The 288,358-nt window shown below is 39.2% G+C and overlaps 1 protein-coding gene and 2 pseudogenes across 5 annotated transcripts; all 3 read left to right on the top strand.

The window, feature by feature from the left end:
• The first annotated feature begins 25,657 nt into the window (after positions 1 to 25,657).
• LOC119543838 lies at positions 25,658 to 32,201 on the top strand (annotated as a pseudogene).
• Positions 32,202 to 111,251: 79,050 nt separating this feature from the next.
• LOC119543837 lies at positions 111,252 to 111,686 on the top strand (annotated as a pseudogene).
• A 16,875-nt stretch (positions 111,687 to 128,561) lies between these two features.
• EPHA4 (EPH receptor A4) lies at positions 128,562 to 271,070 on the top strand. Of its 5 annotated transcripts, none has more exons than XM_037849142.1 (18): positions 128,571 to 128,727; positions 131,738 to 131,805; positions 136,117 to 136,780; positions 196,932 to 197,087; positions 212,106 to 212,444; positions 235,683 to 235,807; positions 236,775 to 236,934; positions 238,181 to 238,292; positions 246,956 to 247,014; positions 248,831 to 248,944; positions 249,445 to 249,630; positions 253,399 to 253,460; positions 253,902 to 254,111; positions 256,209 to 256,358; positions 259,771 to 259,964; positions 263,290 to 263,445; positions 263,772 to 264,686; positions 269,567 to 271,070. In XM_037849142.1, the coding sequence occupies exons 1-17, from the start codon at positions 128,637 to 128,639 to the stop codon at positions 263,884 to 263,886; spliced, it is 2,961 nt and encodes a 986-aa protein (XP_037705070.1). In that variant the 5' UTR covers positions 128,571 to 128,636; the 3' UTR covers positions 263,887 to 264,686; positions 269,567 to 271,070. The 5 variants fall into 5 exon arrangements, with proteins under 5 accessions (XP_037705075.1, XP_037705073.1, XP_037705071.1 ...); XM_037849144.1 differs by lacking the exon at positions 128,571 to 128,727 and adding an exon at positions 129,910 to 130,190; XM_037849143.1 differs by lacking the exon at positions 269,567 to 271,070 and having other exon boundaries at positions 128,569 to 128,727; positions 263,290 to 263,474; positions 263,772 to 263,893.
• Positions 271,071 to 288,358: the final 17,288 nt, after the last annotated feature.

Below are 288,358 nucleotides of genomic sequence, written 5' to 3'. Positions count from 1 at the left end.
TCTCAGGAGGTGACTGACTAGAAGACAGGCCCAATACAGAGTAATAAGTGCTTACAACATTGGGAAGTACAGTTTACTGTTGATAAGGACACCTTGGAGGGGCACCAGTCTGGGAGGGAGAGAATCTTCCCAAAGGACACGGCCTGAGGTGACTCCTGGGGCTGAGCAATGATTGGGCAGATGGGTAGGAGCTTCCAGAGGCTTCCAGAAAGAAGCAATAGCAGCGCAGGCAGGTACTTTCAGTCAGGAGGCAGAAGTGAGTACTCAGCAAATAGTGTCTAGTTTAGTAGAATGGGATGGCTGGTAGGGGCAAGAGATGGAACCAGAAAGGCAAATAGGGATCACATGCAATGAATTACTCTAAGGACTCTGGACTTTATCTGCAGTTAGTGATTAAATTCTGAAGGGTTTCCAACCTGATCAAAATCATGTTTTAGAAATCTCAACCCTAGAGACAATATAGAAGCTGGAAGGCAAAGAAGCAAGTTGAGAAACAATGTCTAGAGTCTAAAATAAACCATTCGAGGGCGGATAAAGGTCTTCAATTTCTATATCCCTAGGCCTGACCATTTTTTTGTTGAATATATGAATTACTGCTGCAGTGATCCAGGCAAGAAAAAGGAAAACACAGTAGGGATGGAAAGCATAGGATGAAATCTATAGAGGGTAGAACTTTGGAAGACTACATCTGCCTTTCAATTCATTGGCTATATTTCTTCCTTTTTCTCTTTTGTATTTTGAACTATTTCAAACATTTAGCAGTATGGAAAATAATGTAATATAATACTTGCCACCCAGGATAAACACATCTTAATTATTTGCAATATTTGCATCATGGCTTAAATATTTTTCATATTGTTGCTAGAATTTGTAATTGATATTTGTAAGAATCAGATAAAAGTGGATCAAGGTGGGAGAGTTGGGCAAGATGGCGGCATAGAGAGGAGTGGAAGCTAAGTAGTCCCCCTGGAACAACTACAAAAAATCAGAAACAACTAGTAAATAATCCAGAATAACTGCAGGGGGACAAACGAGACCATCCACTCATCATACACCAATCTGAATTGGGAGAAATGCCCGAGAACACAGCATAAAATCTGTAAGTAAAACCTGCGGATCCAAGTCGTGAGACCCCCTTCCCCATAGCCTGAGCTGCAAAGCCTCATGGTGCCAGAGAGAAGCTCTCTCCCAGCAAGCAAATATAGCTCAGCTGAGCTCCAACTGGGGTTTTAAGTAGCGAGTGTGAACTGCTCACTATAGGTACGAATCCCCAAAAAACAGACAGAGACTTTGGGTGACCACTGACCTTGGAGAGCTGGAGGGTCACCTTGGACTGGGTCTGAAGGGGACTATCTGTTTCTTTTTCGGCTCAGTGGAGAAAGCCCCAGTCATTTTCAGTTTCCAGGGCTGTGACTCAGGGAAGGGTGGAGACAGCACAAGCAGAGAGAGAGAGACCATTGAAATGCTAATGACCTCCACCTGGGGGGTCTGTCTTCTTTAGGGGAAAGGGGTTGGGCCCTTTCCATTCAGAACCAGACCCCAGAGCCTAGGGGAACATACCTCCTCACACCAGTCAAGAATTATAGGCTAACAGGCATCACCTGCTGGGCAGAAAAGCACAGTGACCCGAGGCATCAAAGGGTGGAGCAATTTTCTAAGACACACCTGCAGGGAAACCAGATACTGAATATTTCTTCCCTCTGGGACCTGAGGTTCTGGTCTGGGAAAACCTGATTTGGATAACCAAGGAAACCAGGCCTAGACAACAGAAAATTACAACCTACACTAAGAAAAACAAAGTTATGACCCAGTCAAAGGAACAAATGTACACTTCAGCTGAGATACAGGAATTTAAACAACTAATGCTAAATCAATTCAAAAAGTTTAGAGAAGATATTGCAAAAGAGATAGAGGCTGTAAAGGAAACACTGGGCATATATAAGGCAGAAATCGAAAGTTCAAAAAAACAACTAGTAGAATCTATGGAAATGAGAGGCACAACACAAGAGATGAAAGACCCAATGGAAACATACAACAGCAGATCTCAAGAGGCAGAAGAAAACACTCAGGAACTGGAGAACAGAACACCTGAAAGCCTACACGCAAAGGAGCAGATGGAGAAAAGAATGAAAAAATATGAGCAACGTCTCCGGGAACTCAAGGATGAAACGAAGTGCAATAATGTACATATCATTGGTGTCCCAGAAGGAGAAGAGAAGGGAAAAGGGGCAGAAGCAATAATAGAGGAAATAATTAATGAAAATTTCCCATCTCTTATGAAAGACATAAAATTACAGATCCAAGAAGCGCAGTGTACTCCAAACACAAGAGATATGAAGAGGCCTACGCCAAGACACTTAATAATCAGATTATCAAATGTCAAAGACAAAGAGAGAATCCTGAAAGCAGCAAGAGAAAAGCAATCCATCACATACAAAGGAAGCTTAATAAGACTATGTGCGGATCTCTCAGCAGAAACCATGGAAGCAAGAAGGAAGTGGTGTGATATATTTAAGATACTGAAAGAGAAAAACCACCAACCAAGAATCCTATAGCCAGCAAAGCTTTCCTTCAAATATGAGGGAGAGCTCAAAATATTTTCTGACAAACAGACAATGAGAGACTTTGTGAACAAGACACCTGCCCTACAGGAAATACTAAAGGGAGCACTACAGGGTGATAGAAGACAGGAGTGCGTGGTTTGGAACACAATTTTGGGAGATGGTAGCACAACAGTGTAAGTACACTGAACAAAGGTAACTGTGAATACGGTTGAGAGAGGAAGGTGGGGAACGTGTGAGACACCACAAGAAAGGAGGAAAGATAAAGACTGGGACTGTGTAACTTGGTGAAATCTAGAGTGTTCAACAATTGTGATAAAATGTACAAATATGTTCTTTTACGAGGGAAAACAAGCAAATGTTAACCTTGCAAGGTGTTAAAAATGGGGAGGCATTGGGGGAGGGATGCAATCAGCATAAACTAGAGACTGTAACTAATAGAATCATTGTATTATGCTTCCTTTAATGTAACAAAGGTGATATACCAAGGTGAATGCAGATAAGAGGGGGGGATAGGGGAGGCATGTTAGACACTTGACATTGGTGGTATTGTCTGATTCTTTAGTCTACTTTGATTTAAGGTTATTTTTCCTTTTGCTGCTTCCTAGCTGTCTTCTTTTTTTTCCTCTTTCTTTTGCCTCTCTACCTTCTTTGACTCTCCCTCCTGCCTTGTGGAAGAAATGTAGATGCCCTCATATAGATAGTGGTGAAGGTGGTGAGCACATAAATGTATGACCATGCAGAGAACCATCGATTATTTACTTGGGATGGAATGTATGGTGAGTGAACAAAACCATATTAAAAAAAAAAAAATGGGTTGATGACAAAACCTCGAGGGCAATATACTGAGTGAAATAAGCCAGACACATAAGGACAATTATTGCAGGGTCTCACTGATAGGAACTAATATATAATATGTAAACTCATAGACATGAAATATAAGGTACCAAGATATAGGAAGAGGCTTAAGAATGGGGAGTGGTTGCTTAGTATGAGCAGAATGTTCAATTAGGATGAACGTAAATGTTTGGAAATGAACAGGGATGTTGGTAGCAAGATGTGAGAATAACTAACAGCGCCGAATGGTGTGTGAACGAGGTGGAAAGGGGAAGCTCCGAGTCATATATGCCACCAGAAGGAAAGTTGGAGGTCAAAAGATGGGAATGTATAAAACTGAATCCTTTGGTTGGCAATGTCCATGATCAACTGTACAAATACTAGAAATCGCTTCCATGAACCAGAACAAATGTATGACAATACAATTAGAAGTTAATAATAGAGGGGCATATAGGGAAGAAATATATACCTATTGCAAACTATATACTACAGTTAGCAGTATTTCAACATTTTTTCATAAACAGTAACAAATGTACTATACCAATACTATGAGTCAACAACTGAGGGGGGTTGGTTAGGGATAGGGGAGGATTAGAGTTTCCTTTTCTTTGTTTCTTTTTTCATCTTTCACTTTATTTCTTGTCTGGAGTAATGAAAAGTTTCTAAAAATTGGACAAAACCTAAGTGTGGTGATGGATGCACAGCTGTATGAGGGTACCCAGGGGCAAGTGATTGTACACTTTGGATCTTTGTATAATTGTATGGTATCTGAACAATCTCAATAAAAATGAAAAAAAAAAAAAAAAAAAAACCATTACGTTAAAAAAAAAAAAAGTGGATCAAGGTGAGTCATCATAATTTACCTAAACATGCCTCTGCTGTTAGACATAAAGTCTGTCATTTTTGACATATTACTCTTAGAGAAGTATGTTGTAATAAACAGCTTCCAGCATAGCTGTGTCCTTGAGAAAGATCACCTCCTCTCCTTTATTGTCCATTTTGCCTGATGTCTGTAGGGATCGGTGTCTGGGGAAAGATTGTTGAAGTATAGTTGATGTTAGACATATATTTTATTCCTTGGTTGGAAGCCTTGAAAGAGGTGATTGCGTCTAAATGGCTGGGGAACCATTCCTGGAACACTGGTAAATTTGTCAACAAAATATTTTTTATCCTACTGATGTAAAAAATTATTTTAAGACTGCATCCATATATTCTGAACAATGCCTGGCACATAGAAGTTGCTCAATATATACTGTTGAATGAATGAATGAATGCATGAATGAATAAGTAAACAAAAGGGAACAAATGCAGACACATCACCTAGAAAAAAACCAAAGGCAATTTCACATGCATTTATTTGCGCTTAGTATCCTGCAGCACACTTTTATTAAAGAATTCACATTTCTACCAGGGTCAGATACATGATGGGAAGGTTTAGAAGGAAGTCAAATGTATTTTGAAGGTAAGAACTCACCTGATTTAGAAAAGAGATGTTTCATTTCAAAGAGAAGAAAAATCCACTATTACGTGTAATAGTGAAAATAAAGCTGGATAAATTGCCAGAGAGAGAGAAAGAGGAGAAGAAAGAGAAAGAGGGAAAGAGGGAGGATGAGTAGCAGAGGGAGAGAGAGGGGGAGAGAGAGAGGGAAGATTGCCTTGTAAACCTCATCCATTACACAGAAGACAGGACCGTGGGAGGTGAGTTTGACAGATGACATGCGTAAAATGAAGAGTGAGGAGCCTGAATTAGGGACTAAGAAACTTCAGTTTAATGCCTGCTCTGCCACTAAATGTGGAATCTCAAGCAAGTCAATTTTTTCATCAATGTGGTGACAGCAATTGCCAATCACTAGTGTTTTAGGGTTTAGGCTCTGAAGACAATAGATTTGGTTTCAAACTTTGCCACTCAATAGCTGTGGACCTAGGACAATTTCCTTAATCTTTTCCAGTTTTGGTTTCCTCATATATACCTCATTTAGGGATGAAAAGCATACCTACATCATAGAGTTGTTGTGAAGATTAAATGAAATAATGTAAAGTGAAAAAAGTGACACTGTTAAATTTTTGCAAAATTCTCTGATTCCTGGCTCTGTAGAAAACAGACAGTTGAATTCTCATATCTACTTCTGTAATATGTGGCAGCACATTGTTTTGGTTGAAATATATGATGGAAATTCAGCTGATATGTAGTTGGAAAAGGGAGAAGCATTTTAAGAGCTTTTTCAGGTAATTAAGGATGTTTTTTGATATTTCAAAGTCAACGGGTGGCTGTTTCTTCAAGATTAGTTGCAACGTGGAATCTTAAGCCATGTCAATGAACTTTTTGTACTCTGTTACATTAAGATCCATTGGTCTATCTAGCACTTTCAAAGAGTCTTTTACCAATTTGTGATTCTGTAGCATCATGCATTGATTACTTGGAAAATGTTGCTTCACTCAGTTACGGAGCTCTTCCAATCGTTGGTATGTTTCATTGTACAATGTTTTAAAAGTCATGTTTGTTAATGTCATAACTGAACTCATCAGAAAAGTCCTCAAGTTTTAGGAAGTTGTCAAGCTTGCCAATATAAGTTTTCCAACATTCTAATTTTTGACTGAAACATCAAATTTCATCCTCTGCACCAAAGCCTGTTGGTTGTTTTCCTTGGAGCAGTACGCTTATTTTAGATAACGTATCTGCCAAATACCCAATAGCCACAGTTAGTCTGTCAGTCATTGTTTTAAATAAAAAATGGTGTTCCGTGAAAAATGGGAGTCGTTCAACTTGTAACAAATAAGTGTTTTTGCTTGAGACAACCATGCTTCTTTGGTATTCAGCAGAAGTGCTTTATACATACTCCTATATGTACTTCTATATCACTATAGAAAATAACATTAAAAGAAATACGTGTATTCCGGTCCGAGATTTAATAAAATTAATAATTTTTACTGCTTCACCAAGGTCATTCCTAAGTGAAAGTAGCATATTTTTATTGCAAGTATGCAACATTGCAAGAATTCAGTTTGCTGCCATTGCTTTAATTCATACTGAGGCAGCAGCAGTTTTACCCACCGTAGCAAATGCCAACAAAGTGAAAAGGCAAATATCTTAGTTTCCCAGGGCTGTCGTAAAAAGCACCAAAACTAAGTGGCTTAAAACAACAGAATTTATTGTTTCACAGTTCTGGAGGCTGGAATTCAGAATCCAAGGTATCAACAGGGCCTGCTCCCTCTGAAACCTGTAGGGGACAATCCTTCCTTGCTCCTAGCTTCTGGTGTTTGCCAGTGCTCCTTGGCATTACTTGGCTGGCAGCTGCAGCACTTCGATCTCTGCCTCCATTGTCACATGGTTTTCAAACCTCTGTCTGTCTCTGTGTCCACTTTTCCTTCTTTTTATTAGGACACCCATCATATAGGATTAAGGCTGACTCTAATCCAGTTTGGCCTCACCCAATTTCATCTGCAAGTGCCCTAAATAGGATCACATTCATGGAATAGGAGGTTAGGATTTGAACATGGTTTTTTTTTGGGACACAGTTCAACCCATAACAGCAAATTACGCCTACTATTATAAAAATAGTTTTGACTTAGAAGACCCTCTGTGACACAATACTGGTAAAAAAGAAGGCATTACAAGAGATGGAAACAGCCTGAATGTCCATCAAAGGACTAGTGGATATACAAACTGTGGTATATACACATGATGGAATATTATGCAGCTGTAAGACAGAACAAAGACATGAATCATGTAATAATGTGGATGAACCTTGAGGACATTATGTTGAGTGAAGTTAGCCAGAAACAAAAGGACAGATTCTGTATGGTCTGACTAATATGAACAGACATTAATGAACAAACTTTGGGAGTTAAAAGCTGACAACACAGGAGACCAGAAGATAGAAAGAGGGCAGAGACCAGCCATTTGATGCTGAAGGACTACAGAATGTTTAGGATTGATTGCATAGATCCAGAAATAGATAGCATAATACTGTGTGATGGTAGCACAGTATTGTAAGTACACTGAACAAAGATGTCTGTGAGTAAAGCTGAAAGAGGTGGGATAGGAGAATGTATGACACCAGAGGTAAAGATAGATGATAAAGACTGGGACTGTATAACATGGCAAAAACTGGAGTGGCCAATGACTGCTACTAAATATACAAATATAAAAATGTTTTTGCATGTGGGAAAGCAAATGAATGTCAACCATGTAGAGAGTTGAAAAAGGGATGGTATTCAGGAAAAAACATAATCAGAGCAAACTGGAGTCTATGGTCAACAGTAACATTGTAATATACCTCCATTAAATGTAACAAAGGCAATATGCCAATGCTAAATGTATATGAGAGGGGGATATAGGGGAGGAATATGGGATTCTTGGTAGTGGTGTTATTTGCTGTCCTTACTAGTATATTGTATTGTATGACATGTTATTTTTCTTTTTATCATTTTTTTTCTTATTGCTAAAAAAAAAAAACAAACAATTTTTCTTGTAGTAATCAATATGTTCAAGTGCTGATTGTGGTGATAAATGTACAACTTTATGATGATACCATGAACAACTGATTGTACACTGTGGATAAATGTATGGTATGTGAATATAACTCTATAAAATTGTAGGAAAATATATATATAGGAGTAAAAGTGTTGGAGAAAACATGGTGAGAGGGATGTACCTATCTACCTGTTGAGGAGCAGGTAGAATGGTGTAGCCTTTCTGAAGGTCAGTGTGGTTGTTCCACTAAAAGTTAAGTATGGGGGGACCATAAGGTCCTGCAACCTCATTATGGGGTATGCCATTTGAAGATCTGAGAGCAGAGACATGAATGAACATTCGCAAACTGGTGTTCATGGAGGCAGTAATCATGATTTGCAAAGGGTGCAGATGACCTAAGGGTACACTGACTGAAGAATGGAATGGTGTACTGTGGTGTACACATACAGTGGAACATTGAGCAACTACAAGAAGGAGTGAAGCTGTGAGACACACAATGAGGTCAATGGATCCTGTACACAGTATTTGAGTGAAGTACACCAGAAATAAATGCAAACACTTTAATGCCTCACCAATATGGACTAACTACAATGTGTAAACTCAGAACTGAATCTTAGAACATAGCCTAACGTGGACATAATAATTGTAATAGTCCCTAGATTGTAAGCTCTTACAGCAGTTAACTCTATCCCTGAATTGTAAGGCTTATCTCTAAACTTTGAGATGCTGATCCCCTAGCGTATAACCTGATTGGTCTCTGGAACAATGCATATCTCTGAGACACCTGAAACTCAGAGCTAGAGCTCGGCAGATATGAATGTCAGTATTAGCGAATACAGCCACTTTAAAAAAAAAAAAAAAAAAAGCTGAAAAAGAGTCCAGACTTCAATTAGTGATATGAATGAAGCAGGTCTGGTTAAGACCAGGGCAAGCCAGGCCAAAGGGTAAAGGTTGAAACTGATTGTGTTTTAAAACTTCAATTTCCATATGAGACCAAGGGAAGACATAACTATTTCGTATAGGATCTAAATTTTCTAAACGGTACAACTCTACAGTCGATTTTTTCAAACACCACAATTGCATGGAACTTTGAATAGGAAGTGAGATACGGTAGGTTAGTATAGGCTGGAGTGAAATAGTGACACATCCCAGAGTAATCTGGGCAAATAATAAAAATATATTTACAGCCTCCCCCTCCCCAGCACTGAGGATCTGGGGGAAGGTACGGATGTGTTGGACATACTCACCTGGACTGGCGTTGATGTTGTCACAAACATTGGGACTGGCGGTTTGATGTACTGAGCCCTCGATCATGGGACTTGCCCTTATGAAGCTCGTTACTGCAAAAGAGAGTCTAAACTTGCATACAGTTGTGCCTAAGAGTCTCCCCCTGAGTACCTCTTTGTTGCTCAAATGTGGCCCTCTCTCTCTCTAACTGAGCCATCTCAACAGGTGAACTTGCTGCCCTCCCCACTACGTGGGACCCGACTCCAAGGGTTGTAAATCTCCCTGGCAATGCAGAATATGGCTCCTGGGGATGAATGTGGACCCGGCATCATGGGACTGAGAGTATCTTCTTGACCAAAAGGGGGATGCAATATGAGACAAAATAGTTTCAGTGGCTGAGAGATTTCAAATGGAGTCGAGAGGTCACTCTGGTGGACATTCTTATGCACTGTATAGATAACACATCTCAGGTTTTAGTGTATTGGAATAGCTAGAAGTAAATACCTGAAACTACCAAACTCGAACCCAGCAGTCTGGACTCCTGAAGACAATTATATAATAATGTAGATTACAAGGTGTGACAGTGTGATTGTGAAGACCTTGTGGATCACACCCCCTTTACCTAGTGTATGGATGAGTAGAAAAATGGGGATAAAAACTAAAGGACAAATGGGGTGGGATGGAGGGATGATTTGGGTGTTCTTTTCTCACTTTTATTTTTTATTCTTGTTCTGGTTCTTTCTGATATAAGGAAAATGTTCAGAGATAGATTGTGGTGATGACCGCATAACTATGTGATCATACTGTAGACAGTGGATTGTATATCATGGATGATTGTATGGTGTGTGAATGTATCTCAATAAAACTGAATTTAATAAAATAAAAAAAAAAGATGGCATTACTTTTAAGGGCAATTTGGTGACATTATCAGGCCCGAAACAACAGACCACCACCACTTCGGCTCCCAAGCCAAGTTGTGAGGCTCCTGACAGTGCAAACTTTACCTCTCCCAGCCTTCGCAGTTCTTCTCAGCTGCTATTAATGGATCTATAAACTGACTCACCTGTTCACATTAGTACAGTGGTTAAGATAAACTTGGCTCTGCCCTGTGTTCATGTGGCCTTGGACCAATGAACCTCTCTGTTCCCGCTTCAGTTTTGCATTTGTAAAAGGAGATACTAATGGTTGTTTTGAGGGCTAAGTGAATTAAATAATTTCAAGTGCTTAGAAGCCCCTTGAAGGTCACAAGCTATCAATAAGTGTTAGTAGTTGTTGTTATCACTATTAATTAATGTTACTCCTTCTAACAGGATTTGCATTTTAAACAGGAAGGATATCTTGAGCAATACAATTCGTTGTCTAGTGATGGAATTTCAGGCATGATCAACAGGCAGGTTATTTGCTTTTAATTTTTAGGCTTTGTTTTTTGGGGAACGTGATGATTTCGGAGCCTCTGGGATCCTCCATGTAGCCCTGGTTATACATATTAAATGCTCACTGACACTGAGCCAAAAGGCTTATTCTTAATGTCCAGCTGATAGGATAACCCTAGAATGTTCCGTGAGAAGGCAGCCATGTCTCCATTCAGTTTTTAGGCTCTAAGAATATCTTCCTGCAGCAATTTGCATATGGTCAAGTCCTGATAAATGCTTATGAACTCTATATCCTTAAAAGAAGAAAAGATGCATTTACAAGGGAACTGCTCCTTGGAAGGAGGGATTCTCTGAAAGCAATATTTTCATGAGTTCCACTGACCCAAATCCTGTCACCACCACCACCCTCCAAAAGGAAACCCAAACAAAAAACTTCACAAAAACACGTGTCTTTTGGCTATAGCTCCCATCAGTACACAATGTTGGAATGCTGCCATTCCCCTGCCCCTTTTGGAGACTGTAAAAACTGTGGCGCAATTGCTACGTGGTACGTCATGGAATACAGATTCAGAGGTTCAAGGTACAACAGGAACTTTCAGCAAATGACTGCTTTATGACTTACATAGATCAAAGGGTCCAAAAGAGCAGGGGAAGAGATCCCATCATGGCCAACCTCCAGGGGTGGCCAGAACTCCTCAGTTCAGGGTCTGTACATGGCAGCTCCACATACCTTACTTTGCATTGGAAAAGAGAAACCACTGTATACTGTTTGAGTGTGGTATTTATCCACCCTGGATGGAGTGACTCTGCCACTGAGAATTCCTGTGCTGTTAAGCATCTGGGGCTGCTTGCTCCTAGTTTCCAAGTTTAGGGTCTGGTTGGGCCTTTTTATTAGACTTAGCATCTAACCGAGACTGTGGAGTGGAAACAGCACAATAGAGGAGGAGGCGGGAGTAGGCCAGGGCTGGGAGATGGCCTCTTAGCATGGGTCCATGACTTCCCCAGCAAAAGCAGGTACGTGTTGCATGAGAAAAATAAAAATTTAAAAATGACTTGCCCACAAAAAGCAGTACAGGTTATTGCACATATTCATATTAGCTTCTGCTCCAGCAGAGAATGGCTTATTTAATTGCATTTTGGGAACTCTCTTGTAGAGAGAGATTTATAGCTTGTTGCTTATGAAAACCTATTTCTATTTTAAAATATAGACTCTCAGCAAGTGTCACCCTGAAGAATTGGGCCTACTAGACTATTTTGTTATATTTTAGAGGATAAAAAAGCAGGCGGCAGTTCTCACTATTAAGCCACAGCTATGGAGCTGCCACTCTCAACCTCATTACTCAAGGCTCTCTTTAGTTCAATTATACACCTCTACAGCTAAGAAAGATAGATGGAGGTCATTTGGGAGCTGTAAACCACAATGCCTTGAATGCAGAACTATGTTCTTAAACTGATTTACACCTTGTTCTCCAGTGTTCTCCAGTGGGGGCTTCAATTGAAATGCAGGAGCCATGATTGAAAAGGCTTTTTCGTGGGTTCAGCATCAGAACCCAAGCTGGTTGGGAATTATTACCTTCATCAAATGGCAAGTGATAGTGAATGTCACCTTCATTATTTTGGTGGTAGCAGCAAAACCAAACCAAACCAGAGGGGGAATTGTGGTTCTTGGTCAGAAGGTCCTTTGGAGGGGGAAGAATGACATTTACATCTCCTCTAAGTTTCAACTTGATTGTGCATATTGGTCCAGAGAAAAAGGAATTGGGACATTGAAAGGAGCAATTTGCTTTTCCAGCATTGACAAAAAGACCACCATTCTGCTCTGATTTAACTCACATATATCTCCCAATGTGAAAAACCTAAACTGTACCAAAATAAAGGTTAATTAAACCAGGCAAATCCACATGAAACTTCTCCCAGAGCAATGAAAGATCCTTAAACATTTAAGGTAAGTGTATTTATTGTCCTGTAGCTGCTCCTCTCCTTTAACGCCATAGGTTCAACTTCTGTATCATCAACCCTTAGTTGTTTCTCCAGGGTTGCCTCAGAGAGTTGTCATCATTAAAGAGCACATTTTTAAAATAATTAATGAAAGCAGAAAATGTGCCTATGAAAACATGATGCTCTTATTTCCCTTCACCTGCCTAAAGCTGAACGGGGTGTGAAAAGAAGTATCATTTCCGTTGCCCAAAAATTTATCCTAACGGGTTACCAGGATCCAAACAACATAGATCTTTCAGTTATATGTGACTACAATGGACACATATGTATCCACAGTGACAAAGGAATTTCATAAAAATTCACTTTTGAATTATAGGTTTTAAAGAATTTTATTTCCACTGATATGTTTTCATGTGGAAAGAAATAGACCTTTGTAGGAACCTCCTTGAGATCAATACAGAATCAGTCATGCTTCCCTCTCAGAAGAAAATAATGATTGAACTCATGTCATATTAGAGGTTTCCTGTGACAGCTTTTCTCTATTTAAGTTAATCTTAAAATTAGATTCCTTTATTTTTATGGAATGGTATTTATGATGTTCCCTTAAACTCCAAACAGTCTTAAAAATAGTGGACTTAAAAACATATCATTAACATGTAAAGTTATCTCAGACACACTGTAGAGTGTATTTTTAAGGGCTAAACATTTTATGGCCATCTTAATGGTGACTTATAAATAAGCTGAAACATTCTAGGGTTCTGCTCAGCCTTTGGAATCAATGTGTCTTTAGGGGATGCTATAACTAGAGACCAAAATAGGAAATTATTCCCTTTCCACCTATTCATTGAGGCATTACCTTTGAAAGTATATTTATTGTTGAATAACAAAGAATCTATCCATTTCATTTTTTTTTGAACACTGACTAGGTATTTCACATTCCCAGAGTCTCCTTTGTTGACTCCATTCTGTTTCATTCACACTCCTCCTCCTCACACATACACTTTAGCTGCACTGGCCCTTCTACTCCTCAGACATGGCAAACTTGCCTGTGAGAATCTTCTGCCTGGAACTCTCGTCCCTAAAGTAGGTGGACAGCTATTTCTTGTTCATCTTTGGGCTGAACTTAAAAGTCTCCTCCAGAGGAACTCTGCTTTGACCACTTTCACGCTTAGTCATTCTCCATCACATTGTCGTGTTGACTTTTATTTTCTGTGCTGCACTTATTATCATCAACTATATGTTGGTTTACTTGTGTTTATTATCTACCAGAACTTTCACCTTGTCTTCTTGCTTACTGCCAAATCCCCAGACCCAAGAAAGGCAGGCATACAAGAAAAAGTAACTTGAATGAATGAATGACGGGTTTCAGAACCCTTGGAAAATTTATACTTATGGTTATTAAGAGGGTGAATACCACTCAATAGTTAAAAAGAATGAGGATTCATTGGGCATTGACATTGAAAACATCCATGAGTAATTGTTACATGGGAAAACAAGTTGCAGAATTATTCATTTAGGAAAGTGTAATTCCATTTTAGTAAAAATTAATATAAAAGTGATGGATTATACATAAGTTATATATGAATAAAACCTAGTTTAGAAAAAAATACATAAACAATAGTAATTATTTCTGAGATGGGATTACATGAGACTTAACTTTCTAAATTACACTTATCTATAATATTTCAATTTTTAAACAATGAAATTTATTTAATAAGCAGCTATTTATCATCTAGTGTATACCAAAGACTGTTCTTAGTGCTAATTAGTATATTACTGAAAAAATAAACTCCCTGCCTTCTCAGAGGCCCCATTATAAGTTCTAAGAGGAAGAGAGATACAATGGAGAAAAACAAAGCCACTTGGAGCAAAGATAGTGGCAAAGAGAGGCTACTATTTGGGATATGGTGGACAGAGAAAATCTCTTGAAGAGGTGACATTTGAGCAGAATTAAACAGGGTCCATCAGTCAGGAGTGTCTTATCTATGGGGCAACCAACAGCCATAAACCTCAGTGGCTTAAAACTAATAAATATCTATTTCTCACCCACATTAATGTCTAACATAGCGCAATGAGGGCTCTGCACTTGTCATGCAACCATCCTTGCCGACTGCAGCTCCGCCATCTTGTAGCAAGACCATCTTGGCACATGTGGCTTTCCTGATCACCACAGGGGAACAGAGGGGACTGGAGAGGGAAACAGCACAATTACATCAATTAAATGCTTTGCTTAGAAGTGGCATGGCACTTCTGTTCACAAGTCATTGGCTTATCATGAAAGAATTCTTCTGTGTATCAGAAAATAAAAGAGAACCAGATATTAGTGAACATTAGTAATGTTTACTGTAAAGAGAAAGTCATATTGTTATCTGGTGGAAAAGTTTTTCAAGTAATGAGAACAGAAATTGCAAAGGCCTTGAGGTTGTATGACCTTATTGTGTTCCATGAAGGTAGCAAGGTGGCTAGAGTTATGTTAAGGGGAGAAGGGAAAATGACATTGAGTAAGTGAATAAATAGAGAAGGAGCAAGACAGGTGTATTAGTTAGGGTTCTCTAGGGAAACAGAATCAATGAGAGGTGTCTCTGATTATCAAATTGTAAAAGTGACTCACGTAACTGTGGGTATGCACGAGTCCAAATTCTGTAGAGCTGTCAACAAACTGTCAACTCCAAGGAAGATGTCCGATGAACTCCTCAGGAAATGAACCGGCAACTTCAACGAACTCCTCAGGAAATGAACTGGGATGTTTGACGAACGTGTTCGATGAACTCCTCAGGAAATAAACCAGCAACTTCAACGAACCCCTCAGGAAATGCTTCACCGGGCAGCTGAAGAAGAAGTGAAGGTCCTCTACCTGTCTTGCTTATAAGTCTTCAACTGATTAATTGGATCAAATCCAGCCAATTGCATTCTCTCTTTGTGGAAGGCACGCCCTTTGGTGAGTCATCAATCACAGCTGCAGTCAATTGACTGATGATTTAATAAACCAGCCTGTTGGTTTATCAACCAGCCTCAAACGTCCTCACAGCAATTGTTAGGCCAGTGTTTGCTTGACCAGACAGCTGGGTCACCTGGCCAAGTTGACACATGAACGTAACCATCACAACAGGTCACTACTTAGTTGGGTAAAATAGAGACCCAAATGTTTTCGAGATGTAAACAGTTCCAAGATTTTGACTGCCCATCAATAAATCCCTCAGGTCTTTTATTTAAAACAAAAACAAAAACACCAGCTGAAGCCCTAAAATGTCAGAATGCACAGGAAGTATATAAGTTCCTTTAATATGGGTAAACAATTGAATTGAGTATACACAGATGACTGCTACATGGAGCAGGAGATAGAGCATCTTCCAACTGAAGGTGCCCAGAAGTTGCTGGTACTAACATTTGGGAAGAAGAAGCCTTGAGTCCTTTGAGAAGTTCTCCATCATGTTAACAGGGTTTTTAAATCTCCAGTCTCGCCAGACTCAAGTAAAGGTCTCCCTTCTTGCTAGACTCATGTAACTAGTAACAGCTATGGTTTGGGATATTCTTCTGTACCTAAGGTGAATCAAAACTCAATTTCCAGGTCCATGTTACTGGTCTTCTCATCCCACTAGGAGACCTTCAGTCTTGCCTGGGTCTATTCCTGCAATAATTATGTGAAATTGTAAAGGGCAGATAGTGATGTAGGAATATAAATTACCAAGAATGGAAGGAATCAGACATCTTGTAGGCCTTGTAGGATATGTCTGATGTGCTTAAGAGCAAAGCAAGGAGTTCAGCATTCCAAACAAAGGGCCCAGAAGCAAGCAATTACCCAACCTGGTTGTGGAATATGACATCTGGTTCTCTTCTTATTGGTACTATCATCTATTCATTTCAACAAATTAGATACCTCATTCTCTCCTCCTGCCCATGCCCTAAGTCATCACTGAAACCTACACCTTTTACCTCCTAAATAGCTCTTACATTAGTCCATTCATCTTCATCTCCACCATCCTTCTGCCCCTATCCTGGTCCAAAGCTTCATCATCTCTTCCCCGTACTACAACTTTGCTTCTTAACTTGTGTTTGACTCCCACTCTTGTCTTGTTCCATCCAATCCTCACGCTGGAGGCATAAGGAAGTTTTCCTCACGTAAATCTAATCATGTCTGCCTCTTTTCTTAAATCATTCAGTGTCTTCCCATTGTTGTTAGATGAAGACTAAAATCATGGTCCAAAAACACATGATCCACAACAGTTGCATGGTCTTGCTGCTACTTATCTTTTAGCTACATCTAACTGGGCATCTCCTCCCCCACTCTGAATTCTAGCCACACTGTCTTCCTTTCAGACAAATGTACCAAGACCCCTCCCAACTGATCTTTCAGTTCAATTGTGACCATGCTCGTTTCCGACTCACTTATGATTTTAGTTCAAAATGATATTTTTCATCCCAGAAAGCCTTTTCTGTGTTGATCTTAAATCTACTTAACTATTCAAATTGTGCAAGTTGTCACCTAATTGCTTAAGAAGCTTAATTTCTTTAGGTGATGATTTACCTTTCCCTCTCTGGCTACTGAGATCCCCTTAGATATATAGCTTTCATTTACTTCCCTTTCCATTGGGCCCCTAAAGTGGCAACATCCCAACTGTAAGGGGACATTAAGCAGTAATGACCCATGTGGGCTAATGGCACAGCAGCACACAGGTATTCAGAATCCCCACTGTGACCTCTGCTTCCTTGTATCTGGGGTTCTCCTAGCTTCAGGGGTGGAGAAGACTCAGCCCACCTGCACATGTCTTTTTGGCCCTTGGAACAGGAATGGTCCAGTACACCCCCTGGGCAGAAGACAACCTTCACTGAGAGCTCTGGGGCTCCTTATAGGCCTGAGGTTCTTCTCAGGTGTCCAGAGTTCCCTTGAGTTGGTCCCTAAGACCAGAGCAGAGAACCACTAAGCCTCTTACAATCATGCCCACCAAGCTCACCTGTCAGCCGGCCCCAGGAGTTGCTGACTCAGAAGAGATAGATGAATTGGAATGGAGTTGGGATTAGAAACAAGGCAGAAACCTTCACCTTCCTGGAATCCCCTGCCTCGTCCTGAGTCAAGTTCAATGTTAAGCAATCTCCCTTCTCTGTAATCAATAATCAATTCATTACACAAATCAAGATCACCAGGAGGCACCCCTTCAAGCCCACTAGGATGGCTATTATCTTTAAAATGAAAAACAACAAGCATTGATGAGGATGCAGAGAAATAAGGAATACTCTTGCATTGCTGGTGGGCTGTAAAATGTGCAGCTGTTGTGGAAAACAATTTGGTGGTTTCTCAAGAAGTTAAACGTAGAATTTCCACTCCAACAGATAGTTGTACACCAATGTTCATAGTAGCATTATTCATAAGAGCCAAAAGGTGGAAGCAACCCAATAAATGAATGGATAAATAAAATGTGGTATATAAATACAATAAAATATTATTCATTAATAATAATATTTTAAAAATAATGAAGTTTTGATACATGCTGCAACATGGATGAACCTTGAAGACATCACATTGAGTGAAATAAGCCAGACACAAAAAAAACACATAGTGAATGATTTCACTTATACAAAATACCTAGAATAAGCAAATTCATAGAGACAGAAAGTAGATTACAGGTTACCAGGGACTGGGGGTGGGGAAAAATGGGGAGTTATTGTTTAATGGGTACAAAGTTTCTGTTTGGGGTAATAAAATAGTTTTGGCAATGGATGGTGGCTTTGGTAGTACAATATTATGAATGTAATTAATATCACTGAATTGAACACAAGAAAGTGGATAAAATGGGTAAATGTATGTGATATGTATGTTACCACAACAAAAATTTTAAAAATTAACTATCATAGCTGGTGACATAAACCAAATATATAGGCATGTAACTTCCAGCTGATGGCAAGATTCTTGGAATCATTTTACCAAAGCTGATTGCAGTTCCAATTGGGTGCCAAGCATGGCCCCTGCCCTCATACCCTCATCACCTCCTCCTTATCCTTTTACAATCACATGTGTGGTAGACAGGGAAATAACCTCCAAGTATGCCCATATTCCAATTCCCCAAATCTGTGAGTGTGACTTTATATGGCAAAAGTGACTTTAATGTGATTAAGGAGCTTGAAATGGTGAAATGGTCCTGGATTATCTTGGTTGGCCCTATGTGCAATCATGAACATCCTTTAAGAGGGAGCAAAGGGAGATCTGACCACAGAAGAGAAGGCAATGTGACCCCAGAGACAGGGAATGGAGGGATGTGGCCACAAGCCAGGGACTGCTAGCAGCCACAAGAAGCTGGGAGAAAACTGATTGTGGTGGTGAATGCACAACTATATGATGACACTGTGAGCCGTTGATTATATACTTTGGATGGATTGTGGTGTGTGAATATATCTCAGTAAAATTACATTTAAGAAAAAGAAGCTGAGAGAGGCAGGGATGGATTCTCCCCTGGTACATCTGGAGGAAGCAGAGCTCTGCCAACACCTTGATTTTGGTCCAGAGATACTGATTACAGATGTCTGACCTCCAGAATCATGAGAGAATAAATTTCTGTTGTTTTAAGCCAAAAAGAAAAATTCAACCAATTAATATTAACATAAGAATACTGTGTTGGTCTGGGAGCAGTGAGAAGTTGTATAAAGGTAAACATAATTAAAAGCATTGTCAGCATTATGAAAGCAGAGAAAAGCAAAATAAGCTATGCTTGAAAGTCAATTGAACTTCTGTTTGGGAAAAGATTTACCAAGGCAATGGCTTTATTTTGGGGGAGAGAGGATTGGGGGAGGACATTCTACTAGCTTGCTACAGTACTTTCTGAAATCCAAATAACAAAGAACTTCGTAAACTCTAAAAATTATATAATAACTAAAAGGTCACTTTTGCCACTTCCACGTACAGAACTAAATGCTCTCAAAATGTGTGAAGTGAGGGGAAATGAGAAATCCCACATTTAAATAAAGTATATTCTTTTCATAATTAAATGTGGTCAGTAGATAGCCTTTCAGAACAATTTTTTTAATTGGATGTGCTTGGCTGTGAGTGGTGGAAAGAGCAGAAAATTGATTCTATACTTCCATTTTATTGGTTGAGAGAAGAAATAAAGTGATAATTTTTTAATTGCTCATCCTTGTAGGTTAAAAATAATAAGCAGGTAATTCCTATATTACTTTGTAATTGCTGCATAACAACTTATCAAAACTTCAGCAGCTTAAAATCACCCATGTTTATTATCTCACAGATTCTATGGATCAAGAGTCTGCAAGGCAGACAGTTGTGTTGATCTGGGCTGTGGTTTCATCTGAGGCTCGACTGGGGAAGGACCCATGTCCTCACTCACATGATTGCTGAAAGTATTCAGTTCTTGTGGTTATAGGACGGAGAGCTTCAGCTTTTATGGCTATCAGATCCTAGAGGCCACCTGCAGTTCCCTGCTACATAGCTCTCTAGATAAGCAGTTCACAAAATGGCAGCTTGCTTCTTCCGAATCAGCAAGACAGGAAGCCTCTAGAGTGATTCTGCTGGTAAGATGGAGACATAATCATGAATGTAGTCATGGGGATGACAACCTATGTCCTTGGCCATATTTTATTCATTAAAATCACATCATAACACCATAGGTGCATGGAGCTTTGAATGGGAAGTGGGATTTGGTGAGTTTGTACAGGCTGGGTTGAAATCCTGACACATCCCAGAGTGACATGGACAGAGAGTATAAGTGTATTTGTGGGGCACCCTGAGGAGCTTGGGAGAAATGCAGAAGTGTTGGACTCCCCCACCTAGGCTATTGCTGATTTTCCCACAAACACTGAGGGCTGCCAATTTAATGGACCAAGTCCTCAATCAGGGGCTTTCCCCTGTAAGGCTAATTGTTGCAAGGGAGAGGCTAAGCCCACTTATAACTGTGCCTAGAAGTCCCCCCCAGAGAGTCTCTTTGTTGCTCAGATGTGGCCCCCTCTCTCTCTAAGCCCACTTGGCAGGTGAACTCACTGCCCTCCCCACTACATGGGACTTGACCCTAGAGGTCTGAATCTCCCTGGCAACACAGAATATGACCACCAGGGATGAGCCTGGACCCAGCATCATGGGATTGAGAACATTTTCTTGACCAAAAGGGAGAAGCTAAATGAAACAAAATAAAGTTTCAGTGGCTGAGAGATTTCAAATGGTGTCAAGAGGTCACTCTGGAGGGTATTCTTATGTGCTATATATAGATATCCCTTTTTAGTTTTTAGTTCATTGGAGTAGCTAGAAGTAAATACCTGAAACTGTCAAATGGCAACCCAGTGACCTTGATTCTTGAAGACAATTGTATAACTATGAAGATTGCACAGTGTGACTGCGTGACTGCGAAAACCTTGTGGCTCACACTCCCTTTATCCAGCACATGGACAGATGACTGGAAAATGGGGACAAAAATTAGATGAAGAATAGGGTGGGATGGAGGACATGGAAAGACTTGGGGTTCTTTTTTGCTTTTATTTTTATTTTGGAGTAAGGAAAAGTTTCAAAAATTGATTTTGGTGATGAACGCACAACTGTATGATGGTGCTATGAATAATTGTTGTACACTGTGGATGACTGTAGGGTGTGTGAATATATCTCAATTAAACTGTATTAAAAAAAGTAAATGAACAATTCAGGGAGAAGGGGAATGGGATGTTTTGGATGTTCTTTTTTATTTTAATTTTTATTTTATTTTTTGGAGTAATGAAGATGTTCAAAGTTTGATTGTGGTGATGAAAGCACAACTATATGATGATACTGTGAACAACTGATTGTACACTTTGAATGATTTTATGTTCTGTGATTATATCTCAATAAAATTGCATTAAAAAAAATCACATCATAGGTTCTGCCCACACTCAAGGGGAGGGGATTACACAAAGGTTTGAACATCAGGAGGTAGGGATCAAGAGGGTCACCTTCAAGTCTGTCATCCACACCTCTTCTATATATTTATTCATTTGTGTGTTTATTTCAGATTCTATAATTATATTAATATTACATAGTGAGTGATTAAGAGATTGAATTTATGCCTGGGTGTAAATCTCAGCTTGGACAGTTCCTATTTTGTGTGACCATGGGCAATTTTCATAAACTGTGTGTCTCACTCTCCTCATCAGGAAAAATGAGTATAATAAGAGTATCTACTTCAAAGAGTTGCTGTGATAATATGAATAAATATAAAGCACCTAGAATAGTGCCTGGCCCATATAACATTCTCAATAAATCTTAATGAATATAAAATGCACACATACAGTAGAAAATCTAAAAAGACCATTATAAAGTAAATATTTTAAAAAGTTCTAAGTTTTTCCCACACTCTAGGACATGGTTTTATGCACCCCCTCTGGTCTACAGTCTCAACTTTGAAGATCATGGTACAAATTACCATGCAGGCTATGGAATCTTAAGAAAAATCTCCATGAAATAAGATTTTAAATACAGAAGACAACTTCTGAACCATTCTCCCCCACCTCCTTCACTTGACATATAAGGAATTGGAAACCCAGAGAGATTAAACACAATGTCAGAGGGTACATGATTCCAGAGTACTGAAAGAAGTAAAAATAGGAATCTCCCCCTTGGGGACAATGTATATCCAATTCAACACTATCACTATGTACGTAAGATACTGCTGAAAATATCTCCCCATTTGTGATGATAGTCATTTTAGATATGCTGAAGTCTGACTTCCATTCTAGATAAATTATTTCTAGAAACCCCAGAGAAACCATTGTGTTGAGTTGGTATGCATGAGACATATTTATTGGGGATAATCCCCATAAAAAACAATAGTTAAATACTACTTAATCATAGTGGGATGATAGATAATATACTAATATTATGCAAGTCCAATGGGCATTGTCAAATGATTGGAGTCCCCGTTTAGGGTCCTACATAATTATCCTTCTTATCGTGGCAGAGGCTTTGGTGATGCCTTTTGTTAATCAGTATCACTCTAAACCACTGTGGGATGCTCAACCAATCAGACAGCTCGATTACCGTGGTTGAATGGTCCTGACCTCATGAATATGAATAGAGGATTCACACAATAGAGTAGACTTTTAATGACAATGAAAATGCCATGAGGGATGAAAGAAAGTGTGGATTAAAAAAAATAATAATTAAAATTGAAATGAGAAAAATCATAATTAGCTGTGAGGATTACATATATCTGTTAAAATGTTTCTCACTTGCCTTGTGGACAAAGAACTAGAGCTAGTCATTTTACACTTCATTTCCTCTAGATATGGATGTCCCAACTGCTGACAGCTGGACCTATCTTGCATTTGAATAATATAAAGATCCATGTAAATATTTGGAAAACAGAAGCAGAAGGATGAGAGTTCAGACGTGCTCTTAAGGCAAGTGTCATAATGCTTAACTGGCAGGCATAAAACTTGAATGGTGCTGGATCAATATGTCATGGTTCAAAGGCTGTGCAATGTGCAATGTGAAAGGTGTCATTCAAAATCCTTGGACAATGTGACGCTAAACAAAAGCACAAACAAAGATGATGTGAAATGTGTAATATTTACTAACTTATTCCCCTTATTCCACTTTTACCCCTTCCAAATGTTCTATGTTTTTGCTCACCTAGGTACAAAAATAAAGCAAAGAAAAAAAAAAAAACAGAAATTAGAAGTAGTTGAGAAAGATAAAACAAAGGGAATGCAAGGGTAAGTTCATAAATGAAGACATGGATGGAGTCAATCCACAAAAATGCATACCATGAAATTTTCCATAGAGGGGGTCCTTATGATCTATGATCTGAATTCATTAATTGAGTGTCAGAAGTTACAAGGGCTGTTTAAGGAAAGCAAGAGTCATAAGGAAAATATTCACTAATGAATGTCAAGTTTGAAAATGGCTCTTTTCTTATCCCTGGCATCTACCCTTTCTGGTTGAATTCTTTGTCACTTTCCCTGACTATCGTAATTGTACAAAAGCAAACACAATTTGTACAAGGCCTTGTATAGTGAAATTGTAAATCCTGTAAAAGATGCAGGACTTCATGAAGTAGATGAAAGTCAGATCGGATAATGTTTGAATCACAATCTAGTGGCAAGTAAGGATCTTACAGTTAGACTAGTTAACCACTAAATAAGGGGAAATGGATGGGGAAGATACTAATGGTATATGCTTCAAAAGCAAAGGATTTGAATATCAAAGGATTTAGATGGCCCTTGGGAAAATAGATGAAGCTTTTGAATATTTCTGCAAAAAAAATGACCTTCTGGGTCTTACAGTGAAAGTCAAATGTGAAGGACGGCTTTCTACACTATCACATAATTGTATCAGAAAAAAATCAAATATCAATCCAAGATTCATTTTTCATCTTTTAAATTAATTTATACTTGCCAAACATGTTAAATATTAGATAAAATAAACTTTTTTATCAGTTTAACTTGGTTTTTTGAGATAAAGTTTCTATCAACCCTCTCTACCCTCACTGCCCCCTCCCCTAGCAATTTTTGGTCTCTGATTTGAAAGGTCTTTTTTGTAGTATTATCATTATTAATAAGTGCCTTAAATATCTTTGTAAGGGTGGACCCTGATTTTCCTGTAGCAAAATCAAGGAGGAAAACATGATCAGTTATGTTATTCATGGTATCCCTGAGATAAAGACAAGTCAGCTGCTCACGATTAGAAAGTCACATTTATTTCTTACATCCAGTCTAGAGCTACAACTGGGACACAGCGAGATATACAAAAAAAAAAAAAAAAAAAAAAAAAAAAATCTTGCAACAAACATTGCCATGTTTTCCATTGGGTTAATTTTTCATTGTAGCTCACGATTTAAGCTAATGACTCCTCACCAGCGCCCAATGATCAGGTAAAAGAGTTTTATACAAGACTGATAGGGCGTTGCCTGGGTAAGCAACCCTCAGCTAATTTCATTTAATCCAAGAATGGATTTTAGAGTTTCTAAAGCAGTGTTTCCCAGAGTGTGTTCCAGGGTACACAACTTCTAAAAGTTCCTCTGGAACAAAAAGGGGGCGGGAGGTGGAACGAATGGTCCATAATCAAATAAGTTGGAAAATGCTGCATGCTACTTTTAGAGATTCCCAGTGGCCAGCAGTCTGCTCAAAGCTTGGGAAAATCAGTACAGCATGGTGGCTGAGAGCTCAGATGTTGGAGCCCAAGTGCCTGGGTTTTATCCTGGTTCTTCTACTCGCTATCTCTATGAACTGGGACATGTTATTAACCTCTCCACACCTCAGTGTTCTCATCTGTAAAGTGGGAATGAAAGTGATAATACCATCATCATAGGCTTGCTGTGAGGGTTAATTCATTGTTCACAATGCCTGATCCAGAGCAACTGATATATAAGTATCAGCTATAGATATAGCCTGCATAGAAATGAGTTCAACATTGTTTAATTCTGTGTTTCACACCAAATTTGACCACAGAAACTAACGCTCCCCTTCTTTTGTTCTGATAATAGCTATGAACATCCTGGAAATAATCTATGTGTAAATTCTGAAACTGTGGTTTTTAAACAGGTGTGTACATTATAAACACTTGTAAAACTTTATCCAAAAAAAAAAAAAAAAAAAAAGCACACCCTCCACCCTAAACCAAGAAACTGACTCAGTCATGTGGAGGGAGCACAAATAGCCAAATTTTATAAAGTTCCACAGGTGATTCAGATGTGGTTCTCAAACACTGATTTGGGGTATTGGCATTAAGTCAGAACCCCTGCATCAGCAAGACCTGGGAACTTGATAGAAATGCAAATTCCTGGGCCCCACCCCAGATAACTAGATCAGAACCACTGTTGTGGGGGCCCAGGAATCACCTCCAGGAGATTCTGTTTGAGGAACACTGACACAGGGAAATGAGTAGAACTACCTGCCCTTATAGTTTATCCCCCAAACGTTTAGTTCTCTCTGCTGACGTGTTGAGAAATTTCAGAAAGATGCAACAGATTATACGTAGATTTCAGTGCATCTAAGGCGATTCCCTTGAAAAGAAGAAAAGGAGCAATTCTATCTTGCCAGTTCAATTCAGAGCCAAAGGTTTTAGAATTTGGATCAAAATTAGCATTCTGCCCACAAAGACCTGCATCTAAATAGAAGGCCACCTGTGACAGTTTTGTAGCGTGTTGACTTAGCTAACTGGAACCGTGTATCCCTGAATGCCCTTCCCTGCACGACTCTGAGTAAAGGTGAGCCAACTGGAACCGTGTATCCCTGAATGCCCTTCCCTGCACGACTCTGAGTAAAGGTGAGCCACAACGGGGATGTGCGTAAGGTTGGGATGGTGGAAGGAAGGTAGCCGCCGTGGCTCTCCGAAGGTCAAGGTAGGGTGTCGGGTGCTATTGAAGACCCTGGTTGCTGTGCTGCTTTGCTGGCTCACCTTGCTGGCAGAGGGGAGCAGCTGGGCCCCCAACCCCCCTAACTCCTCTCATCTACTCACTCCTTCAGCCTCTCTGAGGCCTGGTTCAAGTGCATGTACAGCTCCAGGGGGAAGGTCTTCAGCTTCTTCTGCAGGTCACCTTCCTGGTTGAGGCTAACGCCATGGGTTCCACTTTGTCTTCAGTCTCCTCCCTCCCATACTGCTTTTCTCCCTTGCTGCCTGCCCTGCAGACCTGCGGGAACCCAGTTCCCCAATGGGATTTAGAGGCACCTGCCATTCATAGACTCCTTTGCCACTTTGCCACTTACCCTTGTTTTCTAAGTTTCCTTCCAGACCTGTACTTCTTCAGCTTCTCCCATGAGATCATTGAATCTTCACGCAGAAGAGGGCTGTGTTCTATAGAACTTCAAGCAAAGGATTGTATGATCTGAAAAAAGTTAGGATGAGATTAGCTATTTACAAACATACCCTAATAAAAGAAAGTTGTCTAAGCCAGAAGCAGGAAGAATAAACAGATTTGGGCTCTTTTATTAATGGAATTGCTAATAATAACTAAGCTATAGTGGATGTTTATTCTGTGCGAGACTTTGTGCTAAATACTCTTCAGAGATTATCATTTAATCCTCACAACCCTACTGGGTTGGTATCCTTATTTGCCTCATTTTACATACAAGGAAATAGGCTCAGTGAGGTACTATAGCTGACTGTTCTCTAAGTACTGTGGGGATGTTTTTATGATGCATCCTCCTAACCAGCTGAGAAGCAATATCTGACTCATACAGTGAAACCCTATTGCCTCAACTCCATGTTCATTAAATAAATTTATAATGATTTGCCCACTGTTAGACATTTTTCTAATTATAAGAATAAAATATTTATTGGAGAAAAATTGGACACTTCGGATAAGTGTAAAGAAGTGAATAAAATCACCCAGATTCCTATCAATTAGGCAATTCCTTTAAAAATGACTTTCTATTCCTTCTACTTCCTATAAAAATAAAATCCATTTTTATAGGTTTTCTACTCCTACCACTTCTCATTTTAAATACATGTCTGTTTCTATTAAACATAAGATGATTTCAATTTATGTTTTATGTAAGAATGGACTCTTTGGTGTGAATAGAATTGTCTAATATTTGAAATAGATTCATTTAGTTAATGGTTAACATGCCAGGAAAAAAAGCTTCAGACAATAAAAATGGAGTTGTGGTGGAATTTTCTTTTAATGGGCTCTGATCAGTTTTTACTTGCGTTCTGAAAAAATCTTTTACACTCTTTTATTGAGATGCCACGAAGTCACTGGGGCCAAGATTTACTGTTGTTAATATGCCCTTCAGTAATGCTAAATTCAAGTATGAAAGGCTTATGAGGTTCCTTCTGACATAAAACTCCCGTGGGTTGCTGGGCTCCCCATCATAAATGGCTCCTTTATGGGAACCACTAACTAACAGGTCAGTGAATGGCAACAACAGGCATGAAAAGACTTTATTTTTTTGGGTTGCAGTTCTTTGTGTTTTCAAGTGATACAAAGATAAGTGGGTTCCAAATGTATATATCATTATTCATTGGGAGTTTCCACCCTTAATATATAATCTCCTGAACGATGAACTTCACGGTGTCATTGTGGCAGTGTGCAATTATCTAATAGGAAAGTGAGAGCCGTCCTGTATTTTGAGTAGCACTCACCAGGTCAATTAATTAAATGAGTGCAAATGCCTGCGAGTGAGAGATCCAGATCTAAGCCAGGCAGTCTCAGGATATCAGACTGTAAGAAACCAGAAAATGAAAGGAGACCAGGGGAAATAAAAGGGAGGCAGTTTTAAAGACAACGCAAAGAACTCCAATTCTATCCCCCACACATGAAGACAAGAACTATGTTAAATCCATATGGTTTGGCCAACATGAATTCTTGAGGCCCTTTCCCTCCCCATAGCTTAAGTACTTACTCTGTTGAGCATCTTTCCATTGTAGCTTACGTCGGTCATAGAATCTGTCTCATCTGAAAATGGGTTGTTGTGTAGTGTATATACAATCACCTTATTGATTTGGATTTACAGCACTATTAGAGATACCCATTTTTTCTAAGTGCTTAGCTTTTAGTTAGTGTAATCATCTTGCTCATGGGTAGTTCAGCTTTGCTTATGATGCTTGATGCTGTAACTGATGGGAATTAATTTAGAGAAACCAATGGAAGCATGATGTTTCCTAAAAAACAAAACAACATCTCTTTATTAAAACATTGAGCAAAACCCTTGAAGAACATGATGTAATACCACAAAAGAGCATTACTCAAAGAGACAGGAAAAGCTAGGTGTAATTAGACATCATACATTAACCCAGGACCCTTCTGGGAGACCTCCATGTCAAATGAGATCTACCTGAAGTTGCTTTGACTTTCTACCGCACAGCCCACAGGAGTCCAAAACTCTATAAAAGTTCTGCAGGTATATTCTTCTGGCCTCCTCTGTCTCTAAGGCTCTGTTTGCCTCTTGAGTTGCTATTCTTCCCCAATAGAACTTCTTCAAAGAGAAATCAAGTTCTTTCTTTGGTTTCTACTACAACAATAACAAAATAACTCGCAGCAAAGATTTTTCTATTTAATAAATTTTTACTAAATATTCTAAGGTTTACCAGTAAAGCATATATTCAGTCCGTAACTTTCCCCTTCTCTTTGATCCATCTCTTCTTTCCTCTTGCCTTTACCTCACTTCTCTCCTCTCTTCTGGATAGTCACTCTCTCTTATGTGAAGCAGTGTTGCTGTCTTTTCTTAGGCTTGGCACCATCTGCACCAATCCTGCCACACAGAGCAGGAGGGGGAGGTGAGGTGAGAGAGAAGAAGAAAGCCTCAATTTCTACCTAAGCCCTTCCCAGTGCATTTTTCCAGGCAAGCCAGTATTAAAAATAATTTTTAGTAAGTATATCTCTTTAGAAATGCATGGCAAAATATTTACAGATAAAATGGTACAATGAGTAAGGTTGGCTCAAAATAACATAGGGTGGGGGAATGGATGACAAAGATGGAACAAAATTGACCATGAGTTGCTAATTATTGAATCTGCATTTGGGTACATGGGAATTCTACTTTGTATATATATTTGAAAATTTCCTTCATATAAGGTTAAAAAATATTTTAAATTTTGTTTATTTATGCTCCATCTTATTTTACCAAAGATTTGGGGGGATAATATGGATATATATTTTAACATGGGAAAATATCAACAGATAAAAATCATTATTGGGCAAAATATTGATAAGACATTTCTGCACCCACCTCTCCTGGCAGGTTCTGGGGATGAGTGCTAGCCTGGCTGGTGAGGGTGGTAGACTGCCACTGAGAATTTTGCTGGGTCACTTTCTTAGTTTGCCAGAGCTCCTGTCACAAATACCAGAAACTGGTTTTGGTTTAAACAACACGAATTTATCAGCTCCCAGTTTTGAAGTTAGAAGAAGTCCAAAATCAAGATATTGGCAAAGCCTGCTTTCTCCCAGCATTCTGGTGCTGGCTGCCAGCTGTCCCTGGGGGTCCTTGGCTTGCAGCTCTGCATCCTGTCACATGGCAATGCCCTCCTCTTGCACCCAGTCTTCAGGCTTCTGCTGACTTCTGGCTTCTTCCTGTGTTCTTCTCCTACCTCTGGCATCCAGTTTCTTCTCTTTATAAGACCTCCAGTAATACGGATTAAGACCAACCCTCAGGGAGTTGGGCCACCCCTTAGCAAAAAGAGAACATATTCAAGATGTTCTAGGAACAATGTGTTCACACCCACAGGGATATGGATTAAAATTAAGAACATGTGTCTGTTGGGGAACATAATTCAACCTATCACAGTCATTAACACCAAAGAGAAGGTCAAGAAGCAGAATTGAGTGGACAGTGTGGCTAGAAGTGGCAGGAAGATGCAACTAGGGAAAACAAACTATGTGAACAAGCAAGAGGACAAGCAAATATCCAAAGGGGGATGCAGGAATAGATTTTATGTGCTTTCTGCATCTGGCAAGTGGCTCAGGAGAGGACCACACAAAGTGTCAGGGTTGGAGAACGGGGCCTTGGAAGGGGCTGGAATCACGTTGTAGATGTGCACGCCTAAGTCCTACACAGCTAAAGCTGACATGCAGGACCGGCCCCATCTTCCTGATGATTAAAGCCCAGAAGGAAGAATGATCACCTACATAATTTTGCATCGCACATAAGGGAAAAATATATCTGGCTTCTAGAGAAAGCAAAGTTTTCCTAATGCCTAGATCTGAAAATACATATATGTTTTTCAGAAAGTTTTAAATGTGGGAACTGGCCTCAGGGATGCTGAGAGCTGGTTCAGTCACAGTGAAAAAACATTCCTAGTCCTCCAGAAAGGACAGATGGGGAAAACAAAATAAACCATTATACAGCACATGCTTTGCTATGAGGTATGATTGGGCCTCTGGGTCTTTTTCAGCCTTCTGCATCCAATAATATGTCTAGACCACCTCACCACCCACTCGGGGCCCTGACTAACTTTCAGTGATTAAGAGGATGTAGCTTCATCTTCCCAGCAGCCCATGGTCTCTGCAACAGTCCTTTCTTATTTTCGTCCAATCTGTGAAAACTCTAAAGAAGAAAAAACAAGTCACCTGATAATTTTCTAGCTCTCCAAAAGAATAACCTCTCCCTCACTAACGAATTGCTCCAATCTCCCTTCCCTGTCAAGAATGTGTCTAGTCCTTGAATGAACAATTTGAAAGGACAGAATTTAGAGCTCTTTGAGACCTGGTCCAATTCCTTCACATGTGTGAAAACTGAGACCCAGAGAGATTAAGGGGACTTGCCCAGGGTCCCCCAGGTAGTTATGGCAGAGCCATGACTTAAACCCGTCTCCTGTGTTCCAAGTCTGGGCCAGTGACCACAAGCCATGTTGTCCCTCAGAAAAGGCAAACAGCCCCTTGTCATCCCCTTGCAGGTTCCCTGTAGATTTGTCTGCCTGGTCCACTGACACCTGTGCCCCTCTTTTAAATAGAGTATGTTCTTTTTCACAGAACTTAACTTTTGTAACATACTTTCAAAAGGTCAGTGTGAAAAGCTGGGCAGTAAAAACGAGTTGACCTCAGACTTGGTGCTAAACAAGGAAAATGGCAGAAGCATCTTTTTTTTGTTTTTTGTTTGTTTGTTTGTTTTTGTCATTGCTGTTGCTTAATGTAGCTGTATCTCCTCTGTTGTTCCAGGGCTGAATTCATTTGGACTACACATTCCTCAAACTCTATCTTTTACTTCGAAGATGATGAAACACATCAGTCTACTGAATGGCAAGGCTAAAGCTCATGGTCATGACACAACCATTTGGGGTTTGCCACCCTCATTCTCATAATCAGCTAGAACAGTTTGAGCCTTAGCAAGGGGCAGTGAGAAGGTGAGCCCTGTTTGGTGTGTTGTGTGGGAGCTGGTAGAGCTCAGAAAGCCTGCATACAGGCTAGGGGTCTCAAACTGAAATGTGCATAAGAATCATTTAGCTCAGTATCATGCAGATTCCCAGGTCCCAGCCTGGGAAATTGTCACAGAGGTGGGGGGTAAAGGGTAGAGTGTGGAGGAGTGGGCCTGGAAATCTGTGTTCTCAATGGGTACAGGAGACTCTGATACAGGTGACCCCATTCTACCCTTAGAGAAGAGTTTCTTAACCCCTTTAAAAATTATTATTATTTTCCCAAGAAGGAACATTTTTAGTCACTTTTCTCTAATTGACCCCTCCCTGTGAAAGTTTAATAACAGATATACCTGTATATCTGTTTATGTACTATAGACATTCTCAAGCCCACAGATCATTGTACTAATTAAGAATTCTTTGTTCCTTCCCAAGAATCAATTTTTGCCCTCTCTGGGGTGACATCACCTCCATGAGAATGCATGCCTTACACTGAGGAACAACTGGTACAAAAAACCTGTGAACTTTGGAGTTGGAAGAACTGGGTTCAGATCATGCTTGCCAATTCCAGGATGTTTAAATTTAGCTTCAATAGCCAATCTACAAAAGCAAGGAAGATCATAATACTCTTCTCATATGAAATTAATAAGAGCCTACCCTTAGGCTGCCTCTGCCACCGCCACGGCCTGTCAGTCTCAGGGCATCTAGCAGCTGCGGCAGGCTGAGAAGCAAGCCGCTGAGTAGGTCTCCGAGGCTCTCAAGTGAAAGAACCGGAGGCTGAAGCAGGCCAAAGAAAAAGCTCAGGCTGGGATTGAGCAGTACCGCCTGCAGAGGGAGAAAGAGTTCAAGGCCAAGAAAGCTGCGACTCTAGGATCCCACAGCAGTTGTAGCACTGAAGTGGAGAAGGAGACCCAGGGAAGATGACCATCCTCCAGACCTACTTCCAGCAGCACAGGGAGGAAGTCCTGGATAAACTCTTGGCCTGTGTCTGTGACATCCGGCCAGAAATCCATGAAAACTACCGCATAGATGGATAGGGGAGAAGGAGTGCCTGCTCCATGGATTGGCATTTTAGATGCCCTCACATAGAATATGAAGCTTTAGCAAAGCTAGAGTTACATTCTTGTGGAAAGCTGCTAAATTATTTCTGTATGTTAAATAGTAGGTCCTTTCACTTTTTGGAGAGTAGCAAACCTAGCTTCGTTGTACAGACTTAGAGCTTCTCCAAAGATTCCATCTTTTTTACCTCATATTTCTTATAAATGTAATGGGTACATGTTGTCTGTTTTCCTGTGTCATTTAACTCAAGCTACATATATGGCAATATTGACTTTTTCTTTCTTAGATCTAGTACCAAACAACACTTATTTGAAGAAAGAAAGGGGTTAAATATTTTATTTCCCTAAGGCTTTCTTAAAGGTCAGGGGCTTTACCTATGAAAAAGTAGTAAATAGTCATTTGTAACCTGCGTGAAGCAGCAGCCAGCCTTGACGTAGTCCTTTCTGGCTAAGAGTTAGAACAAAGAATACTAGAATAATTGTTTGGGCTGCTTTTAGTTTCTCTTAATAACAATTACTAGATAGAATTCAAGAACTTGTTACATTGCCCATTATTGCTTAATGTTCTGGTAATCACTTAAAAGTAAAGACACGTTGTCAGGGGAAAAAAAAAAGAGCCTAAGAGCCTACACTTAGCATTCTACACCAGGGAGTCTTCTAGGTGCTTTGCATCTTTTAATCAGCAATCCAAGGAGCTCCACATTATCTTCGTTTTGCAGATAAAGAAACTGAGGCACAGAGCCATTAAGCAATGTGCTCAAGATTGCTCAACTGAAAGCGGTGAATAGCAGAGCTGGGATTGAATAGCCTATTCCACAGTCTCTGATTTTAACCACTGTGGTGGATTGAATTGTGTACCCCAGTTTGGACATGCTCTTGGTCTTTGTCCATAATCTAGTAGGTGTGGACCCATTGTAAATAAGATCTCCTCAAGATGTTACTGAAGTTAAGATGTGGCCCAACTGAATCAGGTTGAGTTTTAACCTGGGTTATTGGAGTCCTTTATAAACAGAGTGAAAATCAGATGGGAGAGAAGCCATAGTGAGTAGTCAGAAACCGGAAGTCAATGGAACCTGGAGGAGGAAGAAGATGCCACCATGTGCATTGCTATGTGACAGAAAAGCCAAGGAACTACAAAAATTGCCAGCCAACCAGAAGATACCAGCCCCGATCCTGGGAGGAAGCAAGCCTTTTAACTTCTGAAACCATGAGTCAAATAAATTCCTGTTGTTAAATCCACCCATTGTATGGTATTTTGTTTTAACAGCTAGAAAACTAAAACAACCACCTTTTAAAATTTTATCTTCTTGCATTGTCAGCTTTGGTTAGATCTTGCTTTATGAGAAAGAATGTTTGCAGGAGAAAATTCACAGACTCACAAAAACATAGAGCTGGATTTTATCTCTTTTATTGACACAGATTTTATGATTTCCTGGAAAGGGTCAATGCAAATATTAGTAGTAAAATAACAGTCCATTTTTATTTACTCTAATGGAGAATTATATTGAATATTTATTTCTGAAATGCTGTAGTTGAACTTTAATAAAGGAAATACATACAGTTGATCCCTTGCAGAATAATAATTTTTCCACATAGAAAATTCTCACTGCAGGTGTTGAAAACGTTCATTTGGAATCACACGTCTTCAGATATAATCACGAATAAGTGCCTGAGTAGGTAGATTAGAAGCTAAATGAGTTATAAGCAATCCTTTACATGTATAGATTTACTATTCTTGATTTTGGTAATTTTGGAGAGGGAGGGGTCAAAGGTACCACCGAAGAATTTGTTAATTTGCTGTGTACTATATTTGAATCATATAAGCTTAGTGACAATGCTTAGGAATAATGACTTAGCTAGTGAGTGAGTGAAACCAACTGCCAAGCTCTGTAGCTTAGGAAAAATAAGTTACAATGAGCCGGTGCCAGGCATTGTGCTAAGTCCTTTGGATTCTTGATCTCATTCAATATTCAAAATTGCCCTATAAGTTAAACACTTGCTATTTTTTTTCCATTTTATAAGGAAAACAACTGAGTAGATTAGGAATGTCAAATAAATAGCCCAAGGGCATACAAATAGAAAGTGCTAATGCTAAGACTAACTCAGGTCTGCCTGAAACAAAAGCCATTCTGGGTTTTGCCATTCTCTTCTCATTATGATATAAATGATAAAAAGAATAGGCTTATTTAGAGAAAAAACAAAATAAAATTTAAAAGGGGTTTATCTAGAATATGCTTGCATTAATTGAACATGTATTGATTGCCCTACATTGGGTTAGGCGCAGAGAATATAGCAAAGAACAAAGCTAGCATTTATGGGATTTATATTTGGGGAGTCAGGGATTTAGCATTAAACAAAAAATCACAGAAATAACTTTGGACGTGCAAGTGTTACCAAGGAAAAGTAGATGGTGCTATGAGAGCATAGACTGCATGACCTAATTTAGACTGGGAAGTAATCAACACGGGAGAAAGAAAAGTTTATCAGAAGTTGCAAAGGTGATTACTTTGTGGTGTAAGGATATGTGCAGGACACAGGAGATGCCTAATGGAAATGTGACTCAGGGAAAAGCTACAAAGCCATGTTGACATTACCACACTTGCAAAGGCAAAGGTTTTATATGGATTTCTGAACACAGCCTCATCAATAAGGTATGCATCTACTGTATTTAGTACTCTCATATGTTGGTCTAGAAAGAGCATCCAATTGACTTCATGAAAGACTGATAAGGGGCTGGAATCTAGCTCTTTAGAGAAACCTTAATTCCCGCAACAAATGAGTCAATTTAAGAACACGTAGAAACTAATGAAAAATTGGGTTGAATTTAGCAAAGTATCAAACCCCAATAGTTTCAGAGTTAAGAAGAAATTAATATTCATTCAAAATTCCCCAAAGTTTCTGCCTTCCAATCATCATAGGAAAAAATTGCAAAATGATTTATAGCTGTCATTTAGAATATGCTTCCTAGAACTAACTGTCAAGCATACTCTCCTACCTGTTTCTTCTGCCTATCCAGGTAATTACTGCTATTAATATTTGTGTATCCTTTCAGTTTCTGGGTATATACAAGCAAAAAAGAATATAGAGTTTTTTTTTCTTTTGTGCACAAAAGATCATTTATTATACAAACTGTTCTGCACTTTGCTTTTTATGCTCTTATCAATTTATCTTGTAGATTTATTATCATTTTTTACATTCTCATTCTTTCCCATGGATGCATAGAAGTCCACTGTTTGCATCTCCCATAATTTATTTTATTAGTACTCTCTTGATGAACAAAAAATGTTGTTTTAGTTCTTTGCATATTACAACATGACACAATGAATTTCTTTGAAAATATCCACAATCACTCAGGAATGAGTATTTTTGTACTATAAACTCTACAAGGCATATGCACTTTCTAGTTTTTCTAGAAATTGCCTAATATCCCTGCATTTCCATTTCTTCAGAACTTGAATAAGCTATCGAGTTTTTGGATTTTTGTCGTGATATGTGTTTTTTACTCTGCTTTTATTTTAATTTTAGTGAATCTGGGCAAGTGTTAGTGTGTTTAAGACCATTTGTATTTTCTTCTGTCTGGTCGTATTCTGTTCCCTTTTAAACTGAATCATCAGTTTTTTTTCTATTCTATGTTTTATTTTGTAATAGTTTCAAAATTGAGAACTCTATATGGTGTTTAGCTGGCAATAGCTCTAAGCCATTAGGCTAACTTGCTTGAGAAAACTTGCTTAAAATAGTTAAACTAAAAATAGGAGCATCATAGAAATGAAGATAAACAACTCTTCAACTTGATATAAAATTCTTTCCAAGTTTTTTAATCATTTTGAACCATGCTTCCTCTTTTTAAAGCACTGCTATGAAAGAATTCAAACCCTAAAGAAAGGCAAGCATATTAAACACCTGTGAGAACTGTTTTTAATACGAAAACTAGAAAATGAAGGAGAGGCACCCTTTTTTAAACTCAGTCTCTATTTTACAACTTGGAGAAACAATTGATCTTCTAAATGTCATCAATATGTCATCCCCACCTCAGATCAACTCAGGGAAGGATTTGTAAAAGGATATTAAATGTAAATAGTATTGAGTGATCTTACTGTTGTAATTATCTGAACATCTGCCTATATCTTTTTCTGACCTCAATCTAGCCAGGATTACAGATTCTTATGGTAAATGCACAATAAAAGCCAATGTTAGTCCTCTTTTAACATGTGATGAGAGGGCAAACAGATCTATTCTCCTCTTTTAGTGGCATAACCCCCTTTTTGTCTCTGATACCTTAGGCTTTCTCAGCAGTCAAGATTCTCCAGGCCTTGAAATGCTGAGCTTAGCACCCCTGGAAAACATTCTTATTATCTGGTAAGAGTCCTTGTGTGGCCACTTTCACTTTCCTAGTCATCCCATCCAAGTGTCTAGCTGGGAAGTCGCAATTAATGGATAGATGTGTCCATGGGGAAGTTTGGTTAATTCCATTTTGTCACCATCGACACTGCCCACAGTGGAATGCCCTGTATGCACTCTAAGTCACAATTTCTTTGGTAACCAGATTTATTGATAGGTACTTGATCTTGAGTCTCGATACCTGTGTCTTTTTGGTTGTTTTTTAGAATAGGTTCTCAGACTGTAGGGATTCTGGAGACCCTATTAAAGAAATTGCTACTTCATCTGCCCTTTACCACTCTTTGGACATCTCACCAGCCATCTATGAATTCTCAGAGATAATGGGCTGTGGTTCTGTAAGGACTGCATTCAATTCCTTAAGTGCTCCATGGCATATCATCAAGGCTCAGAGAGATGATAGCTGCATCCAATCTATTTAAGTAATCTCGCTATTTTATAGCAGCTTTTGGCTCTCCAATTACAAGGGATTCTTATTTTAGATCATATATGACCTTTTTTTATTTAAGAAAATATCTATCAAAAAACCCAACCCCCCCAAATTATTGAGAAGGTTCTCTCTTTTCAATGTCATTGAATGAGAGACATTTAAAATGGATAGACCATGCAGTCATAAACATATTGCTGATATGTTGGCAAAGATAATGGAGGACATTAAAGAGTTCAGTTGAAACCAGGCAGCTCATTAGCATGTGTTGATGATAATGTCTATTTCTATGAAGAGAGAGCATAATGACTGCCAGGAACAAATATTCTGACCTCTCCCCACACTCGCTGCTCTCCTTTTCTTTCCTTTCGATCTGTTATTTTACACCCTGCACACAAAGAGCACCCACTGCTCTTTCATTTTGCAGAGGCCACTGTAATTTTTCTTGACATGGCAATTACTTTTTAATCTGGTTAGCATAGACCGTAATGGAACCAAGTTGTAAAACATCCTTTCTTGTTTACTCTTTTATTTTGCTTTTAATTTATTGCCTTGATTTCAATCCCTTTTACAAACCCATTAAAGCTCACTTACTCACTTTGAAGTCAATCACAAATCAATGCCATTTATTTCTGTATTATGGGGAGTAGGGAGGGAAGTTACACAGTATGTCTGTTCTTCAAATAAAGTTTATGATAAAGATCATATTGTTCTCATATTTGTTGTTCTAAGGAAAGGGAACTACTACTCAAAAAAAAAAAAAAAATCTCTGGGAGAAGCTGTAAAATCCTTAATCGGGTTGACATGGTTGTGGGTTTGTCTTGTAAGGATGGAAATGGTGATGAATGCAGCATTTAAAACATGCACTGATGGCTCGTGGATTTAGATTGATAAGCAAAGATAAATGAAGAACTGTTACTCTCTTATAGTCTGGGTTCTTTCTTATAAAATTGAATCTAAGAGCACAGATGTAGGAAGAAGGACACATTCTGATGCAGTTTACAATTTTAAAAATGCTTCCCACACAGCTTCCCTCATTTATTCTTCAATGAAGCTCTTTGAGAGAGATAGAGCAAGTTACTAATTTTTCCACTTTATAGGCAGCAATATAAAGGACCAGAAGGGATTTTAGCACTTGCTTCCCAAGTGGAAGGCCCAACAGAATCCTAGATCTGTGCTTTGTATTTTCTACTCCAGACCATTCTGGGCAGTGAAGTTCCAGAGCTTTGGACAACATGTAGCTCTTCTGCTTACAAACAGAGCTCTCATGATTGCTAAATGAGTTTTTCCTATTAAATTGGATTCTGTGGGACACACCGGAATCATGTAATGTTTTCAGCTCCCAGAAGGAGCTGATAAACCTTTCTCGGAAAAAAAAAAAAAAAATTCCGACACACAAAAGACCATGGTGATGGCTAATTTCAAGCTCACCAAAGAGACACCACTGATTTCAGTGCTGGGAAGAAATGCACACATGGGGCTCTCCTGAGCCCACACACTTGTACCTCACTGTAACAAATAAGGCTCCCTATGTACCATAATTGTGAGTTCTGCTATTCTGAAGACACAGATGCAGTATTTTGAGAAATGTGGCACATATATTAAAAATAGCAAATTTGACAATTCAGTAAACATTTTAAAAATATCTACCACTATACGGTCCTGTGTTGAGCGCTGTGATGGTATACAGAGAAAATAAAATCGGTCTGCTCTTAGGAATCATATAATCTAGTGAAGGAAAAAGAAGTGCACACAAAACAACAATAATATGGGAAAAGCATACCATGTGCTATAATAGTAGTATTTGGAAAGGATAATGGGAGTGCATCGGAAGAGGGTGTGGTAACATTCTTAGGAGGAGAATTGGGAAAGAATTTGTAGATGAGTTAGCGTTTGCATTGAGCAATAAAGAATAAGTAGTTTCCAAAAAAAGGTGGCAGGGTAAAGAGAATTTCCTAGACTATAGGGAAAATCAAAGCAAAGGAGGAATTCGGAACAAATCTAGCTTATAAAATTGCAAAGGCTAGTTTAAACAAAGCATACCGAATAAAACAATGAGTGAGGAAATTAGCCTCAAGTAACCATGGCAGGTTAGAGTGTTTTTTAATGTTTGGACTGGGCTTACTGGTGTCAGAATCACGTAGGAAGTTTTAAAAAAGCATACAGATACCTGGAAACCACCCAAGGTCTACACTCAGAAACTTTCCAGCTAACTATGCAAAGTAAAGTTTGAGGACCACTGTATAACAACAACGAAAATTTCAAAATAATTTGAGTAAGAAAGTGTTATTTTAGAGGGAAAAATTCTGGGAGCAGAGTAGATCCTAAGTACGATGAATCGTGGAGAATAATGTTCATGGAATCATGGAGATCAGAGAGGATTCAGGCAAGAGATGATGAGGGCCTGAAACTAGAGTGGAGGCTGGAGAAATGGAAAGAATCATTTAGATTGGAAAAATATTTTAGAGCTGGGGTTCTCAAACTTGGATTCTTGAACACCTAACGGGTGCCAATATGGGATTGGGAGGGGGCGATCTGTTTGTCCTTTAAAATGGTCCATACAATTTTGACCTGATTGCATTTCTCTAAGGAGAACGTTCAAGGGTTCATGATATTGTCAAAAGAGTCTATAAACTACAGATAGTTTGAATACCATTGTTTTAAAGGAGTAAGTGATATAAGATTGATTAGCTGGGTAGGAGCAAGAGGGAGGATACCTACGGGATAGGAAAAAAACAATTAAAAGGCCAAAGCCTAGATTGTTAAGAGGATGATAACATTGTTAATCAAAATAGGGACGGTGAGAAGAGGAGCTTTGTTTGGAAATAAAAGAAGTCCTTCTTATACCGAATAAACTCAAGTTATCTTCATTTTATCATTATGGAGATGTCCCTCAGGCTCATAGAGAGGTCAGAGGGTGCAATGACAAATAATATTTTATTTAGTTCTAAATATTTATTGTGTACTAAATATTTTCTCAAGTGCTTGCTAGGTCCTTTGGAAACATTTAACTCTTACAACAACCAATTTGTTATTATTATTCTCATTTTACAGAAAATTCAGGACTTAGAACATAAAGTAACTTTACTAAGTTCACTCACCTGGTAGTTGGCAGAGTCAGAATTCAAACTGAGGTGGTATTCCTACCTGGTACCAAAAACCATGTTCTGAACTTCCTTACTATTGCTGCTGCTTTGGCTTTCAGCAGTTGAAGATCAGGTCTTTTTGAGCAAAAGGATATTGAAGTTTGCAAGGGGAAGAGAACAAGCTAGGTACAGTGTCTATAGGTTGGGTTTTGTCCACACATTGAAGGGCAGTTTTATTCTGGGCATTGTCATAAAAGAGTCCATTGCTAAGCCAAAGGATATTGGCAAAAGCATCATCAGTGCAACTCAGAATTATCCTAAATGTTCCAGCTTCTCTAGGGATCAATCACTGCACCAAACCTGATGGTCTTTCTCCTCACCTTTATTGACTCCTGCTCATCTTCTTCTCCTACTCAGGAAAGTCATTGATTGATTTGAAAGATCATCAAATTGAAACTCACTCTCTCCTCTTCCTCTTTCATTGTGGAAGAAATGGAAAAGTCCTCATATAGATTTTGGTTGTAAATGCTTAACTATGTGAGTATACTGGGAATCAGTGTTTACTTAGGATGGATGGTGTTGAATAAAACTGTTTAAAAAATAAACAGAGGGATACACAGTGCTGGAGAAAATGTGGAGTGAGGGATGTATCTATTCACTGTTGGTGGGGAAATAGAATGGTTCAGCCCATCTGGAGGGCAGTGTGGTGGTTCCACAGGAAGCTAAGTATGGGGTTGACATATGGTCCTGCAACCCTGTTATTGGTTGTATACTTGAGAAACTGAGAGCAGGGACACAAGTGGACATCTGCACACTGTTTGTGGTGGTAGTATTCATGACTGTTAAGAGGATGATAATATTGTTAATCAAGATAGGGACAGTGAGAAGAAGAGCTTTGTTCGAAAATAAAACAAGTCCTTTTTATACAGAATAAACTCAAGATATCTTCATTTTATCATTGTGGAGATATCCTGTAGGCTCATAGAGAGGTCAGAGAGTGCAATGACAAATAGGTGGCCTAAGGGTACATCAACTGATAAATAGAATGGTGAACTGTGGTGTATACATACAATGGAATATTGAGTGGTGGCAAGAAGGAATGAATGCGTGAGGCATGCAATTAGATAAATGGATTTTGAGGGCAATAGGCTGAATGAAATAAGCCAGAAATGAAAAGACAAACATTATAATGCCTCACTAATATGAACTAACAATAATGTGAGAACTCTGAGAATTAAATCTGGGACATGGGTTATCAGGGGAAGGCTTATGTAAAGATTCCTAGATTGTAAGCCCTTAGAGCAGTCCTATCTATTCATGAATTGTTATGGTTATTTCTAAATTCTGAGATGCTGAGCTGTTTGTGTGTGACCCGGTTTCAGCTTCTGGAGTTTTGGGGGCCTGTATGGTGCCTGGGACTCAGAGCCAGAGTTCAGCAGCTGTGAGTGTTGGCATTGCCCCATGCAGCAACTGTTAAAGAGGTTGAAAAGGAGATCAGACTTTGATTAGAGATATGAATGAAATGGACTTGGTTGAGACTGGGGTAGATCAGACAAAAGGGTAGAGGATGACATTAACTGGGTTTTAAAACTTCGGCTTCTGTATGGGACCAAAGGAAGAGATGTTTATTTGGTGCAAAATCTTTATAGCACACTATATAATTTAACTTGTATGGTCAATTTATTCAAACACCATAATTACGTGGAACCTTGAGTAGGGGGTGAGATCTGGTTGGTTTGTACAGGTTAGCGTGAAGCCCCGATACATTCCAGAGTTATTTGGATGGAGAATAAAAAGTATTTGCAAAGCCCCCTTGAGGGACTAGGGGAAAATCTGGAAATATTAAATGTCCCCAGCTGGGGAATTCCTGATATTCTTGTAAGCACTGGGGATTACCAGTTTATTCGGCCAAGCCCTCAATCTTGGGGTTTGCATTTATGAAGTTTGTTTCTGCAAAGGAGAGGCTAAGCCTACTTATAATTGTGCCTGAGAGTCACCCCCAGAGAACCTCTTTTGTTGCTCATATGTGGCCTCTCTCTCTAAGCCAACTCTACAGGCAAACCCACTGACCTCCCCACTACATGGGACATGACTCCTGGGGGTGTAAATCTCCCTGGCAATGTGGGACATGACTCCCAGGGATTAACCTGGACCTGGCATTGCAGGATTGAGAAAACCTTCTGGACCAAAAGGAGGAAGAGAAATGACACAAAATAGTTTTAGTGACTGAGAGATTTCAAGTGGAGTTGAGAGGTCATTCTAGAGGTAATTCTTATGCATTATATAGATATCCCCTTTTAATTTATACTCTATTATCATAGCTAGAAGGAAATATCTGAAACTCTTGAATTGCAATCCAGTATCCTTGATTCTTGAAGATGATTGTATAACTATATAGCTTATATGGTGTGACTGTGTGGTTGTGAAAACCTTATGGCTCACACACTCCCTTTACCCAGTGTTTGGACAAATGAGTAGAAAAATGGGGACAAAAAGTAACTGAATAATAGGAAGGAGGAGGGGTATGGGATGTTTTGGGTGTTCGTTTTTCCTTTTATTTTTATTTTTATTTTTATTTTTTGGAGTAATAAAGGTGATCAAAAAAAGCCGTGATACACAGCTGTATGATGATACTGTGAACAATTGTTGTATACTTTGGATGATTGTATGATACTTGACTATATCTCAATAAAATTGCATTAAAAATACAGGGATGGAGAGAGAACCCTAGATGGCAGCTAGGTGAGACAGGGCAAAAAAACACCTCCATGAAAAATACTAGATAAAAGCCAGAAAGTGACCCAGAACACCAGTTCCAGCGATGCACCAGCCAGACAAGTTCTGCTAAATCTGCAGGGACTGTGCATTTGGTGAAACTGGGAGTCTGCATTCTGAAATAAGTGAGTGAGCCGGCTGAAAGTCCAGTGGCCATGCTGCAGTGTGGGGAAACTGTGGGTTGGCATTTGGAGATGGACTAGTTCTTTTTTTTAAAAAAAAAACAAAAACCTAGGAGCAGCTGTGTTTACAACAGTAAGAACCACGCAGTGAAGCATGGCAGGAGCAGCTGTGCCAACCTCTCAGTGTCTGGCGTGGAGAATAGCCCACTGCTGATTGTCTCAGGGCCAGGGGAGCAGAGGGGTGCCAAAAGGAGAAAGAAACCGCACCCCTTGCAGCCATCTCTCCAGCGGGCTGGGAACGCTCCTGCTTGGGGCTGGAGCTATAGCCCAGAGCCAGTGACAGAAACTCAGTGTGACAAGGAGTGTTTCCCATAGCACCACGCACATGCCACAATATCAGCTGTGGACAGTGGCCCTTTAGTACACCCACAACTAATTGTCCCGGAGCTGGGAAGGCGGAGCTGTGCGAAAAGGGGGAAATTAACACGCCCTATTCAACCATCTTTACAGCAGGTTGGGAACGCCCCTCCATGGCCTGGTGGCCCAGGGCTTCCCTGGAGGGCTGGTGCACACTTGTGACATGGCACAGCCTTCCCTCAGCAGAGGTCCTGGAAGACCACGGCTGGGAAGGGGGACCCGCTCAGAAACCCCAGGGACCCTACGCCAATACCAAGGACTTGTGGGTCAGTGGCAGAGACAATCTGTGGCAAGACTGAAATGAAGGCTTAAACTATTGCAACAGCCTTTAATCTCCGGGAACACCTGGGAGGTTTGATTATTAAAGCTGCCCTGCCTCCCTAACTACCCAGACTCACACTCCACATTCAGGGCAGACAGCACCAACAACATACCCAAACTTAGTGCACCAACTGAACCCCACAAGAATCAGATCCCCACATACCACAAACACAAAGTTGGGGAGAACTGACTTGAGGGGAATAGGTGACTCACAGATGCCATCTGCTGACCAGTTAGAGAAAGTGTATGCCACCAGGCTGTAGATCTGATAAATTAGAGATCGGTATTTCTTATGTCCAGAAAGAACCCTATCAGGTAAAGCAAATGCCAAGAGGCCAAAAACAACAGAAAATCTTAAAGCATGTGATAAAACCAGACAATATGGAGAACCTAAACCCAAACACCCAAACCAAAAGATCAGAAGAAGCACAGTACTTGGCACAATTAATCAAAGAACTAAAGTCAAACAATGAGAGCATGGCACAGGATATAAAGGACATAAAGAAGACCCTAGAAGAGCATAAAGAAGAAATTGAAAGAGCAAATAAAAAAATAGAAGATCTTATGGAAATTAAAGAAACTGTTGGCCAAATTAAAAAGACTCTGGATACTCATAATACAAGATTAGAGGAAGCTGAACAATGACTCAGCATCCTTGAGGACCAAAGAATGAAAATGAAAGAACAAAAGAAAGAATGGGGAAAAAAATTGAAAAAATCAAAATGGATCTCAAGGATATGATAGATAAAATAAAACATCCAAATTTAAGAATCATTGGTGTCCCAGAAGGGGAAGAGAAGGATAAAGGTCTAGAAAGAGTATTCAAAGAAATTGTTGGGGAAAACTTTCCAAACCTACACAACATAAATACACAAAGCATAAATGCCCAGTGAACTCCAAATAAGATAAATCCAAATAAACCCACTCCAAGACATATTCTGATCAGACTCTCAAATACTGAAGAGAAGGAGCAAGTTCTGAAAGCAGCAAGAGAAAAGCAATTCACCACATACAAAGGAAACAACATAAGACTAAGTTGTGACTACTCAGCGACCACCATGGAGGCGAGAAGGCAGTGGCATGACATATTTAAAATTCTGAGAGAGAAAAATTTCCGACCAAGAATACTTTATCCAGCAAAAATCTCCTTCAAATTTGAGGGAGAGCTTAAATTTTTTACAGACAAACAAATGCTGAGAGATTTTGCTAATAAAAGACCTTCCCTACTTGAGATACTAAAGGAAGCCCTACCGACAGAGAAACAAAGAAAGGAGAGAGAGATAGAGAGAAATTTAACAGACATATACAGAACCTTACATCCCAAATCACCAAGACACACATTCTTCTCTAGTGATCATGGATCTTTCTCCAGAATAGACCATATGCTGGGACATAAAATAAGCCTCAATAAATTTTTAAAAAATGGAATATATTCAAAGCACATTCTCTGACCACAATGGAATACAATTAGAAGTCAATAACCATCAGAGACTTAGAAAATTCACAAACAACTGGAAGGTAAAAATGAAGGGGAGATGAAAACATTCCTGGATAATGAAAAGCTGAGGAACTTCATCACCAGTAGATCAGTCCTATAAGAAATGCTAAAGGGAATTGAACAGGCTGAAAGGAAGGGACACTAAACAAGTGACTGAAACCACATGAAATAAAGATTTCCAGTAAAGATCACATGGTAAATATAAATACCAATACAACTGTATTTTTGATTTCTAACTCCACTATTTACTTCCTACAAGATCTAAATTACATAAACTGTAATGATAAATCAGTAGTTTTGGACTCAATGTAAAATATGTAATTTTTGACAAGAACTACATAAAGGTGGGGGAATGGAGGAATATAGGAATATAGTCTATGTGTCCTATTGAAGTTAAATTGGTACCAAAGGAAAACCAGATTGTTATAGATTTAAGAGGTTAAATTTAAGCCCCACGGTAAACCCAAAGAAAGGATCAGAGAATATGACCATAGAGATGAAAAGTAGGGTATGGGTTACAAGAAGTGGGGAAAAGGCCAATGGGGAGTTAAGAAATGAGTGTAGGGTTTCTGTTTGGGGTGAAGGGAAATTTCTATTAATGGATGGTGGCAAGGTGATAGCATTGCAACATTCTAAATATGATTAATCTCACTAATGGAATGCTAGGGAGGGGTTGGAATGGGAAGATTTAGGCTGTATATATGTTTCCACAATTGAAAAAAAAAAAAGTCTAAATAGGTTATGACAATTAAATGCCAAAGATGATCCTGGATGGGATCTGAGGATGGAGGAGAGGAGGCTCAAAGGGACACAGTTGGGACATTAGAAAATAAAAAAAGGAAATATAGAATGTAAGCTTTGTATCAATGTTGAATTTCTTGAACTTCTTAGCTGCGCTTAATGGGATTGCATAAAAGAATGTTCTTGTTCATGGGAAATGTATATGTGAATTATATTGTTTGTTCAAGAATGTGTGCAGCTTGATCTCATATGCTCAGAAGACAGAGCAATAAATGATGGATGATAGGGAGGGAGGGAGGGAAAGAAATAGATAGTAGCATGACAGGATGTTAACGTGGGTGGATCGGGGTATGCTGTAGTTCTGTGTATGGGGTTTGTATTGTTTCTGCAACTGTTCCTGTAAGTTTGAATTTATTTCAAAATAAAATTTAAAAGGAATACAGTGTTAGAGTTCTATGTTTTTCCTCTCTATTGATTTTATTCCTCAAAAAAACTCACATTTATTGTGTGGTAGTGGGCAGTCCTTGTGTGGCCTCCCACCTTTCCCTTTGCACCAACAATTACATCCTGTGCTTAGGACCAGGGGTGTCAGCCTGGCAGGATAAAACACAATCCTCTAGTAGATAAATGATCTGCTGGTACATTCCTTCCCCTATTGTCCCAAGCACATGTAAATATTCACTGGAGACGGCCTTATTCTGGATGTTGTATGCAATTCAGTTCACATCTCAGTGATATATACGCCCTTGGTGGGGAGGGAGTAGGGGTTCCTCCACTACAGAACACAAACACAAGAGAGGGGTGCTGAAGCCCTGCTTTGGCCATGGATGTGGAGAACCGACCCACTAGTGAAGTTGACTTTGCCCTGTCTCTTCTCCAAGAAGTAAAACGCTCTTCCATACAGTGCTGTATGAGTCATGCTTCCACTGGCAACCCTGACACCTGGAGTGCAGTGGGTTGACATCTCTTTAGGTTTCTCTCCTTCTGACCGACATATATGGACACTGCTATGATCGCATAAAAAAGTGCCAAATCAAACACTCCATCAAATCAATAAATTTTCATATTTGAAAGGCTTTATTCTTCAGAACTTCATATAGTTTTCTTTTTGTTTCTGTTTTTGTCTTTTCCATTCCATATTTTAAAAAGAATGTCTTTTCTCAGGGAAAGGGACAAGCACTCCTTCCTAAACCTGTGGATGCCTTCCTTCTAGGGGTTATACCAGCCCCATCTCTAGTCTTGGAGTCACTACCAAGGATGCTTTTTCCCCTCCATCAGTCACCAAGCCTTTGTAAGAGCTCTCATATTTGTTCCTGACATCCTTCTTCCTCTTCAATGAATGCGAGCACAAGTGTTCACTGCTATATACTTAAGTTCCTCTGACTTATCCACAGTCTGTGTCCTGCTTAATCCGTTTTGCATACCACTGTTGCACTCACCATGGATCTCCCTTTCAAGAATCAGCAATGACTCTGTTGCATGTGGGGTTAAGTCCAAATTCCTCTGTTAAGCTTTCAAGGTTCTTCGCACTCTGTTCCCATTGTTTTTCTCTAACCTGATTTTCTACTGATCTACACATAAAACTTGGTGTTCATCAGAACAACTTCCTAGATATCCTGCCACTTTCCTGTCCTCCAATCCTATTGTCATGCCAAATTTGTGCTTCTTTATATTGTTCTCCAGACTTGAAATTCTGTCTCTTTCATCTTGATATATTCAAGTGCTATTCAAGGTTTAAAATCCAGCTCAAGTGTTACATCCTTGAGGTATTTTCTGTGCACCCCAAACTTCATTTATCTCCTTCCTCTCTGTATTGCAAAAGCACACTAATGGTTCACGGCAAATAGCCTCTCTGCTCTTGATCAGACACTATGGTTCATCTCTCTGAAGTTGCTTTGGGTGAATTAGGATTGTCATCCCATCTGATCTTAAATTCCTTCAGCACAGTTTATCTGCATATCACTCTTCAATTATAGCCCTCACAGGAAAGGACATACTGTAGGAACTCAATAAATTCTTATCATTTGACCATAATCCACAGATCCATAATTTAGACTAATGTAATTGACTCTCCTCAGTCTGCCAGATAAATCCTGGTAGAAGGCTTTCTGGAGCTTTGTGTCCAAGCAGAAAGAAAGTGCCCCTGAAAAGGATCACTTGTGAACAGAATTTCTGCTGTCCAGTGTCCTGAAACATTCTCCTGACATGTCCACAAAGGCATATTTTTCCTAGGGAAATTTTCTCTCCTCCAGGCCAACATTGAAGGGCAAGTGTAAGAGGGTTGAGATCTGCAATAACTCAAAAGGGAGAAGTTTACTCATTGATGGATATGGTCTCTCTTGTCTAAGGTTGTTTCCAATTCTCTCCTAAGATACCACTAACTAGAGCAACAATGATGGCGTAAAGACTTGCTCAATTTTCAAGAGGATTGGGAGAGATCTCACAAAATCACTAATTTGCTGTGCCAAAGGAAAATGGTCAAAGGGCTGGAAAGTCAGAGTAACTGCAACTTGTGGACAAGTCTCTTGGCCACCTCAATATAGAGCCTTTCCCTAATGAAACCACTACAGAATATTTGCACCTTGACAACTCTCAAAATGGCGATCCCAGAGGCAAAATTAACATTTGGTTGCAAAGGAGAAGCCAGACCTCTTAGCTTTTCTGCTTTCTTTTGGAAACTTTTTTTTCATATAAATAAACAAATTAAGCATTCTGAAATTCAAAGTCCCGTACAATGAAAGCAGTCGTTTTTCATGATAGATGAGTCTGATGTTTAAAAAGAAGGCAAAAAAAAAAAAGGGGAAAAGCAAAACAAGCTGCCACCACTGGTTACATGAAAAATAGATCACAGGTGACACTGGTTTCTGTTTCATCTATGAGAGTTTAAAAAGAAATACATCCACTGAAGAATGCACTTCACTCCAGGTAAAACTGGTAGGAAGCTTCTGGGCTGTGTTTGTATATTATTCTCTTGAGAACATGTATATACCCCCAAAACTCTAGCTACTTGGAATATTTTTCTTCTCAAAACTCAAATCAGAGTTGATTTCTTGAAAAGAAAGCCCACCATGTACATTGTCTATAATATGTTTTCTAAATCATTGTACCCAAAAGATAATGGTGGATCACTTTGTTAAAGGCCATTAAGGCTCAGTTCTCTTAAGTGGAAAGAAGCCTTGCAACATTGCTTTCAAGTCCCAGAAATGAGTTATTTGATTAGTCACCATGTATCAGGAATATGTCAGTCTAAGCTATAGGTATGAAGGTCTATATGTCCAGGTTGCCAATCTGAAATGCAAGTCTAAGGATTTGTGGCTTTAATTCAGTGTCTGATAGCACAGACACCAAATGGATACAAAGACCTCCACAGAGTAGTTATTTATCATCCCAAAGCCTTAGGCATTATCTGGAGCAGACCGTGGCAGCTTCTAGCAAGCTTGGCTGCCCCAAGAGTGGACATATTGGCTACTCTGCCATCCTCTCCCTTCGTGGGTAGAAGTGGGAACTGAAGAGCTGTTGCCATCTCCTAGATGATGGTCCCTTCTTCAAGCAGCCCCCAAATGGCAGATCCAAAAGAAAATGTCTAACTTTCTACTCTGCCATCTATTCCTAACCTTCCACTACTCCAAACCTTTCCATTAAGTTCAAATTGCTTGACAAGGCATTCAGAGGCCTGACCATCTGATCCCAGACCAATTTAGCTCTGTCGTTCAGCTTGTTGCACCCTAGGATTTAGCAGCTCTTCACTCATGGTTGATCTCTCAACATGCCCTCAATTTTCATGCCTTCATGCCCTAATTTAGTCTTACTCCTTTTTACTTGACCTTGGAGTTATAAGTCCTGGATTTAGGTTTTATTCTCCCCTTCATAGGTACAAAACCTCCACAGGTAATTTTCCTCAACCTCAATTTCCTTAACTGTAAAATGGGAGTATAAAATCTACTTAATAGGTTCATAGGTTATAAAGATTCAATGGGCTAAGGTTGCAGAAAGAAGACATTATATGCTGGAAAGATTATTGGTTAGATTAAGAAGCCATTCCTGGTAGACATGTTCATCCAGTCTATCTAAGAAAAACACCCCATTTGGAGAGATATGTGTGGATTTATTTGGAATTGCTAATTTCATTTATAAGAGCAAACTTTCTCAACCTCAGCACTATTGATATTTTGGGCTGGATAATTCTTTGTAGTGGGAGCTGTCCTGTGCATTGCAGGATATTTAATAACTTTGGCCTCGACCCACAGTTGTGACACACAAAAACATCTCCAGGCATTGCCAAATGTCCCCAAGGGGAAGGGGAGCAAAAAGGCAAAATCTCCCTATTAAGAACTGCATTTCAGAGTCATGTATCATGTCCACATCACTGCCCTGATATGCTGAACCCAATTTTAAGAGGATACAGTCTCTGCCTCAGGAACATTACAAACTCATGGGACAGACAGACATGCAAGCAATTCCCTTAAAACATGTCCAAAGCAAAGGAATGCCATAGTAGAAGCATAAACCCTTAAAGCACAGAAGGAATCATCAAGATTTGGTAAGTGGAGGTTGCATTCAATGCAATTCAAATAAAGAAATTTGCCTCAGCATCACTCTGGAGCCAAGAAAGGCAAACTTTTGTCTCCTGAGTGACTCACCATGGAAGGTGAATTTCAATACAGTAGTTGCTAAGGGAAAGCTTTTGAAGGAAATTGCAGAGGTGAGAGTTTTGCAAAGAAATTGAATTTGAAATAGCAAGAGAGAGAGGAGGACAAGAATGGGAAGGCAAGCGTCCAAGAGGAATGTCAGAGTTTGTAGGACTCTCTTTTTTTTATTTCTTTATTCTTGTGCAAAAGCAGTCATCTTTGCCTATTCTGATAGTCTCTTTTACTTTCCTTTACTTTTTACTACTTCTCCTTCCTCTGAGATGGTTTCTGTAACTTCTCAGTTCAGGTTCTTGAAATTATTGACACATCTCCCTGAACCTGGTGATACTGGAGTGAATCTAAATTACTGGGGCGTTCAGGTGAGCCCTGGTGGTTGCCCTTCTTGCTGTATTCCAAGCAATAAGGAAAATGGACTCTGAGTGTGCAAAAAGTAAGGACGATTGGAAACTATTTTTACGTGAATCAAGCTAGGCTTGCCATGACAAATTGGGTAGCTTAAAACAACAGACATTTATTGTCTGACAGCTCTGGAGGCCAGGAGTCCGAATAAAGGTGGCAACAGGGCGGTGCTCCCTCTGACATCTGTAGGGCTCTAGTGGTGAGGGCAAGCCAGGGCATTCTTTGCCTTGTGGCATAGCTCAGTCTCTGCCCCATCACATAGCTGTCTTTTCTGTGTGTCTGTCTATGTTCTCATTTCCTCTCCTTATAAGGACACCAGACAGATTGGATCAGGACCCACCCTAATCCAGTTTGACCTCATCTTAACTAACAACATCTTCAAAGATCCTATTTTCTATTATGGTCACATTCATGAGACCAGGGATTAAGACTTCAACATGTCTTTTATGGTTATAAAATTTGACCCATAATAGTGCCTCCTTCTTGGCTAAAAACAATTAGTCAGTTTATTATCAGAGGCCATGTTTACAATGAAATGTATTGCAGTCAATCTAGTTGTAGGCCAGGGATTCAAAGAAACTGAAAAAGGAGAAAATACCATATTGACTATGCCCGTTTGGAGCTTTTGAGGTCATCGCTACATGGTACCAGCCTTTTATCCCACTCTGCTCAGGGAATGCTGAGAAAGCCAGTGAGGGTGTAGATGGCTTGATGTAAAACGTGATCACTGTAAATATCTCAGCATACGTCTTGCTGACAGTAGGAAGGCCAGCTCTGGAAGAAACACTGTCAGCAGTAGCATCTATTTGTGTGAAGGATTAAGCTAGAAAATGCTTATTCTCATTCATATTTTTAGTAGTCTTCCCAGAATTTTGAAACTGTTTTCAATATGATTTTTGCTGCTTGGATTCCAGCTTATAAGTGATTTTATTGAAGGCACCCACAGGGTTCAGATTGACCTTGGATATTTAATGTCTAAATTAAAAAGGATGTGGGTAGCTACAGGTATTGAAAAGAAGTCCTGCATCAGATGTTAGGAAACCTGGGTTTGAATCTCAGATGTATTATCTTTCAGTTGGTTGCCTATGAAAAAGTCACTAATCTTATTTGTAATATCCAAAATCTCTGTAGTGACCCTGACTATTTCCTAGGATTTCCAGGAAGATAAGGTAAACTGATATATGTGAAAGCATCCAGATACCTTACCGCTAAAAATGACAGAGAGAGCGAGAGAGAAAGAGAGAGAGAGAAGGAGAGGGAGAGAGAAGAAGAAGGAAGAGGAGGAAGAGGAGGAGGAGGGGAGGGAGGAGGAGAAGGAGAGAGGGAGGACCCGAGGGAAGGAGGGAGGGAGGAGGGGGGAAGGGAGGGAAAAAGAGGGCATTCGATATTCTATTTTTAAAGCTTAACAAATTCAAAACACTTTTTATAGTAAGGTAAGAAATATTTCTGACAGCATTACTATCTCCTGGTTAATGGCCATTCCAAGTAATATCTTGTGCTTCTGGGTTTGTATGTTTGTTTCCCTATTCTATTGTCTTCACAACATTTGGTGGGGAGGGGAAGAGGGGAGAGCGACTTCCTTTTGATGATCTAAGAGCCTGGTTGATAACACAAGCGTCAACAACCCCAGCCTGGATCTACAATTTTGTTGATGGATATTCACTGATGGATGGATAAGGTTTGAAGGGGTTCTACCTAAGTAAGACCATCTGCGGAGACCTGTTGTTAGGAAATGCTAATGTTTTCTGTGTTTCCTTTAAAGGGTAAACAGTAGCTACAGAGGGAGTGTAGGAACCTCATTGAATTTGACTGAAAGGGTCAGTTCTGACTGACAGAAGCTTGGTAAGGTGGTCTCGAAAACAATAGGACAGGCCTGTTTGAGTTCCAACTGGCTCTGAGAGTAACCACCTAGAAGGAGCATTGAAATTGTGAATAGTCAAATCTAACAATTACATCTTATCTGCACATATCACATTCGGTGGTGGGGTGGGGACAGAGTGATAACATTGGTTTGCCACACCCTAACAACTGGGGATTTTATTTTTTGTTTGATTGATTGAGCGAGTGATGTGGTTGTTCATATTTTGTTATAATAAGCAACAGAGGTTTTTTTTTTTCATTTTAGCTTCCCATCAGAAAGATTTCCTACCATCAGGCCTACAAGATCCAGATGAAATTTCACTGATGAGTAAGACATCTTTGCCAACTTAATTTCTATTGATTAGCATCTGATTTTGTTAGTCAGCAAAAAGAAAAAGTTAATCTTTAATGACATATTTGGTCCATAACCAGCGGTTATATGTGGGCGGTGGATGGAGGGGCTTCTTTCAAAGGTTATGGAAAGCTATGTATGATCATTTCCGCTCTCACCTGTATAAATAACATCTGTAATCTTAAAGCAACCAACCTCTTGCCCTGAGGATGAAAGAATCGTTGGCTTGGTGTTGTTCTTCAAGTTGGAAGCTGTCATGGCCTGGTGGGGGGGACGTGATGTGGTGACTATAGGGCAGTGTCACTCTCCACACAGCTTCCTGGCTCCTCCCTGGTGGCTTCACAGGGGTCGTGTGCAACCAGTCACTCTCACCAGGTGGGAGGAATGACAACTCCCAAGGACCCACTGCGGCTGTTTGGTAGATACGGCAATATATAGGCAGGCTTCTACCAGAATGGTCTGACAGGGGTTTCTGGGCAAACAGAGAGGAACTAGAGCTTTATAAACAGCCACATACACTGACAGATTACAGTTATAGAATACTCTAGAGTTTACCAAGAACTTACTCACATATTATTTTATTGGTTCATGATTATAATTCCATGAGGTAATTATTATTGTTTTCATTTTAATACTGGGAAACTGAGATTCAGAAGTATTCAATGACAATATTATATAACTTGCAAGTCACAGACCTAAGATTTGAGCCCAAGAGTTCTGGTTCCAAGTCCGATATTCTTTCCAACATACCATCCTCTCTATCTTGCTTTTAAAGGGAGTATATCTTCTAATCTTTTCAAGGAAAACCCTCATTTCTATGGGTAAGGATTCTTTATAATTAGGACCGTTGTTACTGACCACATAAAATTTCAATAACTTATAATGCAAATAATTTATTACTTGGGGTCAAAAGGAAAAAGCTTAAGGAATCAGTGATTATATTAGACCTAACACATATGCCTATCACCAAAACAGCTTGATTTCTTTAGCAACTGGATATGCTTCTTGCACATTAACCCATATGTCCTTACATCATCAGAGGGAAGCAAAAGGGTAGCACAACTTGATTAAGTGATAGAAAAAATTTCCAGGAATGGCTTAAATGAAATGGATTATATTAAGTGATTGACCGAAGACCTATCAAGAATTCCCACTCAATTCCCTATGGCATAAAGAATGTTTCTGGTCAATTGCGGCCCTTAAAAAATCAAGAAGCCAGAATGTCTTCATAGTCTTAAGATAAAATAAAGAGTAACAAGAAAAATGTGGGACTATAGTGTCTGTATAAACCAAGATTTTCTGAGAGAGGCTATCTTCTCTCAGGTGGTAATAAAAGTTTAGTTAACTGAAATTGGAACCAATGAGATGCTATTTCATAAAGCAAGGTCATGAAGCATATTCACTACGGAAAATACACTGGCAACAGAATTTTATAAAATGGATTTTTAACTCTATATGGGAGAATGCAGGGAATTTTAGGGTTTGATCTAGGTGATAGATCCCTATACCTATCCCTCAGATTACCTTTCCCAGTAATCCTGTTATTTACTGTCCATGAAGCCATAGCCATCCTGGTCTTAAAAATTCAGAATTCTCTAAGACACACTCATTCCCTTTATGTTTCATTTTACAACATGCAGTCAGTGGTACAAAGATCATCCTTTTCTCATCCACTCTTAGGGCCCCAGCACTCTTTTCACCCACCCTACAAGTTAAGATGCATAGACCCAAATATTGTGCTTACTCAAAATACATTGAAATTTTGGTTAGCATATTTGCTTCCTCCTTTCTTCCCAACTGTAGTTTTCTCTTTTAAGAAAAAACTGCTTAAAATCTTTCTCAAAATCTTTCTCTTAGTACAGCTAAGCTAAATAAATGGATTTAAAATGTGCTTTCCAGAAAATAATTCTGTATTAAGGAAGAGTGTTTTTTATGACTGTATGTTAAAAAAATGTAGTTATAGTACAACTATAAAAATAGGTGGAGACAAGGACTTGCATCCTATTCTGGAGAGTTTTAGTGCGTTTCCAGTTGTATGCAGGACAGCTGAGTATTGTTAGGCAAAATATATGTCTGTTGTGCTCTACTTAGAGATAAAGTATGGTTTAAAGTGATGTGTATAACTGCCAAGTTGACAAGGGGTGGACGGTGATGGTTAGGTTCATGTGTCAACTGGGCCAGGTGATGGTATCCAGGTGTCTGGTCAAGCAAGCACTGGTCTAACTGTTACAGCAAGGACCTTTGTGGCTGGTTAATAAACCAGGAGGCTGGTTTATTAAATCTTCAGTCAGTTGACTGCACCTGTGACTGATTGCATCCATGAAGGACGTGTCTTCCACAATGAGAGAATTCAATCAGCTGGATTTAATCTAACCAGTTGAAGACTTTTAAGGAAGAAAGAGAGAGGACCTTCACTTCTTCTTCAGCTAATCAGCAAAGAGTTTCCTGAGGAGTTCATCAAACACGTTGTGATGGTTAGGTTCATGTGTCAACTTGGCCAGGTGATAGTACCCAGCTGTCTGGTCAAGCAAGCACTGGCCTAACAATTGCTGTGAGGACATTTGTGGCTGGTTAATAAACCAACAGGCTGGTTTATTAAATCAGCAGTCAATTGGCTGCAGCTGTGACTGATGACTCACCAAAGGGCGTGCCTTCCACAATGAGAGAATGCAGTTGGCTGGATTTAATCCAGTTAATCAGTTGAAGACTTATAAGCGAGACAGACAGAGGATCTTCACTTCTTCTTCCGCTGCCCAGCGAAGCGTTTCCTGAGGAGTTCTTCGAAGTTGCTGGTTCTCTTCCTGAGGAGTTCATCGAACATGTTCGTCGAAGATCCCAGTTCATTTCCTGAGGAGTTCATCGAAGTTGCCAGTTCATTTCCTGAGGAGTTCATCAGACATCTTCATTGGAGTTGACAGTTTTCTGACTGCCCTACAGAATTTGGACTCATGCATACCCACAGTTGTGTGAGTCATTTTTATCTTATATTCATAGATACCTCTCATTGATTCTGTTTCCCTAGAGAATCCTTACTGAAACACACATTCATCAAAGTTGTCAGTTCGCTGCCTGAGTTCATCGAACACCTTCATTGGAGTTGCCAGTTCGCTGCCTGCCCTACAGAATTTGGACTTGTGCATCCCACAGTTGTGTGAGGCACTTCTATAAAATCTTATATTTACAGATATCTCTTGTTGATTCTGTTTCCCTAGAGAACCCTAACTAATAAAGTAAAAAAATTGAGATTAAAAAAAAAAAAACGTAAGTGAAGAGCAAAGAGGCAAATGCAAAAAGCTTTTATCTGTTCCCAGTAATTCTGCTGGTGGTGATAGAGTCAGTATTATTATTCAGAGATTATGTGTGTAATACAGGATAAAATAAGTGAGTAATTGTGAAATATTACAATTCTATCATCTCCAGTGTCCTAGAGAAACAGGACATTTGGTATTGAGGAAAGGAAACACATATGTAATAGAAAAGAGGTTAAGTAAAAATCCTGAATTTGAACTGGATGTGTCAGTTTAAACTCATGCAGAATTTTATCTTTAAAAGTAACATAGATGTATACAGTTAATATAATACCAATCAAAATCCCAGCAGAATTTTGTGTAGAAATTGACAAATTGATTCTAAAGTGTATATGGTAAAACAAAGGAACCAAATGGCCTAAACAAATTTAGAAAAAACACAAAGTTTTTTATTGCTTAATAAAGCTACAGTAATAAACACCGTGTGGTACTAGCAAGAGGCTAGACTTATAGATCAATGGAACAGAAGAGTGTCCAGAAATAGACCCATACATATATGGGTTAATTAATTTTTACGAAGTTGAAAAGGCAGTGGAGATAGGATAGTCTTTCCAGCAAATCATGCTGGAACAATTGCATACCATTTGCAAAAATCAACCCTTGATCCATACCTCACACCATATACAAAAAATTACATCAAAATGGGTTGTAGTCTTAGTGTGAAACCTAAAATTATAAAAGTTCTAAAGAAAGCCTAGGAGAAAATCTTTGCTCTGAAATATCTCCACACTGTCTCAAGAAACCAGGGAGATTTCTGTCTGTTATATGGCCTCCTGAAATCTGCCAGCTACCTGATCCACAGCTGGTAGAAAATGGTGTTTCTGGGTGTACCCTCTAGCTATGGAGACATATGGTCCAAAATGGTTTTGAATATGCTTTAACCTTTTATGATCCAGCTGCATCAGGTGTGATACAGCCATCAATCTGGGCACAGGGGAGAAAAATCATACTATGCTCACGTTTATTCCCAGTTTTGCAAACGGCCCCACTGGGCTTTGTTAAATGGCCATTTGGAACCCGCTTTGTTTTCGCCCCACAAGTTAACGCAAAGGGCTCTTCTTGCTCAACGGTGGGAGAAATTCACTGGTATCCCTCATTCCCTTTGCCACTGGTGATTTGTTTTGCAGCCTCTTTCTCAGTAGTGCTCTGTAGTGGTTGTTCCTTCTCGTTGCTGTGTGTACGTCTCCTTTTTTATCTTGGCAGACAAGGTAATTTCTTTGAAATAGGGCCCCTTTCCCTGTTGCAAGTAACCTTGAGACATTCCACACTATCATTTCCCAGCTGTATTAGTGACTCCAAATTCAATTTCAAGGTCCTTGAAAGCTTTCCCTTGTCCACCTTGTGTTCAGTTGCCTTTGTTTAAATGTCCTACAAGACAATTGCTCTGGGATCTTTGTATCCATTTTAGCATGTGCTTAAGTTAGCCAAGAGATTGTAGCAAGTGGCTTTGATGTCTGGGGCCTGGCCGTGATCCAGGGCATAACAGTTGGTGCCTCTGTCATGTCATGGATGCTGTGAATAGCCAGTAATGGGGAAAGAGGGAAACGGCAGGCTAGGACCTTGGGATCCAGACCATGTAACTCCTTTAACAATAGATACTGGAGACTCAACTGTCCACAGTACACAGAACTAAGAGTGCAACGACAACAGTAAACTTGAATAATAAGCAATTCTAAGACTATTTATAAATGTAGATGCATGCTTCTGATTGATGGGTGGGACAGTGTACATGGTATTGCCATTGAAACATGCTATTTATGGTTGCTATCAATTATATTGGTGTTTGTCAAGAAACAGCTTTCCGAAACTTAGCTTACTCATTTCTAAAATGTATGTCTAAGGCATCAGATCACCTGCCTATTGAGTACTCAAAACTCAATTGCCAATAATTTCTCATCTTTTACCCTACATATCCTGTACAAGAAACGGGAATTATGTTTCATCTCTGGCACCCAGGCTAATCTAGTGGCCGTGGCTGCCTGGAGTGCTGGGTTGTGAAGGATTCTGAAGCTGTACTTGGGATCACCTGGGTAGAGGATGGGAGAGTGGCAGCCAGGAAGCCCCAGATATACATCACGGCCTGTGCATTCAGCCCAGGGACCAATCTATCAGTTTATCTGATTCCTTTCCAGGTTTCTCCCTCATGGTAGAATTCAGGCTGCCTGGAGAGAATCTAGCAGCATTAAAAAAAGACATTTATAACCTCCTATCTGTTTGAAAGTGTAACAGATGGTAATTACAGGGGGAATAAACAGAAATAAACAATAGAGTTGGGGAGTTCAGAATTAACCAAACTCTCAAAAAATAAATTATACTTAGTCTTAATAGCAAAGTAAATGAGTTAGTCCTGTATTCTGAGATCTCCCAGAATCTCTTCTTAGACATTCAGAAGAGAGCAATAAACTTTCTTATTTTTGCCCCACTTACACTGTTTCATCCCAGTGAAAAGGAGCCAGCCACACTTAGTACTAATATTTCCTGGACATGGTAAAGAACATTAATAGATGCCACTTAGGAGGACATGCAACAATCTCAATATCTTAGAAAGATTCATTTATATTCAAGTGAAACGATAATACTCATAGACCCTTTTCTCCAATCTCAGCCACCAATCTCCTGTCTTTGAACAGAAAAGATCAACTCTAACCATTACCTGAAAACATTGTACTCAATACTGAGTAATATTCTAAATGCCGGGATTGTCCAATCTGTCCACATATCAACCAAGATTTCCAAGAAAGATTCACTGTCATCAATGCAGAACACTTTTTTAGTATCTTTCTGTGCAGAGAGCATGATGCTTTCTCTATATTAAGGCTCGTGGAGTTTGAAATTCTAAGTGCTTAACCTCGTATATTCAGTGCAATTCGATCTGTAGAGCTCAGACAAGTGCTGCCCTCTCTCTAGTGTTTCTTCGTGGATTTACCTAGCCACTTTTAGGAGGTCACGCCCATGTGTGTATGTGTATTGAGCATGTGTATGGGTCTGCGTATACATATTTGGTGGAGTGATCATCAGTATTCCCTAGACACACAGAGTGTGTGCTGGGAGAAGGGAGATGACGATGGGGAAATGAGTCCTGGTGGGGGTAGAGGCTCCTCCTTAGCCTGCCTCATCTCTTTGCCTTTCTTATCAGAGCTTGTTCTACCTAATTCTGAGGCTCTGTTGTTAAAAGTGGAGGGGGTGTGTGTGACCTATTTCCATTTTTCAAAATGCCTAAAGATCTTGGATACATACCTAAACTTTTCTTTAAATACAAAGATTCTTTAAAAAAAAAATAGTGAAGACACCATTATGAGGTTCTTCAAAGCAGTCTTTTGTTGCCTTGGTATTTTTCATGAGAAAGTATCTATACTTATTTTCTTGTCTAAAGTAGCAACTCCCTTAAGTCGTAGACCCAGTGCTTTGAGCTGGCACAAAGTAGAACACCAATAAATGCTGTTGAATGAATAATAAAGTTATTCAACATTAACAATTTTATAATGCTACTTCTATAGATGCATAGAATTTCAGAATTTAAAGAAAACCTAGCAGATAATCTTGTCCAACCCCTTGTGTTTTAAAATGAGGGAACTAAGACAGAGAGAGAATCTCATTTCTAAGGGAAATGACATAAAAGACCATCTCACAGTCAGAAGCAGACCTGGGTCTAAAACTCAGATGCCCTAACTCATCTCATGCTCAGTTCTTACCTCCTCCTCACCTCCATTCAGTGTCCTGTTAAAAACAAGAGCTATATTCTCATTTTTTTCTAGTGATGTTTCTACGTATGGTCTAGTAGGAAAGCACAAAGGGATCTTTCATGAAAATGGGCTGTGCCCTACAAAATGCTAGAGCCCTATTATGAAAGTCATTATTGTCCTTTCTATTCCTCTGAAATCATCTTCAAAAACTCATACATACACACACACACCCCACCTCCAGATGTCTGACACTTTTGTGGAAAAGATACCACAGAAAAGATTTCTCAGTGAGGTCATTACATTTCGGCCACCACCATCTGCCATGAGATTTAGATAGTGGAAATGGAAAGTTATTTCTTTAAAAACGGCTACTTTACACAGTATCCTAAGTATAACATTCCTATCAGTTAATGGCTCAATGTGTTTGGTATACAAAATTCAGAGGTCCTGGGGTAAGGACATTATTGAGTTATTTTTGTTTAAAGACTCTGCATTTTCCCTAGAGATTCTGCCTTCTGTCAAGATTAAGTTGTCCAGGACTTAATATCTATCATGAAATAAATGGCTTTGATCTCACAGATGGCATGGAGACACAGGGTGAAAAAGCCCCATTACTCAGAGAGAAAACAAATTTCATGGGCTGCAGGCATATGTTCCGAATGTCAAGACTGAATGCAGTAGTCATTCTTGAAACAGAAATCGAATGACCTGTGGAGTAAGGTCTGGTTCCCCAAGAGGCGTTTCATCATGGAAGGAATGACAACAAAGTCCTCACGGTCAAACTGGGTTTTCCTAATTCAAGGGCCATTGCTGGGGAACGATTACACAACGGTGTGCACCATCTAATGTCTCCTTAGGCACATCTCTGTGGGTCCACCAGACACAAGCTACTGAAGGCCAGAACTAGATCTTTTTACCTTTTTGTCCCTTAGCCTGGCACATAGTAAGCACTCAACAGAAGAGTTTAGAATGAATTGATTTAAAGCAGGCAGAACTGGTGTCAGTATAAGCCAGTGGTTCTCAACCAGGGGTGATTGTGCCCACCAGGAGCTATTTGGCAATATCAGAAGACATTTTCAGTTGCCACAACTGGGGAAGAGGGGTGAGTATCACTACCATCTAGAGGGTAGAGGCCAGGAACGCTGTGCAGCTTCCTGCAATGCACAGGTCAGCCCCCACAAAAGTACCTGAGCCAAAATGTCAACAGTGTTAAGGCTGAGTAATGGCGGCACAGGCTGATCGAGGGAAAAGAAGTGTCCCTCGCTGTAGATTTCCTTAATGCTGGAGACAGCTCCATCAGCCCATGGCCTCTCTCTGCGACTTGCTCTCTCCTTCCAAAAGGATAGCTGGTGATTCATGGCATTGGATAGATGAGAACCTGGGAACACTAAGACCAGACTTTTCCTCATCCCTTTGTTTTTGGCAATGAGCTACCTGCCATCTTCTGCTCTGCTCCCTCACACAGCAAGCTTTACAGTTCAAATACAGGGAAGCTGGAGGAGGTCCTGCCCAGCCTGTGTGGGTACAGGTAATGTCTAATTTGGTGGTTCAGAATTAGGAAGCCCATTATTTCTCCACACCTTAGGCATGTAGTAAATCTCTTAATTGGTTCAGAATTCAGGTGGGGAAAAGGAGTGCTATTTATGGACCCCCCAAGTCCCCCAAATAGGCCATGTTCCACATTCATTAAGATCCGTGAATTTGTTTCATTAGGAACAGTCCTGCGCTCTCTCGCCCCTGAGGGTTGTGGATTTCTTCCCAGCAGTACAGTCGCTGCCAGGAGCAAACCCTGACTAAACAAGCATGCAGCGATATCCTCTTGCTGTCAGGGAAATGGCCCTAATTACTAGGAAGCATGGGATTTAAAGATATGTTTGGAGTCATTGACCAGCCAGCACTACTGGGAAAGTGGTCTCTCAGACAAATGAGCCACTTTGGAAATGAAGGTTTCTGATTAAAGACTGGTTTGGGCTTGTTGATGTGGAGAGTGAGGCACTCATTGAGGTGTTGCAGAAGAATGATGCTATTGCAAGCTGAACAGATACAGAGGATAGCAGTACAGCCATCCTTTTCCAGGATGTGGCACACAGAGCTCCTCTCTGTACTGGGTGCAGAAGGTTGTACATTCTCGATAGATGATCTAGGCCTAACAGACAATCTTTTCATCTTATCACTTTTCCATAATGATAAGCCCTGGAAAGGAGCCTCTTCTTCAAATGCTCTCACAAAAATGGAGAGAGAGAAAAATGACTCTAGAGGTTTTCATTTCTCACAGCCCTGTTTAAAGCCTTTCCCCCCTTAGACACATTTGTTTTATTTTTAGTGTTTTCCCTATAGCATCATTGATTCTATCTGATTCATAATTAACTTAGACAATATGAGTAAGTCTTGGGATTTCCATCTAATTCTCAGATGTAAGAAGGAGAATATTGATGGTTTTGTTTGCTTCAGTTAACATCTCTTAGCTGTTATCCTAAAGCAGACATCAGTTTTACACTCTTCACTAGTTGGAAAAAAGTTGGTATTTGATGTTGAACAAAAAAATATTTGTTCTTTAAAACATCTCCCCCATTCATTATTCTTCATTTGCTTTACAGCTCTTTTACTATTTTCTCTAGTTGTTTAAATTAATCCAACATCCTCAACATCCCAGCATCATCATCACTATGGTAACAGCTCTCTTTCTTGGGTGCCTACTTTGTATCACAAATTGTGCTGAGCACTTGGCACAAAATTTCCTTTAAATCTTGCAACAACCCCCATGAAATGGGTATTATGGCCTAGATTTTACAGGCAAGGAAACTGAATCCCAAAATATCATGCTCAAGGTCACATAACTATTAGGGACAAAGTCTAAACTAAATCCATGGTTTGTCTGACTCTTTCGTCATTGATAGAGATAAAGGATTCAATCAGCAAGGCACCAAGCAACTCAGCAAACATCAGTTGGATGCATCTTCTGTGACATGCCCTCTGCTCACTACTGCCAGGAATAATAAAATAGGAACTGCAGAGTACCTGGTCTCAAGGATGTTCTGAACAAGGAGGAGGAAAATAGCAGATACACAGGTAACTAGTCATGTTTCTCACAGTTTTTACCAAAGTACTTCTTAGAGGGTGGAGATCATTCTGTAATTGTGGAGGATGTGAAGTGTGGCCCCAAATGGCTGCAACTGGCAGGGCCTATCTTTGAAGACTTCTTTTGGGTTAAAAAAGCATTGCATTCTAAGGAGAGGCTAGGCCTGCTTATAATTTTGCCTAAGAGCCTCCTCCTGAATGCCTCTTTGTTGCTCAGATGTGGCCCTCTCTCTCTAGCTAAGCCAACTTGGCAGATGAAATCACTGCCCTCCCCTCTACATGGGATCTGACACCCAGGAGTGTAAATCCCCCTGGCAGCATGGAATATGACTCCTGGGGAGGAATCTGGACCTGGCCTTGTGGGATGGAGAACATGTTCTTGACCAAAAGGGGGATGTGAAATGAAAAGAAATGAAATAAGTTTCAGTGGCTGAGAGATTCCAAAAGGAGCTGTGTGGTCAATCTGGTGCGCACTCTTACACACAATATAGATAACCCTTTTTTAGGTTTTAATGACTTGGAATAGCTAGAAGTAAATACTTGAAACTATCAAATTACAACCCAGAACCCTTGAATCTTGAAGACGATTATATAACAATGTAGCTTATGAGGGGTGGCAGTGTGATTGGGAAAGCCATGTAGATCACAATCCCCTTTGTCCAGTGTATGGATGGATGAGTAGAAAAACGGGGGCAAAAAGAAAAAAAAAAAAAAGTGTTCTTTTTTACTTTAATTGTTCTTTTTCAATTTAATTTTTATTCTTACTACTTTGGTGTGTGTGGTAATGAAAATGTTCAAAAATTAATTTTGGTGATGAACACACAACTATGTGGTGGTACTGTGAACAACTGATTGTACACTTTGTATGACTGCATGGTATGTGAATATATCTCAATAAAATTGAATTATTAAAAAAAATAAAAAATGATAAAAGCATTGCATTCTATTCTATCCATGCTGTGTTCATGTAAAAATAAATTTTAAAGTTACTTACCATTATTTAGAATGGATGTTTCCAGAAGACCCAGCACTTTTTTCCTTGTGATTTCATGTACCATTGGTTATCACATTGCTGTGAACCTCACAGCACATGTTACTTAGTTGGAGAAGTAAGCAAGTGGTCAGTAATAAACTTGCATAATATAACAGGCAGGGGAAGAGGGCAAACTTGAGTGGCTTATCACAAAGCTGCCTTCTAATTTAAAGCACTATTCATTCCTTCAAAAATGCATCTCTGCTCCCTGTGATAATGGAACTGTTCTATATCTTGAATGTGGTGGTAGATATACAAACCTACACACATGATAAAATTACATAGAACTAAACACACAGACACATGCACACATTAGTGAGTGCAAGTAAAACTGGGGAAAGCTGAATAAAATAAGTGCACTGTATTGATGCCAGTATCCTGGTTATGATATTGTGCTATAATTTTACAGTATGTTACCATTGGGGAAAATGGGATGAAGGGTCCATGGATCTCTCTGTATTACTTCTTATAACTACATGAGAATCTATAGTATATCTCAAAATTTAGCATTTAATTTTTAAAAAATAAAAATAAAACAAATGCATCTCTGGATTAAGAGAAATTGAATCCAGACCTGATAAAGAGAATGAGATCCTATATTTTGAGCTTGATGCCATGGTTGGGTAAGACTTTGGGGAACATGGATAGAAGTGAAGGTATTTGTCATATGGGAGAGACATGAATTAATTGTGACCAAAAGAGTTGATGATAATAGAATAAATTATTGGCTCCAGGTCTTCTCTCTGTACCCACATCCTTTGCCATGTGACTTTAGAGCTCTTCCCACTAGTCAGAGGATTCCTTCACCCCTTGACTGAGTCCTTGGCCATGTGGCTTTCTTCAGCTAATGAGATATTAGGAAGTATATTGCAGACAGAGACCCAAAATGGTTTGTGCAGATAACCTGACTGCTGTCTGTGGCCTGGAACCAACGGCACCTGGCTGAGCCTCAATCAGTCCACCTGCCGACCTGTAGGAGCAGGAGCAAAAACAAATAGTTGCTGTTAAAGCTGTTGAATTTGGGGCTGGCTTGTTAAAAAGAAAACCTAACTGATCCTTCTAACTTAAAGTATTATTCTTCCATTCCATAAATCATTACCCTCTACCATCTACTACTTTTAAAATCAAACTCCATTCTTGAAAATCTTCATGACCACAATGTTTCGGGAACAAAACTGCGGTGTAGAAGCTAGACCTAACTGGGTTTTTATTCCAAGGCAGAACAGTCTAATTAGGAAATACAGTGGCTGGATGCAGTAAATAGCACAGTAGCTTTCTGAGCATGGCAAGCTCTGTGTGTGTGTGCATGTGTATGTGTATGTGTGTATGCTTACAGGGAATCTTAATAAATGGCACCATCGTCTACTCAGTTCCCCAAAGGAAAAATCTGGGGGTTACCTTAGATTCATCTTTCTCCAAGATTTCCTAAATTTCTCTTAAAAAAATTTTTTTTTAAACTTTTCACGAACACTTTCCCTTTCCCCCTCCCACTACCATCCCTCTCTTGGTAATCTCTAATCTGCTTTCTATCCATGCAGATTTGCTATTTCTAGTCAAAGTGATATCATATGTTTTTTGTCTTTTATTTGTCTTGCTTATTTCACTGAGCATAAAGTTTTCAAGGTTCTTCTGTGTGGCAGTATGTCTCATAACTTCATTTTGTCTTATGGCCAATTAAAATTCCAGGGTGTGCACATACCACATTTCGTTTAACCATTAATTTGTTGATGGACGCGTGAATTGTTTCCAGCTTCGGGCTACTGCGAACAATGCTGCTATAAACATTGTTACAAGTATCTGTTGGCTTAAATATCCTCTTGAATATGTAAACTTCTCTCCTCTACCATTATTGTCCCCTAACCAAATCCTCACCATCTTGTCCCTTAGATTAGGGCAACAGCCTCTTAATGGGTCTATCTGTTTCTAGTCTTCTCTCCCTTGTCCATTCTACATCAGAAAGATTTATCAAAAGTCTGAAACTGACCTTTAACTCCTGTGCATATGCCCTTTGATGTTTTCGTGCTCCTGTAGAATGAAGTTGTAGGACACAGAACAAGACCTTGCATTATCTTGCCCTTGCTTCCTTATCTCCCATCATTCCCTGCCTCAGAGCCATGCCTCAGTACATAGACACACCATGAGGGCTGGGACTAGGGGTGCACAAGAGGTGCCTCGCATGCATAGTTGAAAGAGGTACTGATTTTCAGGTTCTTGCATGTGTACCTGAGAATGAGTGCCTCCTTAAGGTTTATCCCTAAGGGTCTTCCTGGCCTACCCTGGATCCTGCCCTACACTTGATGCTGTTTTATATCTTCCATGCCCTTGCTCTTATTGTTCTCTTTGCTGGAACACCATTGCCATCTTCCTTTTCCTCACCAATTCTCATGTATCCATTTTATATTTTGCTTAAATATGCATTGCCCAGGAAGCATGCCTTGAACTCTCAGGCTGGTGTAAGTTTAATCACTTCCTCTGTGCCCTCATAGCCTGTCAGGCTACTTCTATCTTAGCACTTGCCATATTAGTTTAAAACTGCTTATCTCACGCCCCCACACTTGACCTAAACTCCCTGAGGATGGGGTCATGTGTTATTCAACTTTGCAGCATGAAAGGCTAGGCCCTTCATGTCCACCACATCTAATCTGTCTCTAAATCATATGGCCATTTTCTCCTAAATATTCTCTCAAAGCCATCCACCTCACTCTGTCTCTATTGGAACCACAAAATCAAAGCTGTCATTACCTCTCAACTGCGCCACTATAATAACCTCTTACTGGGCCTTCCTATGTCCATTCACCGTCCCATACTCCACCATCCTTACTTGTTCTTTTCATCACAGTTGCGGTAATGTTTGCAAAATATAAGTATAAAAATCATGTCACCAAACTTGAATGGCACCTCGCTGCTTTTTGTACCAGAGCTCATATTCTTAGACCTAAAGCCCTCCTGCATAGCCTGGCCCTGTCCTGTGGCCTAGTGTCACTCAACTTGAGCCTGTGCTTTTTTGCATTCCAGCCTACAGTGGCCGTCCATTAGATCTAGAATATGCCCTGCATAAACCTGCCTAATGACCCAGGAACAGGTGGGTCTCCCTGCTTGGAGTGCTCCACACTCTCCATTATTTTACCTGATTAACAGCTACTTCCCCTTCTCATATCAGTCTAGGAATCACTGGCCTATGCATCCCTGATGTCTCAAGTTTGCTTTGTTTTCCTAGTTCTGTGTTCCTTTCCTTCAAAATAATCATCTCAGTTCATGTTTCATGTTTGTGGGCAATTATTTTTGGTATATCTGCATCTAGTTTTCTTCGTGTTCTTAAAAACAAGTTTTATTATAGAAATTTTTAAACATGCACAGAGTACAGAGAACATAATGAACCTCCATGCTTCCTTCTCACTGCTTTAACAATTATCAACATATGAACACTTTAATCATTTATACTGCCCCACCTCCTCCCCAAATGTCTCAATATCAAATATCACTTTAGTGTGTATTTCTAAAAGATAAGGACTGTTTTTCTTAAACAAACAAACAAACAAAATATCTGCAAAATACTTTCACATTCTCACACTTCCAAAAATTAGTAATACTTTCTTAAAATTATTAAATATCCTGTCAGTCTTCAAATATTTGTATAAGATTTTGATTTTAGATCTGACTTTCCCTCATACTAAGAGCAAGGACAATCAGCCCAAACACAGTACATGACACATAGTAAACACTCAATAAATGTTGTTGAATAAATGATTCAGTGAATGAGTAGTTGCTCAATAAATATTTATGAACTGAATTAACATAGATCAAGGAGGCCTGGGAGCACCTTTAAAGCAAAACAGTTAAACAAGCTACCACCCTTTTCTTCACCCCATATGAGCCAAACCAACTCTTCAGATCACATTCTTGGGCCTTAGGGCAAGACGGGGCACTGGGACAAACTCGGAGCCAAGGAGGGGTATCAAAGGTTTGCCCCCTCAGGCTTGTTACACATTCTTCTCACTTGAGCAAGAAAAAGGTGGGATGACACTGTGCTTCCCATCACCATGGAGCTTTACTTTCTTTCTTTCCATTCTTCTCTCTTGCTCGCTTCCAAAAAACACTGGGCATCTACAAGTAGTATATCCATGTCAAAAGTGGCTGAACTTGGTACTGAAGGAGTTAGCAGTTTGGCAGGAGGCTCAGGATTTCTATTCAGACCCTTGACTATGAGCTGGGAGGAAAATTTTTGGTGCTTATTTATTTTTTCTAATTTCTTGCATTAAAAACATATATACCTTATATAATTATTTATTATAAAAATAGTACTTCATCCTAGTTGTGATTTTGCACTCTTTTATAAGCATTTTTCCATGTTATCAAAAGCCCTTTGTTATACATCATCATTTACTCCATTATATTCTATTAAATGGTATTTCCAAACTTTATTTGTTGAATATTTAGGTCTCTCCAACGTCTGAATTATTATAAATAATGCTTTGATAAACAACTTTGTACATAAAGCTTTTTCTGTAACAAAGATAATTTCCTTAGGGTAGATTCCCAGAAGTAGAATGACTAGGTCAGAGAATATGAATGGCTTTAATGCTATACATGTATATTACCAAATGGCTTAGAAAGCATTGTAGTTTGCTTTAAAATTAATTTGCCTCTAAATTAAATTTTGTTTTTGAGTACCTTTTATTGTTTTTTTTTTTCTGTTGCATAAATAATAAGTATTCATTATAGAAATAGTAGACATTATAGGTATGTAAAAGAAGGAAATAAAAATCATGACAAATTCCAATCCTCAAAGTTAAGCACAAGGTTTTATTGCATAGAAACCCAGATACTTCTTTATGCATATAAACAATAGGATTAGGCTGTGCATATGTACAAACAAGCTCTGTAAAGTCCCAAAGAAGAAACACAGCAGATTACTTTTGATGAGGAGGACTTATTTCAGGGTACATGAGGATTTATTTCAGGGACACATAGGGACATGGAATAACAAGGGAAGCTGTTTTGTCAGCAGTATAGTACTCCGGATCCAAGTGCTTCCAAGGCAGGATTACACACTAGGATAAAGGGAGAAACAGAAAAATTGCTATGTGTTATTTGGGATATAATTCAGGTTGAGGCTTTCTTTTTGTACATCTAATCTGGGTTCATTGAATAGTTTTAGCATTCTTAATTCCCCAAAGGAAGCTTTGATTGGGTTTGTTTGCTACCCTCCATATGGAACATTATTACATTATTTTTGGGCAGAATTCATCTTAAGTCACCTCTGAGGCTGGTGCTTCTTTTATACCCAGCCTATATATTAATATATAATTAGTCTTGTTCTCTTGCATGGAGACCTTCACCAATCAGCTGTTAAGAGAATAGTATGATTCACTTCACTTTCATCAGGCAACTTAAGAAGCAAAGAACAAATTCAGACTACTATAGTACATAAAGGGGATGGTATATTCTAAAAATGTCACTCACATTTGTGCTACATATACCATTCAGTATAACACTTCTTGTAATCTACTTCCTTCACTTAACACTGATTCCTCAACACTACATTTTAACATTCTACTCTACGATTGTACCATAAATTATTTATCCAGTCCTCTATAACTGGATATCAGTTTGCATCAAATTGTTGGGTATGTATTTTTGAATATTGAAAAGAGAATCTTTGCAGTCAAATTTTTGCCTATGTTCTTTTTGGTTTCTTCCTATCCTGATATGTTTTTGTCTATCTCTTTAATTTTAATTTTTTATATCATTTTCTTTTAGGTGTTTGTCTAAAACTAATCTAAAACTTTTGTTTTTAATGAAAGAGTTTGATGTATTCTCATGAATTTTAATAACCAAACATGTATTGTCTTGTGCTTTCAGTTTTCTTGATTGTTTTTCTTTTCAATTACATTTGTATATTGTTCAACTTTTATTTGTTATTTACTCTCCTCACTAATTTAGAAGTAATGCATTCCATTTTGCTGCTGGTTACCTTTGAATTAAAAATATAATCTTTGCTTCTCTAACAAATAAGAGATAGTATTATCTAATGCCCTTCGTAGAAGCTAATACATTTAGCAAAATTTTAATTCCTGAATCCCCTGAACCTACTTACAAAATTTTATAGAAATAAACTGTTTAGATACATCATTATGGATAAATAGACACATTCTATTCTCCTATCTCAAAAACTTCAAGAAAATATAAAATTTCAAGAATTTAACAATTTCATTAAGTTCAAAAACCATTTATCCAACTATTATTTATATACAGATTATGACTAACTGGCTTTATTTATCATCATCATTTTAAATCCTATCATCCTTATTTTTAGTATACTATTTTGATTGACTTGTTAGTCAGCTTAGTATTTCTTCATGTGATTTAATTAGGAAAGGATAATGGGTGCTACATTTTCTGAGTTCTTGTTTGTCTGAGAATGGAAGAATTTCTTAATTTGATCTTCCAATACTTGATTCAGTTTTCTGCACAAGGCAATCTGCTATTCACTGCCCCTGTGTTTTAGTTTGCTAAAGTTTCCAGAATGCAAGATACTAGAAACGGGTTGGCTTTTACATTGGGGATTTATTAACTTACAGGTTTACAGTTCTGAGGCTGGGAAAAATGTCCAAATCAAGGCATCAACAGGTGATGCTTTCTCCCTGAAGACTGGCTACTGGTGATCCTCAAGACACGTGGTGATGTCTGCTGGTGTCTCCCTTCTTTCCTGGGTTTTGTTCCTTCCAGCTTCTGGCTTCAGTGACTTCCTCTCTGTTTCTGTAGTTTCTCTCTGCTTCTGCATGCCCTTCTCTCTCAGCTTCTCTGTGCTTCTCTGAATTTCATCTCTTATAAAGGACACCGGTAAGAGGATTAAGACCTATCTGGGGCACACCTTAACTGAAACAACCGAATCAAAAAGTCCCACTTACAGTAGGTCTACACCCACGGGAATGGTCTTTTCGGGGGTTCATTGAGCTTCAAACCATCACATTCTGCTTCAATTTAAAATTCAGTAATTATACTTTCATGAAAATCTAGTCTTCACTGATTTCACATCTTTCTCCTTCTATTACTTAATGTCTTATACAATTTATTGAGAATATACATTTGCTATTTTTAAAATTTCATTTCTTATAATAAATTGATTTCATAAAGAGGCATTTAATCTGATTCCTTAGATTGGTCCTTTTAGTTTGACCTTCTCAGACTTTTCAGATGTCTTGGAATTTTTTTCCTATTAATTTATGGATGATGAAGTTGAAGAAAACAAAAAGGAAAATTTATATCTGTAGCATGTGTTGTTATTTGCTATTGCATCTTATTATTTTTTTGTTTATTTATTTTCTTGGTGTATAATTGTCCCCCAGATCAGAGTTCAAGTCATATGTACAGATTAAACAGTGCTACAGTCACAGACAGCTCTGGAAGGACCTGTGACGAATGTTTTATTCCCATAATTTGGTTGTGTTCTCAAGTCAACTGAGGCACTCTTGTGACTCTAACTTACCTGCTTTGTTAAGTGCCAGCTGCAACTTTCAGCTCACTTGATTTTTCTTTCTCCTTCAGAGCCTGCACTAAGGGAAAACAGAGAATTCCAACGCAGGTTTGTTTTGCCTTAGAACTTGTACCCTATTCCCCGTTCAAAACTTCTTGTCCCTGGTGCTTCATGCCTGTGGGTTTTATGAGGGTTCTGTTCATGGACTGCCCGTTTGCCCCCACAGGGGATTTTCCTTTACATGCACTAGTTCACAGGGTGGTTGATCCTCCCCTCCACCCTGGCATAGGCTGTCCCTTATGCTCACCACTCAAAGTGATTCCCAAATGGACAACATCTGTCCCTGGCTTCATTTTCCAAAATTTTACATTCTCTGATCCTGGAAGTAGGCAAGTCAAATATGTGCTTTCCACAAGCAAGTTTGCACTGAAAGTTTCCCTACTTCTTGTTTTCACGTCTTCCTTTCAGTATAAGTAGAGACTAACACCCTGGGGTTTAAATTCTGGTGGCAGACTTGGGTCCAGTTCCCAACTACCCTACTTTCTGTCTGTGAACCATTTAAATCCTTGAATCCTCAGTTTCTTATTCCCAAAAGGAGGATAATAAGAGTGTCTAAAGAACAGGTTTTATAGAGAGTTAGAAGAGATAATGCTGTCATCTAGTAAATTCTCAATAAAGGTTAGTGATAGATCTTGCCATTTTCCCTCCCTACTTCTCCAATCTCTTTTTCTTCCTTTCCTTCCTCATTTTTTTCTTCTGCACTACTTTCTTTTCTTTACTCTCCATTTACTTTTTCATTTATACACATAAGATTTAGTATAAGTAGATATGAAAGTAGATTTGTTTGATGGATTGTTTTCCTCAACTAATTTTGCTCTAATATTTGAATTTTTAGAACTGACATCATTATTAGAAACCATGATTTCTTAGATATGACATCAAAAGCATAAGCAACAAAATAAATAAATAAATAAATTGAACATTATCAACATTTAAAACTTTTGTGCATCAAAGAACACCACCAAGAAAGTGAAAGACAACACAAAGAATGAGAAAAAAGTTTCTGCAAATCATCTATCTGATAAGGGACTTTTATCTGGAATATATACAGAACTCTCACAAGTCAATAATAAAAAGATAAATAACCCAATTTTTAAAATGTGCAAAGGATTTTTCAAAGAAGAAGTACATGCAAATGGACAGTAAGCCCATGAAAAGATGTTCAACATCATTAGTCATTGTAGAAATGGAAATCAAAACCATAATGAGATACCACATCACATCCACTAGGATGGCTATAATCAAAAAGACAGACAATAATAAGGGATGATGAAGATGTGGAGACATTGGAACCCTCATATATTGCCAATGGGGATGTAAAATGGTGCAGCCATTGTGGAAAATGGCCTGGTAGTTCCTCAAATGATTAGTTACCTATGACCCAACAATTCTACTCACAAGTTGTCTACCCAACAGTAATGAAAACATGTCCACACAAAAACTGGTACGTGAATGTTTTAGCAGCTTTACTCATGAGAGCCAAAAAGTGGAAACAACTCAAATGTTCTTCATTGGAGGAATGGATAAATAAAATGTGGTGTATGTGTACAATGGAATATCATTCAGCCACAAAAAAAGTACTGATAAAAGCTACAACAGGGATGAACCCTAAAAAAAAAAAATGCTAAATGAAATAAGACAGTAACAAAAGACCGCATATTGTATGGTTCCATTTATATGAAATATCCAGACTAGGCAAATCAAAGAGAAAGAAAATAGATTAGTGATTGCCAGGGTATAAGTGGAAGGAAGACTGTGGAGTGACTACTGTTGCGTATGGAGCTTCTTCTTGGGCTGATAAATGAGTTCGAAAATTAGATAATGGTGATGGTTGACACAACTCTGTGAATATACAAAAATTCACTTAATCGTACATTTTAAAAGACTAAATTTTATCTCAATAAAAATAACATGCTATTATAACAATTTGAATAATATAGACATGTCCAAAATAAAATTGATCAATTCCCTTATCTCTCTCATTTCCAACACAATATATAACTACTTTTAATAATTTAGTATACAAAATAATGACAACTAATTCATAGAAACTATTGTTCATATCAAATATTATCTCATTGTTGATTTAATTGGCATTGCCTTGTCTACAAGTGAGCATTTATTTAGTGTCCATTTACATTTTCTCTTCTTATCAGGGAATTGCCCATTTTACACTTTGTCTGCTTTTCTGTGGAATTTTCTGTCTTTTGCAAATTAAAAAATCTCAGTTGCATATTAGAGATATTAACCTTTGGTTATATATATTATGATTATTTTCTCCTACTCTACCTTTTTATCTAGACTTTGTTTTACATAACCTTTATATTTTTATGGAAACAAATCTGTCCATTATTTTATGGAAAGAATTTCTTTTCTTTCTTAAGAGGGACCCCTCTACCTCAAAGTTTAACAAATAGTCACCTATAATTTCCTCTGATATTTTTAATTGACATGAATATTCAATCCATTTGCAAGTTTTTTATATAGCATGTCTTGGTTTGCCAGAGCTACTATGACAAGTACCACTCACTTGTTGGCTTAAACAAGAATTTGTCTCACAATTTGGAAGCTAGAAGCCCAAAATCAAAAGTGTTGGCAAGGCCATGCTTGTTCCCAAAGTTGGCAGCACTCTGGTGACGGCAGCCCTCCATCACAGGGCGATCTGCTTCATTCTCTCTCCTGCAGCTTTCTGTGACTGATGCCGAATTTCCTCTCTTTGTAAGGCCTCCAGTAATATGGACTAAGACCTCCCAGATTCAATTTGGCCACATCTTAACCAATAATAGTAATACCTCCAAAAGGTCTTATTACCAATGGGTTCACACACAAGTATGTGGATTAATATCTGAACATCTCCTTTGTGGGGTACATGATTCATTCTCCAACATATTATGACATAGGAGTCCTTCATTGGCTTAACTTAGCTAGGCAGTTGACCCAGTGCTATATTGAATAATTTGTCATTGTTATGAAAGTCCTCATATGAATTTGGCTTCATCTCTGCACTTTCTAATTCAATATATCACTCTTTTGATTACACTTGCTTTTAATCCAGGGCATTATTAAGCTTTCTCCTAAAGGATATCTATTCTTTACAAAAGTTCATTTTAAACATATGTTATAATTTGCACTCATATTACCATTTTCCATTTAAATGTTACAAGATGCTGTTCATCATTGCTTCTTATATTGTCTTCTCCCATCTTGGGTTCTTGATCCGACCTAATTTTCATTTTGTTGAAGTAACTCCTCAGGTATGTTTAGCAATAATTTTTCAGTAGTATACTTTATGAATTTCTATATATCTGAAAATATCCTCTCTGTCCTCCTGTGAAAGATATCTTCACTTGTTAGAGAAATCTTGGATTTTAAACGTATGTACGCATACTTCCACTTTCTACTTAGCTTCTAGGTTTACAAAAGAGGAGTCATACTGAATTTCTTTTTTATGTAAGTGTTCTGGTTTGCTAATGCTGCCATTATGCAAAATACCAGAAATGGATTGGCTTTTATAAGGGGGGGGGTTAGTAGGTTACAAAGCTACAGTCCTAAGGCCATAGAAGTGTCCAAACTAAGGCATCTACAAGAGGATACCTTCACTGAAGAATGGCCAATGGCGTCTGGAAAATCTCTGTTAGCTGGGAAAGCACATGGCTGGTTTCTGTTGTTCCTTTGATCTGGGTTTCTGGTTTCAAAATGGCTTTCTCCAAAATGTCTCTGGGCTAGCATCTCCAAGCATTTCTGAGCATCTCTGTCAGCTCCCAAATGTCTCTGCAAAAGTCTCTCTCAGATGCTTCCTGCCCCTTCTGTCTGTGAGTTCTCTTATAGGACTCCAGTGATTTAATTAAGACCCACCCTGAATGGGCAGGTCCATATCTCCATGGAAATAATTTAATCAATGTCTCGCCCACAATTGATTCAGTTGCATCTCCATGGAAACACATTTCAATCTAAAGATTAATGTCTGCCCTCACAAGATTGCATTAAAGAACATGGCTTTGGGGGGACATTATATATCCAAACTGGCACAGTAAGTAACCTTTTTGGTTTTTATTTCTCCATAGGATTTTCTCTTTAACTTTGGCTTGGTTTAGGTAGTTCACCAGCTTGAATCTAGTCATTATCTTTCATTTTTCTTTAATCATGACTAGGAACTGGTGAGTTATAGTATTCAAAAAACTCAAGTCTTTCTATGGTTCATGTAAATTTTTTTCTTTTATTTCTTTTATTACCACTTCTTATCATCTATTCCTTTTCTTCTTTCTATGCTTCCAAGTATTCAGATATTAGGTCCTTCATGTTTCTAAACTATTTTAGTTCCTTTGTTTGTTTGGTTTGAATCTGGCTCTGTGTTGGGTACTAATTCCTATATTTGATTTTTTTTTTTTAGACTTTGATTTCCTTTCTCATCAGAAACTGCACTCTTTTTAAGTTGCTCTTTTTCTATTTTGAGTTCTAAATATATTTTTAGGTCCAGAAAGTCTTGTTTTATTATTGTTTTGTTTTCCCTTATTGCAGCTCCTTAAAGCCATTTCATAGCTTTTTAATTTAACTTTTCTTCTGTTTGTATCAATAATTCTGCCTTGACAGAAGCCATCTTTCTCATATGGCTTGGTCTTCCTTCTTTAGTTACTGAGTCCTTTTGTATGAAACGGCATTTTTCTTTCTACTTACATCAGTATTACCAAAGATCAGGCTGTTACGGTCTCTTGGACAGTGGAGAAACTGTCAGGTGGTGGAAAATAGGGAAGTATTTTTGTTCTAGTAGGACAGCATCAAATGAGCTAGTAAATTCTGTGTTCCCTGCTGATTCATGAATGGAAAGGAAGTGGAGTGGAGGGTGCTCTGCTCTCAGGCTATTGCAGGTGTTAGCAAAAGGGTTTAGTCCTCCCCTAACTTCAAAACTAGGAGCAATCAGTCCATCAGGGTAGTTTGCCCAGACATAGAGTTATACAGGTGAACGAAGATCAACTCCAGAGGGCACCACTCACCTTCACACCAGTCCACATAGATGTTGCTTCCTGGAGTGATGCATTGCACACACTATATAGGCATGTGTGAGTGTGTGTATCTAAGGGGGAGGGGCTGGAGGACACAACGGCTCTGCCCTCAGGGCTGCCAACATCAGCCAACACTTCAGTGAGACCCACACCCAGGCCAGGTCTCTCCATATGCTGGTTCACTTCCCATTATCATCCCCATGCTGGTAGCCAAGGTTGGCATTTGCCCAACCTCCACCACAGAACATTTTCATTAAAAATAAAAACAGAAAAAAACCCTAAACATCCCATACCCTTACCCTGCCCCCCATTATTTCTCATGTGACCATGTGATTGTGAAAACCTTATGACTGACACTCCCTTTACCCAGTGTATGGGCAGATGAGTAATAAAATAAAGACAGAAAATACATAAATAATGGGGGTGGGGGAGTAAGGGATATGGAATATTTTGGGTGTACTTTTCTGTTTTTATTTTTATTTTTTCTTTATTTTGGAGTAATGAAAATGTTCTAAAATTGATTGTGGCAATGAATGCACAACAACATTATGATACTGTGAGCCATTGAAAGTATGCTTTGGATGGATTATATGGTGTGTGACTCTATCTCAATAAAATTGCCTTAAAAAGTAAAAAAAAGTTTTTTAATTTAAAAAAGAGAGAAGGCAGAAAAGGCCATAGCAAGAAGACAGAAATTGGGGGAAAGCAGAAGAGTAGACACAAGGAGAGAGAGATCATCATATGATGAGGAGTAGAGATGGAAGCCAAGGAATCCCAAAAATTATCCCGAAGATTGCCCCAAAGAGTATGGCAGGCCAGCACCAGAGTGCTACAGACTTCTAGGAGAATGCATGGTCTTACCAATGCCTTGATTTTGGACTTCTAACTTCCAAAACTGTGAACTAATAAATGTTTGTTGTTTAAGCTAACCCATTGTTTGGTATTTGTCATAGCATCTTGGTAGACTAAGACTCTCATTGTTTGCCTACTTAAGTGACATACACGGAGAATATATTATATTTCAGAGTTTAATATGATCTACATTACTTTGGCACGGATGCTGTCACCTGACTCCAAAATCCATGTACCTTCCACTATTTTATGTTGTGTGCCAGAATTAATTTACTAAGGATATTTCATATTCTTAGCCATATCACATCTAGTCTTACTTTTTTCCTTCCTCCTAAATAGCATGAAATCTTCCATCTATACATAGCTGTCACCCTTTCCCATTTTGCAGGGCAATGCCCACGTAGGTTGATACAATAGCTAATGTTCTTGAGGCTGGAATGAATTCAATCCTTATGCTTCATGCTTATTCGTTCCTCAAGATTCAAGTACAAGTCAACTGCTGTGAAACCATTCTTGATGATGCCAGCCTACTCTGATTTCTAGTTCCTCTAATTTTCTTTGTACTTGTCTAAACAAGGTGTTGGCACCTTTTTCTATAAAGAGCCAGATAATAAATATTTTAGGTTTTGTGGGCTGTAAGTTCTCCCATAACTAATCAAATCTGCCGTAGTACTAGGAAAGAGGCCATAGACGATATGTAAATGAATGAGGGTGGCTGTGTTCCAATATGGCTGTATATATGGATACTGAAATTTGAATTTCATATAATTTTCACGAGCCACAAAATATTATTCTCCTTTTGATGTTTATTCAACCATTAAAAATGCAAAATCTATTCTTAGCCCACAAGCAGTCCAGAATCAGGCTATAGGACAAATTTGGCCTTGGGTCCATAGTTTGCCTACCATTAGTCAGACCAGTGCTCATTACTGGTGCATGATATATGACTTGTTCACAGATCTGTGCATTTTATTTTTCCGACTAGACTATTAATTCCATGTAGGAAAGAGGGTTGCCCTATTTTCTCATGCCCACCAAAGATCTAGCCTGATGATACATAGTATCTGGTCAAAAATGAATATTGATTTATTTTAGACAACTTTTTAGGATTTGGTATCTTGTTAGAATAAAGTATCTGGTTGAATGAGAAATTTTAATATCCCCAAATTGTTCAATTGATGGAATAATCAACAAGAATTACAAAAGTGTTTTGCTGTACTTATGGTTTATTCCCCGAATCTTGCTCTTTATAATCCAACAGAGGAGAAACCATTACTTACTGCACAAGTTGGGATATATATTTCTTTCATAAATGAAAAAAGATATTAAAAGTCACCTGTGATTACAGAAAGGGTCAAGGTCAGAGTATAATTATAAGGCCTCCTATAAGTCTTGACTCTTTAATATATTTTTTTTTCTCTATACTGTAAGACCTCTCCAAATAAAATGCACATTTTTAGAGCTGGTCCTAAACTAAAAGGCCAACTATAAATGATTGGTCTTTGGCATTTTCCCACATTAGCAGTCTCCTAACTATGGGAACACTTTGTCCCAGGCTTCTGTTTAATCTCCAAGAAGTCTAGCACCTTCCCCAGATTTTCCTTCTGTGATGGATGGTACCATGGCTAAGCTATAGTACCCAGATATTCAATTAAACACTAATCTAGGTGTTGCTCTGAAGGTGTTTTGTGGATGTGGTTAACTCTACAATCAGTTGACTTTAAATAAAGATTATCCTCAATAATCTGGATAGGCCTCATCCAATCAATTGAAAGGTTTCAAGCGCAAAATTTAAGGTTTCCCTAAGGAAGAAACCAATGAATTACACTGTTTTGTTTCTGCCCAAGAGTTTCCAGCCTGCCAGCCTGTTCTATGAATTTCAAGACCACCAGCCCCCAAAATTGCATGAGCCAATTCCTTGAAACAAATTTCTTTATGCATTCACATATACACACACACACACATTACTCTGTTAGAACCCTGATGATATTCCATTCATTAGGTGGAAGTTCTAGCCTAGATCTTCTTCTTCATGTTTCCTTGCTTAAAACATCTCTGTGAGATGGCCTACTTCCTTGATAGCTTTCAGGTATCAGAAAGCAATTCTGATTTGTTATTTGCCATTAAATTGAAGACAGGTCATGGCTCAGAGAATGGCCTCCTTGAGGAATCTACATCAGAATTTGTCAAGAAGTAAAGCCTAACCCAGAGGCTGGCAAACTATCACCTATGGGCTAAAATCTGGCACAGCTGCCTCTTTCTGTAAATCAGGTTTTTTGGGGACACATGTCCATTTGTTTCCATATTGTGTATGACTGCTTTCACACTACAATGGTAGAATTGCGTAGTTGCAACAGGGACCCTATAGCCCGCAGAAACTAAAATATTTACTATCTGTCTCTTTATGGGAAAAGTTTGCCAAATCCTGCCCTAACCTAACCCACAAGAACAAGTCTCCAGTGACAGCATTTCAAACTTGATGGGAGATCAGTGGAAAAGACATTTTGGAGATTGGCAATCTTTGGGTGCTGCCCCGAAGACTGCACCATGAAAGTGGCCTCTTACAGAAATGGGAGACTAACCTGTAAACACTTTTCTATAATGATGAACATGCCAAGCATCTGATACCCAGATATGTCTGCCACCAACTTTAATCCCAAGCAATGTGTCAGTGTCCATTTCAATCTCTCTGATTGAGGTAGGAGCCGGGGAGAGAGAAGTGGATGACCTTTATAAGTTCTGTGGCAGATCCAGCTGTCATGTTACTGGAGCTGCTTATTGCCTGAGAGCAACACTTCCTTTAGGGCAGAGTAATTTTGCTAGTGGAAGAGGTTTAATTTATAAGCAGTCTAATCTAATTTTCTCTGTTTGGACAGAAGGTAATTTGGTGCTAGAAGGAAACCTTAGGACAGCTTTGTTGTTTTAGCTGACAATTATGCGGCTTTAAGTTGTTCTACTTCTGAGCCACATGCTCACGCATACAAGGCAGATTTATATTCTTTTTCTGTTTAGGTGCTATTTCAAATCAGCGCTTGGGTGATAGCACCTTAAGCAGACAAGGTAGCTCGTCTAATTCTACTCATGCTAAATTACATTCGTTATAAGAGAGCAGAACATTTTAAATCATAGAATTTTTTAAAATACTACTTCTTTTAGATCCCCTAACTGGAAAAGGTAACATATTCAGCAATACCCTAAGGCTCTGGAAGAGCTAATTCATCTCACTAGAAGAAGTGATTATTTTCAAAGATCCGTCTACTTAAGCTCACAACGCATAAGACTAGGCTCACGGAAAGGGACCTGACTTTTTAGAATACTGCATTTAATCTAAGTTTGTTTTCTGTTCCATCCACAAGAGCCTAACTTGAATAAACCACTGAGCAAGCAACATGAATTTAAGACCATTCTGCTATTCTCTGTTTTCATGTCTGTCTAGAAATAGTCCAACAATCTTAGCAGGAGTAGAAATCAAGCCCATCTGTTTTGGAGACTCAAAAAAGCTTCCCTTTCTCATCAGAGCGCTGAGAGTTTTACATAAAGTTCTCAAGTAGCAGGTTCACTCAGGTCAAGCCAGGCACGCTCAGATCTTTCTATTATTTAACAAACACTGACACGGTGCTTACTAGGACTCTTCTGGGTCCTTGACAAACATTAAGGTATCTAATCCTCAAACCATTCCTATGAGGGTAGGTACGATTATTAAAATCCAGTTTACATATGAGAAAACCGAGGCACAGATAGATTGAGTTATTTGCCCAGGATCACAGAACCAGGAAATGGCAGGGTTGGCATTGGTACCGGGGAGGTTTGACTCCACTGTCCAATCTCTTAACCACCGGGCTACCCTGTCTTTGTGCCATCGCCACCAGCATCCCTCGCTGTCGAAGAGAAATGTTTGAATCCTGGTGCTCCCTGAGGCATCCGTGGCTCACCCTGATCGATCATAAGCTCTCTTGCCACAGACCTCCTCCGGCATTTTTCTGTTCCTCTGGATCTCCACTGAGGATTCTTGCTTTGTATTATTAAATAGCATTTCAGATATATGTTGTGAAATACATATGTACTTTCTAAATTCTCGGCAAAGGGTACCAACCCAGTACAGTGCTCAATAAATACTTACATGCTTACTTTTACATTAATCCTTATTGTTCTTGGAGTTATTTAGACTTTATGGATATTTTAGTTACTAAAAATAGAGGTGCTTTTGGAGATGTGTTTTGCCTGGGAGGAGTTTGCTGGTACGGCACTACAGACATCCTCTAAAAGGAAAAGAAATTCCAGGCCAAGGCGTTTTGAAGATTTGGGTCCTTTAATTACAGTGGCTCTTGGCATTTTCATGTGGGCATTGGTGGTATTGATTATCTATTAATTAACCAAATTCCACATTTGTAATAATCTTTCTTCTCCCTTAGCGTAAATTAGTCTTGTGCTCCATTTTGCTTATCAGCCAGCTTTCCTCTCTATGCAATTTCATGTCTTTATTCAACATGTCATTTCATTTAACTCTCAAAAAAACCTGTGATATATTAATTATTATGACCACTTTGCAGATGAAGAAACTAATAAAATTAATTGTATAGTGGTTATTTGCCAATGCTATTTTGGGGAGTTGTGAAGGACTCCATTGAAAACCTGAAGAATATCAAGGGTTTATTGTAGTAATTTATAGATTGAGTTTACCATAGACCATGAATTTTCAATTATAGCAGTGGAAATTTCTCTAAAACGAAATCTTACATAGAACCCCAAAATGTAAAGCGAATAAAATCAGAGCTCCTCCAGCTGGGCCTCTATGGATCCCATGGGAGAATCTGAAAACCACTGCCACAAATCAAGGACAGCCCTTGGTTTTCAGTGTTGTTGGTTGGGCAGGGGAAAGGCAGGAGCTGGAAGGGGGCAGATTCTCCATTCTTGGTGGCTTCATGAGCACATATCTTTATTTTCATCAACAACTTTTTTTTTTAACTTCTTTTTAATAATTCAATTTTATTGAGATATATTCACATACCATACAGTCATATAAAGCATACAATCAATTGTTCACATTACCACCATATAGTTGCACATCCATCACCAAAATCAATTTTTGAACATCATTTTCATTACCACACACACAAAAGTAATAAGGATAAAAATTAAAGTGAAAAAGAACAATTAAGGTAAAAAAGATCACTGGGTGTCCCCCCCCACCCCATTTTTCTACTCATCCATCCGTACACTGGACAAAGGGGAATGTGATCCACATGGCTTTCCCAATCACATTGTCACCCCTCATAAGCTACATTTTTATACACTTGTCTTCAAGATTCAAGGGTTCTGGGTTGTAGTTTGATAGTTTCAGGTATTCACTGCTAGCTATTCCAATTCATTAGAACCTAAAAAGGGTTACTTGTATTATGCTTAAGAGTGCCCACCAGAGTGACCTCTCAGCTCCTTTTGGAATCTCTCAGCCACTGAAACTTATTTCATTTCATTTCACATCCCCCTTTTGGTCAAGAAGATGTTCTCCATCCCACAATGCTGGGTCCAGATTCCTCCCTGGGAGTCATATTCCACGTCATCAACAACCTTTATATGCAAACAATGCTAAGAGCAGAATTTGTGAATTAGCTTAGAATCCAACTTAGATTGCTACTTGGACACTTTATTTCTATTTAAATGCTCCTTATTTCTTCTGGAAAAAATTACTGGCACTTCAAGGGACTTCCACTCAAGATAGATTCATAATTTCATGATTGGAAATACTGCCTCTGCTCCAAATGCTAGCAAAGACTGATTAAAAGAGGGAGGAAGAAGCAACAGAAGGAAGAAGAGAGAGAGAGAGAGAGAGAGAGAGGCAATGAGTAGAACTGAATTATCTAGCCTACTGAGCTCTATTGCTGGAATCTTTCAGTGAAGACTGAGACCCCAACTTCTGAAATATAATAGTAACTAAAATTATAAAATGGAGGACTGTAGCTCAGGGCTTGAAGACAGTTGCTGGGTGAGGCCTGCTTGCTTGTGAGGAAAGACTGAGGAAAAAGCCTGCTCAAATAAGTTCTGGGATTAGATCCTTAAAAGAAGCTATAACCTGGTCGTCTTATGACCAGGAGTTGAATCAAGCAGCCTGATCTGTGATATCATTGATATGGCTGGAGAGCAGATGTCCCAGGATTGGATTTTAAGATCTGGTTCTAAATTGGAAGTGAAGGACCTGGGTGAGGAAAACTCAAAATTGCAAAACTACTGGATAGAGACAAAGCAAGAGACAAACAAAATAGAAACAGAAACTTCCTTCAAAATGAACATGCAAACCAAACTTCTAAAACCTAGGAAGAAAGCTGAGGCTAAGAAAGGCAGACAATAAAATTAACATAGGCTTCCTCTTCTGTTCCATTTTCAGTCTATCTTTTTGCCAAAATCATACTCTCTTAATTCCAGTGCTTTACCATATGTATTTTTTTTTAACCTTGTAGGAATAGTTCTCACTCCCTTACTATTCTTCTTCGAAGTCATCTTATTCTTGGTCTGTAGCTCTTCCATCATAATTACAAAATAAGCTTGCCACTTTCTATTTAAAAAAAAAAAAAAACAAACATGTTGAGATATTTATTGGAATTGAATAGAATGTGTAGATTAATTTAGAATGAATTTACATCTTTAATATAATGAGTCTCCAATCCATGAACATGGACTATCTATGAAGTTATTCAGGTCTTCCTGTAAATGCCTTATAATTTCCTCCTCAGAGGTCTTGCACATCTTTGCATTTTACTTCACAACGACCTTATAGTTTTTGTTAGTATTGTGAATGAGACTTAAAAAAACACATTTTAAGTTAGTTATTATAGTTGTATACTTTACCTTAAAGGAATGACCATTAGATTGACAAAGGACTTCTCATAAGCCATAATAGAGGTCGGAAGACAACAGACTAATGTCTTCATATGTCAAGTGAAAAATGGCCAGTCAAGAATTTCATATTCTGCTACATTGTCATTCAAGAGTGAGAGAAAAAATAAGAGGGAGAGGGATACATTTCAATATACAAAGTCTAAAAGGATTTACCACTTGCAGATACTTATCAAAATAATTACTGAAGAAGAAAAATTAATGCAGTGAAAAAAGTGTAGAAAGCAAAATCCAATAGAAGATTGGTGGATTGTGGGGAGGGGGGGTGTTTCAGTTTCATGCATCAAGATGTGGATTTATCTTTATTTATCTTTCTTAATACTCAAAGTACCTTTTTGTTCTAAGGTTTCTTTTACGCATTCTGGAAAACTCTCAGTTCTTACCTCATCCCTCCATAATTTCTTCTTTTGGAACTTTTGTTAGAGGTATACTAGAGAATGTTCATCTTAAATGACTTTTTACTATACTTTTGGTAGATGTCATCCTTTTTTCTCTTTGAGCAGTTTAAACATAGTTACTTTAAAGTCATTATCAGATAGTTCCTTAAAATTAGATGTGAATCAATAAAATAAAGACAAATGATCAGAATGTAAAATGGGCAAAGGTTATGTTCAAGAAATCTCAGAAGAAACCCAAATAGCTAAATACACATGAACATGTTCACTCCCGTTAATAATAAGAGTAAGAGCAAACACTCATATAGAATTTACTGTATAACAGGCTCTATTCTAAGCACTTTAATTGTCTTAACTGTTTAAATCTTCAAAACCCTCTATTTTATAGAAAAGGGAGCAGAGGAATGGAGAGGTTAAGTAACTTGGCCAAGGTGAATACGTAGTTTGTAGTAGAGCTGGAATTTGAATGTAGTCTGTGTGAACTAGAGTTGTGCTGTTCAATATGATAGCCGGAAGCCACTGTAGTTGCTTAAATTTAAATTAATTAACATTAAATAAAATAAACAATTCCTCGGTCTTACTTTCCTCATTGAAACTGTCCAGGAATCACATGTGGTTCTTGTCTACCATACTGGGCAATGTAGTTATAGACCATTTCCATCATGCAGAAAGTTCTATGGGATAGGATGAGAGCCCTAGAGCCTAGAGATGTCTACATGACTACAGACTCTTCGAGGTGCTGCTCTTGGAATGAAGCTTTGTTTTTAAGAGTGAAAACTTGGAAACCACGTATTTATGTGAATTTAGATGAATGTACCACATAAATAAAATGTAATACATTCATGTAATTAAACACTGAAAGGAATCAACCATATAATTGTGAAAGGAATCAACTATATGGTTATATATATATAGTTTATATAACATAGTAAAATATATTATATAATATAAAATATATAAATTATGTATAATAAATATGTAATATATATTGTTCAGTAAAATAAGAAATTTGCAGAATAAGTCTATATGTTATTAATGTAAAAACATTTGACTACACAAAGCAATCCTACTTATGAAAAAATAGTAAAGGATGGACTGGAAAGAAATACATTATTATGGTGAGAGCAAAGGAATTCTGATGGTGGTTAAAGAGAACTTTAATTTTTCTGTAATGCATAAATATTAGAAGGAAGTATTACAAAATATAAACTGCTGTGAATTTGGGATAGTGGGAATCTAGGGTTTGTTATATTGTTCTTACTACTACCCTATAATTTAAAAATTAAGACAAAGAAATATTGTAATTCTGACTTTTTAGATGAGACTCATGAACCCCAGAGAAGTTAAATAGCCTGTGCAAAGTCCTAGGGCAAACTGACGTGAGAATTGGGCTCTCCCCCATCCCCATTTCAAGCCAGAATGGCTAGCAACCCAGGATATAAAGGTCCTTAGAGGCAGTGACTTTTTCCATTCTGTCAAGTGGAAATAGTCTGGTTTCACTTTACCTTTACAGAGCCTGGAGACAAAAGAAACTCATGATTTCCTCAGGGACTGGACGGCCCTCGGCCCATCTGAGTGCCTTGCAATAGGCTGGTGCACAGTAGATGTACAATAAATATTTGAGTTGACCTGAACTGAACTGAATTCAACAAAATTGAAATGAATTGTGGGTAATGAAGGGAGATGGTGTAGGGATTCTTCCCGAATGTCATGGAAGAAGCGGAAACATTGTCCAGGGCTCAGTTGGCTGGTTGAATACAAGCATCTACAACCCCAGTGTAGCTAGTCTCCCCACCTGCAGAGTTGTGCTTGCTGAGAAAAGTCCTCCTCTTTCTAATTTAATGTGGAATGATGGGACTCAGAAAAAAAAAAAAAAGGTCATACTTTGTCACTTGAAATTTTATTTTCCTCCCACCCCCACCCCCCACTCCCCGCCAATAAGCTCTAGAAAAGTACATTAAGTAAGTTTGGAATAAGCTCAGTAAATCCTTAATTTTATCAGAATCTTCCAGTATTTTCTGGTTTGCCCTTCATTCCCTATGTACATATTTCCTTTAACATGTCACTTTTCCAGGTGACAACTGCCCTGAAGAGGCCAGTTTCCCACAGCAATATGTCAGAAACGATAAGCTTTCTTTGGTTACACAGAGCTAAACTTGGACTTTTAAACACTGGTCTTTCTAGTCTATTACATGCTTACAAACCTTTGTTTTGCTGTCACTCGGGGAAAAAAAAGTATACAAATCAATTGGGCCAGGATCTTTTTTCTTTGAATTAGCAAGTGAAACCTTTCTTTTCTCTATTCCTTTTACTTACACAACTCGTAGTCTGTCTTAATTCCTTTTAATAGTACCAGACAGCTGTACTGCATGGACTTTCATGTTGTGGTAGGCACAATGCTTTGGGCTCAAATCAATCATAGTTCTACAAATTAGAACAAACTACACAACCCACGCTTCAAAGCAAATTGTCCCTACTTTTAATAATGCAGCTTTGTACACAGAGCACATAATGGCCTTTAAATTAAGAAATTAGTTACATTTCCTTGATAGCTCACATTCTTATTAGCACAATTGTCACACTTGCTAGGCCTCCTTCTAATTATTCATAAAATATCATCATACACAAGATATCTCATTTTCCACAAATGTTTCAGTTTTTAAAAAATTTTATGTATAAATGGAATATGCCCAGCTCTTTATGCAAAAGGAAGGAAACAGAAAAGATCTTTTGCTATTGGATGGAAACTGGTAATTATGCTCTGCTTAGCACATCACGGACGCCCAGCTGGCACAATTAAAGAAATAGCTGATCAGTTCCAGTTATTGATTCTGCTAACATGTTTGTTCACGGTTGCTTCTTGTCTAATTAGTTTTTTCTGCTTTCTTAGTCTAAAAGCATACCTTTCCAGAAGGGGTTATTTTCAGATGTTAGTAAGTGAAGCTTTCCTTGCTTGCCTTCTAGATTTTTTTTTATGCAATAATTTGCCTATTCATTTATTCATTTAACTAGGAGATGGTCTGAAGGCTGGACCTTTCTCTGAATTCCTTATTGAATTTCAAATCTGTATTTACATGCTTCCCTTTTTTAATGGATATTTCGGTAGCATTGCTATAGCCATGTTTGAAGCCGTCATCATTAGGGGTGACGTGGGACTAGGACCATCTCTACAAACTGGGACAAACTTAATATGCCTGAAAGATGCTGTGAGTCCTGTTAGGTGAGGCTGATCAGAAGAGTTCTTCTCCCTTCTGCCAAGGAAAATCTAACATGATGTAATTTCCATTTCCTAAATGTAGGTTGTACAAGGATTGAAATGTTTTTGCTATTAACAAAATCTGTGGCAACAAGCAGCATCAGTTCTCACCAACAAAAACTTAGGGTCACGGTCCTGGAGAACCGACCAAATGTCACCCTGTTGGAGGAACAAATGTATATGGTACAGAATCTTTGCCTTTGTCAAAGTTTGTGAAATAAAGCTTTAAAATATGGGAGCAGATGCTTGTGTGAAATGGAAGTGGAGCATCTGTGGCCCAGTAGAGCTGTTTACCGATAAAGCTTGCCCTAGCTCTGCGGCTGTGCTCAAAAGCAGTGGCAGCTGTCATGAAGCTCAGGGACGCGGTGAGGCTGTCAACATTTTAATCACTCCCATGCAGGCAAAGAGTAAATGTTGCTCTTTTTGGTATTTTTTTTTCCCAAAGCAAGATTTAGGAGCAACGGTGTCTATTTGCCTATGCATTAAATATGCGACAGAAAGAACCTTTGAGTATTCCGAGAGGACTTTATATTCTCTCAGTAAAAGAGGATGGGTCCATTTTTATCTGGTGTTTTTACTGTTAATTGCTGATTTAGTTGATCCTGTTGCTATAAACCTTTCAAACCATGGAAGATGAACCAATTTTCCTTCTTCAACAAAAGAGCATCTTGCAGATTATAATATTCCATTAATTTATCAGCTTTATTTTAGCACCATATCGAGGCACTGGGCCACTTTGATTCAAATGATAGGAAATTAATTTTCCCTTTTTTATTACATCTGCAATGGAAAACTACTGATGACATAGCTGTTGTAGCATAAAAATGACACCAGAAATTATGAATTTTAGTGCCTTCAGGGACAAGAGAGTGGACAATTAAAAGCTTTAATACTTCCCTATCTATCCTAAAAGTCCAAAGAAGACTGAAACTTGAAAAAAAAGAAAAGAAAAGAAAAGAAAAGTTTTAACCTTTTAAATTTTGACTATTAAAACCATAAGATTTTGGAGTAAAACATGATATAGAGTAGGAATGAAAATGAATCACATCTACTCAACAGCAAATAGTTCTAAGTAAAATAATCTTCAACAAAGACAGATTTCTAAGATGGTAATACAATGCAGAGATTGGACAACTATGGCTCACAGGCCAAATCGGGCCCACTACCTGATTTGTAAATAAAGTTTTATGGCTTGCAGCCACATGCATTCATTTGCATACTGCCTATGACAGCTTTTGCACTACAATGGCAGACTTGAGTAATTATGACAGACTGTATGGTCTATAAGGCTTAAAATATGTACTAACTGGCCCTTTAAAGAAAATATCTGCCAATCCCTGGTATAAGGCATAAAATATTTCAATATTTTCTCTTAAGTAAAAAAAATAGAAATAAAATTGAAGCTCCTCTGCCCTTTCATTTATTTATTTTTTGGGCACAAAAATAGCCAAATGTACAGGACAATAATACTGACTTAAGATAACAAGTAGTTTCCATAATTAAGGGTTACTGTAGTCCCAAAGGACATCAAGACCTAAAAAAAATTAAAACTTTGGAATATTCCTGAAGAAATAAATGTGCTGGTGCAGAGTATTTACCCCAACATTCAGAAAGCAGTTACAATACTGAGATGCTCTCTTCACCCTTTTATTTACTTTATTACCGATTTATAGTGCCCTAGCTTGCATAGTATTGCCTAAATCCACACATTTCTCCATGCCAACTCCTTCTCCAGCTTTTGTCACTACCAGGTACACCTCCTTTGTGTTGTTTAGCATCACTCCTCTGCCATTCACATGGTCACATGTCCTTCTATTCTGTCCTTTGGTGTCCCAACCCCTTTGGTGGTAAGTCTCCACCTCCCCATGTCTCCAGCCCCTCTCCCCATTCCAACCCCCTGCATTCTGTCTTCTTAGACTCTCTTTCTCTTCCCCCTTCATACCTTATTTGAAGAAGAAGATTCAAACAGCTATGTCATCATAGGTTGTGGTGACTGATAAGATCGAGACCAGGAGATAGACAAATTAAATGCACCCGCCAACATTTCAGGCTTCTGACAGTGGGAAACCCATCCTAGGGAAAGCTTTTTTTTCTGAGGGTGGGCTGTGAAGTCCAGAGTGGGTCGCTGAAGATGAGGCTTATATCATCTCCCTTATGCTTCTCAAATCACTTGAACCAAGCTACTGACCACACTTAAGAATTTTTGCCAACCCTATCCTTTCTCTGCTACATGTGCTGCCAGCCTGACATGCCCTTTCTTTAGGTGTTAGGGACCAATTTCTCTAATAAACTGAGGGTTCTTGGAGGGCACAGACTGTCTTCACATTCTCCACTGTATCCCCAGCATTCAGAGAAGCATCAGGTCTGAAACACAGGCTCTTTGTCTATTTGAATTAATGAGCACATTCCACTGCTTCAAGTGCTCAAAAGTTGCTGTGCTCTGGACTCAGAGTAAAAGCTAAAATCCTCACTAGGTCTACCAAGGCCCAACCTGGTCTGGCTCCCATTTCCTCTCTGATTTCCACTCCTCTGCTCACTCAGCTCTAGGCATACTGGCCTCCTTGATTTTCCCCTTGTTTCCACCCCAGAACCTTTGCATATCCTGTTTTCTCTGCCCGGTTATACCCATGGCTTACCACCCTCGTCTCTTTCAAGTCTTTACTAAAGTGCCATTTTCAAATTTCATTCCTACTCATAACCCTCCAGCCTCCTAAGCCTACTTTATTTTTTTTCCTACTAGACTTGTCATCTAAGATATTATATAATGAGCCTATTTATTTTCCTTGCTCTATATCTCTTTTCATTAGAATGTACACTCTACAAGAGCAAGTCTTTCTGTTTGTTTGCTTCATTGCTCCATTCTCCAAACCTAGGATAGTGCCTGGTACAATCAGGCCCTCCCTACATCGTCCCTTAATGAATTACTTCCAAAGCATGTAAATTCTGTGAGAAACAGACTCACCATCCCTCTCTCCTTCTACCTGCCTTGCTGCCACATTGTAAATATCCACAGACAGCAGCTACTTTACAAAGGTGGGCTTCTCCCCCCTCAATCCCCCCTCCCAGTGTGTACCCCATGCCATGGGCTTGAGCAGATTAAAGAGAAATTCTCCCATCCCAAACTCCATTTGCATTAAGGCTCTTGTTAAAATGGACAGTCCCCCACCGCTTTGGGACTCAGCTGCCTGGAAAACCACAGGAACTGTACCACAGGTGAGCTCCTTGGCCCAGAGGACACAGATCTTCCAGACAGCAAATCCAGTATCCACAGAGCCTGAGGGGATGACAGTGCTCTTGCCTAAAGAGAGGAGAATCTCTAGAGAATGGTCCTTGTTACACAGCCATTTGACAGTCCTCTCCCCTGACATATGGACTGGGAATTCTAAATTGCTGAAGGGCAAAGGAGCATTTCCTTAGACCAAGTTGTTCTAGTTTGCTAATGCTGCCGGAATGCAAAACACCAGAGATGGATTGGCTTTTATAAAAGGGGGTTTATTTGGTTACACAGTTACAGTCTTAAGGCCATAAAGTGTCCAAAGTAACACATCAGCAATCAGGTACCTTCACTGGAAGACGGCCAACGGTGTCTGGAAAACCCCTGTTAGCTGGGAAGGCACATGGCTGGTATCTGCTTGCTCCTAGGTTGCATTTCAAAATGGCTTTCTCCCAGGACGTTCCTCTCTAGGCTGTAGTTCCTCAAAAATGTCACTCTTAGTTGCACTTGGGGTATTTGTCCTCTCTTAGCTTCTCTGGAGCAAGAGTCTGCTTTCAACAGCCATCTTCAAACTCTCTCTCATCTGCAGCTCTTGTGCTTTATTCGAAGTGTCCCTCTTGTCTGTAGCTCTTCTTCAAAACATCACTCACAGCGGCACTGAGTTCCCTCTGCCTGTCGGCTCATTTATACGGCTCCACTGATCAACTTAGACCCACCCTGAATGGGCAGAGCAACACCTCCATGGAAATTATCCAATCAGAGTCATCACCCACAGCTGGGTGGGGCGCATTCCAAAGAAACACTCAAAGAATTACAATCTAATCAGCACTGATAACGTCTGCCCAAACAAGATTACATCAAAGATAATGGCGTTTGGGGCACACAAGTGAAACCTCCTAGCAGCTAGCCTGGTGCTTCCTCCCAGCAAGCATTCAGTGCCAGATGCTCATAGACAAGAGAAATGAGGAAACCAAGGAGAAAGAAGGCGATCGCAGATTCCATTGTCTGGAATGACGTCATCACCATGCATAGGTAATGGCTTTCTAGTGAGAATGTGGTCCGTGAGCACAGGATGGGCTTCCCTGGCAAACATATGCAATGAGGGTGCAGAGAGACACCATGGCCATGAATGCACATGCATGGAGAGACTTCCACTACTACTTTTTATCTGAGGAACATTGTGGTCTTTTCTTGTAACATCCAGGATGCACCAAATATTCACAGTAAAACTTATTCATCATCCATGTCTGTAATTTTCATTTTTATACCGACTTAATGTACCTAATTTTCTAGAATTAAATATAAGATACAGAATTTACAGAAGAAACTTCAAATCTCACAATTTCTAAATACATTTAAATCTAATTAAAACTAAGCTAATTCAGCTCTCATTCATGATCTCATTTATGTATTTTTCAACTTGGCTCCTGGTGAAAAACAAAACACAAGTATATACATGATTAAAAGATTATGTGAGTTTGTGAGGGTGTTCCTGAGAACTGAGACCCCTTTTTAGGTAGGCCTGAACTAACCATCCCAGATGCATTGGTGCAGAAATTCTCATTTTTCTTCACTTCTGTATCAGTCAGGTTTTCTCCAGCTATGGCAGAGCCAACAATTCCCTGTCATTCTCTTTCCTTCCCAGTCCTTGTATCCCCATCCACTGCCCCAGAAACCCTTCTTGTCAACTTGTCAGAGATAAAAGGGCAGGTGAGGCCAAATGACAAAGGCAAAAGGGGGCCCAAACCACTCTGTTTCCACCTGAGCCCCTTTCTCCACCTCTGCAGGTTCTCCATCTCCCGGCCTCCCATTGCTGTTTTCTCTGTGCTGTCCCGATGCCTCGGCGTGCACCACATTCCGCAGTTCCTACCCTGGGTTCCAGTATTCAGAACAGAAGGAGCCTCTGGAAGTTCTTTGATGGTAGGAAATCCTGCCAGTGACTTGGGCCTACAACCAACACAGGACAGGTTGAATGGTAGGAAAAGAAAACTGTTTCCACTTTTAGGCCTGCGGTTAAGAATATGTGTGTTCTTGGTGTTCACACTGGCACTAGGAATGTGTTTCCCCTTAGGGACGTTGTTGTGGTTGGTTATTGGAATCTTCATGCAAAAGAAGAACATCCGTAAGTAAGTGGAGAGTTGGGGAGGGGACAATAACCCCCACATACTGTCACTCATATCCCAAGTTCACAAGGGAAAGGAAAAACTTTGCAACTCATGAAACTTTCAAAAGTGTCCAAATAAGCAAGTTAAAAACTGCTAGCTTGAAATTTCTCCAAAAAAAAAAAACAAAAAAACAAAAAAACCTTTTTCTGTGGTTAAGGTACATTTATGTAGATACTTATATCGACACAATTATATATTATATACACATAAGTGTATATACATGTAAGTGGTTTTATAAATGATACATTATATATATGCGTATATATATATATATTTACATGTACACATATGTATATATGTGTATATATATATATATTTACATGTACACATATATATAATTGGTTATATAAATGATATGAACCCGATTGACAATCTAATATGTCTAACTTGGTTTTCATGTGAAAATTTTATACAAGCTCTAAATCCATTACAGTAGAACTTTTTATTTATTTATTTATTTATTTATTTATTTTTAATCTTCATTTTATTGAGATATATTCACATACCACGCAGTCATACAAAACAAATCGTACATTCGATTGTTCACAGTACCATTACATAGTTGTACATTCATCACCTAAATCAATCCCTGACACCTTCATTAGCACACACACAAAAATAACAAGAATAATATTAAAGTGAAAAAGAGCAATTGAAGTAAAGAAGAACACTGGGTACCTTTGTCTGTTTGTTTGTTTGTTTCCTCCCCCTATTTTTCTACTCATCCATCCATAAATTAGACAAAGTGGAGTGTGGTCCTTATGGCTTTCCCAATCCCATTGTCACCCCTCATACGCTACATTTTTATACAACTGTCTTCGAGATTCATGGGTTCTGGGTTGTAGTTTGATAGTTTCAGGTATCCACCACCAGCTACCCCAATTCTTTAGAACCTAAAAAGGGTTGTCTAAATTGTGCGTAAGAGTGCCCACCAGAGTGACCTCTCGGCTCCTTTTGGAATCTCTCTGCTACTGAAGCTTATTTCATTTCCTTTTACATCCCCCTTTTGGTCAAGAAGATGTTCTCCGTCCCACGATGCCAGGTCTACATTCCTCCCCGGGTGTCATATTCCACGTTGCCAGGGAGATTCACTCCCCTGGGTGTCTGATCCCACGTAGCGGGGAGGGCAGTGATTTCACCTTTCAAGTTGGCTTAGCTAGAGAGAGAGGGCCACATCTGAGCAACAAAGAGGCATTCGGGAGGAGGCTCTTAGGCACAATTATAGGGAGGCCTAGCCTCTCCTTTGCAGCAACCATCTTCCAAAGGGTAAAATCTACAGTAGAGGGCTCAACCCATCAAACCACCAGTTCCCTATGTCTGTGGTCATGTTAGCAAGCATGGAGGTGGGGTAGGCCAATACCCCTGCATTCTCCACAGGCTCCTCAAGGGGGCACTACCTATTTTTTCCTTTTTTTTTTTTTTTTTTTTTTTAACCTTTTTTTCCTTTTTAAATCAACTGTATGGGAAAAAAATTTTTTAAAAAAACAAAAAAGAAAAACATACAATAAAAGAACATTTCAAAGAGACCATAACAAGGGAGTAAGAAAAAGACAACTAACCTAAGATAACTGCTTTACTTCCAACCTGTTCCTACTTTACCCCAAGAAAGTTACATAATATAGCAACATTTCTGTGAACTTGCTCCTACTATATCCATCAGAAATTAACAGACCATAGTCATTCCTGGGCATCCCCAGAACGTTAAATAGCATATCTGTTCTTCTTGGATTACTGTTCCCCCTTCCTTAATTGCTCTCTGTTGCTAGTTCCCCTACATTCTACATTATAAACCATTCGTTTTACATTTTTCAAAGTTCACATTAGTGGTAGCATATAATATTTCTCTTTTTGTGCCTGGCTTATTTCGCTCAGCATTATGTCTTCAAGGTTCATCCATGTTGTCGTATGTTTCACGAGATTGTTCCTTCTTACTGCCGTGTAGTATTCCATCGTGTGTATATACCACATATTATTTATCCACTCATCTGTTGAAGGACATTTGGGTTGTTTCCTACAGTAGAACTTTTGAAATGCTACTTTTGGGGCTTGCTACTTGTAAGAAACAGCAAGCATTTCTCTGATCCCACTCTTGTGTTTTGAAAGAAATACACTGAAGGGACTTCCTTAGATAGATTCATCTGTAAGATTCATCTGTAATCTTTCTTATCTATATTTTCAAGGATTAGAAATCTGGCAGATCTAGTGATGGCAAAGACTTCAGTTCATCAACAATGTTCTTTCCCTTCTTCTTCTGCCATAATAGAAGCTGTGGAGGGCAAAATAAGTTAAGAATATATTTCCAAGCAACCCTCCAAGTAAGGGAGGTTGTGGCCAGATGTGTAGAACCCGGCCAAAGGGAGGTGAGCTGAAGCACGCAACTTTCAAACCATGTTCATAAAGGAGAAAAAATATGAGCCTCACTTCTCTCTTTCTTCTTACCCCCCAGGGTTGGGATGAGTCTACCTTCAGGACAAAAGCAATAACTTCAAGATTTCAGAGGTGGAAGTCACCTGAGATGCCAACACAGCTGAGCTGCTTGACTTCCTGGGCTACTTACACTGTTACATGAGAAAGACACCTTTCTACCTTATTAAAGCCACTGTATTTTGGATTTCTTGTTACAGCAGACTAGATTGCATCTTAACTCATACTTAAGTGCTGTGAAAGAAGAAAATAATTATATGAAAAGAAGGAAAAAGGATAAAAAGAGTGAAAAGCTTGCCATGTCTATGATTTATCAATGCATTGATTTGTCATTTAAAATCAACACTTTTCTACAAATCAATAAGAAACAGGCAGATTACCAAATAGTGAGAAAATGGGAAAGATACTTATGTGAAAAGGTATCCACTCTCATTAGTTATCAGATGACCGCATGTAATACAACCTCCCACCCACCAGATTAGCTTTTAAAATTAGAACCATTGACTATGCTAAGTGTTGTTGAAGATGTAGAGCAACGAGAATTTTCATATGCTGCTGGTGAGAAGGTAAACAGGACAAACATTTCAGAAAATGCCTTAGCAGTGTCTATGAGAGGTAATCAAATGTATAACCTATGGCCCACAAATTCTAACACCTATATATTTCCCAAAGACACATACTAGAATGTTCATGATAAAATTATTCATAATAACCCCAAACCAGAAACATCAGTAACAGAATGGATAAATAAATTGTGGAATGTTCATACAATGGATTATCAAACAGAAATGACACTGAACAACTACTGCCACACAAAGCAACATGGAAGAATATCACAAACATAATGTTGAGTAAAAGAAGCCAGACACAAAGCAGTAGAGAAACTTCCTGCCCGATTGTCCCAGGCAGCCCTTCCAGCCTAAATGAACTCAGGGTTCTGGCTAATCCAAACAGTTCTTCCTTTGTGATGCCTGGATCCCTTCATGGAATCAACACACAAACATTAATTGAATGAGAACATTCAAGATTCAAACAAAGACAAATTCTTCTTCCTAATCTTGTTTAACCAAATAAAATAGAAGGAAAGGCTAAGTGGCAGGTTATCATAAGGGAGGGAAACTTTACAATTAGAACATTTAGGAGAGGCAAGTTAGTGAGTTTTAGATTACAAAACAGAGAAGGCAAATTTCCATGTCTGGGGGCATGGCTGGAAGCTGGGACTCATCAAGGAGGGGCTGTAATTGATTGATAAGCGATGACCTGGGCAGAGGACAGTGTTGATAACAGGAATAGAGAAGAAAGGTCTTATTGAGAAGTAATCTGGACACATGGCAGAAAGAAACTGTGCTTAGAGCCAGACAGCCCCGGGGTTACTTAACCTCTTTGAGCTTCTCTAACTGCAAAATGGGGAGAATGCTTGTTTCTGTCTTGCAGCGATTTTGTGAGAATTAAACGAGGAAAGAGAAGTGAAGCGTTTAATACTACCTGGCACATACAAAGTGCTTGGTAAATTTAAGCTCAAATTATTTATGTAATTACTAATGATTTTATTATTATTATTATTATTATTATTATTTACACAAGCCTGACTATGTATTAAGCTGTGTTAAGCTGTATGATCCATCATAATTCTGTTTTACATGATGCATAACATGCTTTTACATTCAACATACTAAATCTCGGGAAGCCACTTCATGTTTGCAAGATCTATAAATTGAAGTATCATTGCTCTTACAACACTTTGAATAAGTTATCTTCTGACCATCCTTATTCCTACCCATGTGCAAGTGCCCTTTGTAGGCTCTCTGTTTTCCAGATTATATAGTTGTTTGAGGTCCCTTCTGTCTCCGACTCTATGCCACACAAACCAATTGGAAAGAAAAACAAAGGCAATTATCCAGATAATTCAGGGAGCAAACAACCTGCTAGAAATGAATTGAAAGGAAAATTTTCGTGAATTATATTTTTTATAAAGGGACACACCATGACACTGTTCTAGCCAAGTCCTTATATTTTGTGCCTGCTTTCTATGCCTTCTAATTCTGATTGACTTGCTGTTATAACATGATATCTAGTGTTTGCATAAATAAACCTCTAAAATATGGAAATCTTGTTTATAGACATGGCTTTATAGAAAAATACCTGCGATGGTGCCCCCAGTGTTAGATCATCAGGAACAAAGAATCTTCTTGCTCGCTACAAATTGGAATTCCTAATCTTACCCTCATGGAAAGGTATACTTTTTTTTTTTTTGCAGCCTGGATTTATAGACTGTTTGGGATTCTCACATTTCTGTAGTCATTTGCATAGTACAGAAAACATATTGCATAACAAGTCAGTCAAGCAAAATTATAGGCAGTTCTTTTCAATCAGGCCACTGCAGTTCTGTGTTGCTCAGTTCAGCTCCTTGTCTCCCACTGTTCAAATGTTGCCATGGTGACCAATTTTTGTCATGTACTTTCCTAGGTCCCGCGCGGCCCCCTTTATTCATAGCATTTTGCCATCACTACAGCGACCCTAGCTGTTATCTTATTATTTAATCTCCCCTTAGTAATACATATCACCTTTAAGCTACCTGGGTGAATTCTTGAAACCTGAGTATAAATGATATGCTACACAAACAAAAAAATAAATCTATATTAAAAAATGACAATGGTAATAACAAATAAAAATATTTAAGCCTTCCACAAGCAGGAGCTCTATGAATTTATTCCCTTACTATTCTACAGCTACATCATCATCTATAACATTGGAAGACTAATTTGATTCTTTTATGACAAATGGAATAACTAGATGGCAAAACCAGTGGGCCAAATTTGATCAACCATGTGGCATTCTGTTCATTGAGCTTTTCACTGTTATGACAGTTGAAAAATACAAATTATTGGTATATTGGAAGAAGTTGCTGAGAGGTATAGAGACAGTCTAATTTATCCATATGTCTCGAAAGACAATGTCATATGGAAACTAAAATTTCACCTTTTTTTCTTTTTAAATATTGTAGGCTGAATGTCTTTTGAATAAAAACACAATCTTAAAAACTCACAAGAAATCAGATCAAAGACATAAATAGAACAAAATATGCACAAGAGATCTCATCCAAGATCAAAGTTGTGAGCGTAATTGCCATGAATAAGAAGTGCAGAGCTCACCAGAACAGAATGTCTTCAGCACACAGAGACTTCTTCCAAAAAGAAAAAGAAGAAGAAAAGGGGGGTAAAAAGTCTTTAGGAAATCAAGCCCTCCACAAAGCAAGTAAGATATCTTTATTTTCCCCTTTGTAGCAAGCAAAAAATTTTTGCATTCTGATTGAAATGACCAAATGTGAGGCAATGTTCACCAAGTCTAAAGAAGGGGAAACGTGTCAAAATATTCAGATTTTGTGGACTAAGCATATTTTATGATTTTTCTTTCTACACAAAATCCATCCCCAAATTTTTAATCCTTCAAAATGTTTACCTGTAAATCAACCTGGTACAGAGAAAGTTTTCAAGGATATATGAAGTGTGAAATATTGAGGTAGCATTTGAGAGAGCAGCTTTGCTTGTTAAAATGAAGTCATTAATTTAATGCATATGGAGAACAGAAAGAAAAAAAAAGTAGGGGGAGTTCCCTTTATTAAATATTTATCACTGGAGCCCTGGGTGGATGCCACTCCGAGAAGCAATCATTAGAGATGGGACATTGATTGAAGTGAATATTAAGTAGTACTCTGAACTAAATAACAGATTGCTGATTTCTTAGGAAAAAGTTCCTGTAATTCTTCGACGTTGCTTTTTTATAGTGCCTTACTACAAGTATTTAATTTGGTTTTTAAAAAATGTACCTCTGTCTCTGAACTTCTAGAACTTTCATCTCATTCAGTTCAATGAACTTAACACTCTTCTACAGCTCTACAACAACAGGATATAGCAGAGAGAGGGAGAGAAAACAGAGGGAGAGAGAACTGCAGGTGAGCAGATGATGATCCAAAATGCAAGCTAATACTTGCAGAAAGAGGGGAAATAGCAAATTAATAATCCATAGTTCTATTTAGCTTTCTAGGATGAAGACAAGTTTCTGACTTACTTCTTTAAAATAAAAAAAAAAAAATGGGGAACAATGCATTTCTTAATAATATTTAGCCTTGAAAATGTACATTAACATATACATACTTTTGTATCCTTAGAGTATAGATATAGTAATTGCAAATACTTTTTTGAAAAATTATACAAATTTGGAGCACTCTGTTTCTATGAGAGTAATACCTCAACATAGAAATTCATTTTGCGACTATTCCTTATATTGTGTTATGAAGAGCAGTAGTTGTATTTTCAGATCATTCTAGACCTTGAATATTATGCTGACTTTTGTTCTACTAAAGGTCTTTCCATGTTTATTAAGCTAAATTACTGGGGCCACTTCATCAGAAAGCAAAATGCAGCTTTCACTGCATGAAACAAAGCATTGTTCAAGGATGTGGGCTCCTTACTGCAGCAATTTCCATTGCAGTATGAAAGCAGAACGAAACTACTTCTACAGCTAATGTAGTATGCAAGGGGCAGCATCATGCAGAAGGGGGATCGAAGACACTACAAATAAACCCAGAGAGACACTGGAGTTTATGCCCCTTAGCCCTAACCACATCCAGAAAATAGATGATACCTCTCAAAATGGCAAATACTTCCATACCGTTTGTCTGAAAAATATGCATGGACTATTGAAGAAATGAATCCACTTCCTGAGGTGTCCAGAGTTTCTAAGAGAAATGCTCTTTTCACCAATCCACCTGTTAGTATTAACATCGCTGTGGTCAAGCTACTTTAGGGACTTCTGTTGACCCAAATGGACACTGTCTCATAGCCCAGAAAGCCCCGGCTTTGTACTAAGATTGATCACAAGTAGCTTTGGGACCATTTTCTTGACAATTCAGTAAGTTGAGTCTGGTAAAATGGAATTGTCTCTTCAAGTGATGTTCACATTAGAGTTGTGAGTCTCAACCAGAGGGTGTTTGACTCCACCCCCCACCCTGACTTCCTATCCTTCGCCAGGGGCTGGTTTTTGTTTGTCATCTTCGTGGGGGGCAGAGGCAGGGAATGTGCTATTGGGTACAGGCCAGGGATGTTGCTCAACATCCTACAATGGCTTCCCCAAGAAAGAATCATTCAGGCCAAAATGTCAATAGTGCTGAAATCCCTTCACTTGTCCCTCCACTTTCCCTGTGATTTCTTGGAAGGATTTTCACCAAGAGATAAAGTTCATATTTTCTTTAAAGGTAATCAAACCACAATTTTGCTTAGGTAACAATCACATATTCACAATATATTCATTGAAAGGATGCTTATGATGCCTCAAATTCATGTATTGGAAAATTCAAAGATTTATAAATGTTTGTCATTTTTGGACTCATAATTTAGGGTCTAAGGCTAAAGCCCAAACCTTTTGCTGGAATGAAGTCATTCTCCACACACTTGTTTCACTTTTGCATCCCTATTGCAATTAGGGGACTTGCACCCAGAAATGGCTTAGCAGGTCTACAGATGGTACTCCTGCATTTTTCTTTGCATGGGGAGTTTTTGAAAGCCAGGCATACTACAGATAACATTTTCATTTTGGAAATAATTTGATTTTCACAAATTACTATCTTTACACAAAAAGAAGTGAATGATTTTCAATCTGCTTTCTAACCCATGTTTTCCCTTAGGGAAGAGGTGGCCTTCTGGTGATTAATTCAGAAGTTCCATCGTTCCTGAATGAGAGACTTGCTGCGGTAGGAACTTCCAACTACTAGAGCCCTTTCTTCTAGTCTTTTTGACTCCTAGAGCACTGCTAACTCAAGTCAGAATTCCACCTAATTTAGAGTTGATAGAGAAGGGATGCTGGCAATTTGCCCATGTAGTTTAATGTAGAAGCCTTTTAGGATGCTCACATCCTCTTATAGATGTTAAATGAAAGAAATGCACCAGACACTAGCAAGGCTACAGAAACCAGTCTTGATTCACACACTGTAACTGTATTGAATCCACTACACACTGTATTGAATCCACTACACAGGGAGCCATAAGGTCATTTATTAACATGCAATATATGAATCACAGGTTATTAATTACTAAGAATTCTAATTAAAACAGATAAGGCAAGACTTTTATTTGAAAATTGCTTTGATCCATTGCCAAGCTAGTCCTGAAATCTTAGCCACCATTTCTTTAGTAACATTCTGTAATCTAAGGTGCTCATAGTTATTCAATGATATGTATTAAGTGTCAAATAAATGTGAATGTATGCAATATATGTAAAATATAAACCTTGCTCTGTTTTCCTCTGACTGTGGAAGTGTGATCTCAAAAAGCAAAAATTCTAGGAAGACTTTTTCCCCTCAAGTCAGTGCTTACCAAAATCTCCTGAGTTTAAGAATTATGTGAATTTCTTAGTAAAGGAACAGGCCCTGGAGCCCAACTAAGACCTCTGGGGGAAGGCCCGAGGAATCTGCATTTTTACCTAGCACTTGGGGATTCTTATGTTCTGTAGTTTGGGAAGCAATCCTTAGGAGAACACAGGAATGTGGGAGACAACACCAACACCATTTTAAACTATTGATTGATATAGTATTCATCCTTCCAAAAATTATTTGACACATATTAAGAAAAATATCTGGCAGGAAGCAATCTCTTAATAAGTATTAGATGTTATGGTTATCCTTTGTCTACTTGGTATAGATAAGGGTTATCATTTCACTAAGTCAGCCTCCAAAAACCATTAGCTTTCCTAGGTCAATGGTGCAGAGCCCCAGTTAGAGTCTATGTTTACTGCATCTATAAATTCTTTTGCCTTCTTACTCAGGTGCTTGCCAAAAGACCTGTCTCTTTTTTTCATTAACGCCCCTATTTTAGTTGCTTTCTTATCTCTCCTGTTAACCTAGTGCTTCTCCTGATACTGACTTTTCCAAAGGCCTTTTAATCCTTTATCTGTGCACACAAGGAGTCCTTCCTGGGAATCCTCACATTCCATTGATAATCATCAAGGTGCACACTTGATCCCACCTTCTAAGCCCAATTTACCTGTAACCTGGAGCCTGAGCCTGATCATTGGAAATTATTCTGAGATTTCCTGGGATTTATGTGGCTTTCACCCCTTGGAGCTCTAGTGTTGCTCCAGTCCACACCTGGGTTGGTCATGTCTTAACATTGCCCCTCCTTTTCTTAGGCTTCTGTTGAAAAGGTTATCAAATCTTTAAAAAGAAAACAGACACTGTCCTGTTAAAAAGTATATTTTTCTGACATACCCAGTGAATTCTCAACTATGAAGTTATGGCAACTAACTTCTATGGGTAGAGAGGACAATAAAGAAATTCAAAACAAACATATTATTTACTAGGTTCTTTACTTCTCTGTAGCTTGTAAACCAACTTTTCTGCAAAGGTGTGCCTTACAATTTGTGGGAAAAAAAAATTCCCTCTAGATATATGCTAATTTAACCTGTTATTGAAGTGTTATAGTAAGTGTAGATTTTTAAGCCAGTAATAAAAAAGACTAGTTTAAAGACAGTTGTAGGAGACCAAGGAAGTCATGTTGTTGGTACAATCCCTGGGCGCTTCTTGGAATGCAGTGTAATAAAGTCTCCCAGATAAGACCTGGAGACCTAGATACATTATTTATCTGGAGAAAGTTCTCCCCACCTTTCCTCTCCTCTCCCCTCCCCTCCCCAACCCTCCCTTCCTCTAATCCCCTCTCCTTCCCTTCTTGTCTCTTCTCTTTGACTTGAGATAGTTCTCCCCTCTCCTGTCGCCTTCTCCTCCTCCTTCTCCTCCTCCTCCTCCCTCACCCTCTCCCTCTCCAAACATAAAGACTTGATCACGGATGGACCTACAGCCATAAAATTCTCACAAATGAATTCTGCTTTGTGAAGCCAAATTGACTGACGGTTCTGTGCTTTTTACCCAATATTTCAGTAATTATTAATATTTCAATAATTGTTACACCCATCAGTTGATTTGCTGTGTTGTGTAAGCCGAAAGAGTAATATCTGAGCCCAAGTTAACCAGGTGGTGCCTACAGGAGCCTTCTCAGGTGCCAGTGTCCGTGTGAATGCAAATCAAGTGAAGGTCCTCTGGCCCTGCTTCTCTTCTAAACCCATTTGATTACGATAGTCTTGATTTTTTCCAGAATGTAAAACTCAGCCAGAATGCTGTTTCGTATCCTCATATCCCCCAATCAGTACAGAACATATTAATTACATGAGTCAAAATTAATTTCTGAAATGAAGGCAGTTAGAAAGAGAAATTAACAAATATTCTTTTGCTGCACTTTAGGGAAGGATCCTATATAGTCACACATATTTAAACATTTGTTTTGAGTGGTGTAAACCACCCATACGTTGCACATGTCATTGAGTATTGTGAACCCGGGAGCCCATGAATATCATGTTGATTTTTTCCATAATTTAGGGAAAAAATTTAAGTACCTATCTACTGGCTTCTCCATAACTACAGCTTATGTTCTATTTTTAGCATAATGCTTGGAAGAACCAAAAGAAATGAAAAGGAGAGACTGTGTCTAACCAATCTGCTCCCTCCCACATTACTCATCATTGCAGCTTTTTCTAAGTAAAAAATATTTGCTTCATAAATCAGATGTCTCAAACCTGTCATTGAATTAAAGAGCAAGAGAAAGAAAAAAGATTTAACTTTGGCCTACTATCAACTCATGCATGTCTAGCCTCTGTCCTTAATAGGAATTATTTTATTGTCAGGCTGAATTTTGCAATTGAGCTCCACTTCACATTTTGTTAGGAAATCATGTGTGTATACATATAGCTTTCCCCATAAAGACAATATATTTTCTTTATAAGAAAATCTAACTCTGAAGTGGCAGGAGAAATAATTGAATTAATTTTTTCTGCCGATTCCATCCTTTCAATCTTAATGAAATGTATCAGTGGCACCTCAGGAAATCCCTAAATGACCAGTGTAACTACCATTACTCAGTGTTAAAAGAGGTTAAACTGCCCAAAGCCACAATTTCAAGTCTTAATTGAATGCTAGCAATTCAACCATAAGCAGGATCCCAAAAGAATGGCAAAGTTCTCTGTAGGCTTCACACAATGGGAATGCGTGGGTAGATGCCATCTGCAGCTCAGCGGTGGGGGAACAAAAAGACATTTGAGGAAGAGGGAATTTCTTACAGATATGATATAATGGGAAAGATCTGAAAGTCATCCATCATGACTGTGACACCCATCACAACCAACAACAGCCACAAGCCACGAGATGTCACGTACCGCCTGCAGCGGGTCAGACCTTCTGGCATCAGCACTTTTGTGCATCCTGCCACCTCCCCTTTGTTGCCCACTCTGCCGCACTGCACAGGGAGACCCAAGAATGCCTCTGCTTACACCCACCCCCAACATTTGCTAATGCAGTCTTTATCATCACACACCCCAACAGGCACTCAAGACACATTCATCTGGTGACACAGATGCCAATGCCGCCAGATGTTGCTGGATCTCATAAATTGCATTAGTGCAACAGCTCTCTTCCCCAAAAGGGCAGGACAATGTAGGCCAGGCAAGGGCACATGGCTGCTTGGAAGCTCTCATGTGGACAGCTGCTCAGAGGCAGAGAATGGGCTCCCGCTTCCATCCACTTCTTTTTAGTTTTCCTTGCAGGCCTTACTTTTAAATAATTATCTCAAAAACTAAAATACAGATTGGGTTAAGACCAGCAAGAAAAAAACATACATGTTTTTAAATCACTGCGTAATATGACCTGTGACATATCCAAGCACTTTGTTTGTTTGATTTCAAAGGACCACTAGCCTATATTTATATATATTTAACATTAGGATGGATTCCAATTAAATTTGTATTATGTTGTCTTGCTTTGATCTTTGAATGTGATTTGTTTTTATCTCATCTCCCCAATGAAATTATAGGATCTCCAAGGGTAGGGTCCATGAGCAGAGGCTGCCCTTTGGCTGAAGACAAGATTGAACACATACTAGTTTGATGACTAATCAGTTGATTTTTAAAGTTGTCTTTTAAAAAAAATTTTCAAAAGACCATATAAGAAAAGAGAGAACCTAGAGAGTGAAAAAACCAAGGTTGGAAATCATTGGCTTGGACCATATTAAAGAAATATCAACTAAACAGGTAAGTTTTATCACTTGACCTAAGTGTATTAGTGGCCTGAGATTCCCTAGACTGGTCACAATAGTTTTCTAGCTTAATGTCCTAAAAGTAGTGTCAATAATTCATGTTCTAGGCTTATTTATAACCACAGGATAAAAAGCCCAATTGCAGGTACATGAAGGTATATTTGTTCCTAACTCATAAGAATCCATAAAATATACAAACAAACAAACAAACAAAACAAAAAGAAAAAAATACCACTCCAAGAGCAATAACTTGATTGAGTGTAAAATGACTGGAACTCTTGCTTTAAAATCTGAATGAATTGTAGTGTTTGGAAACTACCCTGCAAAATACTAACCACGTTCTGAGGCTGGCACTTCATGTTTATTGGGAAAACCCATGTAATCTAGGCCTGTGTACTATGTTCGGCTCTATTCCAACATCCTGTATGTCTGTCTATAAATTATGTCTTCTTATATCTTAATTATCATTCTTGTTTTCTCTAGCATTTTGTGAATCCCCCACCTCTATCCCTTCCAAATACACAAATAGTTCATTTATATCGAGGTCAAATTATTATATCCATTCCTGAGTATATTCTCCTATTTGAGTTCCATAGGTTGCTATAATTTTCATATTGTGTTGCACCCTGAAACAGCTTTCATTTTAATATATTAAAAATATTTCATATTTATCATTTTGTAAATAGTAGAAATGACCTGGTGGAAATGACAATCTCTAACTCTGATGGAAAGTTCACATTCAGTTCCAATTTATAAATTGTGGGCAAAAATGTCAGTTGGGGGAGATAAGAAAACAAAAACATAGACAACTTTATTAGTAATTATTAAGAACAAATTGATATTATTTAAGACACAGTAAAGATACTTTATGCAACTGGGTTCTTAAACTTTTAGTCAGAGAAAAAATATGAACCTAAAAGCACTAAAGATTTATTCTTTTGAGTTTTGTTTATTCTTTCTATAAACAAATTTTCATATTAGAATAGAGCTATCATTTAAATAACTGGTTAAATGTAAGCAAAAGATTATGTTAAAATAAAATAATATGTGTTTTAAATAGGGACAGCCCTATTTAATCAGGTGCTTGGAGATTGCTGATCTAACTTGGATGAGCAAAGTCTCATTGGCATTTACCTTACAGAAGTTTGTTTTAACTCAGCCTAATATATATGTATATATGAAAATGAAATTTATACTTTACATATTTAAACACAGAGGGCACACGGCAGATGTCGCCTTATCTGGATGGCCGTTTCTGGCATCCTGGCCCTGGGGCAGCCTCACTCCTCCACTTTCAGCACAAATGCCCCTATCACTCCCTGACATTCTGCTCTTTGTCATTTCCTTTATTGTTCCTCTCTGACTCCCAGTAGAACTTTAGCTCTCAGAGGACAGGGACTTTGCTGCTTTGGTCTTTTCAGCATTCCTAGCATCAAGGTAGTGCCTGGAACTCAAGAAATAGGTGTGAATGTTTGAAACTGGATGGAACAAATGCATTCTTTTGCAAAACAATAAAAGAAAAAGAACACCAAGAAAACTTTGCATATGACAGAAGACTAGAGATTGTTTTTATCTTTAAACTGTGTGTGTGTGTCTGTGCATTTGTTTGTGTGCAAGGTTTAGTCAATCTCATTTATCAACACTTTTCTACACAATTGTACCAGAGACGAGTGTACAAAAATCCTACTCTCATCCTCCTTATGTCCATAAAGATGAGAATAAATCCAGCTTAACTTTGAGATGCTACCACCTGGAATGATGACAGTACTAACCATGAAATTAAGAATTAGATAAGTGAAAATATGAAAGGGAAGTAACTGCAACAATAAAATAAAGAAGAAACTAAAGAGCTTCACATAAAATCCAAAAACGACATGATGAACTAAATGCTGATTCATGTTTTCATTTTAACAGTGTATCAGTAGATACATGCATCTGTATAAAGCCCAATTATTATTCATAAAATCATAAATTCTTTCATAAGGGGCTCACCAATATCTGGAATTTAAAAATAGTCCAGATATCTGATCACAGATCCTTTTGGAAAGTGGATATATTGAACTCAAGAAGTATTATTTTTAAATGTGTCATTATGATCTTATAATGTCTATTATAATATAAATTTTTTCATTCAAATTAAATGCTTTCCACAGAGTATTTTAGTATGCATTTCAAAAATAGTATCTTTTTGTAAGTCATTTTCAATAAGCACTTTTCCATAGAGCAACTGGAAATGGGTGTGTAAAAGAAGGTTATAGATAAAATACAGTAAAGCTTTATGATGAAAATTTCTGAAACCCTCAAGGCATTATTTCATGATTTGTGAAATAAAACCTACAAAATGAATTAGATGCGACAAAGTTCAGCAAGTTGTATTCAGCACTTTGCTTTTCTGAATTTTATAAAAAGTTTATGTTTGTCCAAAAGAGTGCATTATTTGTGCCTACATTAGATCTACTGATGGTAAGGAATCCCAGTGGTGAATGGGGAGAATTCTTGACCCAAGAGAGAAGCACATACACTATTATAAAAGTTTCAGCAAATGAATATAATTTTAGAATAGCATAGTAAATTTATAATAATCTGAAATTTTTGTGCGTAGCAAGCACCTCTGATTCTAACTAGTTTTAAATGCATAGACAGATGGAAATGTTGATAAAAACAGAAAGTAAATTCCCAGAGATATTTTAGTTGTTGAAAGATTCTTCCTCTAGGGACCTTAAGATTATGCTTTAGTGAGACTAAGGAAAACTCGATGATCCTGTGGACTTAAAATCTACTTTTCTTACCAATTGACTAAGACATTTCCCTTCAGCATCACTGACTTATGACTGAAATGATCCACTCAGGCAACTGATAGAAGACCAATTTTATTCAACCCAGTATCCACGGATAATGTGTATTTTAAAAATTGTGCCCAATGTCGTTCTAGAATTTTTCCTTTGATAGAAGACCAAAAAGGACACATTTTATTCTTCAGCATTTGCATTTCTTTAAACCAAATTGTGTAATTTTTCACAAAATTAATATACATTTACATGAGCCAAACATCAAAAAGTACAAGAAAGCATGCAGTGAAAAGCCCCCCTGCCATTGTAATATTTTAGGCACCAGTTTCATCAAGAAGTAAATTTGTATTTTTGCTATCTGCTCTCCATATTGCTCTTGGGAGCTTCTAAAGAAAGGAGTGTACAGGGCGATGTTCATCCCACAAGTCCTGCCTGCTTGTTTGAAGGCTCGATGCTGGACCCCAATCTTTCTCCAAAGCCCTGGCTTCTCAATTGTCCCCCAGTGGTTCCCACCTGACTGCTTGTCTGAAAACCTTGCTTTGGTATTTCATATCCTAAAAAGGAAAATTCTTCCACTGACCTTGCCATTTTCTAAAGTGCCCTAGTTCTCCTCAAGTCTTCAGTGCCAAATTTTTCAAAGATTAATCCAGACTTACTGCCACCATCTCTTCATCGTCATCTACTCACTCCTCAACTCTCTGAAATCTAGTTTCTACACTCCGTACACTCACACACACACACACACACACACACACACACACACACACACAAAGACCTTAGTGTAATTTCTCTTTTCAGGATCATCAAGATCCTGTTCTTTATTCTGATCAGCTTCTCTCAAACTGGTGTCTTAATCACAACTGGAGAGGCAGGCTTTCCCCTCCTCCATGTAACTCCCCCCTTTTGGGATTGTCACTTTACCCCCATTGGCTTCCTTCTCCCTCCTCGGGAGACTCTTTGTTTCCTTCACTGGAGTTGTTTCTTCTTTTCAGTTTTGTCTATTCTAGAACTCTCTGCTTTTTGTTCTCAAGTCCCACTTCAGATATCCCATCCAATATTGCTTCTTGACAAGATAATGCAAAATTTAGATATTCAGCTTTTATCTCTCTGGAATTTCAGTTATGGGCTTCCTATTGCCCCCTGGATATCTTTACCAGATTGTCCCACTAGTATCTCAAAGTCTGCTGAACTCAAGCTCTAACTCCCTAAAAGAGCAAATGGGGGAGATTTTGCCTCTTCCCTCAGGGACACTTGGTGATGTCTGGAGACATTTTTGGTTGACACAATTTGGGGGGTGGGAGGAGGCCAGGGATGCTGCATCCTGCAATGCACAGGATGGCCCCACAGCAAGGAACTATCCAGCCTAAAATGTCATAGTGCCAGGGCTGAAACTCTGCCCTAAACCAATTGCCACTGAAGCTTTCTCATTTCAGACACCTAGTCACCCTAGCAGAAAGTCCTATATGTATTCCTGAACTGTTATCCTTCTTTTCTATTATTTTTTCCTTCCCTTCATTCAATATCCAGAACTTCACTTGGGTTTTTACCTTGGAAATTTGTTTGTTAATTTTTTACCTATTCCTACTACCATCATCATTGCATGCAATCACTTGAATATGAATTACAGTTTAACTGGTCTCACTATCTCAAGGATTCCCCTTACATGCCACTGCTAAAGTAAATATTCTCAAACACTGTTCTCACATCAAAAACTTCCGATGGAGCCTTTCTGAAGCCTCCCTGTTCTAGGATTCCTTGACATTCAGGCTCTTACCATGACCTCCCATATACACCCGATTTGAACCTTCCATTCCAAACTGACTGACTCATTCTTCCTTTTTTTTTTGCTCTAAATGTGATAACAATATCAAGTAATTCCATTCTATTTATAGTTCTATTAGATAGCAAAATAGTTGATTAGTTAGTCATTAACCAAAGATTGGTTTTATCCTAGACATCTTGTCCTACTTACAAGCTTGGGAAAGTGACTTTGTCGCTCAATTTACCCATCTGTAAAATGGGGATAACAATTATGCCTACCTCATAGGGGTGTTGCACAGCTTAGAACAGGGGCCAGCACATAGTGAGCACTAGATAGCTATTGGTTATTGGTATTCCAAAAGAAGAGGCAAGTAGTGTATTATTTCTTTTTACAAACCCACATTTGAAAACCACTCACTGATATAAAATGTTAATAATGTGATTGTGCCTATTGATGTGGGAGCCAAAGCAATGTTTCCTCCAACTAATCAGAACATACTGACTGCTGTGGTGGCTGAGAATGGAGAGATGGAACACATTCGGCCTAAGACTGTGGTGGTCTGGGGTTAGCACTAACAATCACGGGCACACGGCAGAGCAGGCCCAGGTCATGGTGCTGGGCCTGCTCCTGCAAGGCCAGCACCCAACCCACTTTGCGAGAGGAACCAGCTGGTGAACGAGCTGGGACGGGTGGCAATGGCTGGCCATCCACGGGCCCACTTCCTGGATGCCAATCCTGGCTTTGTGCACTCGGACCGCACCATAAGCCACCATGACATGTACGATTACCTGCATCTGAGCTCCCTGGGCTACACACCTGTCTGCCGAGCCCTGCACTTCCTGCTGCTGCATCTGCTGGCCCAAGACCAGGGCCAGAGTGTCCCCCTGTCAGGGCCCACAACCTAAACATCCCACCTTTCCCATCACATTAAATTCTTGCTCCTCAAAAAAAAAAAAAGAAAAAGAATCAACAACATTTTTCTTTAGGTGCATATTTTTTCCCTGAGAGGCTCTAGAAGATTAGAGAAACTTAAAAATTCCTAAAAATACAAAACCTCAGTGCACAAGCTACTCCCAGATCAGCACAGTCCTCTGTGATTGCCAGGGTTATTGGAATTCGGAAGTTCAATATTCAACTTGTTCGCTATAAATTACAATGAGGCTTTGATCTTCTTGGGAGAAACTGCAAAAAGCAATTCAGAGCAAATCAGATCCAAGTATAAAGGATAGACTCTCTTTCTGCTTTTTATTTTTTCCCAGAAAAATATTTTTCATTGTAACTCCTTGTGTGGAGGGGGGGGTGGGGTGGGGGGTGGGGTTGCAGAGAATGGGGAGGTGGAGCAATTCCTAAGTTATTTATTTTGAAATTGGGGGTAGGAGGAGGGAGACGACTTTTTTTCCCTAAACCGGTTGCTGGTGTCTCCTTGTTCTTCTTTCCCCTTTTAGAGCAGAGAAAGCTGCTGAGCAGGTGGGACAACCTGGATATGTAACTATGTGACTTTATTGCCTGTTGTACAGGTTACAGATAACCATTTGATTTCATAACTCAGATTCTCTCCCTTAGCAATCTCCTTCCTTGCAGCATCAAACTCTCCCCAACTCAGCTCTCAATCCTCCCCCCCACCCCTTAAGTGGAGCTGGTAGAACAAGTGAGGTTCTGCCAGTAATTACTGCTTAATTCATTTGCATGTGGATGTTCTCATTATAATGTCATTAGCATGGGAAGGGAGTGTGGTTGCTGGAGCAACCAGGAATGGGGCAGGTGCAGTTCAGCCTCAATTGGTTTCTCTGCTCTTTTTGGTCAAACTCCACCTGTGTTTCTGGCTCCTATCACTCTTGTGGTTGCCAGAATGAAAACATTCCACAGTTTTACCCTCTTTATTTTGGCTGTGTCTCTCGAATTTCTTGGTAGCCTTTACAGTCCAGACTAATTTTGCTAATAACCCCTTTTATTTTAACTAGCCATGCTTGGGAACTTTAGCTTCCAGTTCTGCACCGTCCAACACAGTAGCCGCTCTCCATATGTGGTTCTTGAGCACTTGAAATGGGAAGAGTCCGAAAGGAGGTGTGCCATAAGTGTAATACACACAGAGGACTTCCAAGGCTTAGTTGAAAAATCAAATCCAAAGTATTTCATTGATAATTTTCTTAATTCTGAGCACATTTTGAAAAGATATTATTTCAGATACATGGGGTTAAATAAAATACATTATTTAAGTTAATTTCACTTAATTCTTATTACTACTAAAACATTTAAATTACATATATGGCTCATATCTGTGGTCCACTCTACATATTTATTAGGCAGCGTTATCCTAGATAATGGATTCCTTGTCTAAATCTCTCCTCTAATCAGTACTGTCTTCTTAACCCTTACAGACATTTCTAAGAGCTGTCATCCCATGCAGAATTTCTCACCTCATTCTTTCTAGATTGCCTAGCAATTTACTAGTTTTAGCCTCATTTCATAAACACTCTTAGAGGTCAAGGAACTCCATTTTCCTATTGATGCAGAAATTCTCCCTCCCAGCAGTTCTGTAGATGGGTCACCAGGTTCTGCTTGAGTCTTTCCTTGGGGACCATTTGTTTAGCAGAGAACAGATACCGAAAAACTCCAATTGTAAGTAAGTTTTTCCTTAGATTTAGCAGAAATCTACTTCTTTATGACAGCTGCCCGATGCTCTCAGTTTTGTCTTCTGGAACAAAGTAGAAGAAGGAGCTCCTCTTCCACAAGACCACCCGCTATTTAATTGGCGTTAGCTGCCATGGGCTGCTAAGCTAAGTCTCTTCATTAAACATTACTCACTTCCCTCAACAGTGTCCCATAAGTCATGGCATAGAGGCCTTTTTGTCCTCCCCTGAATTTTTTGTCATTTGTCAATGACCCTGTAAAAATATGGAATCCTGAAGTAGACAGTCACTGTACATGGCCTGCATGGTGAGAAGACAGTAAGGCTGTTCCATCTCCTGGGTTGGATATTAGAATTTGATTTCTTTTGCCTCAGACTGCATTCATTTTTCCATCTCCCCTATCACATTGTGGCCACATGTTGAGCTTTTCATCCATTGAACAAAACAGAGATTTTTTTCATGTAAACTGGTATGCTGGTTTGGATGTATTATGTTCCCCAAAACGCCATTATCTTTGATGCAATCTTGTGTGGGCAGATGTATTAATGTTGATTAGATTATAATTCTTTGAGTGTTTCCATGGAGATGTGACCCACCTAACTGTAGGTGATAACCCTGATTAGATAATTTCCATGTAGGAGTGGCCCCGCCCATTCAGTATGGGCCTTGATGAGTTTACTAGAGTACTGTATAAGCTCAGACAGGAGTGAGCTTACTACAGCCAAGAGGGACACTTTGAAGTATGCACAAGAGCTGAGAGAGGAGCTGCAGCTTATAGAGACATTTTGGAGATGGCCTTTGAAAGCAGACTTTTGCTCCGGAGAAGCTAAGAGAGAACAAACACCCCAAGAGCAACTAAGAGTGACATTTTTGAGGAGCTGAAGCCTAGGGAGGAACATCCTGGGAGAAAGCCATTTTGAAACCAGAACTTGGAGCAGACACCAGCCACGTGCCTTCCCAGCTAACAGGTTTTCCAGACACCATTGGCCATCCTCCAGTGAAGGTAACCGACTGTTGATGTGCTACCTTGGAAGCATTATGGTCTTAAGACTGTAACTGTGTAACCAAATAAACCCCCTTTTAATAAAAGCTAATCCATTTCAGATGTTTTGCAAAAGGGCAGCATTAGCAAATTGGAACAACTGGTATGAAGCTCATAGCTTCTTTATCCTGGACTTATATAATTAATTAATTAATTTTTAAAAAGTCTGAACCCAGGATTTTTGTTTATTTTTCTTCCCATATGTGTAGTAGTCAAAGATAATGATAAATTTTCTTTGGATGCCATCTTAATTTCTGATAAACATGTCGAACAAGATAGAGTCATCTTGCACATTAACATACGGTTTCTGTGATCAAACTTTTTCACTTTTCAAAAATTGGTCACTTGCCAATATTTTTGTATCCCATTCATTCTCAGAGTGCCTTAAAGTTTATCTTATGTGGTTCTACAGTCGCGCCTGTAAGTTATTTTATTTTCCTGGGAAAGGATTAGTCATGCACTCGGAAACTGATAGTTATTTAAAGTTGCTCTCTCTTCTCTTCTTTCTTTTCTCCCATCCTGGGGAAACGGTATCTGCCTTGATCATTACTGTAGCCAGGCACCTAACCCAGACCCTGGCTGGGAACTGATGAAATGTTCAATCATTTTCCCTTCCTTTCTCGTTCCAGTTTGAAAAGCTGTCTCTTCATCTCAGTGGAAAAAAAGGGAACAGGACTTAAAAAGTCTTCTTCCTACTCTCTTTTCCCAGCCATGATCAATAAATCTCTTCTTTATGAATTTTCTGGAGGCAAAAGGTGCACCTAGTTTTATATACATAATTTCCATCAAGATAATGGGACTAGATTCCAGGACACTTTATCATTTTCTACGCCTGAGTTTACTATTAGACCATTTAGAGGCTTTGAGGAACTGATTTCTGCCTTTAATCTTTGTTGCTAATTTATAGTGATGTGAAAATATAGTCATTTAATGTGAAGAATTTATAAAAATTGTCATCAGATTTGGTATTGAAAAAAATCTATTGAATTTACAATTATTTGTAGCTCCTGTGGAAGCATATAATATATTGACATTAACACATTTTATTAAATGTTTAGATCATTATTCATCTAATTCTTCACTTGATGTTTGTATTGTTTTCTTTTTCCTTTTTTTTTTTTTTTTTTTCAGTATATACATGTGCCACAGTGGCTGGCAGTGAGAGTGTGGTTAGGTTACAAGGATTGAGTCTAGGGTCATACACTGAAATCTTTTGTATAGAAATGCTATAGTATCACAGAGGAAGCATTTCAAATAGATGCTTTTGAAGAAGAGGATGACAAATTGTTACTACCTATGTTGCCAAAAGGTAAGCGATTATATGTAATTGGATGAATCTTGAAAGGTACTGTAAGCTATGAGTTTAGTGTTCTGCATTTACGAATGTTACATCCACACTTAGATTGTATCTACTCAAGTAATGAGAAGGCAAACTGTGAAAGAGTAATTTGACTAATTCAGTCAAAATTATCATATCAATCATTTGGATATTTCAGAGGAAAGTTTTAAGTGCCTGAATTATTGAAATAATTACCTCATTTCTCCATTCCCTTTACTCTGTGCATATGAAGAGATAATCTGATAGACTATTTTTCTTTTTAGAAAAAGACAGTCATTTAAAATTGGGAACCACCCAATATAATCTCTGAAAACCTTTTTGCTTTTGGCTTCTTTTGATAAATATTATCTGCTCATTTTTATAACAACTTTTCCAACACAAAGAACATCTTCCAAATTTATTTGACAGTATAATGCAGGTTCTAAATTGCAGCATAATATTGCACATTCTTTCCCTACGAGATTGCAAAATCAGCCTTGAACTGAATTGGATCATATTGATTTACTTAACTCCATTAATATAAAAAAAATGAAAGAAACTAGACACTGAAGGTAATTTTATTCATGTCGCAGATTCACAATAATCTCAAATTATTTGGCTTGATTTGTTTTTCCACCAATAATTTAGTTTACTTTATCACTACACAAAATCTGAATAGGTTATCAAAGTATTGAAATACGTAATTCTTTTAGGAAACCTGTGATTCTGAGACTGTACTTATTTTTCCACCCAGTGAAAGATTTTGTTGCAACCTGCGAGAGAATTTTCTAACCAAAAGATAGCAATGGATTGACTACTTAAAAATGCATCCATCTGTTAGTTTGCTTGTTGCTTTGTTATTTGAAACATGCAGATCTAAGTGGGCTGTTTTATTTATGAAGACCCTTTGGCTGCAAGAGTTATGAATTCATAAGCTTGTGTTCATAAGCACAATAAAGGTTAACAATATAACAGAAGATAGATATACAGAGTATTTTATATATTTCTTTAATAGGTTCAAGTTTTTAAATATGCAATCTTGGAAAACAGACCTTTTTGTTATATAAAATGCAAAATGGGTTTCAACTGTCCTCTTTACGAATTTTTATAGAGGTTAAGGCCATTTGCATACAAAAACAACAGGTTGCTTATGAGCCATTTGATATTTACTTTGTTTATGATTAGCAGATAATTTCTTTGAAGTTACTGAATATGAAGTTTCATTCTTCCCCAAGAAAAATGCAGAAATTTCTAGAACTAGGATTGCACATTTTAGAGTTGAGAGGGACCACCAAGTTGAACTTGATTGGAAATCGAGGATCAAAGGGATGAACTAGTTGTCCAACACCAAACAATCCAGAATTTAAGACTCAAGCTTTCTAATATGATGGTCTTTTCATTTTTTAAGGTATTTTTTTAGTACCCTGAACTAAATGGCTTGCTTTCCATGCTCTTCTTTTGTATTTTGAACATTTATACTGTAATTATAAACATTTTATATTATAAACATTTATATTACAAACATGCCCTGCTTTGTTATATTATAAACAGAATATGCTTTCCATTAATTAAGATGGTATCATCTGTGTTTGGAAAAGAGCGATTTTAGCTGATATCTATATTTCAATGTCAATTTCAGGTCTAAGAAAGAAGCTGTGGCTCACACTTTGTGATAGTAGCCTAGTAAAGAAATAGCTTGCTTGTAAACACACAAGCAACACACATTTTGCAATCAATGAACCTAATATATAATATATCTAAATATAAAAACAGATTGAGCTCTGCAAGAGATAGTAAATGGGTATGTGGACTAAAAGTGCCCCTAGCTCTTAGTTTAAGGCTAATGACAAATGGGAACAATGATCTTTGTTTGGAAGAAAAGTACTTGTGAGGCTCTTTAAAAGCATCTTTCAGACAATTATATTAAATAATAGAAGTAAATTAAATAACAGAAGTGGTGTACCACAGTTTCCTAGGGCTTGCTCCTTAAGCTCCAAATCAAGATATAATAATATTAACTGAAAACGATTATTTTCTGCCAGGCAATCTACTTCAATGCTGTATATAGATTACCTCATTTAATTCTTGTCATAATCCTTAGGTAGGCAATATTGTTATTCCCATTTTACAGATGAGAAACTTGAGGCTTTCATTAGGACACTCATTTTCTACCTATAATATGAGAAATACGAGGAGAATTACTGAGCGTGAGATAACATAGAAAACATGAGAGCTAAGATGTGTTTCAATACTGGGCAATTAACTAGTGTCCTTTAACAAAATAATTCCCTCCTCTGCTTTAGCATTAAAGCACGTTATTCAAATCTGGGTCTCTGTAAAGTTACAAGTTACCTGTCTTGGGCAATTGAGGTCACTCTCAAATATGAAAAGCTCGAACATTAAATCTATATATGGATCTAGTATACCATACCCATAAAGAAAGAGATTTTTATGCAATGCTTAATTCTGACAATATTTTTAAAATATCATGCAATTTAAGATTATCTTCAATTCCTGGAAAAAGTGAGAATCAGCGAAGAGATTTAAAGGCATAAATTTCTCTAAACCTCATTTTAATCACCAATTTAAATCGTCTAAACCATCCAAGTTTTAAGTACAGTTGTTAACAATTAGCTAAACCATTTGTGTTTGTTTGGGGTTTTATTCCTTTTCTCTGTTTGGGGCAGACAAATAATCAGCTAGAAGTGGCAGCAAATGTCTGTGGCTTCTGGGGAAAATCTACAAGTTCCTGAAATCAAAAGTCGACTGCAGAGAAGAGAGGAAGTGTAATGAGATGCTCTGTTTACAGAAATGGGCACATTTGCCCAATATGGTACAACACAAGGCCATCCATTTTGGTGTGGCAGCAAGCAAGTAATTGTGTGAAAATCTACATCTATTCTCCAAATAGCTATAATGAATGCGTCCCTTAAGGAGAGACAATGCAAATCCTGTGTGGTCACAGAAAAGAAGCAGTCCTTCCAATCTGGGGAAAATTTTCAACATCTGCTAATTCTATTCCAGTGCATAGATTAATTAAAATCTGATAATTGATGACTACATATATTTCGGGACAGCCTGCCACACACAGTAGGACTACCTGCTGAATTTTGTTCTTTATGATTATTACTTATCATATTTAATACAGTGAACATACATGGAAAAATGTATGTTTTCAATGGTGAAGAAAGAATTAAAGAGCAAGTCAATAACTTATTTTGAGGCTTAAAGGGGCAGCTTTATACAGATGCTGATTTTTTATTTTATTTATTCTGGAAAAAAAAAAAAACAACAACCATCATTCCTCCTCCTCCCATATAAATTGTCTTTAGAGTTAGAAAGTAGGTTGGCATTATTTGGAGATCACATTCTTTGAAAGAAATGCACTTCAATGGCTCAAAAAAAGTATTTCTTGGTTTTTGTGTGTGCATGCTTTGTGTGATATTTGTACAGATATTCTCTGAGTGTACTTTGTGTTGAAATACACCAAACCCACCCAAACTGAGCTCTAAAGACTAATATTATTCTTGGCATTATCTTACTAAGAAGACAACTTACTAAAAGTCAATTTCTATCCACAACCAAGGGTAATTTATTGGGAGTTTCCAGAGCTTTAAAATATTAATTCTCAGCACTATTTCATTTGTTCTCACCAATTTCATCATTTTGAAAATATATCAATTGTCAAAAAGTTGAATTCTAAGTGATATTAGATTTAAATTATGCATGTGGTTTTTATCAGAACATGAATGGCAAAACATATTAGAGAATTATAAATAGGCAAATTATCTTTGAAGAAGGATCTATGTAAACTGATAATATTCCAGAATATGGCTTTAATTTTAAAAGTTAAAGGCTTTACTATTTTGCAACTTTTTGGTAAATAGAAAATTATCCCAAAATAACATGCTTATTTAACAAAACAAAAAGTGAAAGTCTTTCTGTGATTTTTGTTTTTTATATTTTTTAACACTTGGATTATGACCCAAATGGCTAAATACTAGACTGATCACTTCTTTGATGTTTCTCCCTTGACTGTTTCATCTAAAGTGACTATTAAAATATTATACAATATACACAATTGTCCAAAATTCTTTAAATTTCTTAGACTTGGTCTACTTCTATGCTAACTCCCAAGAAGAAGCACTATTTCTGAAGACTGTGTTCATTAAAAGAAAAAAAAAGAATCCCCAAATTAATTTCTTGGTAGTTATTAGCTTTACACTCAGCAGGTTTAAGGCACTGGTGAATCAAACATTTGCCAAACATTCCCCATGGATTTGCCAAACATCTGTGTTAACATCCCAAATAAGCTCCAAGGTTATAAAGTTATTTGCACAGGTTTATTGGTTACACTCTTATCCCTGAACAACTGCTGCTTGGGATGAGAAACACAACTGTCACAAAGGACAATGTTCCCAGACAGATAGCAAAGCTGACACTTTATCTAGGATGATAAACCATAATATTCAAATTGATCATCTGCCATTTTCACTTCTTTACTTTCACATTTCCTATAAAACAAAAATAAAACTAGAAAAAATTAACAGAAAACTTGAGTATAACTACTGTAAAAAGTAAATTGTAATATATTCCCACATTATAGTGTACTAAACATTTTAGGTGACATGTACCTTAATTGAGACAGAGGTAAATATATTTCATGTCCTGTGACATCGTGAAAATCACTCTATTTATTTTTAGAGACTGTTAGGGCTTCTAGTGATTTTAATGCAAACTTTGAATATTTCATTTAAAGATGCTGTAATTTTAGCTGACCAGAAATATGAAATCAAATTTAAGAAACTCTTACAATCAGAATGTAATGTAAATGGCTCCAAATAAAAACAGAGGAATTAAAATAAGGCCTACATCTTACTTTGGGCTCTTTTTCTAGAGATCAATGTTCTAATTCATGCGTCCGACTTACCTAACTTTTCAGGAAAGTAATCTGTATAAATAGAAATGTCTTTATGGGGTAGTTTCATATTAGAGTTTGCAACTTCCTTCCCATATGAAGGCATTAAATCGTACAGGATGAAACTGGTACAAAGTTATCAGCAGAATGTCCCTCTAGCTACTCTCCAATTAGTAAAAACAAATAATTCCAGAAAATTTTATGAAGAGATGTCAATACTTACAGGTCAGCTAAGAATCAGTCAATCCAAGAAAGGGAAAGTTAGACAGATCTGATCACACATTAGGAGAGAAACTATAACTATTCATCACTTACAGCCAGGGTGCCTTATTCTTTGCATCAACAAGTCTTGGAGTGCTTGACTTCCCAGGGTGCTTTGACATTAGAGTTAGGCAGCAGATGTGGGACTTTAGTATATGTGTTTGCATTTTTGTGTGTCTTTGAGAAGGTTTCTGAAACAAAACCCTCCCACCAGTAGACCCCAACCCCCAGCTTTCTAAGAATCAGTTGTTTGCCCCTTTTCCATCTAAATATAGTGCTGGGCCTTGGGAGGCCTTGGCAGACAAAGCTTCCATCCAAGGCTGTCATTTGACCAACACTAAAAAGGTTGGAGAGAGATGGACGGCTGTGTGTAGGTGGACGTGGAAAAAACAGAGATCTGAGCAGATTAAATCAGAATACAGCAAGAGGAAGGTTCTAAATCACAGACCTTTCCAAGTTTAGAGCTAAACCACAGTGATTGTTAATCTTGTGAAGTACCCAGGTGTAGGAGCTTTAATGCCAGTTAATCTTATTTTTTAATCCAAGTTGGGTTTTTTAAACAAGTCCCCACGTTTATAAATAGATGGCTATCCTAGGTTTAGATACTAAAAGAAGAAACAGAAATACATATTATAAAGTGGTGCAAGAAATGTGTTGTTAAAGAAAACTCTAAGTTGGAAGACCTAAAGCACCCTGAATTTCCTCATTGCCTTTGGGATTTCTGTGATTTCTACATCTCAAATATAGTTTGCTGAGTACTTAACCCTGGTGGATTGCTATGCAGTGTAGACACACTAGGCATTTATCAAAGTACTTTAAATTGTAACAATCCAAGTGAAAACTATCAAAGTTTCAGATGAGAACATAATGAGACACATAGAGGAAATGGGGCCCAGCTTTACCGAGCTTGCAGTAAACTGACCATTTAATGGAACAGACTTGATTAATTTCCTGCTAATGTTCAATTACCCCAAATAGGTGTCTAATGTAATATAAATAGGCAGAGATGGGACCTGACTCTTAAAAGTTAATATATGTTGGAATCTCTCTCATACTCATCTATGCATATTTTAATTCAAATTTGTTTGAATTCCAGGCTGCATGAGATAGAGGTGATAGAGACTTGAAAGTGATTAGATACTTACTGTCCTGCACATTAATCCTGAATGTCAAAGTGAAGCATCAAATCTTGGGAGAAAATACAGTGCAAATATTCTCTACAGAAGAAAGATTTTTCCCAAAGTGGGATAACTTGGCTTTAAATCCAACTAGAGACGGTTCTTAAAAGGCTACTTTCTCACAGAGTCACAAATTTAAATAAACAATGATCTAGAAATACCATTCTCAGTACTTTAATGCCTAATTTTAAGCTCTTTTCATTGCCCAGCAAAAAAAAGAACCTGGGGTTTGTGTGTGTGTGTCTGTGTGTGTGTGTGTGTGTGTGTGTACAAAGTTGAACAAAAATAAAAAACAAACGGCTGGATTGATATTCCTTAAATGTCAGTTTGAATCAAATGATCTGTTACTAACTGCATTTCTTTTTACTTCCTACTTCAAGTAAGTCATTGTTTGCCCAAATTTAAGCCAGTTTCGTTGTGCAGATATAATCAAGTTTTAAGAAAAAGTTATTCCACATCTAACTTAAGTGTAAGACGGCTGCTTGATGCACGCTACAGCTATAGGACATACGTTTGCCCATAGACACCCGAGTGAAGACGTATTTTACGTGAATTCTTCATTGATTTCAAACATTACATGTCCAAAAAATCCCAAAATAATGCCAATTTTAACCAAACTGTGTCTATGCATCTCACTTTTGTATTTCCTTATATAGGGAGTTTATGTGTGCTCAGTTGATTTCAGTAAGGTTTCATTAATTTACAATGGAGCCCAAGAAGTATATGATTCAGTAAAAAGTCTACAGTATATTTTTTGGAGTTTTAACTGAGTTTCCTCTTTAGTTCTTTTGAATAAATGGCCAAAAGGCATAATCCTCTGCAGTAAAAAAAAATCTTTTTTATTTACTAACTGATAAAATTATTAAGTTAAAGTAATATAACATTTCAGAAGTTACATTTCCTCAGTAAGTACACTTACAACATTCTATCATCTAAACAAGCATTTTAAAAATTATGTTGCATAAAGAAATACATTTTACCTGTCATTTTAGACATCTCTAGAATATTCAGAGATATTTTTAAATTACAAAATAAATGTTTGGAACATAAGCTCTCTGTAAATGCTTTTGACTATGATGGGGGAAGCAAAAGTTAGGTTTCCAAATATATTCTCATTATGTGGTAAGCCATAAATTATGTTCGTTGTCATTTTTTTTTCCTTACAGCATTTCATTACAATTATATTGTTTTTCAGAAAGAAGAAAAAACAGGCTGTTCCACTTCCATAAATTAGTGTGCTGACCAGACAACTAATTCTGAAACACGGTTAAAAAGAAAAAAAAACACAAAAAAACGCAAGCTTTATGTTATTCATATGTATATTATCCTTGGTTTTCCACCATAAAACAACCTGTTATTTCCAAAAGCTCTTTTAATAATCATAATTCAGCATGGTTATATGTTAAAATATTTAATAGCTGGGACTTGCAGCTTTATGTTAGCATTTTGAGTTAGACTGATCGAGTACATTGTACTGTAATGGTCAACATCATTTTGCAGGTGTTGTATTTGAAGGGTTCCAAGCATAAAGCATCTTACATTTCTTTTGGAGCATGGCTCTTCTGTCTCAGAAGTATAAATAATTCCAATGTTTAACTCATGTTTTTAATGCAGCCAAAAACAGACGCAAATTATCTTCTCAGCGTTCTCTTCAAGAACAGCTCATTGTCTCCCTTAGTTCCACGGAATCTGAAAATTTGCATGACTGAACCATCTTGGTCCGTGACATTTCTCTCTCTTCATCTCACTCTCGGTTCCCAGAGAATTCAAAGGTCCTGATGGCTTCTACTTGGCTCCCACATCCCCAGTGTGGTTGGTGTCAACAATTCTGGAAGAAAGCACACCCAGGGTTGAGAAGGAACCATTGGCATGTTAAACTTCCGGCATTTGACACATGGTAGGTACTCAAGATATGTTTAATAGAATTGAACCAAAATTCAGGGACAGCACCAAACAATGTTTCAGGAAAGCCTGCTCCCTTGAGAATGCCAATCTTCCTGTCAGTGTTGCCCCTCTCCCTGTCAGTGTCTCAGAATGCCTCTTGCTTTGCTCTTTCAAACTCCTGCCCCTTTAAGACCTGAGCTCTTTGACCATCTTTCCCACTCAGGCTAATAAGATCCTAGCATCCTTGACACCACAGGATGAATTCCCCAGTAGGTTTCCTGGGGGTTTCCTGAAGCTCAGCAAATGTTTCAAGTTAGTAAGTTTAAGGTGGTAAGTTAAGGTTGAAATGTTTCTTCTTCTGACAAAGGTGAATATTTCATTAGGCTGAGCTTTGGTTGTTCATTATCACCAATATCCTGAGCTGGTCGTGGGATTTTTGAGTCCTCATACCTTGTTTCACTTAATTATCCTTTAAACTATTATATTGAACTCTGGTACGATCCATAGGTTCAAATCCAATTGAATCATCTAGGACACAAGAGTTGGATGTAAGCCACCATAATTAACAAATAAAAAAGGAAGAATTTAGAATTTATTTCCTGTTCCTACTCCAGGAGTTGGTGAAATAAAGTTTTCTTTTCTCTTATCTTTACAGAAGGTAAAATATGGTGCCTGGTTTCATTGTGGAAGGGAATATTCAAGCTGAATAAATGATTTCCCATTTAATACTATCAATAGTTGCTATTAATGTAATATTATTACTCAAGAGCAATAATAGCTGTTTACTATGTGCCAGATACTTTACTGAAACTCTACAAAATTCAGTCAAGTTTTAAAAGAATCATAGCACATAACTATCTACAATTTACAGATGAGGAAACAGTATCTCAGAATGGTTAAGTAACTTACTCAAAGACACACAGCTAGGAAAAGGCCCAGCTGGAATGTTAAGCCAGAGATGTATGACTTCAAACTCTGGTTCTTGCAATGCACTATGTGTTAGAGTACACCCATTTCCTGATAAAAAGACTAACATCTAGGGAAACCAGCTAAACTAATGAAACAATTTTCTAGCTAAATTAGCTAGTAAATATGGCATGGTATATAGAAAAATGCAGATTGGGCTCATTTTTTCATTCTCACCATCTTTCTAGTCTTCCATACTCTCTTTATCCTTGCTAGTTTGTCCACAGGTCAAAGGTTTTTTTGCTTGTTGTTTGTGTTGTTGTTTTTTTAAACATTACTTGGGTGACATTCACCCTCCACTTAGAGTTGGAAAACCCTGGAGTGCTTGGTTCTATTTCAAAATGTCTTTTAGATTTGAAATATCTCTGAAATTCAACCTCAATTCAACTTAGCATTTAAAATGTACTTTGTAGCTCAAATATTTGTGGTAGGCACTGTACAAAAAAAGAAAAAGTATATCCGAGTTTTCAAATCATTTAATTACTTACTTTCATTATGCTTACAAGTAAATAAATTCTGACGTGTCACTTAAAAAGATTCAAAATACCCCCAGATTCTTACATCAGTGGTGGGAGGGGGGGGGGCAGGTTTTACTCAAAGGCTCAAGCAAATTTATTTTAAAACTAGGCGACGATTTTAGGTACTTTTTAAAAGTATGATATTCTATGTATGCCTATGATTCGACTGGACAATTCATTTGTTGTAAACACTTCGCAACATTTGAAAACTTCTGGGTGTTTTCAGATGAAGTGGGGATTCTGCATTGATGGGAGACTAGGGCTATCGTGTTTTTTTTGTTTTTTTTTTTTTCTTTTCTTTTTTACTCTATTTTTAGAAGGAATCATGTCTGTTGGTTACATTTCCCCCATAGATAGTCACAGCAAACTGAATTTTCAGCAGCTCATTTGTGATCTGCAACCCAGAAATGCTTTAAAGAGGAAGTCATAGTTCAGTTTTTCTGAATTAGCATTTCCTGCCTTTTGGTTCTCCAGATTATTGGACTGCTAAGGGGCCTAAAAATGAAAAATAGGAAGAAAAAAGGGGAAGTGACTGAATGTACCCTAGCAAATGTAGCCACGCTTTCAAGCAGCTGCGGCTGGAAAGACTTTGTTTAATATTCAGTGTGCATAACCCAGGGAAGAAAATGGTAAATGTTTTAGAAATTTTACTGTTTTAAGGACTCAAGCCATTTCAACCACATTACTTGCAAAACTCAAGCTCCTGCAGAGAAGCAACTGGCAACTATTGTTTAAAAAACATTTTTAGAAGAATTCTTATTGTTCTTCTCCCTTTTGAGTCTGTGTGCCAAATGACAAGGACCAATATTCATTCTCTTTGACAATAAATTCAGAAAAAACAGATGAAAGAACCCAGAAATGCACTCCTTAAAGGGACGTAGCGACGATATTTAAAATAATTTATACACACGAGCATGTTTATCTTCCCGGGCATTTTTTTTTTCCTTCTCCTTTTTTCTTGTGTAAAATCAGTAGCCGTAATAAACGCAATTCACTTCCTCAATCGTTGACATTTCCGCAGACCTTTCACTGAGAAGCCAAAATACCCGGTGCCGCGAGCAATCTGTCCCTGTCGGCCACCAAATCACACAGCCACTGCCCAGCTCCTCGTCCAGCGCGTTCAAGTAAAAGTTGCCCATCTTATTAGCCTGGATCTGAATTTGCACGAAAAAGTACTGCAGCTCTCGCGCCATGGGGAAAACACAAGATCTGCTGCTGCGGCCAATGACCCGAAACCGTGACCAGTCCCTATGCAGAGGGCTCGCAATCTTATCTCCCCTCCACCACACCACCCTCCGTCCCTCCCGTTTTATCTAGACTTCTGCTTTTAGGGAGAACAGCTACTCACGCAACCCCCGGGATGTTAGCTATTATTACTGACTCTCTCCTTGAAATGCTTTTCTACTCCATCTTCTGTAATCCAGCTGGCTAGAGGAACACAGGACTCCCGTGTTCTCTCCAACCCCGTCCGCTCCCATACCGCAGGTGTGGCCTGGTTGCGTTGTACATGGGCTGACAGATAAAAAATATACCCCATCTACACAACGCCCGTGTGCAGAGCGGTGGGTTGCGGTCTTTGTCCGCGGGTTTCCTCGCTTGTCCTTCCGTCGGGGCCGCGCACTCCCGCTTCTGGCCCGCAGGTGGCGCGGTTGCTTCACGATGAGCCCAGCCGGGGCCGGAGAGGCGCTTCCACCTCCCCGCGGTCGCCCTCCCACTGGGACCCGGACTCGCCAGGAAACCCCGGGTGTGCCCCGGAGGAAGCCCGAAGAGGGACGGCCCGGGAAGAAGGGAACGAAGTCCCAGTCGCTCCGTTTCAAACGCCCGGGGAAATGCACCGAGTCGCGTCGCGAGCGGGTCCCCGGGTCGCGGGCTGCGCTGCCGTCGCCGGGCGGCGCTCAGGTGGCTACAACCGTAGCTGGGGCATCGGGGGACATTCCGCGGCCCTGTGGTGCCGGCGCCCGCAGGAGGACGACAGCGACACCCGCGGCACAGGGTCCGCGGCAGCGCGCGGGTCTCTGCGAGTCCTGTCCCCCGTCTTCGTCTCCCCGGCGGCCAGGGCTGTCCCGACCCGCACGGGGGAGCGGTGCGAGCGCCGAGCCGCCGCTACTGCTCCGGGCCGCTTCCGAGTCCGCGTGTGCGGTGTCTGTGCGGCTGCGGGTCCCCGCACAACCACTCAAACCCTGCGCCTCTCCCCCCGTGTCCTGAAATTCCTAGGCCGGGTTCCAGGGGCTCCCCCGGGGACACACAGTTGGTTGCCTGCAGCCCAGGCCGTTGCAGGGCGTCTTGCCGCGGCGGGGAGCCGTGTCCGGGGGCCGGGACGCGACCCACGGCGTGGGCGGAGGAGCCTGGGCCAACCAGTGCCTCCCAGCTAACGAGAAAGTCATTCGTTCAATCTCCCGAGACGGTGAAGGAACCCCTGATGCACTGGACGGGGGGAACCGGACCAGTTCTCCGCTCTCAGGCAGCTGGGGGGCCTGGGAAGAAACTAATAATCAATTTGTAAAATTCCCCTCAAAGAGCGTTTCAGATGGCGTAGCGCCATAAAGACGCGAAACAAGCGAGATACTGAGGGTGGCGGAGGATGTGCGCAGGCAGTCCAAGCCCAGGCGCGCGGGACGCGAACACGTCGACCCTCAGAAAGAAGCAAGAGCAAAAGGGGCAGGTCAAATTTATACTTATTTAGTTGCAATAAGAGAGCCTTTTCCTCGATCTCAAACGGCCCGTGGGGGGACAAGAAGATTGCCACCCTTTCCTTCGACTTCCTCCCTCCCGCCCCCATAAATTCAGAGTCTTTCGAAGGTCCCTCTGCCGCCCTAGGACCCGACCCGGGAGTGACTTCGAGGACCGGACCTTTCTCCCTCCGGCCGGGAGCGGGGAGCTGGCCGAGCTCGCCCCCTCGAGCCCCGGGAGACCGCACGCCCCGCCGAGCCCGAGGGGGCGGGGCCTGGGGGGAGGGCACCGCGGGGCGGGGCCGGGCCGCCCTGTCTGCGCTCCCATTGGCCGCAGGCTCCGGACTGGCTGGCGCACGTCACCGGCCGGGCTCGCCCCCTTGGCAATGTCTTCAGTCTGCTGCTCTCCTAACTCAAGCATTTATTCCACTGGGATAGAAGCGGCAGGAGCAACGCTGGCACCGGCGAACCATGGCTGGGATTTTCTATTTCGTCCTCTTTTCGTTTCTTTTTCGGATTTGCGACGCTGTCACTGGTTCCCGGGTGTACCCCGCGAATGAAGGTAAGAGTGGGGCGGCTTCTCTGGGGTCGGAGACGGAAGGGAGGCTCCGCGGGCGAATGGTCCCTGGGAGCGCGGACCTGGCGGGACTGGGGGGAGCCCGGCTTACGCGGTGCGCCCCGACTCCAGAGGAAGGGGGTCGGGGCGTGGGGATGCGCGAAGGGGGAGGTGGGAAGTGGCGGGGCTGCCTGACCCTGGGCGGTGACCCTGTTTGCATGGGGCTGCCCAAGTTTGTAAGGAAAGGCACAAAGTTTTATCAGCATCGGCCGGCGAGGCCCGTTCGAGTCGCCCCAAGGGGACGAACAGACGACTGGATTAAAAAAAAATAATAATTCTGTGGACCAAGTGGCCTCTCCCTCCCACAGCCCACCCCCACCTCCCGCAATCCGGGCGAGGAGAGGGAAACGTAAGCCTGGAGCGCGGCGAGGGCTTGGGGCTCCCGGGTTGTTGCGAAAGCCTTCGGAGCTCTGGTTTCTGCAAAGTTTCTCGAGCTTTGCGCTTCCCGGGACCTGACTGCGGGGCCGCGGCGCACAGCGGTCTTGGCGCCGCTCGTCGGGCGCCAGTGACCTGATTTCTAGTGCTCGGCGTCAGACACCTTTCCCCCCACCCGGCCCCGCGCCTCAGGGGTGTGATTGCGGGCCTGAGGGACCGCAGGTTCCCCAGGTCGCCCCGGAGGCCTCCGGAACGCGGCGGCAAGGTGAACGCGGTCGACTTTTCCCTTTTTGTCCCCAGAACCGTGCCCTGGGCGAGTTTGGAGGGAACGCGCGGGACCGACGGGTGCCCCCCCCCCTTGGTGGTTTCCAGCGCGTCTGTTCGGAGGCCAGACGTGCTGAGAGGGCCGTGTGTGCATCTGTGTCTGCGTCGGGATGGGGGTGATCATTGGGTTTCTGATGAGCCCAGAAGCGATCTGTGAGTGTGTGTGTGTGCGTGCGTGTCTGCCTGCGTGTGTGTGTGTGTTCACTCTCGCGCGCAAAATCCTGTGTGGGTACGCGGGTGCCCGCGTGGACGCGGACGTTTGTGTGCCTGTAAGCGGGTGCCCCGAGTTTGTGCGCGCGTATTGTCGCATGCTTCTGCTCGGGCCTGCGTGTCTCTAGCCCTGTATCTGTCTTGCAGACCCTCCCTGCCCCCCATCTAGACTTCCGTTCATCGGTCGGTCAGTTCATACCTCCAGACATCCAGATATTTGTCCATCCATCCCTCCCCTCTTCCGAAGGAGGGAGCCAAAAACCAACTTAGTCTTGGCAGGGCAGCCGGTACCCAGAGCTCGGCAGACGGGGAGGCTCGGAGCGATTCACACACCTGCCCGCAGCCCCTGTCCGGGAGGAAAGCCGTGCTCCCTCGCTCTCGGCCATCGCCGCGGCTCGGTTCCCAGGGTCATTCCCCTGAGCTGAATCGCGGACCCTGCGTTCAGCCGGTTACTTCGCACACTTGTTCGGACGTCTCCCGAGACCTCTGTCGCCCCAGACGTAAAGACTTTTCTTTCTTTTTACCCCTTCTTTGCTTTCTCTTTTGGAAGCAAAACTTGGGGGCTCTAGACAAAAGGGCGCGGATGGAGCCTTAGGCTGATGTAGAAAAGGGTGTGTGTGTATCTACCCCCTTCTCCTACCCCTCCTCCCCCCTAAAAATTAATTCATTTTGTTGCTTTTTATTCCCATCACGTTTCCTTTTCTCCGTTTACCCTCCCTTTCTGCTCCCTCCCTTTTTTTTGTAAATTGGGTCTTATTGTTCTCTTTGTGTCCCTAATCCACCTTACATAAATCCAAATGGATGTAGCGGGCTTTTCTCTAGGGACCCAGAAGAGAGAATGAGGAGGGGGCGCAACTCCGACGGGAGCGACCCGGGGAAGGCTCTATATTTTAAAATAATTAACAGATCCTAGGAATTCAGGCTCCTCAAGAAAAGGTGGAGAGAGAAGCTGATTTTAACTCCAGTGACTTCGGGATGAAATGAGAGGGGAGGTGGGCAGAATTCAGGGGTCTGGGGTGAGGTTGAGAGTTGGGGTGCACAGGAGCTAGGATCAAGGCCTCCCATTCCCACTCCTCCCCCAGCCTGAAGCGCCAGCCTCGCCGATCAAATTAATAACCCAGTATTTCCTTTGAGATGGGCCTTTCGACCCCCAAGCCTGCAGGATCTCGGTGGGAAAGGGAATGTGGAGAGGTTGGGAATTCATTGGGTCCCCTTCAGTGTCGTCAGTGCCTAGGACTGTTCCAGCCTGGGCTGGTTCAGCAGCTCTGTAGGACCCCCTCCCCCTACCCGAGCTTTGACACACACTCATAGGTGTAGCAGCCCAAGCAGACTAAATCCAATAGGCAGGCCTCCTTACCTAAAACTCAAACCAGTGACTTCCTCAGGAGCCGAGTACGAGGCCCCCCATTGTCCTCAGAAAGACCTAGGAAAGAGAATACATTAGTAGTGCATTTGCATTCTAATGCCACAGGTCTGATTTCCCCCTTTTTGAAGCTTTGATATTTAAAAAAGCAGCAAATACCCATATCCAAGGGCCCAATTTTTGTTGGTTGAAGGGAAAAAAGATAGGGGAGAGAGCCTTTTCATGACCCCTGGGGGCTCTGCTAGAATTCACTTGTGGCTTTGTTAACCATAATGATGAGTTATGTGGTCGTCTGAAACTTGCAAAAACAAATAATTCTAGTAGATACCAGACAGAGATGAATGCAAACTTTGCTCTGGAGTGTTAGCTGCCCTACATAGATATATTTATTTTTTGAACTGCATTTGAGATTCTCTATTCATCCTTTTTAGAAAATGAATCAACTGAGACCTGGGATGGAATTTTAAATGCTAAGCAAGTTAAATAAATAAAAACCTGCAGATTTAAAGAGGGGAGAAGATCAAGTGAGTAATGATTATTTACGTAAGTGAGACCAAGTTTAGGTTTTGATCAGAGTTGGATATGTGCACCCTTGGGACATATGGAAACGCTCACACAAATGGTTTTTGTAGTATTGGCTTTTTGTGATTGGAAATTAATCTATTTTTCTTTGTGTTTTTGCAGTTACCTTACTGGATTCCAGATCTGTTCAGGGAGAACTTGGGTGGATAGCGAGCCCTTTGGAAGGAGGGGTAAGTTCTGAATTGCTCTGTGATGCAAAGGTAAAAAGGAGTGATTAGCAACTTTCTGAGAGTCCTAATGGCTTGATTCTTGTTGATTGTGGTGAGGGGTCAGATTTCCGCAGTGGCCTATAAAGTGAATTAGGCTTTGTTGGAGAAATCCTATACTCCCTTTGGAGAGCTCTGTCATGGAAGAACTGGAAACCAAAAGGGAAGAAAGGGGTTTCAAAATTAGGAGATTGGTGGAGGCATAGACTCAGATGCCTATTTAAAACTAAAATACCAACAAGAAATATGATCTGAGGACCAAATTAGACTTTATGCCTCTTACTGTGATGGCTGTGAAGTCCTGACAAGGTTAATTTTAGAGCAATTGTTTCATTTCCAGATAACGAAAATGAATAAATACAGATACCAGAGAGCAAACATTTATAATTGTACCAGGAGCAGGTTTAGTTCTGCTCATAAGCAGCAGGGTAGCACATTACCTTGCTATCACAACCTAAATCAGCTGTCATTCTCTTCTGCACGCTGAGAGAAAGCCATATGAACTTGTGCCAGGGGCACGATATATACAGAAAAAGGCCCAGCCTTGTGCATTATTTGTGTTACGTGCAAAAGTTGAGGTACTTGGAATTCTTGATTCTTTAGGGGAGCCAGGGAGGCTGGATGTTAAAGTAAGTGCTCACCACTGTTAATTTCTTCTCCCATTCCTTGCACTTGCTATCACTGCCTCTGTCAAAGATTAAGAGAATACAACTAGGCCAATGGCTGCATTCTCCCCACCCCCACCCTCCTACCCCCTTAATAACAGGTCAGAACAGATCAGTTTGGAAAGCGATCAGGGCAACATGTAACTCTGGCTTCTGCCAAACTGAAATAACTCTGAAATCCTTTAAAAATTAAGCAAATCATTCTACCTCTGCATGCTTATACTCTGTGACTGAGTCAATTGATAAAAACAATGGGGATGAAAAATTAGAAGTCTTTACCAGGCAAAAAATTATAATGCCAGCATCCATACGGGGCAACACACACATCTATTGAATGAACAATAAAGGATTCAAAAAATAAAGATAAATGGAAACTGTCCTAGGAGACGTTGCAAAAATAATACAAGTCAAGAAAACAGTCATGAAAAGCGGGAAGACTTTTAGGCTTTTTCCAAAGCAGATCTTTTAATCCATTCTCAAATAAAACGGAGACTGTCCTGCCTTCCTGTTTTTCTGCCTGAACTTGACTGCAGTTGGTTTCGTCTGGGCTGAAAAATTCTGGTCTACCCTCAAAACCATTTTTTAAGGCAGGGAGGAGGGGAGTAGTGATTGGCAGGCCTCTGGCAGTGTAGACAGGCTGTATTCACCGCTGATTGCAGGCAATTGCCCTCATCCTTTGAATGTGAAGAAAGGTACTGCTTTATCTTGGTGCGAGTCAGACGCATTGTTAATCCTATACCCTGGAGAGGTCACTGATTCAGGCAAGGCTTTCCCAGGCTACACAGGAGTATCGCTCTGAAGGTTAAAATGTATTAGAACTGCTGGCAAATTAAAGATGGAAGGTATCGGTATCTGTGTTAATAAATTATTGAGCCTTATTTTTCTTACTGCTGCTCTCAAATGTGAGGACAGACTACATGCAGTATTACTTTGGCCCTGACTTGTTTCACTAAATATACATGTAACCTATTTAAAAGCAAGGAGTGACACGTTTAGAGTATGGACTGTGGTCTTTGGTCTATCCAGTTTCTGGAAAGCTTTTTATTGCAACTTAATATGCTGCAGATGTGTTTTTTTTTTTTCCTCCAGAACTGCTGAAAGAGCACCTGGTCAGTTTTTCTAGACACAACTTCTTTTGGTTGTCTTGAAGTCTATTAAAACTAATACAACACATAGCTGATTGTATACAACCCAGAACATGTTATAGGCTGAATGTAGGGAGTTTTTATTATTATTATTATTTTTTAAATATGAGGTATGTAATATTTTAAGTATTATTGTGAGAGGTAAGAAATGAAAATGTATTCACATGTAATAGAATTAGTCATTCAAAAACTCATAGTAGCCTTTGAGAAATTATAAAGTTTAATTAATCTCTAAATTTTGCAGTTGAAGAGGACTTTTCAGGCTTAGAGTGAAGGGCATGAATTGAGAATCTATAAATGGGGATGGATTGGCTTTAAAAAGTTTCTAGCAGGTAAAAGCATGTTGAGTCTTCAGATTACTCTGAAATCTTTACTTGTAGTTACTACCTGGGACAGTAATTTTGTCTGATAATGACATTGTTATTATTTGCTGTTGTTACTTAAAAAAAGGAAAATAAATACGATTTCACAATATGACCAAGCAAAATGTTTTCTCCTTTGCCCCTAAGAACACCTAAGCAGAATTTAAGAATAATGGAAAGTGATGGCTCCTGATGGCTTCATTGTAGCAAAAAAACAAACAAAAAACAAGCATTTTCTTGGCAGTGTTTGTACAAAGGAGAGTGTATTGAGTTGCTGATATTCATTGTAAAATACAAAACTAAGGGGAGATTTGTCATTGTTCTAGTAAACTGATCAAGGTGGTTAGGCAATTAAGTTCAGTCTGGAAAATTCATGTTAGACCTGAATTATTCTACATGAACTCTATGGAGCTATCCCTGTCTGTTTTCATTTACATTGATAAATGTGTTTTTCCATACTCCCTTTCTGAGATGGGGAACAGGCGGAATGGGGTTTTGGGGGAGAAAGGGAAGATCTATTTTTGGATTTACATGGATTTCCCCAAATAAGTAAATTACTAGTGACTTATTGCTCACTGGATAAAAAGAAATTTAATCACCACAAGATCCTTATACCTCCCAGCTCCAACTTTCACAATGTAGCAGATAAAAAAGATACAGAATTTTATGCATTATGGTCCTTCACATAGTAATATTTCCATCCTTTAGTACTTTTCCAGTGCACAGATGGAAAACTCGTTAAGAGATACATTATGATTCAACATACTTATTGGATTGAATGGAGCTTTAAGTGGAGCTATTATAGAATACAAACATTTTTCAAAGTTTTTTTTTCTAATAATTATATTCCTATGTTAGATAACGCTGATTTATACCAAATCTATATGAATGCATTAATGGACATGTTAATGAAGAATTGGGGACTACCTACCAGCCTGATAGGAGCCCCAAGATTGTTTTTAAGACCTATGGTGAGAACAGACCTTTTCTAGTCATAGCAAATTCTGCTGCTTTCAGATGGTCCCATCTTTCAATCCGTTTCCTTAAGAAGAAAATTCCAAGAGAGAGGGGAAGGAAGAGGAGTTTGCTTAAGGGACAGAGTTTCTATCTGGGGTGATGAAAAGTTGTATTTCATGGATTGGTGGTAGTGATAGCGCTACATTATCAATGTAATGAATGCCATTATATTGTACAATTAAAAATGGCTACAGTGGCAAATTTTATATATCACCACAATAAAATTTATTTTATAAAGGTAGATTGCAAAGGAAACATACCATTCTTGTTTCGTTTTCTTGGACTTTGAATCATTTATACTGCTTAGGATTTTGTTTTCAATATCCGTGGAATATTTAGAAGGAAGGTATGTGTAAGCTGTTATTTTCTTCTGTGTTTTAAGAAATAAAAACTTACAAACTTTTGAATAAATGCTCTGAAAAGTGTTCTGTGGTGTTAAATGACAGTGTTAGAGAAGTTCAACCTTAAAATTTACTCTCTATCCAGGTTTTCTGAAATCAGAATGGTGGTATTTTCTTTTCCCTTTTAAAGAGTACTGATGGTGCCAAAAAAAAATGACTGGCATTTTTTTAGGTATTAGGGAGCAAATTTCTGACAGGAGCACCGCTAATTAACTGATAATTGTCTTCTTTTGGCAAGCCCTAGTCTTCCTGCCCTTAATTTGCAGGTCTCTGTTTGGTTGTTTAAACAATATACATTCTGGTTTTTCATTTATGAGTAAAATTGAACTGTTGCCACTTCAAATTGTAGCTGTTGTAATAAGTTGAATTTGAGGTTGTCAGTCTAGCACAAGGAACGGCTGAGTACTCATAATCAATAAATCCACTAGAGTCTCTGAATTTTAGGCAAAAGAAAGCAGCAATTTAAAAAAAAAAGGAGAAAAGAAAAGAAAAAAACAAAAAACAAAACTCTTAGCAAATATAATAGTCTTCTCTCCCATAAGGTGCTTTATTAGAGAGGTTTGTTGTTAGGTATAGTTTTTTTTTGCTATGGAAGCAAAAATAATCGGTGTCCTTTGGGAATAAAAGAATATTGACAATTACTGATGAAATTTCATAATGATGCATTTCCTTTGGACCTTTGCAGTGGGAAGAAGTGAGTATTATGGATGAAAAAAATACACCCATCCGAACCTACCAAGTGTGCAATGTGATGGAACCCAGCCAGAATAACTGGCTACGAACTGATTGGATCACCCGAGAAGGGGCTCAGAGGGTGTACATTGAAATTAAGTTCACACTGAGGGACTGCAATAGTCTTCCAGGTGTCATGGGGACTTGCAAGGAGACTTTTAACCTGTATTACTATGAATCGGACAACGACAAAGAGCGTTTCATCAGAGAGAGCCAGTTTGCCAAGATTGACACCATTGCTGCCGATGAGAGCTTCACCCAAGTGGACATTGGTGACAGAATCATGAAACTGAACACCGAGATCCGGGATGTAGGGCCGTTGAGCAAAAAAGGGTTTTACCTGGCTTTTCAGGATGTGGGGGCCTGCATTGCCCTCGTATCGGTCCGCGTGTTCTACAAGAAGTGTCCGCTCACAGTTCGCAATCTGGCCCAGTTTCCAGACACCATCACGGGGGCCGATACCTCTTCCCTAGTGGAAGTTCGAGGCTCCTGTGTCAACAACTCTGAAGAGAAGGATGTGCCAAAAATGTACTGCGGGGCAGATGGGGAATGGCTGGTGCCCATTGGCAACTGCTTATGCAATGCTGGGCATGAAGAGAGGAATGGAGAATGCCAAGGTAAGAGGAGCCATATTGTACTTTTCATTAAGGCTTAGTGCATGTAATTAAATCAGAGATGAGACTAAATGGAGTAAAGCCAGTAATTAGCAGTCCCTGGGGGATGTGGTGGGACAGAGGGGTCTAATGAGTAAGTGCTATAGCTCCAGGTGGCAAGGCTAAGACATTTCTAATACTGACAAAGTAAGTGGTGCTGCTGTAATCAGCAGAAGGCCAAACACGTTTGCTAACAGGCAGTTAGATCTGAACTGGCTTGATGTGCTCTCTGAAATGTAAATGAACAAGCTGAAGAAAGGGGCTTGATGGATCCTGACTTATAGAGGGCAGACACGTTTTTGAGCCATAGTTTTCCTGTCTAAAGGCTTGGGAAAATGACAAAGATGGCAAATATCTCTGGTCTTATCTATGTGTACGTGAATGACTCAAATGTGAAATTTAAGTTATTCCAATTCCCTCCTGCTGGTGGAGATCCAGCTGTATGATGAATGTCCATCTCTTCCCTGCCTTGTGGGTCTGGGCAGACGTGAAATGGCCCAACAGTGTGGAGTGACAGTGTTTCAAGCACATTCTGTTCCACTGAGCAACCTTGATAGGGTCTCTAAGTGAAATTAATCTTGACAAAAGACCTCTTTATTTCCCTTAGGAGGTGAGATAGAGCTAGTAAGAGTCCTCTTATTTGATCTGTGGTCAGAAGCAGTAGTGAATTGCAATCCATCTGGTTACTTGACTCTTTGAAGGAACCTAGGTGTTTTTAATCATGTTAATTACTATTTATTATATTATCAATGTAACTTTTTTCTCTCACCTTAAGTTTAGTATATGCAATTCATTCTTACCTATTTCCCCTTTCTGTTGGAATACCAGGGGGTTTGTGCAATATTTTTCTTTAGAACAATTTTGTATTTGGATAAGGGATGTCCTGTGTGGATTAAGGCTTAAAAAAAAAAAAAAAAATCGGCTATCCCAAGTTGTTGCTTTGCTTGGTATTTATTTTTCATGGCTGTCAGTAGTCAGCTGCTGCCAAACTTATTATTGTTTCTACGACAAAGTTGTAGTGCAACTCGGGTCCTATATATGAAGCAGATCAGATTAATCTTTTCTCAAGGTGATTGTTGAGCTATAGTCTGGGGTGCCACATGGTTCTTCTGATTTGGTGATTAAAGAGCCTGAAATAACTGACTGCCAAACAATTAGTCTGGCATTTCAACCATCTTAATGACAGGGTGGGATTAACTGTGGGGCAATCCACTTGAGTGACTGGAAATCAACAGTTATAACCTATAGAAAATCACATTTTTGGTAATTAGGTGTCATAGAGTTGTGGGTTTCTCCTTTCATAGTTCATGCTTTTCTAAAGTGCCATTCCTGATTTGCTACAGATATTTCTAGGAACCACTAACAACGAAAATCCCTTAATTTTCTCATAAATAAATCTGAATAAAGGCTGGCCACCTTTTCTGCACAGCCAGAGTAAACAAACAAACTTGTAAATTTAAAAAATTGGAATTTAAAGTTTTTTACAGATGTTAATTATTTGGCTTTTTATTAGTTTGCTCTTGACTTGGCAACTATTAGATACACTGTACTGAATTGAAAACCCAAAGTATATTCTTGTATTAATATTAGAAAATACGTAAGGTGTGCATTGTTATTGGCAACAGTGAAACGAACGGTACAATGACACTGCCTCACATTTTAAAGTAAACTATTCTGCTTATTTCAGTTTTTGTAAGACAGGACTTGCACATCTTTCACATGTCAAGATATATATATATATATATAAAACAACACAAAACACCACCATTGGCTTCCATTTCCTGCTAAAATGTTCACTCTTCTAACATTAGTATGCCCCTATGCATCTAATGTCATTGATTTTCAATTGTCACAGAGCCCAGTAACTCATACATTGCTACATTGTGAAACTCCTTGACATTTTTACAACCCAAATTAGAAGGAAAAGAGAAAAAGATGGTAGGGGGAGTGAATGTAAAGCTAATCGAACATTTTATTGGTTGGCTTTATGGAAATCATCTTGAATCCATTTCATCATGTGGTTCAGGCAGTGGGAGTTACTCAGTGTTTTCAGGTCCAGTCCATTTCTGAGCAAAGTGTTCCCAACACAAGGCTAGATATTTGATGGAAGGTCGATCGAGCCATTTTCATGAATCCTCAGTGTTTTCAGCCAGGTTACCCAGGTGTTTTTTCTACTTATAAAATGATTCCTTAAAAGAAAGAAGACACAAAGCCTCACACTTTGTTTTTAATACTACCAGGTGAGAATCACTGAATTTAGTGAAGAAGGAAAAACTTAAATGATAGGATTGTTTGAGGTCCAAACTTGTGTGAGACTTTTTAAGGATGACTCAAGGGTCTAAAAATGTTAGGAGTCATAGAAATGCCTTCTCCCATCCTTGAAATCATTACTAGGGTATCAGCGAAGCTTCCAGGTATAGCAGAAAGAACATAATCAAGGAAATGTGTCTCGATTTGGTCACTTAGGTGTATGGCCTTCAGCACATTTCTTAAGCCCTCTGAGCCTTGGTTTGTTCATCTACGAAATGGGAAAATAATACTTAGATAACAGATTTGTTATGAGGACTCGGCAATGTAAGATTAGTGAAAAGCACCTGGTAGATCACAAAGCATTAAACCAGGTTTAATGCTAGCATTTTCCTTTATCCCTCTGCTCCTTCAAGGTCATAGCTGTTGACTTTTAAGGGCATTGAGTTGAAATCGTAAAAAGGAAGTCCATCTCCTGGCTGGTCACTCCCTGAAGTCAAGGCGAAAGAAAGGCAGCATTACCCTTGTCCTAACAGAGACATTTTCACATTGTCCATTTTCATACCAAAAATATTTGGAGAGTTGATTTCTTTTTCTCCCCTGTAGGAAGGAGAACTTTCTTTTGAGTGAGAGAAAAGTGAATTGGGGGTGGGACCAGAAAGAGCAGTGCATAAAGAGACCTTAAGAAGGGCAGAAGAGCTTCTGGCAGCAGGTTCCACCCCAATTGTCTTTTCAATGGGTCCACTGTGGCAGGTCAAACAGAAGAACAGGTGAAAGGTCATTTACTTCCTCATCCATCTTCCTTGGGGTCTGGCAGGTCAGAGGGAAGATTGATTAAGATCTTAAATGTTTGACAAAGGATCCTTGGGCAAAAATGGCCAGGGTGGCTGGGGGCCTGAGGTGTGCTGTTGTTTGGAGCTAACCCTGGTCATCTGCTGCAGTTGTCAAGGGACCTTGGGGACAGAGCTACACTTCCTCTCGCATTTCTTACCTCCAAGCAGTACATGCTAATGGGACGAAGGATGAAGAGCTGCGGGGAGAGTGTCAAGGTGTCGGGGATGGTGGGCTTGCTCCCCGAAGCAGCTGCAAGTTCATTCCAGCTTCTGTTCTTGAATAACATTTTCTGAAATGATTTTGTTTGGCCTCAGCAGGACAACAAAGAGCGTGAGCCACTCATCTGTCCTCTATGACTGGGGTTAGTAACAGTTTGAACTTGCCTCCTGATTGGGTACAAAGGATAACATAACTTCTCTGGAGCCTTTGTCAGAGGGTTGGAAAAAGGAAACAAACAAAATCCAAACCCCCCCCCCTCCTCCCTGCCATCCCACACCTCCTATCCCCTACCCCATGAGGAAATGTTCCAGATATTTTACAGGGCTGTTTTCATTGCCACAAATATTAAGCAGAAGGAAGGGAGGAAATGATTCTTTAACTTATTTTTCACTTAATTAAAAAGCTGAAAATTGAAAGGAGAGGCACAGACTTACATTAGCCCTAAAGATTAATAAGCAATGTTTTTAGAGTATATAAAAATAAGCTAATGAAACAAAATATTCCAGTAGAGTAACTCAAGGCCAAAATAAGAATCACAACTGTGACAAAATTAAGCTATTTAGAAATCAAACCTTGCTTTTAATATACAATTTGTACTATAAATTGTTTGAGGTGTATCTAGGGCTTCTCATTTATCATCATGTATATAATGTCTTCCTTTCGGGAAAAGATGTTATTAAAAAAATCTTTTAAGAAAGAACAAGCTAGAAATGGCTGTAAAATAGAAATAATTCAAGTTTGTGCTCTTTAAAGAGGGACAAAGCAGTGTCAAAAAAACCCGAATACTTTGTTTTTTTCATACATATAGAAGGATCTTAGGAGAAAGAAATAATGGAAAGGGAGCATTGAAAATATAGTTCAGAGAGATGCTATTTCATATCCTTTCCACTTTTGAAAATTTTCTTCTACCTTTGAATCATGTCTTTAAGAAGCAATTGCTTGAATCACGTGGCTGCTTTTATCTCTGGCTTTGAAGCCTGGCTGTGATCACTGAAAGACACAATTCTTTGTATAGAAGAGCAGGTTTAATTATTGTCCTTTTCCTGTTACCCTTTTTAAAATTTTTCTTTCTTCATGTGACCAGGCTTCTTTTGAGTATGGGCCGTAATGTGGTCTCTATTTTGGGTTCACCAAAGCATAACATAAGGATTATCTCAGTTAGGTATTTTTGAATATGATATTTAAGATTTGACAACTTATTTTAGTCTGACTGAGCTTTCTTGTACCTTTCAAAAAGGAGTTAAGACAATTATTCTGCTAAGACTTGGGCTTTTAGGAAAAAAGATGGATTAAATGGCTTTTCTGTTACTACTGTACAAAGCAGAAGTGGTTGTGGTAGAAATTCAACTTTCACATCGTTGAACTTCACTACTTCATTTTACTTTCTTTGCATTTAATTGATGAATTTGACATTACAGAAGAGCAGCCTGCTTGAGAAAAATCTCAAATGTAGAACTGGATAAAGTAAAAAGTGTAAGTCCCCCAGCCCTCAGAATCACACACATACATACATACACATACACACACACACATTTTTCAAATTTCTACCTCAACTTTTTATGACTCACCATTCTTCACAATTTGACAAGTAACCCAAATGCATATATTTCAAAAATAAGAGAAACTGGATCTTGTTTTTTGACATGACTATCTATCATGGACATCATTCCATATTAGAGAATATCTTTTCTTCATTCTTCTTAATGGACTATTAAAATTCTACGGTGTGAATATATCATAATTTATCTGCCCTTTCCCTTATGAGTAGATATTTAAGATGTTTTGGTTTTTCCAGGCGATATTTTTTAAACAAACAATTCAATTTCTAAATCACATATGCATATTTTTGTTAAAAAAATTAAATGATTAACCTTGCTTTGTTTCTTTTCTGGTTTTATCTTGAAGGGTAAATGTTGGAAAACCTTTTTATGTGAATATAAGTGGAGGTATATAGTCAGGTATGATCAGAACTGGGACGCTAGCGATGAGTATGGAACGTAGTGAGGACTCATTAAATGTTTATTGCATGAATGAATAAATAAATGCATAAGGAATCATGGCCTGTGTTATATTAAACATTTATTTGGCAGAATTATGTTTCATGGAATCAGCAGGAAATGTCAAAAACTTTTTACATGACCAAGGTATTAATGAGGTTCTTGTTTATGAGTCTTACTTCAGTTGGGTCTTAAATATTCTCATCATGTTTATGAATTATCTCCACAACTGAAAGTTCAAAATTCTCTGCAGCACATAAACATTAACCTAGAGTTAGTACAAAATGGGAAAGACCTGCCTTTGGAGTTTCAGACTTTGGCTTAGTTTCCAGTTGTGCCGCTTAACCAAGTGTATGCTTGTGGACACTGACCTAACCTCCCTAATCTCAGGTGTGCATTTGCAATTAGGTGGTGGTGGTATGATACACACATGCAAGCATGTATGCATAGAATAGAGGACTTAGCACAGTGCCTAGAGTATGTTAAGTACTTATTAAGTGGTTACAGTTATTTTGAATACTGTTTAGTTAGGTAGAAATAGGGTGATAGAATGGGCTATTTGATCAGTATCTGAAAGTGGTTCATTTAGGTGCCAGAGTAGAGGTGTTTTGTTTTTTTTTTGGGGGGGAGGGTGGCATAGAGGTAATAATGATACAGATAGGGAAGGATTAGGGGGTGGCATGAAATGGCTGATCTTGTCTATATTGATCCAAACCTCTGTTGCACTAATCATGGCACTAATGCAGTGGTTCTCAAAGAGTGGTTAAACCGAGAACCCCAAGAACTTGTTGGAGGGCTGCAAGGTCAAAACTATTTTCTTAATACTGAGATGTTTGCCTTCCCTCTTATTCTCTCATGAGTGTACAGTGGAGTTTTCCAGAGGCTCCTAAAGTGCAATATTACAACAGATTGAATGCAAAAGCAAATAGATGAGAATCCAGTGGTTGTCTATTAAGCCTGACATTAAGGAGGTTTGCAAAAAAAATATGAATGCTGCTCTTCTCACTAATTTTTTTAGAAAATATATTTTTTAATTAAAACACATTATTTGTGTTAACATGTAATGGATTTATTGTTTTTTAAATGAAATAATACATAAATGTTTAAAAGATTTCTCAGTTTCAATTTCTAGTATGTTGTGTATCATAAAATTGTCATAAAGTGACTTGAGAAATGATCACAAATTAGAAACGGACTCCACACGACTATAGTTCGGGTGCTCAATGCCATTTATTTGCTCGCTTGATCGCAAGCTGCTGATGTAACCAATGCGCAATAGCTCGGTCAAGGGCACACTGTATTTAAAGGAAGGTGTAATATACCAGCTTCTCTACAGTCCATCAGCCCAAGTGCCAACAGGAGGCTGGCGGGTACCTTTAACAGGAGGTCCTGGGAGCCGGTGCCATGTAGCATCAGTGGAGGGTCCGAAGCTGGCAGTGGGAGATGGTAGTCACGGGGCACTGGTGAGGGCGGCAGCAAGCCTCGCAGCTCAGCACGGTCCTGGGAGCTGGAGTCAGAGAGACCAGGTGTCAGTCTGCCTTGAACCTTAAAAGCTCACCTCACCGGAGTGGCGCCTGCATTGGGTTTTTATGTCCTAGAGGTCTGGTTGGTAATGTCCTTATCAAGGGAAAGATCCCTCTGACAGACATCAATGCACAAATGCCTGGTTGTCACTTGTTACAAAAACATGCTTTTCTCAACTTGTTTACATTCTAATTATGGTCAACAGGTTAACAATGTTTTTGGGATTCAGGATCATTAGTATCATGTGCATATACAACAGTGTGATAAATACTGAGATAAAACTCACATAAAGTAAAGCTCTTTGGCATCCTCAAGAATTTTTTAGAGTGTTAAAGGGTATTGGGGCCAAAAAGTTTGAGAATCACTGCACTAGCCCACAAGCTTTTTAGTTTCTCTGGCAGCCACATAAGTGTGTGCTTCTGCCTTACTGCAGATGATCTAAACACTTTAAAAATGAAAATGAAAGAAGAAGGAAGCTCTGGAAACAGTTTCAGAATCTGGAAGATTCAGGTAGTTTAGAGGAATGAAGTTTTATTTATTCAACCCTTTAGATGTTTCTATAAAATTAGACAGCAATTTATAGCTCTTGGCTTTTTAAAAACTGTTTATCTGTGTCTAATAACATGGCTCAGTGCTCTCTTTAGTTTTATTGTGCTTGTGAGCAGGAATGATTAAAGTTGGCCTCAGCTGTCCCCTGGCCCCTGAGAGACTGTATCTTTTTCACTTAGGGCATAAAACCTTTCTCATTGTAACCTGTTACAGCTGGTACCTTAGGGCTGTTCTGGGGAGAACAGGTGAGGTCACTTCACTCCACGATCTGAAGGGTAATTAATAGTCCCATGACTAAATGGACATTTTATGAATATTCAGGGTCTGTTTCACCTGCCTGGGAAACAAACACGTCCATACCCCTTACAACTCCCTTTGGTGATACGGGAGCGTTTTCTGGGTGAATGCAGGTTCATCAGCTGTCTCCCCAGTGTTGCTTTTCCTTGCAGCAGATTCTTCATTTGCATATTTTGTATGCGTCCTCATGCAAAACAGCACACCCATTTCCCCCTTTCACAAAGGCAGTAAGGGCTTCCTTTGGAAACTCCAGCCAAAATCTCCTTCTGTTTATGCAGAACCCAGTGATTTAGACGCCATGCAAATTAATTCGGTTTTGATTTGAATGCTTCCAGAGATTGGGGGTGGAGGCGGAGAGTCCACTATTTGCACAGGGTTTTTGTTGTTGTTTTCTTTTTGTTCACCCAGTTGCCCCACCCTCCCTCCTTTCCCCCATGTGGCTGATTATAGCTCCCCAGCCCCTTGCCCCATGCCAAACCACCGAAGCCCCTGCTGCTCATTTCATTTTGACCTCTGGAAAGGAACCCAGCATCAGTGAATCCCTTGGTTTGACTGTTTAGTGACAGTTTCAGCTGGAATTTTGTTCTCTCTGAGGTGGGAGGAGATAGCACTATTCAGATTATGCTAGGAATGTTTAGAAGTATCCCAACAAAGAACTCAAAAAATTTGTGAAGTAGAAAGATAAAATTATTTGAAAAAGAATTGTTAGATCTCAGGAAGTTTCCAAAATAGCCTTGAGGTCACTTGTGGGCTGGAATCCATTCATTCCTTCAGCAAATAGATGTTGAAAGCATATAATGTACAAATCACCACTTCCTCTGTGTTTCTGTGTCTTTGAATTAATACGTCGTCTTCATACCCAATATCACAATTAAGTCCCTTCTTCTCCCTTAGGTACCCAGATAAAATTCTCCAGAAGGTGTATTGACCATGATTTTCTTCCTTCTTACATGTTGTGCTCATTTTTGGCAGACATTGCCTTTCAAATTCATCTTCCCACCCCCACCCAATGTCTCCAAATTTATTTAACCTTTGATTTATTTTCCCAGAATGGGAACACAGGCCTACTGCATTTTTTTGTTTGTTTGTTTGTTTTGTTTTTTTAACCCAACAAACTTCACTCCCTTTGCTTGAAAGCAGCACTGTCTCCAGAAGGCCATGATCATATGCATTCTATAAACTAGAAGAAGAGGACTTTGCATGAAATGTTTTTGAAGTTCAATTAGACTTGAGTTCAGACTAATTTCACAGGACAGAAAACGGGCATAGCCAGACGTTGCAGTGCAATTAAGTGGAGGCAAGGTCAGTTAATACAGCATCTGAATGTGGAAGAGCTTTGGTTTAGCTCCACATGGTCTGACAAAGTTTGATGATGCTGTTCAAAGTCCATTTGGGATGGATTATTAGGATTAAAGAACAGCAGAAGGCTCTGTGCTTGGTGTGTTCTCTGGTATCATTAGTGGATGAGAAAATTCAGCTGCTTATCTGGCTCTTGTTTCTAAGGGTGGATTTAAACAGACCCACACTTCTCAAAGGTGATCTTACTAACCTTTTCTTAATAAGTTACAGATCTCAAATTGCTCAAAATCCTTAAAATACCATTTGGAGTAAATTGATTGATAATTATCATTTCCCCCTACGTGTGCAGATATTTTCTGCAACAAGTACAAAGCTGTGGTACAGTTTCTTAATTACCCAGATAATCCTGTTTGCTTGTATTTTTAAACTATGAAGTGCTGGGTAATTATTCAATTCTTAATAGAAGGCAAATGGCAATGTAAACAATAATTACGATGTTAGACAGACTAACATGCTTCAAAGCAAATTGGATTTTTTTCATACTGTTCAGCATGAAGTCCCATAAAGCTAACAATTTAGAAGCAAGGCGAAAAAGGTTCCATTTTGTTCATATTTTATGGCGTTATCTCTTCATGGCTTGTTTCTGTGAATAGCAGTTTGCCCCAGTGAAGCTGGCTGCACCAAAGCCAAATGTTTCCTTAACAATCGCTTCCCTGCTGTTTGACATTTGGCTATGTTCTTCTAGGGCGCCACATTGGTTCTTTGTCCTCCTCAGATCCCAGGGGTCAAAGGTTAACAGAATACTGATTTCTTCCCATAATGCCACGGCAGGTAAATATGGGCCAACCTCATGATCAGTAAAGACACAGCTCAGTTAGGAATGCTTTTCTCTTGAGCTTTTGTCCTTAAGAACTTCCCTGATTTAAGAAGCCAAGTTTCCCAGCTATCGCTTGGCAGTGGATTCTTCATTATGATCTCTGCCATCCTTTTATGCAACTTCTTCCTTTAACAACCATTCACAGCTAACAATTTGTCCCCAGAAATGCATGACTTGAAAACTACTAGCAAATCATTGCTTTTGATGAATTAATTTTACAAACTTAATAGGGTAATATGTTGCACGCTTTAGACACTTCATTATGTCTGGTAGTCTTATCTCTATGTTTCACTGATGAAATAGTAAGCTGATAATAAAGGCAATAGACAAAGATACTTTAATAATGCTGCTATTCTCACACACAACAGCCCCACCACCCCCACCACCTTTATTTTCTCTAGCCTTCATAGCGTGTTGCCAGTTAGAAGTGTAATTAAACCAACAATCAGTTTTATTTTCCATTTTCATCATTTAAGTAGATGTTCAAGCATTCGTCAATAACCTTGTTATTAATGTTTTACATGGGTTTAATTATATCAGCCTTATTTTTCTTCCTAAGGATTAATGCAACTCAGTAGGCCACATCTTGCTTGCTTATGATGCACAGACAGACTTTATTGGTTTAAAATGTTTTCGACTTCCAATTTCTTGTTACATCAATTAATTTTAGGCCATCTTTCTGTATATCAACTGTCGCATTTCTGTCTGTCCAACCTCCTTCACGTTGTCCTGTGAACTTGAAGCTCGGACTCATTTCTTTTCAGTTTTAAGTGTTTGAAAAAGACATCCCCACTTTGAAAAAGCTTCCTTTAGAAGTATCCTGCTTGGCAATGACTGAAGCAGCCCCAGGCAAATCAGCATGTTAAAAGAATGGATCAGTATCTCTCTGGCTTCCCCCCACCCTTCTTGCTCTTCCGAGGGGGAAGAGTTTTGAAGAACCCTAGGAGGCGCTTGACAGATGGGCCAGGAGTCTTCAAGAGGAGTGTCCCCAACTGGGGATCCTTGACAGCTTGATCTACTGCCCAAAACGGTTCTCTGATGGCCATTTGCAAATGGATGCAAGAGAAATGGACAGCTTCAGGAAAGCTCTGGCAGTTCTTGTAATCACGGGGAGGATTAGAAGAAAAGTGCTGGGAGAAATAAGAGACCAGTGCAAGGGACACTAGTTGCCTGCTCTCACCTTTAGTCAGAGCACTCGAATTTGTAATGTTTGCCCTATGCATAGAGAAGGTACCTTCTCCTAAAGGTTGTGTAAACTTATGCATAAGAAAAAAGGTATAAGCAGCCACTGATTTTTGAGAGCGGGTCTTTTAGGTAATTAACAGTATAATGCCTCCGGTACTTATGGTGCAAAGGTGCTAATTAACTAATGGGAGAAATTGAGATTTCATTACTCTAGGTTCTCTAATGAGGTGCCAGCGAAGAAGTGCAGCTGAAAGTAATATTCGAACATTCAGGTTTCCTTTGTAAAGCACTTTGTTTTGATATTGCCCCTCTGTTTGTATCCTGAAGTTTAAAATTAACACAAAGTTAACATTAGTAGGGCCTACTTAAAACCAAATATGAGAGTGTAGTGTTTTTGGAGAAAACAAAGTTATCTTGGATGAATGAAAAGAAAAGCATTAAAAAAAAAAAAAAAGGTTTGAAATAGACCAGTTTGTCTTTTAAGAAGTTATCCTCCAAAGGGCAAAATGACTTCTGTACTTAGGTAAGATAAATCCAGGTATACAATTTATGTTAGACTTTATAAAGCATTTTGATATCCTCTTTCACAATGTTTTATAACTGTAACAATTTAGATGGTTTTAAAATGGGTGTCTGGTGCGACTGGAGTACCGGCAGCAATGGGATGAAGCCTTTCGCAAGTTCCTAAAGGACTTGGCTTCCCACAAGCCTCTTGTGGTATGTGGCGACCTCAACATGGCTCACGAAGAGATTGACCTTCACAACCCCAAGGGAAACAAAAAGAATGCTGGCTTCACCCCACAAGAGCGCCAAGGCTTTGGGGATTTGCTGCAGGCTGTGCCATTGGCTGACAGCTTCCGGCACCTCTACCCCAGCACTGCCTATGCTTACACTTTTTGTACTTACATGATGAATGCTCGATCCAAGAATGTTGGCTGGCGCCTTGATTACTTTCTGTTGTCCTATTCTCTGTTACCTGCGTTATGTGACAGCAAGATCCGTTCCAAGGCCCTAGGCAGTGATCACTGTCCCATCACTCTATTCCTAGCACTGTGAGACCTCCCCCCAAAAATCCCTCAGCCTGGGAAATGAGCTCCCCAAACTAACATTTCTTTTAAAATATATCTCTCTAGAGAAATCTGCACTGTATTTGCTTTCTAAAAATAATCTGAATCTTCCATCTAGGCTTATACTGAAAGATTTAGGTTTCTATCTTGTTCTTTTAAGCCCAAGGTTTTAGTTTTGTGTGTGTTCTTCCTTTGACCTGTCCATGTGAAAATAAAGAGCCATAGTTTCAGCAAAAAAAAAAAAAAAAGATTAAATATGACAATGTTTGTCTCACCCAGGAAGTGACATATCTTAAGTGCTCAGTCAACAGTAGAAATTTTTATTATTTTATTTTTGAGTTTTAAATAAATAGCCAAGTGCTATTTAGCCAACCTATTTTCTCTTTCTTTTTCTCCAGTTTCTCCTATCTTCATAAAATGAATATAATAGCTTTCCAGGTTCCATTTAATTAACATTCTAAAAGGTAATGCTCATGGAAACTAGCTTTTCTTTGCAAGTTTGAAAGAACTCACTATTAAAAATGGCTTCTATCTTCTTGACCAAAAGGGGAATGTGAAAGGAAATGAAATAAGCTTCAGTGGCAGAGAGATTCCAAAAGGAGCCTAGAGGTCACTCTGGTGGGCACTCTTACACACAGTATAGACAACCCTTTTTAGGTTCTAACGAATTGGAATAGCTAGCAGTAAATACATGAAACTATCAAACTACAACCCAGAACCCATGAATCTTGAAGACAATTGTATAAAAATGTAGCTTATGAGGGGTGGCAATGTGATTGGGAAAGCCATATGGACCACACTCCCCTTTGTCTAGTTTATGGATGGATGAGTAGAAAAATGGGGGGAGGGGAAAAAAAAAGGCACCCAGTGTTCTTTTTTACTTTAATTGTTCTTTTTCACTTTAATTTTTACTCTTATTATTTTTGTGTGTGGTAATGAAAATGTCAAAAATTAATTTTGGTGATGAATGCACAACTATATAATGGTACTGTAAACAACTGAATGTATGCTTTGTTTTGTGTGACTGCATGGTATGTGAATATATCTCAATAAAAATGAATTTTAAAAAAAAGAAACCACATTTTCAAAATCCTCTTGAATGCCTGGTAAAAATGTGGAAATGTTGAACTACCGCACTTGGGGAATTAATGATATTCTCACAAGCTGTGCAGTCTACAAATTTAATAAGCTCTTGATCTTGGAGTTTGCCCTTATGAAATGTTTTCTTGCAATGTATAGTTAAGTCTGCTTATAATTATGCCTAAAGGTCACCCCCCAAAATCCTTTTGTTGCTCAGATATGACCTCTCTCCATAAGCCAACTCTACAGGTAAACTCACTTCCTTCCCCCTAAGTGGGACATGACTCCCTGGGATAAGCCTTGACCTGGCATCATGGGATTGAAAAAGCCTTCTTGGAACAAAAGAGGGAAAGAGAAATTAAATAAAATTTCAGTGGTTGAGAGATCTCAAGTGCAGTCAGGAGGTTAATCTGGAGGTTATTCTTATGCATTATATAGATACACTTCTTTAATTTTTAGTGTATTAGAATAGCTAGAAAGAAATACCTGAAACTGTTGAAGTATAATCCAGTAACTCTGATTCTTGAAGATGATTGTAGAACTATTTATTTTTTATGGTGTGACTGTGTAATCATGAAACCTTGTGACTGACACTCCTTTTATCCAGTGTACGGACATGTGAGTAATAAAATAAAAACAAATTAAAAAAAAATAGCTCTAGACACTACCCTTAGGATTTGTGCACTTTCCTGCATATTTGCTGGACTTCAATGGAAAAACCTAACAAGACCACAAAACTGGCTCTGGGACCTTGTTCAGTTGCTTTTCGAATCACATAAAATCATCTTCAAACCCAACATGGTAGAAATGTTCTTCGACTTTGATTTGGTCTATTCCCAGCCTCCACTGCCTTTATGGTGAAAAACTAAGAGGCTACATTGCTCTCATCCATAAGAACATTATTGAAATTTCTCATTACTTGTGTGGATCTTGAACATTTAAGTTAAAGCTAATGGGAACATTAAACCTGGAGTTAGTTCAGAGGCATGGTTGAGCTAACTCATTAATTAGGAGCATGACTGTTAATGAGAATCTATTTGAGAAAATATTTAATATCCTATTGGGGACTGCTATATTTCACTGCAGAGTGAATGTAGATGCAGTTCTATTGAGCTGTGATGCTTTGCTCTCCTTTTATTTAGAGAGAGAACAACAGAGAGAGTACAGAGACAGACAGACAGACAGATGAATACAAGCAAAAAAAAACATGGAAGATTTTCTGGGTTGTAGAACATCTAATGTTAGAGTAGCAACTTTGATACTATAATTTGTCAATATTTATATTGGTTTTGAGGATTAGCAAGCTCCATTTTTCACTTAACAGGCTAGTTCCTCTGTGGGTCACAGCAGGCAGATTGGAGACCAGAGGGCAGATATTGCCTCAATGTAATAAGGAAGGACTTTCTTACAGTTTGAGCTAGCAAGAGTGGAGTGCCGTGACTCGAAGCCATGGGCTCCCCACCACTGGATGTGCTCACACTGGCTTGATGACCCCAGTACTTCTAACTGCATTCCTGCAGGAAGAGATTTGAGATTTGTTTCTTGGGGACTCTTGGCATTTTGGGCAGGATGGTTCTTGGGGTGGTTTGAAGTATATATACCCCAGGAAAACATGTTCTTAAATCTAATCCATTTCTGTGGGGGTAAACCCATTATAAGTGGGACCTTTTGATGAGCCACTTCAGTTAAGATGTGACCCACCCATCTTCAGTTAACATGTGACCCAGCACATTCAGGATGGGTCTTAATTACTGGAGTCTTTTATATGTGGAATTAATAACAGAGGGAGGAAGTCACGGAAGCAAGAAGCTGAAATCAACAAAATCTGGAAGAGAGGGGAGAGACCAAAAAATGCCACCACGTGCCATGCCATGTGGCAGAGGAGCCAAGGATCACCGGCAGCTGGTCTTCAGGAAAAAAGCATCACCCTGATGATGCCTTGATTTGGACGTTTTCTCAGCCTCAAAACAGTAAGCTTAAATTTCCATTGTTTAATAAGCTCTGAACCATTTCATGGTATCTGCTTTAAGCAGCCTGGGAAACTAAAACATTTCTTCATTGAGCAAGACTATACCCGGCATGTGGATCTGCCCTGTGTGTGTGCACTGCAAGGCATTTAGCATCCCTAGGAATCCCTGGGCTCTTACTGTCCATAGCATCCCCAGTCATTGTGACAAGCCAAAGCTCCTCCTCATGTTTCCAAGTGCCCATGGGGAGGGATACTCATCTCAGTTGCAAACTTCCAGAGTAGCCAAGGTCTCAAGATTTTATACTTAACTCTCTAAGAAAGTAAGATAGTAGTATATTTTGTAGGCTGTTGTAAATATCTCATATTTCACATAAGATAAATAATCTAGAACTGGGATCCTGCAGCCTAGAAAAGATGGAGAAGCTCTTCCAACAATCCCAGCTGTCAACTTCCTTATTATTTTTTTTTTTACTTATGGCATTTTTTTTCATTTTAACATATTTTTTTCCTATAGCATCATAAAATCAATATTGTATGTTCCTCCAGTAGGCATGAAGTGAAGGAGATGGGGAATAAATTTTCTAAAAAATTACTAACTTTTGACAGAAGCAAAATTTTAGCCTCTAGTGTCATAGTATTGATGGCAATCGAAGAGTGCTACCATTTTAGCTTATTTAGTCCTAAAACAACCTTTTAAGGCAGGTATTGTTATTATCACCATTTTACAGATGAGAAAGCTGAGGCCTAGAATATAGACGGCTCAGAAGACTCAGTGATAGAGCTAACATTTGAAACCAGATAGACTGGCTCCAACCTCCACTTGGTAGCTCTATACCATATTTTTCCCAGATATGTACTTATAGAAGGAAGCCTCTCCCCAAATTAACTAACAATATGGGGTCTGACTACAAGGTAAGGAGAGTATGTGAAGGGCCTGAGTTTTAGCCTTATGTAGATTGTGCCCTGTATTTTACTCCCAAGATTTGTCAAAAACTCATCTGCCAGTGGGTGGCCTTTATATAATTTCAAATGGCCTTCTAAAGAGTAAAATGTGACTTTGTAATTATTAAAGCTGAAGACCTGTCATAGAGGGTATTACTGAGGAAATTATTCTTATTTTGACTCTGTACCACAGCAGGAAGGGATGATGTGTTTTCTTTATACTTGACTAAATAATTGGGAGGTTACTAGCACAGACTCACTTTACAAAAGACGGATCATCGTCTCATTTTAGCAGGAAGACAGCCGAATCAAATGAGAACTTTTTGACTTCTCAAATGCTGTACAATAAATCTAGGGAGATTTATAAGGAAAATCAATCTTAAAAAAGAGGGTGAACTTTTAATAATCTAAATATTGGACATATGCTTTCAAGCTGACTCAGTATTTATTTGCAAATGTATACCAAAAACTACCAGAAAGAAATGGCAATAAAAGCATTTGGAATTCATTTATATAATAAGGGGGAAAGGGGGAAAAGATGGGGTAAATAATTGCAAATGGAGCTACATGTTGCTTCCCTCCCAGTAACTACACATTCTTTCCACCCTTTCCCCATTTTGAAGCAACCTTCGTGGATTGGGTGGAAGAGAAGGGCTTCACCTTTCAGCTCCAGAAAGCCAGTTATATCCCTGAATTAAGTGATGTTAACCACAACCAAGCCATATGGGATCAGGTTTTCTGTTTCTTGCAAAACAACCATAATTGATAAAGGCGGTCAGGTGAGATTACTTTACATGAAAACTAGTTTTCTATCCACCAGTGTTTCACATAGGAAACCCAGTGTGTTTGCCCAGGCTGAGCAGTTTCCTTCAAAAGATTTCTTTATAGCCTTATGAATGATGGACACATCTTAGATGGTTATTTGTCCTTCTCAGCTTGATGGCAAGATAGACTAGTTTGCCTTCTGTCCCTACCAAGGGAAAAGGGAAACCCTGTTCCGAACTGTGGCTTAGCGAAGTGGAACGTTTCTCTTCTTGGAGTCTGAGAATATTCAAGGACCTTTTTAGGTCTTCTGTGCTACTCGTTTTACTGAGCTCAAATTAATAAAATGACTGAACATCTGAAGTCCAGGATTTTTCAGTCTTACCTTCTTGGTAGTGCTAAAAGCAGGGTAAGCCCAGAAAAGATTGTGGGCAGTTAAGAGAAATGTCCATCTGCATATTTCGTGGAACTTTGGGGGAACTGCATCTTGTATACCCAACCCTACTCCTCAACCCAAGGCTTCTGAATTGAGATCAAACTTGTTCTTGGATCTCAGTCACTGTGGGTCGAGTACCCCACCCACCCCACCCGCCACACACACACACATACACACCCTTTGTATGATTGAAATCCCTGCATATACTGCACCTCTTTCTGTTACCTCTGTACATTCTGAGCTCTTCATGCCTTTCTAAACTGTTTCCTTTGCCAAAGAGTTCACAGTCTGAGGGGGTGGGCTGACCAATAAAAATATTTGCAATATGTGATAAGTAAAGTAAGCTCAGGCGAGGGAATGCTGACTGCTTTGGGGGAGAAGATGTAAAGGAAGGAGTTTTGAAAAGTAATGAACTTCGACAATAAACATTTCTTGAGCATCTACTTTGTCCAGACAATGGGAAGGCAAAAATGAATATGACATGGCTTTCCAACTTGGAGACTTATGGAGACTTACGGATAAATAAGTGCTTTCCAGGTAGACAGAAGCAGAACACATTGTGGGGTTGGTGTGTATGTATGTTTGTTGAGGAGGGGAGAAGTGACAGGGTATGATGTTTGATAGGTTTGGTGGGGCAGTGGGAATGTGAAGGAAGCACGTGTGCGTTGACCTCCTATGTTTGGGAGCCAATGAGTTTGTATTTTATTCTCCAGGTAGTAAAGAATCATTGAAAAATTAAAAGTGTGACCATTTGCATTTTACTAGATAGATCACTATGTAGAGATGGGGAGGAAGAGTTGGAGCATGGAATAAGACTGGAGGCAGGGAAACTTAACAGGGAAGCAAGCCGAAGAGGAAGAAGACCTGAATTGTGGCAATTTAGGAGATAAACTTGATAGCTGTTTTGGAGGAGGAAAAACACCACTGGATATAGTGACCAATAAGATTAAGCAGATGTGTGAAAGGGATACATTTTGTAAAACTTCTAGGCACTAGGCTTATTTCATCAAATGCATGATGATTCCATTCTTAAATGCAGGAGATCATCAAATAAGAGGTAATTTTTAAGGGGTGGTGTTTGGGGTGGCAGACTGGAGGATTTGTTTAGATTATTCTTGCTAAATGTAGAATATATAAATGAATGAAATTGCTGTTCCAAAAAAGAAGGGCTGTCATATTTTTATTTGCTGATTCTGACTGAATTTGACTTTCTAGGAAAACAAGTTTTGGGGGGTTTTAGAGCGATATTCCTTGGGAGTTCAAAAATGTCTTTCTCCTTGTTTTGTAAAAGGGATGTGAACATATGGCAGATCTGTAAAACTTATAGCCTTGTTTCCTTCTCTGTGCCTTAGAATTTGTTTTAATTACATCTGCCTGTGTGGATTTTATTTAAAAACAGTGTGGCCTGGTGGCCAAGAGTTTCAGCCCTGGTTTCTGGGAGATTGGGGCGCTTCTGGTGTGCGGCTCTTGTGGAGATCATATAATCCCTTAAGCCTCTGTGTTCCTCATCTGTGAAATGGGGATAATATTACTTACTTTTAAATTTGTAGTATAATTCATATACATGATGTTCCAGTTTGCTAAAGCTGCCAAAATGCAATATATCACAAATGGATTGGCTTTTATAATGGGGGTTTATTAGTTTACAAATTTACAGTTCTAAGGCCATGAAAATGTCCCGGTAAAGGCATCAACAGGATGAAACCTTCCCTGAAGAAAGGCCGATGGCTTCTGGGGTTCCTCTGTCATATGGGAAGGCACATGGCTGGAGTCTGCTAGTTTTTTCCCGGTTTTAGCTTCTGGTTTCTGTGGCTTTCTTCAAAATGTCTCTGGGCTTCAGTCTTAGCTTCTCTTTTAGCCTCTCCTGGGGGCAAAACTCTGAATTACATATCTTAGCTTCTGTCCAAAATGTCTCTCTCAGCTTCTCTGCGATACTTTCGGTCCTCCTTGCTTCTCCCGGGGGCAAACTCTGGATTTACATATCTTAGCTTCTCTTCCAAAATGTCACTCTCAACTTCTCTTAAAGGACTTCAGTAAAGGATTAAGACCCACCTTGAAGGGGCAGGGTCACATCTCCATGGAAACAACCTAATCAAAAGGTCCCACCCACAATAGGTCTGCACCCACAAGATTGGATTAAAAGAACATGGCCTTTTATGAGGTACATAACAGATCCAAACCAGCACACATGGTTATATTTATATATTTATGTTTTCTTTGGTAAAGAAAAGAGCTTAATATTTTATGGATTGATTGATTGGTTGAATACAGTTTATAAATACTTCTCCAGGCTATGACATATAGTCAGGTTTCTCGTTAATTATACTCGGGCTTTGTTAAGTATATAACTGTTAAATGAATAGCCTGGAAAACCTTACTTAGTGGGATGTATAGATAAGGTTTTAAACCGTGTTCAAGGGGGAATTGACTAATCACACAGATATGAGGTTAAAAAAGAAATCACAAGCAATTCATGTTGTTTGTAGATAAATGTGGTAATATACACAAAAGCAAGGATGAAATCATCCATAATCACACAACATAATGAAAGGCACTCTTGCCATTTTGATTTCTATGCTTTCAGACACTGCAGTGTACCACCACACACTCGAGAAAAAATGGGTTAGTGGTCATGCAGTATCATCATAAAATCTTTCCGTATCAATAAATGTAACTTTACAACATTATTTTTAATGGCTGCAGAGTTTTCTGTTGCTTGGATGTATCAAAATTATTCAGCCGTCATATACTTTTGGATATTTAAGTTCTTGCTTTGGTGATTTTTGTCATGTTGCCCTGAAACCCTCACAGAGACATCTTGAAACACCGCCTTCATTCTTTTAAAAGAATTGTTGGGTTGAAACAAACATGTTTGTTAAGACTTTGATACATGTTGAAAAAGAGTCAGTTTTGAGATACATGCTTGCTGACGCTTGAAACAAACACAATGAGAAATAGCCTACCTATGTGACATTATGTGTTACTTTCCATGCAGTACTCCAAAGTGGAGGCAGTTTCACTCATTAGCACTTGCCTGTGAGACAACTTCTTTTAAGGATTTATCTTCTCAAGGTTTTTGCCAACAAAGCCTTTCTTCTCATTCTAAAATTCAATTAATTTTTAAGCTTGTTTTAAACAAATAATAGGATTCATTGGCTACCTGTGTGTGATAGCTGTTGGTGCCACTCTTTAATCTAGAGGATGACATATTTTAATTGCCTGATGCAAATTATCACCTTTAAATCTACTGTAACTTTTCCCTCCCACTATCCAAGGAGCATCATTTTTCTTGAAACACAGAAAAACTGCCTTTGAAAAGACATTGTTAAAATGAGCTTGATGAGCCTGCTTGTTTTTATGTAATCTGCTTGCACATTGTCTTATGACTCTACAGAATGCCTTCAGAGTTTTAGCAACTGGAAAGGAAAATGACTTCATGGACTAAGCATGAGCTTTAAAAGATCTTCACCTATAGAAACCAGATATTCAAATTCCTATAGGTTTGGCCAGTTCTCCTTTTTTAAGAGTTAAAAGTGTTGATTGCTGTGTAATCAATTCCTTCTATGACCTTAAAATCCATCTTGTTCTGAGCACTCCTTTACCACCTTTAAACTGGGTTATCCAAGTGCCTGTACTAGCATTCCATGCATTTATTTAAAAAAACCCAGTTATTTGTCATGGAGTGTTGATTATCCAGTTAGTTTTGTGGCTTCTTTTTTTTAATCTTCATTTTACTGAGATATATTCACATACCACGCAGTCATACAAAACAAATTGTACATTCGATTGTTCACAGTACCATTACATAGTTGTACATTCATCACCTAAATTAGTCCCTGACACCTTCATTAGCACACACACACACAAATAATAAGAATAATAATTAAAGTGAAAAAGAGCAATTGAAGTGAAAAAGAACACTGGGTACCTTTGTCTGTTTGTTTGTTTGTTTCCTTCCCCTATTTTTCTGCTCATCCATCCATAAACTAGACAAAGTGGAGTGTGGTCCTTATGGTTTTCCCAATCCCATTGTCACCCCTCATAAGCTACATTTTTATACAATTGTCTTCGAGATTCATGGGTTCTGGGTTGTAGTTTGATAGTTTCAGGTATCCACCACCAGCTACCCCAATTCTTTAGAACCTAAAAAGGGTTGTCTAAATTGTGCGTAAGAGTGCCCACCAGAGTGACCTCTCGGCTCCTTTTGGAATCTCTCTGCTACTGAAGCTTATTTCATTTCCTTTCACATCCCCCTTTTGGTCAAGAAGATGTTCTCCATCCCACGATGCCAGGTCTACATTCCTCCCCGGGAGTCATATTCCACGTTGCCAGGGAGATTCACTCCCCTGGGTGTCTGATCCCACGTAGAGGGGAGGGCAGTGATTTCACCTTTCAAGTTGGCTTAGCCAGAGAGAGAGGGCCACATCTGAGCAACAAAGAGGCATTCAGGAGGAGGCTCTTAGGCACAATTATAGGGAGGCCTAGCCTCTCCTTTGCAGCAACCATCTTCCCAAGGGTAAAACCTACGGTAGAGGGCTCAATCCATCAAACCATGTGGCTTCTTTTTAAGAAAACTTAGACGTCTTTTAAATTATTTTTCCATTTGCTTGGATAGAATATGGAAAATGCTTCATCATTTTTCTTTTACCCTTTCCCGTCCTCCTTTTGCCTCTCCCTTTTTTGGCAAAGCTGAATGAATCCTGCATGTCCTGGCCCTGATCCGGAAGAAGTCTACAAACAGGGTAGAGTCTCCAAAGGAAGGTGAAACCATGGGTATACTTCCTTGAACCTAATAGTCTCCTTTCTGTGACTTACCCGTAGCATTAAGAAAAATAAAACCATATTCCTTTTTGAGTCTTTCCAATTAGATGAATTAACACATTCTATTTATGAAATTAATACCATTCATTGTAGAATAGTTGGGAAATACAGGGGAAAAAACACACGTTTTTACACACCAAGACAATAATAATTTACAAGCCCTCTACCTGCAGCCACCATTGGTAAATCCTAGTTTCTCTCTCTCCCTGCCTTCTTTCTATACATGCATGAGTGCAGAATGTTTCTTTCTGTGTTTGGGTGGTGGCATTAGCCGTTTTCTCTCTACTGCCGGTCCAAGCCAAGTGTTTATTGGTAGCCTCAGAACCACCCACTCGCTCAGTTGGGAGCTCGTTTTGCTGTTGTAGACTTCCTTTCTGTTTGGCTTGGGCTAAATATCGGCACCTACTTGCCAGTGGTGTTACAGCTTCCATTGTATTGACCCGGAAGGTACGACAACTTCTGTCTCTCTTTGTGTCTCATCATTCAAGTTCCCCACTGGGACTAGCACCTTTTGCTGTAACCCTGGAATCCTCTGAGCTCCTGCCACTCCCTTCCCCTAGGGAGCTGCACCCTATTTCTCAATCAACAGTCTCTTATCCAGAATCACCAGGACCTTGAATGTACCTTGCTTACCTGATTTCTAGGCATGGTACCTTCTTAGGACCCCCAGCTCCTTCTGCTCTCTGCTCCCTGGCTGATCATCCTGAGAGTTTGATGTCCCAAATCGACACTTTGGACCTGAGTTTGACCCTCTGGAGGCCAGTGCTAGATCAGTTCTTTTAAATCCAGGCCCCTGGATTCCAGTTACTTCCCATTTCTCTGTGTGGCCTGTGTCAATGAGGTTTCTACATGCTTGGACAGCCAACTCATCAAAGATAAGCAGTGAGCAAGCTCTATGTCATGGAAGGATTTAAGCAAAGACTAGAGGGAGTTTTACTCAGAGAAGTTCAGCAAGGATCCTTCCCAGGAAAGAGGCACTAGAACAACTGCTCTGGTCCCTTGTAATTCTACGATTATTATAATTCAACAATAATTTCCTCACCCACTCACAAATTCAATAAAGACTCTTGTTATTATATCCTTGATCCTGTGCTGAGAGTACTAGTTGGTATAGAAGTCTTTGTTATATGCTCATCGAATGTAAAATTCAAATTTATTGTAAAGGTCATATCAATACACATAGAGTGAAAAAATAAGTTGATCAAAAAATGGCCTGTTTGGGAATTTAAATTGTATTGACCAGAATATTTGAGTTTAAAATCCATCTGATCTACTTTTAACGTCCACCCTGTCTACTTTTGTTAGATGTTAAGACAACTGAGGAAAATGATTTGATTCACTGGCTGTGCTGAAAATCTGGTAATCCGTGTAGTGTATCACTCACTAGTTGAACATATATTTATTTTGTGTTGCACATGGAAACCTGAGTCATCATAAAAGCAGCAAGTATTCATGGATATTTTGCTTTGAATAAAGAGAATTTATTGAACTAAATAAGAAAACTATCCTGTAAAAATGGACAAGTGCTAATAAATAAAGTAGTATTTGATCCTAAGGGCTATCTCCACTTTTCTACCTGGCCGCTTCCCCCTCACCAGCCCCCCACCAGCCCCCCATCTCCTCCCCCTCTATCCTGTCCCTCCCAAACCCATCCAGCTTTCATTATATATCAGGGTAATCAATCTTCCTAAACCTGAGTGCCCAGCACGTGGCACTCCTGCTCTGAAATCACCACTTGGCTTTTAAATATGGCTCTGCAGGGAAGGTCACCCAAGCCCTCTCTTCACCCCCATATGGTTCTTTAACTGCTCTAAGAATCCAGCTGCCATGCTTTCATCCACAGTTTACCCTGCCCCCAGTCCTTCCTGCCTGTCACAATTTTGCACATCCTTCAAGGCCCTTTCAAGTAGCACTTTCTTCTCACTTTGAACTCCTGTGAGCATTTTGATGGTCTTCCTTCATGTCACTTCTGCTTTCTGTTGACACTTTTGTCTTTTCAGGGCACAGTCTTGCTTAGTTGTTCACCATTTATTAGCTGTTTGAATCTGGTGCTTAATTTACTCACACATAAAATGCAAATAGTAATTAAGCATCTATTCATCAGGTTGTTGTGTGGATTAAATAAGTAAATATCTGTAAAGCAAATGAACCAGGCCTGGAATATAGTAAGCACTCACTAAATACTAGCTCTTACTACTACTGTTACTCTACTGCTAGCATTATTATTTATGTAGCTCTTGCCGAGATTAAATGGTCTTGAAATGAAGTGGTTCTTCGGGGTAATTGCAGTCCTGTGTCAGGTCCCTAAGCTTGGTGAAAGGAATTTGGGCTGCATTTTGGACCCCACATTCCCTATGGTTGGATACTCTTGTGCAGTGAACAATCTATACATCTCTACATGGCAGCTCTGTAGTAGCATCTATGCTCTTCCAGGTCTGAGGCTATATTTTAATTATCTTTGTATCCCCTGTATTGCTTCAAACAATACAGTACCCATAATTCAGTCCTGGCACTCCATATCTGGATGCTCAAATGAATGAAGACGTGAATGTAAAAATAAATAAATAAATGAAAATGTCAGTACAGTTTTGTTTATTTGTAAGTGACCCATTGATTTTTGAAGCACATTCACAGAATGTATTGTGTATTTTCAGTAAGAAACCACTATTTGTCACCATCTTGTTACAATACTGGATATGTCATAAATTTAAAGAGTGTAATTGAGGCTGAATTTTCTGCGGGTTTATTTACTACATCAAAGAGTGACTTCAACTTTCAGCACTTATTTTATTTGCCAGCATAAACTCATGGGTTTTGTCAAGTGCCCAGAACAGAAATTAATCATCTGAATTATGTGAATTCTAGCAAATGACTCTTTCTTTTTGGGAAAAGAAATGCCTTTGTATCTCATTTCAGCCAATCCAACTGATTATAATAGTAAGAATAAAACTCTAATAATTAATCTGATAGCTGTAGGCTGCTAATCATTCCAGGGAAGTGACATTACCCAGAATATACTGGTTATCCTTATTGCATGTCATTGATACATAATGCAATTGATTTTCACACTTCTTACATTCCAAAATGAAATACAACTTTTGTCATGTCACTAAATTGGAATTCTTTGACAATACATTAACATGCCAAAAATAATATTACATGCAAGAATAATGTAGAAATAAATTACAGGTAGAGCTGTATCCTTAAAGAGATTTTCATCTGTGTCTTAGAATACAAGGCTTTTAACCCTACTCACACATCTATTTATCCCAGTGTTTTAGGCTTAGTTCAGTTCACTAAATTAATCATTTTGTGCATGATATGTCCAGCACTGTTGGTTTTGTTAGGCAGTATACTTACACAAAAGAGTCTATGTAACTCCAAAATACAACATGATTTTTTTAAAGAGCAAATACAGGGAGACTTTCATGCAAATGAATCCTTGAAAGAGCTCACCTTGACAGTTTGTGTGTTTCTATAATGCTGTGCTACTCCTCAGAATTTCGGGACTTTTTGGAAATGTCTTCAAAATATCTAGCACCTTCTTTCCAAGTGTTATCAGTACTGGACAATTTTGTCCTTTAGTGCAGATTTAATTTTTGGAAGTCAGTTAATTCGTAGACAAGTTTGTTAATAAATGAGTAACTGACCATGCCGTGTTATATTGTTTTCCAGTCAAGAACAATGATTGATTACAAAGTAAGGAAACCTCTTTTTATGAATGACTTTTAATTGCTTTGACTTTAGTTTCAAAAAAAGTGTTCTGAGCACTGATGACTTAAGCAGAATGAGGCTATTGTAGATCATTGTGGATTTGTGGATTGAGCTGTCAACCAAATGGAACTTCCACAGGGTGAGGGGTGGGATTGTTTACTTCTTGCTGAATAATCAGAGCCTAGCACTGAGCTTGGCATATACTAGCTGTTGAATGAATGACTGAATGCAGGGTTTCAAACATTTACCAGTTCACCAATGAGCTCAAAGGCCACGTCATGTAGTGGTTTACCTTTTTGGTTGTTTCTTCCCTTTGGGGCATTAATTTAAATAATTTGTGTTGAGGTTGCAGCTTCTTAGCAGATGAGAAACGGGCTCTGTGCTAAGCGCTTTAAATTCAATCTTTCCTTGTAGAGTCACAGCAACTTGAAGTAGTGACTATCATTGTCCTCTTTCCTTAGATGAGGAAGCTAAGGCCTAGAGGAGCTAAGCAACCTGCCCCAAGTTGCACAGCTAGTAAATGAGGAGTCTGTGTTCAACCTGAGAAGGTTGGCAACTGGTCTTGCTTACACACTTAACCGAGCTCCATGCTTCCTTCCATTGTTCTGGTTTAACACATGTTCTCACTTTATGTTTTCAACCATCTTCTAAACTAGGAGCATAATTCTTCTCCTTTAGAAATAGAGACTTAACCCAATTATGTTCTGCGGAGGGATTGTCTAATTTGGGAATTAACGGAAGTTTTGGAGAATATTCAGGGTCTTCTGCAGAGCACTAATCTGAAGGTCAGCAGCCTTCAGTGAAAGGGGAAGCACTAGAATATTTATTTAAGAAAAAAATAGTTTCTCATCTAAAGTCCAAGGTCTTGAAAAGCCTACAGTTTTCTTGAGAAGGAGTCAAAAGACTGGGATTTTCATCTCTATTCCAAAAGTATCCAGTTGTCTGATCAGTTTCCTTATCTAGAAAGTGTTTAACTAGATTAGATCATCTGCAGGGGCCTTTTGGCTCTCAAGTGTCAAAATGTGCAATATGATAATATGTGCTATTTAGAAGGAGATCAGAGGGAGGAACTACCTACTTTGACTGGGAGTGATTTGGAGAGTCTTCCAAGGAGAAGAGGAACTTGATAAACTGTATATAGATAAAGAAGGTAGGGGAGGTCACTCTAGGCCTGTGGCGAAGAAAGCTAACGTGGGGGGACTGGCTGGGATGAGCATCCTGGGAGCCAAGAACAGGGAGTTGGCTGACTCTACTGGGGTTGAGGAGATGGAGGAGTAGGTGGGGTTGGATTTTGGAAGACTTTGAAGGACAACGGAAGAGTTTGGTCTTTTCTGCTGGCTCATTTGGCAGATGTTCATTGATTGCCTGATATTTCACTGGTTGTTGAGACCCATTGTTCACACAAGCAATTCTTTCCATCCTGGGATAGCAGATATTTGGATCCAACCAAAGGGAGTATGCCATTGATACGAAGATTTGTAATGTTTACCAAAATCTTTGTTCAGCCACTTTAGGCATGCAGAAGAAAGATAAGGAAAGCCTCAGAGTAAAGTTGACTTGAAGGTTATATTTGAAGGATGACTGGTCTTATTTAACCAAAAGGAGAAAATAACAAATCAGTGGTTTGAAGTGGGGGGTGGTTGGGGGTGTGCCTGTGATTTGGCATGATTGATGCTTTATTACCTTGTAGATGGGTAGTTCAGAGCAGTGGGATAAATGATGATGTTTATTTAGATTGGAATTTGGAACTATTCTGAAAAGTCAACACATGGCTGTTACTTTTTGCAGGTCTAAGAATGGTAGATGGTAAGTTAGTGGAAGGTGAGTGCTTTCTGGACTTTTCTTTCTCCTGGTGAACCTCAGTGGTTCCAAAAATAAACAGGTACAATTAGAATAATTTGGGTGTGCTAGTTAAAACTATGAGGATGATAAGGGCACATCACAAATGTCATCAAATTTTGAAGAAGATCCCAGGTGATTTTGATTAATTTAGGCTGAGGAATAGCATTTGGAAGCCATTATTAACTCATAGGTAAGAATAGAAAAGCCCATGGACCCAGTAGTAGTGGAGAAAGTGCTATGGAGCCTGCCCCCAGTCTAGCTGATGAGATCAATCCCAGACAGGTGTACCTTAGCCAACACTGTATATGTTTAGATTGGTTGCTGTGAATAATATTCTCTCTGGTTAATCAAAAAATTAAATGATGTAGATGTGCAAGTGAAGAGCACTTCTGTCTATTGGAGAGATGTGAGTTATTTACTAATATTCCATGGCAACTTTCTTAGGGGGAAGGGAGTACTTGGAAATAGAACTAAACAGAAGTGAAAGGCTGTTAAGTTTGGTTATAGGCATAAAAGCAAATGATCAGCTAAATGTATGCAGCCCTAGTAGAACAAAAGAAAAACCATTCAAAAAGTTAGCGACTGTAGAGACTTTTAAAGAGGTAATAAATTGATCTTGGGTTCTAGGGTAATCACAGCTTGGAGATTGTTCTTTCTTCCAGAAGGGGAGAAAACTCACACCACCCCACCAACTGCAGCCAGTGAAGAAGACATTCCAGGCTATTACCAGGCATCTGCAAGATGCAGTTTTTCATCTGAGGAGAGAGATCCTTCCTAGGTGCCTGTGTTAGAACTTGGGACACTTATAAATAAGATTCTCAGAATAACCTGGAGTTAACATAGCAGGGTTGGATTTGGATTAGTCAAGACCAACAAATGGAAATAGAATCAAGGCCAGGACCAGGGCAATAAATATTTTCAAAGCCACTTTCTGGGTAACTAGAACTCTAATTTAGATTTGTTTAGTGATGATAGATATGTTTTTGCACAAATTCACTCCTTTAGTAAACAGGATAGAGTTTATTCCCACAAGTGAGTCATTCTGAAATCATCCTTTTTGTTATCCTTATAAAGACCTCAGTTAAAATTGTCCCTGTCTGTGTCCTTCAAGAGAAGGAGCTAGCTTGACATTTGCAACTGAGCTTCTGCTTACTCACATTGAACAAATTCTTACCAGTAGTGAAGGGAGCCCTGGCTCATATTTGTGTATCTTGTTTACTTAGGTGTGAAACACATGGGGTGCCAAGGAGATGTGGTAAGCGGTGGTCTCACAGGGGCTTTTGCCCTGAACTCTTCTTTTGTGACCATGCTGGGTATCCTACAATATGGCCCCTAAGTCTGCAAAGAGTCTGCCAAATAATGCTGTAGGGAGTTGGAGAGTTGGAGATAGTCTCTCCTTTTGGAATGTAAGTCTGTGTCCTACTGTCACAGGCATTTTTTTTTGTTTTTTTGGCAGTAGTCAAAAAACTAAAGGTCAGAATGCATTTGATATCATGTCGAATTCTTCAGAAGAGGCACACTCCTCCCAGGTATCATCTTAATTATATATTTTTTGAAACTCCATAAAGTGGAACTCATTCAGTGTGTCTAGACCTGTGTGTCTAGAAGGTATGTTGACTTTAGGAGTCATAGACGGGTGCAGACCAGGGTTGCAACATTTCTCTTTCAGGGACATACTTTTGAGCTTCTGCTTTGAACATATCAGCTTTGCTCCTCCATCAGAGCCATCAAACGCCTTAGTCAAATGCACATCTATATCCTTTTATTGATACGAGCCACCTCCATTGCCTCATTCAAACATTAACAAAGGGCCACAAATAGAAAAAGAGAGGTGAACTCAAAGAAAACAGTCATATTTATGATTTATTGTAACATTTTAAGCATCAGAGAAGTAAATGCAGGTGTTTGGGGTTGTGGAGCTGCTTGAAGATAGAATAAATAATGGGTTTATTATAATGCATGCCACTTTCAAACCAAGATTAGTGGGTGGCTCAAATGAAGTATAGTATGCAACTTTGACATGATTGCTTTGACTTACATGCTGGTCTTTGTGGAAGTTTGTAAAAGGAACAGTGAGTGGCTCAGAAATCTTAGTTCCTTGAGTAGGAAGGAGAAGTTGTTAATGTGCACATATACCGATAAGGAATTTGGTTAATTCTTGAGCCTGCTTAGCAAATTAAAGTGGCCAGGAAAAGGAACTGGTTGTTAAATCTCAACTAATGAGTTTGACTCATCTTTCAATAGGATGAATTTAAATATCACTGTGACAACTGGATGGTGTTTGAAATTCCTCTTGTAAACACCCCAGTGTTTGGTTTGTCTGTGCCCATTCTCCTTTGAAAGAGCACAAGCCCAAGCCCCTCCTTCTGTAAAGGAAGCGGGGTCAATCAGTCCAACTTAGAGGGCTTTGCTCCTGATAAATTTTCACTTGGAAATTCAGCCTGTGGTATCTCTTCCTTCATTCCCACTTTTGTTCAGCAAAAATTTGTCATGGAAGATACTGCTTCTCTGAAAGGAAAATCAAGCTGTGGCCATTGCACAAAGGTGAAATTCTGTCTTGGGTTTGAATGACTGTAATGTAAAAGCAGTAAACATCTAAATAAATGTTTTATCTTTATCTAGACACATAGAAATATTTGGACCAGATAGATGGATAGAAATGTTTTCCTATTATATTGGCTTTGTTAAACAAAAAAAAACCAAGACAAAACAAAACAACAACAAAAAACAAATAAAAAAACAAACCCAAGCTTTTCACTTACATCAATAAAGAAGTCTGTTTATCCAGAATCAGCCCCTGAGGTGGAAGGCAAGTGGACTTATTTTAAAAGGAAGTAGATCTGCATATTTTCCCTGTCTAACATGGTTCAAACTTGACTTAGACTATCTTTGTTTTACTACTTCCATTTGTGATTACTGTTAAATTCCTGCTTAAGGACTTCCAGGAATTTTGTAAAAATTGTCCAGTACAAAAGATCTTTGAAAGAGGTTTTTGAGTCCCAGACAAGCTTGACTCTAAGCTTAAAAAGCACACATGACTTTTGCAAGCAGAAACATGACTAATGCTTTGAAGAATGTGAGAACCAAGCAGTATTTCAGAGGCATTGTAGTGGTTAATCTAGTAATCTTTACCACATAATAAACCTACAAGGAGAAACACTAGATTCTGGTCTTCTAAGCTTACCTTAGAGAGAAAGTTTAAGATTATTTATCTAATTTTGCAGTTTCAATACTAAACATTTTTCGAAAGTTAAAGATAACACAGCTTTGTGCACATTAAGAACCCTTGGTAGATTTTTTTTTTTAACTTTTTTTTTTTTTGAAATACTTTCAAATTTACAGGACAGTTACAAAAACAATACAAATTCCATACAGAGAATTCCAACATACTCCTACCCTCCCCATACACAGATCCATCAGTTTTAATATTTTGTCACATTTGCTGTATCTTTCTCTTCCTTCCCCCCTTCTTCCTCCCTTCTTTTCTCCCTTCCTTCCTTCCTTTTGTTCTTTTCTTTCTCTCTCTTTCATCTATCTATCATCCACCAATTAATTCATTTTCTGAACACTGAAGTGTTTCTGAGTGTAGGTTGTATACTTCATGCTCCTTGAACAATACTGGCATGTACATTTCTTAAGAATCAGGATATTCACTTATTTACCACCTAAGTGTGGTTATCAAGTTTAAGAAATTTAACATTGATATAAAGCTTACAGTCTATATTCCAATTTTTTCATATGTCCTAAAAATGTCCCTTTGAGTATTTTCTCTTATTAGATCCCATCCAGGATCATGTATAGCATTTAATTGGCATTGTCTCCTTAGGTGCTTTTTTTTTTTTTTTTTTAACTTGCCGGTATAGATATCCAACATCCAAGCTTTCTATTTAGTGGGATTAATCACATTCACAATGTTGCACTTCTCTTACCGCCTTCCCATTCCAAAACTTTCCCATCTCCCCAAACAGAAACCCTGTACCTACTGTGCATTAACTCCCATTCCCCCTTCCCCTACTACCTCTGGGGACTCTGTACTTTAATTTCTGTCTTTAAGAGCTTGCACATTATCTGTTATTTTCTTTGTAGTTACCATGGGTCTTTAGTTTTAACATCATAAATCTATAGCAGTCTTGTTTGCTTTGATACCAACTTAACTTCAATAGTATACTCAAACAATGTACTTATATCCCCTCCATCCCTCTACCTTTAGATAGTTTTTGTTACAGATTACATGTTTATACATTATAAGGCCAAAGCCTCTGACTTATCATTACATTTTATGCATTTGCCTTTTAGATCTTGTAGGAAGTAAAAAGTGGAGTTACCAAAAATAAAGCAGTACTGGAATTTGTATTTGCCTTGTTGTTACCCTCGCTGGAAGTATTTATTTCATCTTATGGTCTTGTTCTATTGTCTGTTTTCCTTTTCTTTCAACCTGCAGAATTCTCTTTAGTATCTATTGTAGGTCTGGTTCAATGGTGAAAAACTCCCTCAGCTTATGTTTATCTGGGAATGTCTAAATCTCTTAACTTGTTTTGGAAAGACAGTTTTACCATATAGATAGAATTCTTAATTGGCAATTTTTTGTTTTCAGCACTTTAAGTATATGTCATCCCATTGCTTTTCTGCCTTCATGATTTCGAATGAGAAATTGGCATTTAATCTTATTGAGGCTCCATTGTGTATGACACATTTCTTTTCTCTTGCAACTTTCAGAATTCTCATTATCTTTGGCATTAAACAGTTTGACTATAATGTGCCTCAGTGTGGGCCAATTTGGGTTCATCCTGTTTGGAGTTTGTTGAGCATCTTAGATTTGTTTGTTCATGTATCTTTAAACTTAGGAAGTTTTCAGCCAATATTTCTTTAAATATTCTCTCTGCCCCTTTCTTTATTCTCCTTCTGGGACTTCTATACTGTGTGTCTTGGTATGCTTGATCATTTCTCACAGGTTCCTCAGGCTGTATTCACTTTTTTCTTTCTTCTTTCTGCTCCTCCAACTGAATGATTTCAATTGTCCTATCTTGAAGTTCTCTGATTCTTTCTTTTGCCGGTTCTAATCTGTTGAACTCTTCTATTGAATTTTACATTTCTGTTACTGAGGTCTTCCCCTCTGTTGGTTCCTTTCCATAATTTCCTTTTCTCTATTGATATTGTCTTTGTGTTCATCTATCATTTTCCTGATTTAAAAAAAAAAAATTCTTTGTCCAAGTTTTCCTTTAGTTCTTTGGGCATATTTAGGTCCATGTTTTTAAAAAGTCTTTCTGTGGTATGTCCCAGGTCTGGTCCTTCTCATTGATGGTTTCTAATGTTTTAATCTTCTCCTTTAATTGGAAGATCACTTATTGTTTCTTTTATGTTTTGTAACCTTTTGTTCAAACCTGGACATTTTGATATATTAATGTGTTATTGCTGGAATTGAGACTCTGAAGCATCTGTTCCTTAAGATTATATACAGCTAATGTTATAACAAAACTTTCCTTGAATGCCAGGAGCTGACAAGGAAATAGAAGGAAAAAGAGAGGGAACCTTTCTCAGTCTTTACAAATTGACCTGTGCAGGTGCTCTCCTTCAGGGCTTATCCGTACAATGAATTTAGAGAATAGCTCCAGACCAAAGCATAGGGGTCTTCCTAATCCCTTCTGCTCATATACCTTGTCTTGGACATGTGCTTTGTCTTGGTCATGCACCTGTGGACCTAGGAACTTACTCCTTTACATACTTCAGAATGTTCCCTCTTCCTCAGGAACCAGTTTCCTCATGGTCCTGGGCACTGTACTCTATATCCTACAACCAGCAATCCCGTTCCCCTAGACATTCTGTAAGGGAGCTCACTGAGTTTCCTTTTACATTCAGAACAAGTCCTGGGATGGCATGTCCCTGAGACCACTACCAGACACATTGGGACAGACATATATGCTCCCAGTATGTGCACAAGGGTTACTCTGCTCCTTCTGGAACTGGGGTCAGGGATCCATACTGGGCTGGCTATCTGCTGAGCCAGTAAGGGGTGGGAGAGGGGCCAACCAACCACAAGATCCTACTGCTTTTATTTTATTATTATTATATTTTTTAAAAACTTTATCAAAAAAAAACATTTCAAACAAAACAAAACAAAGGAATAAGAAAAAGCAAATATCCTAAAATAACTGCCTTGCTTCCAATATGCTCCTACCATATCCCAAGAAAATTAACAAACCGTAGGCATTCCTGAACATTCCCAAACATTCCCATATCATTAAAATTACCCTCAGTATCTTCTCTGTTCTTATTAGATTATCATTTCCCCTTCGCTAGTTGCTGTCTGTCTCTAGGTCCTCTATATTCTACAATATAAGACACTTGTTTTATAATTTTCACCAAGTTCACATTAGTGGTATCATACAATATCTCTCCTTTTGTATCTGACTTACTTCACTCAATATTATGTCCTCATCATTCATCCATGCTTCATGACCTTGTTCCTTCTCACTGCTGTGTAGTGTTCCATTGTGTGTATGTACCACGGTTTATTTATCCACTCATCTGATGTAAGACATTTAGGTTGCTTCCATCTCTTGGCAATTGTGAACAGTGCCTCTATGAACATCGGTGTGCAAATATCTGTTCCTGTCACTGCCTTCAGATCCTACTGCTTTTAAGTAGCTTTTTTCTTGGTTTGGCACTTGCCATGCTACTACAGTCCTTTAACTGTTTTCTGGAGCTTAGAGAAAGGTTTTTCTGCCAGTTCTTCCTGGTTGTTCAAAGCTTCTATCAGGGAATGGGGCCATGAAGCATCTCGCTTTGCCATCTTAATCCTGTCTTTGCTTTCTTGAATAATCTTAGGATGTGTTTGCTTGCTGCACATGAGTCATTTGTACCCCAAATGATTCTTTTCTTAACTTGCTTGTAACTTGGTATTGGTCTGACCATATGACTCCCTGAAGTAACCCTTTGAGGAGTCAACCCTTTTCTCAGTTACTTACAGCTAGTATTTGAAAGGTTTCCCAGGTATAGGGAAGTTTGGGGGTGTGGAAGTGGGGAGATGTTCAGAGTCACATTTACTCATAACACAATAGAGTAATGGAATCTGGACTGGGTGTAGGATGTGCTTTTGAGACCCCCAAAATTACTGACCTCCTGCAGACTACAATGTCCTTCTGTAATTCATCCCTTCCTGGCTGGGGCAGGGCTATGCATGCACCCTGTTGAGCTGAAGAACAGAATTCCCCTCTGTCCCCCATACCCAAATCCTATCCACAAAGCCCCCAGTCCACAGATTTAAGACTTCCTGGCCAAGCACTTTTTTCTGGTGGTTGCACTGTTCCAGAGAAGGGTGCCCAGGGATCCACATACCCCCAGGTACCCCAAACAAGATTCTGTTGTGTGTCAGAGCCACCTCTGTTCCCAAGCCTGGCACAAGGACTCGCCCATCCTTAAGCGTGTCTACACATTGTGGCTCCCCGCCGCTCACTTGTTCCATTCTAGCTTTTGCTTTCTACTGTGCTCAGATTTTTCATGTTCAAGAATGTTAACTGCCATCTCCTGTATAAAGGATAATTGTAAACATGACTGCAGATGAAAGTAGCAGTGTGATCACTTCCTTTCCCTTCCTGTTCTAATGCGTGAGTCAGTGAGTCAGTCTCCTCTCCTCGCCTCTCTGTTTACACAGACCCTAATAACAAATAACAGCTGATGGCGACTTGCTGAGACACGTACAATAAGGAAAGAAATTACACTTAAAGGATTTGGGCTTTGTCCCAACTTTTTTTTTAAGTGGGGGAAAAAAAAGGGTAGGGAGAGAGAACCTCGCACTAATAAGCAGTTGGCACAAAAGTGTTCCTTGTTTCAAACCTAATGAAGTCTGATTCCCACAAGTATTATGATTTATTACCTGCCCCTACTGAACTGTTTGCTTTTGGGGTTTATCATTTTGATATTCAGTTAACATAATATTTGATATAATTTCACTTTCTGAATCTGTTTTTCTCCCTTTTCACAAGTGGTTTTGTGGTAGGTCGGACTTCCTCACATTAAAACACTCACATTTAAACACCTTTTCTGTTACCAGTTTTCTACCTCCAGGTTGAGGAAAACATATAGTGGTAGCTTTCCCCAAATGAGGGGAAAAGTTCATTTATTTGTGTTTAGAAGCTCCATGGTGTAGCACCTGGAAACCTGTACAGTGCGATGTCTGTAGCCTCATGCTGATTCAAAGTAAGTCACGTTGGAACTACGAAAAGGTAAAAGAGGTTGCACCCTTCAGCAACTTTCTCAAATTTTTTTTCAAGTCTTGACTAAAGGAAATTTGCTTCCCGGAGCCCAAAGCATGGACGAAACAGTCAGCTCTCTCTGCAGAATAATCCACTCCCTCTCAGATACAAAAAAAAAGTTAGACTTGTTTCAGAGGATGGTTATTCTCTATTGTTACAAGTTAGCTTGCTTAGGTGTGGAAACAGTTGACAGCCCCTAGGGAGCAGAGGAGGGGTGTTTCCCAGAATTGCAGTCCCTGCTGGAGAGAGGAAGCCATCTGCTCAGTTTCCCTCCTGTGCTTTATGCAAAGTGGCCGCCGCCTTCACCCCTCCCTCTCACAGGTCTCCTCAGGACCGGGGAAAATAAGTCCCTGCTGGCTGGTCCTAGCAGCCGAGGTTCCTTCCTCCCTCACCAGACTTGGCTTTTCAATGTTTTAATTGCTTAGCATTTTAAAATCATTTTTCTCTGATCCCAAACAGTGTAACATGTGTTAATTATAGAAGATTTATAAAGTATAGATCATTGCAGTGAAGAAAATGACCCCCGACCCATTACCCAGGCAACCACTATTAATATACTGTTTATGTTCTTCAGGTCTTTTTTCTATTTTTGCTTATTTTGGGGGGATAGGTGCACATGGGTGGGATTTTTTTTTTTTTTTTTAATGCCCTCTGCTTTTAGTTTATTTGAGACTGCACATGCTAATTTATTCTTTACCTAGTTGTATCACGGGTCATATATGACAAGCTAAGGGCATGCCTTTATTTTGTATGAGCATTTGAAATATATTTTAAAGTCTGTGATGTAGAATATTTACAGATGACACAGAAGAGCAGGCCTCAGAAGGCTAAGATAGGGGAAAAAAAAAGGTGTAGGGATGGCAGCTTGAGGGATAGAAAATGGAATGGGAGCACTGTTGGATTTGCAATCAGGAAGGAGATCTAGTTCCTGCTTCTGCTGGCTGGTAATCTCCCTGAAGCTCAGTTTCCTAATCAGGGAAATGGGACAACTCCTACCTTCCTGGATTGTATTGATGATTCATTTCATTAAATTAGATGTATGAAAATGCTTTGCAAGCAAACACTGCAAGGATTGGATAATACTATCATTATAATGAAACCTGTGTTCTGATTTGGCCATGATGATTCAAAGGAAACAGGTATAAAGTGAACACAAGGTAGCTGGGGATTATAGGTGGGTGAGCAGGTAAAATGTTTAATGGGCTGTTTGATTTTTTTTTAATGTATCTAATGGTTAATGTTTACTATCCTTTAAGGTGGTTATCCAGCCTGGAAATAGGATTATTTGCACAGGAGATTTGTAGTAGGGAGGCAGTTTAGCAAGGCAACTATTTGCTACTTTGCTCTGGTCATCTTTCTCTTTTAGTCTGTGTAATTTTAACTCAATGAATACATTCTCCTGTAAGACTAATATGTTTGCTCTCTTACCTAAGAGACCTTTATCAGACTTCTGCTATGCTCTTGATAGCAGGAATCTTGCTGCATTTACACAAGAGACAATAGGACAGTCATAGCTCTGTGTTTTTGACAACAGATAAGGTTTGCCTGTTGCATTGTGCGTGTGGGAAAGGGAGGGAAAGGGAAATGGGGGTAATGGGGATGTGGGTTGGGGAAGATGTATAAATACCTTTAATATGTGGAAAGGTAACTTGGCTTCTGCTCCTGAGCCTCAGACACTAGGGGGAGAGGGGCATAGAAAGGGAGGGTTTTACAGGGCTGCACCAGTCTAAAACTTGTCCTGCCAGTTACCTCACTGTGCGACAGACAAGTTAGTTCATCTTTTTTTTGTGCCTCAATTTCCTCATTTGTAAAATGGTGATAATAAGAGCATCTACCTCATAGGTTTGTTATAAGGTAAATGTATGCCATCAGTATCTTCAGGTCTGATTCAACTTGTGTGGAATCCTTATGAGGGATTTGAGAAATGGGCTCTAAGAAAGTGTGGAGACCCGGGTGCTACAACTCTTGTACACCCCTGAGTGTGTTTGGCAGACCCAGGTGGCCCTCCACTGCTGGTGCTGGGGTCACCATAGCCCACTGTAAATGGCTGGGTGGGGGTAAGGGTGGAGTCCCAGTGGCCTTTGCCTCAGACTATGACCCCTCTGTCTTGTGGGTCGGAACCCTTGTCCTAAACCTGGAGATCGGGGCCAACGGTCTAGGGCATCTTTTGAGGAATATGTCATCTGTTCATTTCAGCTCCCTTGTCACAGGGTCATAGTTTCATTTTTGTCTTTCTCTGTTCCCTTCCTCTTAATGCTTTATGATGAGGGAACAGGCAGGAGGGCATGCGCTCATGGGCATGGACACTGGTCGTTCTGAGGAGACACTCAAGAGTAGAGCACATTTATTAGCAAGAATCTTGCAATGCAAGACAGCAGTGGTGCACGTTGAATTTACTAGATTTCCACACCATTCTTGTTTATTCTCTTATGTTCTAGAACAAATTAGTAGGCTGCGATTTTAGTGCTGTTCATTTTAAATTGGTATGTATGTGTGTGTGTGTCTGTATTTGTAGATGTGTGTGTATTTCTATGTGTGCATTGTGTGTATTTCTCTGAGTGTGTGTGTGTGGAGGTGTGTGTGCATCTTGGAATATGTGACTTTTCCTTGTCCATGGGCAACCTGGATTCAATTATTCCCTGAGCACATAGGGGAAAGGCAGAGGCTTTTTAAGGCATGTGTGAATTATGCCTGCAGTTCTGGAATTATACAGCTTCAGTTCTAATTGCACCCACCACTTATTATTGGCTGTGTGTACTTGAGCAGTTGCTTAACTTTTTATGCCGCGGCTTCTGTATTAGCAAAATGGGGCTAATGTGTCTTCTTATTCATACGGTTGTCTCATGCATTTGATAAGATTAGATATATAAAATGCTCAGCCATAACCATTTAAGAAACATTAGTTATAACTATTTATAGAATGGGATACACCTTGATTTGGCTCTGACTTTGGCCATTTTAACTAGTTGGAACCTTTGCTGTACTTCAGTCTTCTCTTCTTGAAAATAAAATAGGGAAAGCAGTATTTGATTCAGAGAGTTGTAAAGAGGATCACACACTATTTCTAGTGCTGTGGGGACACAGACCCTAAAAGTGCTCAGTTCTTTTTTCTTCTTTGTCCACTTCTAGCCTCTTTTCTTAGGAATTTGTTTTTCAGGGAATCTCAGTTTCAGGAAGAAGCACTTCTATGTAGAGGATCTAGGCTCTAAGTTTATGTTTCCTGGAGAGGACCTTAGCATCCTTAGTAGCAATATATTTCGAGTGCTCTGCCAAGTTCTCTGTGGGCAGTTTCTAATAATTCATCACATAATGCTGTCCCCATTTTACTGAGGAAGCTACAGCTGAGAGAGTTAAGTATTGTCTTATGTCCCATTGCTCTCAAGTGGCAGCATCATCTTTTAATTCAAATCCACCTGATCACAAAAGTGTGTCTAATCATTTGCCTTCACCGATGAAACATGGGGAAGGTGTGAGTTGAGCATCCTCACTGCTGGAACTAATGGAGCTAAGTAAAGGACAGCTCCCCCACCTAACCTCCCCTTATCTTGTTTAAGTGAAAGGTAATTTAGGGGAGCACATGATGACTTGTTTTCCTCCACAATTCTTAATACCCAGATCATGAGTCAGAAAGTTAACCATCTAACTTAAGATATAGATTGTATGTTAATTGTAGCACAAGTTTTCATCAGCCTGAATGGAAGTTTCATGCAGCATAGTGGATGTCCTCGCCAAATACATCTTGCGAGGGGGACATGACTTGCAGATGCTTTCCCTTGAGGCCATTTTGAATGCTGCGTTATTTGACAGATTGGTCTAGTTTACATCATCAATTGTTATCACATTCTTTTATGAAGTGGAAATTTCTATCTTGGGCATGTAATTTGCTGAGTATTGAAAATAGCTCCTTCTGAATGCCATAAAATTACTCATTTTTAGAATTTGTGAAATTTGCCCTTTTTTTTTCTCTCCCTCTAGCATCCATCACAGGTAAACAAGAAAATAGTTGGGACACGTGAGAACTTAAGGTGCTATAAAAATATGATCATTATTTGGAAAACTTAATTTTAAATCTCTGAATCAGGGAAAAGCTTACCCTTAAAAATGAGCCATGTTCATTTTAACTTATTGTCAGTAAACATAAAATGTGATCAAATCAATTCAGGGTTTTTGATGCTGATGAAGATAGATTATGCAACTGATCAAGGTTGTGTTTAGCAATCTGAATTGACACTTGAGATGTTGAATATATTGAGAAGTCCAAGTACAAATTTCTCATGTTGAATCTTTCTGGTTTAAGTCAAGCTATTAAAATACATTTAAAGTTCATGTAACTGCTTAAGCATTTGGAAAATTTTGAAAGGTCACTAAATAGGACTCTACTTTTCTCTAGGTTGCTTTTTCCCTTGACGTAGGCTTCACTGGGAAATTTCAGCTGTATATCCCAGGTGCCATTCATCCTGATGTAAGACAAGTTAGAAGGTTAACTTGGCAAATTATGAGGATTCATACACCAAAATTTAATGTTAACTAATCACTGCCCTGCATTCTCATTCTCATTTTAGCAAAAAGACCTAAAAAGGTAGAAAAACACTGGAGGAATTATAATAACATACATTTACTTTGTCACTTGCCTTATTGACTATATGCAGGTGATTATTCTTAAGTTTTATTTTTCTTTCTTTTATCCAGAAGGTTGGCATTGAAGTACACTCAGGCAGAATGTGATCTGTTTAATACTCATTTATTGTGGAGTATTTGTGCTAAGGAGTAGGGTTAACATCTGCCGGGAGGCCGCAAAAAGACAGAGCTGGAAGTCTTTGCTCTGGAGCCATTCTCTCTGCCTCTGTCCCCTGCTAGCCCACTTAATAAATATTTTGTTACTCTGTGCAGATAAAGAATTGTTTGGTGCCTCAGTTTTCTCACTCGAAATATACCTTACTCTTTTTGTTTCTCCGGCTTTCAAAGCACTTCTTACACCTGTCATTTTATATGTACTTACTTTTTGTTTCTTTCCCACCTCAGTTTAACAAAACGGCACCCCCTAGAACACTGTCTGACACATTGTAGTTGCTCAAAAAATATTTGAATAAATGAACTAATCGGTTAGTAATAGCCCTTATTTCTTAGGGTTAATGAGAGGATCTAATGAAGTAATGGAACTGCAGGTAGAAAGCCCAGATAACTACTTGCCATTCTTACCAAGCTGTCAGTATTTCTGCAATATGAGAGGCAAACTGGTGTTTCTGTAGCTCTCAATTTTTAAATTGATCATAGTTTTGAAATTTTTAAATAATTATGATTTTACTTTTATTGTCACCTTCCTTTTATGGCAAGAGGTATTGGGTTTTGAGTAAAAACATTAAGAACATGATTTGACTCTCGGAAAGTAAAAATCCTGAAAATGGAACCCAAGTAAATGATTTTTGGGAAATCCCTGCTAGAGCCATAGTTTGGGCAAGGTTGAAAGGATTATTGGATATGCCAGTTTGGTCCAGGGGATACAATTTCATCCAAGGTATGTTCGAATGCCTTTAACAGTGACCTGTGTGGTAACAGAAATCTTATTACCTTTGTGTCATTTCTAGATTGATCATTGCATAGGTATTTTTAACTAACATCTTGATTCATTGTGACTTATTAACCGGACCAATGTTATCATTTAGCTTCCATCCACATCACTGCCTGATACTGCTCTCAAAAGTTACAAACATCCTTAATATTGATAAGCCAGAAATCTTTTGGAGCCTCATTTTTCTTGATATCCAACTTGAATGTTTGGAATTCTGATCTTCCTTGACTACTTTTTCATGTACCCTCCCAGTTCCTCGGTGACTTTGACCATTCCTTGAGGCTGTGTGGCATGATGACAGTAGCGTGGCATTGGATACTGAGATTCTCAGGTGCCTTTGTGAGGTCACACATTTAAAGTGCCTAGCCTCCTCCCTGGGTGGTGCTCAGTAAATGCTAAGTCATGCTTACATTGTGTTCCTTTGCCTCTGCTGCTTTTTTTAATTCCTTTTTCTTCAGTTGCCTTTGAAAATAGCTATTTGCAAGCTTTTTTTCTTGATAATTTTTTCAGAACCTTCAATTCGTCCACACCTGTGACTCCTGTGACTCTTGTGCTCTCTGTAGATGTTCTCCAAATCTGACCTCCAAACCTGTATTTCCAGTTGCTATCTGCACATCTCAACTCAAACTTCACAGATGCGATCACCACCTAATTGACTGCATCTGCTTCTTTCCAAAACCAACTCCTCTTCCTCGGTTCTGTTTTGGTTACAGTATCTCTTTTGTCTTAGACACTTCATCTGAAAACTTCAAGGCCAGATTGGATCTCATCTTCTCTATATTCCACAGCAGCTTTCAATTCAGCGTGAGGTTCTGTGGATTTAGTCTTGTGCAGAGCTTTCTTCTTTTCCTTACAGAGGGGCAGATTTGAGGTGAAGTTGGTTGCTTCAAGTTAAGCCAAAGAATAACTATTTGATTGGCATTCACAACAGTGGGCCATAGAGTCTGAGGAGTTGAGAATAGGGAAGGAATTATTACAAGGTGTCCCTGGGTGTCATGATACAGACCAAGCCCCGCTGTGAATGAAATAATCAGTCTCTCACATTCCCTATTTTTCAAATGTATTCTGATGCTACTATGGTTCATAAAATGCAAATATATTTTAGAGTTATCCAACGTGCCTTTTGTCATTATAATTTTTTTTGAAGAATGCAGACTAAAAGTGCAACTGTCAATGAGGGTCATCAAAATGTTTTGATGTTCAAATAAAGTTTAAAGTCTCAAAAAACTTGACTAGTAAGCTTAGAACTTCCTCTTCCTGAAGGCACATCGGTTATCTTCAAGGTAAGATATTAGGCACACTCTGTATGTGTGGCACGCATGTATATGTGTGTGGTGAGGAGAAGTCTTGTGAGGAGAAGTCTTGTCCTTTGGGTCTGCCAGTTGCTTGCTGGATAATAAGGGAAATAAATATATGTTCAAATAGGCATATAGGAAGAAGTGTTGTGTACACAAAAGTAGCTTTGAGTTCGGATTCCCAAATGTACTAATGCTTGATAGAAGAGGTAGCCTATTGATTTGGGGCTTTGAAGACAGGTTAAGATTTCGTTATTGGTATTGGCAAGATGTGAAGAATAGTCCAAGGGGGAGCAAATGGTATGCAGTCAGGTTTGATTTGATTGACACATACGGTGTTTGAAGGGGGTGAGGGACAAATTCGAATTGGAGGTGGGGGCTCTTGAATTCTTTAATTTATGCTATGCAAAACGGAAACAATTGAAAGATTTTAAATGCAGGGATGATGTCATCAACTTGAACATCATGTTTCCTTAAGTAAAATGGGTATTTAAAAATTAACCTTAATTCTAGATAATGGCCAGTAAAGAAAATGGGAGAGGAAGTAAAGGAGGAAAGGAGAGAGACAGAGAAACTACAGAGGAAGATAAAAGATCTTGATCCAGAGAGACTGAGAGAGCATGGCTGGGACTCTGTAAGTTGTAAGAGGTGTGCTGGGGCTAACCTGCATTTGTTTATTTGGGTTGTGAGTTTGGAATGTTATCTTTGCCTGTCATTTGAAGCGCTGATTTGATTGTTCTACAACTAAGCACTGGTCTTTTTTTTTTTTTTTTAATTAAATTCAGTTTTATTGAAATATATTCACATACCATACAATCATCCATGGTATACAATCAACTGTTCACAGTACCATCATATAGTTATGCATTCATCACCCCAAACTATTTTTGAACATTTTCCTTACATCAGAAAGAATGAGAATGAGAATAAAAAATAAAAGTAAAAAGAACACCCAAATCATCTCCCCCATCCCACCCTATTTTTCATTTAGTTTTTGTCCCCATTTTTCTACTCATCCATCCATATGCTAGATAAGGGGAGTGTGAGCCACAAGGTTTTCACAATTAACACTGTCACCCCTTATAGGCTAAATTGTTATACAATCGTCTTCAAGAGTCCAGACTACTGGGTTGGAATTTGATAATTTCAGGTATTTACTTCTAGCTATTTCAATACATTAAAACCTAAAAGGTGTTATCTATATAGTGCATAAGAATGTCCATCAGAGTGACCTCTCGACTCCATTTGAAATCTCTGAGCCACTGAAACTTTATTTCGTTTCATTTTGCATCCCCTTTTTGGTCAAGAAGATGTTCTCAATCCCACGATGCCAGGTCCAGATTCATCCCCAGGAGTCATATCCTGCGTTTCCAGGGAGATTTACACCCCTGGGAGTCAGGTTCCACGTAGGGGGGAGGGCAGTGAGATTACCTGCCGAGGTGTAAGCACAGGTCTTTTAAATGTTCTTTTATTCTTAAAACCTGAGAGACTTCCTTCCTGGATTGACTTTGAAAGTGGCGGTGCCATCAGCATCGATATAATTCAGGACTAGAAGAAGGCAATTCTGCGCTCTCAGCCTAGAGAGCTGAAGGAAAGGAAATGGGTTTTCTCACTTGATACCAGTGGAGCTTTCCTCCTCTCCACCTCTCTCCATCCGATTCCTGCTTTGGAATCGCCCTCTGTTGTCAGTGTTGGGACTGATATCAGCTCTGCTGGCTCTGACTCTACGTTCCTTCACCCCTTTTCAGAAACTGCATTTAAACTAAATTAGGAAACTTGGGCTTCCGTTGTGGCCATAGGAATCTAATCTAATCAGGTTTCCTCGTGGATCATGTATTGTTATATGTCTCCCTCTTTGATGCCCTTTTATTTTTTTAATTTAAAACTACATTTATAGGCACCCTAGCTGTTACACTGTACTGCTTTTTGGTTAAGTCATGTACCTGCTTGTTAATAAAGGAACTCTGCCAAATGAATTGTATGTGGGAGGATGTGATGAGCTTAGGAGGAACTTTTCTCTGCCTGAACTCCCAAGTCTGCCTTTGATAGGACTTAAATCTTCCCCTACCAACCCCACCCCCTCCAACCTTGACTGCGCTTTTTCCTTAGAAAATGACTCCTATCTAAATATTTTAACTTTTAAAAACTAAGCTGCTCTCTGTATTCCTTTCTGTTGGGGGATCAGAATCATGGGGTTCCTGCACTGATGAGTGACAGTTGCTCACAATGAAGAAAGCATTAAAATACTGCCCTCTTTCTCCCTCACGCTTTAAGCGTTATCAGCAGACCCTCCTTGCCTGCCTGGGGAAGTCTTGTCCTCTTTGCCTTTTGGCAACTGTCAGGCAAGCTGGTACTGTTGCCAAGCAGTTTGAAGGGAAATCAGAGTCACAGTGGCCAAGAGAACCTGGGAACAGGAAAGTGAACCTGGTACACTTCTGGTCCAGCTCGGTTCACAGCCTCGGGTGGTCTGATTTGCTTTCTGTGTCCATACTTCTAGGGATACTCATCAAGGTTTAGATGCTATGTGCAACCATGCCACCATTCATTCATTCAGTCAGTCAGACAGTCAGTCGACAAACATTTGGCAAACAGCTGCCCTTGCCAGATACTTTGCTAAGTGTTAAAGGTTATAATATAAACAGGATAGACACATTTGCTGCCAGACAGGGGAGATGAGCAATGAAACAGTTGCGGAGAAGGAGGGGTAGGAGAAAGGGTCCATGAGAGAGAGACTGCTTCTTCTTTGGGACAGGCTTCAGGAGAGGTTTCTTGTTTCTTACAAGGTGGAGATGAGGACCATTTTGAACTGGAGCAGAAGGGCAGAGACCCCTAAGATAGCAGGAAAAAAAGGTGTGAACAGAACCGGATAGGAATAAATCCACTCAGGTGCCTCAGTTTTCCTGGCAGCAAGCCAGCTCTTGCTACCTCCCAATTAATTAGGTCAAATTTGGCTCTGTGAGCCAGCAGGGAAGCTAAGATCTCACTTCCAAAACAACACGCGCTGCCCACACCAGCAGCTACCTAATGTCAACTAGAAACTAACAACTCTGTCATTTGCTTCTGCGGCCTCTGACAAGTCACTGTCTTCCTGTTCCAGCTGCACTCTTACTTCCGGTTTGCATCATGCTCAGGAATCTGGTCCCTTCCGAGTCAGCGGGTGCTGTCATGCAGCTGCTATCAAGGTGTGGCCCACCTGAAAGTGGTCAGAGCGCAGGACCTGGTTGCCAGGACTCATAAAGGCTATTGTGTTAGCAAATGTGGGAAGCATTCTTGGGCTATAATTACCGGTGGCAGCAATGTCCCTGTCTGCTCAGGTAGATCTAGACATGACTCATTTTGAAGGACAGAGCCAAGGGGAAAATCAAGATTTGCCCCTTATATCACTTGTTTGGAATCTTTAGTTCATTTAGAAGAACATCTTGTGACTGCGGGAGAAGAAAATTAGTCTCTTAAGTCTCTTACTTGTAACCCAACTACAGTCTCAGCTCTACGGTGGCACCCCCATATCCAAATTTGAGGCATCCTCTCCCCCTTTGGACTATCTCAACGACTTCATAGCAGGTTCCCTGCTCCTAATAGCACCCCCCACAATCCGTTTTCCCCCAACAGCCAAAATGATGTTTTTAAAAATCTCTAGCAAATCACATTGCCATATGTAGAATAAAATCTAAAGGCCTCAGTGAGTTAAGATCCTATAATGTGGGCCCCACTGACCTCTGATTGCAATCTTTGCATTATTCTTGAAGCCCCAGAACTCTTTTTCTGGTTCCTCTCATACATTCTGACTGGAGGGCCTTTGCAACTTTCTCTTTTTCCTCGAATGCTCTTCCCACTTAAATCTTCACATTTGCTGGCCCTTTCTTATCTGGGGTCCTAATTCAGGGATCACCTCAGAAAGACCTTTCCTAAGCACCCACTCCGATTCCCCCCCTTGCACACTCCCGTCAGTGTCTATCACATCACTGGTCTTACTCCCTTGCTCTGTCATATCCCCACCACTAGAATCCATCTCCTCCCTCTGCCAGGGCTAAGTAGGCGTTCAGCAATACATATTGATTGAATGAACTTTGACATAATTAGGGGAAGGACATTCCTCGTTCTCTTTTCTGACCTGTGTTTCAGTAAGTGGCAAAAAGAACACGAGAACGGTCAGGTATCTCCACTAAGACAGGTAAGAGAAAATTCAGTGAAAAGTTTGAAGTTATGAATTTATTGGGAAAAGTTGATTTATTATCCCGTAACTCAGGCCCCTTGCTTATAATCCCACAGCTGGTAAATGGCAGCACTAAGATCCTGAGTTCTGAAGATGGGCTTGCAGGTGAAGATGCACATCCTGGACTAATCTGAATTTGAATTTGAACCGAGCTGTGAATGACGTTAGTGTTAATTAAAATGTCTTAGGTTATATCAGAACCATTGAGTCTATCAAATCATGGGAACAGTACAGGCTTGGAATCTTAGAGGATTAAAAGGGGATTTTATAAATTATTTAGTCTGGTGCCCTCAGGGGAAACTGAAGCCTATAGCTGTTCAGTTGGTAAATGCCAGGACTAAAATTCAGGTCCACTTACTGCTGAGTTTGGCTTCCCCCCCTAGTCCTCCCAAGGTTTACTTCCTGCACATGCGTGGAATAGATGCTTGGCTGCTGTTTTTTTTTTGTAATGCCAAGTGTAACCTTGACATAGCCTTGAAAAAAACTGTTTCATTTTGTTCATGGAGGTGATCATCCACCTGTCAAAAATTTTTTATGCTATTTTTTTTCCCTGGGAAGGTTTTATGGCTTCATCTTTTATTTATTTATTTATTTATTTATTTATTTGCCCTCTAATCCAAGCCTCTCAGAAAGATCCTGCCTCAGGGCTAGGAAAAAAAAGTTTCCTATTCTAATAAATAAAACTCAGATCTTTTCATGGTGCCAGCTCTCCAGACACAAAAGTGATCCATTTTGATGGCTGGTTGGAAGGCCATTTTAATGATTTCCAACTGCTTTGTGATACACAGAGGGGAAGAGTAATTAGCAAAGAGATGTTAAACCATTTTCCTAGATCCAGGAAGGATGCATCTTATAAATAGAATCCTAAAAAGTTTTAAACTTCCCAAGCTGTTTACATTAATTTTTAGAGGTTGGTCTAGAGATCTGGCTTGGATGAGTCACGGTTTTTGTACATCTGATATGAATTTAGGTTATGTTAGTGATACGCAGTTTTTTGTGTGCTTGATAATAAGCCTGATTTGTTTTCCTGTTTCTTGAAAGGGGTCTGCTCTCCCCATTATCTCATCCATATTTTGTAAAGGGGAATTGCTTCATTTTTTTTCCTGCTTCGTGACCAGCACTGTTGGGAACATGTCAGTATCATGGCTTTGTTTTTGTTATAATTAATATCCATTTTTATCATGAGTGCTTGTGTTTAATATTTGGGATGAAGTACTTACAAATAAACGAGCAGATTGTGACTTGATATTTCCCCTGGCATTCCTGTTTGTGATTTATAATTTATACATGCAAGAGATTTACTGACCTAACTGATAATCTTGCCCAAGAAAAAAGATAAACACACTTGTAAGTCATCAGTGTAAGTCAGATGCACTTGAAAGGGACAAAGAATTCACCTGCAAGCACTTTTGGCACCTTGCCCTTTCCCATGAATTCAGACTGATGACAGAGAATGTGGAGGCTGCCAAAGCACTTCCTACAGGAGAACCTCCCAGTGTCCCTGAGGGTGGGACCCGTCCAACTTGCCATGCAGTAATGAGGATTACATTTTGTGGTTTACAAGAAGGGGAGCAAACAGAGGCAAGAAAACTGGTCCTAGTGCTTTGGAGTTCAGAATTGTTGCCTTTTGTCCACACTGTCCTGTAGAAAGCTCCTAGGAAAGCCCTGACAAATTGCTAGGTCATCTTTGCCGAGCCGGGCACACGACGGTCCTCTGTCACAGGGCATATTTTGGCTGGCAATTTAAACTAATTTCTTGGGACAATAATCTGTCGACCTGGTGAGTTCAGAATGCATTAAATAAATTTACAAATTTCCCAGCTTGCTGGAGTGTATGGAGTTGGTGGGAGGGGGTGAACTGGTCCCAGAATCATTTGATATATTAGCAAGGTCATCAATGTTAGCCTGAATGTTTTGGCTGCAGGTCCTTGCTCTGAGCTCTCGGACCACTTCTGCACCGTACCAGAAACAGATGGTGCAAATTCCCCACACAGTTCATTCAGTCTAGGCTCTTCAGGGAGCTCCGTTAGAATTTTTATTTTCTTCTCTTCGGAAATAAGCTGTGTTGGAACAGTCCAAAACATATAATACGAAATGCTGGCAGATAGTTGTGTAAAATGTTTACAATACCCCAAACAGTTTAATCTGCTCGGTAATCTGATAAGTTAAAGATCAATCACTTTTTTTTTAATCATGTATGTTCAAAATTTTTAAATTCTCTTTCAAAAAAATTCTCAATACACTGATTTTTAAAAAGTTAATAGTGAAAGGACCCATGATCAAAAAACCTCGGCAGAGCATCCATGTGTTGCTAATAACTGACATTGGGGATTTCAGTCTTGAGACTAAAAAAAAATTTTTTTTTTTTTGAGAACCTTAAGCCCCATCAGCATAACAAAAAGAAGAGGAGTTTGGAGCAGTTATTAGTCAAGCCATTTCAGCAGCATAAATCATGATTTGTGACAACTGGGACTATAAAGACATTTGAATGACAATGACTAGCAACGCAGCCTGAGTTAATCAAATAATTATTTAACACGTGTTTCCTCCCTTGGTCTGGCCTGGCTTCAGAGCATAATTCATTCTTTCCCAGTTTGGTTTTTTTTGTTGTTGTTGTTGTTGTTTTTATAACCTTTACTTTCAAATAAAAGAACTGAGCGAGTCTAGAGTGTACACAGAGGTAGAGAGAGAACCACTTCTCTCTCCAGCTGGGCTCTGAGCTTCCTAAAAAGGAGAGTCCTTGTCCAAATTAGCTTGGTAAATACCCAGACTGCCCACCACACTGATTTGCTCCTTGTTAGCAATAAATCACTATTATTTCTGCTTCTTCTGGGTAGAAACTGCTTTTTGGCTAAACTGTACTTTTTCTTCCAGAGTCAGGAATCACCTCCCTTTTCAGAGGCCATTTTTCTACTCAGTTCCATCTATAAGCAGGCTGAATTAGGTGCATAGGAAAGAACTCTCCAAAAGTCTGCAGCCCCCTCTGCCAGAGTGCCCCTTACACTGTGGTTGGCTCCTTTGCTGAAAGCAACAACTTCATATTCTCAGCATCTTAGTACTCAGTATGTGCTCAATAAATAGCCACTGTCATTGTTATGTTACTATTACTTTATAAAGACGTAATAAGTGTTTGCTAAAATATGAATGGCTGAATGAATGAAAAATGCACATACCTTGTAAATGGATGAAAATTTTACATAATGGTGCTAATAAGCATAGATTCAAGTATTAGATTCAGATGGGGTAGTTTGAGAAGGAGAAGAAAAGAACAGCTGCTTCCTTTATTCAGTGCTCTGACCTATTATTTGCAATCAGTTGGTATGTAATGAACCACTAGTCTTTATGTACCCCAAATATCAAAGGGTAAAGAAGACAATAGCAACTCATCAAAAAGCCTGACCCTCTCTGAAATGTCATGGCTAATCAAGTTTGGTGTTAATGGCTTCTGATTTGCATGCCATCTCTATGATTGATGTACTATCAGTAAGGAGGATTGATAGTTTATACGGCAGCACTCATTTAAGTCTTGCAAAAGTATTTCCATACATTTTCAGTAATTTCATGTTCCAATTCAAGGCAGGGATTGTTTTTAAAATTAGACACTTTCTGCATCTATCTCATTTTAATAAAGTATTTGTTTTTCTTGATTTTTTTTTTAAACATCATAGTTATTTGTGATGAACGTTTAACTTCTGTTTGCTTCTTTTTCTAACATAATAAACTTACATGTTAGAAAGCTTGAGTCTTTATCATGACCTTAAAAACATTATTTAGAGTCAATCACTTAATTTCACCTTGAAATTTACTCAAGTTTGTCTCTTCAAGATGATCAATAAGTTTGAAAAAAAAAAAAAGAAAGAAAAAACATTTCTTTAATCTCAAAGCTTACAAAAAAGAAAACCAAAGTCATTGATACATGAAAGTTAGGTGTAAGATCAAGGGAGAAAATAACCACAAAATCTGTAGAACTCTAGGTATTAGATGGTTTCCCTGAATCTTCTGTTTTCCGAGGTAGTGTTGAAGACCATGACTATATTTTCATTTCGTATAGCAAATTGTCAGTGCTTAATATGGGAGAATTGCAGCAAAGTTTAGAGTGGGAATAAGGGGTCTATTTAACAAACATGTTCTGTGTTTTTTTTGTTTTCCATTGTTATTATGAGTTGCTGTGCTGTCTTCTATTTTTAAATTGTCCCCTAATATCTATCCATTTATTTCTAACACAGTATAGTGCTCTATTTTGATTCATTACAAAGTCTTATTAGCAACGATGCAAATAAGCAAAAGTTTTGAGGGGTACTTTTGTCAAACCTGGCAGCTACCTCTGGACCTTTAGAATTTGGTATTTTCCAAAACCACTGAAGCCCTTCACTTGTCCTATCAGTCATGTAGATCTAAATTTGGAAGCCTAATTGACTTAGTAGGGACCCCTCAAAAATTCCCACATGAGAACCCCAGGTTTACCAGCCAAAGACTAAAGCTAGCAATCTTCATTCCCATCAGTATCTTTACACAGGCACCATGGCTGGCTGCCTTTAGGCAGAGTTTTAGACAATGGAATTAGGTCCTGTTAATGTGCTGAGTCTGCTAATTAATTTGCTTCTTTTCAATGTTTAGTTGAACTCTGTCTACTTTGGAGCTTTGCTGTTCAAGTTCACTCCCTCCGAATTCACCAAAGAGAAATAGCTTCTCAAATGATTAGATGGTCCATTTTAACGGCAAGAAGGAATAACTAATAATTTACTTCTTCTTGTTTGTGTTCAATAATTTTTATGAGTTAATTTCAATCTAACAGGCTTCATGTGATCTTGTTCTGGAGGATTTACTGCACCTTATGCGAAAACCATCCACATCTGACATTTTAAAATTACCCACCTATTTATGGGATTATACTACATTCTGTTCTTGAAAGAGCACACCAATTTTCAGCAGTTTTTTCCCCATCATTTATTTCCCTGTCTCTGTTTTCCTGAGGGCTCTTGCTGCAAGGTAAGAGGGGAAACAATGGAAGGAGATGGTGGGCAGAGAATGGTACAGAACTGTAGCTTGCTGGATGAGATGGTCTGGATCAAAAAAAATGTTGGTGGAGGAATAAATCTCAAAAACCCAATCCCATCACTTATTCAATTTTTATTTATTTGTTTGGTTATATATTCTTACTTAAGAATAAAAATAAAAATAAATTTTGTCCTGACACCTCTTTCCTAAGCTAAGTAAGTAAATTACGGATGTATGAGCCAGGATTCAATCTTAAGTTTTCCACCTCCTGTTGCTAACAGAAAAGAAACAATTATGGGGAAGTTATTGAATAGTGTTTTAGAAATTAGATCCAAGCCCATTAAAATTTTTAAGATTTTTGTGTCTTTCTTTGAGCCAGATAGAATATTATAGTAATAACAATTTACCCTTTTATTGAGTAGTTAATATATGCCACACACTGCGCTTCATTCCCATGTATTATCTCATTTAATCATCCCATCAGCCCCGCAGATGAGAAAATTGAATTTCAGAGGAGTTAAATAGCTTGCCACTGCCACCTTTGCTATAAGCTACCATACAGTGTAAAAAGAAATTAGACAGTGAGCATAAAGGTTAAATAGAAAATAACCAAATATCTTTTGCCTTTGCTATTCTTTTACTTGTATTCTTACTGTTGTCAATTATGAAACATCTCTGTCCTCAACATCCTAAATAGATGTTGAGTATATTTCTTTACAAACTTGATTGATTAAGGTGACAAAAATGAAATATTTCTATGTTATCTGGACGTTTTCTGTCTCCACCATCTGCACCAAAGCAATTTCAAAACAATAGCCTGAGGACACCTCAGAATAAAATAACCATTATCAGGTCAAAGCCTTCAAAACAAGTAGGTATGTCTTTTTGAAATCATCCGGTTGTTCACTAGAGGAAGCAAACTTGTATGAATGAGATAAACTTGAATTTCTAGTTTTTCATCTGTCTTTTAAAAAATATTTTCTCCAGAGGGCATCAGACATTCTCTAAATAATTAAGTTTAATTATTATTTAACATTTTTTTTAAAAGACTGGTTTACCATCCTGAACTTCCTATCCAGATGACAGAAGAGTATTCTGAAATCAAATTAAACATGAATTAGTTGTATCATTTAATTGGTAGGTGTATAAAAGTTGGCAGTGATCAGTTCAGTGTTGACGTCAGAGGACAGCTACTTATTTGAGACAGTGCTGTTAGTAATTTTTCTTTGAATTTCACCTTGTAACCATTAGCATAACAAAGTTCTATGTGTGGGCTTTGTCACTTTACCTTATTTCTTTTGGAGTAATCCATTTTTATAAGGATGCTCTCCTCCAGGCTCTGCTCTATAATATTGTAGGAATTACAGATCATATTCATACTGGTTTGAAGAATAATTTATATTATGTAAAGAAGTCATTCATTCTTTATATTTAAAAAAAATCAAATTTCTGATACTTCCCCACTTTCCTTCCAACTTCAAAACTAATTACTCTTCCCCTGATAATAATCTGGAGCAATTTTAATTCCCTATATCATTTGGCTATTGAAAAAAAGATGAGATGCTTCTAGCTAATTTGAGATGAACTACACTTTGCCATTTTTACTGAGAGATGGGTCTGGTTACTGGTGTGCAGTGACGTCAGCCTGAGAACTTTGAAGAAGTGCAAATTTTCAGGCCCCACCCCACAATCATAAACTTGGATTTTAACAAGTCCTCCAAGTCATTCCATCGCATACTAACATCTGAGAACCACAGATGTTGAGACCAGAAAGTTGGCATCCTAGCTGAATTTGAGTCCGTTTATCTCCTGTCAAAGGTTCGTCTTTGGTCAATTTATTTTCCCAAACCAGAGCTCAGGCCACACAATAGTGAGTCAAAGATACTAGTTTGTATCTTTTAAAGCTCTCGAAACCTTTTCTTTCTATACATCTGTCCCAAGTTGGGGTGGGGAGTAAAACCATCTCTACAGGCAGAAGGTTAAGGCAGAATTTTTTTTTGGGGGGGGGGGGGGTGAATGGCAAACACAAAGCATTTCTACTGCTTCTTAAGTTGTTCCATGTTATCAGTAGCTCAGACACCAAAATTGAGTGTTATTCTTTTTATTTCATACTTGAAGATATTTCAAGTTTAGTATTCCTCAGGAAAGAAAAATTCTAGAATAATAGAAAGTTAAACTTAATCATAATTTATAACTGTAGAAATATAAAGTGCCAAAGAAAAATGGTGCTGGAATATCCCTGAAATCAGGCTATATCCTTTAAACAGGAAAATCAATTTAAATCTGGTTTTACTCATAATTGCATCTAACCAGTTTTCTAGTACGATGGTGGATAGAAAGTGTACTATTTTTTAGCAGTGGAGAGAAAGTGCTCTTTATTCAACTTTGTCATTCAAAACCCAGGGAGGCACTGCAGGGTAACTGATCAAGGAACCACAGATTCCAGACCTTTGTTGGCGTGCTCCAGAGAGAAAACTGTGGGCAAGACATCCATCTCAAAAATGAGTACATTGGACTAGATCAGGGGTCGGCAAAGTATCACCCCATGGACTAAACCCAATCCACCTCCTGTTTCTATATGGTCTGAGAGCTAACAATAGTTTTTATAGATGAATGTTTGCATTCAATTTGATAATAAGGAACATTTGCTTTAAACCCCAATTAAGTTTAAAGAATTCATTTCTTCCCATTAATAAAGCTTCATTACAGAAAAAAAGTATTTTATTATTACTATCATATTTTGAGCTCCATCATTGAAAATTTTATGTCTGTTCACTATTTTTGTTATATATGTACCCTCATAATATCCTCCATCTTGCTCTTGGTCCACAAGGTCTAAAATATTTACTATCCGACCTTTCACAGAAAATGTTTGCCAAATCCTCTATTAGATGATCTTTATTGTCCCTTCAAAAATCCAAATTTCAGTTATGCTCAACACATAGCAGTGAAACTAGTCATCAGGTACAGGTGATTTGTATATTGTGGACTTGCCAGTGTTTGGCTGTATTTTTCCATTTGTGGTCTGAGTAGATACCCAATTTCAGAGTAGGTGCCCAATTTCAGAGCCCTCTTTCAGTGTAACAATTGTCCCTCCAATCTGACCCTGGAGTTTCAAAAATAAGAGAAATGGTATATAGCATAGTAGTTCAGGTTGCACTGCCTGGGTTGAAAAACCATCCCTGCTTTGGGCGAATCCTTTTCCTTTCTAACTCAGTTTTCTGATCTGTAGTCTTGAGAATTTGTTCATGTTCACAGCTTCCCCAAAAATGATTGAGGATTGCACATTTTTACAAAAATCTCAAAGCAGAAACCCTTTTTGTCAGCCTCTAATATTATTCAAATAATAAACAACTTTAGCAGGTGAACAGGTAAATAAAAAACTGATTCAATAACTGCCATTAAATGATTCTGACATTTCTAAATGAGATTCCCAAGCACACTAAATTTACTACATCCACTAAACACGAGAAGCAGAGTTCTCCATGGAACTTGTTTGGAAGTGAGCCCACCTGATGAGATTGGAGAGACCTACAAGCCTTCCTGGGAACCAGTTTGCATAAATGGTTCAAATTCCCCCAAGGGAGCCACTCCTGGAATTTTGGTTTTGACCTTCAAGAGACCCCATATTAAAATGCAAATTTGCTACCTGAGAAGGTAATTTTTAACTCATTAGTCCATTTGTTAGTACTTAAACCCAAATTAGGCTTTTCAAATTAGCTAGCTGGCTGAGAGCAGTACTTAAAGAAGTGAATCAGATCCTCTGAAGTGGAGTCTGGGCATGTAGGTTTAAAAACTCACCTCTCCCCACTCCCTGCATTCAGCATGTGCAAGAATTACGTGTACACACCAGCACACACACATGCGTGCACACACACGAGACTCAATACTCTAGAGCAGCACTGTCCAATGGAAATATAGTACATGTAATTTTAAATTTTCTAGTAGCCACATTAAGAAATGTAAAATAAAGATGAAATTAATTTTAATACATTTAATTCTATTTAACCCAATATATGCAAAATTTTATCTTCAATATTTACTCAATATAAAATATTATTAAGGCGTTATCTTACTATGGGTCTTTGAAATCTGGCGTGTGCTTTACACTACAGCACACCTCTGTTTGGACCAGCCCCTTTTCAAGTGCTGTGTCCGTCAGTGGCAGAGTTGTTGGACAGTGCAGCCCTGGAGAGCCTCATATTGGAAAGTGGAAAGTGGATGGCAAAAGGACAAAGCATGGCAGGTGAAAGTGGCAATAGGAGGGGAACAAACGGGTTGGGCCTATCTCCAGTTCCCCACCCTCAATAATATCAAAGTCATACCTTTGCTCAAGGTCAGTCCTAACCTTGTATAACAAACTTTTGCAAGAACATGAGCTCTGGAATTTAACGCTTGACGCTATAGCTTAACTATATCTTGGACAAGTTGCTTAAAACTGTGTCCCTTTGTCTGCAAAATGAAAAGAGTGTTCATGCGTTGATTCCAAAGGGTTGTTGTGATCATTCAATGAAAATACATGTAAACACAGTAACTGCTCAATAGATGGTTGTTATTTGTCATCACAATTGCTATCAGTAGCTATTTTATTCTATTTCTGTTTTCACAAATTAAATCAGTTAACAAACGAACTACTATCATCATTTCTGTATTTTTCTCAGGAGGAGAAAAATGTCTGTCACCATCTATCTAGGATATTTTATAAAAGAATATTGTAGTCAGCTCATTAACTTGGACATTATACTCTCAAAGACACAAATTGATGCAGCAAGGCGGGGAAAAAACAAAAAACCCAAGGATACTACATTACCTTAAACGCTTATTTTTAGAACTAAAATAATTACCTTTAAGTATCTTATAAAGAAACTTTACAGAAGATTTTACCTTAAAATGCAACCATAGTAGTGGATGATCCAATCAAAGAAGAGTTTTTCTTTCTTGTCTTTTATTCCAAGCCAACAGAAAGAACTAATTAAGGCCACGCTAAAGGAACCAAATTCAAAGTTTGCCTTGCACATGTGAACTAATCTCCCCACAAAGGCACATGCAGAGCCCCTTTGCAGAGCCCTTTCAAGCCCTGTCCCGTCTAGTGAACCTTCACCTAAACGGGGCAGGGGAAAGGTGGCACTTGAGCGTACACTTTGAACTCTCTACAGAACTTGCTTACAGAGTCGTTAGTATTCAAAAATGTGGTGTAATATTTCTCACCTAAAAGAGAGCTGGGAAATCCTAATACATGTCAGTGCTTGATGTGCCAAGCACATCTTTCACAGGGGTTTTGTTTGGAGTGAAAGCGCTAGCGAAATTTTTAAGACACAAGTAAGTGGTGAATAAATGTAGGATGTACTCATTCATGGATCAGAATGCTGGAAGGCTGTGAACCACGCAGAGCAGAGAAATGTCCCGAGCCATCAATTTAGTGGGTCATTTTGAATATAGGCAACATAATGGCTGTGTGCCTGAAAAGCCACTTCTGTGTTTTGAGAGCTCCTTTCTAAGAACCCTGAAATATTAATAACATGGTCTTAATGTAGTCAAAGACAAAAGAATGTGTCAAGGGTAGCAAGGTCTGCCGAAAATAGCAGAATGCCAATTTTGTATTTTCTGCCTGTGTTGTAAAAGCCAGAGGAAAAGGGAGTAAAAATAATCAGCATGTTTAAAGAACAGCAGCCTTTCAATTTTCCAAACAGATATAAAACCCTGTAGTTCCCAAACGAGTCCACATGTCTATTCTTAGTAACACATGAACACCAACTTTACCAGCTTCGACAAAAGAAGAAAAAATATATAAAGTTGCAAACTTATTATTTATTCTTTAAATTAATGCAATATATCCACCTATTTTTTGAGTCTTCAGAAATTTAAGACTTAACTTCCAATTTGATTTTCATGAACTATGAATTTAATTTTTTAAGGGCAAGTAGTTGTACCAGAACAGAAATTGAGGCAACAACAATCTGTTTTTTTCTTATAAGATTTGGTATGTGTTCTGTTTTCACATGGTGATGAAGCAGTCATGAGCCAAATTTTATCCTTGTCAACCTTCTACTCGTATCGTGAATTTTTTAGAATTTAATGCTTGATAAATTCGAGGCACACAAGGATCTGTCAGGAGTACACAGAGTTTCCCTTCAAACATTCAGATGTGAAAAAATGAAAGTAATGTGTGCTCCCCTTGCAGTCTTTCTAGCAGCAAGTGACCATTTTTCTAGAAGCTGCCTTTGTAGACTGTGACTGGCTGAGTGGCAGGCAGGATGCAGTGGGTTTGTGGCAGTGTTCACGGACTCATCAGGTTTGATGTGTGAGGACCAGGCTTCATCCCCAGTGTTTCCTCCTGCCAAAGACATGGTTTCTGATTTTAATCGAAACCCCAGGGCCATTTTAAGCATGTCCAAAAAACACCTTGCAAGTTAAACCTTATCCAATTATGTGATGCGTATAAACTTGAGACGCATAAATCATAGTCGTTGAAGCAACTTGTTTTTCTAAGATGCTCTGGTCTAGTGAAAGACGAAAGCAAATAAGGGTGAGATTGATCTCCGAGCTCTTTTATTGTCGGTGCTCCACACATCATAAAGTTTTGGCTGGTTAAAGGAAATTCCATAAACAACTTCAGTTAATAAGAGTGGAGTAACCATGTGCCTTTCCTGAGCTCCTGCTCAACTCCCTTTCCACTTGCCATTACATGAGCATGATTAAGAAAATACCAACAGGATGTGCAAGCTAGAGGAACAGAGTTCAACTGGAAACACGTGCAGATTCCTGGTGGATGCGTAAGGGCTAAGGGATTGTGGCCATAGCTCTGCAAAGAATCAAGCAGTTTTGTGGATCTCCTTTTATCTACTAGTTTCAATGAGATCTGCTGGATTGCTGGCATGGTTGGCCTCTTTTGGTTGTCAGGCTGATGGAAAATGCCTGGTGGCTCTTTCTCCCAGCTGGTGTTTTTGATAGTATAGAAACCTCCTAAAGATGTGACAAATGGTGAAATCATGCTGGGAAAACTGTGGGTAGCTGTCACACTTTTACCTCTGGTCTCAGGAGATGACTATTTTTAATGGCCTTTTCTCTGTGGGTTTTATGCTGATGGTGTTGGTCAATTTTTATATTGGGTTGAGACAGATTTGAGAGGTGATCATGAAGGGTATAGGGGAAGAAAAAAATCCAGGAAGAAGTCAAGGCCCTATTAATTAGTTTTTCTTAGGAGATTTAACTGAATTATTGAGTTTTTCCACATTAGTAAATGTAGTCCTCAGTGTAGTAAGATGAAGTCATGGAAAGCATGTCAGGTGCATAATGAGCTACGTGGCCTGTGATTCCTGCCCTAGCCCCTCGGGAGGTGAGTGCAAAGTGGGGCAGAAGGAAACATAGGAAGGTTGGGTTAAATTGAGAATAAACGCAAAATATCTGCTGTTCCAAATAATCACAAAATACCCTAGCATATTCTATTCCAGAATCAATGCTTGGTAGTGGTTTATATTACTTTCCCCTGAAATTGTGACCCTGTGTCTTTTATACTTGCACACCTTTATCGGTCTTTTCTTTTGGTTCTTCTCTCTGTAGCTGTAATTAGGAAATAATCACCAACCAAGTTCTTGCTAGTACTTGGATACATCTCCAACTGGTTAGTTAGAGACTGTGCTCTGGGATTCCATAGCATGTGGCTGAGAGTATAAACTTTGGAGGCAGTTGACTGGGGGTCAAAGCAGAACCCCAGCACTCACCAAATGCATCGTCTTGTATGAGCTATTGACTGCTCGAAGCTGGTAAGGCAGGGATAACAGTGCCTCTGGAAAAGGATCACTGTAAGGATTCAGCATAAGGCATATGAAATGCTAAGCAGGGGACCTGGATGAGCTCTGTAAATGTTAGCCATGCTTTTACTTGATATTGCCAGTTTCAAGAAAATTTTTCCATAAGCTCTTTGCCAACCGACCCAGGAATGTTAACGACCCTCAGAGTGATCATAATCAATTAATGGTTTTGGTTGCTTTATTCTCATCTGAGCCATATGATCACTAGTGATTTGAAATCACATCATCACCCTTCTGTATCAAGAGGTAGATTCACATTTAGCTTTGCAGTATTAGCTGTGGTTTATGTGTGTGTCTTTGTTTTCCTTCCCTGTAGCCTGCAAAATTGGATATTACAAGGCACTCTCCACGGATGCCTCCTGTGCCAAGTGCCCACCCCACAGCTACTCTGTCTGGGAAGGCGCCACCTCCTGCACCTGTGACCGAGGCTTTTTCAGAGCAGACAACGATGCTGCCTCCATGCCTTGCACCCGTAAGTTGGATGCTTTGTCCCTCATTCCTGCCATGCCAACAGCTTTCATTGCCACCTAGCAGGGCTGCCGGGTCTTCTAGGATAACCATGCAGGGGGCAAATTAGATCAAAGATGCATTTTCCTCAATCATAGCAGGGCAAAGTCTTACTAAAAGAAAAGGGGCTTTCTCACTGTTCTGGCTGCCGTCAAAATGCATGGCTGCCAACAGACTACTTTGTGGAGCACAGATTGAGTGTTCAGGGGTTGTCTGACAGTGTAATTAGAGCTGAGACTGGAATTTATAAACGGCTTTACCATTTCATTGAGGACTCTTGGGGGGAATCTTGACAGCTGTGGGAGATACAGGTAGACAGCATGGTGACGCGGATGGGACCGCAAGTGGTAAAGTGGTTTCAGTTCTGCGAAGGGGTAGCCCAGTGTGCACTGAGGTCATAGCTTGCACTGTCATTACACCTCTTCCTTCTTTCCTCATAGTTTTGTATTCTTAACACATAGGCTTGGATCCTAATAAATGCTTGTTTAATGAAAGACACTTAATAAATGCTGGGTTAATGAATGGATGTGGCTGGCAAGCTTGGTATGCAGGTGAGTAGAGAAATCGGTTCTCACAGAGTATTCCTGGGCATCACCATTCCTACCATAGACAGTCTTGGCTTCACACCCTGCAATGGGCTTGACCTTGACTAGGGTAGGGAGTTGGGGGCCCAGTTGTTCCACCAGTGTCTGGTTATGAAGGGGCCTGGTGTAGCAGCGAGGTTGTGGGTTTGCTTCTGTTCCCCATCACTTAGTAGCCAGGTGATTGACTTGGCCTCTTAAGGCTCAGTGTTCTCATCTGTAGAATGGAGTTAATAACAGTATCTCCCTCTTGATTGTTGGTATTCAACAGCTGTATGTGGGTTATATACTATGTAAATGCTTGATATATTTTTACCTTTACTGTCATTAGGACTGTTTATGTTTTTTTTCCCAAGTACCATGAACTCCATTTTGGCCTGCCTGGAGCCAACATCACTGCAAATGGTAGTGTTTTGTTTTTTGTTTTGTTTTGTTTTTTTGTTTTTCCTGGTTTTCAAGAGCAGTTGGGGCTGCTGCAAGGTTCTTGTCTCAACCAGTTCAAGTGCCACCTTTAAAAAGAGTGGGGAGAGAGATTTCAAATTTGTGCTGAAATTGCCATAACCTCTCAGTTTCTTTCATAACAAGGAATAATAATAATGATTTTATAATTCTACCAGATAATGTATTAGGCACATTCTCTAAATTTATCATATGATTTTTATAACAAACCTGTAAGGTAGACATTATCTTCATTTTTCAATGAGGTAACTGCACACTCAGAGATTTTAAGGAACATGCACAAGATCACATTCAACTTGGTGAGAGAGCTATACAACCAGAAGATTCCCATATTTCTATTTACTGGGAGATTGTTTTGCCTGCTTCCCCATGTCGACCATAAACTTCCAGAGTTAAGGGGTATATTCTGGCCACTTTTAAGTGTAACAATAAATGGGCAAAAGAATCTGTCTTCCATTCCTTCCGTAGAATTTCTCCAGATAGTTGGAGAAGAAAAGACTGTCCAGAAAAATAGTACTTTCTCCAGATGGCCATTTTCTTTGACCTGCCCAAGACCCAACTATTTTCTTCCCAAATCTAAACCTTCTTAACCTAGTTCCATTTTGCGTGATTGGTTAATAATAATCTCTCCTCCTCTATCCATCCCCACTGCCATCAACTCTACTTGTGGGAATTTAAGATGTTATAGCAAACTCAAGGGCAAACATTTTGGGCTGACACTTTGATAATTGCCATCAACTCGCATCATTCAGCCCACCTCCTACCTTACATGCAAAATCTTCTCCGGGTTAAGGAGTGATTGTGTTATAAACCTTCTTGAAATTCATCTTTGGTGGCAGAAGGGCTTGGCTTTTTCTCCTGGGTATTTTTCAGTCCCATCACTCTGATCTGTTTTCTGGCATTCCAGGGAACCATGTGTCAGTAACTCAATGACTGCATCTTGCTATGCAGGAGTTTCAGGAGACTCCAGAGGTTGCCACATGCCCGTGTTACCGGAACATTTGCCATATGTGTCATAAGGCTGTGAGAGCTGAGCATTTGGAATTTTATGTTTCTGTAGGAACACATTCTTAGCTTTATCCTGATGAGGCAAAAAAAAAAGGGAGGGGGGGAAGAAAATACCAAATTTAGTATACGAATGGACCAGAAAGTTTAAGACTTAAGTTTTTTGTTTTTCAGAGGTTGTTTTCAACAATGTCAATGGTTAAAGGTCCATGAAAATACCATTGCGGTATTCGATTCTTTTTCTCCTGGCCCATGCTCTTTTTCTACTCTTTGTTAATTCAAGATCTAGTGCTTTTCTCTAATGTTAGTGGCACCCCACTGAATCAACATACAGTGCTTCAGATAAGAGGAAACAGTGTGCTCACGGGAACATCACAACTTGCCAGTCAGACAGTCTTGACTGTATTGGCAAACTAGTGTTGTTATTTTGACCGAGTTGTTTAACCTCTCCAAGCCTCAGTTTTCCTGTCTGTAAACTGAGATTCTTATCATCTGCCTCTGGATCTGTTTTAAGAATTAAATAAGAATTGCAGAGGTCTGGCACATGGTGGCGTTCTAATAAATGTTTGTTTGTGTCCTCATTCCTGCTGGTCATTCCCTCCCCAAACTACCTCCATGGCAGGTTGGCAATGAATCTCACTGTCTTTCTGTCAGAGATTTTTACTCTTGACTATGCAACTAAATAATTTGTACTGTACCCCAGGATCTCTGCGGGTGGGTCTCAGGCATCAGTACTTGCAAAAGTTGCTCAAGTGACCCTGCAGTGAAGTTGAGGTTAAGACCACTGAGCTACCGAGTTGAATTTTAAGTACTTTTTTTAGCATAATAAACATTAACTACTTACACCTCATAAACCTCCTTTCAGATAGGGATGATCAAAGAGGTGACTATATTTTGCTGCAGTAGAATTCGAATCCACTTCCTAGCCTATGGCTCTCTTTCTGGATTTCTCTTTTCCTATTGAGTAGCATAGATCTGCACTATCCAGTACAGAAGCCCCTAAGCACAAGTGACTATTTAAACTGAAAGTCATTCACATGAAATTTAAAATTCTAATTTACACTTGCCACATTTCAAGCACTCAATAGCCACATAGCCACATGTGGCCAGTGACAACCATAGTGGGCAGAATGTTCTATTGGGCAGCACTGTAGTGGACATTTCAATAGAGAAGACAGAGGGAGTTTCTCAAAGAACCTCTTGTTTCGGACAACCTGCAGAATGCAGCTCTCCCCACTCGCCCCACCCCCAGCTTTATCAGGGTTTCTAGACAAGATGTGAGGACAGAAAAGAACATAAACATCAGGGATCCTTTCAAACTGATTCCAGCCTCTAATCAGTTCTTACCAGTTGGTTAAGCCAGGTGACAAACCCAATTCCCTTGTGCTGACAGCCATGATAATCAGGCCCCTTCTTTGTTCATTATGCTGTCTCTAACCCTGGCATTCTTATGCAGCCCTACATTTAAGGATCGCTCACTGTGACGGCACTCTAATGAAGAAATAAAACACGCTATCAGAGGCTCATTCTTTTAGCCAAAGAGAGACTCTGCTGCACTGGCTTGTAAAATCAGGTTTTTGTTCACTTGGGCAACGATTAGACCAGGTGAATACAAGTAGCAGTGGCTAATTGGGAAGGAGACGCCTAGGAAGTTCACACCTTTTGCATTGCTTGAGGGCTTAAGAGAATTTAGTAGTAAATACACTTTATCTTTGGGAGGATTTTAGGTGGAGACTTTGGTTGGGTTAACGAAAATGGCTGCCTGTGAGACAGATGGAGGTGTTTCAATGGAGGTGTCATCTGAGTATTTTCAAGAAAATAATTATGTCTGTGTAGTGCTTCTTAAACAGAGTTCAGATTAGGGCTTCTTAAATATTAACATGCATAGAAAACCCCATGGAGATCACCTAGGGATTCAGTAGCTCATGGGCCAAGCCTGACCTGAGCTTCTGCGTGTCTAAGAAGTTCCCAGGTGACACTGAAGCTGCTGGCCTGCAGACCACACGTAGGTAGCCAGGGTTTAGTGACCAGCCTGACGGATGCCTGGATAAGGAAGACCCTCTCTTTCAAGCCGGTAGCTTTCAGCGCTTTTCCTCAACTCAGTGGTGACTCTGGAAAGACATCTCAAGGCTCTGAACATTCTACCTTAATGGAAAACGGATGTTTCATTTGCCTCCCATATGAAGAAATTCAACCTGATTTGGGGAGCTAAATACACTCATTGTGTAGTATTTTCCTTACAGAGTCCCCATTAGGAGTTACTGCTAGAGGGTGGAAATCGAAATGTCCACCTCAGATGTGCGTGTCCATTGGGAAAGACAACAGAGTTTCCTGGTGATGTTGCCTCTAATCATATGAGGGAATTTTGATTTCATGAATCATTTCTTAGGAGGAATTTTGGTGTGATTTTTATTAATGAAATGAATGTCCTTCACCTCCACAGACCACCAACCCCTCTTGTCCAAATCTCTTTCACCTTAAGTTTACCTCTTCCCTTTGATCAGAAATGTCACCTGCCTCTCAGCAGTGTTGGGAGAAGCTCACTGCTTGCTTGCCTGTGCATGAAGGTTTTTGATGGCCTTAGTCATTTAGTGCCTTGGTCAATGATTGTAGTGAGAAATGTCTTTTTTTCCCCAGTTGGGAGGCTGATCCAATATTATATTTAAGATAACTTTCCAGTCCTTATTTTGTTTCAAAATGTGCTAGGAAAATGGCTTCTAAAGATAGTCGGATTAGCTTTGTACATCTAGAGATAAGAGCTAATTTGTAATTTTGCCACCTTTACTTCTGAGCACCATCACCAAAGTGGTTTTTGGTATTTTTCAATTGGAAATCTGTCCCTGTGTGCTTTTGGATATTCTTTATTTAACTTGTTTCATGAAACTTATTAGAGCCTCATGACTGGGGGTGCTCTGTAAATGAGAGATTATTATTATTTTGGATTCCAACTTGAAGGGCCTTCACAAATCTGTCTCCAAGTAAGCATCCTTGAATGATTCTGTCAGCTGTGCCAAACAAACAATGAGTGATTGGTGCTTAGATGTGGCCTAAATTATTCCAAAATTGGAGATTTTAAGACAGTTGATCCTGGAGAAGCTTGAAGCTGATGAGGGCAAATTTACCAAGATCTATGACGAAAGATCTTGATTTGAAAAGGCTTTCTGAAGGTTTTGGTTATCAAGCAATTGAAATAGCCTGACTCAAACAACAAACATCACTTACTTTGTCTTTACGTTTGCTTTTTCTAATTGAATTTAGTATGCCACTGTATTTCTTCCAGAAAGTATATTGTTTTAAAATTACCATTTCCGTTCTATTACTCAAAGCCCTCTCTTCTAATGCTTTGTGACAGTCATCAACATAATGAACCATAATGAAATGATGAGCAGTCTTCAGTGGAGACCCAATGTGGAGTCCACCGGTGCTGTGTGACTGTGTTGTTAAAATTTGAATGCAAATTAAAATAACATGGGCCTTACTTGTTTCCAAGGTCAGGAGAAGAGAGGGAATTCTTTTTTTTTTTTTTTCCCAAGTGCTTTAATTTTGGGAATCTCACATTCATTTTCAAAGAAGTCCTTGATGATGCCACTGATACTCAGTTCAGTTCTCTATCCCAAAGATTTACATGCTTAATAGCCTGGCTAAGGGATTTGGGGAGGCTGTCTAGCATGAGGCTTTGATGTGTTGTAAACCTTAGGATAAAAGGCAGCCTTCAGTTTCAAGTAAACTTCATTTTTTTTTTTCACCCAATAGCATATTTCTTTTTACTTTAGAGAGCTGCAAGCAGCTGATAATATATTGATGGAAGGGGGAGCAATCTATGGAATAAGTCAATGAGAGTACAGTTAGCTATAGTGAAAGACCAGTTAATACAAGAGTGAGAACAAAGGCCAAAGATTACCCAGTGTTGTTTCAGGTGAGCCATTCGTTGATCTATGACCATTTTATCATCCTTGCAATTTGTTATTTTTGTGAATATATTTCCATGAAAACTCTCGAATCCAAGATTTCCAGGGGAAATCCTTATTTCATGTCATTTATCAAATTTGCAATGTAATAGTGTAGTTTCATACTGTATTCTGTTTGTCGTAGGGAAAAAAAACTAGTTGATTCCCCAGCTCCCTCAGGGCCAGATTATGTGGCTTGGTTTTTAGTTCAGAACATATGGTCACCCTGCCTGTTAGCCAGCTGATAAGTCAACTAATGTGCCTGTGCCCCGGATTATACAAACAGGTCAAAGCAACCAAAGACATAGAGGTGCCGACAGATGGGGCCTTCCAACCATCCTATTTCTGGGCTGCTTCTCTAGCTGATTCTCAACTGTTCAGGACTGACTTCAGCCCATGAGTAAGCCACATCCTTGTTTCTTCCATTCAGATTGCCTTTCAGCATGTTTACTCTTAATAGAAAAAAACACTTCTAGAGAACTGCAGACGATTAAAGATTCAGGGCAAAGGATCACCAGGTGTGCCTGTAAAGGAAGGCACTAGATGGACGGCATGCTGATTGCTTACCTTCTGGTTGTCCGTAAAAATTTAAAAGCTTCATGATATTTTATAAAGAGTATGTTTCATCTCATTAATTCTTCTTTAAACCAATGCTATTTTAGCCTCCTCTTCACTCTCCAACTTACCTCTCATTTTATTGGGGTAAACGGTCCATTGTGGATGTTTTGAAGGGATAAATAGACCAACATGGATGCAACTGGAAAATGCATAGATTTGAGGAATCGGTTGTCAGCCTAGGGGAAAGATTTGAATAATCTGCCGATGCCATTTAGCCAGGTTATTACACTTTTTCTACCACCATGAACAATGAAGAGTGGCTTGCCATCAACTGAGCCCCATCATTTCTGGATGGTATTTTTGACACTCTTCACAAAAGACATATATGGTTAGCACAGCATGCTTCTATGAAAAAGGGTCAATTATACATTTTTCTGAGCTCCCCTGGGGCGAGCGCTGGATAGCTTCTTTGCTATCAGCATTTTGATTTTCCTCTTATAGATGACTCTTGTTCTACATACTGTCTGCAGCCCAGCAGAAGATGAGCTGAGAGAGGAGCTCCCTTGCAGAGATATAATTGCCTTCCTCCCCCTGTGACCTCCTATGGAAGGAAAGAACCTTTAAGAAATTCTTAATGACTCTTGGGTAGAAGGTAGGAACCAGGCAGTTGTCTAACTCAGTTAAGACAAGGCTCCCATCCAAGAAGTAATGCTATCCATTGTCTGCATGAGGGGTGGGGAAGCTAGGAGAAATTTAGCACTGAGTGGACTCAAAAAGTTGGAGGTTTTCTAGGTTGTTCCACTAGTGTTGCATGGTTAAACGTCATTATTTCCTTTGAATTGTTTATATCTACAAAAGGGGTCATTTTATTCTTGGAACCAAGGTTTGTGTTCCCAGGTTGGTACATAATTGTTGTTAATTAGGGTGAGTTGCTTAATTTCTCTTGCCCTAATTTCTGATCATCAGATTGCTGTGGAAAATAAGTATTTTTCTTTCAGATTTTGTTATGGGGATTAAATAAAATAAGGTATAAAATAGTGCTTTGCCAAGAAATGCAAGGTAAAGCCAAAGACTCATGATTTTTTTAAAAGTATTCTTTTTCAGTCTTTAATATTTTAGCTTCCTTATAGATAACTGAGAGTTTATAAAGTACTCCAGCTATAAACTGGACATCTTAAAACAAAGAAAAGAAAAGTACAATTAAGCCAGTAAAGAAAAGACAAAAGGTTCCTGGAGAGGAGAATGGCAAAATACCAGAAAAGTAGGTAGTGACAAAATCTCAGCAGCAAGTTACTTCTACAAGAAACCCAGAATTTTTCATGATAGAAACAAATGATTGATGCAACCACATGGTTCTGCTTTTTAATAATGGGCAGCTCTGCTTTGGCTCTATTCATTGTTAAAACACAAACTGCTGTGATAAAAGGTTACAGACTACTCATATATCTCAGAACAGGTACCCCCGAACTAGTCTTTATGTAAACTCACCCACGGCAGCAAGGGTTGAGAGAAAGCAATTAGTGGTGGTGACATATATAACTGTCAGGGTGGGGGGAAGCATGGACTTTATTTCAGAGTCAAAACTTACACACCCCAACTGTTTACTCTGACTTACAACCTACCTTTCAGTTGGAGAGAGATTAACAACAAAGGCTTATCTGAAGGGTTCTCCAGCTAAGACACTGAAGTATTATTGACAGTCCAAAAGTTGTATGTGATTAATGAAGCCTCATGAAATGGAACTCGAGACCCGAGGTGCTTCTTCCCCGGAAGATGTGTCTTGTACTGGTTGCTTTGACATTTTAGTAGGATGACAGTAGGGCTTAAAGAAATTGATCTTTTAAGAATTACGTTTCTGCCCACGCTCTCAGGGAATGTTTCTTTCCACATCCAGAATTAATTTCATGGTTTGGGCATTGAATTTCAAAATGGTGATTAAAAATCAGTTAAGTTTTAAAAGTCTGTAATTGCTCTGGAAATGCTCAATCACATGAGCCCAGCTACTTTCATTTCTTTTGAACGATGGCTTTGCCACTGTGTCTTGGTTGCAGACTTGATTTTTCACCCCCAACATTTTTAGCATGCAATTACCTTTGTTTTGTTTATTTGTTTGTTTTGTTTTGTTTTTTTGGTTAGCTATTTCAGCATACATAATTGCTATGGCAGGGATGTAGTGATGTTTCTGGAGTTAGCTGAATGGTCTAAGGAATTATCATTTGCTCATTTATTTGGTCAGCAGATATTTATTGAGCATCTACTATATGTCAAGTATCATTCTAAGGGCTGGGGATGCTCTCATAAGCCAAATAAAAGAGAAAAGATCCCTATCCTCATGGAGTTTATGTTTTAATGGAAATATAAACCATAAACAAATAAACAAGATAATTTAAGATTCTCCCATGAAGGAAATAAGAAAGCTGATGTGATAGGGTATATAGAGTGGTCAGGAATGAGGAAGTGAAATTTGAGCTGAGACCCAGCTCTTGAAAGATCCAGGGCAGAGAATTCCAATCTGAGCTAACAAGTGCAAAGTATTTAAGTTGCATGTGTAAACTTTTGATAACAATGTCAGTTTTAATCTTTAATTTCGTTTTTCCCTTCATCCTGGTGTCTGTTAGCACTTCAGAAACCAGTTGCTATAAGAAGTAGTAAGCACAAGTTTAATGGCACATTACACCATGAGTCTATATGGATTAAACCTTTGGCATAACCGCTTCTAAATGGAATTATCGTGGTGAGTTTCCTTCTTTGGCTAAAGATCCACTTGCTTCCTACAAGAATGAAGAAGTGAGTGCAGTTTACCTGACTTGTGGGGATGGAGCAGAGGGTGCAAGGGTGCAATTATCATGGCCTGGATTTTCTGTAAATTATGGTTAGTACCAAACTCCTAGTTCATACCAGAGGCATTTATGACTCTCAGGCTCATGTTGGCTGATTGTTTTTGAATGACATTAAAGCTCATGCAGATTCCACATAGAAATGTAAACATGAGGGTTCTATAGCTAACACACTACTTTAAATCTTGACATAAGCCAGCAAGTATGTTCTCTGTACTACTCAGAGATTAAACTTGAGCTGAGACATGGGAGGAAAGAATTCAGATTTGCAGAATGACTGGAATTTTCTTTTTTGCTTAGACTGTGAAACTTCTTAAATTTCATATTCACTTAGTTCTCTTGCTAGTGGTTCAAATCTGGATGCTTTTCCCTGAGGAAAGGATATGATTAATTAAGGATGATTCTTTTTATGATATAACATGCTATGATATGATACAATAGGATATGATATATGATATTCCTTTGCATCTCCTGTAATCTGGCTACAGTTTCTTTGGGGCTTCTTACTGTCAAACTCCTGTCAACTGAATGCAAGGTGACATCCCATGAGAGAATAATAATTACCCATTGTAGTACCTTTCACCTGTACCAGCTGTGCAATGCAGAAAGTATTTCACACCAGTAAAGCACATGGATGTTCATTAAGTTTATCCACAATGGCAAGAAATGCAGTGCTCATTTCTTTCAGAACACTGAGGAACTCGAGAAATGGGCCATAATATCTCATGTATTTTATTCCTTTCTTAGTAAATGAAAGTAGGTGAAACTTGGGCTTTGGAAGCCAACGTTGTTACCTGGGCTGTGTGAGTGTAAATTGGGGATTCTTGAACTGAGCACAGTAGGTGAGTTCAGAATGTCCTTGAAGTCCGTAGAATTATATGTAAAATTATGAGGATGCTTGTGAACATCTTTCTGAGAAGAGGATGCATTGCTCCCATCAAATTTTCTAAAGCAGGGGTTGGTGAACTGTAGCCCGTGAACCAAATTCAGCTGCTGCCTGTTTTTGCAAATAAAGTTTTATTGGTACACAGCCAGGCTTATCTGTTTAGGTATTAGCTGTGGCTGCTTTCGATACAATAGCAGAGTCAGGTAGCTACAGAGACCACATGACTCATAATGTTTAAAATATTCACTATCTGACCCATTACTGATACCTGCTCAAAAGGTTTCATAATAAGCTAAGGATTATCACATTAGACTTTGGCTCTGGTAGTAGAGCTAATACCTATGTCACTAAATTATATTAAAAATGTGAAGGGCATCTAAATATGAAAACATTGAAAGAGTTTAACAGGCAAACCCCATTATTTGGGAGATGAAGAGATAAATCTTAGTCTTATGTGAATTTCCCAGGGATTTTAAGAGTAAAACCAAGAATGTAAAGGAAGGACATTTACATTTCCTTAAATATGCCTCAGTATTTGAATAATTTATAATTTTAAAATATGTTAATTTTGATGATAAAATTAAAAGAAAAAATAACTGTAGTTCTATAGAGGCTTATAAGGAAAATGCCAGCTTACCTTTAAAAATGTTAAAATTAATTTTAACATCATTTAAATTAATTTAAAGTTTTCACTATATTCATGCCTGCATAAATAATTCCCTCCAATCAAGGTGGAGAAAGAAAAGTCATAATAACCAATCCCAAATTATTAAAACATTAATTGATAGAGTCCCACATTTTAAATTGCCAGCCATACTGGCTGGTTACAAAGCAGGTTGCTTGCCTGTACATCCTTCCAATGCACACGTAATCCATGTTTAGTTTCCTACCTTTCCATCTAGATTCCATACCCCTTCTTTCAAATATCCAGGAAAGGATCAAAATGAACCAGACTATTTTTTCTTTCCTCTCCTCCAGTCTCAGAACGGAGGGACTTGAATTAAGCCACCCACACTGAGACACTCCCTTACAGGACTTAATGATAATGAATCCATATGTGAGAAGGTGACTAGTACAGCTTTAACTTGGAGACGCCTGCCTTAGTTTACACACTTAAAATAACACTGTAGGTAGGTGGACATAAGATGCATGAAAGGAGTTTGTTAGTTTTCCTTCCATTCATTCGCTCATTCATTGACTCATCAAACAGTTATTGAGCTTCCTCTGAACTAGGAACCACAGTAGACACTGGGAAAATATGAAGATGACAGTCTTCTTGAGGAGAACACAGACCAGTGGTAGAAACAAGACACCAAGACATCGTTACGTGTTCCGGACAAACTAGAAATAAGGACGTGAAATGTGGAACAATTCCACAAGCAGGATTGCCGCCAATTCTACAGTGCAGACTAGAAGCAGATAGCTTTGAGAAGTATACAAGCTTACTATTCCCTTGATCCACAGAGGATGTTTGGTAGATAAGATGGTAATAAGAGAGTAGAAAAATTAAGGCAAATAATAAGGTTATTGCTCTGTTGTAAATCTCATATTTGTAATTGGAGATTTATTTGCATGTAAACATATTTCTGATGAGAAAGGCAATTCTGTCAGAAATTTGTTTATAAATATCCAGATGCAATACTTAAAAACAGAAAGAGAAAGTCATTAAAGAGTTAACTGCCCCCTCTCAGGATGCTTTATTGAAAGAGAGCTTATGTGACTCTTTTCTTTTCTTATTAACCATCTCGGCAGGTAATTATTTTAAGGTGCTACAATGAAGTATGACTGTTGGGTACAGATAGACTTTGGGCTGCATTAAAGTCAGTACTTTTTTCTCATTTCCATAAGAAGAGTACTCATTCTTTTCTTAGGAATAGATAGTCCCTCCCTATAAATGGGATCCATCATTTTTTAATTGTCAAGAGTTAAAAAAAGAAAAGAAAAGCCATAATCCCACAGACCCAATACAACCACCATTTTGACCTTAATTTGTGAAGCATAGATATTTTCCCAAACCTAACCAGGCCAAGGTAGTTGTAATCATACTGGGTGAACATTTCTATCTCTCCTCTCCACCCCTGCCCCCGATACCTTGTCATAAGCCAATTTCTTGGCTGCTACTATGTCCGCATATAACCATCACTTTCTGTAGCTGCAAAACGTAAAGTATATGCAGTGCTATTCACCAACCCATTCCTGGGGGCAAAATTGGATTTGCCTAGTTCTCGGTTCTTCCCTTGAGCACCTACCCCAGGACTTCTTGAAGAATTACTGCCCAAAGGAAGAAAGCTGTTCCGGGGCAGCCCTTGTTTTCATGCCAGCCGTTCATTTTGAAATCCTGCAGCATCTTTGTGTTGTTTTTTTTTTTTTCATTCGGAGCAGTGTTATGTCTCTAAGCCCTGTGACCATTTAGTTTTCTGCTCCATTTCTTCTCTGTTTAGACACTGCCATGTTCCGTCCTACATACTAATTACTGACTTTTTGCTTCTGTGGTGCTTGATTCATTGTGTTGCATTTTCCCATGTGAAAGTGGACGAAGAACCTTGGCAAAGAGGTTAATAGATTTCAGAGTCACTCTTATTTAACCCTGAAAGTCACATCAAATAAGGACAAATGGCTCACCCATTTTATAAACCAAACCATGGTCCCCTTTAGCCACAGACTAGTAATAGATCCCACTAGAGGCGAGAATCTGCATTTGAACAGGGTTAAAGATACACACTCCCTTTTCCTGTCTTTACTTCCAAATGAAATGCTGAGCAAGCATTGTCCAAAACTTCTTATTTTGTTGTTATTCATTTCTTTAATGGAGAATCACATGGTGGAAGGAAAATCTCCAGAAGTAGGAGTCAACTTTTTTTTTTGAATTTTAGTTGGGTTCTGTCACTAATGAGATTGCACAAACTTTCAGGGTAATCCTCATCTTTAAAATGAGGGGGTTTGCCCACATGATCTGAAATATCCCAGCCAGCTCTTAAAAGAGCCTATGATTTTAAATGACTCTAATAATTTATTCACAATCCATTTATTTGTTCTTACTGTATTCCAGTCACTGTGCTAAGGATCATAGACATGCATTTGAAATCAAAACAAGATGGACATTTTTTTTTTTCTTTCTGAGGACCTCTGTGGGATAATCTTACCATTAACACACATCTTATACCACCTCTTTCCTTTTGGTTCATAGGGTGGGAGATAATCTTAACCCTTAGATAGGTCACCACTAATTAGTCCTAAGGGAAGATTGGGAGAATCTGCTTACTTGTTAAAGTCTTCAATTAAATCTTCAATTAAGGAGAGTGAATTAACCTTACTGTTACCCCAAAATCCTTTGTCCATTCATCACGATGAGCTAAGCAATAAAATATATGATTCTTTATTTGTAGCTTACCCCTTCCAATTCTCTCTCAAAGGCTACTTTGGAACAGTAAACTCCATTGTGTTTGACTAGGGAAATCTTCCAAGTTCATGCGGGTCTCCAGTTAACTTTTCCTGAGGAACAGGAACAAATTCACTTATAGCAGTCATTCCAGATACATAATCTGCAGTCATACAGATATGGTGTGCCAGAAACCTCATATTTTCATTAAAACTTATTTGGCTGTTCTCTTGGAAGACAGAAATGTCACAGAAAGAATAAGCTTTTCAACTGTCACATCAAGTAAATATCTTCCGTTAAGAGTGTGGCAGGTGTCTTTTAAACCTTTGAAACTGGCTCAGACCAAGAAAATGTCTCCTCCCCTCTCCTACTGTTTCTCCTCCTTAAAAAGAGTTTTGCGTCACAACTTCTTGGCATATCAAGAACAATCTACACCAGGAAACAAGAAGGTTCATCATGGTTTTATAGTCGTATTACTATTATTTAATCATTTCTTGAAGCCATCTACTACTGCTGTTAGTGATCAGTTACTTTTCAAAGCAACTACTGCCACCATTCATTCTTCAGAAGCTCTTTGATATCAGTAGAAATGAGCATGCTCATGAAGGGCCATCTGCAGCCTTGATAAATTGAAGGGTTAGGTGAGGGGCCTGGGAGCCTTGAAAAGACGTTGCCTAGCTTGAGAACTCTCAACAGCTATATCTTCTACATCTCTGCAACCAGGATGAACCGGTACCTACTAATTACCCATAGGCAGCTCAACCGTCAACTGCCATGCTGAACTGTAGAGGCGTAGCTTTACAATTCTGTAATTTTATTCCATATTGATGACATGCTGTACTTGGGAATCTTCATTTAACTTTAAAAGTGGTGTGTAAGTACTAATTTTCTAGAATCCCACAGTAGCCCCAGGAGCTAGAACCACATTCACATACCCATATTTTTCAGATGATGAGATTGGAACTAGCTAAGTGGTGGTATTTTCCTGTGACTTCAAAAGGAAAGCCTGGGCTTGGAGCCCATTTCAGGTAGGGTTGCTTCACATCTCAGAGCAGTGGTTGACACATTTGTTTGCACAGGAATGAGAATGGTCTTCACACATACAGCCTTCTACCTTATTGTTTGCACAGGAATGAGAATGACATTCACTTGCACAGCCTCCTATCATGTTGTTCTTTATAAAGGCCTTTCTGTTGGCTTGCTTTGCTGTTTTATTGGCCAAGTGGGCCCACCTTATTTCCTCTAGCTGCAGAGAGCTCTGTAAGCCCTGAGAGATTCTGAATGGATATTTTCAGTTCTTGGGGTAATAGTAGATTTTTTTGTTTCTGCAGGCCCGCCATCTGCTCCCCTCAACTTGATTTCGAATGTCAATGAGACGTCAGTGAACTTGGAATGGAGCAGTCCTCAGAACACAGGTGGCCGCCAGGACATTTCCTACAATGTGGTATGCAAGAAATGTGGAGCTGGTGACCCCAGCAAGTGCCGACCCTGCGGAAGTGGTGTCCACTACACCCCACAGCAGAATGGCCTGAAGAGCACCAAAGTCTCCATCACCGACCTCCTTGCTCACACCAATTACACGTTTGAGATCTGGGCTGTGAATGGAGTGTCCAAGTATAACCCTAGCCCGGACCAATCAGTTTCTGTCACCGTGACAACCAACCAAGCAGGTACAAATTAGGTCTACTTAATTGTATGATCTGACTGTATTGAGAGAAAGGGCTTATGGTGGTATCCATGAATGATGTTAAGGTTCTACAATTGAAATAGAGCCACATGGCTCTAATTATTAATGTAGTACAAAAGATACTTAGAAGGACATTTGTTCATTCTGTAAATATTTTTTGGTCACTTGTTCTAGTTTGCTAATGCTGCCGGAATGCAAAACACCAGAAATGGATTGGCTTTTATAAAAGGGTGTTTATTTGGTTACCCAGTAACAGTCTTAAGGCCATAAAGTGTCCAAGGTAACACATCAGCAATCGGGTACCTTCACTGGAGGATAGTCAATGGTGTCCAAAAAACCTCTGTTAATTGGGAAGGCACGTGGCTGGCATCTGCTCCAAAGTTCTGGTTTCAAAATGGCTTTCTTCCAGGATGTTCCTCTCTAGGCTGCAGTCCCTCAAAAATATCACTCAGTTGCTTTGGGGGTGTTTGTCCTCTCTTAGCTTCTCCAGAGCAAGAGTCTGCTTTCAACGGCTGTCTTCAAATTATCTCTCATCTGCAGCTACTCTCTCAGCTTCTGTTCATTATTCAAAGTGTCCCTCTTGGCTGTAGTTACTCTTCAAAATGTCACTCTCAGCTGCACTGAGTTCCTTCTGTTTGTCAGCTCATTTATATGGCTCCAGTGATTTAATTTAGACCCACCCTGAATGGGTGGGGTAACACCTCCATAGAAATTATCCAATCAGAGTCATCACCCACAGTTGGGTGGAGCTCATCTCCATGGAAACATTCAAAGAATTGCAATCTAATAAACACCGATACCTCTGCCCACACAAGATTACATCAAAGATAATGGAGTTTTGGGGGACATAATACATTCAAACCAGCACAACACTGTATACGATGCACTGTACCAAGTGGTCGGGATACAATGAAGGATAAGACAGTGTCTAATTGAAAGGAGATCACAATCTAGTAAACTGGTCATTCCATGTTCACCTTTTTCTTGTGTGGGATTCACATCCACCATTTCAATCCCAGTGTCCATGGTTGGACACCAGAGCATTTAGAGATTATTTGGTGCTATAACTTATTTTCTTGATCGGTAAATAAATGTTGTCTTTCCAACAAAAGCATTAGCAGCTATAGTATTAATCTTTTTTATTTTAAAAGTAAAAAAATAATCTACATAGATCTGCACTTGAATTGCTGTGTCAATCTGTGAACAATAAATAGCTTACGTAGACAGTTTGATCTTTGCGGTTGACAAAGTTTGCTTTAAAACTTAACTTAGTTCTGTAGCCACTGAACCATTCTGCAGACCAGAATAGATCTCCAAGCTCTAGGCCCTGACCTCCTCAACCCCATTCCTTCCCTGAAAAAGGCTCCACACTGCCATGTGCTAATTTTCCATTCTGCATTTTCACCAGGAGATTTTATATGGCTGGCTCCCTATTATTTCTGGAGAGTTACAAGGGAGCAGGAAAAAGAACTGTGGTTTATCCTTTTGTGAGCCTCTTAAGGATAACAGACATTGCTCGAAAAGGATTATAAATTGCCAACAATCCAATCAGCTCTTATGCACTTTTCTATTAAATGAGTGTTTCAGTAAGTGCACTCGGTAGTTAAGCAAAATATCTATACTAATTGATCCTATAGTGAAAAGTATTCTAGTGTTCCAGTCCAAAACCATTATTTTTCCACTTTTCCCCTGAACTCTCTAGAATAAATAAAAAATTAAGACCTGGGGGAAGATTTTGAATTGGGACTAGAGTGATGAATTTTACCGGAATATAGCTTCAGCTTCTTTAATGTGTGGTGCGAGCAGATTATCTGGTTATGTTTTTGTCTTTAATTCTGTCCTTGTAGGTTGTGAACACTATTAGTGGTTAATTAAGTTTGCTTTTCAACAAAGGATAGTGTGATTTAGGAGTTTTTGAAAGCATCACGGATACCCTGTGATTGCCAACTTTTTATTTGTTCTCTTTTGGAAGAATGCGCTGGAAATATTCCGCACAGATCTTGGGAACACACATTGTTGCCACTGGTGTTTCTGAGTGAGAAGGAGCCAGAACATTCAAAATGGTCTCTGGATGCCCTCAGGGACCTAGAGTATGAAAAATTAATATTCTTATGTTCAGCCCTAGTGGATCCTTTCGGCTGTCCTCAAACAGATCGCTACTTCATGTTCTTAACTGAATTGAAACTAGGAATGGGCTTTTTTTAAAAAAATTCAATTTTATTGAGATATATGCAAACACCACACAGTCATCCAAAGTGTACAATCAGTTGTTCACAGTACCATCATATAGTTGTGCATTCATCACCCCAATCTATTTTTTGATCATTTTCCTTGTACCAGAAAAATTGAAAATAAGAATAAAAAATAAAAGTAAAAGAGAACACCCAAATCACCCCCCCCCCCACCCTATATTTTTTCATTTAGTTTTTGTCCCCGTTTTTCTACTCATCCATTCCCACACTGGATAAAGGGAGTGCAATCCACAAGGTTTTCACAATCACACTGTCACCTCTTGTAAGCTACATTGCCATACAGTTGTCTTCAAGAGTCAAGGCTACTGGGTTGCAGTTTGATAGTTTCAGGTATTTGCTTCTAACTAAGGAATGGGCCTTTTAAGGCCTCAGCTATACAAGGTGAAATCGTCCTCTTTGAAAGAGAACAGCCTCTGCTAGACAAGCTGAGGACAGGCTTAGCTCCCACAGGTTTTTGTGGGAGACTTCTGTGACTTTTTTGTACTTAAGGATTCAAGCCAAGAGATTATGTCAATTCCTACTAGGCCAAAAGGCCCAAAGAACACAAAGAAGAGAGGCTAAAAGTCCTTCAAAAGAGGAAAAGGTGCAAAACCATTACCAGAGCAAGGGAAAAAAAAAGTCAAAAGTCGTTTTATTAAAAATGTAGGTGTAATTCTTTTAGATCTAGGAGAAAGGTGGACAGGGAATTCTGACACAATGAGGTTTTCTCTGCCTGGTGAGCAGTGTTGCCAGGAGGTTTGCTGAATAGGACAAAATTCCAGCTCCTTATTTTAATTTTCATGAAGGGTAATGCTGGGAAGCTGTTCAAAATTAAAAATAAATCTTTCAATAAGGAGACCTCCTATGTGGCCAGCCAGAAAGCTTTCACTTAGCAGAGAATTGTGTATGTGCACACCACTGCCTCATTATTGTACCATAATTTGGAGTTCAACTAATTCAAAATCATTGGGATAGTTTATCTTTGATTAACAAACCCTTTCTTCATAGTAGTGCAAATTAATAACATAGGCCAAAATTCTGGGTGAATGTAGCAAACATAGGCTCTATCAAAGCTCCCCTAAGCATATTTACATACATGCAGTTATAAAATAATTGCAGCCATTCCTATCATTTCATTAGATTAAAGTCCTGACGGGCCTCTATAGGTAATGACTTCTCACTCGAAGGAATACAAAGAATGAATGAGTGTATGCATTGAGCACCTGCAGGCCACCAAGTTTAGTGGCTCTCCACCTTTGCTCTGTTTTCACAGGATTCCTTCTCACATCAGTAATATGTTTAAAAAACCAAACAAAAAACAACAATACAAAACAAGAACTCCTGTAATTCCTGATCCTATCATCACCACTTTTTGAGTCTTTAATGTGACTCACCCAAACTAATGTCAGAGCCAGTACTGGAACCCAGGGAGATTGCTACTCCCAAAAATACAAGTTTTTTCCTCTCAATTATTGGATTATTAAAAGCATTCATTTACTGGGCCTGGTATTCTCCCCATTTGTTAATATATGGGCATGTAGCTTTAGGTTTAGCTGGTCTAAATGTGAATGTGGTGTGAATGGGCTGGTGTTCTCACATGGTTATTTAAACCATTCTAACCCAAATTTTACTGTTGGGGTTTTAATAAAGTAACACCTATCCCACCCCCCCTCCCGAATTAAAAAAAACTGACACTGAAGACAAGACAAAGGAAAATCAGAATGTCATCTCTATTGCTGATGAGCTGATTGGCCAATGTGAGCTTTAATGATCCCAAAAAGGCTTCACAGCTTGGTTGACCACAGGCTTCCTACAAGGGCAAACGGCCTTGCTGAGGTTACTGGAATGGAGAATGGAGAATAGCCCAATTGGATGCTCTGTGCAGGTAGGCAGGCCCGAGAGAGCAGACAGATGTCAAGCTCAAGACATACAGTACCTTCTCCCAAATTTTCTAATGAGATAAGTCACTCCCACCCCCAACCCCCATGCCAGGAGTAGTGCAAAAAGAGCTGGAAAGAGGACTGACAAACTGGGGGCTCTCCTGTAGTTACTTTCTTACATCACAGTCCTAAAAGAACAAAATGAGATTCCCCTTGAAAACTCATTATTTCCCTTCCTCCACCTTCCATCCTCTAGCAACTGTTCTGTCTTTTGTTTAGGAAGAGATGGTCCTGATGTTTATGAAAAATGTATAAGCAAACCACTGGGTGATTTGTTTTCTAGAGAGCGTTCCTTCAGTTTACTTTTGCTTAAGTGGACCATCTCAGGCAAATGAATACAAGATGTGTCAGTAGGAGAGAAATGCTGTACAAATGAAACGTTTTCCTGGCCAAACAATGAAACTGAACAGTTTTTGCTAGAAAATGTTCTGATGGCACCCAGCAGGAGAGCTTAGTATTACTGTGCACCCTCCTTCCCAGCCCCCACTCACCTGTTCTCTCGGTAATGGGCGTACTCTAGGTGTTTGTATGTTTTAAATCATGAGTCCTTATGGATGGTGTTTTCCACTAACTCAGGAATTTTCCAGGGAGCAGTGATATCCATTTTTTATTTTTCTCTTTCTTGGAACACTGTTCTGGGTACTTCATAGTTACATAGATTGACCCTCTCCCTCTAACACAGCTATAATGCCCAATTCTGAATATCTTAAGACTTCATAGCATGGGAACGTGAGGCTTATTTCCTAATGATGCTCAGAAATTGGCTCAGACTGCAATTCCAAGAGTGGAAGGAAAAAAATCTAAAATTATTGATATTATCGGATACATCTGAATCCTGCCTCCTCCCCTCCCGCAGCCCCCCAGCTTGGAAAGGTATTTACCTTAAAGGGCAAAGCGTCATGCTAACTGTTCCTCTAGTGCAATGGTTCTTAACTAGAGGTGATTTTTGTCTTCCAGGGGATATTTGGCAGTGTCGGGAGACATTTTTCTTGTTACAACTGGAAAATGCACCTGGCATATGGTGGGTAGAGGTCAAGGATGCTGCTAAATATCTTAAAATGCTCAGGACAGCCCCTCACAACCAAGAACTAGCTGGTTCAAAATGTCTATGGTCCAAGGTTGAAAAATCCTAGTCCAGTGATAGGTTTGCTGGAAAAACAGACCTCCTGACTTCATAGCAATGCTGACCTAAGGAAACAGGGTTCCACAGCCAACTGGCCTTTGCTTGGTTGGGGTGGGCTAGAGCTCAACACATATGTTTGCATGTTCCACCATTCTGTGCATAATGCTCCCATTACAGTTCTCAGAGGACAGGAAGTCATAAAGGGCCTTTTAGGACTGTTTATGAATCCTTTTGCCATCTGATGAACCCGTGCTGCTTGTCAGGTTGGCATGGTTCTTTAGGATTGAACAATTAAGAAAACTGCAGGAAAATTCCACATCAACAATAAAGCAGGGTGGCACCTTGTGATACTGCTGCCGCACAACACACGGTAGATGGTCCATAGGTGTTTTCTGATTAACACACTCATTTTCAACAAAAACAAATCAGTTAAGTCTCTTTGTCAGGTAGAGCTATATTTAATAAAAACCAAATAATGGGGAGAGAAAAGAAAATAACCAAGTACAAAAGAGGCACACTGTCTTTTATTACTCAACTGGTAAATTCCCATTCTCTCTTTCTCTGCCATCTTTTAATTAGACATATTATGTCATTTGAGTGGGATAATGGAGAACAGTGAGAATTCTCATCCCCACTGGGTATAATTGCTACCTGTCTTCCAGATAGTAAGAAAAAGCTTCAAGGAGATGGTAGGAGAAATGGAAAAGTCTTAGAGAGATTGAATTAGGTAATGTGCTAGAGGCAGAGTGGAGCCAGGTTATGTGGGGCTTGAAGCTTATACAATTTTTATGTCATGTTAAAAAAAAAAAAAAAAACTACAAAATTATGGATAGAAAATTAGGAACAGGGCTTTGAAACAGGCCCATGCAAACTTCTTTAACTTCACTATATAAAACTCTACTTCTGGATATATTGAAATGAATGAAGTTGTGAGATAAGGTGGCTATTGAGAAATTATGTTGAGAAGGAAGGCCAGGAGAAAAGAAAATATATTGGCAAGTCTGCTTTGGCTTGCTATGAGGGGCAATGAAACACAAGGTCATCACAGAGTCGTTCTGGCCCAGAGTTAGGTGTGAGGGGAAGCTCTGGAATGGATTGAGATCAAAGCAACAAACACACAAAGCAGAAAGCACACTCCTGGTAATTTGAAAAGTGCAATGGAAGGGTAAACCCAAAGAAGATATGACAGGACCAAGGCTTTTCTGTAAGTTAGAAAAGGACAGGAGGAAAAAAGAAAATCTGTTGACATTTTTAAGGCACATATGTCTGGCTTCTTTTAGTGCCCTAGAGCAGGGGTTGGCAAAATGTGTACCAGGGGCCAAATGTGGCCACCACCTGTTTTTCTACAGCCCTCTAACTATGTATGGTTGTTACTTTTCTAAATGGTTGGACATAATCGAAAGAAAAGCAGTATTTTGTGACGTGGGGATTATATAAAGTTCAAATTTCAGTGTCCATGAATAAAGTTTTATGGGAACACAGGAACATGGCCACACCCATTTCGTTTACATATTGCATGCTACTGCTTTCACAGTGGCAGAGTTGAGTGATTTCATTAGAGACCCTGTGGCTTGCTGAAAGTATTTAGTATCTCACTACAGAGAAAGTTTGCCAGTCTCTGGACTACTAAATCCAGAAAGGGAATCAGTCAGAAAGCAGGTTAAGTAGATGTTAAAATGCAGGTGTCTTTTGTCAGAAATTGCTCAGGCAAATGATGTGTGATAGAGTAACACTCAAACACTTTTTGTATTTGGCAAGACACCTTATTTTTCAGAGCTTTTGACTAGGCAAACAAAATTTAACTAAAATAGATTAGGATTTCAAACATGCCTTTGGTCTCTTGTACCACAAATCTTTTCCAATGGTACTTAGGTCTAAATATATAATGTGGAAAAGCTTGACTCTAATAAGGCAGTATTCTGGTTGTCTTCAAAGTATACCTTCTTAGTGCGGTCGTATTGTTCCTAGATGCTGGCAGCGACTTTCTTTTCAAAAAATGATATCCTCTTTTATATTGCTCACCCACCAAGGTTTTTTGTTTGCCTTTGACTCAAGTAACTCATATTATTTTTTTCCTTATCTCTAAGAATTTTAAAGGAAAAAACAAATGACAAAACCAGTGAAATCTAAAGACATGTTTTTAAATCTTTCAAACAATTACAAAGCAATACCATTATGAGATTTTGCTGAAAACTTGTTTTGCTCATCCTCCATTATTGTTATGTAATCATTTGGACCACAAAAAGTAGAAGCTGGTTGGAGACATCTCTTCTGTGCCTGGGTAATTATGGGTCGGAGTAAGCTCCATGGACCTCAGAGGAGCCAGGCTGTGGTTTTCTCATTTACAGCTCTGACACAAACCATGGGCTGCTGGTTGCATTCATAATGCCTATGAAATGTACATTTAAAACACACGCCATAACAGTATTTTTTGTTGTTGTCAAGGGAAGACGGTCTCTTGACTCTGAGTTCATTCTGAAAAGAATTTCATTTCAATGGAAGATTGTTGCAACCACTATAATTATTACATATCCTCACTATCACATCATAATTAAAAATTAAACAGTAGCTATACAATGGCCCAACCTCTTGTGTGTGCCACCAGGGTCCATGAATTTGTATTCAGGATGGGTGCAGCAAGTCCTGGGGAGGAGAAAAAAACTTAATAGCCTTCCCAAAAGTACCCACTAAATTATCCAGCTTCAAGGTTGACTGAGCAGTGTAGACAAATAGTATGTCTATAGAGCCTTGTGGTAATTATTGCGTATAAAGTAAAACTTGGCTTGCAATTTTTTTAAAAAAAAGATGTAAATGTTTCACTCTGAGGAAATGAAGGTTTTATTTATACACCCAGGGCTGAGAACACTAGGTTTCCTGACTCCTTTCCCTTCACTCCTACATAAATATACACACAATTTGTGAGAGGGAAAATCATTCACCGGCATTCACTGAGAACCATTGACAGTCTAATTCTGATTCGTTTTTCATTTCTCCGAACACTACCACCAGCTTGTACACCCCCTGGAGAAGCCAGCAAGAGATCTGAAAAATAAGCACGGGGCTGAGAGGAGAAATGAACGATACAGGGCTAGCAAAGGTTTGAGGTGGGCTTCTCAATGATCTATTTGTCACTCCAAGCGGATAAAATAATTACTATCCTCAGAGTTGCCAGAAGAGACTCCAGTAGCCAGAAGTAACTCCAGAATCTAGTCTGCAACTGAGTATCAATAAAAAGATCCAGAGAAATTTTCTCAAAGCTTTTATTAACCCCCTACTGATGGGTTGTTATGGTGTTTAAAGGCAAGGTCAAACTTCATAAAGACATGCTGCAGGACTAAACCTGCATCGAAGGATCTTAAATCTACAGTGACTAATTAAAATGCAGGTCCCTGTCACCTACATATCCAGCACCTGCCTCTGGATATCTGCATTGCTGTACTGTTTCTCTTCAAGTGGGTGTCCAGCCTCAGCGTCTGTGTCTAGAAGACAGAATCTTGTATGTTGTGCTCAGGGACAGACTTGTAAGCATTTTTTAGATTTTGAATTTTAATCTGTTAAGATAAGCAAACTTAGCAAATAAAATAAAATAAGAAATTAAAAAAACAAAACAAAACAAAAAAATAAGATGAGCCTTCCTTACAGTCCTCCCTCCCTCCCATGCTTTCTGCTCCTTGGCATGTGCCAGAACTAAAGAATGAAAATGATTCCTTGGCTCCCCATAAACTGCAACGACAAGAAAAACAATGTTGCACTCATTAAATTCCTTCTTTCTCTAGCCTTGTAAATCAGTAGCCTGACCTAAAGAAATGATGTTGGTGGCTTGCCCCTGAACCATCTTTTGTTCTTTATCAGCACTTTTTTAATGTAATCATTCTAAAATATCTTATGGGTAAAATTATGGTGATTTAAGATATTTGTGCTATTTTGCTATCAATCTTTTTGCCTCACATCTTCTGAGAGATAATCTGTGCCCAAGCATTTTTAAAGCAGTCTGGTCCTCAGTTTCACAGAAGCCACTTTGATGAAGTCTGTGGGGTAGATAGATGGATAAATGAATAAATAAATAAATTCTTGTTTGGGAACCCTTTCATTCAAGATGTTTGTCCATGAACAAAACTTAACTATGTAGCTTCAGCTTCTCAGTGGGTGCTAAATAGGGACTTACCATCCACAAATTCACTGTGAATAGCAAATTTAGGTAAGATCCATCCATTAGGACGAACACTGAAAAGGGGCAAGCTCAAATGGTTCCCTGGAGAATCGATGTTTGTCTAGGTAACAAACTGTAAGCTGTAAATCTGCCTCCTAAATCAACCCTAATTTATCTTTCTCAGAACTAGGGGCACACATATAAACAAGCCAGGGATTTTGAGTATGCAACTAGCTGAAAGCTTCATCAAATATTCCTTCCACTCTCCAAGAAATTCAGACTTATCTTAAGAGTTGTTCATGTTGAGACGCACTGAAAGTTATCTGATCCTACAGTTATCAGAATACCTACAGGATTCCAAGTAAAGAGAGATACTATGAAACTTCCTGGGAAGGTTGATTTTGGAGACCTGAGAATTCTTTGAGCTGGCAGGTCTGGGTTTTTTTTTTCTCCTCCCAGTTTAAAATAGAGGTGGGCTGTCATTACAGTATATCATTGGGGCTCTTGTGGCTTTGTTTTACTAAAAGTGAGGAGGACAAACATAGAATTCCACCCTGTGAAAACTAGAGTATCTTCTTGTAACAGGAACAGTAGAGGGAGAATTTCAAATGCCTAAATTGTGTTTACAGACCTCCTTTTACAGACCCATGCAGGGAAGTCAACCAAATCAGGTGTGCTATAAAAGGCTGGTAACGTATATAAACGTGTTATGTGGGGAGAATGATGGATGAGAAGCTCTTAAAATCTCTCTGATAACTCTACAAGGCCATACCCAGAGTGTACATGTTCTCTGGAGAATGGCTTTTTCTTTTCCATCCACCTCTTGCCCTTTTCCTGTTGCAGAACATACACAAAATAACTTCCATAAAACTTGTGTGCTGGAACTCCCCTCCAATGTCATTCTTAAGGACCATGCTGTGAGACTATTTCTAGGTGAGATGTTGTTCTAATGAGGTTCTTCCGGTATTTACAGATTGACTCCTGGGCGGGACAAGTGACACTGGATTTCACATTTCAGCAAGTTGTGTTAGAGTGAGACTCTAGAGAGGAGCTTTGAACCACCCCCCCCACCCAGTTTAAAAAAAAAAAAAAAAATCAAGTCCTAGAACAGTTATAGCTTTCCTGATACATTCTTTGTTATTCTTTATAACTATAAAAGTCATCTTAAATTCTCAAGCACAGATCCAGTTGGAGACATCTATTGGCCTTAATGACATTTTAAAATTTAATAGCTTGGTTGTTTCAGCTTTGGTCTTATAATGCCTGTAGGAGTTTAAACTATTCTGGCACATACAATTTTGCTGCTGGCTGACACCCCAAAATAAAAAAAAAAAAAAAAATGAATTCTAAGGTTGCAAATTCCCAAGCTTCAAATCTCTTCTCATAAATTATGCTCCTGTTCCTAACCTATATCATAGCTTTTAAAAGAATTGCCAGAAAGATAGAGTTTCAAATAGAAGGGCTGCAAGAGTAGCATTTCCTTGCAACAGTTTCTGAGAGCATAACATGCAGTGACCATTTGTATGTAAAACATTTTCCAAATGTGCTGGGTTGCAATTTAACCCAAAGATATCTATGTCTTCTCTCCACTCACCAGTCACCTCATTGTGCTACTCTTAACTAGCAAGCAAGAAACTGGACAGGAAAGATTTGGCTATAAATAAAACAGAGGATTCCTTGGGTGGTGCTAAAAAACAGCTCCTCAGCATTCCATGGTTAATGGCTATTGTGCCCTGAATAGTTTGATTGCCTGTGTTCAGAACTCTCCCAGACTCCCAAGCAGGGAGACCAAATTGGGATGAGAAGTGTCAGAACTTGGGCCGTGACAGGTCATCTTCCTGTTTCTTTCTCTTTTTTCCACTTGTATAACATTCCACTTTATCATCCATGGCCATTACTTCTCAAATCATTGTTCTTTAAGCCAAGCAATTTTTCTGAACTTGAAATACTCCTTTCGGTAGAACAGAACACAGAGATTTGCAACTGAGGTTTTACTGAAATTTTCCTCTGCCTCTCTGGTCCTGGCAATGACAGTCTTTTATAATTTCATGCACCAGTTTATTCTTCATTTCTGTCTTTTCCCCCTCTATTCTATGTGTTTCAGATGCAACAAGAGAAGGAAAAATGAGTTATTAAATGGTTGTTTCAGAAATAAAAATGATAATGGGTGATAAAAATGTTAAGGAGCTTATATTCTCAATCTTATGGTCGCAATGACTTCTATTTTGAGCAGCTCATGTGGCCTTTTACAATGACCATTAAGAAAAATAGGTCTCCTGTTCCAACTCTATAAGTGATGGGGAATTGGATGGCTCAGGAGATGATTAATGGGAAGCTGGGCCTTTCTGTCTTTAGGTCAACTTCTTGAGTCTGCAGTACATCAGAAGTGGTCCAAGGCTCGACCATCTGGCAGCTGTGGGGTGACTATGTTAATGGAATTGGTCTCAGTCCAGTTCTTAGTCGACAGGTGTTCACATCATAAGTGACACTAATTGACTTCCTAGTCTTTCAACTTGGAAGATGGTGACCCTTCTTTGAGACAGTGATGGGGAAGTAGTTATCCATGATATATTCAGGCTCCATTGAAAGACAAAGAGTTCAGCTTCTTGAGCTGGCACCAGCCTGGCACCTTGCAAATGTTGTTCTTGTCTCTTGTGAATTCCATTAGCCTAAGAAATTAAAAAAGGGGGTGGGGGGTCTGATTTCAAAAGATTTCTAATAACTTAGAATGGCTAATGCTTACCCCCCACCCCCACCCCGAGATCAGGAAAACCGTTGAGGTGTTTTTATTATATTTTTGTATTGTTATTAAGTGCCTCCTGTGAAAATTATATTTAAGGAAGAAAAAATGAAAATTAGATTCTAGGTCCTATTGATAATGTCAGTCAGGTTAGCAGCTTTGGGTTTTGGTTTTGGTTTTGGTGGATTAGTTAACCACAGCAATTATTGATAATAAATCTATGGATGGTATTCTTGATGGAGAATTTAATACTGCTATTTGCATGTTCTTATGAAATGGAAACCCAAATGGAAAAAAGTAACTTTAAGACCCTTTATTAGCATAAATTTCAAAGCATGGAAGTCAGGGTGTCTTCATCCAACACATACTTTTTAATTTTGTTGCAAGTCTCAACCGAGAATGTGGTACCATTTATTCACCGTCTGGGTCATGACTTGTGGGTGATTTGTCCTGAGTTGGAGAAGATTATTATTCTTAGTAGTAGTAGTAGTATTTTGTTCCCTGAAATTTCCTAGGTTCATCTACTGGAATTTTTTTTTTTAGCTCCATAAGTGATTTGGATGTCCCTATAGCAAGTGGGAAAGTCATACTCCTTAATTTAGTTATCGAACTTAAAAAATCAAGATGATAACAGGCACAGTGGATCTGTTTTGAAGCAGGCAGTCTCCTTTAGCAGAGTGATCAATGTCTTGCCTCTTTCTGAAAGGCATTTCAGGGGTAGGAAATCGCCAAAGCACCTGATACTATAAAGTAATGAACAGGCTGTTTATTGGTCGGTCTTTTGAGCAGGCTTTTAAGCCTGTAAATGTGGAAATCTGAGTGTGGAAAGTAAAAGGCAAGAGCAAAGATTTACTGGGCACATCTATCATCTTGGCTTTTAGAGTCTTTGTGATTAATACATCTTTAATTGGGGACTGATCTAGATGCTTTGGATGTCAGCAAGCTAAATGTTCCGGCATTGTCTCATTGGTTCCTAACACAGCAGGACGATTAGCAGCTGTCCGTGTAACAAAGAGAACCTGAAGCCCACAGCACAGCTTTTATTTTCCAGATTTGGAATGCCTGAAGCTCTCCAGAGGAGCTGACAGCTAAGGGAACAGAAGCCCTGATTCACTGCCACTAATCCTTTCCCTTTTTCTATGCTGTATTCTGTTCAACAGGAGGAAACCTTTCCCTTACACCACTTTCCATATTCCATATTAATTTTGGGGGGCAATGTAGGTCATTGAAGGCCTTACATTTGCCAGGATTTTCCATCCTGTCCCACCAAGACACACATAAAATAATTCCAACTGTGCATTTTTACTATTTTTTTTTTTTTTTTTTACATACTTTGGCCCATTCAGAGAGAAAAAAAATGTTGTTGCTAGCTTTACCCCATTTTGTTATAGTAAAACAGTTGCCTTGCTCGGGAAAATTCTTATAAATTGCCTTCCAGTGGAAAGATTGTTTTCCTATTTTCCTCAAACTGGCATTCTTACTTTACAGGAAATACACACACTGAATCCTGCCATGTTTCTGTTGGCAAATGTTGGACTATCCTTGTCAGAACCTGCCAACAAATTTGTTAGTAAGTGAGGAGAAAGTAAAACAAGCAGCTCTCAGATGAAACAGAGTGCACACTCGAACTGTAGTAGAGACACTTGGGTACCCCTTAAATAATTCCAAGTTAATTCTGGTAGATGTGAGCCTTGGTTTAGAGTTGAACTATCACCCACTTGTAATTCTACAACGAATTGCATGACTATCTATGTAGTAATGCTAATTCAAGGTAGTTGTTATAGTTTTAAAAACTAAAACATTAAAGTATTTTCTTTACTGCAGAGGGCAGGAATTAGTGTATGTTTCAGATATTAAGCATAATGATTCAATAGTTACAAAGGTCCTAATTTGCAAAAACTTAGCTCTTTCAGAACATCTTTGGATCTTTACCCAGAAGGTTAACTAAAGATTGTAGATGGGGCTTTCTAAAAATAACTTCAACACATCATCATTAATATTCTTGGTTAACATTTTATTTTTTAACATTTTGATTGTGGATTATGTACACATACAAAAAAGCAGGTAAGACCCACATGTATAGTCATTGAATATATTGCAAAGCAAACAGCTGTGTAACCATTGTCCAGGCCAAGGTCAAGAAATGGAACAGGGTCAGTCTCTGGAAAGCTTACCTTACGCTCCCTGCCCCCAATATTACTCCTTCCTTAACCCAAACACCATAACTTTTTAATTGCATTTGTTGGTTTTAGATTATTCTCTTCACAGGTAATTCTAATGGGAAGTGATTCACCATCAAAAAGCTTTTAGGTTTTAAGAGTAGGGATCAATGTCTAAGTTACCTCTGGGTTTCTGGCAGCTGGTACTATCCATAGCCCTGTAGCTAGCACATGGCAGACCCCAAGGAGATTTACTCTGTTGCTTCTGTTGCTATGGCTAAGCAAGTCACCTTAACCTCTGCATCTCAAATTTCTTGCCAGTGAAAGGAGGGACAGAGACTAGATGCTTTCTGTACATGAATGGTTGAGAGTCTGGGCTTGGGGACCAGACTTCTGAATTTACTACTTGTAAGCTGTAACTTGGGGCAAGTGATTTAAACTCTCTATATCTTAATTTCTTCCTCCGTAAATTGGGTTTTAAATCCCACCTGGTAGCTTTGGTCGATTCATTTAATTTATCTGAGCCTGAGTTCCCAAATCTGAAATATAAAGGTGATAATTACACCTACCTCAGAGAGTTGTGGTTATTAAAGGATGCTAAGTGTGTGAAAGTGCCCTGCTAGAGGAGGCCTTGGGCATCATTTTGCTTGTTTACCAGTGCTTCTCCATTTAGCTGTGATTCAAATGGCTCCAGTCTTCAACTGCTTAAGCTGTTAACTGTGGAAAGAAAGCTAAACTAACTCTTTTCTAAAGAAAAGAAAACCAAATCATTTTCAGAACCCCATTGTCTTTTCCCATTTAACATTAAAGTAAGCTCAGCTGAATCTTTTGGCCTAGAGTTTTGTGATTCTGCAGAATCCATTCATTATTAGAAGACCTCTATCTTGGATTGTACACCTGTGAAGTTGCTTGCCCTCTGTTGCTAGCATGGTTGACCTCAGGGTGACACTTAACAGTTTCTCACAGAAGAGTGAATATCTGCTCATTGTGCGTACTCAGGAGCTGGAGTTTCCAAAAGTGAATCTGAAGGCCATTCAGGCAGGTTCAAATCTTGGCTTGTTATTTTATAGGCCACAATGATACTACCCTCTTATTTTTTCTAAATAAACCCCATTTCACCCAAGTGGGTACTTGCTATAACCCCAAATGTCAGTTTGTGAGTTGACACAACAGAAAATTATTTCTTGCTCAAGTCACATCCAGTAGGTGGAGATGAAGGGAGAGCTGGTGGGGGTCTTCCAAGATGGCCATGGGCATCAATATCCAGCAGGCAGATTGTGGGGGAAAGATGGAGGGGCACAAGGTTGCTCTCTGCGGGTCAGGTCTAGAAGAGATCCGCTGTTCTAAACTCGGTCACATGCACCATCCTGGATGCAAAGGGCCTAGAAAATGTAGTCCTTGGATGGGCAGCTCCATCCCAGAAACAACTCTTTAGCGCAAATCTATGGTCAGTTAGCCACAAAGGGCAATCCCAACAGCTGCTAATACTTGTGCAACCACATAAGGTGAAGACTAAGAATAGCATCATATTCCATTATTTAAATGTGGTTGCTACCTCTCTACAAAGAATTTGTCTAAAACCATCCACTACCCATCTCTCTGGAAAAAGGAAAATGACCTACCCTTCATCTATCTGGAAAAAAAAAAAGTCTTATAAAATTTTGTTCCTGTATTAAACCAAAATTAAAGACTCTGAATTAAGGTGTTTGCAAAGTCTAACTCTTGAATCATTTAGTTAAAGCATCGTGAGTGTCCAAAATCAGATTCTTAAAATGAACTCATTGTCAGCATGGGTCTACCGTATTCTTCAGTGTTATTGTACATTGCTTTATTTTATAGTATTTGTTTAAAATAGACTCTGTACTGACCTTGGAAATCACTTTATGGGGAAAAAAAAATGCATCCCTCATACATTTTAAGTAAAGGCTTAATTAATATTAATACTTCCATATTTAAATATAAATGAACTTCATTTAATTCAGAGTCTTCTAAAGAGTTGGGTTGAGAATTTGGTTCTGTGTTTTTTGTTGAAGAGGGAAAAAGATACCATTTCAATTTTGGAATGCATCAAATGTTTTCTATACCTTCTGTTTGTTTGTTTTTAAAACAATTTCATTTCTTGACTATGGGAAAATATGCTCATGTGGGTGAAAGGTGTAGCAGCTAAAAGCCGTGGAGTGTGGGGCTGACTTCTTACATCATCGATGATGTGTCTAGGGAGGGTGGAAGCAAATCCAGTCTTTTAATGATCTTACCTAAAAAAAAAAAATAGCAGAGCACTAACTCAACTGGTTGAATGTGTTACCATTGAGCTCATATGTATATGAAAGGACTTTGCAAACTGTAGAGTACTACAAAATTCTGCAGCTGCAATAGTAACAAAACATATAGAAATTGCTCAGTGGAGTTTGGTGCCATAGGTATTGCTAAGTTCACGAGGAGAAATCCTTCCTTCCTTTCGGTGGGATGTCAAAGAAAGCAATTAATATTAGCACCAGAGTTCTTAGCATCTCTGAGAAGTAAAACCCTTAATCACAAGGATATCATTAGTGCTCTGAAGCATTTAATTTTGATGCTTGACAGCATTTTAAAATGCACAAACCTTTGATAAAGGCAAATCAGAGCCACAGCGTTGAAATGAGAAAGAGGGAACAAAAACCACCTTAACCTCCAAGTAATTAAATTTAAATATGCTATTTGCATTAAGCAGGGGTGTACCTATAAACTGTGGGTTTATTTTTCCTATCAATGAAAGACCCCTTAAGTCAACATGATCCTTTTAAATTCAGATCCTGGGGAGAGAAAAGGTTACCCTGCTGTGGTTCACAAGTCATCTTCCCCCAAACGCTGAGCATTGCGTGCCACTGACAACCACTTTTCGGGTTTCCTGACTTTTTTCATAAAGGACTGTTTTCACTCTTCTGTTGCCCACAGGCCGGGACCTTTCATTGCATCTGTTTGTTTTTGAGCTCATTCCAACCCTCCTAATTTGAGCCAGTAACAAAATGCAATCAGTCTGTTTCAGCTATTTTCCCTTTTTTCACCCCAAGTTCCCTCCAAATGTTTTTAATTCAATGCTTTTGATCTGGACTCAAGAAAACAGTTTTATAGCCCATGAACAGTGAAGGTTTGTAGTGAATCCTTCCTCCCTTTCCTTGCTCCATATCTTCTTTTCTCTTCTTCAATCCATTCGGGTGTCAAAAGTGCCAAACTGCTGCAGTAAAATGACTTGTAGGTGTTTAATGGCAAGTCATTGAGGAAGTGAATAAAAGAAAATTGCAGCATTCGCATCCGTGGGGAGCAAGGAGAACTGCTGAGCTTTGAACCAAAGAAAGTTCCATTTACCATTTTCTTAAAGGGAGCCACCTCTTGTTTGGCATCAAAGCGTCTCCTGTAATTCTTCATTGTGAAATGTACCACTGTTAGAGATTCGTGCTAGAGCCCCCGAATCTAAATTGTTGCTGTTTATCAAACCCACACACAGAGATAAACTCCACATGTAGCATGTACCTTCTGGATGCATAGTAGTCTGTTCTCAAACCAAATGTAAGCACAGTTACATTGCAAATGGAGATCCTATTCATAAAGCATTCTCAGTTTCTCAGGGATGTGTGAAATTCTGAATACAGAATGATTTGGGGGTGAAATTTATCTTGGCTTTCTACTAGAACTCTCAGATCATTCAACTTCCAAGCTTTGGCAAATTATTCCTTTTAACCTCTTTTGGTTTTTGCTGCCTCCTTATAAAATGATATTTTACTACAATTTTCTTATAGCCAAAGGGTTCATGGAAAGAAAATCTGTCCCACATACTTAATCTTGCTGTCCCTACCTTGACTGCGGAGAGTTCTCTGTTCTATTATCCTTACACTTCAACCACTGTGTCTTTTTGGAGGATGAAGTTCAGGGGCATACATGGTAACCAACAGCTTCTCTTGGTGGTGATGACTTTGTTTACACTGGTGTACCTTTGGAGAATAATGCTAGTCTTATAAAGCAAGGGGGTGCTTAGGGTCCTCTCTGAATTTAGGATTATGACCTGGGGGGATCTCAACACCACTGAACCTTTGTGATTAGGATATCAGGAACACTATTTGCATAATGCAAAGAAGGGTTCAGCGAATTGTCAACACCTTCATCAATCTAAAGAGCAGTCCCTCAAAATGGTGTCTGAAACAGGTGTGGCGGAACTGAGTTTTAATGTTAACTTATGTTTGAATGACATTTTCCAACCTGTGTGTTGAAAAAATGTTCAGAAACATGACATATGCCTTAGAAACATAGACTCCATTTATAACTAGAATCATCATTTATTTTCATCCCTAATTGTCAATATCTCAGTTAACCTGGCTAGTAAAACTAAACCGACAAAAGGTCATCTGAGACAGGTGCAGATGGAAAGTTGTTTTAGGGATGCCTTACATCTGGTACTTCATAAGTGGAAAATAATTTATTGTCTACGAAGATTCTTTTAGATATATTCTAACACTTGGTTAACATTTATTCATTCAACAAATCGTTATTGAGCACTCACTATGTGCCAGATGTGGTCCTGATTATTGGGGCTATAGAGATGGACAAGTTCAAGCCCTGTCCTTAATGAATGGGCATTCTAACAGTTTACGTGCTTGTATCTAGTATGCAGGTATTTTATGAATGGGGACACTGAAGCTAGAAAATTGGAAGGACTTGCCCGAGATGGCAAGAACAGACCCAGAATTTTTTTTTTTTTAAATCCATTGGTTTGTCACCAAATTAGTACAGTGAAGAATATTTTAACGTTAGGTATGTGGATCAAATATTTGTTTGTCTTCCTTTCACATGTCCTGGATGCATCCTCTGCCCCCATAGAACAAGGATGCTATAAATCCCCTGGAAATTCCAGTCATATTTGCAGCAGTGCACCTTGGCTTAGCCATCCTTTCTCCTTTCTGCTTCCCGTTTAACCACACAAATCTTAACCATACTTCACCAACCTCACTCTTTCTTTAATGGGGATACTTACATCAGCCACAGCTTCCTCCTGGCTTCTCTGCTGATGGTTCAGCAGATTATGGAGTGTCTAAAGGTACAGGATGTTGAGCAAGCTCCTCACACTCAGTCCTCCCCATTGCCCTGCAAAACTTGGATAAAAAGGAAGTAACTGTCTCCTTGAATTCTAGAAAAATGTGTCCTCTGAGTTGACATTAGGACATCTTCTCTGTAAGACTTCTATAAAATTCCCTTTTTTTTTAAATTTTTCCCTCCCCAGTTAAAAAGATGCTAAAATAGAAGATGGTACTTAATCTGATAAAAAGGATTGTATTTTACTCAGCTTTGTTTCCCGTCTGCATCAGTGCCATATTCTCTACATGCACATTAAATATTGTGTTGCATGGATGCGTCAGTGTTGATGAAGACCCATGTCTCTACAAGGTTCCAGAATATAAATCAGAGAACTGAAAAACCAGCAGGGCCTTTTTTCTGCTTGATCTTTTTATGTTGACCAAAATTCCCACTAGGATTAGAAGTTCTCCTCTGAACTGTGGCATTGATTTGTCCAAGCTCCTATTGAACCAGATTTTATTAGTCTATTATCTCCTCTGCTAATTCTGTTAGCCGAAGTCAGAGCCCTGGGGTATGGGGGACGCAGGAGTCAAAATATTCCTAAATGGACTAGGGATGGGCAGTGTTTACCAGGTATGGCAGTGTACCTGTGGTGGCATTGGAGACACTGATGGAACAGTATATCATACTGAATTGTCCTGTTTGAAAGTACCCTTTTCAATTCTCACTCAGTCTTTCTGATTACTTCGAGGTCAGAACCTCAAGTTGGTGCCAGAATATCTTCCATGCCTCTCTAACACTGGCCAATCTCTCTTTTTAACAAAGCTTAGATACTATATGGCAAACATTTGATAGCATTGCTTCATTTACATTCTGTTCATTTTTATAGTTACCTTGCAGTAGTTGCAAGTGATAACAGGGTTTCATTTATGCCAGTGATGAGAAGTTTCTTTTCAAATATAGCTATTTAAGTAAAAATAGTTAAAAAAAATTACTTAAATCAGTATAGTACAGGTTTCAGAAGGATGGAGCAGCAATTACATGGGTAGCAAGAGAAGACGGTTGTTTGGGGACCACTGGAGTGGGGGGAAGCAAAAGAAATTAACATTGCCTCCTCCAGGGAAAGGAGCCACGGTCAGGCACTCAAAAGTGATGGCTTCCAGATGTAGAGTTCGAGGTTGTATTGAGGACAAGGTAGAAAAGACAAGGGGAGAACATTCCAAAGTGACATGTAATGTAGAGAACATCCAAGTTGCATCTTTTCTCCAAAAGAGGCAATGTGGCAAAGTCCAGCTTTTCTCAAACTGCTGTTCTCCTTACCAGAGAAGGTAAAAAAAACTCTCCTCCAGGGGTGGGGGTGGCGAATGATCACCATATTGTACTACAGCGCCATTATCACATCCCTGTCACGTTTCCCAACCTCACTTTTGTCACTGTGCCTTCATAGCAGGCTGTTCTGCAGAACATCTGTTCAAGAAAGAATTCAGACTTTATAGCCACACCACATAACACTCATTTTGTGAACTAGAGCAATTCATTCTACGTTCCTCCAATTACCCTTCTAGAAAGGGTACTGAAGACAAATGTCAACTTAGCAGTTTTCTCATTGTCTCCGTCCTAACATTCTATTTTCATTGATTCCTTCCTGCTTCTCACTTGCAGTTTCTCTTTAATCTATATTTTCCTCCATTTTTATGACTGCTGAGTCAAGTACGCCTTGGTGTTTATTCTCACATTTTAGCATAACAGTTTTCCAAATAGGCCTGCATTTAGAAATATTCTATTAGCTCACATGATTATATTGTTAACTCCCTGCCTGAGAGTTTTGAGCACCTCTGTTGAGCTCATATTCCCTTTGAATGGGCTCAGGGACACTGCTGCTCAAACTTATAAAATGGAAATCGGATTCATTTCCCACATGCAGCAGTTTTCATGATAACCCAACTTCAGAGAAGCTGGCTTAATCAGTGCACCCGGAGGTCAGCCTGGTAATTCTTTCCCGAGGAATCTTGTCGATTGTCAGAGTCTCACCCAGACCACGTCTGAGAGAAAGTTCATTTTATGATTTTCCTCTTGCCTGCTTTCTTTCACTTTCGCATTTCATTTCCCAGTCCTGAACATCACAGTTTAAAAAGCCCCCTTTTTAGGAAGTGTATGCTAAAATGCTCTGTTAGGCAGTGTATTTATTACCTGGACTGAAATGGCTTTTCACAGCCAGGCAGCCTTCTTGCTACCTCTACATTTAAAAAAGTTGTTCTTTGCATTTTGATGGACAGTGGCTCTGTGCCAACCAGTAAAGAAAGAGAGAAAATGTGTTTGTGTGTATATATTGGGAAAGGGGATTCTTAATGCGTTTAATGAGCACATTTCCATTTTTCATTTTCTTCAGATGTTCAGTGGCTTCCATATGTCCATTGCAAGCAGCTGTGTTCATCCAGTTTGCTGTTACTAACCTTGGGGTTGCCTTTGATGGAGGACACATGTGTCCACTATATCTCTCACTTGTGTTTATGCCTGAGATCCAATCTGGAATAGCTTTGGGATTGAGAGAAACAAATATGGGGGAGGCCTGTGTGTGTGTGTTTCTGTCCCTGAGATCTTAACAAAGATGCCAGGCTGTCAAGTAACCACCTCCAGGAGGTGCTCTCTGGTGGACTGGCTTGAGCCGGACGACTCCCTTCTGTGGCTGTGGGGTGTGCTGGTTGGTTTCCCTGCCACATCTGTATACCTGCCAGATACGATCAAATGAGTTTGAAGCTTTTCCCACTCTACTTTCAGTGACAACTTTATTTTACATTTTCTCTTTCATCCTCTGAGTTAGGGGTTGGCCATCGTAGTGTGTGTATCAGGGAAGGGCAAGGGGAAGACTTAACACTAAGATGTTCCTCAGTAGCCATTTTTTAAAGTCCAGTTTCATCCCTGTTAAAATTTAATATATTTCTACAGTTTGGGCACCAAAAAAGAATATATGGAGCAGTTTTGTTAGATAAGATTAAAAATTTCACAAATGCTCCTCCTTCTCCCTGGAGAGCATTCATTTGTACCAGAAGTTGTCAGTCACAGCAGAATTTAACATAGCTGTCTGGGGATGTGACCACCTAATCAGTGGACAGTGGACAGGTGAGAATTTGGCAGCCTGCACAATTCCCAATGCACACCTAGTGGGGGGCCTGCTTTTGTGGCTTTCTGAAGAAGTTTTCTTACCTTGAGGCATGAGCAATATTTCAACTCTGTTGTAAAAGAGTTGCAAAAGGACACATCTGTCCAGAGAAACCACTATTGCTTTATTTGTGGTTTTCATTATTTCACGCTCATTTTCACCCTGAAAACTCCTACTCTAATTAAGCAATCCTTTTATTTATATTGAGAAAGTATGTAAATTGTTGCCTTCCAGCATTCCCTTCAGTGCCCAAAGAGGTGGTGCAAATTCTCAGGGACACTCATAATACTTTAGGGGTGGAATGAGATGCTGTTTTATTGAGCCTGAACAGAGGTCTTCCAAAGGCTTTCAGGGTTAGCAAAAGGACAGAAACCAGACAGCACTCTCTGTTCTTGCTTCCGTTTCTGAGGAACGGCTATTGGTACTGAAGGAGTGACCTTGAGGCCTATGGACCACCAAGCTTTCACCCCAGAGATTGTCTTCTAAGACAAACCAGACAGAAAAAATAATATTGGAGAGAACCATAAAAATGTGGGAAGAGCAAAAGGGGTTAGGAGAAGACAAGATAAACCTTCCCAGCTTTCTTAAGTAAGATGGCAATTATTGAATGATACCATCAAAAACATGTATCTATCTACAATAAAACATCTTCTGTTTTCTTTTTCTCCACAGCACCATCATCCATTGCTTTGGTCCAGGCAAAAGAAGTAACAAGATACAGCGTTGCACTGGCTTGGTTGGAACCAGATCGGCCCAATGGGGTGATCTTGGAATATGAAGTCAAATATTATGAGAAGGTATTACTTGAAAAAGCAAGGTCTTCTTTTCCTTCCCCACTCCCTCCCTCCTTCCTTCCTTTTCCTGTTTAGCTTTTGGCAAGTTATAAATTAAATCCTGAAATAACAGTGAATCCCACAACCAAATGCATTTTGTTTTTTATCAAGTCCAGTTACGAATTTATGTATTGTGAGTTATTTTGAAAAGTAGGAAAAATACATTGCATTCTGATACAACATGTTTTTCTTTCTAGTAATGGAAATCGAGAGAGCGAAGAAGTTCTAATCTATAAGGTTTATATCAGGGAGAGTGAATTGGAACAGTCACAATAAAGCTCTGTTAAGTAGATCATTCTATTCAGAAGGAAGGTGTGGGTTTCGATGACTTTTAATAGAAAATCAGGGAAGGAAAATTATATTCTTCAGCCTCTTGAAGTTGTAGAAAGGCATTATTTTTACAAATAACTTGTCTTTCTTAAAGGACAGAATTCTGAAGAGAGCTATTTGCATTCAAGGTTGTCTAGAAAGTGAACAATTGCTTTCTCTTTCTTTTTAAAGATAATCACTTATTGGCTGCCTTATTAAAAGCAGAAAAGGGACAGGATTTTTTTCATTGAAACCAGATTACAACATTTTTGACATTTTTGAGACAGAAAATAGAAAAAGACAAGAGACTTTCTTACAGTTATTTCTGTTAAGTTGCTGGGTGGGAAGCAAGAAAAGCCACAAGCCATCTTTTAATTTTCTTTTCAGAAAAGGTTATGAGTAAAGCTCTGGCTATGATAGTACCTGAACTCATCTCTTTTGACACCTAAGAAGTAACAATAGTACTTAGAACACTGAAAAGTATGTGGGGGTTAGGGAGTTTATCAATCTCCATTTACTTTCAACTTCGAGTAGGCTGGCTGAGCTGCTTTGATGTTGCACCTGGAGTATACAGAGTCTTTATTTTGCCTCCTTCCTCAATTTTTATCTTGCCATAATACAGGATCAGAATGAGCGAAGCTATCGTATTGTCCGGACGGCTGCCAGGAACACGGATATCAAGGGCCTGAATCCTCTGACTTCCTACGTTTTCCACGTGCGAGCCCGGACCGCAGCCGGCTATGGAGACTTCAGCGAGCCCCTGGAGGTTACAACCAACACCGGTAAGGAGGGCTGGCCTGACCCAGCTGGGCTGGTTCAGAACCGCTCTTTACAACACAGGGCGAATCCCACAACAGTGAAATCTAAGGAGCTGTACATAATTTTCTGCTGTGAAGACATTTTGTTGGAATGAACGTTGCATGAAATAAGATAGCCAATGTCTGTAACTTAGAAGACCTCGTGCTGCTTAGAGAACATTTTCATAATGGTGTCCAACCTGTCTTTGAATATGAATGAAAAATGGTGTTTATTTTTCTCTTGTTTTGAGCCTTCTATAGACGATGAAAAATGGGATTACTAACCAGACTAATTGAAGGTTGCATAGCTCCCCTACATTAAGATAAGGAGCTTTCTCTCTGAGAAAATTAAAGAAGAATCCCCATTTTCCCCCGTACTTATTCCTAGGAATCTTCAAGTCATGTCAGATGAGGTAGTTTCTTGATTTTTTGTTTTGTTTTGTTTTTTCTTTTAAGCTGCTTTAGATAAATATATCACATTTTTCAGTGTTGTGAGTTGGATCAATTGGTTGATTGAGTCAAATGTTTACAGAAGGCCTACCCAGGGAAAGCAGTTTTCCTAAGATAATTCTGTCTCCATAATTAACAAGCCGAAATATGGCTACCTTGATAAAGAGATGGTGGTGGGCAGAATTTTTGACATTAGTTCTAGAAAGTAATTTTATTCACAATTTATTAAATAAAATAAGATTAAAAAAAAAAAAAAAGCAAAAGAGAAAGTGCTCCAGAAATGAACTTGAAGGTGACTGACATCGTTTGAGATTATCTTGGAAGGCTTCAAGAAGGAAGCGGCTTTTGAGCTGGCCAATAATAGGCAGATTTTTAATAGAAGTAGTGGGGGCATTTCAAACTGTTTGTCCTTCATGAAATGTTCAAATCTCTTGCTCATAAGGAATGCATGAGATCATTATATAAGATTTAGGGCAGGAGGTAGAAAGGAAAAGAAGAAAGAAAAGGCAATGAGTGTTCATGTTTACTGTAGGATTTAATAAGAGAGAAGAAGAAAGCAATCTTTTTTCTTCTGGTTGAAGTTCTTCCTACAATTTAGAAAAGAATGCCTTCATCTCATTAAGGCTGTCTTAGAAAAGGCTGTTGAATGAATACTTAACGAAGGGCCAAAGAGGCTGTGAGCATTTCAAATGGCTTCAGAGAGTTGGAAATTGTGACCCACTCAGAAGTTCTGCCTCTAGGGCCTTTCCCAAGGTGACCCTTGTGTCTCTGCCCTTCCCAGTGCCTTCCCGGATCATTGGAGATGGGGCCAACTCGACGGTCCTGCTGGTGTCTGTCTCCGGCAGTGTGGTGCTAGTGGTCATTCTCATCGCGGCCTTTGTCATCAGCAGGAGGTAAGCACTTAAGGACTCCCGGCCCCACCCCCCTCCCAGCTTTTATGAGGGAGCTTTTTGTCTTCTCCACACTAAGCTGAGTCTTTTGATTAGCATCATAAACACAGCATTTGCATCTCAAGCTCCCTCCTTGCTTTGATCTTCTCACATCCTAACTGGAGCTGCCTGCTGAACCGGGCGGGGCTCCTCACAGGGGAGTTCTGGGAAGGCCCAGCTGCTTCCAGGAAACCAAGCTGGAAAGCAGGCTGATGGGAGATTCCTAGAAACTTGAACTTCCCCTGGAAGGCTTGAACTCTTTTATGCTTGGACCGATTGCCAAAGGCAAGAAAAATCCAGATAGAACTTGAGTCCAAAGTTTGAGCTCTGCCATTTGCCAGCTGTGTTATTTAATCTCTTTGAGTCTTTGTTTCTCTTTTATTTAACAGGAATAATAATATATGCCTCACGCATTTATTGATAGGAGAATGATAAACCAAATAGAGCATATAGCACATAGTAGGTGCTTTCCCATTATATTGGTTAATAATTATTGTAACCAAAGCAAAGAAATGGGTACTACAGCCCAGTCTTCCCTCAGGCAAGGCCATCATCATTTCCAAAGAATAGCCATTGAGCTCACTGGTCATAGCATTCCTCTTGGAATTGAATTTAAAACTGCAGATAACATCCTATGAAAGCTTCAAGTATCTAACTTGATACTGAAAAAAAAAAACCTAAAAGAGAGAGGGAGGTGGGAGGTGAAAATGGTTTGGCAGCAGATTCTTGGGTACTGTTTTTTCCTATGGTTAGTGCTCTGGAGGAATCCTGGGGCTGTAGCTGCTTGTTATTAACATGTGCTGCCCCCATACCTAGGTCTCCTTTATCTTCTTCAAACTTCACCCTCATGTATACCTGTGTTTCTAGCCCCCTATCCACTGCTTCATAAGGTGGGGCTTTTGTTATGTTATAAAAGAGAAAAGTGAAGCTCAGAAAGACAGAGTGACTTGTCCAGGGAGATCACATTGCCATAGTTGGAGAGCTGCTGCTGGACCCCCACTTGCTCTACTTGGCTCTCAGGCCAATGTCTATTGCATTGTCCCTCTCTGCCTCTCCTGCTGGTAATTCCACCCATGTCATGCTGCAGCTCTGTCTATTTTCACTGGCCTGGGCAAGGTACTATGCTTTTCCTTCACTGCGGTGGTTCATTATAATTAGCTTAATGTTCATATAACTGGATGGTCTTAGTTGTCTCATGTTTTTATTAATTGCATACCTCCATTCTTTACTCTTCAAAATGTCCTGCTTTATGCAGATCAATTATGGTCACTCTAATTATAATACAGTATAGGATGCTACATTCTGTGCAGACATCTGCATTTATTATTGTGCTCATTCTTTTGGATGCAAAATCTATAAATAGGTGTATTTGATTAGAGCAGTGAGTTCCATCTTGAAGAAGCCAAATCTGCCATAAACACTCACCATTGTTGCTGTAATACAAACATACAAATAGATACACCTGCCACACTCTATATAGTAGTATATCTCAGCCTTTGTTAACTTTAGCTTAGCCTGAATGGAACTTGAATTCCCAGTGTTCGTTCCTTCCCTGACATTTGATTTTTTGTACATATGCTCCACTCACATACACATATGGAGAAATTATTTGCGTTAATATAGATCCATCTCTTAGTGGGGAGTGGAGCGGGAAGTATGTAGAAATTATTTTTGCCTTAATTATTACATTTTTTGGTGTTTGAAAATTTTACAGTGAATGTAAACAACCTTTTTTTGTCAGAAAATAAAGTTGCTTAAAAATAGAAAAATAATTATTAATTATCTCCACCTCAAAAAAAAAAAAGAAAAAGAAAAAGGAAAACTAAAATCCAACACCATGCAATGCTCACAACCAGGCAGGAGAACACTTTTTTACAGAAAGTGCATCTCATTTTGTGTTTCGACCTTCTCTTTGATATTGGTTGGAAGCATTCTCTAGTTGTAGTCCAGCTTTCTTTTAGATGTAATTTGTTTTTCCATTTTAAGTGGACCTAAATACAGCAGTCAAATCAGAGTGATTAGAAGTAAGTCATCCTCATAATAGTTTCCCCTTAAAACATCAACTTAGACAAAAAAAGAAAGGAAAAACACATGAGAGTGTAATGCAGGGAGACAGTTTATTAAAAGCCATGGCTATAGAAAATATTGTCATTATACTTGATGACTTAATTTCCTTTCTGCTTTTATTGATCACTTTATTATTTAAGGCAGGATTGATAGCAGGATGCTTTGGATTTCCAATTATGAGTCTCCCACCTTAGAGAATTGAGCCTGTCGAGTTATCCAGTGATGATTCCTGTTCCTTCTCCCCATTAAAAAAACAAGAATGTCATTTTCCAAGGCCGATAAACACCGCTTGGTGATTGGTCCTCAATGGATCACTTTTTAGAAAATGAAATGTCAACCCCTTGCCCTCATATTGATTCTTCTTTAGTGTCAGCCATAAAGCTGTCATGGAAAAGGCTGCCTGGAGCCAGGTAGCTGACAGGCTTCACAGTGGCTGATGCACACTCAGCCAATTCTTTGCCCACTCCGGCTGTCTGCTCTGTTATCTTCGACTACAAATGTTTAAATGGGACAAGAACAGGTGAAGGGAGAGGAGACAGGTAATGGGGACAAAAGTCTGGCCCAGACGTTTAGTGAGAGTTCAAATGAGAGGTGGTAAGTGGTATCCCCAAAACAATTCTGCTAGACTTGACCCACCAATCTCTTGGAAAGCAACGGATTCAACACTCTAGCCTGCAAAGTCTGAGTCATGTCTGCTGATGGGGCTGCGTCTCATTTCTTAGAGCTACAGAATATTGATGCTAGAATGGATGCTAAAGATAAACCCCTTATGGGGTGATTCCCCTTGAACTGAATTCCACACTGCTGGTGCCATGCGAGATTTTTCAAGAGGGAGGGGTATGGGGACTCCCACGGTGAGAATAGTTTCCCTTTTTAAGGTCTGTTTTAGTCCTTCTGATTACCTCAAAGAGAACTTCTGTTTGGTGCTCATTTGTCTTGTAAGAAACAGGAAGCAGCCTCAGGCTCACAGTGGGTATCTTGCTACGTTTTTTATAGCTATTGTTTCATTTACTTTTATTTTTCAGAGTTGTATACAGTATGAGCCTGAGCTTAAGGCAAGCCAGTGTAGAGTAATCTGCTCTTCTCTTTTGGCTAACTTGGATGTATAAATATTTATGGATCGCAATAAAAGAATCAAACCGAAATTTATAAAATGTATGTATTTAAAATTATACATTTTATAAAGTACATTGATTTGGATATATGGAATGGTTTTACCACTCATTTCATGTTAAATTTAATTATAGTTTTTATAGGCATCTTATTGGATCACTGTCTTCCTCATCCATTGAGTTATAATTTCAGGATTCTATCACAGTTTTCCCAAGCATACCACCACACTTGCTTTCTAGGTTGTTGAAGGTACAGCACTTCTTATAGCTGTATGATGTTGCCCCTAGAAGTTTTAACCCAAACCACGTGTGCACATTTTGTTAGCAGCAAGGCACCATTTTCCCATTCTCCTACAGGTATATATTTGTGATCTCTACACTGTCACCGTTTATTGCTTTTTTTCCTTTTCTTTTTTTTTAATTAAAGAAGTTGTGGGTTTAGAGAATACTCATGCATAAAATACAGGATTCCCATATATACTATCTTGTTACCACCTTGCATTGGTGTGGTATATTTGTTACAATTGATGAAAGCACATTACATTTTGATAATTGTACTGTTAACTATTGTCCATGGTTTAACAATGGATTCACCATTTATTGTGCAGCTCCACAGATATTTTAATAAGTTTGCTCTAATAGCTTATATAGAACCTAACATTTCTCCTTTTAACCACATTTGGATATATATTTCAGTGCTCATAATTACATTTACTTTCTTGTGCCGCCATCACCACCATCCATTACCAAAACATTTCCATCATTCCAAATATAAACTGTACATTTTAAGCCTTAGCATCCCATTCCCTATCCCTACCCCGTCTCCTGGTAACCTATAGTCGAGATTCTGACTCTGAGTTTGCTTTTCCTAATTATTTCATATCAGTGAGATCATAAAATATTTGTCCTTTTATGCCTGGCTTATTTCAATCAGCATAGTGTCTTCCAGGTTCATCCATGTTGTTGCATGTATCAGAACTTTGTTCCTTTTTACAGCTGAATAATATTCCATTGAGTGTATATGCCACATTTTCTTTATCCGCTCATCGGTTGATGAACACTTGGGTTGCTTCCATCTTTTGTCAATTGTGAATAATGCCACTATGAACATCAATGTGCAATTATCTGTTCAAATCCCTGCTTTAAATTCATTTGATTATATACCAGTTTATTATTTAAAAAAAAATGATCTTTAAAAGGACCATTAGCACTGACATTGTAATGTGCATTATAAGGGTATAACCTCCAGGGTGAATGATTGAAATGGTGTTAAATTTCTCTAGCACCTGCCTTTTTGTTTTAGGCTAGTGTGTCTTCCCCAAATAGTACTTTATTGTTCAAGTATGAGGAAGAATTTTGAGTACTGGAATGCAAGATGACTCCCTTTTTAAGAAAGGATAATTTGGGGGTCTGGGGCAAGTACCACCTGATAATGAGGCATCTATGCTGCTTTCTCACTGACCTTTTGCTGATTGTTAGGATACTGGGTTTTCATTTATGTTAGGATTTTAAAGTACACCTTTAACTTGAATTAAAGAAAAAGAACTGAAATGTTTTGTTTTTTTTTTAATGAGGTTATGACAAGATTTGTGTAGGAACTACACAAATGGATCAGGTTTAGGAAACTGCTTAATTCCAACCTTACATCTTTTAGATTAGGTTCTTGGGGTCTGTAGAAGTTAAGCCACTAATTAAAACAAGGCCACACAGCTAGTTAGTGGTCTGATCAGACAAAAGCCCAGCTCTCTTGATTTCAAATACTGGCATAGGTAGATTCCTAAGAGTAAAAACTGACCTTCATAAAAAGCTAACGTCAGTAGTTCTGTAGAACCACCATTTCAAGGGTCTCCCCAGTGATTTTTGATAACATTTGCCATGTGAATTAGTGCATAAATCTTAAGTACATTATAAAGTCAGACTTTGCAGTCTGGCTTCATCTTCTTATTGAAGGTGAAGATTTCCACTTTGGAGCTTACTGTTCACATAATGCTAAAACAATTGCCATTTAGCCTGTATGTATCTGTCTTCCCTGGTGCCCTAATTTTCTTCCCTGGAATATAATGATCACATAAGAATGAATACACCTAAATGTTAGCCTAAATTAGCTCTGATGAAGTCATGTAAATTCGTACAATTAGGGGGCAGATGGTACCACGGGAACATTTCTAAACAACTTCCTTGCAATCGAATGGGTCAGTTCCAACCATTTCAAAATGTTGCTCATGAAGAACGTTTAGACATTGTTTGGAGCGAAAACAATGACAGCTTAAGGAAGGGGAAAAAGACGGATGGCTTTTATGAATCTTCATGGGTAATGCCACTAAACGCTGGAAAGGGCCCTCTTGGAGCCATTCTAGTTATTACATTGCTTTATCTCCTTTAATCTGCACTTTAGCTGAATAAATTACTTACCTTTTACTAATTAGTTTTGGAACAGTGAACCACATCCATCAAATCTGTCCACTTGATGAGGGAAGTTAGTGTTTTAATAAAAGCGGAGTTGATGCTGGGCTCCTGCCTCCTCCCCACGCCACTACTTTGTTTGTTTTATTGAATAGTCAAGGTGCTGGAACAACACGTTGGGGTGGGAGGGCAGCCTTGGGGTTCATGCTGTTCCTCAACAATGTCAGTTAACAATGTCTGTGTCCCTTTGCCCATGGGGGGGGGGGCTCTTGGGCTTTCAAAGTTTCACCTGCAGAGTCAGCCTTTTTCTCTGACTCCTGCAGTTGATATGTTCCATGCTGCCTTCTAGAGCTTTCAGCTAACGGACACCCCCACGTCCCTTCCCCTTTCTAATCAGCTTGCCTCAATTCTCAATAATGAGAAAAATCCAAACCTTCAACAAAGGTTTCCTTCTGCATTCAGGTGAGGTGATCTCCTTGAATGCCAATTTAGAGTTAGTGCTGCTTTAGGCTGAGTGGTTTCCTCCTGGCTGCTGATCCAAAAATAAGCTTCAATGGGCTTTCTTTCTGGGGACAATAAAGGGCCAAGGAGAAAGGGTCATCAGGTGACAAAGGTAAAGCAGGAGTCTGGCATTTTTCTGTTTTCAAGGTATTATTAAAAAGCTAATAGGCTACAATTAACCTTTGAACAGTAACGCTGTGTTTCTTTTTCAGCACTCCCTGTGCTCTTCTAGGCTGTTCTCTTCTGAGAAAACACTTGTAATAAAGAAGTTTCTTTAAAAATAATCACCTTCACCGCTAATTTAATTCCTCCTATGTTTAGGATTCTGAGTAACGGATGGGCGGGTCAGCTTGATAATTGATGATCCCCCACCATTTTGCATTTCCTCTGGCTCTGCCCATATGCAATGAATGTGCTAGATGTAAAAGGATAATTGCACTGCTCAGGAGCTTTGAGGTCACTTGTCTTTCTTGCTATATACCAGAATTTTTGATTCATTCACTCATGGTTTAAAGTTGGTACCAAAGTTCTCTTGCTCTGTGCATTTTTTTTTTTTTTTTTTTTTTCATTTTTAAAGGACAGAAATGCAAATCAGTATTCTAGAGCTTTAAAGATACACTTGTAATTTTAGATAATGCTATTAGGAGCTCTGATAAGATAGAATCCCTCAAGGAAGCAAAACGTTGTCCCACCCTTGGAGGACACAGCCACATGTTACTCTGACATAAAACTTTGTTTTAGTAATCCCTGATCAAACATGCTTAACATTTCCTTTAAAGTAGGGGTGCAAGTGGGGGAGGGAGCGGAGAAGAGGACTGTAGAGGGTTACATCATTCATAGACAGTTGTTTGGTTCTGGTGTGTTTAATATTTAAACCTGTTTCCTTGAGGAAGCTGTGAATTTTAAGAGCACTTCAATCCCATCTAAATAGATGTATTGATATAGAATATAATACCAATTAATTAAATCTCATCAGGTATCCTTGAATTACTATATGTCCATTATGAGAGGCTCTGGGAAGTGGTTAGCCTGCATTTGCCCCCATCTTCACTGTAAGATGCAACTGAGTTGTGGGTCTGCCTCCCGATCGGTTTCATACCGTTGTTGTGAAGATAAAATTAAATGAAGGTTGTGAAGACCCTTTGAAAAGTTAAATGCAAAGTAAAAAGTGCAATCTATTATTTGTGACTGAATTTATATACTTTGTGGTTATCTGTAGTATATGAGGGTTTCTGTTTGCTAAGCTGGTTCCTGCTTTGCAAACAGTTAGAGGAGGAGATAATATATGTGATGAGAGCACTTTGCAAAGTTAAATGCAGTGTAAAAGCACAAAGTATTATTATTTGCCAGGGAATTATACACACAGAGGAACATCTGCAGGCTCTGCAGGTCTGATTGCCTAGCTGGTCCTGCATTGCTGACAATTAGGAGAGGAATGTGGGTAAGAAGTTTTGGACATGTGACGGTGATCTGGGGGCCTCGCTGCTGGTTGCACTTGGAAGGCTCCTTTAGGTTCTCTGGAGTTTTCTTTTTGATGTGACCATCCCGTCCCTCTCTACTTTGTCGCAAGGTCAAGAGTTAAAAATACTTGGGTGCAGGATTCTGATGGGACCTCACTGTGACTTTGGGGGACTCTTTCTTCACCTCAGAGCCTCAGCTTCCTTATGTAGACATCTTGACCTAATCTTTAAACTTATAAGAAAAGATAAGAAGAATATAATGCTAATGTAAATTACAACTCTATAAACATAAAGACACACATTTCATTCACTAATACGGTCTCAACTTCCAAATTTGAGAGCTTCACTATCAACTGAGTTGATTTTCTGATTCAATTAAGTGATCTTTTTCTGTGATTGTGTATACATATAGTGATTCCTGATTTCAGATTCTCAAGGTTTTATAACAAGGCCAACTTCACTCCCATATGACAGAAAATACTGAGAGGTCAGACACCATTTCTTGAAAGATTGACAAAACAAGCAAAAACTCTTTGCTCTTGCCATTTTTCTATAAAATCTTAAGGGATTATAATCCAGAACAAAGCAAACATCTTACTTTTTTTTTTTTTTTAAACTTTTGCTAACAATTTAGTATTTTTGATGCAGTATTTGAAACCAATAACCAAAAATCAAGTGTGTGTATGTGTGGTTACAGCAACGAAGTTTACTGTTACTTGTCACATACTGAGCATTATTGTCATTTGATTTACCTGGACTGTATCTTTTCTTCAGAAAAATTAGACAATGAATTTGTAATCCATCTTCATAAGACAACTTCCTATGGGGATATGAAATTACAATTATAGTTTTAACTATTTGCTTTGCATATTGAAAGACACCTCAGTTTGATATTGTGATTCCTCATTCCCAAGCAGAACAAGTTCTTCACCTTGTTCTTACCTGTTTCCTGTGCCCAAGTTTTCTCATCTGTGAACTGGACATAGCATATCTGCCTGATGTGGATTACTGTAACAAAGAGCTTGTGTTACAGCTTTTGTGTTGAAGGACAATCATTTTCCTTTTCTTAAAAACTTTTTAACAGGCGAAGTAAGTACAGTAAAGCAAAACAAGAAGCAGATGAAGAGAAACATTTGAATCAAGGTACGAAAAATGGGAATAAATTCATTTTATTTTTAGAGCATGCCTCATCTTTTCTTGTTTAGAAATTTCTAAATGATATTCTTGTGACTCTTATTCAGTTATGTTTTCCACAAAACCACTCAATTCTCCAAATAATACCCAAACAATGGACTTCAAGGACATCAAACTGAAAAAGGTGATTCAGGATTATTTAAAGTGAAATTAAAGATGGGAGACAGAGAGTTCCTTTGATTCTTCTTTTTCCTTATTTTATCCTCTACTCTGAAAAGGTATTGTTGGGTTATTCTTGCAACTGTGTGGCAAAGTTTAACATGTAACAAATTTTACTCAGAAGCTAAACTTTTTGGAGAAGAAAATAAGGAACAGAAAAATAATTGCTACACTCCAATGGTTTCTAGTCATTTTGAGCCTCCAAACAGGGTCAAAGAATAAATTCAAAGATAATAGGTCAAAAATGACTTAAGCAAGGTAGTAGATTCTTAAATGGACAGTGGCTGATGGCTCTCCAGGAGTGCTGTCCAACAGAACCCTCTGAGAAGTCAGTGTTCTGTATCGGTGCTATCCAGTATGGCAGCCAATAGCTACATGTGCTATTGAGCACTTGACATGCCAGTGTAAATGAGGAAGTGAATTTTTAATTGTATTTAATTTTAATTAACTTAAATAAAATCACAGTATTTAAAACAAAAGTAGTCCAGATAGGTAGGAGGAAAAGTAAAAGGCTGAGGATTGGGAGAATAATCTTGAAGATCTTGGCTAGAAGGATAGAGATGAGGGATATATGCGTTTGACAACTTTCCATTTGTTCACATTGTTTCCTGACCAAAACTGTACTTTCAAATTGCCATGGAATGCATACTTTTAAAAGTGATAGCAATGTATTAAAAAGAAGCACCAAAAACATGCCAGTTTAAGATTATGCCTAGTGGTGGATGCTGAGATGAAGACAAAACTGACAGATCTGGAATTCAAAGGAACTGGGCCAACCAGCATCTCAGACCCTCCTGGTGCCCCAGTGCCCAAGGAGCTCCAGCAGGGAGAGATGTCAGTAGAAAGCTGCCAGTAGTTACTTCTGTGTCTTGGCCCAAACATCTTTGGGCTGCTTCGGAGCTCACATTCTGACTTTTTTTGTAAGCCAGTGTGGTGGAGTTTCTGGTGTTCAAACCATCCCACAATTTGGCTGCATTATCACCAGCTGGAACGTACAGGTGAATTTCTCTATTTTTGCATATAGCATCTCCTTTCCACAACAGTTAAAGTGAGGTCCCATACAACTCAAATCAACTATCTAATATTATCTCTCTTGTCCATTTTTTAACCTTGGTTTAATCCAAGTTTGTTTAACCTTGGTTGAATCTTGGTTTGATCTTTGATCCTAATTGGTTGAGATATCGAGCAAAATGTGATACCATGTGGACAGGGCCAGTTGGGAGAGAAAGTTCCTATTATCCTTCCCAAGGGAGGATAGCTGGAGGTGGTAAGACCTAGTGAAAGGAGAAGGGACAAGGATATTTTGCTATCACATTCCAAATCTCCTTATAGAGACTCTTCCTCCATGAGATGGGTTGTTTTTAACATTTTCTTTGAAGTTTGAAGGCATTCTAGGAAGTCTGAGCCTCTTAAGTAGCTAACAAGTCTTTGTTTACCCAGTAATGAAAAACAGCAAGAATTTAAAATTTTTCTTATATCAGGAACATAGAGCTAACCCAACTTTTCCTACATTAAGTATTTTTAGACCCAGGCAACTAATATCCATCCTGCTTATTAGTGACTCCTGAGAAGTGTTCAGCCAACCTATCACATGTTTATTACTCAGGTGTTAGAACTTATGTGGATCCCTTTACATATGAAGATCCCAACCAAGCTGTTCGAGAATTTGCCAAAGAAATTGATGCATCCTGCATTAAGATTGAAAAAGTCATAGGTGTTGGTAAGTATCTGAGTGTCTATCTGTCTAACAAGTCTGTTTTCTTGGTGAATATTAAATATATTTATGTGGATTATGTAAATGTATGTGTACATGAGTTCACTGTATGTCTATGTGTACATGAAATTTCCTTATTTTGAAGTGTAAAATGTAATGTGCTGTAAAGACCTGCTGGAACTTTTAATTTTGTTCCTAGGAAAACGTTTAGCATAATGAATAAACATGTGGGTTCTGAAGTCAGATTGTCTGCATTCAAATTCTAACTGTACTTTGTGTTAAATACAAGACTTTGGGAAAGTTATTGAACTTCCTTAAGCCTCAGTTTCCTCTAATAAAATGAAGCTAATAATAAATAGCATCCACCTTATAGGGTTTAGGGTGGGATTAAATGAAATAATCCATGCAGTGCCTGGCATTTAGCAAGCCCTCAACAAATGTTAGCTATTACTGTTCCATCTTGATTGTGTTTCTGGTCTTTAGTAGACTTTTTTTCTCTCCCAAAGGCGAATTTGGCGAAGTTTGCAGTGGGCGTCTCAAAGTGCCTGGCAAGAGAGAGATCTGTGTGGCTATCAAGACTCTGAAAGCTGGTTATACGGACAAACAGAGGAGAGACTTCCTGAGTGAGGCCAGCATCATGGGACAGTTTGACCACCCAAATATCATTCACTTGGAAGGCGTCGTCACCAAATGTATGCGGGTCACTCCCTTTACAAAGTCAAGTTAGAAGTTTACTGGGAAATTAAACACACATCTTTTTTTTTTTTTCCCAGGGAAATGACAGATGGAGCAGACCCACTGATTACTAATAGGAGGAAATCAGTGCAGGACAAGTCATTAATCTTGTAGCCAGCTCTAAATGGGTCTATGGTTCCATCTGATAACCCAGTCTCCAAGGCAGCTTGTGAGAAATTGTAGGGAAATTAGTATTGCAGATTTTTGGTATGCCACACCATCTTTCAAATCTTTGCTAGACCAAACTGATTGTTATAGGGTAGGCACAAGCAGATGGTAGGCAAAATAAATTTAAGTACTTTTCATATAAAACACAACAAAACCTTTCCGTACCTTGTGCTCAAAGTTTCAGTTCCAGATGCAGAGAGTGAATCTTGGGAATCTTTATTATACTGGGGGATTGCTTGTCTGCTCTTCCTGATTTATGGCTGTTGCAGTTCAGCACCTATTTACAGTAACACCTGGTTGCACCTTCGTTTTTTAGCCCATTAGCATTCGCTAAACCTGTGAACCACGCTTCAGTTAAAACACGACACAGCTCAACAGGTGCATTTTGTGAAGCACACCCTGAATACATCTGTAAGGCTGGCTAAGACCAACTTATAAAATGCCACATGGACAGAGCAGCTGAAGCGGTTGTTGTTTAAGGTGGCTCTGTTCCAGAAGCCATGGTACCTACTATATTTTACTGCAAGTTAAGGATCTTTTAACCCTGGGGCTATGTCTCCAGGAAGACCAGGGCTTCTCTGATTTGATTGAAGGTGCCTGGGAAAAACATTCTCAATCAATGTGTCCACAGTGGTGAGAATATAGCTGCTCCCTGTGGGTGAAAAGGGATAAGTTAAAGAGTCAAATTGAGACAGTGGTTCTGGGGCAGAGGGGCAGTGGGATAGGGACATGAGATCTTTAGAAGAGAAGATGATGAGGTTCCTAAAAAGTGAGAGGGATCCTCAAACTTAAACATGCTTTAGAATTTACTGGAAAGCTTGTGAAAAGTTTCCTGGGCTCATCCCTAGAGGTTCTGATGAAGTAGGTTGGGTGGGGCCCACGAGTTTTTCCATTTCTACTGCTAGTAAGGCTGGGTGACCTTGACTAGTTACCCAACATTTCTGTTTCAGCTACCTCATCCATAAAGTGGAGATAAAAATAAAACCCGCTGTATGAAGTTTTTTTAGGATGAAATAAAATATTTAGAGTGTTTAGCATAATGCTAGCCAAATTTAAAAAAAAAAATTCTAAATGTTAGCTAATGTTGTTATGCTTTAAGAAGTACCTCTTTCCCCATCTTCAGAATCCTTCAAAAAGGAAACTAGGTGTTAAAGATATATAATTCCCCCTGCTAATGTGAAGGCTATAATTAGCATAGAATAGCTCTATTTGCTTTTTAAGATTAGTTTCACAGACAGGATATTTTTCTGTTGCCTGTGGCCTTCGGGGCTGCCTAGAGCCCTTCACTTCTTTAATTAAAAGATAACATTGGATTTAAATACTTCTGCAGGTCCATTTTCTAAAAAGGAGGCTCTGTTCGGCTCTGGGTGTTTTTCCTGCAGCAGACAGTGATTTTCATAGCACCTCTGCAAAAGAGAGAAGAAACAGGGGATCTTTGTATTAAAGTCCCACCGTGCCTCTAAAACCCGTAGCTATTACAGCTGTAACTGTTATAAACGACTGGGTGCATTTGCATAATGCAGTTGTCACTGAATTAAAATGATCTAAAATTTCCACCGGTGAAGCTGTCCCCTCCCCCTACCTTGCGTCTCCTCTCTGCATCCCTGCCTGTTCAGGGAAGGGTGCCATGGGCCTATTTTAGAAGCCCCTCTGCTAATGGAGACAGTCATCTTTATTTCTCATGTAGAACTCATAAAGATTCTGGGTACTTTTAATAAACGGAAAAGGGAATGTGGAAAAATTGTGAAGATGGTGCCAACGGTCAGACTAGGGAGGTGTGAGGTGAAAAGGTGGCATAGAAGAGTATAAATTCATTACCGGCAGTTACTTGAATAACTTTCTTAATTGATAGGAGGCTCATAAATTCTCTCCATTGCCCTCTTTCTGTTGGATCTTCTACTCTCTTCTCCACAACTCAGGAGAGGCCTGGAGAAATGGAAGTAGGTGTTAATGCACCGCCAAGAGTGTCCTTCTTTCTCGTTAGTTGACAAAGTATCTTTTGATTGAGGCAGGTTAATTAAAACTCATTTAGATGCATTTGTTCTGTGAGAAGACTGTGGTCACAGATGGAGAGGGTAAATGAATCTGAGAACTCTGCCTTAGAACCAAGCAGCTCCTATTTATATTGATGGAGGGTGGAAGGGAGTTCAGGCCCCCCACCCTAGATCCACCCCACCCCCAGCACTTCAGCAATATGCTAAGGGGAAGGACCAGAAGTGTCTCCACCCATCCTTTTGAGATAAACCAAGGTGACTGCTTTTGTTTTTGCTTTTTTTCTGCCAGCTTTCATTGGTCATTTGAAAATCAGATGTTTATGGCAGTGGTTTCTACTCCCCAATTTTCGCCTCTGAAAGATTTCTTAGACATGGTACCAAAAACATGCAATAATACAAGAAATTGATAAAGTGGACTTCATCTAAGTTAAAAACAGCTGCTCTTTGAAATTTTGCCTCTAAAATGAAGGCATTTCCCTTTTCACCACTCCAGAAATTTCAAGCAGACAGGGCAGAAAATTTAATTGTTTAGAATAATGATGGGTGCTTTTTAGCAGTGAAATACCCCAGCCCATTGTCCCTGACTTGAGTGTCTGAGTCCAAACAGATGGCAAGGGCAGGAATAAGAGCATAAACGTTTCATTTTTCTTCAAGGCCACGTTTTATGGGCTCTTTACTTAAACCCTTTGCTTAGTCAAAAATTGAGGATTCTCCCCACCCCACCCTGATAATACCCTTTAGAAAAAAGGAATTTCTGTCCTTGAGTCCATGGCCAGTGATTAAAAAACTGAAGAAGTTCCTTGGGGTGAAAACAAAGTGTTGCTTCCTCCCACTCCCCAGACCTTAAAATCACTTAATTTCTCTATCAAAACAAAAAGGCTAGAAACTATTCTAGTGCAAACTCTGAAATTCCCGTTCAGATGATATAATTTACTGAAGCTTTTCTGCAAATTTTTTTTTTTTCTCTGAGGTTGGCAATTTAAGGAAGCAAATAGAACAAGTTTCTTTATAGATAGGAAAAGGGAAGAAAAAAGAGCCTGAGCAAGACAAGGGGGGAGATTATATTTTGCATGCTTGTTCCTGAGCAATGAAGTATCCAACGCATCTACTGCTCCCCAAAGCTCTAATTTCTCTAACTAAAGGAAAAAGTTTCTCCATCCATTGACTCTTTTAGCACCGCCCAAGTGGCTCTTCTGGGGAGAAAATAAATTAATTATCCTGATCTTTTTGCTTTGAAAAGGCCTGCGCATTTATCATTTTCCCCTTTTGCTTGAGAAAGCAATCATCCATTCATGTGTTCCCTGGACACCAGAGGCCACTTTAGTTAAAGACCTTGTCAACAAGCCACCCAAAGGGTTAACCTTCTAGATGGAATTTAAACCTACTCGTCCTTTTAATATTTCATTCCTGTGCCCCACAGCTGAGGCATAAGCTTGGCTTGTTTTAATTAAATTAGATCACACAAGACAGGTGTCTTGGCAGTAAAATTGTGCGCAGCCCATTTTTATCTCATTAACTGCAGCGCTCATCAAGGATTTGTGTTTTTCTTTCTGAAAACTCTAGGTAAACCAGTAATGATCATAACAGAGTACATGGAGAATGGTTCCTTGGATGCATTCCTCAGGGTACGTGACTACTTTATATTAAGCCCAAGAATGTTGACATCTGGAAAACCCTAACCAGTACCTTGTATGAGTTCTGTTTGGTTGTACTTGTGGACTTCTGCAATGGGGCAAAGGAGATCTAGAGAACAATATGATTTTTTAAGACTATTAATAATCTATGTTCAATGAGGGTAGTTTTTGATTTATCCTTGTACAGTGGAGCTGTTTGAGTCTTAGATTCATTACAGTTGGATAATTTCCATCGACCACAGGAAGCCACCCAGGCTCCTGGGATACACTACCAGTGCTTTAGTGACTTTGATCACAGAGGCCCGGAAATAATGTTGAGTTTTCATTGCATACTGGATAATGATATCAAAAAACATTCAAGTAATAAATGCTTGGTGGTAATTAATTTGGCCTCGTGCTAATGGGTTTGTTCCTCATTCCTTCCCTATGCAGAAGAATGATGGCAGATTTACAGTCATTCAGCTGGTGGGCATGCTCCGGGGCATTGGGTCTGGGATGAAGTATTTATCCGACATGAGCTATGTGCATCGAGATCTGGCCGCACGGAACATCCTGGTAAATAGCAACTTGGTCTGCAAAGTGTCGGACTTTGGCATGTCCCGGGTGCTTGAGGATGATCCTGAAGCAGCTTATACCACCAGGGTAAGGAAGATTTGTGACCTCTAGTGATGACACTATTCCTCTTGTCTGTCTCACTTTGATGTTCCAGCCTCTAGGATTTTCCATATCCATATGTCCATTTTAAAACCATGTTTCCAAGGAAAGGATAGGGATTTTGAAGCAAAGACTCTAGATAATGTGACTACTTTGCAAATCACAGACTAGAAGCAAAATGAATTATCTTCTTTCAATTTTGGGGGCAAAAGTCTAATGAACAATAAGAGGGTGTCATTAAGCATGCAGGCAGCCAAAAGAGAAGCATCAAAAGCAGATGATCAACTGTCAAAAATCAGGAGGTAGTTTCATTTATTATTGTATTTTTTTTTTTTTTACATTTCATCTTTCTTTATTTCTTCCTCTTTGCCTCCCTTCCTCTTCCTTTCCCTATCCTATCTTGTAATGTGGGAACGATCACGTGTTGGACATTCAGCCCTACTGGCACATACATAACAGTTGGGGTTGGGAGAACCCAATGCACAAAGCACAAGGAGCTCCTTTCTTGGGTTTGATTGTTTATTAAAAAATATTTTTCTATACTCATCTATTTTTCCTGATAGAATCTTCAATCCTTCCAGTACTATCAACCCAGCAATCACTGCATTAGTAGCAATGATAGCAGGAATAATATTTCCTGTCATTGATTTTATATCAAATCTACTCTTCATGTTCATACTGAAAATATGCATCCTGAGGTTTGCAGTAGAGGTGACAAAAATCCATTGCCATTGGACCATCCTTGTCCCATATGAGCTCAGCTCCATCTTTTTGTGTTTTTTTGCTAAATGTACTGTCAAAGTCAATGCTCTTTGAAAAAAGACTTGCATAACCCTTTACACCTAGAACGTGCTGGTCCTTCAGACCTAATGGAGTCATTTTGTTCAACTGATGTATTGGAGATACTTCTTGACCAGATCTTCTCCCCTAAACAATCTGTTGAACAAATTCTTTGCCCAAACAATGCAATTAGTAGGTTCTGAAGGTGTGTTATGAATTACAGCCAGGAAATGTTCTCTGGCTTAGTTTAGGATGACATTCGTAACACTTGGTCACACCCTTTTTAATAATAATTACTTGTCCAAGATAATCAGCAGTTCCACTCTCAATAAGAGGGACATAAACAGTCAGACACATTATATTTACATGGCTGCAGGCAGTTCTGTTATCCATAGCATTCCTAACCAATATAAACTCTTGGGAAAATTCAGTATTATAGTTGAGGTTTGTGACTCTATCGTGGCAGGCTATGATACTAGCTTTCTGATAAAACTGCAGTACACTTTCTTTGGCATCCTGTGTCTTTGATCTTACAACCCCTGGAAATTTGAAACTTGATTAAAAACACCTTGCACATAAGCATAAACAAACAAGAGACATTCTGGGCATGTATTTCAACATGCCCAGAGAATCAGTTCAAACAGGAAAAAAATGCTTTTCAAAATTTTGCTGGGTGATACACAGTTGCTTTACCATTTTTGCAAGTGTCTTTTTCAAAATTAATGATAACTCAAATCATGTCCTCAATCTGGTAAAGTCGTCTGTTATTCTCTGGCTTCCTCTAAAAGTCTATTTAGCATATCATCTTCTAGCTACATTTGGCGTTTTTCATATGGTGTAAGAGTAGGACAATGGTGTGATGGATAGAAGCTTTCACATTTAAGTTCTTAGTTCATGATTTTTAGAGCAATGTTAAACATTACCTTTGTGCTGTTGGGTAAGAGAATCCAATAAGAAGTCGGATAAAGGTCAATCGTATATCCATTGGTATACCATGGATAACACGTAGGCATTTTGTAAAACCTGAGATTCCTTCTCTTCTACAATATTGCCTTAAGCAGAGCTCAGATAGTAGGCAGACGTTTAAAAATATATTAAACAACTTACTTGTTCACTTCCCTGTGACTAAGGAAAACAAATGTCTCAACCTGGAAGACATTAGTTAAAATAAACAAGTCTCTTATTATTGGTTTGAGGCTACCCAGGAATGCTGTTGTCCTGCTTGGCAAGCAGTAACCGCATCCAGAAACTAAAATGGCACATCAATGATGTACTTAGGGAATAACTTATGGCTCATGTTCACAGGGTGGCAAGATTCCTATCCGGTGGACTGCGCCAGAAGCAATTGCCTATCGTAAATTCACATCAGCTAGTGATGTATGGAGCTATGGAATCGTTATGTGGGAAGTGATGTCGTATGGAGAGAGACCCTATTGGGACATGTCCAACCAAGATGTGAGTCTCTGTGTTCTGAAATGTATGTCTTTGCATTGAGATTCGGGAAGTTCTGCATTACTGTATGATGGAGTGAACCTGGGGTTTGAAATGGTGCATTAAACTTGAGATTTTTTAATACAAATGTATCTAGTACTGTATAATTCAACATTAAGGTCATGGATTTCAAGGACCAAAATTAGATGACCTAAATGGGATAGTGTGGCAGACAGCTAAAGAGATGCACAGATGGCTAGATAGATGGTATGGGATAGTAAACTTTTAAAACCGTATTAAAACAAAATTAAATTCCATATTTTAAGAAAATGCAAAGATATTTGCAAAAACACAAATTTCACCTGTGATAAAATTGGCATGAAAGTTTATTGGTAGAAAACTAGTGAATATTTTAAAGCTGGCATAGATGTAATTAGAGCTTGCCCCTTGAGGACTCTAAAATAAAACTTCACTAAATGACCCTTTGTAAATTATGCACATCCTTTTAAATGTACCATCTGGACTACTTCGTAAGGAAGTAGCCACAATGCTTGCAATTTGAGAAAAGCATTCAATAATGACACTAATCAGATGCCAGAGTAATAGAATTTAATTACAAACATCTCCAGTGAGGAAGAAAAAAACTATTTAGACCTGAGGGTCTTCCTAGAACACTTTTAGCTAACTCGAGAAAGGTTTTAGTTAGTTCTGGAAGGGTTAGAAATCAGATCAAAATAAAATGGTCACCTGTACTTTTTGATCGTTCTTAATTTTTATGCATGAGGAAGAACATTAGCATAGAGTGTTTACAAATGGATGGTATTCAGTTCATCAGTTACAATTATACCTTTGAAAAAGACTTTTTAAAAAATTCTCTCTGGTGTGGAATGTTACCTGACCATCTACCCTGTCCTCCTGAATCAACAGGAAGTTGCCAAGCCTTGACAATTAAACTAAGAACCAGGTGCACTTAAGAAATAGGATGCGGTTGCCGTATCACTGAAAGAATGTTCAGAGCAATGGAGAAGCTAATGCCCTCCATGTCGAGAGGGGCAAGAATTCTCTACTCTAACGGGAATAATGGTGTTGACATTGTATTATCTGTAAATTAGAAAGGAAGATTCATAGCAGATGGGAAGAAAGACAGCAGCTAGCATAACTGATAGATAATTACAGGCTGGGAAAAAGTCTACAGAGGTGAATGGCATGTTATCTACTGTTTGAGGCAATTATGCTGTGCAGACACCTTCTAGTGGCTTCTTATAGCCACATTTGTGTTCAGGTGAGAGACTCAGAGGGACAAAGACAAACCAGCTCAGTGAGCAAGTAGTGCACCTATTTACTTATTGAATTATTTGATATTTAAGGTTTCCTTTAATTCCCAAAATAGTTTTAGACCTGTAAATTTGGGTCTGTACATTGTGGGAAAAAAACCAACCAGCTGTCTGGTTTTAGCCATACAATGGCATCTGAAGCCATTTCTCTACCACAACTAATATTGATCTGTCATTTGTATCTATTTGTCTGTGTATTGGATTCTTTATAGAACAGGAATCAATACGCAACATAACTGGAGAATTACATTCATGAATAGAATTCATTTGGCTTATGGTAAATGGACTGAAAGTAACTGTTGAAAATATGTCAGATTTATCAAGTGTTTTGTTTGTTTTAATCCTCTGCCCCCAAAACATTCAGCAGTAAACTGAGAAAATATGCTTTATTAACCCACAAGCCATTATCCAAGCTGGCAGTGGATTGGGAGCTTATGAAAAAGTATTAATCAGTTTAAGGGGCTATAACAAATTATGTTACCCTGGCATCAGCCCAGTGTTGCTTGCATTCTCATCCATTTTGCGTTCTCATAAATTTAATGTAAAATGCTTTCACAAGTGTAGTACCTGGGGAGATAAAAGAAAGTTAGAAGATCAAACTGACCTGGTTTTCATTGCCAGAAATAAATAGAATAAAGCTCAGTAGGACAGCATAGGGAAGTCTACCTTAGAAGGAGAAACAGATACTACTAGTGTAACAGGATGTTGCCAAATGCATGGGAGAAAAAGGCTCAGAGAGAGAGAGAGACATCACAAGATGATTGTTATAATGAAGCAGTGCGGTGATTAAAGCCACATTCGTCATACTGGAGCATAGAAACTGGACTCAACAGAATTGACTATTTCCAGTTGAAGACCGGTTGTTGAACAGTCAGAAAATCCATCCCAAGGTGAAGCCAATGTGGTTAGTAAGATCCGTGGTTATTAAGATGGCTGTCCCCACTGGTTGTTCAGCTAGTAGCTATAATTTTGGTAGGGGGAAAAATAAACACTGATTTAAAACAAATAAAACTTTTAAAACAAACAGACAAACAAGGCCTCTAGAATCTCATAGGATACCTGTAAGCAAAGCTTATGAGTAGTTCAAGAAACTAAAGTAATTCTTTCTTCAAATTCAGCATGAGTCATAACATACTACATTATTGGGATTCTAAACTCTGAAAGAGGAGGAGTTAGAGTAAATCCAACAAGAAAAATACTGTAATGTCTGTGAAGGCAGCTTTAAAAAAAAAATAGAACTGGAAGAAAGACTTTTGAATGATTTGTCTTCGCAGACAGGGAAATTGTTCTGAGATGATTTGGGACAGTAAGACAATTATCATCTACCATTATGGCTTCCTTCCTGAGATGAGTGAGGGTCCCTTTGAAATGTAAATGCCCTAGAAGAAGTGGTGGTGTGGCTTTAAATCTACTCACTAACACCTATAACATGGCCAATTGCAACCGAGGCCAAGAAAGAGATACAGAATTGGCGCTTGAAGAGATAGTCTTCCAAAAGAAAAAATGGCTGGACACCCAGAGTGCCATGTAGAGTGTACTGTTTCAGAGAGGGACTTTGTCTGCTGGATTGCGAGGTCTGAAAGATGGGCTCCGATGTGGACCCACTTCTTGCTTGAGCAAGAGAACACAGGCTTAAAATGGTGCAAAGGGAACCCAGTTTGGAGAACAACTATTAACTGCTTCCTAAGGGAGGTCTTTAACATTAGGTCACAGTTTCTTATGCTGAGTGTTCAGGTATGCTGATGCTGCATAGCTGAATGGGAGGGGCACAGGGCAGGGCTGTGTGACCTCTGAGGGCCATTGCCAAGGCTATGACACCAGGTTGCTGTTCTGACTACTTTAGAGCATTGATGCATCTTCTCTTTAGAGTTTCAGTTTGGCACTATCTGCTATCTGAGAATACCCCATAGCAACAGCTGCCTTCCCTCTCTTGCTGCCAGTCATACTCAGGTCCAGCCTTGGCTTCTGTGAAGGAGTTGGAGTGGTTCCCATCCTCACGCTTGCTGGCAGCTTAATGTACAAGAAACATGCCTGTCGGGAGGGTGAACCTCTAACAGTAGCTTGCCTGGCAGCTTAACATACCATTCTGTTGTCTTCAATAGGTGATTAAAGCCATTGAGGAAGGCTATCGGCTACCCCCTCCAATGGACTGTCCCATTCCCCTCCACCAGCTGATGCTAGACTGCTGGCAGAAGGAGAGAAGCGACAGGCCTAAATTTGGGCAGATTGTCAACATGTTGGACAAACTCATCCGCAATCCCAACAGCTTGAAGAGGACGGGGACTGAGAGCTCCAGGTCAGCCATGCTTACTTAATAGTGATGTATGAAAGAATACATCAGAGGTGGCAGGCAATCAGTGACTCACTTTAATTCCTACATTTTCGTCAGAGGCCACTTCACAGCTCTCGGAAGCCTGGGTGGCTTTTTTCTCAATTAGTGGAATATTTATGGTAGTTCTCTTCACCATTTTGCAGATCCTGAAACTGTCAGGCCTTCAATGGTAAAAAACAAAACAAACAAACAAACAAAAATAACTAAATAGCTAATTTTATGATACTAGACATGAAAATTTAGGAAGAGAGATGAAATGTACTTTCGGAAGATGTTTGGTGTCTGGAAATGCTGTATTTTGAAAAGAAAAAGGAACATTGTGTTAAATGCTTTATTTTGAAAAGAGAAAGGAACATTGTGTTAAAGAGAAATAACAGGCAGCTTTTTAAGCAGTGCAATTTTAAATTGACTTTTAATTGTAGCAAGAGATTCACTACGTTTCAGTTCTTTTGGTTTCTGTCTTCTGAATCTCGCGAGTAGGAAACAACTGGGCTAAGATAGAAACTGATCGAGTTACAGAACCTGCAGATGAATGTTTGAGAAGGGTTCTAAAAACTGAGATGATTGTGCTACCTATAAAAAGTTAGTTAATTCTTTGGAAAGTGCAAAATGAAGAAACGTACAAGTCCAGCAGGAAGAAAAAGTTACTGCAAGTCCTACAGTTCAATAGAAACTTTTCTACATGGAGACTGGGCTTGGATTCAGGCTACCTAGATCCCCGGCCCAGCTGCAAGGGTATAAACATCCATGTCAGTTAGATCATTTAGGAGGAAAGGCACAACGCCAGGTGACTCAGGCCTGTATGAAGCACCTACTCATCTCCAAATCTGAGCTTCTCAAAAGCTTGTCTTTCATTGTGACCCTGAGTGAAAAATAGGGTATTTCTCCCATGATAAGCAACCCCTTTCAATCAGTCTTTGAAGCCATTCCTATGCTCTCCTCCAATCTTTCTCCTGAAAACTTAGCCTGTATATCCTGGAAGGGGAAGATACACTTATTTTTACAATATTTGAAAAAAAGAATTTGGGTAAACAGTAGAGCTACACTCTGTTCTTCTGCAGGCTTTCAAATTCCTTTGCATGGACCATTATACAAAGATCTTAATGGTCAAACTCTTCTATATAGCCCTGGATTGAATTCATGTCTTACCTCTGATGCTTGCTAGCTTATGTGACCATAAAATCATTGCCTAGCATTTCTGGGCTATTTTTGCTCTTCTGTTTTCCAAGAAAATGAAAGCAGATGACTATAAGGCCTCCTTTCCAGCCTAGCTGTCTTCTTTGATTCCAAGGTGTATACCACCTCCACTTTTAGATCTTTAGCTATAGATCCTGTTTGTTTTGGCCGAGCATCCTAAGGCCAGTTCTTTGGGGGCTCTGGTGAGTCTCATGCTAGTGCAAGCTCTCCAGCCACCAGTTCTGCCTAATGGCTGCTTTGTACCATTGTGCAGAACAAATTGATTATTGAATACACTTTTCTCAATTCTGAATTTTTCTCGCTGATTGTACTTAAATAGCTCTGATGCTTATTACTGCTTGCTGATAATGGGATGTAGTATAACATGGTATGCGATTCAGCATAGAATTAAGCAAATGTCATGGTGCTCCACAAAGAGCATGAAGAGTTCCAGAACAAGCTTGAGCGTGATGCTTAGAATAATTAATATCAAGTGAGGACATTTTCATCCTAAGGTCGTTTTGCCTTTGCCAGGCACCCAGAGCCTATGTCTTTGCTTAAACCATTGCTCTTTACCCAATAGTGAATATTAGTGATAAATAATATTCCAACACTCAATTAAGAGTCTAAAATTCTATGTGGTAACATTTGTTAATTCAAGATTGGGGGCAGCATTAAATCTTGTTCATTCCTGCAGTAAAAAATCTGCAGAATTTCACTCAGAAAATTGGAATTAATTGTCCTTTGGGACACAAAAGAAAGGTCCCGAAGGCAAGCTATTATTGGAATGCAAAACTGATTGATAAAAACAAGTCTTCATTAAGAGAGTTATATGAAAAAAGAAGCAGTATAAATCAAAATAATTTAGGTAAAAAGGAAAAAGAAAAAAATGAAAGTTGCTTAATTCTGCTAGGTAGAAAATTAATCAAGGCATTATATTTATTCACTTGTTTTTAGAAGAAAAGAGGGCTCTTTTTGAAAATTTGTTGAAAATTCAGTAGTGATGATTCATTTCTGATGAAAATGTACTCAAAAACACAGTCTCAGGATGAAAATCAGGTTAACAATGTTAAGATCAAAATAATCTGTAATTTCTAGAGTAAAGGAAATTTGAAGAAAATATAACTTAACAAGTAACAGTGTTGTTATATAGGTAATTATAGTGTAGATGATATATAATAGCCCTATGAAGGTCAACCCTTTGGTTATTAAATAGTTTGATGAAAATGACCATAAATCTCTTAATAATTACTATCCATAGATAGGTGATTTATCGTATATCGATATCACAAGGAATGGCACAACTCCTGCCTTAAATTATATATAGTAGCTCTTGACAGTTAATAAAAAAACAAGTGGCCCGAAAAATGCGTAAACTAATAAATAAGTTAATAAAGAAGCACTTGGAATTTGTCAAAATCATTACTTAGGAGCCCCAGCAAGGGAATCCGAGAAGCACATTCCACCGTGCAAACAGTGATCAAAGCAGCCATTCTTCCTGCCAGCCTTGGCACACGTGTGTGGGTCAGGCCTGGGTTGATTAAAGAAAGGATTAACTCCCTGCTGTCCCAGGTTTGTTTGAATGCACTGAGCCTGGCTGCAAACCTGGCTGGAAACATGGTGGACTTGAACTCTCACTGTGTTCTCTGCTCCCATGGAGTCTGGTAGGTGGCAGGCTCACAGTTTTCCTTACTCATACTTCACTAGGGTTTCTATAGTTGCTGAAGTAAAGTCTGCACTATGCAGGGCTGGCAGGGACTGGTCGGCTTTCCTCAAAGATGGAGCAGGCAGGTCTCAGCCACAGGGGCCCTCCAATCTTTGCCCCAGTCTAGGATGCTAAACGGCCTGCTATGAGCTTTAATGCACGGACATGTCCACTTAAAACAAATGCGGAAAATGGAATTAAGAACGGAAAGAGTGACGGATACCTCCTTTGGCAGCTTCGTGAAATTCAGGGCAAAAAATAGTGCAGTTATGTTCCACTGATGGTTATTCCATCTAAAGCCTGCCCTTGGTGGTTCTGTTCCCCTGGTCTCTAAGGCAATCTGACCTCCGAGTCTTGCTGTCTCACTCATACCTCTTGTCTGTCTGAACATTTTTGTTCCATTTCCAGACCTAACACTGCCTTGTTGGATCCGAGCTCCCCAGAATTCTCTGCCGTGGTATCGGTGGGCGATTGGCTCCAGGCCATTAAAATGGACCGGTATAAGGATAACTTCACAGCTGCTGGTTATACCACACTAGAGGCTGTGGTGCACATGAACCAGGAGTAAGTACTCAGCGATGTAACACGAAAGGGTAAATCCAGATTTAATAGTATTTTCCTTTTTTGCTTTGAGCTGCATAATCATCTTATTCATTTAAAAAAAAAAAAAACTGGAATGCCTCTCATTTTGACTGAGTATAATTTGACACAGACTCTATGAAGCACCTACATTATTGCATTAAATTGCTTAATTAAACATTTTAATGCACCTGCCTTGTTGTGCTGTATGAACTGTGGCTGATTTAAATGTGTGTCTGCATGAAGTCCAGGAAAGAGGTTCTCGGCTCTTGTGAACTTTCTCGCTCTTTCTTTCTTCCCCCTACATACAGTGACCTGGCAAGAATTGGCATCACGGCCATCACGCACCAGAATAAAATTTTGAACAGTGTCCAGGCAATGCGAACCCAAATGCAGCAGATGCACGGCAGAATGGTTCCTGTCTGAGCCAGTGCTGAATAAACTCAAAACTCTTGAAATTAGTTTACCTCATCCATGCACTTTAATTGAAGAACTGCACTTTTTTTACTTCGTCTTCGCCCTCTGAAATTAAAGAAAAAAACAAGTATCTGCAGCATTGCTTGGTGTACAGTTTGCTGAAACTGTGGGGCTTACAGAAATGACAACCTGTCGTTTGCATTAGACCTGGAACAAATTGTTTCTCAGAAGTACTTCTGTCCATCGCTAGTCTGTAGAATACATGTACCTATATAAATAGAACATCGCCTCTGAGTGTTGATGCTGTATTTGCTGCCATAAACTTTCCTGAGATATCCTTGATCCTCTCTCCATTTGGAATTACAACCCTAGTGTTTTGTTTGTGGAATAAATTACAGTCATCCCTCTTGGAATGAAGACCATGCCCAGGATCATTGTTGAAGGACTCAATTTTAGCTCTTAGGGCTTGGTTCATACTGTGGAAAAAGCCTACATGAAAGCCATGTGGCTCATCAGTGTTGCTCCTTCATTGCACAGCTAAAGCACAGATCAGGCTGCCTTGTGGATTACTGTTACTACAGGGTGGGCTGGAAAGAAAGGGAAAATGGATTTTAAAGAACTCCCAAGAACCATACACCTCTACCTGGACAAGTGAGGTCTGTTTCTTTGGGCCCTGAGACTGTGCCATATAAAGTCTTATTTTGGGACTCTATAAACTTATTGTAACTACCTTTTGGATAGCAGGCTGTGACAATCTTAAATAGGGAACTTTCATACTTCCTTTAAAGGAGCAACCCCAAATTTAAAAGGTAAGTTGAAAGAATCAGTAATGAATTTCTCTTCAATGAAAATGTTAAAAAATAAAATCATCGTATTTGAAATACTGAGCAGTAAATATTCTTTCATTTCTATCAGCTGGAGCACATAAGATCAAGATAAAACATCCCAAACAATCCCACTGACTGGGCATTACCCCATAGTCCCAGCAATGACTAAAGTACCATTCTCCTTTCCCTCTCAGATGTCTATGCATTTTATCCAGAAAATCCATCTTTATGTTGAATAAGAGCAATCATGTTTGAGAACATCCTGAGAAACCTGTAAGGGGAAGTGGTGTCCAGCTCTGCTTCCAAGGAACATTGCTTCACACCAGCTGGTTACACCACTTTAGAAGGCAGCACTCTCCATGAATACTTCAAAAGAGTTACTGATAAAATGTATATAGATAAATAAAGTATTTAGACAAAATCTGTCACCTTGTAAGGTGGAAGATCCACTCCCCCTAGATAGAGGGAGTCCTCGGAATCAATGCTATACATTCGGTTGAGAAGAAGCAGGACTGAACTTGGTGTAGTAGGGAGTGCAATGCAGGATGGCAGGAGCTGGTACTGGTGAAGACACCCTCCCAGGGGGTCACCATGGAGACTCTGTTCCATCAGTCCCAAAGGTCTTCTGCCATCCCCTCATTTCATCAGCAAGTACTTTCTTCATTCTTGATGGTTTCCCCCCATGCTTGCCAATGGATCTTTTAATAGATGAAGTGACAAAATGAGGCGGTGAGGTGTATGAGCAAAAATAGATTTTAGAATCTCTGTGTTTCAGATGCTTTTAGGCAATTGATCTATTCAAACTTCTCTTAGCCTTATTTTTTTTCCCCTGAAAATGAGGACAGTGCAGATCTCAGATTGTGGGAATTCCATTAGAGAATGTATATCCCACCCCTTGTCTCTATAGCACATATTTTGAAATGTTCATGCCGTCCCTTTTTAACTACAAAATAGAACAGGATGGTTTGGGATTCTTTAAAGATTTTGGTCCTCTTTTGACAGAGGAGACCAAAAAACACCCTGGATCCCCTGCTGTTCTTCCAGGAGGAAGTGAAGTATGAACTATACGAAGTCAGGTTCAGGGGGGTGACATCTGGACCCCCGTTGGCTGTGCCTTCCCTCACACAGGTCTCCATTCATTCATGCCAGCATCTTGAGCATCTGGATCCCAGGCAGTAACCCCTGTAGACTTTCTCCCTAACTTTTTGGGTCATGTGTCTCATCCTTTGGAGAGTTTGCTTTGGTTGCAAAGTATTAGGAGGTCTTTTCCATTAGTCTCGTTTTCTGGTCTGCTCCAATAGCCTTTCTACCAGACAGGAATAGCCAGGGAGGATTTTCCACTATTTCAGAGATGGGACTTGCAATTCGTCTTGACTCCCTCATTATCAGAAAGCGACCTACTAAAAAACATGTTTTTCATCCATAAAGACCATTAGCCTTTGATGCTTCTATTTTATATTCCAGAATATTCTTCTTGAAACAGATGAATTAAATGACTTTGTTCATTCCTAGAAGCAAAGAGCCTGATTTTTTTTTTTGACTGGACAAGTTTTAACTTTTTAACTGTGACATTTTTATCAAACAATAGTTTGCCTGATTTTAATGAGCCCTTTTTCCATGATAGTTTTATCCTGAAAGCTGTTTCTTAAAGAACAAGGAACATTAAATTTGATGCTGTCAAATCATGACAGTTAGTAAAATCTTTCTGCAATAATAGTTGTAAAAGCTTTGCTGTTCTGAAGGAATGTGAAATTTGTTTTTAAAACTACACCAACAATTTTTGTTTTATCACTACTTTTGCTGTCTTATGAGTCCTGGATATTCATGTTAAAAGTTGACAAGTATAGGTCAGATTTTGCTCTTTTTTTTTTTTTTAATTTTTTTTTTTTTTTTTCCATCAGCAAAGCTGTGGAGTATTTTGTGTTCTTTTCACACTCCAATTCCAAAACATGGCATTATGGCAATATCTTTTAAGTAAAAACAGAAGGTAGCTTTATATATATTGAATAATTAAAAGTTGTGCTTTCTTAAAGTCAACAACTGAAGGCTTGAAGTGTTTTTCTAAATATTGGACATATTCAAAGCAAAACATTTCAAAAGGGTGAGTTTATCTATTCCAAAATATCTTAAGTGAATGTTATAAACTATTCTGAAGTCACCTTGCTACTTACTGCTCCATGGCTATCTCTATAAATGAAATCATCAGGCAACGATTGAAAGAAAGGTGGAATTTGAAGTCTTACTTCTCTGAAAGCTTTCCTCCTCTGAATCTTAAAAATTTTAACATCAGTATGAGTTGGAAAGAAGACCAATGGAGAAGCCAAAAAAGGACTTTACCTGCATCTACAATAATATCCAGTGGCATTAGAATGTTAGCTCTCACCACAGCCTCCATGTAGTTATCCATTTTAGAAGACAAGTGTGAGAACAAGGGGGATACTGCATTGTGTCCTGGGGCATGGAAATAAGATGCTGGCATCTGGACAGCTATGGATTCTAAAGCCAGACTGGATGTGGACACTGGGGAATTCACACCACTTTTCTTTATACCTCAGTTCCTTCACCTGCAAATTAGAGATAATGATATCTTAATAGTAATATCTTTACTAAGTCATGGTGATGGTGTAACTGTATATGAAATACTCTTAGTTAAACACAATGAGATCTAAAGAAAAAAGGTGCACCCTTACTCCAAAGTTGTCCAACTTTTGTGCATCCATCTTGTACTTGCAATTCCAGATGTTTTATTGAGACATGTTAGAGTGGAGTGAAATGAAGTTCAATGGTAGGAAGCCATGCAAATGAAGCTTCTTCACTTCATATGGATTTATGGTTTAGTGGTATCCATAAAATGGTGGTAGACCCATGAAATTATTCCTAGCAGGATGAACATGTTATTTGGCCTTGAGATTTGTGGAGTTTGTCTTGTAATTGAAAAGAGCAAGACACACAGGTAAAACCTCTTTATAATGAAAGGAACTAGATAATAAAGACACGTCCATGCCTTCATGACCAACACAAAGGACCAGTGTGTTTATTTACTTACAAGGGATTCTCTTTAACTTAAAATCCCACATAGACCATATGCTTTGCCTGGTCCCTGTCCAAGGAGTCCCCTATGATAAAGGATTTGCCTGAATTCAGAGGAGTGGAGAAGGCTTATTTTATTGATCTCTTATTCTGGCATCAATTAGATATAAAACGTCACATTCCCATGCTTCTTGCTTCAAATATCCAGTCATTTTCATACACATGCATACTGACCAAGTCCCCAAATTGTTCACTTAATATTATAAATACATTTATATCACATTTAGTGAAGAAGCCATTCGGCAGATTGAAAGGGGATAAATATGTTTAACAAGGGAAAGTCACTATCAAAAAGTTTGCCTATCCATATGGCATTGGTTGTACTCCATTCGATTTTTAAGGCCATTTGTGTGTTCCTTATCCCTCATATAAATATATGTTGGCCAGATGAAATCCTTGCACATTCAGATGTCAAAATCTACATTTTGTGAACTTGCCGATAGCAGAGAGGAAACCATTGGAGAAAACGTAAGCAATCCCTTTTCTCCCATTTTTTCCTTAATTGTCAAAATGATTGGTGCTGACAAGTCACCTCTTGAAAACGTTGGTAATTTTACCCTTGTCCACATTTATAATCTCAAAATTGCTTGCAAAGTAATTTCTATCTGAATAATGTATAAGAAAAACTTTATTTCTATCTCCCTAAATAGCCTAAAGTGTTTTCCACAAGTTTAAGTAATGGTCATTTATTTCAAGGGAACTGAATTTTATTTATCCTTCCCCACAATAAATAAACAAAGACAAGCACACAATAAAATAAGCAAAATAATCTTTGAAGGTGCATTTTGGTCTTTATCCCTGCTCTGCACTTGAGGCCACCCACTGCCAAACACATCTAGGGTGGTTGGAGATATTTTCCAAGAAACCATTTTAATGGTCTCTTGTCAAGAAATGAATAAAGGGGAAATTGCTTCTTTTGGGTTGAATTGAATATTGACGAATGAGAGGACAGTGGATGGCCAAATGGTCCCTTTGCATTGTGTCAGCTGTGGTCGATCCCAAGCCAATGGGCAGCTATGACTGATCAGTCCTTGGTGGGCTGCAGGAAGGCCTGAGCCCCTACGGAGACCCTCTGTCATTGGCAGAACAGGCTCTCGGACTGTTTACACATAGACTGCAGGGGTCCCTCACTAAATTAGATACTCCCATTCATTAGAAGTTACTTTCTTTTTAGGGAAAACACCCAGGTCTTTTTATTTCTAAGTTTGCATTTCTTCAATCATTTTTGTCAACTCCTTGCTCAATGTGATGTTTCCAGATTTGTGCCTAAGATACCCAATTTCCCTCTTTGGAAAGACTTGATGCTAGTATCCAGGGTGTATACAGTAGCACAGTTTGCCTTTTACATCCTTTCACCAACTCTAAGCCCCTGTAACCTTGCACAACTGAACCATAAGTCAGGATTTTCATCTCAGTGTCAGGTGTACCACACAGTGATTAGCAGCATGGCTGCGGACTGTGCTACCTGGGTTCTGAGGCCAGCTTTGCTACTTCAGCTTGTATGACCTTGGGCAAATTACTTGGCTTCCCTATGCCTCAGTTCCCTGATCTGTAAAGCAGGGATAAAATAGTACCTTACTGTAATTAACATTTTTTTGTTATAGTTGTATTTCAGAAGAGGAAAGAAAGAGTTTGTAATATTCCTTCTGAACTGCTGCTTCCTGAGCCATCCCAGCTTCCATGCACATATATTCTTTCTCAGAGTATTGGTTGACAACTGGCTAGCATATTTGGTTGCCATTCTGTCTAAAGTCTTGTTCCGTTCTCCACAGGGAGGAAATTCTGCTATCTTGGCCTCACAGCCCTTCCTGTTGATTACAAAGCCCATGGAAGAAGAAAAAGAACACGCCCTTCTTGGTTCCTTCTTAACGTGTTTCTTCTGCTTCTGCTATGCCAGTTCTGGGGCAAAGACAATGGTGAAACAACACCCGTCCCCAAAAAGAATAAACGTCTGACTTTTCAGATCCTGTTACGGTGAAAGAAACAGCAACCATTCCAGGTTCAGCATCTGTTCTCTGCTTGCACTTGAGAATTTACTGACTTGCAGCACCAACTCTGCAGAGCCCCTGTTCCCACACTCCTTGTGGATTTATTTATATGTCTTTCCATATCTCATTCCTGTATGTCACTTGGCAGCAGGCTACAGGTTTTCCTATGGACACCAGGTCAGGTGCCGCTACACAAAAACAGCAAGTTCCCATGAGCTGCCTATGATATGCATTGCTGAAGTAACATTTTACCCAGGGTGTGCCATTGCAGTGATATAAATATATTTTTTTCCTAGAATAAATATGAGCTGACTATCTCTTTCGATGTGTGTATATAGGGGTGAGTGTGTGTGTATGTGTGTGTGTGTCCCTATAACCTCATGCTTAGAACTGCCTGTGAATTGTTGTGGATTGCTGCATCTGGAGAGTTCTGGTTTTCCACCAGTTCCAAGATAAAGAGCCACGTGAAAGAGTGGGCCTATAGACCATGCCCATCCCCTTAGAGAGCACCCCAGAGATGTTAAATGTCCTGTATCTATAAGTGTATTTTGTAGTTGCCACACTAACCTTAATAAGTAACTCTACAGCCTTGGGCAGGCATTTTCACCTTAGTGGTGGAGTAATTTTAGAATATAAATCCATTCAGGTGACAACCCATCATCAAAATCACAAACCCTGATTGATCTCCTCATGTGAACCACCAGTACCCTGATGGAGAGTGAGAGAGAAGGGGATGGAATTTGTCTGGTAACCCCAAATGGAATACAAGTAGCCTTGGTTTTCCTGCATAAATGGACTTGTTGAATGCGAGCAAATAAATATATGCAATTCATATACTTTTGGAGATGAACGTAGACATGCGTCAGCTTTGAAATGATGTGTCCCAGATTAATACTTTGTCTCCCAATGTCACAGAAAGTACATGCCAGTGACTCTTGAGGTTAGCCAGTGTAGTTAGGATTAAATGGCCTCAAGTCATTTCAGGTTCTCAACATAACATGGAAAGTTAAGAGTAATGAATACGCAGCTAACTCCGATGGCCCTCCAAAGGGCATTGGCCTTCTAGAATCTGAGGTGCAGTGTGTGACGATTCAGTATTGATGTGATATGTATACCAAATTCCAGCCAACATACTGCCATTTTACATAACCTGAGTGGCTGCCTTGCTTATTCTAAGCTATGGTTGCAGAAACTGTGGCCATTTTTATAAGCTATAACATCAAATCAGGGAAAAGTTGAAAAAAAAGAATCTGAACTGTATATTGTTGAATAAGTAAAAAAAAAAAAATCATCAAGAAATATTTATTGCATTCTGACAGGGTGTGTGGCATTGTATTCTCATAACTATGCCAGAGTGACAAAGTTCATTCACCCCTTTTGGGGGATCTTAATATATTTTTAAAGGGATGTGCCTATGCATTGATGCCTGAAAAATATGTATAAAGAAATGAGGTTGAATTTCTTAGCAGCTCGTCTTTCCCAGAGGGAGGAGACGGAGGCCAAGTTCAGGGGCTTTGAAAGCTCATGAGCAAGCGTGAGCTCAAATGCTAAATCACGTTCAGATCTATTAGGTAGCATTAAGCTCTTCCCCTGCACCAAATTAGGTAGGTTCAACATGTGTCCACTGGCCCCAAATTATTTTTAACAATCTTACAAGTGAAATGTTCTGGTATGTTTTTAAAATGTCATTATTTAACAATTTATGCTCACTACACTGGTGGTGTGTTTTGAGACCTCTTGTATTCAATCTGTGAAAGATATCTGTATTAATCTATACATGCTTATAGCCTCAACATTTGTCTGAAGACATTTAAAATTCTGACCAGTAAAGAAAGTTCTAGAAGCAATATTTTCACTTATTTCATTCTCCAAACATCAAGCATTGATACTCACTGAAGAGTGCATTTATTTTTTGTATCACTCCAATATGTTGGAATATGCAAGGACTGTGGTTGAATTAGAATGTAAAGGCATATTATAATTTAATTCATACTGAAAAAGAAATTAACACAACATTGTGTGGTTCAAGAATTTTCCGAAATTTGAGCGATCTCTTGAGTTACACACAGATTTTCTATTTTGTTTTAATATGTCAAGGTTTTTTTTCTTCCCTTCATAAACTTTAGGTACACGTAACTTATGTCATTTATTTATGGTCTTTTATACCTAGTTTGTAAAATTGTAAAATAGCGAACTAAATGCAAAGAGTTTGCATTTGAAAATAATAAAGTAGTTGCCGTATACAAACCTGGAATCCAATTGTCTCTTTTCAGTATTTTTTTTTTTTTTTTTGCCATTAAGTATGATGTTTCTAGATGAATTAATTGTTGGTCATCATCAAAACAAAATCCTGTGTTCGAATTCAGTGTATTTATTTAGAGGATAAAAAAGCATTAACTTCTAATAAACACAAGAATTGAAAACAGGGACTCAAACAGATTCTTTTACACTGATGTTCATAACAGTATGATATACAATAGCCCAAAGGTGGAGACAATCTGAACGTCCAAGGACAGATGAATGGATAAACAAAATGCAGTATATGCATACAGTGTAATAGTATTCAGCCATAGAAAGGAATGAAATGCTGGCACATGCTACAATTTGGAAGAACCTTGAAAACAATGCAAACAAAGTAAGCCAGACACAAATGGACAAATACTGTATGATTCCACTAATATGTAATATCCAGAATAAGCAAATTCATACAGACAGAAAGTAGACTAGAGGTTACTGGAGGATGGGGTGAGGGAAAATTGGGAGTTTGCTTAATGGGTACAGTTTCTGTTTGGATGATGAAAAATGGTAATGAATGGTCTGATGGTAGCCCAACATAGCGAATGTAACTAATGCCACTGAATTGTATGCATAAAAATGGTTAAAATGGTAATGTGTGCGTGTTACTGCAATAAATTTCTTTTAAATATCAGAAAAAAAAGCATTGCCTTCTAAATGGTCTCTACCTTGAGAATAGTTCCATTAGCAAATCTGACTTAGATTCAGTGAGATCCTGGATTCCACTGTAATTAAGACTATGACCTTTAGTTGGAATTCGTTTCTACCTCTTCCTACTTAAGAGATATAGGGCAAGTTTCTTAACTTCTCTATGCCCATTTCCTTGTTTGTTCAGTGGTGATTACAATGCTAAAAGCTGTTGTAAGAATTAAATATATTAAAACTTTTAGCACATTGTCTGGCCTGTAACCAGAACTAAACAAATGGTAGCTATTCTTGGCAGCCTTTTGGATGATATATACTATCTTCTCTCACATCCCCAGTTCTACACCCACTTGAACATCTTCATTGCTGATCTCAGTGGCCAACTCCTAATCCCTACTTTAGGGCTATTAACCTGGAATCCACAGATCCTTGAAGGTACATCCCTGAGCTCCAACAGATCCAAGAACTGCTTTCCTCATGGTGCTATTTCATTAAATGTACTACCGATTGACAAAGTCCCTGTCATTTGAAAATCAGGTTCAAAACTTCTTATAATGTATTTACCTAAATCCCTTAAGAGCAGCTGGCTTCAGATATCAGAGAGCACTGCTGAGTGTTCCCAGCCATGTGTTAATAGATAGGTCTTGAAGTGTAGAGAACTTCAGAATCTGGGTTATGCCTGCTTATTTTGTGAGCATTTCCTTAAGCGCCTCTCCAGAAACGTCTTTATTACTAGCTAGAGTGGTTAGCATATCTGTGATTTGAGATGGACTAGGCTTGCCATATTCTCCCCCATTTGTTCAAGACAAAGTCAACTAATAAAGTAGTTGCTCCTACATTTTCTAGAAGGTGCCATTAGAGTAGTGTGAGCATTATATGTAACCTTAATAATTCTGAGATTGATTTCATGTAGCATAATATGGGAGTTCTGTATTATTGGAGTAATGAAGGCTCACTTCAGTAGTAAGTGACCCCATATTTCAGTGGAGTAACATCATAAAGTTTTGTTTCCTTGTTCACATAACAGCCTGATGAAGATCCAGAAGATCTCCCTGGCAACTTTTTTCCAAGCAGTGAGTGAAGGACCCAAGCTCTTTTCTTCCCATGACGTTACCACACAAGAGAAGAAAATGAGTACAATTGTGTTGACAGCTTCATGGCCTCACTTGAAAATGGCTTCTATCATTACCTCCCTTATTTCATTGGCGAGAGCCGAGTCACATGGGCCCTGCATAATTGCTGGGATGCTGGGGAACATCGTATTGTATGCACAGGAAGAGAAAATGAAACTGTGGAGCAGCTAGCCAGTCTCTGCCATAAATACAAAGGATTATACACCTAGGGGAAGTCAGGGAAAGCTTCTTGGGGAAGGCAGATGCATGCATAAACTTCGAGTTTTATCTTCCCAGAGATGGCAGGAAGCCTGAGCAGTGTTCAGACTAGCTGTAACATTTTCATTCTCATTCTTGTCTCTCCTGATGTGTTAGGGATTGTGTTTTGCTTCCTGCATCACACGTCACTACACTATACTTACTTTAGAAGCTGGGTCTTTAGTCACAGACATCTGTTTATACATTTTTAAAAATGTCTGCTTTTAAGGTTTAAGTTGCCTTAGCCACTCAGCCATTCCAGAGATGCTGTGTGTGTGTGTGTGTGTGTGTGTGTGTGTGTGTATTTAGGGCAGGGAAGGGAAAGGAGGCTTAGAATAAACCCTAATCCCAGGCCAACGGATTTGAAAGGTTATTTTTCCCAAATAAAGATACAACTAGAATGAACAAAGCCATACCACCTTAACCCCTTAACATCTAGCAGCTGGGCAAGAACTTAAAGCTTTTTTTCTGAGGCATCATAAGAATTGGTGCTGGAGCCCAGGCTTGGACTTTCATTAATTAACAGATTTGTGCACTAACCATGAGCCAGGCATTGTACTAAGCTCTGATTGCTTTAATTCTCACAATGGCTTACGATAGACTGCTCTTATGCCCATTTTATTGATGAAGACACTGAGACATAGGTTAGAAAACTAGTCCAAGGTCACCCTGCTAGTAAGAGTTGGAATGGGAATTTAAACACCAGCAGTTAAACTCCAGAGATCTGCATGTAACCCCTACGCCACACTGATACAATGTATGATGAGCCCAAGTTGCTCCATTCTATCTGAGTAAACAAATTGTTGGGTGGGCATGCTCCTATTTGATGACAGTGCTATACACGTTGTTGTTAGGGAGTATATACTCCATTGCATTCTTCTCTTAACACTGCTTTCCCCTTCTGTTGTCAGATAGCTCATTTTTGGTTGATTTTTCATGTTGATTGTTTTGTTAAGCTAAAGTGGAAAAACCTATAACTTAAGTACAACGTTCATTGAGCACACTGTGTTTTATAGGAATTAATCTCCACCTTTTACTTTTCATTAAAAGCAGAGTGTAATCTATTATCACTAAGATATCACCAACTAATATATAGTCAGAGAGCAGGTAGTGATTTGTTTAATTATCATTTCCATGCTCCAAGCATAAAAGCCAAGCAGAGCACTTCTCAGAAGACATTCTTCACTTTGATGATGGCCTGTTACAAAGAAAGGGTAGTCATTAACTAAATAGAAACAAAAGACCGGTCCCAAGACAAGGGGAAAATGAACTGAGGTAGAAGGCTCAGCAAGACATAGTAAAACAAAGCACAGACAATGCGAATCTGCCTCGGCTACCTACCAGCTGTGTGCCCTTGGGCAAATTACACCACTTCCCTGGAGCTCAGTTTGCTCATCTTTCTAATGGGAGTAAGAGTCCCCTACTTTGGCAGGGTGGTATGAGAATTCAATGTAATACATTCTAAACAGGTGCAATGGAAAGCAGGAGTTGCACACACAGAAGTCCATGTGGGTCATCCAGGAAGGTGAATAAGTGAAGTTGTCCAAGTGTAAGACAATAGAGAATGGGTATATATTTAGATAAAACATTAGGTTGACCAGATGTTGCTGAGTATTATTCAGTGGATGATGGGTTATGGGGAGTAGGGCTTTATGGCCAAATAAGACCCAAGGGCAATGATGCATTCCACAACCCCCCTTTTGAAGATTCATAAAGAACACTGGTATATTAAAGGCTCTTAGAAGTCCTTTCAATAAACCAATTTTGCCAGTTTATCCTAGCATTTTCAAAATATATTTGAAAATGAAAACCTTTATCATCTCCATGGAGCTAAAATTCTCTGAAACACATTCTGAGAAATGCTAGCTAATTAATCCATTCTTTGGGGTTTCAGATGAGAACACTGAAAGAGAGATAAACAGATGTGTTCCATGGTGCACAGCTTTTAGCACTAGGGTCTGCACAAGCATTCAAGTCTTCTGAATCCCAGCTCACTATTGCTTCTACCTCCACATGCCAAGGATTATTCCATGTACTTATCTAGGTTTCAGCTGAATGGCGATTTGTTTTTTGTTCATTGGTGGTCTGGTGGCTGTAGTACCGGTTGGTGATGTTGCACGTGTAGGGAGGATACAAGGTGAGGAGCAGAGGTGGGAGAGAGTGTGCTCTTGAGATGTAGGAATTTCTGAGCCTGTTTAAGAATGCTTTAAATCACCAACTGTCCGGTATATGCCAAAGTCACGGCCAGGATTGAGATGTCTGAGTTCTTCTGGTGACAGAAAAGAACCAAATGGATTTTGACAATGAAAAAATGCACCACCCACTTAAATCAACAACCAAGTTAAGACTTGTAGCTATATTGTGGGCTTTGGCTTCAGTTATTTTACCCTTCCCCTTTGGAGGAAATGCCTTGGGCCATTGACTGCTCCCAGTTGAATGGGATTTAGACCTCTGACATATCTTATTTCTGGCAACCACCCTGGACATAATTCTTTGTTTACAGCACTGCTGCAGAAAACTTGATGAATACTTAGATGAAAATAGAATTAGGACCTAAGGACCCAGTTAAAATCAACTTAGTAGAACATAGACATTGCTTTATGTAGAGCTGGAAATGATAGCCATGAAAGAAAGTCGCTTTAACATACACTAAGAGAAACTACATATTATACACATAATATATGAGGCAATTATGGCCTTGTAATCTGCAGTGTATCACTACCTAGCAATCAGACTGACGTATTCTAATGAGACCCATGTTGTTTGTAATCAGACTGGCATTGCTTATTCAGATCTCTATTCCATAAGATGCACTTTTAAATGGCTCAGATTGCACCAGATGCCATAAGAAACAGCATTCCATTTTATTCCATTACCAGCATTTTTCCCTCTTCCAATTAACATAATTCTAAAATCAGCCAGAGGCAAATGTGAGGGACTGAAAAGTTGCAAAGAAGTTCAAGAAATTCTTCATAGGAAAAGTCAAGAAGACACACACATAAAGGACAGTTTTTTAAACGGGCAAGGGAACATTGCAATTAATAGAGTTCTTATTGTTTAAATTGCTCAGAATTTATTTCTGTGGCTTTTTGAAATATTAGAATCTCTGAGGGGGCTAATTGCCCTGTAGGTTCTTCTTGTTACACGTTATCTCATGGGTGACATAATAGAATCACCACCTCGTTTACCATTCAGTTAAGGTTTAATTGAGTTCCTCTTTTTTCTCCCCTTAAAATAGCAAGGAACTTACAGAAACAAAACAAATGTGGATGGAACATAAAATGAGAAGATCCTTGTAAATCGTCCCTTCATAAGTAAGGTCCTGGCTGTTTATAACATATCTGAAGATACGACCTGGGCTAACATGATAAACATTTTTTGTCCCTGATGCAATCCATCTTGATGTTAGAAACAGTGCTTACTTTTAAAATAAGGATGGTCATTTGATATTGGGAGAGTAATTTGCCAATGATTTCTCTCCCCAGTATCTCCTTCTTTATTCTCAGAATAAGGTACAAACTTCCTCACCTGTGTTTTGGACTTTCTTTGGTAGCTCACCCAGCATTCACTCCCTGATGGAGATTTTAATTGGAGAAATATATTCTCCCTTTATGTCATTTGAGAGGGACTGACACATAGTCGGTTGCCTAAATGGATCTGAACCAGAGTAAACTCTTGACACAGGGACTGGTTCAGAGGTGGTCCAATCGGAATCACCCTTAGAACTCCTTTTCCATGTTTCTAGGAAGCAAACTTTCTTGCAGTCTTCCTCCACCTCATGGTAGAAACAAAAAAGCATGATTTCTACAGGCAGCCATTTTGCAATCATGAGGAAAACCATCTTCAGGATGAAGCTGATCCCCAGAGAAAATGAACATCTCAAAGAAACAGAGTTAGACCTAGTGGTATGCTGGAGCTGGCTTGTACCAGCTTGTAAGAGCCGACTGCTAAATTTTCAGGAATCTTGTGAGCAAGTTCACATCTTATTGGTAGCCTGAAATTAGCCACAGTAGGAGTATTTACACCACAGAAATCTTAAAATGCTAAAAATCAATGATGGCTGCAGCTCCGCTCCCTCCCCCACTTCTTTTCTTTTGGTATAAGTTGACTCTCACTGTTGTTATCTGTTTAAATGTCTCAGTGGAGGAGAGGGATGTAGGGGAAAATTTGTACGTATTTTCACAAGAACCAGTAACATTTTACATCTTAAGTAAGACTTTTAATTCCCTGATGGATGGCCTGAAATTGATTTTCTCCCAGCTGTAGACCAATGTGATAGAAAATCTACTTAGTGTAATAGGCACTCTCTGCTTGACGCTGTTGAAAAATAATATTGTCGTTTAGAAGATACTGGATCTGGCCTGAACTCCGCCATAAAGAGCTTTGTGTTCAGGAGTATGTCACTCAAGACCCCTTACTGTAAAACCAGGGTCTTGGGCTTCATAATGTCTAAGACTTTCCAGCTCTAAAATTCAGTGTGTACTTTACATTTCTTGGCTTCTAGGTATAAGTTTCTGAATGCTAAAATGTTTACATATACACATAAACAAGAAAGGTAGCACCGGTATTTAGCAGATACGCTCTGGTACTGCTGTAGTACTTAAAAATAGCTCTTAAACTATTTGAGTTCTTTCAAACATCAAAATATTTAGGAGCCAAAGTTGTTAAATGGCTGCTGACCTGCAGCATGCTGAGTGGCCCCACTGCCCTAGCTTCCCTGACCAGCTCTCCATGCAGCCCATCATCTCGGAAGCAAGGTGTTTAATAGACATTTGTTATTCCTTGAAAAGTTTGCAAGTAATTTCACACACATAAGGTAGCAATAATCCTGAATATAGACTTGGGCTATAAATCAAAAGGCACTGAGGAGAGAGAGAGAGAGAGAGAGAGAGAGAGAGAGAGAGAGAGAGAGAGAGAGAGAGAAAGGGGGGTGGGGAACAATAGCTATGACTGGGTCAACGTGAAAACCAAACTTAACACCATAATGGACACGGTCAGTCTTTTGGTATCACTCTGTGTCTTTCTTTTTCCTTTTAATTTTTTTTTTTTTTTTTTTTTTTTGATCCACCAGTTAAAGGAAAGAAATTTCTGTTTTTAGAGTTTTCTTGAAACTTTTACCTAGGATTGTTAACAGGACAGAGTTTTTAATAAGTAGAAACCTCTCATCAAGAAATTAGGCATCCAGTACTTTGGAAGTGGAAACAAAAAGAAGAAGAAAAAAGTTCTTGTGCCATTAAATGAACTCAAAGTGCTTCTTTTATTCATTCTTGCACTCAAAAATGAACAAAATGTTCTGAGGTGTTTTGGACAGTAAAGAGAATGAGAAGCTCACAATGCAAGGTCTTTTACTGATCTGCAGACAGCATTTCTTGCAAAAAGTAATCTAATAATCCTCTATTCCATTTAAGGACTATAGGAGCTGTACATTTCCAGACATTTTAAGTGATTTGCCCAATGACCCTTCAAGACTTTCTGATCCAAACATTGTTATTACTCTTGCTTGATGGGAATTTAGGTGGACTAAAGTGGAGTGGGCTCCTGGATATTAATAGATGTCCCACTTCTGTGTGGCTTTCTTTCTTATAAGTCAGCCATATTGTCCAAAAAGTTCCCCCCAAATTACAAGCACATGGCCATGAGGTCTTTTTTTTCCTTCTGATTGACATGAGTAACTTTCAGAAAGCTCTCAGAAGTTCTTTGAGGATCTATTGCTATTCTTGACAGAGTTTTGTAGTTGATTGCTTTGAAGCACACTTATCTTCCTTAGCTGATTGAAGATGTCCCTGATGTGCTTTTTAATTAGTTTGTGAAGTAGGTGGAGTTGGAGCAAAGTCAATTCCATCTTGCTAAAATCCAATCAATGTCAGTAGACTAAATGACTTTAGTTTATTTAGTTGATTGACCCTGGACTTCTTCAGAAGTTGTTTTCTCTTATTTTCAATTTTGATGATTAAAAATGATTTAATTACAGAAATCACTTCTATGTTGCTTAATATGTTTGCATGAAATTTGACTCCACTTTTCCACCTTATGTATAACTCAAAAGGCACAATGGGGTTCTGCTAAATTCAATAATATTTGCTACTCCAAATTGTAAATGAGACAACTCGATTCTTTCTTTTGATTTTCCATTTCATTTGTCGGTTCAGACAAGTTTTTAGAAAGAAAAGATTGCCCAAATCTTTGCAAAAATATTTATAGTGTACTAACTTTTCTTGTGATTTTCTTTAAGGTTTTTGTGAGGTAGTATTTTGCAAATCCTTTCACCAGTTAAATTTTTCTCATTGAAGTAATTAATAGAAATGTGGTGGCCCAATTTATTTGAAGAAGAATTATTGTGACTGCCAGCCTGGGTATCAAGTTGAAATTCTTACAAAACCATTTCACATCTCAAACAACAACCAATCAAATTTTGTTTCTGTCAAAATAATAGAAACTAATGCTTTCAAAGCAAAAATGCTGCTAGTAAACATTTTATCAGAATCTAGCACCGTGGCTATTAAAATTCATCTAAATTAAATGTTTCTTTCTGAAACAAATACTTTCTTTGTAAAAATCTTTGCCAGCACAGAGGTCCCTTATGTGAAAGACCTACGATTCATGAAAGCCCAGTTAAATAGTGAAAACTTTAGTAAACTTCTCTCTAAAAGGAGATGCTAAGCCTGCATTTCTAAGGTGGTAGTGAAAAATTGCCCTGCAGTTTTATTTCCAAATACTGTTTTTAAGAAATTCTAAAAGCTGACTCAAGAAGGATATGAGCAGGTTACTAACAGTCAAATTCCTAGTTGAGTCCCATGCTGGATTCAGGTCCTTGTTTCATTTTGATGGTTTGGTGCTGAAGTGTCAGAGAGAGACAGAGGAGGTGAGAAAATACTGGAACTGACAGGATGGCATCTACTCCCCTGGCTCAACCTGAGTGCCAGATTTTGGGACTAGAGAAGAGTACTGAATCAGTCAACTAATGCTATGTAAAATCTGCATAAAAAATAAAACCACCCTAAAAAGGAGTGCATTCAACAATAAGCATTGATTCCTTAAGCATATGCCTGCAGGTCATTTAGGGTTCAGCTGATCTAGGCTTGTCTTGACTCACTTTAGCTCCAAGTTACAGGTTAGGTCCAGGTGTACACCACATGTCTCTTATCCTTCTTGGACCAGATGCTTCAAGAGGTATGTTTTTCTTATGGTAAAAGTAAGAAAGCAATAGAACAAGCTGAACCATGCAAGCACATTTCAAGGTTCTGAGCATGTCACATATGACCACAAATCATATGGCCAAGCTCAAGGTCAAGGGGTAGGGAAACAATATTGGGTCAAAGCAAGTCACATGGGTAAGACCAACACTGATGGGATGGGGACACATTCTGTCTTGATGGAAGGGGAAGGAAGTAAATATTTCCTGAAAAATCAACTCAAGGGGTAAAGTCAGAAAATAAACGTGTTCATGAAATACTTCAAGAGTTTTGGGGTCCCAACATTGCTATAAAATATAGCACAGTTTTGCACTCCCAGCATTTAAAGTAACCACCAGTGGAGAACTGGTGATCATGGTGGAGCAACGTTTTCCCAGAAGCTTCTTGTGCTAGAGTCAGTGGTCAGGGAAAAGTGTAAAATGGATGCAAAATACATCTGGGTAAGCAAACAAAGAAAAACCAGTTCACTGGATATGACTGCTGCCAGGAGTAGAGGCAGTGAGGGGGCTGGAGAAGTGGTTTTGCTGTTTTATCCTAAAAAACCACAAGACTTCTATTTGTGTAAGCAGCTCATGATTCTATCTGCTTCTTCCTTTGTCACCCTCTCCCACCAACACAGGCATATGCACATTGTCACATCACAGTGGCCGTAAGCAGGAGCACGGGCTGTATATGCAGCAGAGACTGCCAGCTGATCACCAAACTTATTTTCTCTTTTCTGAGCCCACAGCTAGATTACACTTTCCAACATACCTTGCAGGGAGTTGTGGCCATGTGACTGAGGTCAATGGACTGTGAGCAGAAGTTATACTATATCTATTGTAAGACTGACCCATAAAAACCTGTTATGTTTGACTCTCTGTAATCTTTCTCATTTAGGGCTTGACACAGACAAGAATTGCAACCTTGGAAGCCATGTGATGAAGATAGTGGAGCCACAAAATGGAAGGACTCTGGGTCCTTGGATTACCACTGGGAGGAGGTATCTGCTGATCAGGTCTTTACATGAGCAAGAACTAAAATCCTTTTGTGTTTGAGACCTTAACCACAGGATACTTACTTGACCTCCATGCACATCACTTTCAACATCTGTAAAATGGTTGATGGTTTTGAAAAATGTATACAAACTCTTTGACACTCCTTCCTTCAAAAGGTGGAGCCTAATTTTCCTCCTTTTGAGCGTACCCTGGACTTAGAGACATGCTTTCTAACAAACATGTTGGCAGTGACAGTGTGACTTCTGAGATGAGGTCATAAAATGTACTGCGACTTCCTTACTCTTGGATCACTTGCTCTGGGAGCTGCCATGTTGTGGGAAACTCAAGCAACCTATGAAGAGGTTCATATGGGGAGGAACTGACGACTCCTACCAACAGCCATGAGCCTGAGCCAACTTGGAGCAGATCCTCCAGCTCAGTCCTGGCTGACTTCTTAACTGCAACTTCATTGGAGACCCTGAGCCAGAATTACCCAGCTAAGCCTCTCTCAGAATTTCACTCCTCAGAAACTGTGTGAGATAATAAATATTCATTGTTGTTTAAAGCCACTAATTTAGGGGCTAATTTGTTATGCAGCAATAGAAAATAATAAATATCTGGTAACAATAAAAATTCCTACTGTGGCTGTGACAATCAAAATAGACAACGTAAAGTATTTAATAGATCACCTGCTTAAAGAATGGTAGCAACCAATAGGAAACCTTAAAGATAAGCCCTTCTAAGCAGGCACTTATTTGTGATTGTTTTCCTATAATCTTGGATACACACAGCTGATTCATTGAGATCAACACTTTTCCTAGTCTCTGAAGCAGTTTCTGCAAAGAGATGGAAGAGTTTTCTTTGTGAGCTGGGCCATGTTGTCCAACCTTAATACACATGCTCAGCTAAAGAACTCTGATAGAAAGTTTGGAGCTGTTGGATTCCAGGGAGACACCGAGAGACAAAATATAATTCCTTCTCTATGTCAAGGGAAGAACCCTCGCTATCAAATCCACTAGGGTTCTGAGGTATTCTTGGTCATTATCTCCTTCACACAATGGCACAAATTCCTTATGGGCGATATGCTGATTATACCAGTCTACAAAAAACAGGATTTTTCCAGGATCGACTGACACAGTGTCCTGTTCCTCTTCCAAATGCCCACAAACCATTTCAAGCTTCATTGTACTCTTCTGGAGCAATTCTTTTCCTACACTGTTCTTTCTATATGTTGATTTACTCTCGTTCATTTGCAATATTTGAAGGATGCCTACTTGTGCCAGGCACCATTCTAGCATCTGGAGTCACAGCAGGGAACAGGAGGGGCAAAGTCCCTGCCCTCATCAAGTTTGCATTCTAGTGGGGCAGGCAGACAATAAATAAATAGACAGCAGGTTGTTCTATAAAGAAAAATAAAGCAAGATCATGGGACAGACAATAATGAGGGTGGGGTTGGGTAGTTACGGTGAGAGTGTGAACATGGATGACATACGAGCAGATAAGTGAGGGAAGCCAGGGCGCCAACCAGGTAAAGACACAGAGGAAGACCATTCCAGGCAAAAGTAGGCACCAAAGCCCAAAGGGAGACCCAAACTTGGCATATTCAAGCAACAGCAAGAATGTCAGCATGCCTAAAGGATGGTGAATGAGGTAGAGCTTGTAGGAGGTTAGGCTGGAGAGGCAGGTCTACAGTGTAGGCCTCTGCAGGCCATAATAGAAATCTGAACTTTATTCTGAGCATGATGGGAGTCAGTGTTGGCTTTTGAACAGGAGAGTGAAAAAGCTGAGTCTGACTGTTATATTGAGAACTGACTCTTCTGGGGTGTGCTGATTTGGATGTATTATGTCCCCCAAAATGCCATGTTCTTTAATGCAATCTTGTGGGGGCTGATGTGTTAGTGTAGATCAGGTTGAAATCTTTGGATTAAGCTGTTTCTATGGAGAGTGACCCACCCAACTGTGGGTAATAGCTTTGATTGGATTATTTCCATGGAGGTGTGGCCCCACCCGTTCAGCATGGGTCTTGATTAGTTTACTGGAGCCCTATAAAAGCTCACAAACAGAAGGACCTCAGAGCTGCTGCAGCCAAGAGAAATATTTTGAAGATGGCCATTGAAAGTAGACTTTCGCTACCCCAGAGTGTGCCTGGGAGAAACTAAGAGAATACTCCAAGATGCCTAGAGAGAAACTTCTGGGAAAAAGCCATTTTGAAACATAACATTGGAGCAAAGGAAGAAGATGCCAGCCACATTCCTTCCTAGCCAACAGAGGTGTTCCAGACGCCATTGGCTATTCTTCTGTGAAGGTACCCTATTGTTGATGCCTTAGCTTGGACTCTTCTACGGCCTTAAAACTGTAACTTTGTAACCAAATAAATCCCCTTTATAAAAGCCAATCCATTTCTGGTGTTTTGCATAATGGCAGCATTAGCAAACCATAACTTGGGGCGATAGTACAAAAAGGGAGTCTTTTGCAGCTGTGATTTTTCTTCAGTTATATTTAGATTAAGGATTGTGGGTAAAGGGTAGGAGGGTATGTTGGTTTAAGAAGAGCTGAGGTTTTTTAAGGCAAGTCAATTGGAGTTGGAAGCATGGCCAAAGGAATTGGGGACAAATACAAAGGAATTATATAGAATTGATCCATGAAATCGAAGTTGAGAAAGGAGAGATATGAGAACATAGGGGAGGATGGCAGGGATGATAAAGCCAACAGATTGGAAGTCATAATGAAGATCAAAGAACTGGTGGAAGGTGGGTGCTCCAGTTTGCTAAAGCTGCTGTTATGCAAAATATAAGAAATGGATTGGCTTTTATAAAGGGGATTTATTAGGTTCCAAATTTACAGTTCTAAGGACATAAAAGTGTTGAAACTAAGTCATCAATAAGAGGATGCCTTCACCGAAGAAAGGCCAATGGCGTCCAGAACACCTCTGTCAGCTGGGAAGGCACATGGCTGGCATCTGCTTGTCCTTTGCTCCCTGGTTCTGGTTTCAAAATGGCCTTCTCCAACATCTTCTTGACCAAAAGAGGGATGTGAAAGGAATGAAATAAGCTTCAGTGGCAGAGAGATTCCAAAAGGAGCCGAGAGTTCACTCTGGTGGGCACTATTACGCACAATATAGACAACCCTTTTTAGGTTCAAATGAATTGGAATAGCTAGCAGTAAATACCTGAAACTATCGAACTACAACCCAGAACCCTTGAATCTTGAAGACGATTGTATAAAAATGTAACTTAAAAGGGATGACAATGTGATTGGGAAAGCCACATGGACCACGTTCCCCTTTGTCCATTGTATGGATGGATGAATAGCAAAATGGGGGCAAAAAAAAAAAAGGCACCCAGTGTTCTTTTTAACTTTAATTGTTCTTTTTCACTTTAATTTTTATTCTTCTTATTTTTGTGTCTGTGGTAATGAAAATGTTCAAAAATTAATTTTGGTGATGAACACACAACTATATAATGGTACTGTGAAAATCAAATGTATGCTTTGTATGACTGCGTGGTATGTGAATATATCTCAATAAAATTCTATATAAAAAATGGCTTTCTTAAAAATATCTCTGGACTTCTGTCTCTCTCAGCTCCAGTGCATCTTTGCTCATTCTCCCTGGGAGTCCTCTCCTAGCTTCTCCGGGGCAAACTCTCCCCTTCATCTCTTGGCTTAGCATCTCCAAACGTCTTTCTGTCTGCATTTCCAAGTGTCTGGCTCTGTCTGTGTTGGCTCTAAAGTCTCTTAAGGACTCGTAAACTAATCAAGACCTATCCTAAATGGGTGGGATCGCATCTTCACGGAAATAATCTAATCAAAATATCACATCCTCAGTTGCATGGGTCACATCTCCAGGGAAATAACCTAATCAAAGGGTCCCACCTACAATAAGTCTGCCCCCAGAAGACTGCATTAAAGAACATGGCTCTTTATGGGGTCCATAACAGACTCAAACCAGCATAGTGGGCAATACCATAAGTGAGCTGGAAAAATTGAGTGGTGGTCAGAGAGTGGAACATTTGAAACCAAGACAATGGAGTAATATAAGGGTAAGTAATTATGGGATCTAGGTTAAGACCATGAGTGTTGATAGCTAAAGTTAACTGAAAGAAAGTTTGCTGGGAGTGTTGAAGTCACCAAGTGTGACGACAGGAGACAGATTTAATTTTGACTAGAAAGGCAGTGAGCTGGGTGCTGGCATTTTCAGTGAAGATGGAGGCCTGCTGAAACACTTGTTAGAGGAGCACAACAAGGATGGGGGCTGGGGGTGCAGTTTGACAGATGAACCTCAAGGAACCTGCACATTTGAGGAAGGAGGGAGAAGCCAAAAGGATCCAGGAAGATACCACCTCATGCCCAGGCCCTGGGGTACATGGGAGCAGTAGAAAAACATCCTCATTGCTAGTGAGGGGAACTGGGGAAGCAGTACTGTCAGACAGTGGCTAGATTCCAGTTAGAGCAAGAAGGAACAAGCCCTTCCTGGAGGAAATATTGAGGATAAAGGGAATTTTGCTGATAACAGACGCTAAATACCAGGTAGAAGAATAGAAGTGTTCGGGTAGCAGGGAAATGGTGGGAGAATGGATCAGGCTAGGAGCTTACAGAGCCACAGATACTCAGATAAAAATCCGAGTGCTGACAGGAACCTGGAATTCTTGAACATCTGGAAGTGGCTGAGATAAGCAAAGACCATAAGGCAAGATTGGTTTCGCTGTAACGTCCTTTTAGGATAAGCGTGTAAGCATTCTGCTTATAGCCTTTTCTTAGGAATGTTCTAGGTCAGTTTGCACTGGGTGGAGGTGCAGCCTCAGGAAGGGGGATCCACCAGGAGCACATGGAGCTTGTTGGACCTCCCTTCACCCCACTGAGGTGGGCTCGGGGTTGTAGGAAGGATTGTGGTGGCAGCAGGCAGAACCAAAAGCCAGGAGGACCATTTGTTGGCAGTCTCCACAGAACTCTGGAAGTCTTCCTTAAATTCTTATTCGCTAAGTACTAACTGTCTGCCCTATTGAGCGATCAAAGCACAAAATATCCTCGGGGCTCAAAATGATGGGGTCCCTATACTTCTGTTTCAGCCCTGGCCAGCACTTTACCAGGAAGTGAAAGTGGAGTCAAGACTCTGTATTTCATACTTAACTTTTTTTTTTTTTTCCTCTTTTCACTTTAAATGCATCTCAAAAGGCTAAAGTCATTCTTCCTGAAAGTCTTCAATTATGATTAAGCACAAGTGAGTGGATTCAACTCTTTGATAGCTTCTGGAAGCCAGACAGTACTTCTTCAACTCTCAGAGAAAAGGCTGATGAAAGGGCTTTGGGAACCTAACACAGAGTGGAAACTACGAGGCCAGCCACCCCTCTCACCCACAGGCTGGAAAGCACTCCATCTTGCTCCACGCCTTTCCTTCTCGGTGAGATCTCTCAGGAGTGCCTTGAGGAATGAATAATTAATGGTTGCAAAGCATGAAACCCCAAGTGCTGTGGAAACAGAGAAGCAACAATACAGGGAATCTTGCTGCTCAACTCCAGCACTTGGCAGAGCAGCACTTGACGCAGGCCGCAGCCCGGCACCAGCCCAGTGCTCTTGCCTCTGAACCGCCCTGCGGCTCTTCAGCTCCCTCCCTGCCGCCCCCGCTCCCCATCCTCCTTTCCCTTTTCCTATCGGTCCAAGCAAAAAATAGATCTGATTAAACACCATCGCGGTGGTGTGGTTTAATGTCATGCATTTCATGTCACTTTGAACGTCTGCTGTCTTTGGGCGCTATGCTTGATCGGGTGTTCAAACGTGGAAGGGTCCCCGGCTTGAGCCAAAGCTGTGGGAATAGACAGGTGCCCACATCTCTGGGCACCTGGGGAAACCAGGGGGGCAGGAGGAGTCTTTGAAAGGGAGGAAGGGAGGGAGGAAGACAAGCTTGACCTAGAAACAAGGGTTTTGCCCTCTGTTTCCAACTACGACTTTGTTGCCTCTGGTTTGGATGCTGGGGTGTCAGTAAGATCTGAAAGCTCATTCTGGATGTGTAAGAAATCGTGGCCCAAGGAGCACTGTTTTTCCTGGCATACGCAATGTATCGGACACCCAGAACATATTTTTTTACTGCTCCATTTCCAC

This window comes from Choloepus didactylus, chromosome 9, assembly GCF_015220235.1.
Source record: "Choloepus didactylus isolate mChoDid1 chromosome 9, mChoDid1.pri, whole genome shotgun sequence".
In the NCBI taxonomy this organism is placed as follows: Eukaryota; Metazoa; Chordata; class Mammalia; order Pilosa; family Megalonychidae; genus Choloepus; species Choloepus didactylus.
Note: the sequence above shows the minus strand (reverse complement) of the source record. Positions and strands in the feature narration are given on the sequence as shown.

Bases quoted from the DNA above. Each gene is read 5' to 3' on its own strand.
- EPHA4 (XM_037849142.1), top strand. From the start codon at position 128,637: ATGGCTGGGATTTTCTATTTCGTCCTCTTTTCGTTTCTTTTTCGGATT. The intron at 236,935-238,180 runs GTAAGGAGGGCT...TGCCCTTCCCAG, and splicing joins GGAGGTTACAACCAACACCG to TGCCTTCCCGGATCATTGGA. The intron at 263,446-263,771 runs GTAAGTACTCAG...CCCTACATACAG, and splicing joins GTGGTGCACATGAACCAGGA to TGACCTGGCAAGAATTGGCA.